Source organism: Colius striatus, chromosome 1 (genome assembly GCF_028858725.1).
Source record: "Colius striatus isolate bColStr4 chromosome 1, bColStr4.1.hap1, whole genome shotgun sequence".
Taxonomy (NCBI): Eukaryota; Metazoa; Chordata; class Aves; order Coliiformes; family Coliidae; genus Colius; species Colius striatus.
Window position 1 is genome coordinate 143,494,931 of NC_084759.1, and position 267,140 is coordinate 143,762,070.

The window sequence follows — 267,140 nt, forward strand, 5'->3', positions numbered from 1 at the left end:
TTTTCTGTTCTTCGTATGGTTTTGTTCAAAACTAGTATGATGAGCCAGATCCTTGCAAAGTATTTATAAAATGAATGATCAATTAACGCATAGGTTAATAATAAGTAATAATTAACATGCAGATACCTGGGACTATTCTATAAATCATAATTACGGCTTGCAAACTACTTTACAGTGCACTTCTACAATAAGGAAGTTGTAAAGAGGGAAGAATTGAAAGGAAGATTCTTACAAGCCATACCCATATTTAAAATCAAAGGATATTTGAACTTCATTTTAAAACAAATAAAGAATAACTATGTGAGACTGACATTTATAGTATATATGTGGTCTCCAGAGAGCACTTCTCAGAGCATTGTTATTGTGGACAGGTCAAGCATACCAAAGTTAGGAAATGTCAGGATCAAGTGCAGCCTAAATTACTTAGTTTACTGCCCTTTTGCAGATCCATTGTGGGATCATCTATAAGTAGATAATCATAGATTATCACAGTCTTTCTGGGCATCTGTGCCTTTTATTCCAGGGTGAGAAGGGGATCGCACTCTAATGGATAAAGAAAAACATGCAGTTGGGGTTTTTTCCATGTTTGACTGATCCTGCTTATCTCCTCCACCTGGGACTACCTTCTCAGCGATTTATCCCACTCTGATTTTTCTTGCATTCTCATTGCCACTACTGAAGCCCAGGCTCAGTCTTTCTGCCCAGGTCTGTATGTTGACCAAGTCACTGGCTCCTCTGAGCAGCAGTATCTCCTTTGCCCACAATTCCAACCTTTTGCCCAACCACTTCCAGTTTTCCACACCTTACTCTTCATCCAGCCTACCAAACCCCTTCCTAGTCCCAGTGGCATTCAGCATCGGCCTGCCTCCTTGCAGCTACAGTGGGCTAACCCCCAGCCAGCCCTGGTGAAGACTTGAGACCAGGTTCCCACTTCCATTCCCTGACAACTCTTTTATTATTGTATTGTGAAACTGCTGAAATGGATCTGCAGTGTATGATCAGCTTGTCATCAGCTTTAGGAGAGACATGCTTCAGTCATGGAACATTTCTCCAATTCTGGAACCAACAAGGGATGAACACATTAGATCTCACAAAGAGGTATATTAGCCAGAATTACACCCTTTTTTTTAAGAAGAAACCTGGAGGATCTAGGATCCAGCTAAGCTGCGAGGAGTTTTTTCATGTATATACCCTGCGGCTACATGTCTGCTGTTCAGAAACAAAGCCAAGGAGTCTGGTGAAAGGGTGCTTCACTCAGTGTCCAGCATTGCCTTACACAAGCTGCTGCATACCACAATGATTTCTAACTAATTTTTGCAAATGTTTCTTAAAGACATAGTTCTCCCTTTACACTCGTCTTCTGTTTTTTCTTCACGGGATCCTAGTTTCGGTTTCCTTGTAGAGAAACTTTTCCTTCCTTTTTACCTGTGTTCAGCCCTACCTAGCAAACTGTGTCACATTCTTGCTCTTCTCTGCAACCAGTGCCAGGCACCTTTTCCAATTACCATCTAGTTTTAATCACCTCAGTCCTCACCTTGCCAGAGTTCCTGACTTTATTGATTCCTTTCTTCAATTTCCCTCATTTTGCTTTTACCCTCCCACACTTTCTATATTTTCATTGGACATTTCATTGTTCTGTCGTGTTCAAGAGAAAGAGGAAAGGAAGCCATGAAATTATGCAGAAAGTTACTGTGCCTGGGAGCAGCTATCACAAGCTTAGCCAGATTTCACCCCTGTAGCTTTAGGCCAAACGAAGTATGGTTAATTAAAGGCCATGTTAACACCTGTAAGATCTGTGAAGGAATGGCATTATGCTCCCTTGCAGGAGCATCTTTGGAGAATTTTCAATTTCAGCTGAAAGAGCTTTCTGTGTAGTATGTGCCAGCTGCCTGCATTAAAACCATACTGCACAAAAGCCACTTCTTGACAGCAAAGTTGAAACTTCTGTTCCCAGGCTTCAGGTTTCTGGAATTTTAGCGAAAGCGCAGAAAGGACTGTGTGAAGTGCTTGGGTTTTTTCAGTCCCATTCTTGAAAATATCTAACCTAGTGGGTCTCAACTCAGTTTGAAGTGGACACCTAGAATGGGAGAGTTCATCTAGAAATGTGAAACAGTTAAAGCAAAAGCAGGTTTTTTTTTTAAAGTGCTGGTCAATCTTGCAATAAGAGGGACCAGCTGAGGAGAAGGATATTGTGATCTAAACATCAGCACCTGCTTCTCTTAGTGTCTCTGTCCTGTCCTCACATAGAATGTCATCATACTTTAGCTGCAAAAGGGAAAATATTGCAGAGCAGATATGCACTTGGGATGTCCTTTTTTCAAGTGTGCATGAGTGAAAATTTCAAAAGCAATTAACTAATTTCCAAGAATGAGATTAGAGTGAATGTTTGCCTGTAAATGTTTTCTAACAGGGACCAGCACGTAAAAGTGGATGTTACTTATGTCAGAAGCATTTCCCCATTCAAAACCAACACTGCTTTCAAAACAGACCTTTGTTATTTTCTTTTGTTAGTCTGTTCTCTTTTTCCTAAACGTAAAGAATTGTTCTGTGGTGGGAAGCTGGTACAAATAGGAGCCATAGAACTGCACATGCTCACTGTTCTGCTCTCGGATTAACTATATGACACTGTGAGCCAGGTGTGCTGCCTTGATCTGCTTTCCAGCAGAACTCAGTCCAGTGCTTCATTGCTTCACAAGAAGGAGCTGTAAATTGCACAGTCACCCTGTCCTTCTATTGCAGCTCTGAAGAGCCCTTTGATGCTGTGGGCCTCCATTAAAATATTATTGTTGTGTTGTATTTCTCTGTTAGAACACTTTATTTTTTCACTATGGTTTTCATCTCCATTAAATTAGCTTCCCAGTTGTTTTTTAAAACCTTTCTCAAATGTCTGAGGTCCTTTTTCAGATTTCGGGGTTCTTAGGTGAACACATTTTCTTCTCACGGAATTTGATTCGTCTGCTTGTCCACTGACTCAACTGCAGGATCCTTAATCGCTAATGGCTTCAGAGTCTGTATAGCAGGGGATCTTCTGGCATCTCACAAGCATGAGCCTCTGCCTGGCTGTACCCTTATGGCCATTGTCCATGGCTCAAAAATGTTTAAGTCAAATAAGTCTTTAAAATGTTAACAGCCTAACTTGGTTGTTTTCTTTATCCAGTTGGTCATCTTAGGTATGGTTCAGATAATGATTTGGACATTTTAGAAGCTTTCATGCCTTTCAACCTATGACCAATAGCCCTAACTCCTCCAGAGAAGCTAATGGATTTTTATTATTCCCAGGGAAATACTAATGAAGATTTATTTCCTTCTTATTGCCACCTAAACACCTTTGATCTCAGGATCCTCATACAGACCTATAGCACATATTTTCATTTATCTTTCCCCTTGAATCTGCTTTCTGGGACTCGGTTAAATTTAAAGTCTGATTTCAGCCTATCACAGATTGTCTCTGAAATCTGGTACTTTTCTCTGCACCACAATCCAAAATGTTGTGAAGAAAGAAAACAAAGGGCCCTACTCTCTGACTTTTCATCATTAGAAAGAAAAGATGAGCGGCAGATAAACTGACATTGCAGAAATTGGTCTGTGACTTGAACTCAAGACTCAATTTCTATGGCTTCATGTTTTTTTCTTCTGCAAGCTCTGAGCAGCTTTTTTCATATGCAAAATGTTAAGCACCTGTGTGTAATAGAGTAAAAGGAGGGGCTGAATCTGGCAGCTTCACAAAATGCTATTGTGAGATTCAGTCAGGAGAGAAAAAAAAACACACAAAATTACCAAGGATCAAAGCTTGAAGTCTATAGAGGTTTTTATAATCATTTCATTGTTCTCTGTTCCTCTAAAAACTTAACATTTACATAAAATAACACAGTATTTATGTGGGGAGGTTTAAAATTCACTGTAAATAGAAATTACAGGAAAAAGTCATAAAGCGGAGACTCAAAACGGCCCTCTGATAGCTTTAATAAAGTGGAGAGGTGTTTTCTAAAAATTTACATGCATATGCTTAATTTTATGTTGCCCATTTGCTTACTTAACAAAGCAATACTGATCACACAGAATTATAAAATCATATAATCATTTAGGTTGGAAAAAACCCTTAAGACCCTCGAGTCCAACCTAGCACTGCCACATCCACCACTAAACCACGTTCCTAAATGCCATATCTACAGTCTTTGAAATACCTCCAGAGAGTGTGACTCAACCACCTACCTGGGCAGTCCATTCTTATGCTTGACAGCCTTTGGAGTGAAGAGTTTTTTTATCTCCAATCTACACCTCCCCTGGTGCGATTTGAGGCCATTTACTCTTATCCTGTCACTCATTACTTGGGCCCCACCTTGCCACAACATCCTTTCAGGTAGTTGCAGAGAGTGGGATGGTCTTCCCTCAGCCTCCTCTCCAGCCTAAACAACCCCAGTTCCCTCAGATGCTCAGACCCTTCACCAGCTTGGTTGCCCTTCTCTGGACATGTTCTAGCGCTTAAATGTCTTTCTCATGGCAAGAGGCCCAAAATTGAGCACAGTACTTGAGGTGTGGCCTCACCCTGAATGCACATAAACCTCACATGAACACAAATAAACACAAGTTTAAGTGTTTATAGGATAAGCTTTCTGTTTCTTGAAGACCTACAATGATTCCTTGTAGAATTCAAATTATGGAAAACAATTTTGATCCTTGTCCATCATCTTCCTACCTTTTAAGAAAATCCAGGCTGGTTATTAATTTGTGTTTCTAAGCAGATCTTGTATTTCTATTGCAACCATGACTTTCTTAGACTCACAAGCAAATAATTATAAAATCAATTTATAAGCAAATTGCTTAAAATATTTTTCAAAAATATCAATTGATTTTCATCAGAAATTGGAATATTGTTGACAATTTATAACAGCAGTGAAACCACTCTAACAATTTTGTAAAACTCTTATATAGCTAGAAGGATACACTTACCCAGGGATCCTGACCACTTGAGTCTTAATGTTTTTTATGCTACTAAAATAAATTAAATATTGGACATTGTTAATCACCTGCCTCACCTAACTCCCATTTTCATTTACTCTCAATATTTATTACAAACAGGTAGTTCAAACACTCCCATCTTAAAACGTCTGCATAGAAACAAATCTGGTTTTCTCTTACGTTATTAAGTTTTGCCACAAAAAGCAAGCTTTCACTTGGAAAAATGTGGTTAAGCACTTTGCATTTTTCTCTCAGCTGTGTTGGTATGAGTGCAGCCATTCACACAAGTGTTGGAACATGGCAGCACAGAGCCACAGAGAGTATAAACTACAGTTGAGCCTGCAAATTTTTGTTGTTGTTGTTCAGGACCCTAATGAAACAAGTGCATAAACCCATGCTTAAATTTCAGCATTTGGCTAATCCTGCTGACTTACTTCATTAAGATAATATACTCTGCAAATTTCACTTTTATTAAAAATTTATATTGAAAAAGCTTTTTTTTTTTGCATTCACTTTTTTTCCCCTCACTCACAAGAGTTGTGATCTTAATGGGACAGTTCATCTTCTTAAAGAGGAGCAGTAAGTGCTTCCTTGAGATAAAAGTCTTGACAGCTTTCCAGCAGTTTTTGTATGCTAATGGAAAAGCAACATGAAAGAACTTTGCTTAAAGTGTTTATGAGTAATTGTTTAGTATCTGTTGTTTATTCATATAACTCAGATACATATGTATTATTATGTTTTAAAAGTTATGAATACTGCTCAATTCAGAGATCCTGTTTAAAAAGAAAGAAAAAACCCCCTAGTGTTTCTGCAGCACTTTGAACATGCAGAAATGTAGTTATGAAAAAGCAATGAATAATGTTGTCAAAAGCATACTGTTGTTACACCTCCCAGAGCCAATGGGCTATGAGGAACTTTTTTTTGGTAAAAAGAAACCCGAACCAGCTCTGAAGCTTGTCAGACTATATGAGAATAATTTAAGTTTTGGTTTTCAACCGGCTGTACGCTAGCACAATTGAAGAAAAAAACCTGGGAAATAATCAGGGCCTTCACCCTCCAGTGAAGTTAAATGGCAGCAAAGCGCTTTCAGACCCTCAGCAAAGCAGATCAGTATTATACTCCTGCACCACTACTGCTGCTGATAAGAAAATAAAGCCAGGGGTGAGCCTGGGATAGAGACAGAGATTTAGTGACTATCCTACAGCTTGGATGGAAAACTAAAATCCACAACACCACAAAGGCTGAAAGGCAGCATGAACAGGTGTGGTTGGCTTCATGTTTCAGTGATAACCATGCGTTTATTTCATAGACTAAAATGACCTGGATTGACTCAAGAGTCAACAGCATGATACACAGGATCAAAAAAAAAAAAACCCAACCGTCTTGAATGCTGCCTTGGTTATGGCCACATTGCCCTTGCCACCAGCACATCAACAACAGCACAAAGTCATAGGCTACACTGGATTCCTGGATCAAGGCCACTCTTCCCAGGCCTCAGAGTCTTTTAGAGGCAATTGAATTACTCAGTGTCACATGCAGGGGAGTGAGCTGATGCACACCATCCTGTTTGGCACTTGAGTTTCCTTCCCAGTTACACACACACCAGAGCAGAGGCAGAGGCTGGGTGCACCCCAGCACAAGCTGTGTGACTGCAGGGTGGATCAGATCTCAGATGCAGAACCAGGAGCCAGTCTGGCTTAACTTCCTTCAATTCCCCTGAGGTAGGTAGAACTCCTGGTAGTCCTAGACCAAGCAGGCAACTCTGTAGCTAAAACGCTCCACTTCCAGAAATGCTGAGAGACCTACTGCTCCTTCTGACATCCGTGGTAACCAGCAATGCTCACTCTAAAAATTAAAACAAAATCCTCTGTGTCTGTAAATATTGCTCATAAGTTTATCTTTAGGTACATAAGTAATCCTGCAAGACAGCATCCAGCCTTCACTGAAGCCATTAGAAATATTGCCATGGGCTTCTTGGAGGTCAGTATTTTGTCGCTCACTCCCACTAGGCTTCCTGTGTATTGAGAGCAGGCCTAAATTTTACCTTATGTGCTCACAAAAAAAAACCCAAAAAACACCACCAAAACCCAACCAAAACTGAATATTTGGATATATTTTATTGCAAGATTTTAACTTAAAAAAATCTACGTTCCCCTTTACCTTGCCATAATGCCTGTCTGTGATTCTACTGTTCATTTCACATTGCCCAAAATGTTACTAGTTTCAGCTTTGCATTTTAGTGTGCTCCTGTCAAGTTTGTTCTCCTGTGTAGTTCAAGTACATTATACCATTACAGAAAGGCACCCTAAAACGGTTAGGTGGATATATCCACTTAGGTGGATATTTCTGCTGTATGCAGAGAAACAGAATAGAGAAACATAAAGTAAAAACTGAGGGGAACTTTAAAAATCCATTAGTAGCTGCATTACTCACCCTGATTTTATGAAGAAGATAATCAGATGTCATGAGCATATGAAACGTCAATATAATTTATGACTGTTCTTTTAAAAAATATATTTAATTATTTGTCTTACTTCAGTGGCTCACAGGCTGAGTCTCAGTCATAGAATCATAGAATCACAGTATCACAGAGTGGCAGGGGTTGGAAAGGACCTTTAGAGATCATCCACTCCAACCCCCCTGCTGAAGCAGGTATATCTAGATCAGGTTGCACAGGAAAACATCCAGGCGGGTCCTGAAGATCTCCAAGGAAGGAGACTCCACACCCTCCCTGGGCAGCCTGTGCCAGTATCTCTTACTTAACAGGTGTGGGTTTGGGTTTTTTTTCAAATAACCCAGGGGATTCACAGACCTGTCACATCCTCAAGCATGAAAGGGCTCTGCACAGGGCAATACGGTACAGCTCAGCTCCTCTTCTGCTCTTCACTTTACATGGTGCAATGTAGCAGAGAAAACACAACATGCCAAACCCCGACAGTTATGAATGACCATCGGGGTAGAACCTGTTGCCGCTACCGGCAACACCACCAGGCCGCCCGTATGGATCTCTCAGCGCACCCCACTGAGGGGGCAAAGATCACCACACACTGAGCATGGATGATACTTTATTCCAACCCCTTGTTTACACCATGTGCTTTTATCTGCTAACACAAGCACCTCCTATCTCTTCACCCTGTTACAACCCAAGATCTTCTGGATGCCTACTACAGAACCTAAATTAGTTGCCTTAATTTCCAGTGCAACTTAAAGAAAATATTTTTATGAAGCTTCTCCCCTTTCCTCCGCAGCCTTGCACCAAATGACCTTTCTCACCAAGATATTATTTACTATGAAATTCTATATACAGCCTTCAAGTAGAAAAAATACAGCAGTTTAATAGACTACAAAACATTTCTAACCTGTTTTATTCATGTTTAGCTGTTATAACTGTTGTAGTTAGGAACATCTTCAGATGCAGTTGAGCAGAAATTTACATGAGAATTTCCCTTGAAAATAAGTGTCGATGATAACAAATGATGTAAGGCAGCAGACCGAATTTTAGCAAACAGACTAGATGCCTTCTCAGCCTTCCAGACAGTCTGACCCTCCAAATATACAGAAGAAGTTGCTGTTCTTTTACATTGCAATTATCAGAAGAAGAGGAACATGTGGTCTATGGGGGGCCGGCTATTAACATTGGGTAGATTGAGAAGAAACGGGTATTTCTGAGCAGATATATTTCTATGTGATTATAGTGTTACCAGTCCTGCAAAGCATGGAGTTAAGTGCACAGGAAATTAACTGCCTCCAATTTATTTTTAAACACCATTTTTTGGTGAATATTTAGTTTATTTCTACTTTTTTAAGTTACACTGGTTAGCTAATAAGCGGTCTGTTAGGCTCAAGTTAATTGCTGTTCCAACGAATCCTGTCAGTGCAGCGTTCCACACACAGAGGTCAGTTAATTTTATCTAACACCACTTATGGGAATCTCATGGTTGTCAGGAAGTTTCCCACCCTAGGAGAGAATGCTTGTGGTGATGGGTAGTATGTTGATGAGGGAGAGAAGTCAAACTACTGTTTTTTAATCATCTGTTGATTAGTTTCATCTTGTTTCCTTTCCTATTCCTCCTCCAAATAGTCTATTTTCCTTAGGGGGCAACACCTGTATCCAACATTTTTTCATTGACGCTGCTTCTTTTTAACAGCCTCGGGCTACCTGCTTCCCTTCTTCATCAGACAATTACACAATATGAAGTGTATAGCATGCAGATGAAGTGTTGTCAAGGAAAGGATGTCTTGAACTCATTATTTGGAGAGCTGTGTAACAATGAACTACTTGTGATGCTGTTGGAATAACATATGAAATAAATTAAGTGGAACTGACTTTGCCATTTTGCATATGATAATGGAGAGCTTAACAGCAATGACTTAAAAAATTATGAAGTTGATTGAAATTATTATACATTTATTTTCTACCTCATACATTGATAAGAGAGTTGTGACAGGGATTTCTAAATAGGTAATAGAGAAGAGAGAACTAACACACATGCTTTAAAACTGTGATTCGAAAATTTCCCACTTTGTTGCGTAGTCATGAGGCCTGTTACATGCACATTTAATTTCCTTTGAATACTTTTAGCCCAGTGAATGACTATAATTAATAAATGAATGTACTAAAGACTGAGTAATTATTTATTTTTATTGCTATCTCCATTCTAAGGCAGGTGGAAGCAATGATGAATGTGTGGGGTTTTTGAAGTCAAATCTTTTATTTATTCTGTTTGGCATTATTTTTCAGCTGCTTTGAAAATGTACATGAATTTACAGCTCACAACAGATGACAGCAAGACAGACCTAAAACCAAAAATTTAGTTTTCCTTTGTGTTGGGTTGCTCACAACAACCTATGTCACTAGAAGGGTTATGGCTTAAAATATGCAGTAGCAGTTAGCTAATACACACTATGAATTTGTATGTTTGTTCTGCTGTTTGCGTTTGTTGATCATATTGGGGTTTTTTAATTTAAAAAACACAAGCTTTTAGAAAATCTGATATAAAAAAACCAAATTTTGAAATTAGGTGGAAGTCCAAGGGTTCTGAAGGATCTCAAGTACAGGATAATCCTTTACTATTTAATCTCTCACTACTGTCGGCAGACCTTACTGACAATCCATTTTACTTATGTTGATTTAAGACATTTCCATAAATATTTTAAAGCTCTGTGCTAGGCAGCTCTAATTCTGCAGATATTTAGAACAGGGTATGTAGTCTGATCCATTCCCCAAGTGGTTACACATGGAGGCTGTGATGTGTTTCCAGATTCAAGTCCTAAATTTGGTAGCTTTGAAGTTACTTGCTGTAACAAGCAAAACACCAGAAAAGACAGAGCAGAAATGAGAGACCAGAGTCAGTGAGTCCTGTGATTACCAATGCAGAAATGGCATGGGATGTTCTTCCTGTGCTGCTGTGGCTGGGTTTCCCCTCCCACAGCTCCCTCTTTCAGTAGTCTCACCTCCAGCAGAAAAACTATGACCAATGTCTTGTAACACAAATGGCTCCTAACAAGCACATAGCCATAGTATCTCAAACAATTAATCTGTTTGCCGATGCATGTGCACCTAAGCCCTAATAAAGCTGTAAAAGTAAAAATACATAGTTACAGCGTACAACCCACCATGTGCCTTCTTTCTGTATTATGGTGGGCTTTGCAAGGAAGTTGTTAAGGCAAACTGAAAGAACTCATTCTTGTGAGAATGCCCTTTCAGAGGGAAATGTGCTATTGTTACAACTATGGTATTTTTAGATGTCTTATCCTATCACTTGAATACCTCACGCTCTCTGACATAGATGTAATCAAGGGCAAAGGAACTCATGAGGAAAGAGAAAGTTTGAAGTTGGGCGCAGCTCTAAACGTAGTAAGAGGCCTGGGTAAACTCCCCATCCGGTGCACATACGTGTATAACTTACGCTATTGCTGCTTTGCAACAGCGGGCCCTGCACTCATCAATACTCATTACATGCACATTTACAGCCACTTTAAAGGCCATTTATGCTGTCAGTACAGGATCTTATGACCTGAGCTTAAACAGAAACCAGATTCTTGGTTTTTATTAACTTTTGAAATAGCTACTCCTCTTCAAAGACTATAAAACAAGAAATAAATGTGAAACAGAAAGAACTGATATTCACTTTGTTCCAGTTTAGACAAGAGCTGAGGTGACAGCATAATTTCTGAACTCTCTTCCCATTAGGTTTGGTCAATAACTTGGCAGTAACTGGCCAAACCACTCTAAACAAGGAGGCAGGTGATAATTTACACAGTTTAAAAACATCATCTCCATTCTTATTATAGAATATAAAGCTGGAAAGAGACCCGTCCTGAGTCATGGAGTGAGTTCTCTTGCAACCACAGGCAGCCAGAAAGAATAATCTCTCATATAAACATTGCCCTTTTATTTTGGCCAACTTTTAGGTACTTAATCTCCAAGTTGGAAAATTAAGAGAAATCTACCTCAAGGTTCACAGCTTACAGACATTGCTGCTTTTATCCTAATACAAGCAAGGCAGGACACAATAAAGAACTAATTGAAAGGGAGAGACTTGACTTTTCCTGAGATTTTTTGTATTAGAAAGTAAAACCTAATCTAACTATAAATCAGACTGCCAGAATCTTCTTCCAAACTCTGTGGCAGAAATTTCACCTCCATGGCTACTTCCTTGCCTCTCAAAGCCTACAAAAGTCTGAATGGACACTTTCCTGCATGGATATTAAAGCACTCCTATTTAGTTTTCATTTCTTTCCTGTTTTCTCTGCAGGTAAAAAGGGGTGTGAGGAATCTACACAGGTCACTGCAGATGGAGATTTTGCTGAAAGGAGGAAAGCCAGCTGTCTCTGTGCTGTTATTCCAGAGGGTCACTGCTCAGCTGCGAGCTTTTTCCACAGCCCCACACTGTCACTGCACAGAGCTGCCAGTCACTCACAAGCTCCCCATCTAAGCCTCAGAGCCTACATTGTGTTGCACTGAGCACTGTTCACACAGGCGCAAACAATAGTGGAGGGTTAGCTTGTGTAAACGATGAGAGGTGATGCAGAGGGGATGGGCTCTGCTCACCCGCCTTCAGAGAGGAGAAAGTGCCTGCCTAGTAAACAGCCTGTCTCACATGGAAAGCTGGGAATACAGATGAGGCAAAGCTCCTGCTTCCTGTCTGCTGAGAGAGGCCTTCCAGAAGCAAAAGAGACAACAGATGGTTACTATATGCCAACACCACTGAAAATCTGTTCAGATCCTGATATTTCTCATCTTTCCTTTTATTCCACTCTCCCATATATCTCTCTATTGTCTCAGACCTTTCCTAAAAGGCATATTTTTCCTCACTTGAAATAGGAAACTGCATTATAGTAGTGCCACTGCTTACATTTAGAAAAAAAACCCATATTTTCCTTCACTTAGAAAACTTACTCTTTGTCTTAAATATTTAACTCATATGAGGACTCTTGTCTACTCCCAAAGGTGCAGAGTCAGCAACAACATCAGTATGATTAGTTATCACATAGACTTCAGAAATGTGTCCAACAGGCTAGACAGGAATGACAGAAATATTAAAAGAGATGAAGTTGAGAGACAAAGAGAAAAGGCAGATGGATCAGGCTAAGAAGGTGACGTTACTTAGGAGAAACAGGATATAACATGATTAGGTTTTACTCAGTTTTTCTATCTAAGGTACCTTGACCTCTGTTCATGACTATTAAAAAATTTCTAGAAGCTCTGTAACTTTTGAAGATCAAAAATAACAGGAAAAGGATACAAAAGGTTCCTATATTCCTGTTTTATTTCAACCCGGTGTAAAGGAAGACAATAAATATGGTGCCCCTTCGGGACAAAAAACATCATGTGGCTCCAGTAGCCTCTATGCTACAGCAGCTCCAAGAACAGTCTTCTGACCCACAGGGGTGTGAGGGATTGGACCACAGGAGTTTTAATACATCAGACATAAAAAGGAGGCTGCATTCACCATTAATTATTTACATAGATCTAATTAGCTCCTTGTGAACTCGCCCTGTGCCACCCTTACAGGTGACAGCCTTTCTGTAAAGGATGCTGGCTGAGGTTTATTCTCCACCTCCTCACATGGCTTTGCCATGAAAGCAGTCCTTGCAAGGAGACATTAATAACTAATCTGTGATGCTCCACCTGGACTTCAGAAACTGCATTTTTCCTGTTACTTAGTAAGGTTTCTCAAGCAGAGGGAAGATCTCTTCATCCCAGATTGAAACTTTGCTTTAGTACCAAACTGCTGTGGAATGCCATGGCCTCATTGAGGCAACGTTAACAAGCAGCAGCAGCATATGGCTGTGAAATCTCATTGAAGTGGAACAAAAGTCATTGATCCCAGTTATGTCATGTCTGAAAATCTGCTGTAAAATTCACAACCATTTGCTTTGCTTCTATTCTCACATGAAAGAACAGGGTCTTCTGACTCAACTGAAATGGCCTGCATCCTTGAGCAGGATTTGGCTCTCAATACTCAGTGGACTCTGCAAGTGACAGATGCCATGTATGTCTCCTGCATGTCCTGCATTCGAATTATTGAAGATAAAAATCACAAAAGGTATACCAGCAGCTTAGGGGCAATGAGAAATGCCAGAGCAAAACCACCTTCTGATTTATGACCCAACGTGTACTCTGCCTAAATCAGACTTGAAAAAAAGACTGTAGGTAGGTGTATGAACTTTTTTCTCTCACTGTTTATAGAAGGTGAGGAAGAGGTCACAGTCCCTGGTCAGCTCCCTTTCAGGCAAAAAGGTCACCTCTTGGAGACAAACATGTCAGATCAGGCAGAGTCATCGGGGAGCAATTACTTTCTAGGTGTCAGAAGGTGAAACACTCATGAGATGGAGCACTGGTGATCACACAGGCGTTGTGCCATTTCCTAGCATGAATACGTGGGAACAGCCCTGGCAGCAGGGAAGCCTGTCTCACTTATCTAGCCCAGCTTCTAGGAATGTTGCCCACTGTGTGTAGCAGCCTGCACGGTGCTGGGACTGCAGCCTATTTTGCTGTGGAGGATGGCCAAGTGGAGCACTGCTCTCACAACCTTGCAGGGCCATCACATGCTGGGAAGAGCAGCATCAGGGCTGGTATTATCGTGGGCAGAACTATGGAGCTGCACATCGCAACACAGCGAGCGCTCTGGCAGTGACAAGGAAAGACACACAATCACCACCTGTTGAGCTTCTTTCTTTGCTAAATGATCCTACTAGCAGTAATTCCTCTGCACCTCTGGTAGTCTCCAACTACTTATACTGGATCAAATCTTCAGCCGCTGCCACTTGGAGACAATGACACTCATTTACACTGGCTGACAACCGAGCCCATCACCTGTGTGTTATGAATCTCTATCATATCCCAGCGCTTGATGGTTTGCTGGTTGCCTGCTGGGGGAGCACATTTGCTACCATGTGGACCATTTCAAAGGAGTGGTGCTTCCACCCCCACACTCTGGAAGCATTGGAGGACAGTGTGTTAAACCGTGCTCTGCCTCAGGGCGAATTACTGTTTTGAATTTTTCTGTCAGTGATTATTTTTGAGCAATAAAGAATCTACCCCTGGGAATAGTAAGGGTTGCTTTGTATCACTTTGGCAAAGTTCCTCAAGATCATTGCACAGGTAACAAACACCCTAAATTCTGTAAACTAGCCTAGAACAGCTGAAAGTTCAGGTATCTCCATAGATTCTTTAACCAGACTCTTTTATTTTTTCTCTTTCTTCCTTTTTATCATATGCTAGTAAATCCTTAGGACTAAAACCTGGCTGGTTTTGTCCATCAGGCTGAAATAAACTCATCATTTTAAACACTGGCAATATAAACCTCTACACTTTAACAGTTAGCCACGCCATCTTTCAGTTCAGCACAAGCCCATTTGGGATTTGATTCCTCTGAGTCATTTTAGGTCACAGGATAATTCAGGTTGAAATCTCAGTCCGGGGGCAGATATGAGGTCAGACCAGGTTATTTAAACCTTTGTTTAGTCCAATCTTGAATCTCATCAAGTCCAGTCTTAAACCTTTGTCCAGTCTTGTCTTGAAAATCTCCAGACATGGAGGCATAATCTCTCTGGGCAGCCTGTTTGACTGCCTAGCTGTCCTTATGCTGAAAGAGTTTCTTCTTTCTCCCATCTTGCTTCAATTTATGCTTCTTGTTTCTTATCCTTGTATCACATAGCACTGGGAACAGTCTGGCTCTATCTTCTTGTTAACCTTAGGAAGATTTTTGCTAGGTCTCCCCTAACCCTTGAATTCTCCAGGCTGAACAAGTCCAGTTTCCTCAGTCTTTCCTCACAAGGAAAGTGACCATTTTGTTATCTGTCTGCTGAATTCACTCCAATTTATGTTTTTCTTGTATTGGGAAGGTTCAGAACCACACATGGTATTTGGGTACCCCTAGAGACCCTTGTGAGCATAGGCACAGGTCCCATGTGTTGCCTCTGGGCAGCACTGGCCAGGCACAGGGTGCCAGCTGCCCATCCCTGCCCCACCTGAAGCTGCCACTCTCAGGGTATGCACAGCTGGGCACCAGCCCAGCCCGAAAGGAAACCAAGGAACAGACCAGAACAGAAAAAGATGGCAAACAAGGGACTGTGACATGCGATCAGTGTTACTGGTAATTTTTTTTAAGGGATTCTTTTTTATTTAGACAACATCCCATAACCATCTTTTCCACTCCCCCTCAACATAGAATCTTTTAAGATATTCTCAAACCCTATTTCTCAAACCCTTGTGGTGCCTGAGGAATATACCCCGGAGGAGCAAAACCTGCAATTACGGCTTTTTATGCCCTCGTCCAATTTTTACATTTTCAAATTACTCTACATTCAACACTTTTATTTGTCTTGTCATAATAAAATGCAAAACATTATCCAGCTTAATAACAGTGGCGTTTCCATTCAAAAATGATTCTTTTCTGTTTGAAGAGGCTATTTCAGAAGCAAACATCGTGGAGAGGTTTTCAGTTCCTTTCATAGAGTCAGAGAATCATAGAGCGGTAGGGGTTGGAAAGGACCTTTAGAAATCATCCAGTCCAACCCCTCTGCAGAAGCAGGTCCATCTAGATCAGGTCATACAGGAACATGTCCAGGCGGGTCTTGAAGACCTCCAAGGAAGGAGACTCCACACCCTCCCTGGGCAGCCTGTGCCAGGGCTCCCTCACCTGAACAGTGAAATAGTTTTTTCTTATGTTTAAATGGAACTTTTTGTGTTCCAGCTTTATCCCATTACCCCTTGTCCTGTTACTAGCTACTATAGAAAAAAAGGATGTCCCAACCTCCTGACATCCACCATCTAGGTTATTTGTAAATATTAATAAGATCCTCCCTCAGTCTTCTCTTTTCTAGACTAAACAGCCCCAGTTCCCGCAGCCTTTCCTCGTATGAAAGATGCTCCAGTCCCCTGATTATCTTGGTGGCCCTGTGCTGTACTCTCTCCAGAAGTTCTCTGTCCTTCTTGAGCTGAGGAGCCCAGAACTGGACACAGGACTCCAGATGAGGCCTCACCAGGGCAGAGTAGAGAGGGAGAAGAACTTCCCTTGACCTGTTGGCCACACTCTTCTTGATGCATCCCGGGATACCATTGGCCTTCTTGGCCACAAGGGCACAAGTGACTGTGAGTCAGGAAGGAAGGTTGCGGGGTTTCACACCTCAGCATTCAAGCCAGTTTTGTGGTTCGATCCAAGGGTCATTTAGAAAGTAGAGTTATTTCTTGTCTGTTTGCAATACAGCTTCATTTTTGGACAAACATTCCAAAATATCACAGAAAGAATTTAAAAAAACCCCAGAAGTTTCTAAATGTCTGTCCATCAGAGCACTGAAATGGTTTTGAAAGAGATCTCACACTGGAGAGGGACAGGGGGGTGGCCTCTGTTTGGGGACCTTGTGCTCATCCAAAGGAATCCCAGTCTGTTGCTGCTCCATCATTTAAAATGATACCCAGGATTTTCACAGGGACTTGCTAGAGCTTCCCAAGACAACAATCCCTTTGTGAGTTTCAAACTGGACTGCCCATGGCCTGGGCATTCCCTTAATGGTCCTCAGATTGGGCATTTTCTATTCCTCCATGAGGTGAGAGCATACTGAAGTGAGCACAGAGTGGGTCCTCTAGCCAGCTCCATCAATTTAGGCATTTTCAAAGTATTTTTTTGCTGAGAGAGCAGGCATGGGGTATTTTCAGGAGGGCCCTCATTGATGCCAGAGGTTATAGAAAATATACATGAGGGATGGATTTCTGGACATCCTTAAAGTGTTCCCAAGATGGGATTGTTTGTGTATTTCTTAGAATTGCCTCCTTCACATGACAGTGCCTAAACTGGGATGTCCAGCATTACAAGGAAACATGACTGTAGACCTCTGCCTTTAAACAAATAAATTTTGCCCTCAGTTTCTTTACAATGCAACTAAACATGCTCATCACAATCCTTGTTCTCTTGGGGTACTGCAAACACTCAACAATATGAGCTTCTGAGGGAGGCAAATAGAAAAAAATGCCAGGAAAGGTTTACCTCTAGCTATGAACAAGTATGCAAACCCCAGCTATTTAGATATAAAGATGCTAGGGGAAAAGGCTTGGTACAGCATAGGAATTTTGGACTATGACTCTCAAAAATAATAGAGTTTTTATTTTGATAGTGCCTCTGGTCCCTTCAATATAAAGTAAAATAAATCTGTGTATTTCTGTCTTTTATGTGTCATCTCACACACATCAAAAGCTAGATTGTAGCCAGGGGCAAAGGGTGTTAATGGTGGCATCACCCTCGTCAGCAGCTGGGCAGGTGACAATCAGTGAACTGTGTCCAGGGGAAGAGGCTGCCCAACTTGCATCCTGTAACAAGTAACAGCCTGGCAAGCGTGCCAGCTCAAGAGCAGTCACGCAGCTGAATGGGGAACAAAAATGGAAGGAGAATTTAGATCCAAAGGAGAGGGAGCCTAGCAGGGCAGGGAGGGCACAGGGAATGGTGCTTGGAGAGTTTTGTCTGTTTTGATTTTCTTGGTTTTGATGTGGTTGTTTAAAGGACAAAACGTGATAACAACAAAAAACCAAAAGGTCTGTGAAGGTGTGAAATGTGGAATTTTACTCTCCCTCTTCATGTCGTTTAACACCTCTCCCTTCAAGAAGGCATTGAATGATAGGCATCCCCATTGCCAAACAAAATATTACCCCTCACACCTTAAAGCGTTTTCAAGCTTGTCTCCTTCTGCCTTAAGTTGCCCTTTAAAAGTGGCAGGCAGTTCCATGAAGGTGGCACAGAGAGACAGAGGGGGGCTGAGGGAAACTGCTGCATATCCATCACATGGTCCAGCTGAAGTTATCCAGAGAAAACATCCAGCCACTTTCTCCTCTGCCAGACAAGCATTTCACAGTCTTTTGGGGGCACTGTTCCTTTCCTTTCCTACTCTCCATGTTCTAGTTCTTAAGCTGTAGGAGAGGGATGGACAGAGACAAGACCAGGCCAGCAGGAGCATGCTTGAGAAGGCAAGATGCTCTGTGATCTGCCTGCCGCTACCCCAAACACCTGCACATCGATTAGTCAGAGGATACACCACTGAGCCTGACCGAACAGTCAGCATCTTGTGGTGTCCAAACTTATGCTGGCTAACTGGAATCAGCTATTGGTCTGTGCTGAGCACTACCTAGGCTCATACTGCTTTCTGCTCCCTTTTCACCTCTTCTCAAGAGCCCTGGAGCCATGACAATGCTCACAATAAAAAGCACATAACTATCATTAAGACAGAATACAAACAAATAATTAAACTTGAACCTGAACAGCTGCTTTGTTCTGCTAGTGCCAAGTAAAATGTCTGAGACAGCAAAGAAGCATCTCCCATAGCCCTGAAGCTGTCATCAGAGCTTCTTTGTAATCATCACAGGTTACATGTATGTCAATATTAACTACGGCCATAGTGGAGCCTGTCTAAGCCAGACTACAGTTCTTGCTTACCCAAGCGCTCTACAACTCCCTGTGGCCAAAGCAGCCCAAACACAGCCTCTCCTTGGCCTCCTGCTCTCACTCGTGTCCCTAGAGCTGTCTGCCCCTCCTCAGAAACAAGCCCCACATCCAGTACTTCCTCCAAAAGCCCCTCAGTTTAAGCACACCAAGCGTCTATCCCTCACAGGCAAGAGACTGCTGAGACAGATTAAATGCATTACTGAGGCACTCGCTAATCCAAGCAAAATGAAAGCTGCCTGTACCTACACAACGTTCTGCCTCCGTTTCCCCAGTTCTCTTCCTCAGGGTTTGACACACAGCCTTTCTGGGAGGCACTCTCTCAAACTTTTCTTAACCTGGTCAGCAATGAAGAGCTCCAATCAGCCCACCTCAGCTTTCTGCAGCTTCCATCTGCCAGCTGATTTCCCTGGCTGGCTTCAAACCACCGCCAGCTGCTCAGAGTCCAAGGGTACGATTTGTTAGCCGACTACAAGCCCTGCCGTTAGGCTTTCTCAGGTAAAACCTTTTTTTTTTCCTTATTTCTTTGTCCCCTGACTCATCTCTGAGATGGAAAGCGACTGAAGAACCAGCCTCGTGTGCTCCCGACGCGGTGGAGACGAGCACCGCGCACAACGGTAAGGAAAAAGTGGCTTGAGCTCAGAGCCCGCGGGCCACGCAGGTGCAGAGCGAGGCACGGAACCCCCGCAGCCCGCCGTGTCGTGCTGTGCCGGCCACCCGGGAACTTGGCTGCGCCGGTCCGGCCGCGCCTCACGCCGGACCCGCCTCTGCCCACCGCCACTTCCCGCCTCACCCTCAGCGCCCCCCGGGGACAGCGCCACCTCGCGGCCGCCGGGACGGGCCGCGCCGGGTCGGCCTCGCCCCCTGGCGGACGCAACCGGCGCCCCGCGCCCCCTCACCGCGGCGGCCTCCGCGCCCGGCCGATCGCATCCATCGGCTGCGAAGCGCCGCGTACCCTTCCTGCGGCGAGCACCGGGGGCTGCATTGCTACCCCAGCATCCAGGCCGGCTCATTTGCACACCCGTGACTTACCCAGTCTGATAGGAGCTCCCAGTGGCCCGCACCCGGTGTAGCGAGGCCAGGGTGAGGCGGCTGCCAGGCGCGGGGCTGTGTGGTCTCAACGCAGCCCGTGACAGCCTTGTAGTGTGAAAAGGATATAACCCCTCCCGCAACCTGCGAGCTCTGTGATCCTGAGGGACCGGCCGTCTGTTAACACCGGCGGCTCCCGTAGTGCCCTTGGGTACTGAGGCTTTTAAACCTCCTCAGAAACGTCCACGTTTTCCGCACGTCTACGCTGCGGCCTGCTATTAAGGCCACCTGCACCACACCTCTTTGCAGCCCCCAAACTGCCCGATTCCCACAATTCTTCTTAAGAAGTCTCATCCAATCATAGAATCACAGAATCTCAAGGGTTGGGAGGGACCTCAAAAGATCATCTGGTCCAACCCCCCTGCTACAGCAGGACCACCTAGAGTAGGTCACACAGGAACTCGTCCAGGCAGGTTTTGCATGTCTCCAGAGAAGAATCCACAACCCATCTGGGCAGCCTGTGCCAGTACTCTCTCACCCTCACAGAGAAGAAATTCTTCCTTGTATTTCTTTGGAACCTCATATATTCCAGCTTATACCCATTGCCCCTATGACAAGTGCATTTCCTACTCTATTTCTAGCTCTCCCAGCCTTGTGCTTGGCTTCACTGAGGCTGAGATTGCTTGAAATGATGTCTGTGATGAAGAGAAATCTTATAGCCAATGGTGAAGGCAAGGGCTGAGCAGGGTTATGGATGGTCCTTTTCCCATATGAAGAATTGAAGGCTAAGGACATCTGGGCAGCCTGTCCTTGTTCAGTCAGTCTTCTACCAGGCAGGAGGCTAAGGGCAAAGCAGATGCCATGGTTTTTCAGGATTTGCAAGTGTACATATGTCTTACGTACTGTTTTTTCTCCCAGACTGTGTCACTCCCTCCTCTTTGTAGGCTCATAACTGTGTAACTTACCTGTTTTTAACCAATAGAATTCAAAGCCATCCCAGGTCAATGCAAACATGGACTTTCCAACAGAAATACCAATGGCAACCTCTCCTCCAAAAAGCAGAATAGGTTTTGCTGAAAGGCCTAGATTTGCTACATGATGCCTATCACAACCAAATAGGTACCTCAGCAGCTTTATGAACCCTATATATAGTTATCCTGCAAGGGAGCACAAGTTTTACATTTGTTTACTGTGCATTGTTTATATGCAGGAAGCCAGCAGCATTTCCCTGGTGCCACTTCCAGTGTCTGAAAAAGCGGACATGGACAAATGCTCCCTTTTCCTCTTGTGGCTAGAGTCTCATGGGAAAGAAACAGAAAACAAGGGCCAAAAGGGAACTGCATCTCTCATGTTGGCAATCACAGAACCAGGTCTGCAGAATACACAGCAGACTGCTCTTACCCCTTATCTGGACAACCTAAAAATAACATTATGTGCTACAAGAGCCATTTAGAAATAACTTCGCTCTTTTTTTTAACATCATATTGAAACTAAATTTTTATATGACTTCAGAAGAGTTGTAACTGTTTAGTCCCTGGGGCTGGATGGCACCCGGTCATCTGCTCAGAAAGCAGGTCATGGGCTCAGTGTTACAGAAGTCACAGAGAGAGAAATTTTCACATTGTACAAATTAGAACAACTGCAAAAGCAAATAGAATCTGCTGCTGTGAGCTTCAGCAGGTGCACTGGGCACTCTGCTCAGGCTTTGGAAATCGTGGCTCTGCTCCCTGTGCCTTGGTGACCTCCAGAAAAATACCTTCTTGTCACATACCTTCTCATCTTTTGAGTTTCTTTAGAATGCTTGCACTGTAAGGTGTTTTAGCAGATGTAATGTTCATCATTGTGACAGCTTGTTCAGGTGAAGCAGAGGAAGGCTTTACCCAGGATTTTGCCTCCTGATTTAATTTCATTTCATTTCATATTGCTCTAGAGATGGCAAGTCCTGCCTCCTCAATGTTCCCATAGGAGCTTCCTTCTCTGCCTATGAAAAGTAATCCTCTGTCCATTAATATTGGTGTTCTTAAGCACCTGGAAAATACCCAGACAGCACCTACAGTCACCAGCATGCAGCAGCAGAGTAAAAGAGAGAAGGAATAGGAATTAAATTATTTGAAAGAGGGTGGAAGCTGCAGAGTGAGACATTTTTGGTGCACCTGCTTCAGTGACTTACAGAACTTTACATTTCAGGTGCACTGAATCATGCCCAAGGTATAGTTAGGCATCTACAGCAGGATAACATGAAGTACATCCAAAATAAATGCTGTTATTCTACAATCATGTAGTCTTGTAGTCCATGCAAAGCTTTCACTGAAAGGACTTCTACAAGAATCTCTGGGTGCCATTGTGCTCAAATGGTAATAAAATAGCCAACATACCAGCAGGAATATATCATTGTCTTCACTGAAGTCCAAGCTAGTCTCCTGCAACAAGCCATCATGCTTAAGGTTATTATGTTTTCCCATTATCAGGGAACAGCCTCATCTTCTAAGCTGTTACCGCTGTCTCCTGCCAGAGACCTTGCTCCCACCAGTCTGCTGGAGCTCATCCAGCTGACTTACGCCTGTCATGGGAAGGAACACTCCAGGCTCCGGCTTCACCAGAGCACCAGTCTCTTCCACTGACTGGATCTGGAAAGAGATGTTTCCAGACACTGTCAGCACCAACCCTTTAAAACTGTTGCTTCAGCTGGCCTTTGCTGCATGTAGGTGGGCTAGGCAGTGAGCAAGCCCCCCGGGAACACCAAATACCAACTCCACCCTTTCCCGGTAAAGGAATGCTCGACATACACAGTGCCAAGGGAAAGCTCTGTGATTCTGCCCCGAGACAGCTGTCTATCAAAATAAACACCATCTCTTTCCCTTGCTCTGCTCTTCTTTCCAACTGAAACACAAAAAGAATTCTCTCACCCCTCTCCCCTAAAAATAGTCTGGAAGTCTTGTGCAGATAGTGTTAGAACAAGCCCAGGCAACCCATGTTTTTAAGTCTAGTTAACAGAACAGAGCTGAAATAAAGAGAGGAGAATTTGTATATTTTCTAAATAAGTCTAAATTTATTCATTACCCTAGTAAAAAAAAAAAAGTTTGGATTACAAGTGTCTGAACAGTATAAAAGTACAAAACAGGTTCCATAGATTTCTAATACATTAATACAAAGTGCATGACTACATACAGTTTGTTTTGCATTACTACCAGGAATGGAAGAGGTGGGAGGGAGTCAGGGAAGCAGTTGGTGGTTGAAATCTAGCAATAAATAAATAAATACAGAAGAGATGATCCGTATCAGAGCATATCCTACCACCAATACTGCAGCCTTATGTGTACAGAATTACTGATGCTGAAAACAATTTCAAATGAAAGAGGGTGTCTGCAAAAACAGCTAGGATTCTTGCTCAAGCCCTTGTTAGACATGACCAACCTAGTTTAGCTGTTACACAAGCAAGTATCCATTACATCTATGCTTGGACTCTGTGATCTTAGAGGTCTTTTCCAACCTAAATGATGCTATTTTGTTGCAGATGAAAGAAAGGGTAGGCAGCTTTGTCCTCCCTTCAGAATCTCAGAATTTAAGCAAAATCAGACCAATGAAAGCTCTAAGCTGTAAGGCTGTGATAAGTCAAAGCCCTGATTCCCCTGATGTTCATTCTCTCCATAGGTTGGCTTGCCCAATAGGAGAGAAAAAAAACATAAAAGAAAAAAAACCAACCCCACAGATTTGAAGATAGAGGCTCCTCTTAAAACCTGCATGTATTTCCCTACCTATATTTTCATTTGCTAAGCATTCCCATTTCAGGAAATGAGATTAAATGGAAATCCAGTCCTAAGCCCTACCCACCACAGAATTATGCTCTCACAAAAAACAAAGAAAAAAAAAAAAAAAGGAAAGCTTGTAGCAATCCATTGTAGAATATCCCAACAGAGTAATAGTAAGAACCATTCCCCCCCTCCCTCTAAATAAACAGAAACAAATGAAGAAAAAGAAAGCAGAATTCCCAACTTAGACAAGTTAAACCTTCATAAAAGAAACATGAAGCATTTGGGAGCTAAAACTGCAGCACACTCTTGCAGGAAGCTTCTTCCACCTGACAGGCAAAGCGGAGTGTGAAGGAGTGTCACAACAGTTTGCACACAAGTTTGTCTGGGAACCCGTGTAAGGAAATATTATCTTTTGATCACATATGTGAAAAGAGCTGCCTCAGTTCAGTACAGCACCATTTTTAATAGAACTTTTCATATTAAGAATTCACAAGAGCATTTATCTGCTGATTGCTTAAACATACAAAACCCAAACATAGAGAAGTACTACAGGGGAAAGATTCCAAAACAGCAATTGTGAATCCAGACCCCAGACTGCAATCAGAGTACGTCCCTGGATCAGGACCTGTTTTGCTTAGCAAGGGGTTTGGTTCTGTGTCAGGTCCAAAACCAGCAGAAAGTTGGTCTGTGGTCACATTTCAGCTGCACTGGGCCAAAAGATAGCAGTTACTCAGTTTTGGCCACGATCTACATCTAACTTGGACATCAAGATGCTTTCTTGGTCCATCTCTAAGCACCAGTCAGTTACTACATGAAGTCCAGGGTATCTGCTGCTGGGTAAAAACAAAGTAGCCTCCCATTTAGCTATGTTCAATTATTAGGTAAGTCTTCCTCCTTAGCTAAGGAGGAAAGCTCTCTCATCCCTTCTGAAGGGCACTTTCTGTTGGGGGCCTTCTTGGATAACTACCACTTAGTCTGCAGTTTACCAGTCTGTGTCACATAGGAGGGATGAAATATTTGTCTTTGTTATGTCAGTAGTACAGGGTGAGATCTCCACACCTTTAAAAATATATATATTTATATAACTAGAGAGGTGACTTATAACATTTCTATGTATTAGTTTATCTTATTGACTCATACATGTCTAAGAACGAAATATTTTCTTGGGGATTAAAGGGAAGTTACCAACCAACTTAAAAAAAGGCCTTACAACCACTGCTCCTTTCAAAAGAGAAAGATGAACTACATATACTTTAGTATAACAAAACCCCATCCTGATATTCACTTGTAAAGCAGGAAGGGGAGTGTGTGGGTGTGGTGGGGGGGGGGTTGGGGGAGGAAGATTAGACAACCTTGCAGCAGCATTCAGCTTTGCTAAGTGTTCCATAACGTCTTAAATATTATGTACAGTCTTTCTGAAAGGAGACAAACTGGCTTCAGAGTTTGTGGAATTGTAGCAGTAAAACCCATAACAGTTCTAGGGAATAGTCTTTTGGCAGCATAGCAGGTGTCCAAAGTGAACAGTCACTTTTCTAGTATTTTTCCAGAGAATGGGAGGATCTGTATAACCTTCTGCAGCTATCCAAGGAAGTCACCACTCCTCTTGGGTGGAGATTGCTGGAGATTGTGGTCCTTCTTGTTCTGGCTTTTCAGTGGCAGACTTTTTATTGCTACAGCAAGGTTTGAAGAGATGAGTGTCTATGAGGACTTCACCAAAACGGCCTTTGTAAATAATTCCACAGCAGACCTTTTGCCTGGAAGAAATGGCAGTGAGAGAGACAGATAGTTTAGAATGTAGAGAATCTACAGAAATGGAAAAGTGAGTAAGATAAGACACTACTCTTCTGAGGCTCCAGCTCAGAGGAGAGGAGGGCAAAAGCTGCTCAAAGAGAAAACAAGTCTGTGTCTAAATCTACAATGCAGATTTTTTTTGGGAAAAAAACCCAACCCAATCCAAACCAAAACAACAACAAACCCACGTCTACACAAAACTAAGTCTCTCATTTTGCTTCCCAGAGAAGTTTCAGATACACAATTATCTGTGCTGAACTAACCTTGACTACAATGCACATGAGAACACTGTTTGAGAGGAGGCAGCAAAGTCACAACAACTACAACAGAGCAACCTGCTAAACAAGAGATTACTGTGTTGCCTGTTGTGACACAAGATAACAAGCTCACAAAAAAAATCTTGTGGTTTTCCTCCCACTCCAGCTTTTTTTTGAATGCCTACCATCACTAGTCAACCAAATCAAATGCTGTGTTTTGCTGTCAAGCTGAAAGCACTGTTGTACTTGGTAACACAACATCACGTATACAGAGCACAGTTAAGACAAGATAACAGTCAGGAACATTAACTCCCCAAAACCACAAGAAATATTTTCTGCAACTGTATTAGTATTTAGGGAATTGGAAGAAGATAAGGGAAAATGTCTTTAACATATGGCATTTCTTTCCAAACACAGATATTGTGTAATACCCTCAAATTATATCCTTAAATTAAGTTCAGCAGAAGCAGAACCAAGCACTGTGTACATGAAATGCTATCTGCAGAGTGTACATTGTTGCCTTTTACCTTTTCCAATATGTGAGATCTAAAAAGGAGAAAACCGGTGTTCTGCTGGACCCAGCACTCATCTCTGTGTCAGAGCCATCGTCGGACTGGTTACTGTAACAGGGTGACTGGGCTGGGGAGGCACTCGAAGTGGTGCTGTGGGCATCAGAATCTATGGGGGGGGAAAAAAAAATAAGTGCAAGAATCAGGACATGCATCAGGATACTTATCCTCTTCCTAACTTGTAAAAGGTTGTGTGGCGATTGGGAAAAGAGAGGCAGTCTTTTTAAAATTCACTTGCCCATGCCAGCATTTGGGAGACTGTCAGTATTTGGGAGACAGACCTCAGAACTGGAGGAGGTCCTTGTAATACAGGGGACTGGAAAGAGGTTCAGGACCAGGCTCAAGTTGCTGGCTCTCAAACATATGTAGCTGATGACACTTTGGACAAGATCCTAGTCTGACTCTGGAATCACTGGAAGATCTCTGAAGATGATGGAGAACTGTGCTTCAGGCCTGTTACTTCCTCTCTCACTGTAAATCTCATTTCTTACCCATCAGTTGAAGTCTAGTAAAGCTTTTCTGATTAGAGCAATGGATTAGGTAGGATTGAACTTCTGCTGCATCAAGACCATGAACTATAGATTCAGTGCAGATATACACCTTAACAGAAGGTCTACTAGCCTATCTTTTAATTATCATCTCTAGCACCTACAGTAACACCATCAGATTTATCTCTGAATCAAGAAATACATGCTCTTTGGCTCAGGGCTTTTATGGATTCTTTGGAGAGCTTTTCCTTCAGGACAAAGAGGATAAATGAAAGAGAGAAAAGCCCATTTCAGCAACAGTTAAGAAGCCAGAAGGTTTGCTTCAGGTGAAAAACCTAAGCTACTGACATACATTTAGAGGATAACACTGGCAGATAGTTTTGTTGCAAAGCTATGAATCCAAATTTATTTAAACAGTCTAAGTGCTAGAAGAAAGAAATCATCAACATCGGTGGAGAAAGGTGTAAGGAAAGTGTACAGAGGAAATATGGTAGGAATTTAAAGCCCGGGGGAAACAAAAATCTAGGCTAAAAGGAAAGCCTGGGTTGAAACATGTATGGAAGAAAGAGACTGAGAGTGGTATCAATAGAACAGTACTTCTCAGGAAGAGAGAACTGAAAATGGCCATACCACACTACTGAGAGCAGGGGAAAACCACTTGCAACTTCAGCTTCAATCAGGGTCTTGCCTAAGCTCTTTCTAGAGACATGTAATTTAAGCATGGGACATAAGCTACAATTGCGTACAAAGGCGGACTATCTGCTTCCACACCTGTGTCTCAGCCCACCTTCCTTAAGGTCTCCCTCCTCATTCCACCCCCCTCTCCCCCCAAGCCCTGGGAAGATGACAGGTTGTGAAAACAGGGAGCACCCAAATGTGTGAATGTATGAGTGAATCTAGATGGTGATTCAGCTTGGCCAGTTAACAGCAAGTACTGTTAGTTGATTGCCAAAATCTCTTTGGATTCACTTACTGTGCCGCTTGAATTCTTTTTGCAGTTTGTTGATTTGATTGCTCTTTATTCTGCTTCCAGACAGGGTTTTCATTTTCTTTGGTTTCAATGTTGTTTTAAGACTGGGTCCAGCCCTGGCATCTACCACCTAGAACACGGAAAATGCATGCAATAATACTTCTGCACCATGCTCAGTTACTGCCCTTGTCAAGGTACCTGTACTGACATAACTGAAGGTGTTCAAAACCAATTTAGTTAAATCAAGGCAGTTCTGTTTACCAACACTCATGTTTCAATTAAACCTTGTTTGTAAGAGGCTGAGCCTGTAGGAATATGCAGCAGAGTACTTTAAAAGGCTCAATCAGTTCAACTTTTGCCTTCTTCCTGGTTTTGGCAAATTCAGTTTAGTAGACAAGAGTTGTTTAAGCCAATACAGGTTCAATTAAGAGTATCTGCCATGCATTTGCCTGGAGTTGGGTTTTTTTAAAATCAGCATTTTAACTTCTGAATAAAGCTAGAGGTAGTAACAACCATAGTTCTGGCTACCATTATCATCAAGGCTTCCCAAACAAAGATTATAACATACACAAAGAATCCTGATCATCTTCCCAGCCCTAGGCCCAAACTGAATTATATGTATCAAAACAGAATACATGAGTGAGAATAGCTGCAAGATATTAGTCATTGTAATTATCTGACTAAATGACATTGATTTACGAGTTGCTTGAGCAAGTCACCTCGCTTGTTCAAACTATTAAGAAAATAAAATAAAAGCGACCAGTTCTGGAGAGAGGCCAAATCTGACATGTTCTGAGTGTCAGAAGAGACTTCTGGACAAAGTTACAAGCTTGTGAAAACAAAGGATTAGAAGGTAAGTTAGTCTGTGGCTCCATCCCAGGCTTACACAACCATCGTTTTTACAAAAGCTTGGTGAAGACAGATATGAGCCACGTAACAGGAAATACTCCAGGAAGGATTCAGAGATGCTGAGAGTGGGATGGGAGAGTGTGGGGTAAACAGCAAACCCCAAATCCTTGCCAGCACTTTCCTTTTCCAGCAGGATGGACTAAGGCACAGGTGAGTTAGTTTTGAGGGAGGAGGAAAAAAAAAAAAGAATACTAACATGATTCCAGTTTTTTTTTGATCCTGCTGGTAATTTTTTCCATCTTTTCACCAAAAGGACACAGGCATTGCAAATATCTCCTGAGCGGGCCTCATGGAGCCTGGTAAAAAGAAAAGCAAAGAAAATTAGTTGACAATAGATAATAAGAGTATTCTCCTCTTGATAACAGCAAAAAGCATAAAAAATTGATGGTAAAGAAGGGTTGCCAAGTTCTGGTTTTCAGGCATTACAAGTATCTGGGGTACTGAGCTGTTGCCATTTAAAGACCAGGTCTCACTTCCAGAAAGAACTCTTCCATCTAGAAATAAAAAGTGTTGTAATCTGCCTCTGGAAGGGACACTAAAACAGTCCCATCACCTTCAGTTGGTTTTGTTTCATTTTCCTAAAACACACAGTTCCAGTGGGTTGGCTGGTTTCATTGGAGAAGAAGGGAGGAGGAATAAACATATTCCTTGAGTGTACATTTGGGAGCAGACCTCAGAGGTCTGACAAAAGCTTATTCAGCTCTTAACTTTCTCACAGAGCTTCAAGGATGAGTAACAAATACCACCTAACACACTCCCGCGTAAGCGTAGGATAAGGTTTCAGAAACAGCAGGCACTGGAGTGACAGCAATACTTGCTCCCTTTAGAAATCATCTCTCCTGCTAATCCACGCTAAAAGAAATATAAAGGGGACACGCTGTATAATTTTTCAGCTATTTAAATGGGAAGACTTTGAAGCATTCATAGAGTAGGCTCAGGTAAGGCATTATTTGTTCAGTGTTAAGACTGCATTTTTACCTTGGCAAGCACACTTCAGATAGCACAAGACCAAAGGCCCCAGTATACTGCAAGCTTCTTAAGTGTAGTTACAAAAAAAAAGCAACAGGCCCTCTCACAGTCTTTCCACAGCCAAGGACAGTGGCCAAGAAATGTGACAAGGAAAATTGTCAGCACTAGATTTATGCACAAAAACCCATAGTAAGTACAAAGCACTATAAAGCTTTGGTTTTGTCCTTTCAACACTTGAAAGGACTGTTTCTAGAAAAAGGAGAGAAGAAATATTATTAAAGATTGCAAAAATTTACCCATACTAATTTAAGCACTTGAGACAACAGCAGCAGCACTGATACATGTATATAGTTTTGAATACAATTAATTTTTATTTCTACTTGGGCCAAAGGTTTGATGAGAGGTACTCCAACATGACTAAGAAAAAAAGCCAGAAGATATGTATTGACAAAAGATTTTTTTAGGGGAAGTAATTTCATGGAAAACTACAGCATAAAGCAGAGAAATTCTTATTGGCTCAGAAAAAAAATCCTAATTTTAATTTAAAGTAAAAAAACAACTGCAAACTATCACAGAAGAGTTAGTTTCCCTGACAATTCGGGGACACAAATTTATACAGAATTTCAAAGTTCTTCGAAGGCATTTAAAAAAAAAAAATAGATGATCCCAGCAGCTGATACAATAAACCACTGGTATTTTTAGTTTTGCTGGCCAGTGCTTCCAAGTAACATTGTGTGCAACACTACTTAACTGGAAAGCTAATTACTTGATGCTCACTTTCCATCAGAATGGGTTTCCAATGAGAAGTTTTAAAAACAAGTTGGCGCATCCTATTTGGACAAAAGTGTCAATACCTGAAACAAGGTACACCACAAAAACCCTGATGGAGCTACTAAATATTTACTCATGAATAATATTCTTCAATCTTCAGAGTCACAAAAACTCTCTACAGACTTATGCTCTTTACCATCTTGTGTGGGAATTTACACCTCTAAGGAACAAGTGCAAAATGCACGGTCTGAGAGGGGCTGTAACCCCTGCGTGTGTTCCAAGGCGGGAAAGGCACAATCCTGAACCTTCACTGTTATGAACCACAACAGCTTTCCACTGACAGCAACAGCAGATTGGCAACCAAGTGGTACTGTACCCAAGCAGCAGAGGATCCAGCTCCTTCTGACCTGGCCAGGAAAGTTGTAAGGAAGCTGAAGCTATCCTGACCCCACCACCCACCTCTGCTAACTTAATCTTTCAGTGTACGAGGAACAGCACGTCTGGTTTGTGGCTTGGGAGATCAACATCACGACTGACTATGATGACTAAAGAAAGAATCTTACCCAAAGCAGTTCTGGAAATCCTTTTCATAACGTTTGCTGTCAGTGAAACGAGAACTTGAAGACTTAGCTCTGCAAATACAGCAGCCATCTATACTCCGATACATCTTCGGTTTGTGAAAGCCAAACATCTTTTCCTCTCAGCTGTAGCCTCTGAAAACAAACAAACTGGTGTTACTTTTCACTGTTAGATACTAGAAGAAATACCTGGACAATGTAATGGGCAAAAGAAAAGTAAATTACAATTCAGGATGGGAAACTGCTAGATTAGGCCATAGCTTTATCCTGCATTACCTCAGAAGAGCAGATGCACCTAGAATATATTTTCTCATAAAAAAGATAATTAACAGTTGGAATGTTAAGCAATACCCAGCAGGACTCATGACAAACTCACTTACTGCACAATTCTACTCTAAGGGCACGTTTACAACAGCACAACCCAGAGGTGTGAATGCATCTGACTTGGATGATGAAAGCCCTCTGTATGTGGCAAAACAGGCTGCAGGACAGTAGTTGGCAGCTGAACCCTGGGTCACTGGAACTACCTCATCATCATCACCAGTGTTTATTGGAAACATCCCTGCCAAACTCAGCTGAAAGTGAGTAGGAGTCATTTCAAATGAGCTGCAGTCATACCCCTAGGCTGTAGGGCAGACATACCTGAAAAGCCGCTCCAAAAACAGCAGGGTGGAGTCTCACCCAGCTCTCAAAGGCCATGTCTGCACTGTGAGACCCAGGAGCACTTCTCCATTCTCAGGCTTGGGTGAGCATCCCAGCCACATCCCAGCTCCATGTCAGCACAGGCTCAGCTCTCACCCTCCCGCCTTCCCTGCCCTGCTTTCCATGGGAAGGAAACCTGACTAGAAAGACAGAAAAGGGACAAGGAGCAGGACTCTGGTGCATATTTCAGCACACTCCTACTACACAATGATGAGGGAACAAAAGGTTCTCCATTTACAGAGAAGTAATTTCTGTCTGACCACCAGCTCTACAAACTCAGCACTGGCTCAGAAAGCCAAAAGCCATGCTGCTCTTCAAGGCCTGCTTATCCTTCTTCTGTACATCTGGGCTGGGATTTGCTATCAGAGCAGGTAACATACTGTGGAGGTGTTTTCCAGGAGGAAACTTTTAGTTACAAGCAGATTTACTGCAGTCATCATGACAAATACTCCTTCAACACATGATGTCTCCACCACCAAATCCCCTGGCACCAGTTACTCCCCAGTGCAGACTCCTGTTAGGCACAGTCTGACCTAGCATGAGAAGCTGTCAGAGCAAAGAGCTCCCACAGTGCTTCAAAAAAAAAACCCCAAACCAACAACTGAGCAAAGCTGGTGCTTTCCTGGCGCTGGGCCTGGACACACAGCAAGTCCTCACAGGCCACACAGCATCTGTCTCATAACACAGGCAGGGACTGCCCCAAGACATTCTCTTCTAAACAAGACCACGGTGCAAGATTCGCCTCAATCACCCACTGCAGGGAGCAAGCAGCCAGCTCTGCCTCTTGTCACACACCAACTGCTCAGAGAGGGGACAGTCCATCAGCTGCAGAAAGCTTCATGAGAAAAGGTTACCGCTGCTGAGAACTACTTTTAATAAAATTAGATGGATTAATGCAAATAACACTAAGTTCCTCCTTCCTCCCTTAACAAAAGGCCAAGTCATGAAATTATTGTAGAAGCTAACCAAAAACTCTCTGTCTTTCCCACAAATACTACTGGAAAGACCCAGTAGCTCAGGGACAACTTTTTGGAGAGCAGCATCACTATCACTTGCAGGCAAGTCTGATTAGCAGGAAATCAGTTACTCCTCAGTCCCAGGGGCTGCCAAGTCCCAGAAACCCAACTTGGGTTACTGGTGAATGTCTATGACATAGGGATTTGTCCTCAAATCTTCCACCTGCAGAAAGTTATGGGGTACAATTCTAATATCATTCAGAGGGACAGAGAAAAGTAACCTAAAATCCTCAGTCTATAGCATCAAGACTTGTCACATTGTTATAGCAATAAAAATAATTTGAGAAGGTCAAAAACATGCTTTCACAAAGTGACTGTAGCTAGCATCCTGCTTGCCTTACTGATGGAGCCTGCACTTGAGGAAGAGACACCACACATTTTTGTAGGGCCACAGCAAAAGCTCCTAAAGCATCCAGACCTAGTCACTATCTCCCACAGAGAATTAAAAACACATCCCCACACCCTAGAGGGGAATATCACTGCATGATAGCACTGCAAAATAAAATCACATGGCTTTGCACAAGGTTCCCAGGCTCCGGAGCACAAGAGAAAAGCAAAAAATGTTATCTAATATGGTTGGTTAATACACTAAATCAATTAAGGAATCCATAACAAGTGTATATATCCAGTGAAAATGTGCATGTTTCCACTTCAGTCTAGCATATTTTAACACAAGACCATTCGGTGCCCACTGAGGTTGTGTCTCCTTGTAATTACTACTACATAAACAAGTAAAAAGACACAAGTCAACTCCAAAAAGTTTGTCTTGACCAAACCCTTTGCAGATCCTGTTGACACCAAGGGACTTGCACAAGCTGACTGCTAAGGAGATCCTCCAGGATTATGAGACACGAAGGGGATAGGTCCTTTCCTTCTCTCCTATCCCCATTTGTGTTGTTCACCATAGGTTAATGCACTGCATTCCCTTCTTTGCACACGTTTGCAGCACAAGGAGCTCATCCAGGGCCGGCTTCTCTCAAGGATCACTTGTGCAAATATATTGTCACCTCAAATGCTGCCAAGTCATCTTAGGAGATTCACTGTTCCTTCTATTATCACAGTATTGGCCTGGAGGCCAGGAGCCAGCTGTATTAAGTAGAAGGTGTCCAACTAGTGACCTGCTGAACGGGCTAGACTCAGAACTACTCTCTGCTTCTGCTCGAACATGTCTCCAGGGACATGTAGCAAGTGAATGCACAGCCAAATTAGGTTAGTATCCCTGAGCTGTCAAGAGAAATAAACAACAGAGTGTCTAGGCAAACACTTAAGACTATGTATTTTGTTTCTTAGCATGTGATATGCTTCTTCAAGAGACAGTCTCTTGAGGACACTGTGTTTAACAAGCCTCTGGAGATCAAACAGCATGTTCACCTGGGAATTTTCAGCTACTAAACAGCAATTTTAGATTTTGTTTGATTACCCTATCTTAAATCCATGGATGGTCTAGTGCTTTTCTTTGGAAAGTCAAAGACTAACTGCAGACACAAGGTTCATCAGTGCCAGAAAGTTAAGCAGCAAGAACATCTTGACTGTTACAGGGCAAGACACAGAACCAGTATCAACAATATTATTTACTTTTTAATCCAGAAAGAAAAACAGACACTGATGGGATGATCTCCATCACCAGCTGCTATTTACACCACAGTAGAACAAGATGCAGATTTTACAATTAATGTTCTGGCAAAGACTGGCATTGGGCACATGTATTCTGAAAATATTTTGTTTTGCATCGTTGCTGCCATTCTCATAGGAGCAGCCTTTCAACACCATCTTTCAATAGAAAGGAAACTAGTGCCATCTGTTTCCCACTTGATGAATGGTCAGCAATGGTATTACCATATATCTTGCGTGAATGGTGAAGAGCTAGTAGCAGAACCTCAAGTAAAACAGATTTCTCTGACAACTGCATCAAAGTGCAGTTATAAATGGAAGGCGTCAGTCCAGTTACGCACTTAATCCTAAACAGTTGCCATTTGACCACTACACACTAAATATTCTGTCTGATGGAGAACTCAATAGTTAATGTAGAAGCATTTGAGTCTAGAAGTACTTATCAGCACCACTAAACTCTCTCAGCTTGCATTCTAAACAGTAATTGTGTCTTAGCACTACAGCTGACACCACTTCTATGGACTTAAGTGTACCTGGAAGTGCATAGGACTGTGCCCTTTAAAAGGTTTAACTCAAAAGCTTTGCAATTTAGATTTCAAATTAGAAACAGAGAATTAAGTCTGCCAGCTACTGTAACACCTGAATCTTAGCTGTGGAAGCTTAACCACGTGAAATCTGGGACTGATAAAACGAAGGTAAATATGAATGAAGTAATTTCCAAGGAAATGAAAAAGCATCACACAAGGTAATTTTGCCAAACTTAAGCAACAACTGTTTTAGCAACTTGGATGGACTCAGAACATGCAAAAGCTCTCTCCATTTCTCTACCTGCTGACTTCTGGAAAAGCTGCATCAAAAACAGATACTTGCCTTGCCAAAACTATTATTAATAACAATTAAAAAATATTGGAGTCAAGCAGAGAACAGTAAAGTAGGTGATGAATAAAAAAAAAACCCATAATCTCAACATATCCTGGTTATTCCACTTGTAAAAGGCTGGCCGGTACAAAGCAGCACGTATCGTATGTGTGTGAAAATGGTTTTGTGAATTTGTTACCTGTCAGGACTAGAATTTGCTGCTTAGTTTTCTTTGCAAAATTTAATTTGATGATCTAAATTAAAAAGAGGTATTGCTTCAGATCCTCATTAAGTTTTCAAGTTAGGAAAGAACTTCTGAACTTGTTCAGATTTTAAAATAAGAAAAGCTGAGCCACCTTCATTTGCTTTTCCAGATTCCTTCTGCATTCTTTCTAATCACTCAAGAAGAAAGAGAAGCCCCTATAATAGGAAGGAATTCCTAGAAGACAGGCATGCTTTTTAACAATTATCAGGCCAGTTGGAAGGAACATGCTCACCTGCTTCTTGCAAAGCTGAAAGAAAAACATTCCCTGGGGTTATGGGAGAGCAGAGGGATGGCAGCCCAACTACTCAATACCTTCCCCTCTTCTCATCTCTCACTGATTCTGGATCATTCACCCTTTGTGCAACCCAAAACCGCCAGCACACTGTCAAGAGAGGAGAGCCCCTGCACATAATCTGATTTCCCTTTCTGTGTGCACAACAGCTTTGGCACAGCCTGCCCGAAATTAGGCTACAGAAAAATACGATCTAGCCTGCATATGTTGATGCAGCCGGTCCCTGTCAGTAAAAATCTCACAATGCTCATCTCTATAGCATTTCATTGGAACTAAGAAACATAGCCCAAATGTGACTTTCTTTTTTCTTTCGAAGGAAAAGAAACAGATGCCTTCATATAAAAAGAATATACATGGCTTTTACATTTGCAACTGCATACACCCAGGCACATGCACACATACACAAAAATGCTTCCAAAGCTGTATATGGCGCCAGAAGCAGAGCTGCTTGTCTTGATAATAAATTCTTGAGCCCGTCCCTCTGCTGAAATAAACTGCAATACCTTTACTGAAAATCAACTGTAGAACAGAGAAAGGTACATCAACAGAGGAACTGATATATATCAAAGACTCAGTGTAAACATACCTCCCCCCTGAGTTTACATGCTACAAAAATAAACTTTGGAGTAAAAGTTAAAATTGGACCCCAGAAAAACCATATTCAAGGATGCCCAAGACAGAATGCTCCACAGAAAAGACTAAGCTAATTGAAGTAATCTGAAAATGCAACTTCAGTATTTACAAAAACATTTTTTACTCTATCATCCATAACAGCTCAAACCAGATTGACTAATTTCCAATAACCACCACCTTAGAATAGTGCATAAACTGTTCTGGTCTCCCATATTCTCAGATTTTCCTTCCTCTTCCATTACCCTCTCCACCCAAAACAACTTTACTTGGAGGAAAGCTGTATTTGGCCACTACAGCCCAGGCACATCTGCATGAAACAGCATCCTGTGGAGCTTTCACTTGAGCTGAGCAAAACCTGTAAAAGGTCAAAACTACATCTTCAGGAATCTTTCCTCTGCCAAAGTAAGTAACTCACTCTTTTGCCAGTAGTTACCCACAGCTACCTTTGTGTGCTTAGTGTTGCCGTGAAATCTCAGCATACCACATGCAACTGGCAGCAACTACGAAGCACGTATCAAATGAAAACCAAATTAGACATTTCTTTCCACTGTTTAAGCCTCCACAGCATCCCAGCTGTGTCACAAGCTATCAAGTCACAAAGGAGCCTACTTATCTGCTGGTATTCAGTGGGAAATAAGTACCTAACCCATTTAGACAAAAGAAGTGAGACTGAGGCACTTGGGTGTTACTCTAACATGTGGTTGGTGCTCCAGAAGGGATAGGATAAAGCATGAAAACAGTAATCAGTAAGATTTGCACAAAGGTAAAAAAACTCAAACAAACCCCTACCAGTCCCAAACCTGTCTCACCTGTAGACATTCTGTCCTAAGAGAGAACTTTCCCCCTCCCACCCTCAAACTCCTATTGCATGAACTGACACCGGAGGTCTATCCTGATCAAAAGCCCTGAAAGGAAAACTTGGGATGTTCTCAAGCAAACGCTGGAGTTCAGTTTGTGGTGCTTATCCGAGTACAGTCACTACAGCTGTTTTGATGCTGTTTGCAACCACATGCTGCTGAAAAAGCAACAGAGACACCTGAGATCATCAGACATTCAACAGTTTTGGTTTATTAAGAGGCTAACATACCTGATGGGGACTTGAACAAAAATGGTAGTAATTACTTGGCAGTACAGATGAAGTGACTTCCTTGAAAAGGATACATTGCCATGTCCTTAAGTAATATTACTGGTCATTTCCTTTGGACTTTGGACTGAATGCATTCTACAGACATGCAAAGGCTTAAGTTATGTAATGGAGTCCCTAGTATGCATTCTGTTTAGCCACTCAGTTTTCACGCTCACTAGCTGTTTCTTTCTGTTAAAAAAGCAAGTGCTACAAGGGGGCCAAGTCTGAAGAAGGCTGTCAAACAGGACTGTGACAGTCATTCACCTCATTATGAAAGAGGTACAAAAACATCAGGTGTTAAGAACCAATGCAGAGTTTGTTGACACAGAAAAGGTTGTTCAGCATGAGTAAGACCACAATCCATCACACTTTCAATTTTTAATTTTAACCTGTGTGTTTATCAGCTTTTTAAACAGGACTGCTGAAAAGTGGGTTATGTTTCCTTTTTAAAAGAAAGGAGTTAATTAACTCCTCTTTGAGAATCTCCTGGCTGGGAGTGGAGGAGGAGGAATTTTTCCCAGAGGCTCTGGCACTCAATCCCACCTGTTTGCAGTGGGAGCTGGATGCTGCATGCCTGTGGGTGTGTTTGAAAAAAATCCCATGACTTGTTATTTGTCGATTCCCTGCCACAGATTGTAAATCCCAGGAAACCTGGGATCTACCCGGGTGCCAAAGAAGTTGAGAGTCCACTGCTATCGGCAGAAAGGCCTCCAGTTCATTGTCTGCCCCTATGCTGCAGAGTTTTTGCAATGTTTTATTCTTCATTTAGAAAAGTTAGGTAAACTACACAGTGGCTATATGCAGATTGGGGAGAAGGGGCTTTCCACAGAACACACCCCGAATATGGCTGACAGAACAAGTCTTGCCTTTGGAAGCAAGCACACAGGGATTCATTAAGGAAGCATCACCCTTCTGGTTTGTCTTGCAAAGGGGTTAAATCGATGTCTCCATAGCTGTCAACATCACATCTTCCACCACTGCCAAGTTAAAATTCAAAACTAAAGAGGGAGCATTACAGTTGGGTCGTGCTCAAGTACGTTACTCGGCCTTGACCAGAAGTGCGATGCTGTTGGAGTTCTGGGCTCAATTCAGGACACTGAGCCTTCTTCTCTCCCCACCCAAGAGGTGAAAGTGGCAGTTGCCCTGCCTTCGGCCCAGCCACACAACACGTGCTTTAGGCACACAGTGATAGGGTGAGGGGCAGCATCCTGCATCAGCAGCCTACACAAGTACAGTACCGGGGCATAGCTCAACTTTTTCCTTTTTTTTTTAATTTGCAATTGTACCGATTGCTGAATAATTTGGGTCCAAAGCACTGTCTGTCAGCAGACTGATGGGTATAAGGTTCTTTGTAGGATGGGCTAGGGCCGTTCCCGCCAGGAGAGCAGCCGGCAGGGCCAGGGAAGACTCAGAGCAGGCAGGATTCAGCCCTGCTCGCTGTGCTAACGCACAGCCGAGTAAACAGGTTTGGCAGGTCCCTTTAAGTCCCTTCAGTTACGCGCACCCGGAGATGAAGGTACGAGAGGAGATGGTAACTTTTCTCTCATGAAAGGGAGAGCGCAACTGGGAGCGTTTCCCTGGCGCAAAACTGCAACTTTTTATTTTAGGGAAAATAGTAGCAAAACAAACACAGCGATAAAAGATGCCCGAAAAGGTAGCGGCTAGTCGCTGCGCTGCCGCAGCCCCCAGGACCGGCGCAGGGCACCAGCCGTTTTCCGCCGAGCACCGCGTGGCGCGGGGGAAGCGGCGGCCCCGGCGGGGAGCCCCGCTCCGCCCGTTACCGCCGGCGGCCTCGCTCGGCGGCGGCTGGGGGGGGGGGGGGGGGCGGCAGGCGGAGACGCGGCAGCGCCGGGAACAAAGACCCCCCCCGGGGGCGGGCGACCTACTTTCGCGGGCGGCCCCGTCGGTCAGGTGGAGCGGCGGGAGCACACACGCGGGCGGCCCTCCCCCCCCCCCCCGGTCCTCCCCGCGGGGCTACAAAGCGTCCAACTTGCTAAAAGGCGAATAAAACCAAACCCAAATTAAAACGGCGCAGAAAGAAGGCGGCGCGCCGGTGAGGAAAGCCCCGAGCGCGGAGGTGGGCGCTGCGAGGCGGCCCCCGCGCTGCAAACGCCGCCCCACCACGCGGTCTCGGTGCAGCCGCCCCATCCGGCACCGGGCGGAGGGGGTGGTGTGGTGTGGAGCGGCGGGAAGCGGGGATCGAGCCGGGGCAGCCCCTCTGGGCACCCCAACCCTTGCCACAGCAGGGTGACGGCCGCTTCCCGTCGCCCCCCTCCCTCTTAACCGTGGTCTGGTTCCGTCCTGGCTCCCCCCCCGCGCCCTCCCAGCTCAACGCTGGTTCCTCATGGCTCGGCCCTGACGTAATTCAAACATGGCAACAGTTGCACTTCAAAGGGCCGTCGCAGACCTCCCAGCAACGCGTGCACGCCGCGGCGGGGACGACACGGACCCTCAGACCACCGACCCTGCGGCAGCGCCGGGGCGGCCGGCGGGACTCGCCTAACCGCGCGCCTGCTCGCGTACGCTGACGCCGCGCGCGTAGTGCGGTACCTCGCTGAGCGCGTGTGCATCCAAAGTTTCAGCCCCTCTCCAAAGTCCTCCAAAACCGGCAGCCAGCCGCTAAACAAAATACTGCCCGCTTGCGTGCCAAGCTTTACTCCACCGACACCTCCCAGCCTGCGACTGAGCCCCCACCCTTCCCCCAGCCCCCGTCGCGGACGAGCGCTTTCCCCCAGCGCGCCGGGGAGCCGCGGCGCCCGCAGCACACGCGAGCCCTTTGTTTTCCCGGCAGCCGGGCGCTGCCTACGTGCCGCGCCAGGGGAACGCCGGCCGCTCCGCGCACATACCCCCAGCTCCGCACGAACTGGGAGTTAAAACTTGTTGGCGGCGAGCGCGGGCACATGCTGACGGGCATGGGAGCGACTTTCACTCGCCCTGTGCTGCGAGAGCGGCAGGACGCCATCGCCGCCCGCTGCACCGGCCCCACACCGGCAACGCCACGCACCGGGCCGGTAGCGGGGTTGCCCGCCGAGGCGGGGAAGGCCCCACGCCCCGACCCGAAGGACGGCAGCACGTGTCAACGCCAGCCCACAGCCGTGCGTTTCCCCCGTGTCGAGGCGTGCATAGACCCCGGGCTCTTCGCAAATACTAGTGGCAACTAAAGAACAAGCGAGCCCCTCTGAAATGCTAAGGGGGAAGAGAAGGCTCGTGGGCACTGCCGTGCCGCCGCCGCCCTCCTCGTCCGTCAAGCCCGTCGGCATCAACTTGCGCGCACCAGCGCTACAGGTGTGCGGTGCGGGGCGCGCCGGGGGCCGCACCTGCGCCGCCCGCTCCGCTGCGGGAGGCACGGCAGCGGGGCCGCGTGGAGAGGCCGGCAAGGACGCCGGGTAGCCCCCGCGTCACCAGCCAGCTCGCTCTTCTCAGCTCGCCCCGCTGCTACGGGCCACACTTTTGGTGTTAAATCACCGGGAACCCGGCCGCCCTCTCACGCTGAGACTCGGGGCTTTAACCTCACTTGGAAGGGGAAGAAAGTCGGAGTTCTCGGGATGGGTCTGCAACAATGCGGGAGGCGTTTCTCTGCACCAGCGCCTCCTCTAAACTCCACTAATTGAAGAAAAGAGGGGAAACGCTGCTCACCGGAGCCATGTGTGTCAAACAGTTTCAGGCGGCAAAGTCTGTTCTCCACTACAGAAGTGAAGACAGGCACCAGGGTTAACTTGCGTTTTAATAGTAACCACTGCCTGTTGCAGAAAAAAAACCCCAAAACAAGCCAAAACCCCAAACCTAGAAACCAAACAACTCACAAGCTCAACAACATTAAAAAATACATAGAAAAAAAAAAGCCCTCACCGACACCGGTTTAAATCCCCCGTCCCTTCTCGGCTGTACTTTCCTCAGCAGAAAGGACTCACTCACCGCTCTCCTGCGCCCACCAACAACCGTGCAGTGCGCGGCGCTACCGGCCGCTGCGCGCTCTCCCCGGCTCTCCGCGTTCTGTCTGCCCGCCCGCACCGCCCCCCCTCCCAGCCGCCCGCCGCCTCTCTCCTCCTCCTCTCCCTCCCTCCCCTGCGCGCCCGCCGCTCTGCGCATGCCCCGTTCCCACGGCTCCATTCTCCTCAATCGAGCGCTCTCGCTTTGCGCGCCCCATTGTCCTTTTAAGGGAGAAAGGCCGCGCGGGAAGCCGGGGAGGTGGGAGGCGGCGCCTCATGTGACGCGCCGCTGACTTCACCCACGCGGCCCGGCCCAGCTCCCCCCCTTGCCCCAGCCTGGCAGTGGGCGGGCCCCGGCACCTGCCTCTCGGCCGCGCCGTGCCGGGCCCTCGCATCCGTCCCGCCGCCCGCGAAACGCCGCGGAGCGAACGGCAGCGCTGCGGAGCATTGCAACGCCTCCCTGTCGTTTCTTGCTACCTCACCGCGGCAGCTGGCGCCTCCCTGCAAAGCCCTCGCTGGATCCACACCGGAGCCACCGGCGGGCGGAGCGTCACGAGCTCTGGGAGCCAGAGGAAAATGTTTTGCCGGTCTCCTGTTGCTTTGTTTTGTTTTGGTTTTTTTTTCCGCCACGTCGGGTTCATTTAAATGTGCGCATCGGCGGCTCGTGTCATTTTTTCCTGCAGCGTCAGAGCGAATGATTTAAAAATCGACATCATCACAACCTTTGAGTCGCACCCTTTGTGCAATTTAGGAAGAGCTGCCTCACGGAGCAGCTGGTGGGTTGTTGAAATACTTTTCCTGTAAAATCTAGATGTCAAAAGGATGAGCACGTCATGTGCAAGGTAGCGCTTCAGCTTCTCTTGACAGCGGCACTACAGCCCCAAACTGCAATGAAACAACAAGCTGCTCTCTCCAGGCTCGCTCTTGGACCAGGCCCAGATATGGAATGTCTTCTTTCCAACTACTTCAAAGATACAAAGTTTCCTCTCGGGTTCGACGGCAGCTCAGCAGTACAGTGCCGTTGTTGTCGAACACTTTAAAATAAACTTACAAATAATGTTAGCCGTTCTGGTAAATCCTCATCGAGGCACGGATTTCACAGCTCACTGACCACTCTTGCTGAAAGGATCCTTTTGCCTCGCCTCCTCTGAGCACCTCACATCATCTCTGCTTGCTTGGAAATCCTTAGTAATTCTACACCGCTTCCTTCCTCAGCGCTGCAAATGCAGTCAATTTGGGCGTGAAGGGCCGGAGAACTTCTCATAAGGAAGTCTCCAGCTTTATCTGTGACATGGTTTGGATTTGGTGGTGGGTTTTTTTCTGAATGCAGATAGCATGCTGCCTTTGTTACCTCTGTTTCCTTCCAGACACAGCTAAACCAAATCACGTTTGCTTCATGAGACATGAGTGTAGCTAATGCAGGATAACATCGCAAAATACACACAACATTTCCCTGGTTTTAAGCAGCGCAGAAAACTCTACCAGCTCTTTTGGCTACTTTTGTTTGAGTGTAACGTGTCTAGTTTTATGCCTCTCTATTCTTGGTTTGAAGGTCTGATCGCCTCAGATTTTTTCTCCCGTTATTTTCCTATTTTTCTTCCTCCAACGCTTCTCAAGGCCCCTCAGTGACATTTTTTTTTAGTCCAGTGCCACTTAAGTCCCCAAATAAGAATGAAATGGCATTTTGAAGCAGAATCCTCCCAGATATCAAGCAACGTGCTGCCTCTTAGTGCTCAGTTGAGCCATGCCAAACATAAATTAACAGTTTGGCTCAGGATAGGCTTTGATTGCCTACAGACCACTGTCAGGGTGAGTGTCTGAGTAGTTATTTCACAGCTTCATGCCCTTACCCTCTAAATCTCTTGCAAGCCCCAAAGCTCAGCAGAGAGCACGTGCTTCCAACTTAGCTGTAACCTCAGGAGGATTTGAGCTTCCAAACACTGTACAGCTCTGACCTGTGAACAGCTCAGCCATTCCTGCCCTCTCAGAGGAAAACAACTTCTGTCCCCACACAAGTCCAAATGAAAAACTTGGTCAAAACTTTCGTTTTTTTTTGAAATATTTCCTGTCTCCTTGAAGCATTTGCTGATGGTATTTCAGGGCTACCCTTTAACTTGACAGGGTTCTAGTTTTTGTTTGTTACTGATAGTCATCTTACAAATAAATAAAAGGTGCTTAAATAGCTATTACATTTTCATCAAGGTTCCTCTAGCCCCTTCCCCTCCAGCAAGCAATTTATGCTCCCCAGGCCATCAGAGGGACAGACACCTTGCCTGACCTCACTGTTTGGAAAGAGGGTGATAAAAAACAGCCCCAAACCTGGAACAAGCTGAAGGAGTTTCATTTGTAAAACACATCCGAAGCAACACATGCGCCTTTACACTACAGGTAAAGCCTCGTTTGACAAGGCTGTGGTTTAAAAAATTAAGCATCCACTCAGAGCTTGGTATGAAGGAGGAATGTGGGATTTCATGGAGGTGACAGGTGACCTGGAATATGAGCTGTAGACTGGAGTATTTTTTCTCATCCAGGTCAGTTCTAAAAGACACCGACTCTGAGAACATGTGTGCTCTCTAGAAAACTAATGAGGCCGTTGCTGCTTTCTGGTTAAACCTGTACCTTTCTTTGGTGAGATCTTAATTATTTGACCTGGGAAGCTCAATTATTTCAGTAGTGTAATAATAAAGCTAACCACAAGGGGTTTTTAAATATAAAACACATACATATATCATGAATACCGAGGCAGAGGCGCTTAACATGGAGGGAAAGTAAGGCCTTTGCCAGCTAAGAAATCTGATCCCATTGTGTTATTTTTCAATATTAATGAATAAGTAAACACAAAGAGGCTACTAGTTGTTAGGTGAAGAGCAGCTGTCAAAACCAAACCCAGGCAGCTGTTCCTGATTTGAGATTTTACAGTGCAATGTTTTTTACAACTTGAGTAATTTCAGAGTTTGCTTTACTGGCTAAATACTTAACCAAAAGAGTCTGAAACAATTACCAGGAGTTCTTTCAAGAAGAAAAAAAAAACAAGGAAAAAAAAAGTGTGTTAATTGACTTACAGCTGTAAATAAGATTTTGCCAAGGAGTACAATTTCAGATCAATAGATCAGTTCTTTAGCTCCTGCTTGCATCAGTTGTCCATACAAGTAATAGCATGTTAGGTTTTTTTTAAGATGTAAATGCTCACTGAGCTAGTAGTTGAAAGCAAACAGGTTCATAAAGTAATGTGGTTTTCCCCTCTGTTTTATGTTTTAGGCCAAATGACAGATAGCTAGAAATAAACATTGATGTCAAATTTTGATGATAATAAAAACAGATATCATGATATTCATGCTGCCAGAATGAAGTACTCAAGTTATGTGGCTCGGAGAGACAAGGTCCCAAACTGGTTTACTCCTAGGAACATGGCAGATCCTTTATAGCTCAGCCTAAGTGAGAAATCCATCTGGGCTTAACATAGAATAGTAGTCTTTCTGAAGAGTTTTTAATTGATAATTCAAATTCCTTATGAGGAAGATAATTCTCCTAAACTCTTAAGGCTCGTTCAAATTCTCTAGCAAAATGATTATTTTCTGTTACTGCTTAAACAGCTTTAATGCAGCTTCTCAAGCGTTACTCATTTCCTTATGGAACTATTGCTTTCATCCCTCTTAAAGCCAATAAACCCAATATAAATCCTCTATGAGGATTTATATTAAGGTGATTTGGAGACACCTTCTCTGCCTGCCAGGCTGTTTTCTGTCAAGAAATGCATGCCCCCTTATCCTGTCATTTGAGGTGGTTCTGAAAACAGAGACTTAAGTATTTGGAAACTCAGAAGAAATTTCTCCTCTCAGATGAGAACCCCATCTTTCCCAACAGCGTGTGGAGAAGTTCCAGGTTTTACACTGATAATTTCAGAGTAATCTTTAGTGAAGAGAAAGAAAGAGGGTGCTTCAAAGAGTGGTATGTAGGCCTGGTCTCACATGGATTCATTTAGGGGACAGAAATTGCTCTTCGAAACTTCTTACTGAACCTAAGACTCGTGACCAAGCACATCCATCTCCTTAACCATGTTTGCCACTGCATGGCCCTGAATGCAGGCATAGCTGGCTGGGAAAGAGTGAAAAGCCAGGACAGGTAGTTGGGAGAGCATCCATGGTGGCTAAAAAGAATTGCTGCAGTGTGACAGGCTTTTTCTCTTGCCCTCTTTCTCAACAGGAATCAAGCAGGTAAATAGGGATGCATGGGAACAGAAAGACCTAGGGAAGTTAATTGATTTTTGTTGTGTTTCAGGAATGAGGTCTTACCCTGGTGCCTGAAATACTCTGCTAGGAAGCAGCCAGCATATTGGCATGAGGGCCAGCCGGACTCCTAGGGGAAGCTGCCAGGAAGGATTTTCTTACAGGTGTAGGTGCTTGAGGCTTATACCCAGGACTCTGCTAAATAAAAACAAGCAACCATGTTAAAGCTTCATCCATCACTGCTCTTTGGAGATTTTCTAGCTTACAGATCTGTTCTCAGTGACACTGCTTTTTAATCTAGAGTACCAGCAGGGAGAACAAAGGTCCATAGGTTCCCTTTTCAGGAGAAAAAAGAATGAGATCAACCCGACACTGAGGTAGCCCTAGGAAAGGAAAAAGGTGACCAAGTTTCAGATTTAAGACTTTGAATGTCAGAAGTCACAGAAACTATGGAGAAAGCATGTCTCTCTGTGGGCAGGGTTTTTCTCAGCCAAAGTAAGGCAGATGATAGTGATGCAGACCTCACCAAGTTCAAGTGACTCATCCCATGACGGGATAGCATCTTGCTGACCTTATTGCCAAGCTGCCAAAGACAGACACCGTACTTCTGGTGAGGAAGAAGAGCTGTGGGCAGACTTGGCTAACCAGGGGAAGGAGGCAGTGGGAGGAGATGGTCCCTGAAGGGAATCTGAGTAACCTGGAGTCCAGATCACAAGCTTTGAACAAGCAGCCAAGAACCAAATGGGCATCTACCGCTCACATCTAGGGGCAGGGGCTGGAGGCAAAATTTTTTGCCATGGTAAGAGGGAATGGAGTTTGCTCACAGAGCCACCACATTACACAGATAACTGCAGATAGCTTAATTGGATTGAATCAGCTAATTGGACTGCAACAAATCAACTACATTTGACACTTAACATCCTCTAAGAAACAAGTCAAAGGGCGGGCAGAGAGAAAGCAGCGTGAAGGGAGGACACTATATCCTTCTTCCTCAGGGCAGAAGCATCCCATTTTGCAAATGAAAAGAAGATAAGAAAAGGTTAAAGACTTTCCAGGAGGAAGTTGTCACTCATAAAACCACGTAGATTAAGAGAGGGCAAAAGCAGGATGGGCAAGCTTCGGGCAAAATTTGAGCAGATGCTGCTCACAGGGATCCCCATAAACAATTTGGGTCCCATAATGGGTGGTCATTAGCTTTACAGGGTCATGAAAGAGGCTTAAATAAATGCAGACCAGGACACACATTTGACCTTAGTGGCTTCCCTCAGGTCCAACTGCCTGTTCATATTGCAAATTACGGCATGCAGAGAAGTCATGGGACCCAGATGCTGCCTACAGGGCAGAAGTGACAGAGCCTGGGCCACAGAGCTAGTGTGCAGCATGAGCCCCGTGCTACACAGGCACAGAGTGATCTGATAGACATCTCAGGGCCAGAGGGAAAGTTCCTCTGTCTTCACTGACCCTGTGATGCAGAGACCACTGAGGAAGCTAGCACCAGTGCTGTATGGGTATGAGAGAGAAAGGATGCAAGAGGGTACTGGCCCTGCAGGGCCAGAAGGAGGTATTTTGCAACTTGTTGACATCTCTGTCAAAGATGTATGAAGCCTCTTAGCAAGGAGAATAGTTTTTGAAGCAGGAGGGTTTAGGACTTCCACACTGCATACCTTTCATCTTCTGAAGAGTCTTTAAAGAGTGGTTAGGACCACAGCTGGGCTGGGGTAACTGGGTTTATGTGGGAGGTGTTAAGGTTGATCAGGTGCTGAGGAAGGGGACATACCCCAGCTGGCACTGAGCTCACCTGAGCAGGTTAGGGCCCCAGCCAAGCAGCAATGCCCTGAGGCATGTAGGAAGCCCAGCCTCACAGGGCAAGGCAGCTGAGCACAAGTGGGTAACTCCTTGAGTGATGGCATCCCCACGTGGGTTCCTGCTCTTCCTATCAGCCTCAGGGGCTCCCAGGGAAGCTGAAAGAGAGCAACTTGCAGGGATGGCCAGGTCATGAAGAGGTGCCTTGGAATGGCATTGTCCTGCAGGCATGGTAACTTTTCAGAGAAAAGCTAAACAAAGTGATTACAGTTTACAGAGCAGTGAGCTGACCGGGCAAAGACACTTCAAAAACTGGCCTTTCTAAAACCAGCTTGCCGTGTGGTTTCTGAGATGCTATTTTGAGCCTGCTGTCAAAACAAATCTCTATCCATAGCTGTCAGAACAACTACCCTTAGCAGTGACTGAACCATTCCTAACACAAGGTTTCAAAACCAAGAGCAATATTTACTAGTTGATTTGCATTATCTGTAGGAGGGAAATGGGAAAATGGGATAGCTATGAAAGTGACCTCTTGTGCTGATTCCTCTTTGCCCTGCAAATGCTGGGGCTAAGTACTTGATCACAGAGTTGACTGGGGAATTGTGAACATCTAATGTATACCACTTGATAAAAAAAGAAAAAGTTTGAGCAAGGTGTAAATCTCTGCTGCATAGGCCAATTGCTAACTGCTTGCTGGTGAACAAAACAGTTCAAGGTTTCAGACACTTTTCTCTCTTACATCTAGTACCAGCTAGGATTCCAAACAGATCTGAGACTGCAGGTCTAACTGGCCCAGTGTTTTCTCTACTTTAAGATTCTCAAGCTGTTTCAGAATAGAGAGGCCCAACATAGACACACAAGGCAGGAGGAGTGGCTCAACTGCAGCCCTCAGGTGCAAGGAGGTTGGTGCCCACCAAGCAGAGATGTGTGTGCTCTAAAGGCCCAGGTCTTTCCCACTTGTGTGTGTGTCAGCACTCAAATGCATCTCACTTGAATAGGCGTGTCAAGTTTACCCTCTTATAAAACACATCCTTCTGCAAATTAGAATAAGTAGCCATTCATAGGAGGCCTGCAAAACAGGAGGGGTTTTGTATATGCCATTCTTTATGGCAGCAGCAGCCCTTTAAAGCCTCTTTTATAAGCTATGGCAAATGGGCTCCCAGCATGCTCCTTGCTCTGAGTCAGCATGTAGATTGTGACTGGCACACTGGAAACAACATTTTGAGGATGTGCTGGGAGACCCTTGGAACAGATACCAACTGATTCCATTTCAAACCACTGGCACTTTTCTATCTAGCCCTAGACAGAATCTTGTGCAGTCATGGCATTCTAGAGACTTAGCTTCTTGAGGACCGACTCTGACATTCGTAGAGTCCTTGCCGATATACTGAGACTAGCCAGCTACAGCATCTCAACAACATTCCTCATAGAAATTTAGACTGAGTGCAATCTGTTACCATCAATGTGGAAGGCCTACTGAGGGGTTAGTCTGATGTGGTGAGGTAACAGCTGCTCCATACTTGAAAACATCAGTAAACCTCTTAAAGAAGCATGACGTTCCCTTCACTGTTTATTCTCTGTTGGCACTGAGGGCTTTCTAAAAGTCACCTGCATTCTATGTGTGATCCTAAGAAAACAAGTGTTTCCCTTTCCATAGGGGAAATGAGAATACCCAACTAGAAAACTACCATTTCTCTTAAGTGGGAATGATAATGTTCGTAACATGTCACAGGAAATTAGAAATAATACTCAGATCTAACCAATTGTACAGTGTATGTTCCGTAAAATGATCTTATAACGAAACATCTTCCAAAGTATTTGTCAAGTGAGTGACAGCATCCATTCCACACAATAGTTAAAAGAGCGATAGGACCAAACATGATGTGTGAAGCAGAGTGCAGAACCTCCTGTCCTGGGAAAGTAAGCTGCATTGTGTCCAGCAAAAATCCCCCATGTCTCTTATCAGAAAGCTGAGGCTGGCACAGAGACCATCCTTAGTTCTAGATTTGTGAGGTGTCCCTGACTAGCATGACCGCAAGTAAGGTGTCTAAAGACAACCGGGATTTACCTGTCTGTGCAAATCTTGCAAGACTCTTCAAAACAGAGCAGAAATTGCCTCTTAAATAAGCACACAGGTATAATGTTTGATAATGCCATGGAGGCTGATGCTAGCTATCTGCTACTGGTTTGGAGACTTCAACGCTTTGAGTGAGTAAATGCTTCCTATTCAAAATAAATGATACGAAGTTGGATCAGCCTGAGAACAGTAACAGAGGCTCAAACCAAAAAGTCCACAACTGGAGGTCTGCCAGTCTTCTCTCACTCCCCAAGTATCAGAGTAACATTTCCCTCACTGATAACGTGACAGACATTTAAAAGAAACAACCTACTTGAGCTCTCTATACTGAGGGGTTTCAACCATGGCTTTTCAGCAGAGAACAGATCTGTACTATATTATTGAGCTGAAGTGCACAAGATTCCTGCTGAGTCATCTCTGGTCTTGGTGTACTTTTAAGTCTGTTTTGATCTGTGCATTTTGAGGGTTTCACTTACACGCTGTTACGCTGTTCAGCCATTAGGGAGGAGACATAAAGGTAGGTCCTCCTTCCAGCTCTTTCCTCCTTAGAGCCACCATCAACTCTGTTGACATGCTGTTGTGGTCTCTGCTGCACTGCTGCAGCTTTCAGCAGTACTACTGTTCAAAGAGCAGCACTGAAGGTGCCATGACAGACCCTTCTTCCCCATGGCCAGGCCTCTGGCTTCTCCTCCAGCCACATCGGCCTTTGTCAAGGTCTTTGACTCATGCTCCAGCACAGCAGCACAGAGTGAGCATCAGCAGTTTTACCCACTCTTTGGGAACCGCTTCGTTGTCCTGTGTCTTTTTCACCTAAGAAACATTGTGGGAGAGCACTGTTTGTCCACCTGCCAGCCTCGGCCCTCTGCAAGGCAAGGCCTAGCCTCCTCTGTGCCGCCACACCAGAGCTGGCAGCCACGCTGATCTCCAGGCCTTGCCATAAGGTTCGCAGCACAGCCTGACCTATCCCACTACAACATGAGATGGCAGAACCTTTATTCAACGGGAATGGTTTTGTCTCAGCTTGACAGGGCGTTTTGCTGGCAGCCTTAGGTGGTGGTTTCTTCAGTCCGGTGCAAAGCCTGGAAACCCCACACTCCTCTCCCCAGAGGCTCATGGTACAGCAAGGTCATGGCCCTTTTGTTACCCCCAGACATTAACATTGTCCCCATCATTGCCTTCCCCACCTCTGCAAGTGTCTGCTGCCTGCCTGCAGGTGCTGGCTGAGGGGGCCAGTGGAGCATGCAAAGCAGCAGCTGAGGAAGAGGACGCAAATTCTTTGTGATCCATTTGTAGTTTTGCTCACGGGCCCCAGAGCTGCTTCCCCCTGAGCCTGCATGGTCCCCTCTAACCTTGGCTGCCTCAGCTCTCTTCTCTCATTATCTATTTTGAACCTGTGCCGCCCTCCTGCCTTTAGGGCTGAGTGTCTGGCATTGCTCATGCTAAGTCAAAGGTAAAAACCGCAAACCTAAGAAACTGACATAAGAATAGGGCGACATATTAATGTGTACCTTTGCTGATGAGCCATACTTATCTATGTAGATTGGCTTAAAATCAGAATCACCCCTCTAAATATCTTCATGGTTGCCATTTAAAGAACAAGGGTTTAGGATTGCCACACACCAGCCCATGCTGTTCAGCTCAGCAAGGCTAGAATATGCACTTGACTTTACATGCTCATGTAATTTCAGAGTTCTTAATTTAGTTATCTTTAAAATCACTTTTAAAGGTTTGATATACTCAGATTTGAGTGCTCAGAAGTTGGATCAAATCTTTTCAAGCCAGTCTGGCATTGCCACAACCGAAGAAGAATTACATCAGGCCTGTTCCATAACGTCTTAGGCGCAGGGAACAAACAAAAAGTTTCACTTGCTTGTTTTTGCATCCAAAGGTTCATTTTGTGCTTTAACAAAACATGCTCAAGTTTTGATATAAATGTGAATACACAGGAGCTATGTCCCCTTATGTTGGATTCAAATTTTTATTGGCTTCAGATTCACATTTTGTCCCTTTATTTTACATTACAGAAAATCGGCTATTGAATATGCATTGTGCATTCAGACAGAGACTCAAGAACAAACACTCTCCTGTCTCGTGAAAACTTTTTTCTCCTGTTTTAATGTGTTTTGTCTTCCTGTTTCCTTGCTACTTGTGCTAAGAACACAATGCCCTTGGAAAAATCTTGTTTTGCTGCATATACCACATCCCTTGTATCTGTGCGAACTCTAGAGACAGGCAAAGCACAATGCAAAGGTATTCAGACAGCTTTGGCCTCTGCCAACTGTTTGTGCATTTCATGCATTTTTAACTGTATATACTTCTGTTTGTCCCCAGCTTAATGCTTTCATGAAGAAAGCCTGGCATTTGCCTGATTTGCAGCTGTTGACTTCTTTGCAAGCAAAAACCCGTTTCGTAACAGTCTTTTCGTAACTCGGGTGCTAGTTATATCATAGAACAATGTTTTAATAAATGTTATTTACATTTTTTCAGAGTAGCTAGAGGGGTTTTGGTTTTAATTAGCTGAGTAAGAGAGCCATGAGTGATTACACGGCCACAAACAGAGCTGTTACCATCATCTCCCAGCTCCTTACTCATGGTTCCCGTGCCAGGGTAGCTAAAACAAGGAAAAAGTAGTACAAGCCCTTGCAGGTAAGTATTTTTTGAAAGAGAAGGAGGGAGAAATCAATGAAGATGTTACAGTGCCTGGAGTCCTCAATAGTTTCCCTTACCTGATTCGTTGCCTAAGCCAGAAGCAGGAAAGTCTCTTAGATCTGGGAAGAGGGAATGGAGCGTGGGCCCTCGTGTCATCCTCCCCCAAGAGATACATTGCGGGGTGGTGGGAGTGGTCAGAGAGGTTCTTCTATGGAAACATTGCCTGCTGAGAACCCTTATTCTCAGCATGAAAGTGAAAGTCACTCAGGATCCCTCAGCTACTGAAATCTGAAAGGATCAATGTCCAAGGGACAGAGGGATATCCCGGGAAGCATTTTGAAGAGGGACCTCAGTCAGTAGCTCAGTCCAGGACGTCACCAGGAACACGGCAATAGGTTTGCAGTGCTTGGGAAAACTTGCTAGTAGCCTCACATAATTTTTGGGGGGGATGAAAACTTCCTTTGGATGCTTGTTTGGGCTGGTGCTATTGCAAACAGCCTTAACTTCCAATGGCAAGGAAAAGCTTCAGTCACCTACAGGCCAAGTGTGTGTACAAGACTGATGCATACAGGCATTTGGCAACTACAGCCTGGAGTAGGCTGTGGAGGGGAGAAAAGAGCATGCCTGCACTGCCTTGTATTGCTAGGTCCTGCTCTGCCATGGAGAATGAGGTCTCAGATTTGCCCACAAACCTAATCTGTGCCACTGGGCTGAGTGGGATCTCTCCAGGACATCCTGCACTTGGTGATAAGACAAGCCATGATGTTCACAGCTCTACCCAGAGTTAACACTGGAAGTCTTCATGGTCAGTCTTCTGCTTGTCAGACACTGTTTATTGCCACTAGTTTCTTCTAGATTATCTTAACCAGGGAGATGAACATAAGGCTTTTGAATATCTTCATTAGCAAAAGCCTGGCCCTTCACAGAGGTAAGCATTTGTACTTAAAATGCTGAGATCACTCTGATGTGTAAGAGTGGGATGTTGATAAATATTGTGTGTTGAAAGCAGCAGCAATAGTCACTTTGTTATTTTCCCAAAAGAGAGTTGATTGTCTTCTGTGCACAAATAGGTGAGCAGACTGTGGTGCTTGTGAATGTCTGTCTAAACTTATTTTAAGAACTTCCACTGACTTCAGCAATCCATGGTGCATCAACTTGTGGTTGTACTTCCTAGGATGCACATTTGAATTGAAGATCAACTAGTTCATTCCTCGGTAGTTAGACACAAATGACTGAGCCCAGAACAGCTCTCCTGTTTCTCACTGATCACAGCTACCCATGCTACCTCAGCACAAATTCCTGCTGACATCTGAAATTCTCTTCTAATAGAGTCCACACAGAAGCTGAATTAAATAGCTTCTCTGGTCTGCAAGTTTTCCCTGGTTCTCTTGTGTTCCTGTTATCATGAATGGAAACCTTTTCCACAGGTTTCAAGAACACGAAACCTGGGTAGAGCCACAGGGTGTTTGCTAAATGCAGTTTTTCTGAAAGTCATTTTTTTTGGGGGGGTGGTGTCCTGTGCACCACACCCACTTTCAGCCAACTTCATACTGTTTATACAGTCAGGAACCATACCATCTGCAAGAGGTTTAAATCTCAGGCAAGCTAATAGCCACATTAATTCCAAGCTGGTGGATTCATATTATGTGTTTCAATTTAGAGCACATCCTATTTACCTCATGGGGTAATGACAGTTCAAAAGCTGCATGTGTGCAAGCAGGTAAAGTTAATTCAGGTGAGAGCACCGAGCAGAAGAAACAGGCTAAAGAGACTGAATGGAAGAGTTTACAGGTATGTCAAAGAGTATAGTCTTTGGGCTGACTTCACAGTTCATTTGAAATTTAATTCCATGCCTGTCTTAAAAAAACCCACCAACAACCACCACCAACAACGACGATTCTCAGTCGTACTGATCATTTCTGACTACTACTGGAAATCCCTTGCTAGCACTTTGTATGTCTTCCAGCATGTATTCTCTGGTATGGCTGATAATCCATTTCAGCTTAGAATCATAGATTTGCTTCAGCTGGAAGAGACCTTGAAGATCATCGAGTCCAGCCTTTGTCCCATCAACTACTAGACCATTTCCCTAAGTGCAGCGTCCACCCATCTCTTAAACACCTCCAGGGATGGTGACTCCACCACTTCCCTGGGCAGCCTGTTCCAATGCCTGACAACCTTTTCAGGAAATAAATTCCTCCTCATATCCAGCCTGAACCTCCCCTGGTGCCACTTGAGGCCATTTCCTCTTGTTCTATTGCTTGTAACACACAGGGACAAGTTGAGGGGCAGAGAGAGGACAAGATTAACTTCATCTTGCAAAAGCATCTGTTTTCTCCTCTTCCCTCTTGGTAGGGAATCACTTGCCATCCTGACACAACCAAGCAAGTATTTATATGCCTTTCTGTAGTGCTTAAACACACTGCAGATAGTAAGCATAATTGCCGTGCTGTAGTGAAGTACGAAGAAAGCCTGTTTAAAAGCTCTTTAACTGTACATAGCTACACAGACTTGCTCTTGCACACAATCCCACAAATCAACAGGTTTTACTGATGCCTTTAAACTGGAATTAACCACAGGTGAGACCTCAGGGTAGTTCTGTCACGGTGGAGCTGAAAAGCCATGCTGAGTCACACACCAGTGGACGCTGGATCAGTGACTGCTAACCCCAAGGCTGAATAGCCTGGATTGGCAAGGCAGAGAGTGGCCAAAGTCCCACCAGTCTACCTCAACTCCCTTAGCTGCAAAATGGGATACACCAGAAGCAAATTGCTTAAAGGTGTCGGTGGAAGTCGGGGACACCTAGAAATTGAAGCCATATTTTCTTGTCTCTATCCTGTGCCTCTGTTAAGACAACGAATTTGTCTTCATATCTAAATTATGAATATATGGTAAAAAATACAACTACTGCAGCCTATCACCCTTAGTTTTCACTCTTGTATATTCTTTGTTTTTTGATGTGTAAAGAACATGCTAATATATCACTTGGAAGCCTTTGAAGAAATGAACTCATGATGGGAGGACAGTGATGAGGGGGATATTGCTAGCTTAGCCTCCACAAGCTACCGCTGTCGGACTTCTCTAGGTATAACTGAAAGGTGAGTTTTCTCCTCACAAGGCCTACTGAAGCCCATCTCTTCCCTCCAGCTGCAGAGGCAGGGTAAGGAAAATGCCTTCCCTAAGCTAACATCAGCCTTCTCTCTTGTTGGAAGCAGGGGAATGCAAGGATTGCAGACCACCAAATCCAACATCTGGCTGCTATTGAGGGAGGAGTTTACTTGTGGTTTAGTTTCAGCTTGTATCAGCTGGCTGTGGGAGTGGGAGAGAACTTGGCCCTGAATGTGCTGTGCTGAGATGGGGATGCCTCTTGCATTGTCCTTGCTGGGAGAATAGATGCCCTGTGATAAGTGCTTGGACTCCTAGGGAACTGCATCCCCTGCACAGTCCTGCCAAATGTACCTGGCGAATAAAACTCAATTGTTCATTCGCTACAGACACTTGTTGAGCACTTCACCATGCAGAAGGGCTTGAACACCCAAGGCTGAGTGAATACATCACGATTCACCCATTTTAACTTGCTGCTCTGGCCAGGTCTAAAAGCAAATGGATCAATCAATGAATGGGCTGTATAAAACTAAAGAGTCCACATTGAGCAAAGTACAGTTATTTTCCACAAAGAGAAAGAATTGTTGTCTGTCTTCTATGTTCATCCAAGACAAGACAAGTAGACTTACACAAGCCTTGGATAACCACCACAAGCAGGAGGAACACTGTTTTACAGATTATTACTCAGAGTAACTGGCACAAATACTCAAACCTCTATGAGATAACAATTATTTTACAATTATGGATCCCACTGAATTAGTTATTGAATGGTAACAAGGTTGTCACTACATCACATAGCAATGACGGCAACTTCTCTTGAAAAATATGCTGTGGGTAAGGATCAGGGGGGTTTTGGCTGTGGGGTTTTTTTTTTTGTTTGTTTTCTTTTCTACTCCCCTGGTGCCCTTTGAAATAAAGGTGGACTTGGTTAAAGTCACATCCTCTTCTGACAGAAGTTCATATAATCACAGAATGGTAGGGGTTGGAAGGGACCTTTAGAGATCATCCAGTCCAATCTCCCTGCTGATCAGGTCACACAGGAACATATCCAGGCAGGTTTTGAACACCTCCAGAGAAGAAGATTCCATACCCACCCTGGGCAGCCTGTGCCAGGGCTCCATCACTTGAACAGTGAAATAGTTTTTCCTTATGTTTAAATGGAACATTTTGTGGTCCAGCTTCTTTCCATTACCCCTTGTCCTGCCACTAGATACACAGAAAAAAAAGTGATGCCCCAACCTCCTGTCATCCACCATTTAGATATTTGTAAATATGAATGAGACACCCCCTCAGTCTCCTCTTCTCCAGGCTAAACAGTCCCAGTTCCTGCAGCCTTTCCTCATGAGGAAGATGCTCCAGTCCACTGATCATCTTCTCTCCAGCACTTCCCTGTCCCTCTTGAGCTGAGGAGCCCAGAACTGGACACAGTACTCCAGATGAGGCCTCACCAGGGCAGAGTAGAGGGGGAGCAGAACCTCCCTCAACCTGCTGGCCACACTCTTCTTGATGCATCCCAGGATGCCATTGGCCTTCTTGGCCACGAGGGCACATTGCTGGCTCATGGTTAGTTTATTGTCAACCAGGACTCCCAGGTCTCTCTCTGCAGAGCTGCTCTTCAGCAGTTCCACGCCCCCAGCCTGTACTGTTGCGTGGGGTTGTTCCTTCCCAGATGCAGGACTCTGCACTTGTCCTTGTTGAACCTCATGAGTTTCCTCTCTGCCCAACTCTTAAGCCACTTGAGATCCCACTGAATGGCAGCACAGCCTTCTAGTGATAGTCCTTATAGTTCTTTCAGAGGAGCTGAGATGCCCTGTGAGATGTGTGGGGAATACAGATGGGCGCATTACAGTGTCAAGTTTTCCTGCAGAACTCCAGCTTTCTACTGACAAATCAGCTCTGCAGTGGCTTGGCAGACAGGTCACCTTAACCTGCCACCAGATAGAAGACCTGAACAGAAATTTTCCCGTTCCCTTCACATTCTGTGCTTTGCTGAAACCAGCTTAGAATGATACTTATCTGATGGAATAGCAGGAGAGAAAATAGGAATATCAGCAATGAAATCTCATCCGCAATGACAGGAGCCTCAACCTCTGAGCTGAGGTGGTGCCAGACAGGGAAGCGGCTTCACTCTTACCTGGAGCACAATTCGTTCCAAAAAGCTAACCTGAAATGCTGGAAAAGAGCAAACTAGATGGGTGAGCTGTTTCAACTCCTACCTGTGCAAGTTTTCTTCTCCTTAGCCTTTGCAGTGTTCCCAGACTGCATCCACAACAGCGCAGTGGAGAGGAAGTTATTTGCACATCCTCATCTGGGCAAGTTTAGTCCTGCTTTATTTCAAGTGCTTACTGCCTTGAAGATGTAAGATCACATAGTCTCTAATTTACATACTTATGCCGAACACATTTAGCAAGGAGGTGTAGTAAGTATGGCCACTCCTCCTCCTGAAACTCGACCACAAACAGCCCTGTGGATTTTATTCACATTTATGAGATCCTATAACTTTGCTGCTACACTGTTGATGAACAACAATATCATCAAACAATGTATTTCAGGATTCCCACATAACAGTCCCAGGCTCTGGGACTTTCAGTCCCCTCCTGAGATTCTCTGCCTTTTCAAAACCAAGAGTGAAAGTGGATGGACAGACCTCACACACACCATGCACACACAGGTGCAGGGAACTGCATTGCAATTATGCAGTTTTCGATAATTCTCACATTTTTGCCAATTCTAGCTGGGAGGGACAGGGTGGGGAGAATTTCTGCAAGTCCAGTCCAACTCAGAAAAGCCTTTAATTACTAAATAGGGCATTTCCCCATCATTCTTTTCCACCTTTTATTTTTGTTGCAGGCTCTCTCCCCTCTCCCCTCCCCTCCCCTCCCCTCCCCTCGACTACAGACTGGAGGGCATGAGTTTCATTACAGCTTTTTAACCCCAAGTTCAAATATCAGAGCAACCTATGCCAAGAGAGGAAAGAGACCCTTGGCTGCAGTTAAATCCCACACTTTCCGCTTTGCTGCAAACAGGATCCCACCTCCCTTCTCCCCACTCCACTCCAGATCCTAAGGGAGAGCAATCCAGGCTGCCTCACAAAGGCTGAATAGGCCTTTGATTTCATAGAATCACAGAACGGTAGGGGTTGGAAGGGACCTTTAGAGATCATCCAGTCCAACCCCCTGCCAAAGCAGGTCCACCTAGATCAGGTCACACAGGAATGTGTCCAGGCGGGTCTTGAAGACCTCCAAGGAAGGAGACTCCACACCCTCCCTGGGCAGCCTGTGCCAGGGCTCCCTCACCTGGACAATAAACCAGGTTTTTTCTTATGATCCTGCTGCTTGCCTTTGGCCAGCCACATTTTCCACTTGAACCATGAAAAGGAAAGGCTGGTCAGGCTTGGCATAGCCAGACTTTTGTGCCAGGGGAGGCAGAAAGGCAGGTTTTGAGTGTGAACCCTCACATCCCCTCTTTGCTCCAGCAAGTTCCCGGTCCGAGGAGTCACTGTTGGCCAAATCCTTCTGTTCAACTTGGTTCTCTTTACAAAACACACCCTCCAGGCTTGTCTCAGTTCCTCTGCAAGGAGAAAAGTGACACCAAGGGTTATCCTCACAGTTTTATTTGTAAAGGACATAGCATGAAAAGCTGTATTTCAATGTAGTTCAAAACCTGAAAAACCCATGTCAGTTTGTGGTATGTATGTTAAAGTGCTTTGATATAACAATACTTTTACTAACTTCGCCTTGAAAATAATCCCGTTCTTATTCAGTTAGTCATAACGTAAAGACAAAGTATACTCAATGGAGACATTTAAGGATTGTTTTAAGCTATACAGGGCACATTTGTACATTTCAGGTGTGACACAAGGTATTTCCCCTTAAGATGCACACCTTTGTTTGACTGAAAGAAGGAATTTTCTCAAACATGCCGTTGCACAACTATTCTAAAAGGAAAATGAAAAGGACATTTTCGAACGATGCTACCTAATGACACAAACCGACTCAGGATAAACACGAGTAGATTTTCCACTAAACAGCAGAGTTTCATTCGTTTCAGAGAATTATAAATACATATTTTGTACATAATGAGGCATTTGATTCTCTGACTCCCTCGGGTTCCCACGCTGGATGTTGGTATAACAGGATGATACAAACTCAGACATGTGCAGATGGGTATTGGATAGGAGTTAGTATTATTATTATTTTAAAAGTAGGTATCAGAGAGCTTTGGTCTTTTCCAAGATTCCCTTTCTCAAACAATGAAGGTGCTTTAACACTGAAGTAAAAAAACCCAACTGCGTTAGCTTAGAAGAATCCTGATGGGTTTCTCACCATTTTAGTGGGTAGAATGATTCCTGTAAACCTTACAGAAAAAAAAACCCCTCACAGTTTCCAATAAACAACAGCAGTCTACTACAAATATATATTAAATCATACATGATTGGAGAAAAATTCACTACAAAGAACCATATTTGCAAGGTTGTCAAATAACTAGTCTTCTAGGAATCCGAGGCACTCACTCGGTTGTGCCCCTTCCAACATATCTCACGGTGTTTTATTGCCTACAAGGAAACATTAGACATACGTAACTTTTATTGTGTTATTATGATGATGAGGTGAAACCTGACAAACCCAAACGAGTCAATGCTTGCTGAAAAAGCTGATGTGAAGTGGTGTAACAGGTAAGTGCTAAAGGTTCTTTAATATAGTTTAAAGTGGGGGAAGGCCCTGTTTTGAATTGAAAAATTTCTCAGGTTTTGACTTATTTTAACCGAAGAAAGACTTGATGTAGCTATTGCCCTTTTCTCTCCGTGTGGTTTATTCCTCTATACTTGACCTTTAGATTTGCCCACGTTTGTACTTGATCCTGCTTGTGCTTAACCCGTGTCACGTCAGATGAATGTTACGACTGCTTTAGTCATGAAGAGTCTTTGGAGAAGTCTGTAGTGGTATACTTTGGAGAAGTATCCAGCGAGCAAATGCAGATGCTACCGCGAAGGAATCCAAGCACTAAAGAGGTTATTATTTCAGTCAAAGGAAAGTCACTTAGACTGGGTTGGGCGTGAAAAAATTATGTACAGCAGTCATTAGACATAAAAGGCTGGAGCTGTAATAGAAATCAAACCATCCTAAGCAGTCATTACCAAATAATGCTGCCACGTGGTGCCTGGTGCTGAATGTATAATTTGCTGATAGAGCTAAGTACTAAGGGTGCATTTTCAATGGCTGCCAATGGGTTGTTGTGCATTTTCTGCAGACTTTAAGCAGGCTTGTCTGGCCACACAGAAAAACCTAATCCCAATTTTCACATTTCTGGAAATGTAAGAGGGGTGTGACACAGCCGTAGGTTCTGGCTACTAACTTAGGACACCATTCACAGCCTTTACGTTAGTTGCTCACACCCACAGGGGTGACATGGCAGTGCTGCCTACAGTATTTGGCATGAGTTTAGACAGTTTAAGGAAGTACAAGCCCAGGAGGAAAGAACAGTTACTAAAAGCTGGAACCCTTATTAAACTTGATGACTCTCTAACAGTGTTATTTTACTTCTTCCTTAGAAACAAACAAAAAAACCACCCCTTCTGCAACAAAACCCCCTTTTCCAATGAAATGAAGCCACATGAAGAGTTTCCTCCTGACTGAGAATATGATGTGAACCTTTGACATTAAAGTGAAAGCTGTTCAGAAATGAACAGCAAGAGGACCACAAGAAAGTCGAGAAGTTTGAAAAAAGGCAGGTGAGAAAGCAAATGCTCATTTTCATCCTCTTTCCTCTTCCTTAGGTCTTGTCCCTCTCTCCACCACGTGCACACTATACCCAGACATGCTACTGCCCAGCATTCCCAAGTCCCTCCCAATGTCACTGGAGTGAACAGTGCAAGGCTATACACTTACAGTACCAGCTCGGGTCCTTCCCAAGCCCCAGCTGACAGTGAGACATCGACAGAAATCCACTGATGAAACAGCCAAGGTCATAGGGAATAAACAAGTGAAAACAAACAACTATATTTAAACTAACCTCCAAAACCTAAAACCAGAGGCAGCTGACTATGCCCTCAGATTGATGCGACTCCCATCCATGAGAATGGAAAATACACTCATGGTATTTGCTGCATGGTATCCACAAGATGCTTTTAACGTAAACTTGTGTTAAATTTTTGGCATACAGGATTTCAGTTGCTCCCATTTCCTCTTCAAGAGCTGCACCTATATACACATACTGTATTACTAACACATTAGCTGGAAAGAGTGTAGGAGAGGAGTCTCAAAATACCAAAATGAGATATCTTTTTTGTTTCCTTTTGCTTTTTTTTTAACAAAGCAATGAAAGATCCTGTACTCCCTAGGAACACTCATTCTGTGGGATAAAGGAAGACTCATAACTTGTCAGCGTTTCAAAACCAGCTGATACAGTTTAGTAGCACAGCAACATTGGTGTTTGTGGCTCTACAGCAATGATTCTTCTCAAGTACAGCAAGAATTTGGTATGAACCAAATTCCTCAACATGGTAAAAAGCAAAAAAGAAAGAGTCATGCACAACATAAACTGGCTGAGGGCATTAGGGAATCGTCAGAACATCCAGACAGGCAAGGGACACACCGAGTGAAGCAAGCAAACCATCAATCCGCATCTCAGGGTGCAGCAGCACTGCTTAAACAGCTCTCTGTGCTCTGCAGTTCTGAGGCTGATAGAAGTCCTCTTCTCCAGTGTTTAAACATTTCAACACTCGTCTCTCATTTTGGAGATCAACAGAAGTGACACAAAAAACCTTACAGAAAAAAAAAACCCAAACCAAACAACTCACAACTTCTGTGCGTGGAAAGGGTTGAGTCATCAAACAAACAAAAAACTGAGAGAGACCATGTACAGTAGGATAAAACAGCATATGCTGACAATATTTCCAAGGGTGAGATAATCACAATGGCTACATAAGGATATTTGCTGTATTCATTTGCAATACCTGAAAAAAAAGCCCTGCTGAGTTTGCGCTGTATTTACACATTGATTGGCTTCTTCCTTGCAAGCAAGTAGCTGCATCCCTTCCCACCTCGGTCCTTCCCTCCCCAAAGTCCTTCCCCTGGGTTTAAGCTACTCATAGTCAGAACAAGAACATTCAAGTCTAAGAAAAATTTCTTAGAGTAATATAATTTCTTAAAGAAGATAGCATATTTACACACATCTAACACATGAAAATACTCTATTTTATACTAAATTTCTGTTTCAAATAAACTACAATACTGCATCTTAGCCTTCTGCAGCTTTAGAGGACAGTCCCCGTCGGGCACAAACTGGGCTTCCCGCTCCCGCTTCAACCGGCAGCTTTGCATTACAGTGGTGCACTACCATGGCGTTCAAGTCCTGACAGGTCTCCAGTTGTGGTTTGCTTGCTTGGGAAAGGAGTAACAAAATCCTCAGCAAAGCCATGCTAAACATCCACTCCTTTAATGAGCGATCCTTCTAGGACTATGTTGAAATCTTGCAACGTCTGTAGGACTCGGATGAGGGAGTTGACAGTCATTCGGTCCCGTAGAAGAGCGTTCTCCTCGTACATCCTTGTAATGGGCGGGCACTCTGCCAGCAAGGGGATCCACTGGGAGAGCAAGTGGTCCCTGCAAAGGGGTTCAAAGGAATCATTTTAGCACCAAGTACAATAGATCTCGAACTGAAATCCTTCTCCAAGAGCATAACCCAAAACACACAGTTTCTTTTTGCAGGTGATGCATGTTGTTTGCATGTTTGTAATCATAACCCTTGGTTTTCTCAGTAAAAGGCAGGTAACTGAGCTGAACGTACTGTAGGAAAGAATATGGAATCAGACAGTTGACAAATGACAACTGACTTTGGAAGAACTCAGCAATGTTTTCTGATCAGGAATGGGGAAAGTAAAATTCAGGAAAAAAACAATAGGCTGGTTTCCTACAGGTTTTACATGTATCCAGACGGACAAGACAAGAATGGTTCTTATTTCTAGACAAATTACAACTAAGCCCTGTCCCTCCCCAAGCACCAGACAGAAAGCATCCGATTGGGAAAGAAAGATTCAGCTAGAATACTGGAGTTTCACAGGGATCGGTTCTGGGGCCAGACTTGTTCAATATCTTCATCAACGACCTGGATGAGGGGACAGAGTGTACCCTCAGCAAGTTCCCTGATGACACCAAACGGGGAGGACTGGCTGATTCACCAGAAGGCTGTGCTGCCATTCAGTGGGATCTTGACCGGCTTGAGAGTTGGGCAGAGAGGAACCTCATGAGGTTCAACAAGGACAAGTGCAGAGTCCTGCATCTGCGAAGGAACAACCCCATGCACCAGTACAGGCTGGCGGTGACCTGCTGCAGCTCTGCAGAGAGAGACCTGGGAGTTCTGGTTGACTAAACTAGCCATGAGCCAGCAATGTGCTCTCATGGCCAAGAAAGCCAATGGCATCCTGGGATGCAAGAAGAGTGTGACCAGCAGATCAAGGGAGGTTCTTCTCCCTCTCTACTCTGCCCTGGTGAGGCCTCATCTGGAGTCCTGTGTCCAGTTCTGGGTTCCTCAGCTCAAGAGGGACAGGGAACTGCTGGAGAGAGTCCAGTGCAGGGCCACCAAGATGATCAGGGGAATGGAACATCTTTCATATGAGGAAAGGCTGCGGGAACTGGGGCTGTTTAGCGTGGAGAAGAGGAGACTGAGAGGAGATCTTACTAGCACTTATAAATATCTAAAGGGTGGGTGTCAGGAGATTGGGACATCCCTTTTTTCTGTAGTGGCTAGTGACAGGACAAGGGGTAATGGGATGAAGCTGGAACACAAAAAGTTCCACTTAAACATAAGAAAAAACTATTTCACCATGAGGGTGACAGAGCAGTGGCACAGGCTGTCCAGAGGGGTTGTGGAGTCTCCTTCCTTGGAGGTCTTCAAGACCTGCCTGGACATGTTCCTATGCGACCTGATCTAGGTGACTCTGCTTCTGCAGGGTGGTTGGACTAGATGATCTCTAAAGGTCCCTTCCAACCCCTACCATTCTATGATTCTATGATTCTATGATTCTATGATCTTTCACGTAGTGCTAAAGCTGCATAAAATAGGTACTGGATAATAGACAGGTATGAGAAATGGAAAACTAAAGGTAGTTAACAGTGGTGTGAAAACACTCTTTTAGTCTAATTCAAGAAGACACACGTAACGAAGAGCAGTCAGGTACCTTGTCCCCAGGCAAACCAGAATCTGGAATTTGCCATCCTTTCCGATGTTCCTTGGGGCTGTATTGATGGCATTCACATAATGACAGAAGGTTTTGCATGAAGACCTCTGAAGCAAAAGGGCCTCCTCGTTGTCTCCAATCTGGTCACTGGTTTCAAAATACGCGACAGCTTTCTCTGTGGTAGGTTGAAAATCAGAATGCAGTCAGAATCAGAGCAGCAGTACTTCAATGGGACACAGAATCACACAAAGGAACCCTTCAAAAACCAACCTGCTGAGAGCTATTGCACAGTATATACATGGATTCCTCACCCTTATGACCACAAGCAGGTAATCATCTCCATCTTTCCTACCTAGCATTGGTCAGCACACTGGTTGATGCCTAATACAGTTAGGTAACACCAAGGAGCTGCGCCAGAGTACCTACTGATAGTTTTGAGTGATACCATCAGATTTGATTTTTCACCTTTTCTGAGTAAGCACTTACTCTCAGGCTCAGTATCTCAACTTGACAACATGTTTTAAGGGAATTAGTATGTCTTAAATTACCACAACATAGGCCTACAGATAATCATCACCAGAAGATCAGTGCAGCAATTAGAAGACTTCTCACAAGTGACTAGAAATCAAAACCTTTCACTCCCTGCCCTTGCCCAACTCTCCCTCTACCATTGTTTGCTGCTCTACCCCAACCTTCAGCCTATCCTCTTTCTGGGTATAAAAGCAGCTCTTTGAACATTCACCTATGAATAAATGGCTAGAATTTGAAGCGCTCTTAAATTTCTACACAGATTCACACTCATCCCTTATACAGAGTTTGGTATTTCTCATTTTCCATCTTATTTCTCATTGACTTTAAGCAACCTGGAGCAGGTGCTAGGTAGGAACGAATGCCACCCTAGCTGACAAGAATCTGAGGTCTATGTGTGAGTAGTCGTTTTGCCCTTCTGCCTCCTTATCCCATAACAGCTTACCTATGAAATCCCAGAGGAAGACATTCTTATGAAAAATGCGAGCTGACTTGAATCCATGGTGGAAGACCTGCTCCAGCGCTGCGACCAGACCGTTCTCTCCACACAAGAGAATGGTAAGGCTTCCTCTCTGTGGGAAAGGGAGCCTGTAAGTACAACTTGCCTTGCTTGTACGTCCAGAAGCTTAAAATCTAAAGCTTAATAGTTTCTATTGGTATTTTAGTTCCATTTCTGTTTATAAAAATGTTTATGTGCATTGTAGATATAGGGCAGGTAACGAAAAGCAGTGAGTACCTCTTTCTCTGGCTTGTGGAAGTGTTTCACAATGTTGTTCACAGCTTCTCCAATTCCCTCTTGGATCTGTCCTGCATTAGGCTCTGTGAAATGATGGAAAGCACGCTAATTGAAGATACCACCTTTAAAACATTCATCTTATTCTATGATGACATAGCTTGGACTGCAGGAATCATTCTGTATCTTTAACAGATTGTCACATGTCTTAGTTAAACATGAGCATTAATTACAAAGCAGCTGATGAGCAACACTGGAATAGTCAAATAAATTGCCCTACCTAAACATGCAGAACCCAAGGATTCAGTCTGATAAATATTTTATTTGAGTTAATCACATCTTGCTCGTCACATTGAGCACAGCAACCCTCACACAAAGAGACGTAGGCTGAAAGCTTGGAGCCCAGTCATTTGACTCCACATGACTGAGGCCAGAAAACCCTGCACACATTAATTCCTGACCTGAACCCACAACATTTTATTGAGACCAAACCAGTATTTATCTTAGGCACATGTCTAGTCATTGTGCCAATGTGAGGGGTCACAGGCAGAGAATATTCCTTATTCATGGTTCCAAGAGTAAGATATCTTCTGTGTTAAAATGTGTGCCGTGTTTCTGCTCAGACTCTGTTTAGCTGTTTGCCTCTGCTACTGAATCATGCTATGCCTCCATCTGCTACTATCTCAGCTTCCTGTGCAGGTACTTGCAGAAAACTAAGTCCCTCACTTACTCCCTGTTTGAACCAGGATGAACTTTCAAAACTTAATTTTAAGCTGATGTTTTCAAGACTTCAATCACTCTCATAGTTCTTCTATGAGTCCTTTTTAGTTTTTAAGGTATATGCAGGTTGTTATTAGCTTGTCCTACAATTATTGCTTTGGAAGCATGGGGTACTTCAGTATCATTTTAGTAGACAATGAGCTCCACAGCCTCTGGCAGGCCTAACACAGAGCCTCATGTAGCTCACAAGACAAATGAATTATTGGGCCTTAGTGTTCTCAGACCTAAGGAAATGCTCTCTAAATACCTCTGATGCCCACTCCTCCAGCTAGTATGGACTTGCACACATGAAGAGCTGCAGTGGTTTTTAAATGCTGCATTACTCTTGAAGGCTAATCTTGCCTTGCTTGATATTTCAGCACTCATGTCCTCTCATTTTACAGGAGCTGGACAGATTTATGAACGAGACCTATCCTGTGCTCACCTGTATGCTTTAGCAGAGAATGCCTCACTCATGTGGCCCTTACAGTCCCCTACACACATTGTAGACAAACAAAGTTACTCATAAAAGCTAACTTTAGGGAAGTGAAGCTGATGTCCCCTTGGGTCTCTCTGGAGATGTACTCCTCCAGAAAGCAATTCATGGCATCCACATTGGGCTCTGAACTGGCCTTCAGAGAGGAGCATCCTCCCACTGACTGCAAAGTGAGCTGGGAAGCTGAGCAGCATCAGCTACTGAATTCTGCTGCCTCCTCCTCCTTCATATCTCCATGCTCCAAGGAAAGAGACTGTTATCTCTCAACTGTCAAAGGGAGACACTGCAAGAGGCAATATGTACAGTGCAGTCACACAAACCAGGGCAGAAAAAACTCATCAGCTCTCAGTCGTTTCTCTGCACCAAGCCTTGCTTCAGCAGGAGCTCTCCTGATTACATGAGCTTTATTTTCTCAGCAGTTGCTGTCCCCTCCTAGGTCACTGGAGAGATAGGAAGGGACTTACTGGTGTTCTTCCCTGTGAGAGAAGTGATGCTCAGTCGTCGAGCCGTGGTAGGAGATTTCTGCTGGGGTGGGGTACGGCACTGCTTTCCCAGCTCTTCATCAGACATGGAGGACACCAACTCTCCAATGAGTATTCGCTCCAAACTGCCATCGTCAACACCCTTTCCCAGCCAGCGCCCGCAGGGAAACCTGTCATGCAGCCAGCACAAGCACAGGTCAGCTACACAGGTAATCTAGTTTCATCCCAAAGTTAGAGGGACAGCTAGCACCCATAAAGACTGCTAATGGGCAGGGAACACTCTGGAGACTCCTGCACCACAACTGATAGCACCAAACCAGAAAACTACATTCACCTCCATCCTTAGGAAAACAGAACTATTGCAAAGCTTGCGTGAAAGCATTGGACAACAGAAAACATTACACACATACTTCATGGGCCACATCTTGGTTTCTGATGGGTTATTTTTTCACTTGTAAACACAACAGATATTCAGCCTTTAAAAATACCGTGTGATGATTATTGATCAAATCCCCACTCAGCTGAGGCTATGACATCTCCTCATACTCAGACCTCACCTTGCATTTTATTGCTGTACTTTTTGACCCCATCCATAGTCCTAACTACATCCATACACATGGCCATACCCCCAGTCCTTGTATCCCATTTCCTCCTTCTTTCTTCCACACACTGTGGCCAGTCCTGAGCTCTGGAGCTCACCTCTCTGAATTATAGTTTTCCAAGTCCATATTTAGAAAAAAAAATGAAGTCTGCTTAGCCAGATATTTTGTAAAACTGATGAGTTAGGAGATCATTTTGATATAAGGTGTCTGTACCCAATAGAAATCATCAAAACCTTTTATTTAAGTCGAGCTTCTGCATGTTTGTTAAAGCATCTACACGTCTTAATATTTTGTTTTTTAATAAAAATAAGATTTGCCCTAAACTATTATTCCAGTTCTTGGAGGTTTAAAGAGTTCATTTGTGACCAATTTCACCACACTAAGTCAAGAGATTTAATTATTAGACACTAACAACTGAATCTCTTAAAAAATATCCATACTGCCTGTCCTATCTCAGAGAGAGGCAAAGAAAATCCTACATTCAAGCCTCATTTAACATTTATCAAATTATTTGACCTCAACTAAGGCTTCTGATATGAGAACCTATCAGGTACTCAAATTAGCCCACAGTGCTCCATCAGCTGAGGAGAAGATGAATGCCTTCTTGCTTTCTCTAGGATTTAACAGGTAGGAATTTCAGACAAAAAGAATAATTGAAACTTGTTGCTTACTTGTATGTGTGTCCTGTTATTTCATTTCTGACCATGACACAATCAACCAGCCACTTGGCTAGCAGCCCTGAGTTGTCATGACCAATCTGAACGGTCGTCAGCTTCCCTAAATTCTGGCACTGAAAAGAGTAACAGTTTTTACTTAATTTAAAAAACAACAGATCTCTCTCACACACACACTCCCACCACATACACACATATGGTCTCAAATATATGCTTTTATTCAGTTTCCTTTGATTTATACAGCAAGTATTTTTAACCAAATAGGCAGAACGTTTTGAAAAGCAGGGTAATTATTTTAACATAGGTGAAAAGAAATCCCTTGAAATAAAAGTATTAAAAGCCTGTGAAGAGATTACATTCTTTGTTGGGAGCACTCACTTTTAATATTTCTGAGGAGTGTTAATTACCAATTCTGGAGCTTAGGTGATAAAAAAAGGGGTGCTTTTGCAGAAGAAATAGTTCCTCAGTAAAAACAGCTTTTCAAAAATGCATTTTGAGCATCCTGACCTTCAGTTAGTTCACTTCATACTACGATGCAGTCCCTAGATCCTTTGTTTTTTTCAAAGATTGATTTGCTTGTTGTTAGGTAAGACAAAAATCACTAAGGGGAGACTCTTAACATCACAAACACAGAACAAGGAAAACAAGGGACTGTGAATTCCAGTGCAATATGTAACTGTAGGTGGGGCTGACAGCAACATCTGTTAACGTCACCTAAACACTTCCCTTGCAAGACCTTGGTTTTCATTGCTTCTAATACTGCCAAACAAGCAGCTTGGGCTGACATTTTCCATAGCGGGTGGCTACCCAAGATGATATTTTAGGAAAGCTTCAGCCAAAGGAATATTCCAGAATCCAGAACAGTGTAAGTATGGCCCTTAAATAGGTCTAAACATGTTATTTTGCTTGTTAGAAGTCTTTAGATCTTTTTCTACAAAATAGTAATATATGAATGAGAGGCAGCCATTCTGTCACAAAAAAATCTATCAAAAAATCTATCCATATTCAGCAAGAAGGGTTTTTTACTATTGTTTCAAAGATCTGTCTGCGTACACTCAATGGAAGCAACTGTAGTACCAGATTTTCCTACAAAACCACTCCTTATTGGCTATGGTACAGCCTGTAGCTACAGGAGCCTGATGGGGCTTCCCCTGCAATTCCCAATACCAGCTGCTTTGGGGTGGCACTGAGCCAACCTGTAATTGATGGGTGGGGAAGCAGAGGGGAATGCAAAGAGAAAACCACAGCAGCAGAAAGAAGAGAGCCCAAGAGGGACCACAGCTGTTTTGCTGTGTGTGGGGTGCACCTAAAGCTGTGAAACTGAAGGGCTGGGGTGGGTGGGTTAGACTGAAAGGAACAAAGACTGGGTTGGAAGGAAAGCAGCAACGCTGGGCAAGGAGTCGAAGTGGGAAGAGATGAAATTTGGGACTGGCCAGTGGTAGAATGGGATCTCAGTAGTGGTAAAGGTGAAGACAGACTGAGAGAAGAGAAAAGAAACTTGGAAGGGAAATGAGGAAAAAAAGGGGAATGAGTCCTGAAAAGGAAAATGAGGCAAGGCACGAAAGGGAATGAGATGTAGAAACAGACTAAGTGAGGAGCCCTTGGCCGGGACAGGGCCAGCAGTGAAGCCTGTGGTTAAAAGTGGTATGTGTTCACAAGAAACTTTTATCTAGCAGAGGAGGCGCATGCTGCACTGTTTTCCTGTACATACTTGAACCTTGAAAACCTTTGCAGAATCTGAAATGTTGTGATCTTGAGACAATAAACATAGAAGCATGCTTCAAATTGAGAAGTGGAAAGAGCATGTACTCACCTCAAATGTCATTTCTAGGTGGTTTTTAGGAATCTGCATTACTCCTGTGTCTCCTAGTTCTCCTGATACACAAATCCATGGGTTTGACGTAGTTATTGCATTGCTTAGTTTTTTGATGGGAATTATCACTGACCTATAAGGGATCACTAAGAACAGAAGAGGAGGGAATAAGTTAGTCTTTACTTTTTTTTTTCTTCACTTTACAGTAAATGCAGTTTCTGGAGTAAAGCACACCTCTGTCTTGAAGGCGAGTTCTTGTGCCATGTCTCAGCAACCTAATAAGAACTCCTACTCTGTTCTCCCTATAAAGGCTTAGATAAACCCGCAGAGTGCCTTGCTGTGACAGCAGACAGAGGGTTACAGCAGCAGTTTTTCTTCCAGACAGCTATAGAATCAGTTAGGTTGGAAAAGACCTTTAAGATCTTCACGTCCAACTGTTAACCCAGCACTTACATGTCCACCACTAAACTGTGTCCTTAAGAACCTTACCTAAACATCGTTTGCATACCTTCAGGGATGGTGACTCAACCACTTCCCTGGGCAGCCTGTCCCAATGCTTGACAACCCCTTCCGTGAAGAAATTTTTCCTAATCTCCAACCTAAACCTTCCCTGGCACAGCCTGAGGCCGTTTCATCTTGTTCTATCGCTTGTTACTTGGGAGATGAAATCGACTCCCATCTCGACATAACAACCTTCCAGGTAGCTGTAGAAAGAATCATGTCTCCCCTCAGCTTCCTCTTCTCCAGGCCAAACAAACCCAGTTCCCTCAGCCGCTTCTCGTAAGGCTTGCTCCCTAGACACTTCACCAGCTTCGCTGCCTGTCTCTGGATACGCTCCAGCGCCTCCATAAACCAGAAGCAGCGGCGCCGCGACCCAGCTGTCGGACATCTTCCTTCCAGCGCTATCAATTCCCGCCCACAGCTTCTCCCCGCCGCCCGCCCACAGGCGCAGGCAGCCGGGCCGGGCCTGGCCGGGCGCGGCGGTGCCGCACGGTGGCGCCGGAGCCCCGCACGGTGGTGCTGCAGCCCCGCGGCTGGAGCCGGCACAGGCCAACGGCGGCCCCGGGGGCTGCCCGCGGAGGGGATACATCTGGCATTATTTATTATCGCTATTTCGCTTTTACATCTGCACCCTTCATAGCGCTTACGACAAGGACTGCCACCCACACCTGTCAGATACTCCTCTCACCCGCTGTCACTCAGATACTCTTTCTCCTTGTTACGTGGGAGATGAGATCGACTCCCACCTCGGCGCAACCTCCTGTCAGATAGTCGTAGAGAGAATAATTTCTCCCCTCAGCCTCCTCTTCTCCAGGCCAAACAACCCCAGTCTTCCAGAGGAAGACTCTCTCTCCTTCTGTTTCACAAGCCACCTTTTTGACTGGCCTGCCTTTTTACTTTTTTGTGTGTGTGTGTCATACAGCGATATTATTGATCTCAAAAAAACCCACTTTCACATTCCAAGCGCTTGTCCTACTGAAAAGCTGTCAAGCTGTCCTACTGAAAGCTGTCAAGCTGGATGCCTCACAGAAATCAGGTAATCAAGGATGAATAAAGCTCTTTGCACTGTGCTAGGTCTGAGGGGATTTATTGCTTTAGGAGGAGAAAAAAATAGAACGAGTGCCTGTTTTGACAGCCACGTAAAACGTGCTTCACTTCTCTCTGAACTGGCAGGGAAATGAAGACTTCCAAGGTGAATCCAAACAATTAGATCAACTCATGTGCTTCTGCCCTCTCCACCTGGCCCAGTGCTGGAGAGACAAAGATTTTCTTTCAGATTTCAATACAATCTTTGCTGTTCTTACAAGACAGGATGGGAGAGGAAATCTTTTTAGCGAGTAAAGAGAGACAAAAAGATTTAAAATATACAGCAGAGTACAAAGTGCCGTGTATTTCACCCTCCAAGACTTCCAGCTCCTTCTCAGTCTGTAGAGAGTAGGCTGTTAGGGTGTACACTTAGTAACAGTCAGAAAGAAGCATTAGGATGTAGAGGACTTGTCTAGGGGGGAAGATAAAAGAAACTACGCAATTTGGTAAGGAAAAATCAAGTGCTCCAGTGGCTCTTTCTGCTGATGACTCTCCTTTGTGCAATGCTCTTATCCAGAGCACTCCCACACAACCTTGGCTCTCCAGCTGGTTTCCCAGAGCAACACTCAGCACCCATGAGCCCAGCAGCAAGAACCAAGGTTTCCAGATAATGGCTCAGCTACTCAGGCACCAGCACCAGCAACATCATCTCTTAGAAATCATGACAGCAACTAGTTTTTATTCAGGAGGAAACAAACTGATTCACTAATTTTTATTCAGGAGGAAAAAAACTGATTCTGCAACTCACTGATTGTGGTGAAGACGCTTGTGAAGCAGAAGTAATCCACAGCGTTGAGCGAGAGCAGGTGATACAGAAACTGTTCCCGTTCTTCTTCACAGCGCAGGAAAGCGTAACGCTTGTAAAGTTTCCTGGTAGAAGCAAATACATTGCTTTTTTGTTGTTGTCGAGAAAGCACCACGTATCTTAAAAGATGTTTGAATCTCAAAACACCGAAGGAAGAGTTGATCTTAATGGGAGGTATGAAAAGTGAGATTCCTCAGCTAACACAGGCTGCTAGAAACCCACGGGTGCATCTACCTCCTGTGCTATGGGTGTTTTACAGATCCCTCTCGGCTCCACACTGCTGTAGCAAAGCTACAAGAGTTCATCTCATGATAGGATCAGCTATAGTTTTGCTACAAAGCCACAGATATAAACTAACACTACTCACAACAGCAGACCTGAATCAACATGCAGCAACCTCGTTTCTTCTCCCTGTCTTCCCACTGTGGGATAGCCTTATCTAATAACCTAATCTTCCTTCTGCTCTGTACTGTGACAGAGAAAACTAAGCAAAAGGCACTAATCAGGAAAGGCAGGGCTCCTCCCACCACTCTTTCAGTTCAGTGAACTGGGTGTACACCATCATTTACCCATAACAGCTCAAAGGCACACCAGGAGTTAACCTGGCCTTGCTCTGAGAAAGCACAGAGCTTGTGAAACTGTCTGTAGTCTGAAGGCAACAGACTCTCAAAAAGCTGCCAAGGTAGATATAGGTAGATGAAACTATAGGAAAAGACGGATCTGCCACTATGCCTTTAGCTGATCACCCATGAGATGACTGTCTCCAGCTACTCCCCTTTCTTCCCGTTATCAGATTTGAGTATTTGGTAGCTTCTGCCATAAATTATGTGTGTAACTCATCACAGAGCCAGAACTGAACTGCATTAGCAAGAAGGTTTTATCTTTGTAAGGTTTGGGGTTTTTCTCCTAAATGCTTTGCTTTGAGAAAATGAAGTCAGGGAAGATCTACGCAGGCAGATCCTTAAATGCAGAAGGAGGCAAAGCTGGGAGAGCTGCTAAATGGTTGGGAGGGCTGGCCTGTAACCCAGCTCATCAGCAGTCAGGAGGGGGTGCTGTGTTTGGCTCAAGCCAACATAACATAGGGCTGCTGTGAGAAAAGGGGCATTTTTACCCCTGCTGCCTCATTTGCACAAGATACAGTGATTGCAGGGCTTGGGTCAATGCATTGATCTGACCAAAACCTAATGCCTCCTTCCTGAAATCTGTGATTCATTTTCCATGCAGATGGGCAGACTTCTCCTCTCCCAGCTATCTTCTGCCCTTCAATCACTTCTATCTGGAAAACACAAACATGGTGCCTGGCTGTGTCCCCAGCCTGCACAGTACTTTAAGCATTTCCACTGAGGAGGACGTGAAAGGAGTGCTTTGAGAAAAAGAGGCATCTTACTTGGCAAGTGCCTGGTTAGAGAGCAGCTGCTTCAGGTGCTGAGATAAAAGCTTCTTCTCCAGAGAGAGCCTTATCCAGGCTCGGGCTCGCCCCACATCAGTCTTTATCTCACTCATGTTCTGAACATGCCTGAAATGGGTGGGAGAAAAAAAAAATCATAAACATCTTACACAAATCAAACATCTTACACACTTAAATGCACAAACCCATTGTGATGGAGCAGCTGAATTGGAAAACATCTCCTGACATCATTTCTAAATAAAGAGACCTCCAGAAGGACCCCACATAGCTTTGCTCTGTGGCACTTAGACCTCTGGCAGCCCTGGACTGGCCTGGCATGGCAGGTTGCAACCCAGACACACTACAATTGTGTTAGCTGCCCATTGTCCCGGCCAAGGTGAGCAGGGGGTAGAACTTTTCATCCCTGCATTGCCTAAGGCAGATGTCCTCACGGACTTAGAAAAAGTAGCCACCTTGTGAAAGCCAGTTGTATCACAGTCACTCAAGCTGGTGACATGAATGGGTATCTCTGGGAAAGCAGGGGACAAATACACATCTTCAAAGCTTCTCTAAACCATGACCTACTCTGAAGGCTCTAACAAACTCTTTGATGCCAGCAGCAAGGAGAAATCTAAGAAAAAGAGGCTCATTGGGGCAAAACCAGAAATGTAATCACAAGCAGAATCACATTCTCGAGTCTTCTTTTTCTCATTGAATCACATAGAATCCCAGAATAGTAGGGGTTGGAAGGGACCTCTAGAGATCACCTAGTCCAAATCCCTTGCAGGTCCACCTTGATCGGGTCACACAGGAATGTATCTACCAGGTTTTGAAAAGCTCCAGAGATGGAGAATCCACAACCTCCTTGGGCAGCCTGGGAGTAAAGAACCTTCACAGTAAAGAAATTTCTCCTCACGTTCAAGTGGAACTTGCTATGTTCCAGCTTGTGTCTGTTACTCCTCGTACTGTCACTGAGCACTACAGAAAAATGACTCATTCCATCCTCTCAGCACCTGTCCTTTAAGTATTTTTAAGCATTGATAAGGTCCCTCCTTAGTCTTCTCCAGGCTAAACAGCCTGAGGTCTCTCAGCCTTTCCTCCTAAGAGAGATATGCACAGAATATATCACTGAATGGTAGGGGTTGGAAGGGATCTCTAAAGATCATCTAGTCCAACGTCTCTGCCAAGGCAGGTCCACCTAGGTCAGATTACAAAGGAGTAAGTCCAGATGAAAACCTCCAGAGAAGGAGATTCCACAACCTCCCTGGGCAGCCTGTGCCAGGGCTCCCTCACTCTCACAAGAAAGAAGTTTTTCCTTAAGTTCAAGTGGAACTTTTTGTGTACCAGTTTATGTCCATTATCCCTAGTCCTATCACTGGACCCTACAGACAGAAGTGTTGCCCCATCCTCTTGACATACACCTTTCAAATACTTGTAAATATTAAGTTCCTCCCTCAATCTCCTCTTCCCCAAACTGAACAGTCCCAGATTCTGCAGCTTCTCCTTATAAGAAAGATGCTCCAACCTATTCCAGTTCCCTCATGTTGTGGTTTGGGCCAATCCAGGAACAAGAGACCATGATCAGCCAGAAGTACCAAGGGCCTTTGGAATGCTCTAAGGACAGGGAGGGCTCAATTTCCACTTATGGTCCCAGGAAAAACAGACAAGACCACTCAACTTGGAGAAGAAAACAGATATTAATTTAATCCACCACCAACCAAAACCATAAAACCCCAAAATATAACAAACATAAAACAACAGAGTGATGCAGTGATGAGGAGCACAACCAGCTCTTAAGACCAATTTCATCCCATGCTTCCCCTCTGCCTGGACTCAAAGCCCTGATCCCAATGTCTTAATCTTCTCCCCTCCAACGGCTCAGGGGGGCAGGGGATAGGGGTTTCAGTCAGTCTTTTCCCAATGGCTCCTGCCGTTTGTCTTGCCTCAGCACAGACAGACTCTTGTTGGTCCTCCCTGCTCCAGCGCAGGGTCCCTCACAGGCTGGGCAGCCCTGCACAGGCCACTCCGATGAGTGTTCATCCTGAGGGCTGCAGCTCCTCTCTGCCTTCTGTGTGGGGCTGCTCTGCGGCCCACAGGCTCTCCAGCATGGCCTGCACCACGGCTGCCTCCTCACACAGTCTCTCACCCGTCTGGGCGCACTCAGCCAAAGCTGCTGGTGGCTCTCAGTCCTGCCATTGCCCTCCATGGGTTGCAGGGGCACAGTCTGCATTCTTGTCACAGGCTGGTGTCTGGTCCAGCGCTCCTCCTTCTTCCCTCCTTCTCTGACTGTGGCATCTGCATGGTTGCCTACATCTTGTACCAGTCCTCCACCTTCTCTTCCAGCTCAGATTTCCCTTCTTAAATAATGATGGCAGAGGTGCCAGATTGGCCTGGCTGGGCCGGAGGTGGGTCCACCTCAGAGCCAGGGGATGTTTTGAGAAATGCTTACTGGGACCATCACTGCAGCTCCCTCCTTCTGTTACAAAGGAAAAAGCACAGACCCATGACACCTCATCATCTTGGCAGCCTTCTGCTGGCTTCTCTCCAGAAGTTCTCTGTCACAGGAGCTGGACACTGTACTCCAGATGTGGCCTTACCAGGGAAGAGTAGAAGGGGAGGAGAATGTCTCTCAATGTGCTGACGACACTTCTTAATGCATCCCAGGATGCCATTAGCCTTCTTGTGTAACTGATAATCTGAACAGTCCTCCACATGCTTGGTCTATAGGAAAGCAGAACTGTTTCATAGGGACTTTCCCTCTATGGTTTTATTTTCTTTCTTTTTCTTTCTTTTTTTTTAATTAAATGTCACATGTTCCATTTTGAAGAATGCCAGAAACTCTAGTTTTAGAGCACAGGGAGTTTTAGAAGAGGAAGAGAACTGCCATAGCAGGGTGAAGCTGCTTCCAAAATCCCCCCACTTGGTTAAATATAAACAGCAAGAAAAAGAAGTAACAGTTTCCATCAGGGGAAAGAAAAGGCTGCAATTTTTTAATTTTCATGCAGTTTGTTTGTTGAGTGCACAGGCAATTCATCCCTCCAAACTTCCGTGGGTGACTCCAAGTACCATCAGCCAAGTCTGAACTGATTTCGGAAGTGATTTACTTTCCAATTCCTGCATCTTCTTTGAAGGCCTTCCGTGTGTTGCTGAGTGTTAGGGAATGTGGCAATATTTACTCCAAAGAAAACCCAACAAAGTCATGCTGTGACTGGTGCTTTTTTACATTGACTAGTACAGTCTCACTGTCTCATGCTTTCCCCCATCTGTTATACCCAAGCGTGTGCTTTGCGTTATATTTAGACCCTGCATTGAGAAAAATATTCACTTGTTTACAGAGCTTCTAACATAACAAGACTAGGACCTTAGGGGCAAATTTGCCTGTCCAGAATATGTCTCCACTCTGCACAAATAAAATGGACACCAGACATAGCTCAGCAGCACCACTGTCTGCCAGGTCGACCTATCCACATCCTCAAAATACAGGTCTACCTTGGCAATCCCAGATGAGATGTCTGTATCACAAGTCTCTGTGCTGTATATACCTTTCTGAAGCACTATCAGCAAGAAATAATCAATAGGAGTAATGGTAGCTTGCCACTGGCAAAACCTAGGCTACCTAAAATGCCTTTCCTGCTTCCTAATGTGACACATGGATAAGTTCTCTCATGGACCACATGAGAAGTACTAACTCTCAGTGAGCTGTAAGACAGATGCAGGAGGGCGTGCTGCACTCATGTTCAAAGTCTTTACCCTTTATAAGCAGGCTCAGCAACTTCCCTCTGTCAGCAGCAGTGGCCACCAGCTGATAACTGTCCAGGGCCTTGCTCCTAGTGCTGAAAAGGCCTTCCTGGCTCAGAGCATGGCAGCCAGATTTAGATCTTCCAGCTGAGACAGCTGGGCACATGATCCCGAGTCCTTGAGAAACAGGATGCGCATGACACTCAACTACTTCTTGTTGAGACACTCTTCTCAGACATTTCAAGTCTTTTGAGATGGGAAGATCAAAGCACAGACTATCACCTCCCTCCCCTTCTCCCCAGTACTTGGCTTGAATTACATCTACCCTGAAACACTGAGTAGAATATACTATTTTACTGTGAGAAGATTTGAGCTACAGATGGACCCAACCTTATCCCATGCATGCTCTATATCTCTTCATTACCTGTTTCTGGTTCAGACCAGACTGGCATTAATTGTGCATTTGGGAAGAATAAGGATCTGCAACCACTCAGTTTGCCAGACACATTAAAAAGATTCAGTAATCAGTCATGGTGTCAGCAAAAGTGGAATGTAACAGAACAGAGCATTTGGGAACTCAAATTTATTTTGCTCTCAGTCGTGAGAGTGAGAACAGCTCTATTTTTACCGGTGACCTAAGTGTAAGCACTGTATGCTCACCACTGCACAGCAAACTCTTCTCATCAGAGCACTAAACAGCACTTTCAATGCAACTCCCGAGGTTGAGAACTTGCTTTTAATCCCATTAAGTAATAAATAAAGAAGAAGCTGTTTACCCTGTCAAATGTCAGCCTTGGGTATGGAGAGACATACCCTCTGCAAATAGCTGTGCTGACTGAAGAGGTCACAGCTGCTCAGTATTGCCATGCCCCTGGGATGGTGTGCATGCTCCCCATCCCAGCACGCTCAGAAACGAGCCATACCAGCTTGCCCCATGTAGGCAGCAGGTCTTTGCTAACCTGGCTTCTTTTGATTACAGCAAGTTAAGCATCCACACGATGGGCTCAGTGCCCTGGGACTTGTGTCCTCTATGACATGCTCCCCATGAGAGTGGAGGCGCCACATAGGCATGGAAACAAGCACTGGTAGCAAAGAAGAGCTTGCCCAAGGGGAAGGACCCGAAACTTGAACCCAGCTAGACTAAAGGTTTCGGGGAGTTGCCTTGGTGCTGACTGGTCCAGCTGGACGTGCAGTGATGTGCCCAGGGGTTGAGGCCATGCTGGAGGCAGGCCGCAGCAGGAGTTTGCCAGGGACCTGGAAGAGATACTGCAGATCCTCTCCCAAGGCAAAGGCTGAAGGGAATGTACTCTGACACACTTGTGCAGAGACTCTCTGTGCAGAGAACCAAAATAAACATCTTGAGCATCTTCCTTACCACATCTAAGACGCCTGTCTTTGTGAGGGAGGCAGAGGACACATCATGTTACCTGTGGCACAGTCTCATCATTTGGAGTGTGACTATGATTCAGCCCTGTTTTTTAAGTTGTTTACATAACCTTGCATGAGCCATCAAAAACAAGCTGTGCTTAAGGCAATGTTTAATCCTCTAGCCATTAGTTCAGTCAGCACCGCAACCCTGGCAATTTAACAATTACCCACCCTTCTAACTTCAGCATAAATCTGTGTGTGCAAACAAATATTAAGCAGCATTCCTTCCAAGCAGGAGAAAGTATGCCATGAGATTATGGATGACAAATTCAACTCACCATCTGCCCAGCGTTTTCTATGACCAGACATGTTTGTGGACAGCCATGAATACTCAAGACACCATAAAAGCTAATATTCTGCTTCTGTACTTTTCCTCTGAAAAGCAGCAGAAATGCTCTTGTGATTCAAGCAAGAGAGCTCAGATCCATGCTGGCCTTTCATTACTCAAGTAGAAGCATGCAGAAGACAAACCCCCTGCACGCAGCAGCGAGCACACACAGCCTCCTCTGTCAGCAATCCCTTCCCAGCACATGAGTTTCCGCTCCAGATCCTCCCTCATCCTTTCCTCAGAGTGACCCTCTATGTGTCTGTCAGCCTCACAGGACTGAATTAAATAAATAGCTGCCATGTCCCATGAGAGGAACACTAAAATGACAGACACATGTTCAAAATGACCTCTTGGCATTATATTCCTAATTACACTGTAAATTCTCCCTCCCTCTTTTGCATGTTGTTTTAGCCTTATGGAGCATGTCATATTCTTCAAAATCAGAGTATAAGGATCAAACCACAGAGCATCAAACAAAAAAGTGGGAAGTACAGTCATTGTATTTCAGAAAAGTCTGACTAATCTGTGTGATCTCACATCAGAAAAAAAGGTATCTGTAATAACACACGTAGCAAAAATCACATCACTGTAATCATGGTTTCATGAACCAAATACAATTAATAAAGGAATTAATAAATGTAATGAACAACTCTACAACTACCTGAAAGGAGTGGGGGTCAGTCCCTTCTCCCCAGTAATGAATGACAGGACAAGAGAAAGTGGCCTCAAGTTGTACCAAGGAGGTTTAGATTGGAGATTAGGAAGAACTTTTTCAGTGAGAGGGTTGTTGAGCACTGGGAGAGGCTGCCCAGGAAGGTGGTGGAGTCACCATCCCTGGAGATATTTAAAAGATGCACAGATGAGGTGCTGAGGGACATGGTTTAGTGGTGAGCTTGGCAATGTGAGGTTAGAGGTTGAACTTGATGATCTTAAAAGTCTTTTCTAACTGAAAGATTCTATGATTCTATGGACTCTTATTTTTGCTGTAATATTTTTTGCCATATTTTTACATGGAGGAATGACATAGTATTACAAGAAACAATACTTATGTTGCCTCACATGAAACTGTAAGCAATTGCTAGCAGCTCTTTACAGATCACCATTATCACATTATTTCTCCCCTCTTTTCATGGTACTTTCGCCCCACTGCAACTCTTTGCCATGGCACAAGAAGTGTCAAAATGGCGGTCTGATCCAACAGTGGCTTGATCAAAGAGAAGAATCTCTTCCAGGTGCTGTCTGATCAGCCTCCACCTCTTCCTACTCTTTAATCCTTCTGGCTCCCAACCAGCATTGTTTAAAAAGCTCTCCAGAGCCAGCCTGTAGTCTCTGACAGAGCACCTGCCCTTCACATCCCAGCTTTAAACTCACCCAAGTGCTACATTAGATTATATTTCTATATGTGTACATTTATTACTATTTGCCATAAAATACTAGTTGAAAAGAAAGAATATTGCTCAGGCACTGCAAGCAACTTCTTATGCCCCTTTGCTTTGTCTGTCAACTATAATTTTTTGGTCAGTAATCTAAACCAAAGAAATGAAGTACCAAGGAATTCAACATATCTGATGTTATTTGTAGAAGCTGGCTTTATTGCTAGCAGAAACCCCCACAGAAAACAAAAACCTCAGTAAAACTTGTGTGGTTTTCATTGTCTTTTAGCTAAAATACATCGAGTGAGCATGCAGAAAAGTTTTGCAAAATAAAAAGGCAACATTTCACAGATTTAAATGCAGGCTGAGGCGAAGGTTTAATTCTCCATAGCTTTTGTAGACCCAAAGCCAGTGAGGATTTTTATGCTACACAGTTGAACCCACAATTATTGCTTTAGGAAACAAGTTGTGTACCTCATGTCTTGTATCAGGGAAACTCTCAAAGTAGGCAGAGTAATTCCTGTGTCAGACTTTCGTCTTTCTGTTCCAACAGCAACTACAGTGGAGAAAAATATCTGAAGTTAATACTAAATTACAATAACGGTCTGCAATACATTTGCTTTACATACAGCTGACAGCAGTCTTAAGTGGCTAGTAACTGCAACGTTTCTGTGCATTATCATTAACTCCCTCCCAGAAATGTAGAAGTAGGCAACATGAAAACTACTTAATATGTTACTTATTCCCTCCTTAATCCAGCATTGAACTTGGAAGTTTCACTTCTATTTTTTGTAAGTGAAATACATTAACATGTATGGCAGTGAGTCTTGGAATGAACTATGGAAAGCTCACAACCGAGAAGGACACGATAACATTAAGCAATGTGGTGACACATTTTGCTCTCAGGAATTTGTGCCTGCCAGCCACATTGCTTAGTGCGTTACTCATTGACGCTTATTTTAAAGTCTTTTCATGAGCAAGATTAGTTTGTCCAGAGGTGTGTCTTTGAGGACTGATTGTAGAAGTTGCCATCTGCAGGCTTTGGAGGATTCAAGAGATCTTGGAAGATGAGCCACTAGAGTTCAGAGACTTTTACTACAGTACTCAGCAGCAGACACTGGGCAAGGAGATCTCAAGGTCTTCACAAAACCAAGCTCTCCCACAACACAGAAGTAATTTAATGATAAACTGAGCACCTAGACTGACAGATAGAGATTAATTACATGAACTTCTGAACTGTACCATCCATACATATAAAAAATTACTGAACACAGAGTTATTCACATTGGGATCTGAGAGACAGATGATGCTCACTGAAAGAAAAATGTCATCTGTCTTAGCCACAGCTCCTTCAGAAATCCTCTCTTGTGGAAACACTGCTTCTCACACCTCACTCAGCGCTGATTAAAAGGGAACAAAGGCAGTGAACAGACATCAAATGATTTTCCAGATAGGGATAATAAGTATGTTACTTTGCCTCCAATGACGCCAATCTTTTTTGTCCAGACATCAAGGCACCTTCACGATGTTTATGAAAGGTCTCAAAATGTAAATGTGATATTAGCAAGGAAATACACCAAAAATCCTGCATAGGTTTCATGTGGTTCTTCCCAGGCCCACATTCATTTGCTGTGATGAACCTCCATGGGATCATTTTCTCTGCATCAAGTACTCACCAGGGGACTCTGCACTATGCTCTTGCTTCTCTTCCCTCTCCTGGTATTGAAGTAAATGGGACCACAAAGCAGACTTCCCCTGAAAATGGAATACATAGTACACAGCTTTAAATAAATCAGGCAAAAGAAAAGAGGCCAATGAACATGACAAAATAGTGGGATGACATTTCAGTGAGTAAAATGTTCAGTAGTGACAATCAATCCTCCTTTGGGCCATGAGGCCTTAGGAAAAGGAGAGCACCATCTCACTGATCTAGCAGTCATACCACCCACTTTGTTTCTTGTGCTCTGGCGCCACTTTTCTCTTCTGAAGGTTGAAAGAGAAATCAAACACCTATTTGACAACATCATTGTCGTTTCCAGAGGTACTTCTCAAATTAAAAAAGAGAAAAAAGAAACTAAACCCTCCTAAAACAATCCCCAAAACTCCTCAAACCCTCAAAAGAATATGACTCAGAGACCTGAGCCCAAAGATACCTTCTGCTTATGTTGGAATGACACCACTCAGTGGCAGCTTTAACGACAGCATTCAATATTTGCTTGAGCACTGGATGCACAAAGTCCTGAGTTTCCAGTTACCAACCTGCTTGACCTGCAGACCATGGCTCCAGATTCTTTCTAGTAGATCACAGAGGCTAGCAATCAATGTATTCTCCTCCAGACCTGTTATGTTGGCTTCTCCATGTCCCAGCTCCACTGCTTCATGGCCCATCTTCTCTACCAACATGCGTTTAGTCTATTAAATAATAACAATAATAATAATAATACCAACTAAGAATAGTATCCAATAAGGGACAGAATATATGGATAAGTTTACTTAAATGTGCTTGATCCCGAGACCATCACTATGACCTGACCAGAGAAACTTCAAATCTCTTTCCAGAGATTGAAAATAAAAAAAAATAATTTAAAAAATAGATACTTGTATAATTAATCCACACTGTCCTATTTCTATACCCTTTATCTCTTTTCCTACTCCTACATAGTTGATCTATTACTGGCCAGTATCAAAAACAGGACAGAGCTAGACACGTTTTCAGTAGTAACTTACTATCTTTTTTTTTCTTCTTGTTACTGCAGTTAAAGTTTCAAACTCAGGCCATACTGTATATTATCAACTCCAACTGACCCAAAGAAGTTCTATTTCCATGGCTATAAAAGCTTCTTTAACATCAGAAACTGCTATACATAATTTTCTCTGCATCAGCAACACGAACAACAGTTGTCCAGTGCTGATATTTTGACCAAGGGTCTCTAGCCTATCATGTTTAAGGCTATATATGTAAATAAGAACAATTAAAGGAAATCCTCTCTAAAATGTCTGATCACATTGATTCTCCTTCCTGTCCTTTTTTACTCTTTCCATCAACTTTGTCTGCATAAACGCAAGAGAGACAATATGTTCTTTTCTAGCAGTATAAAAATGTAACAACTAAGGGGATATTCACCCTACATAGCCTGGTACACCAACAGACCAACGCCGTTCCAGCTGTGAAGGACTCTCAGGACAGCATCTGCAGGTGCTATTTAGGCTCAGTGTAAGCAAGGAGAGAGCACACAGAGGAGAACTTACCTTCATGCGACATTCCTTCAGTAACCCTTCCACAAATTTCCAGTTGGTCTGCGCAATCACAGCTGGGGAGAGGTCTGAGAGCTTGGGCTGCCTTAAATTTTTTCCTAAACTCCTCGCCTCCTGCATGTACTTCTAAAAATAAACAGAATCATTTTACACATTACAAGTCAGAGAGACTCTCCTCATCCTAATCCTAGGCAAGCAAATGCTGGTGAAAAGGAGCTAGTGTTAATGTAGGAAAAAAAATCATTTGATGTTTAGGTGTCAGGCTGGAGAAGTGGAATGCTCCCTTTTACTAACAGAAAAAGCAAGATATTTTCCTGTGTAGTACTGAAACAGCCAACATTAGCTAGTGTACGGTGCTGTTAGCCACTAGCACGGTTAGCCACAGCAAGTGCATAAAAGTGCAATACCTTCATTGAGCAATAAAGTCAAAATATCAGCTACAGTTTCCTTTCATTGTTATTTGATTATCACTTCAAAAAAATAAATTAAAAGCCATTTGTCTAATTTGTGACCAGACCATTCACACATCGAAAAAAGATCCTTTGAAGAGAAAGTACAAGAAGCAGAAATACACTTAGCAGGGGAGAAAGATTTCATCCATTACTGTTCATCTGGATAGTTTATGTGAGAAAAATGAGACCTGATTTTATTGTAAATTAACTTCTTGATTATAAATTAAGCTTCTTTTAAACAAAAGCTGACATTTAGGATAATTCCTTTTTTTTTTTACTGTGGGATGATGGTAATTGAGAATTACAGACAAAAACTAGCATACTCTTTAAAAAACATCCAAGCTATAATAAAAGACTTTTAAACCTTCACACTTCACTGCATTGTTGTTTGAGGGTGAGGTATTTTTTGGTTTGTGGTTTTTATTTTGTTAAGCCAAAAGCCCCAAACCAAAGAACAATTGTCCTCTGCTCCCAATATCAGTGAGAGTGATACACGTTGAGCAAAGTTACAAAGCTGGTCACATTTAGGTGTGTAAATGTGAAGCCCATCAAAACCTTGAAAAGCATTGCTCATAAAATTTTTCTTAAAGAGAGTAAGATCATCCTATGTTGCCAAGTAAAAGTCTTGAAACAGAGTGCTCATAGCTTGGTGTGGAAATGCTCCATTTCCTAGTGTGTTATTATCCATTTAACGCTGCCTCTTTGGAGGATGATATGTCATGACTGCTCTTCCCTTGAGAGGAGTGGATCAAATCCCTCCAGTGACTTAGCCTTACAGCTGGATGGGTTTTCTGGGGACCTGAGAGGTCACTGCAGCTGCTGCATCCTTAAAACTTTCTGTTTGGACAGAAAACAATTAATTTCACAGAATCCCAGAATGGTTTGGATTGGAAGGAACCTTAAGGATCATCTAGTTCCAAGCTCTCTGCCATGGGCAAGTATACCTTCCACTACACAATGAAAAGCAAAAGCAAAATCCAAACAGATTAAAGTTAATTAAATATCTCATTTAAAAAAAAAAAAAGTGGGGAGCAAAGTTTTTCTGACATAAATGGCTATTTTTTCAATACAAAATTTGTATTTTTGTATTTGGATTTTTTCCAGTACAAAATTTGTACAAGAATCACTTAACATCAGTCCAATAGGTCAGATAAAAAGGTGGGGCTCTGCCACGGAAAGCTGTGTTCAACGAAAGTGTGCAGCTAGGTAATTAGTTTCACTGATACTGTGAGGACTTAAAAATAGTTGAAAAACTGTGGGAATAAAAAACACCTCATGACAGATGATGACAGTGTGCTGTTCAGCAAGCAATCTCACAAGTGACTTCCATCTAACTCAGTGCAAAAATTAGCTATGAAAGCAGTGAAAGAGTAATACAGGGAATACGTAATTAGGAAAACTAACACTTCTTTTTAAATGTAAAAGGATAAATAAAGTACAAAGTGCGGTTATATTCTGAAGAGTACAAAACATGGATAACCTTACTTTATTCATTGTCTTTGTTATCATACTAAAAGAAAAAAACCAACCCAAACTCTCATAAGTTCAAGAGAAGAAAAAGGATGGGATGAGAGAACCAATAGATGAGCCCTCTGCTTGCTCATCAGCATTCACACAAAAAAGCAATGCTTCTTTGAATTTGACAGCCTACGCTGAACTGCTAGGTGAGCAAGCAACACATGAAAAAAAACCACATCTTTCAGCCTTGGAGCCATCATGTTTGGCAGGTAGATGGCGTGGAAGCCTAGAGCTGATTTGCAGCTACTTTTCTGATTATAACCACACTTTCAAGTGCTACAGGGACGTGCTCCTACTCTATGAGAAAGGGAGAGGTTTGAGATGCAGCGAAGACAGCAGTTCCTCACACTACCAACATCTCAAAAGCAGCTTTCAACAAGAAAAACTAAAACATACCAGGCAGCATTCAGAGAAGGATTTTTTAGGAGGCCGTGCAGGAGGGGGTGGTCCCTGATCCCACTCCCAGAAGGCCATTGAGTTCTGACGAAGCAAAAGCTCCTCCGATGGCTAAGAGGAGGCAGATACCCCAATGGCAGAACAGCCAGAAAGAAAGAGGAGACAAAGCAAAAGAAGCATGCATATGATCCACAGCCAAAAAGAGAAGAACGTAAATACACGACAAAGTATCCAAAAGGCTCTGCTGAGATATACATACCAGGCAACGTTTAAAATATACTTGCAAAGCCATGTTAGCAAAAATAGCAACAAACATGTACAAATGCTGTTTTGCTGTGTTCCCACGAAACCTCACTTGAAGCTGCCGTTCAGGACCCATTCATCCATTCAGGTTCTTTTGGAGTGCAAATGCCAACACCAGACATTATTGAGCAAGATTTACCACAAAACAGCATGAATGTTTTATTTTTGCTAGTAACATACCAAAGAAGCACATGGACATCAATGGAAAAGTATGGCAGAAAATACTGAATGAAGGATGAGAAACTGAAAAAATGGGAAAGAAATCCATGTATGTGACTGACATTTACAAGATGCACGGGAGTTTCCAAGCTTATCCTTTCAAATTGGCTTACTCATGTCAGGAATCTACGTGACAGATAAAAAGTCCTTTACAAAAAGAAGAACTCCTGCCTCATTCACTTCTACAGCACTGACATTTATTCAAGGACCTGACTTTCCAAAGACCTCCACTCTGGCCAGAGTCCAGCAGCTGCAGCCAGGTGGGTGGCAAGGCTCTGCTCTCTCCATGACCAAGGTCTAAATCAGCAAATAAGCCACTTTCTTACAACAAAGGGGCTCTCTTACTCCAAAATATTAGAAGCATTTTATTTATGTTGTGTGGTTTGAAGTTGTACAACATATACAAGCATCTGTGACAAGCAGCATCTAAATGGCTACAGTGACCCACACAAACCTTGCGATAGCTACAAAACTGATCAAAGTAATAACACATTGTTTGTTTAAACCTCACCTCCTGGCCCATAGGCTTGTGCTGATGCCACCTACCTCCCTCAAGTCGTTGTCCAGCCCGATGTGCTCTGAGTGCTGCCGCAGGCGGTCTTTCCTCCGCTGCGTGGTGGTGCTGCGACTGGCCCAGCGGCTGGGAAGTCAGAGAGAGAGGAGACACATGTGAGTGAAGAAAAATCAAGAGGGGAAGCCTGGGTCAGGGGACAGAGCAGAAAAGCATAAATTTGGACCTTGCAGTAGACATGGGTGCAAGCTGGAGCCTCATCTCCCCATGGGAAACTGCCTGGTGGGTAATAGGCCGGCATGCACCCAAGGGACAAAAGCCCCGATGGAAACATGCCCGCTGTCCATCAGGATCTCCAGTGAAAGCTCCTGTGTTACTTGAAATGCAGGTCATGCCACAACATTGATGCCACCATTAGGTATATTGTACTTCGTTACCAAACACCATTGTTTGCCACATTTGCTGAAGTTTGTAGGAACAAGCAAAATACAATGATGTATTTTCAGCAGCAGCTTCTAAGATTTTGTGCTTTTGAGAGAGGTGGTACTTCTCCTTTCTCCACTTTCTATGGTACTTCCAGGAATTATTTCAGAGAAACTTGTGATAGTAACTACTGTGATAATGGGTGCAACTATGTCCAAGGGCTATAAAGAATATTGATGTTTCTGGGATTAATCCTGTTGCTATCTTTACCATAGCTTGCTTGCTTTTTTTTTTTGCATCTTGTTTCTAAATACCACAGAAAGTCTGTATTTTTTCTACATATTCATCTATGTCCAGTTGATTTTCTTCCTCATCTGAAGCTGTTGTCTGGAAGTAGTCACTTGGTAACCAGGTTTGAAACTGAGCAACGTTAAAGCTCCAAAACATCCAAAGTCCTTTATGCCAGATACTGTAACAGAATCCAAACCAAGATGACTTTGTCCTAAAGAGTTTCTAGAGTGATTGTAGGGTTTCTAATAATACCACAGCCTTCTGAAAAATCCTTGAAAACAAAAACATGCAACTGCTTCAGATAATAAAGAAGTTAATACATTATTTATAAAAGAAAGCTGAGATAATACTGTATAAAGCAAGCTATTGAGCATTAAAAATAACTATCTTAATGCATGTGGAGGTTGTATCTTCAGAAGCACATGACTTAATTACTGTGGTTGTGTTTACTAAAATTAAAAATATCTTTCAAATAAAGTTACATTAAAAGCCTTTAAGTGCACAGCATTTCAGCCACTTCACAAAGTCATCTATTCTGCCTCTCTCCTACACTCAGAATTTAAAGAACAAAACTGAGGTGAAGCAGAACACAAAGCCTTCCCAGAGCAGCATTCCAGCCCTGGTGCCCTGTGGGAGGTATGAATGAAGTTCTATCTGGATGAGGAAACTGCCTGGAAGAATTTGAAAGGATAACCTAGATATGGAAGAATATTGAAAAAAAAAGAAAATTCCACCAAGAAAACAACATCTCAGACTCCCAGTCTCAGTACTTGAGCCAAAGTAACCCTTCAAAACCTGTCTCCATCCTGGCCCCTCTGCTCCAGACTGAAGTGTCCATGCTGGGCACCACACCAGAACAGCTGCTCTAAGATTGCTTTTTCTATAGAAGCTGTGATCAACAGGCAGAGTCTCAGGGGATTTGAGTGCTCTGCCTTTAATAGAGCTATACAGAGGGAAACCTAGATGGCCACATCAAAGACAGAAGTGCATGCTTGGTGAGCCTCTCCACACAGGTGGTAATTGTGAGGACAGTCTTCAGATCCCTGTTTCTGTGTGCACCCCAAACAGGTGCATATACAAATCATATCTGGGATCTGAACTATTTGGGCAAGGAGTTTCAGCTGGCAACAGACAGGCAGATTCATGCCTGGAGAAAAACGTTGCACAGAGTTGGATTTGGGTCCTGACATGTCCAGCAAGCCACGGGGGATGCATAGGGACCCAAGAGATGTGCAAGGATGTGATCCTTGGTAACCAAACCTTCATTTTTCCAGAAAGAAGGATTTTGCATACATGTACCTAAATAATTATCTCCATCATTTCCTCCACTGGGTCAATTGAAGACCAAATTTTGGCTAACCACAGAGATAAGAAGGAAAAAAAGTTATATGAGCCATAGTTTTTATAGTAAAATCAAAGTCTCTTCCTATAAGTACAAAGGGAGAAATAAACATTTGGGTCTGCATGGTTCAGCACCTCACCATCTCATGTGATGAGAAATTTCTTTTTAAAGCAACGTAGCCCCAAGCCTCTGGTAACTAAACAAAACAGCCCAATAGGTGTCTGTACAGCAAACACTGACACCTTCTCAGAGGAATACTTTACTGATGTGTCTTTGCACCTCTTCAGAAGTCACAGAAATATACAGCCTGTAAGTTTACTAAGTCTCCACTGCTTTTTGTTTGTTTATTTCAGAAGAAACACCAGACACCTCATCAGACAACTGAGAGAGGGGGAATAAACCCTACATTTTAATAATCTCAACAAGCCGAAGTGCAGCAGCAAAAAACATCCCCTCAAACAGAGGTTTGCAGACGTTAAAGTGTCTTTAGCTACCTGGCTCTGGAGAGCTTCCATTTATTGCATTTTAGTACCCTGCGTAGGTACATGAAAGAATGCCAATAATACAAATTGCTATAGGTCAAATGTTACCCAGATGGTATTTTTCTTCTCCAATTTATATGATATTTTGTGAATTCTAGACAAAGTTTGGATTCCTCTCCACCGGCATTTCTGCAGTCACTGAAAGACACAAGAACTGATAGAAGTGTCCTTTGAGGGAACACATCTCACTGAAGGTGAAAGCAGAATGAAAGCCACAAAATAATTACAACTAATATACCACTATTAAAGCATTTTCAGATAATTCCAACTCTGTTCTCCATCTGGGAGCAGGCACATCCCATTTTCCTGACTATTAATGAGAACACTTTTAAGCATATAAACGTAAAGATTCTTGTGTGCTTACAAAAAAAAAAAAATCAGACTGCTGCTCATGAGCTGGAGCAATCACACTTGCAACGAGGTGTGCACTCCCTCTTCCCCAACCTCTAAGCTGAAGAAGAGGAGCTGTTGGGGCACTGGGTGAGGTCTGTGCATTTGGATATGGCTTTGAATGTCTCCAGGAGATTTTGTGAAGATCTAACAGCAGATAAGCAGGATTAAGCAGCTAAATCTTTTAGAGCCTTTACTGGGCCACGTAGAATTTTCCCAAAATAATGCCTCAGTTTTACCACAACCATTCCCTCCTCTCTCACCAACAGAGACTGCATTTTAAATTACTCCTCCTCTCCTTTCAGTTATTGGAAGAGATTTTAAGGGGGGGTAAAAGCCCTCCATAGCGGCCACACCACATCCCTTGTGATGCCCAAATCCCACGTGGGTGCCCCTCTGGGCCCTGCTGTCAGCTGCTGCCTTACACCTCAGCCCTGCGCTGCCAAAGCAGTGAGGAAAGCTGTACTTACACAGGCAAATGCCTCCCTGTTTTCAGCCCTTATTCTTGGGCTTTCCAGATAAATCACTACCACCTGTGGCCCTGTGGAGTGGGCACCAGAGATGAAGCCCTCTTGGCTGGTCCCTGCCTTTGGGGAAGAGCCCAAAGCTGCCTCGCACCTGGGAGTACACACAGTGCTGCCAGCCTGTCTAAATGCTGCCCAAGTACTCCTTGACCCCCCAAATGCCCTCTCCTCTTTATTTTTTGCCTGTAGAGCCATGGGCATAGACTATGGGCATGTTTTATTCCTCAGAGCGCACTGCTATGAGCATCAAGTCTCTCAGGACAAAGCAGCTGCAGCTTGGGCACTGTGATGTGGGGAGCCCCGAGACAAGCTGCCTACACAGAGAAGGGAGAAAAGAGTTGTTTTGGTAGTCTGCCCATATCTAACTCCCATGTCCAAAGACAAATGCTCTTCACCTCTAGGGTATGCAAAAAAGCAGTGATATTTCAGAGGAGGGAGTAGCAAAGACTGTGTTCTGTTCTTACAGATAAATAAAATGAAGGCATCTCCAACTAAGACCTTTTAAACATGGAGGCAGTGAAGTCAGTATTGTTTAATATCAAATTAGAGCCTATAAGCATAGGAACAGGTTTGCAGAGGTTGGAGGGAATGTAAAAGTGAAATCTGCAAAAGATGATAATTAAGCTGTGATGCTTAATTTCTGTAATAAAATGGTAAAGTAGTCAGCATCAAAGCTGAACCATCAAAAACCGATCGAGCAAAACAGCAGCCTCATACCAGGGATTGGCCATGCTGTATGGCAACCATGTGTACATCTATCTCTCTCCTCCTACCTTTCTCTGATCCTCTTTTAAAGCTCCATGGAGAAACAGAAAAATGATATCTGTGCAAACTAGACATGACTGTAACAGGCTGGATATACACTGAAATATATGCAACATGCTGCTAAAGGACTTTGTTCACAGATAGAATTAACCAATATTGCCATCACTGTGAAAATCACTACCACGAATTTAAACTGAAGGAAGGAGACAAATGTCTGTAGGACAGAACTTAAATCTCCTCATATAGATCACCTCCTGAGGCAGACTGTTTTTCCGTTCTACAAATCATAACAATATCCCTTTCATCTGCATGGTTACATCAAAGGAGTCTTCTCACTGTGTTTCTATATTCACAAATTAGCACATAGCTGTACTACACCCTTCACCAAATCCCCCTAAAGCACGCTGGCAGCCTGCACACTGAATGCACACAATTGTCTGGGCTCAGAGATTCCAAGTCAAAGGAGCCAAAGAAATTAAAAGGAAGGTGGAAACCAAGCCTCACTTGATCACAGATGGGCTGACAGGGTAAGGGTTCTTCACTGGGAGTCCGCCTTGCACACATTGCTCCATGGTAGGGAGGATGAAGGCTCAAGCAGAGAGGAATGCACCGTTCCCATCTCTACTGTAGGGCTGAACAGGAAAGCTTTTAATCTACTGATTGGGCAGACAAAAATGAGCAAAATGCCTTGCAGAGAGTGGTCTTGCACTGACAGGCAGTCTTGTCAGATTATATGAAAATAAGTGATTTAAAAGGGTGGTACCCACAACCACCATCCTCTGCAAGGAACAGCAGTAGCGACTTGCCAACATCCCCCCTTAAGCCTCAGTGGACCACTATCCTAAGTGGTGTTTCATTTGCAAGCTCCCTTGAGATAGTAACACTGCTCAGGAGAGAGTAAATAGAATAGAGGATGCAAGGATTTGACATGCTTTTTTTTTTCCCTGTGAACTTTATTTCTGCACAGCTATTTCAAAACGATACACTAACTGAAAGGAGCTAATTGCCCTTTTACCACATTGCACCAGTTGAGCGGAGGATCAGTACTCAGGAGACTTGCCCATCAGGTTCCAAGTCCCCATAGCACACAGTTCCTATTTCAGGTTTTCAGTTTCCATTTCCTATTTTAAGCACAGATGGTTAGTCTCACTTTTACCTTGAAAATAAATGTATTTGAACACAAATACATTAATATTCATGTATTTGTGGTTGATATTTTCATTGCACCTGTCAGAGGTTTGCTATATTAGGTCACCTAATGTATAGTAACTGCCTGTTTCAGATTTTCTTACATAAAAGGTGAGCTTTCACTACTTGCAAAGTTTAAAGAACATCAGTGTTGTGTGTGGATGGCTCATTGCTGACTCATTTCTCACTCATTTAGATGCACTGCAGAGATGCTGCTCTATCTACTTAAAAACACAACTGTTTGGCTTGATTAAAAAAAAAACCCAAAAAAGCTTCATTAAAGAGAGTCAGCCTTAAAACAGTACCCAAAAGACAGGAAGGTAGAAAAAGTCCATACAATAACGAAGTACCCAGTACATGAGACAGTTCATACAAAAAAATAACGTAATTAAAACCAGAATGGATTCTATCATCATATATAGATTCAGCATCCACTTTATATAATATATATAATATATATAATATTTTCTTTAAAAATTTAACCAATGTTCATGTTAATGAATAAGCAAACAGCAGACCTATCTAAAAATGCTGAGAACCAGAGCACCAGGCAGATAAACCTCAGGCAGTTTGCAACCTGAAGGAGGGAGTGATGCTGAAAGCCACAGGACACTGGCTACACAAGTCATGACATAAACTGGAGCACAAAAATGAACCAATTTTATATACTCCTACTGCATGATTTATACAAATAAATACTGACACAGTGGTGAGGTCAGCAAAACACAGCACAAGAACAAATGCCTGGGGAAAGCAAACAAGTAACTTTTGAAATCTGCTTCATGGGTAAGAGCGACTCATCGCTTCGCTAAAGCCTGAGGTTAGGCCGAGATTCAAGCAGGATCTGTGCTTGAAGACTATTTTGGGCATCTCTGTAGGACAGGTAGGACAGAGAGGACAGAGAAAAACACAAAGCTCACAGAAAGCTGGGATACCAGTGAGAGGTCTCAGGAGACAGCAGTGGCCAGGCCAGGAAAGAGGAAACAGGCACATCAGGAAAGGAAGTGAAGAGGAAAGCAGGGCTCAGATAAAGAAGGGGGAGAAAATATGGCTAAAAAAGAAAGAAAAGCAAAAAAGGATAATTTAAGCCATTTTGAAAATGTGTAACAAAGCAAAACCTTGCTTTGAAAACCAAATTAAAAAAAAAAGCTATAAAAAAAATCAGTTCAGTTGTCCTTCACAGGCATTCACTACAGATTTGCCAGGATGCAAATATATTCACATGCTTCGTGTACAATCTGTTTTCCTCTGCAATATTTAATCTCATTTATCAGGCTTCTTAGTATAAATTAAGTTATAAGGTAATCAATTAGATTGAAAACACAGCTTGTTTCATTGTTTTAATTTTGCACTGTAAGCATATTCACCCTAATTTAACAATTAGCTGAACAAAAAGCATGAAGTGTTCACGTAGCTTTGCATTTTGTCTTTCAAATTCCTCTCCTGGATCTTTGCAAATGCATCAGCCGGTGGAGTCCCAGCTAGAATTTCAAAAGCCTGTCAGAAAACCCACACAGGGAAGGAAGAGGGGAACATGTAGAAACCACCATGTGGTGCTAGGGTTTGAAAAAGGAAAGGACTCCGGAAACTGCTGCTCATTTCCAGGTAAGCTGACAAACTGCCTAAGGCACTGCAGCCTGTTTTTCCTCTCTCTAGGAGGACTTCTGCAGAAGCCACTGTTCAACAAGGTTATATCAGCATGGATGGGCCACACTTGAACCCAGAGGAACTTGCAGCTGTTGTCTGTAGTTTCTGAAGGTTTTTCCATCAAGTGGTAGAGGTATCAAAGGCAATGAGTTCAGAGGGAGTCCCTCAAGTGGGACATTGCTGCTTGATGGGAAAGAGGACAGAAACTGAGTGGGTTGGGGTTTTTTTGGTTTAGGTTTATTTTTAATTGCTGTTAGCTGAAATTAATTGCTCTTTTCTTGATAGAAAAACATTACTTCTGTTACTTCCTAAAAGTATTTGGATAAAAAAGTGACTATATTTTGCTTAAGTTTAGATCTACATATTCTGCAGTGAATGTCTTCCCATGGTATGGTAGTTTTGGTCAAAAAGATGATTAGGGAAACTGTATACCTGGAAGACTATTCAGTTTTCTGGAGGTGAATGGGGGTGTTTTGAGTTTTTTTGGTTGGTTGGTTATTTTTTGTTTGTTTCTTTAAAAGATCTTTTTCATTTATTTTCAGTAAAGTGCAGTTTGGAGTTATTTCCAGTCAAGTTCTTGCTTAACTGAGCAAGTCACCATTTCACCACAGGGGAAGAGGTGAAGACCAGACCCAACGACATCAAGCATGCACCTGCAGTCTGAGTTGCACTAGCCTGAATAAGAGCAAATGGAAAAGGCATTGCTCTCCTAACCTACAAACGACGAAGCAGATGAGAAGAAGCTGCAAGCAGAGCGATGCTAGCTGGGACCAGAAGAGCACCGGTTCATCCCCCTGACCAGACTTTTAGAGGGCATCTTGGGGGAAAGCAGGGGGAGGCAGTGACAGAAGTGGGGCAAAGCATGCTGCTGGGCATGGCCACGGGCTGACAGATGAAACATCATTAGACTTCACTTCTGTGACAGACTTTGATGTTGTAACACTTACATGTGGTAACACGATCAGCATTTGTTTCCCAATGCATTTAGGTGGAAGTGATCCAAAATGACTCTCAACTCTCCCTTTGTCCCCAAGTCCTGCTCTCCATCCCTAGCAAGCAAGAGCCAGACACTTCCTCTCCCAAACACAATTTATGCCTGCCTAGGCAACCTTGTGTTCTGCGATCACATCTAGGACTAAACAAACTAAAAGTACTTGGTGTTTGCATTGTATTTTTGATTTAGATATATTGTGCATGTAACAGACCAGTAACCAACAGAGGTACCTTCAGTGCTCTGCCAGGATACAGGAACAGAATAGCTAGATAAAATTACGATCTCTTGTTGTATGTTTATTACCCTATCTGTCCAGAAAGGGAAGCAATAAAAATCTGATTGCTGGCCAGTGAGGACAGGCTTTCATTAAAACAGCTTTGAATTGGTTTATTTACTGCTGTCCAATAACAATCAACTGGAGTACAGGAATGTGGGTTTTTTCTCTACCCTACAAATACAACATTCACAACAAAATTCCCTATGTAGAACTGAAGTTTGCAAAAATAATTCAGTTCTACATATCAATATCCTTTGTGTTAACTATATGAACACACATAGTAACTATATATCTGAAATTCCTGAGAATGCAGCTGAAATTTTCTCTTCCCTCATTCCCATACACAAAGGCCCTGTCTCTTAAGTAAGTATAGCATACTCCCACAGCAATCACCAAGAAATTCAAATTAATGGAAGGCTACACTTAATTGATTTTGTGTTCAAAAGAATTACGTTGTAATTTGCAGAGAGCAGGAAAAGGCTATCAGGTTTATACATGGGTGTAAATTCAGCAGAATTACTCTTAAAAGAGAGAGAAAGAGAGGCCTCTCAGCTGTTCACATGAAAAGCCAGGAATCAGAGATATAAACAGATGGTCTTGAGATTTTCCGATTACAAACCTTTTTGGCAATACACAACTGGAGGAATTCCAAACATTTGTCACTTTGACACCACTTTTGTGGTAAGTAATAGGATTTTGGTACTCAAATTCTGAAATGTGCTGCAATTTGAAGACCAAAACCAGCTATCTAAATTTAAATTATATCTCAAGGAGTTAAAGTCACATTTTAGAGCAGGTACCTATCTAACAGATGGGTCTCAAAAAGCATAAGGAAAACTATTTTTAAGTTGATGCTAATTCACAGACTTACAAAGATTCTGCAAATAGAGACAGAAGACATAAGCAACTTTGAGCAGGCTAAGCATGCTCACACTGCTGCTGACACTGAGACTGAAACCTGCCGTAAAGGATAAAAGGCAGACTGCTGAACACAGCATCCCACAAGAGGAAGAAATCCTCTGTTCTTCAAGAGAATACTACTCATAATCTTTTGTCTTGGTTTGTAAGACTGCAAAGAAAGGAACTTTGAAATGTACACTCCTTTTGGTTGGTTGGGGTTTCAGACATTTTCTCTTAAAGAACTGAAGTTCTTTAAACATTCAATGTTTAAGGACATCTTATTTTATCATTTGCCACTATTATTCTTAGGAGGTTATTAGAGAGGGATTAGGTAGCACTGGGGTGCACAGAATGTATATAAATAGTTTTGAGTGAGCACCTCATACAAGAGCTCAGAACAGTGCATGTGCATGCATTTGTCTAAAAGAAGAGCTAGCTTTAACACTTGGACAGTCACAACTTTTAATGTTCTAAGATTTATCTCCTCTCCCACTCTGAAACTGGAAGCAAGGGCCTGAGTTAATAATTTAATGAAGTGGTAGTCATCGATACAGAAATCTTCCATTTTTGAGGGAGAGAAAAAAAATCCCCACTTCCCTGAGTTTTCAGAGAACAATAACAACAACAAAGTAACTGACAGCACTTAGTTTACATTATAACTAAATAAATGTAAAGTGTCCTAGCTGCTCCAGGTTCTCATTTTATATTAGACAAATTAACTGTGTGATGACATGCTTGATTCCATAGCTGTGGATACAACTACTTCCATATCAAAATGCACTACAGATTCTTATCAGACTCAGGAGAGAAAACTAGGTACAGAACCAGATAGTTTCCACTCTCACTAAGTTATTCGTCAGGTTACTCCAATGTGGAAACTGAAATAGGGCTATAAAAATCTTTGTGGCGCGTAATAACAAAGAAAAGAGAGGAGCAGGGTGGGCATTAATTTCATTTTGCATAATGTAGCATCTTCAACACCAAAATTTCTTTCAGAATCTGAATTTTGGCTTGGATTCTCAAATTATCCTATTCGGTGCAAACTAGTGAGGAAATGAATCTTAAAATTGTTATGGCAATGATAAAACTAAAAATACATATGAGAAGACACAGTTACTTGCCACTCAACAGAAAACATTACTGAGCAATCTTCCCAAAACCAGAGCTAGCACTTTCTAGCATATTCCAAACCATATCTATAATTTCAAAATCACAGCCTATACAAACTAGAAATGGAAAGAGTTGATAGAGTTCATTAGACTGGTCGGAATCCATTAAAAAAATAAGACTGCTGTCCAGTGGTGTAGATCTTTCACAAGGCAAACCCGCTTTCAAGCCCAGAAAGTAAAAACTGTGCTTACTTGTTATTGGTGGGGCCTGTTGCCAAGACATCTGATTGCAACTTTGGGAAAAACCCTTGTTCGTATTTCCCTTGTCCAATCTTCATATCGAGTAAGTGTGGATGGATGGCCGTGTGATCTATCTTCATCAGCCGCTGCTCGATGGATTGGGCTGCAAGGTACAGGCACAGGTGAACAACTGTGTTAGCAAACTACCTGAAGACACATGTCACAACAACAGAAGTGGTCATGCTCTGATATCTGAAAACACTCTAAAAAGTTAAATTGTGACTTCAGACCCAGGAATTTGTCACTTAAAAGAAGTGAGGAAACATCTGAGCTGCTATTTTGTTATTTTGCTTTTAGTGTCTTCACTCAACAAAATAAGTATGGGTACAAACAAGTTAGCTGTTAAGCAAGCAGGCCAGAGCAGTGCAATCCTTCCCTGAAATTGGGGGTTTGCCTTTAACACATCCTGCCTTCAGCAGGATGGAGATCTCTGAGGTCAGCTGCAACTCTCTGTGGGGTCAGGCACCTCATTTTGCTCCAGACACATCTCCCTGGGCAGCTGCATGGGGAGTGACACCTGAGTTTTGCCAACATCTGTCACTAATAATGATCCTCTTCCTGAAATTAGATGCAGACCTTCAAAAAGCATTGCTAACTGTAACAAGGCCTGAACAGCATCAAGAAGATGAACAGATGCTTGGAAACAGAGGAGGCTACAGCAAGAACGGAGAGGGCTCCCTGGGAATCTTATCTCCGCTGAGACTAATGCAGTTCAGTCATTTGCTTCAAGGATGTGAGGATTTCATCTCAAACCTCAAGCAGGATGAAAATAAAACCTGTCATCCTCTCAACTCTGAGTCAGATGCATTGTGAAGGAGAGGGGAAAGGAGGTGTATGGAGGAAATCAGCATTTAATTAGCAACTTTAATATTCATCTCTCTGTAGCCCATTCATTAACAGGCAGGCCGATTCCTTTCAGCATATCACGACTAGTGAATAAATATGCAAAACGTGGAAGCTAAATCCATTTTCCATTTGTCAAGAACAACACAGAACTTGTTTCCTATTTTATAAAACTGTGATGGGAAAGAAACTGTTACAAGATTTACATACATTATCATTAGAAATTCAGCAGCCTTTTTTCCCCCCCTCTTAGAAAAACCCCAAACCCCTGCTTTGTATGGTTTTATTTTGGAGAAAAGGACTGGGAGGGTGTGTGGGGTCAGAGGGTTTGAAGGGTTCCAAAAAACAGTAGGTTAAACAAACAGGTGCTGGATTGGTGCTAGGATCACATATATTGTGAATGGTAAATATGAAGAAAAGTTGGTATTACTATCAGTTTGTTGCTTTTCAAAAGACAGAAAATGAGGTTCTGGTGCCACAATATCTACCAAAACTAGATGCCGAATGGACAGTCGACCTGCAAATCAGAATTGGTTTTAGATAGAAGTTAAGCACATATGGGATTTCTATTTTTGCCACATTTGTAACAAGGAAAACACTGAAGAAATTAAATGACAAAAAATCCCAAACATGAAAAATGTGTTTGCCCCAGTTCATTAATATGTGTCTCAACAAATTTAAGAGTATAATTTCCCTGTATTACTTGGAAATGAAATAAATACTTGCACAGTAAGAAACTCAAGCGCAATTTGAAAACACATCCTGTGACTGCAGTGGAAAAAAAAAATCCAAGTCTTCAGTGCACAGCGTTTTGTTCATTAACACTGAGTATCTATTGCTGGAGCCGCTAAATATGCTCCACAGATTACATCCCTGGCATCCCCCACTGCTCTAGCCAAATGGTATAAGGCAAAAAAAGGTCTTTTTAGAGGAAGAGGGAGAAAGGGCCAGTGGAGCAGACACCAGGGCTTGACTCCTTGGTGTGGCTGACGCTCGTCCCACCACCATGGTGAAGGAAAGCTCTCCCGGCAATAGAACAAGAGCTGCCTGGAATGAGAAACAGCTTGCCCAGCTCCATGGTTTGGTTTGTGTTTATTAAAGGCACCAGCTTAGGAAAGACTGAAGGGGAGGTAAAGGCTCCTGATGTTTCTGGTGTTTAAAAGCGTGCTGAAGTTTCTGCCTAGGGAAAATAAGGACATTGCTGAGTCCTCCTCAAGTAGCTTGAAGGCTTCCTTATCGGCTGCAACACTCAGATGACTGAGATCCTATATTTCCCTATGGCTGACACTGTACTTTTGAATATTTTACCAGCCTGTCTGAACGTACCTGCTTCTTTCAAAGTGCTGCATTTCTGATAGTTGGATGTCCGCAGTGCAGGGGCTCTTACATTATACAGCCTTATTTTCTCAATTCGTGAGTCAAAAACTCGCAGAAAAGGGTCCTTCTCTTCCCACTGGGAGATTATCTTATTGTCTATGAATGTTGCAAACATCTGTGTTTCGATGAAGTGTGAAAGGAATGGGAGGTAAGGCTCGGGTTGGTCCGAAAGGAAGGATGCCTGAAATATAGAACAGCTTATTAGTTCTGCCTTCCTGCCCAGTGTTGACATGACAAGCTGTCCTGCAGTAGAGAGTTTATCCAGCAGCCATTGAGAAGGCTAGGATATAAGGCTTCCCCACCACAAAAACAGCTCTCAGAGAGGTATGAATCCACCTGAAAAGGAGTTTAGTTCATGGATCACCTTGTCGGTCACAACCATGAAAAAGAAGTGGGCCTTGTGACAGCTACAGTAAAGGGAATATGAAGTTACTGAAGCAGTGGTTGTGCTAACAGCTTTTTCAAAGCAGAGTAGCAATCATCACCTGCAGGAATGAGCCCTGTGCAATCCACGGCATACTACCACCATATGTGCCTATGTGAGATCTCTGGTCTGTGCTTCCCTTCTTGGGACCAAATCACTTATACAGGTGTTATACATATCAAGGGGTGTACAGTGCTCTTCAGAGAATGCTCTTTTGTGAAGTTACACAGGGCAATTAATAATGAACTTCCAATTAAAACTGGATGTGTGTCTACATCTCTAACTAAGCTTTGGAAACCTTAACAGTCCATTTTATTATCGAGGTACTAGTAGAGAGTACCTGAACAACCCCCTCCTTTTGAATGCTGCAGTGTTCAACGCCTCAATACAACCAAGACCAACAAAAAGCATGGCAGAATTGTTTTTCATCAAAAACTGACTCAGATCAATATTCAGTTTGTTCCTCACTGTTTATCCTTCTACCATTTTCCTTAGATAATGACTTGTATCTAAAAAGCTGATGGCTAACAGCACTATCTACTTTGCAGAGTCACTTAGAAATAATAACTGTGCAAGCTTCCCAACATTTCCCGTTCTTTATTCTCATTTATTTCCTCATTTCTAATCTCAGCCTCTTTTTCACTCTTTTGTACACACTACAATGGAGTCATCTCAGTGCTCTTCTGCCATTACTGTGTGATAATCTTCCTTGAACACTATTCATTATCCAAAAAAGCCCCACTGTGATATTAGGAAACACGAAAGACTGGATTTGGTTTTCTCACACATGCACACCTCTCAGCAAAGAAAAAAGAAAGAGAGAAATCACTTTCCACTGCTAGCCTCCCACCAAACCCACGGGAGGATTCCCATTAGCTGGGCAGTCACCTGCCAGCTTGGTTTGTACATGTCAGAACAGCTTTTGACCAGCCCAGTGGATCTGCACGGATTTACTTTGGCAGGCGATCTGGCCCTGGGAAATTCAAAAGGACAAAGCTCCCTGGCAGATGAAGAGGAGCAGATTAAAGAGCACCTAGGCTATATACACATAAAATATAGCTATAGACTTCTCCCCCCCCCTCTAAAAAAGTACTTTCAGATGGCAAAACAAATAGACAGCTATCTTTACTTTGTCAAAGTTTTGCATTTGTTCCCTGTTTGTCAGCCACGACTCCATATCGGGAGCAGCCTGAATGACGAATGCCTCGTAGTCTGCGAACATCTGCGTGAAGCGGTTGGCGAACACCTCGCGAAGCTGTACGTTCAACTTGTAGTCCCTCAGCTCCACCTCCTCACACGGCAACTTCCCATCCTTCTCCTTCTCGGTGAGGGGAGCCGTGATGGTCATTTTGTCCATCGTCACACCTGTCCTCTTGGCGAGGGCTTGAAGGCGGGCAATCGTCTCATTGCCTTTCAGCAGCTCGTACATGTTGAGGGCATTGACGGGGATGTTCCCGTTCTTTTTGTCATTCACCAAGTCGCTAAGAACCAAGTTCTTGAGTTTGGTGGCACTGTCGCTGCAGTGCAGGTTACCCTCCGGCGGGATCCCAAACTGCAGGAGAACCTCGGAGATTTCCTGGATAAACTCCAGCTTGTTGGGGAACTGGGGGAATTCCTCTGGCAGTTCGATGAAATGGTTATCGATGTCTACAAAGCACAGGTTTGCCTGAAAGACAAAGAAAAGTTTCAAAACGGATGCTTGGGATTGAATGGGCCGCTCCGCTACGTAATCTTATTTTCCCAGGGTGCTTCCAGACAGCAAGGTAAGAGCACACACATGTCATTTTAGCTGTGTTGTCTAGCATGTGACATCTCAGAGCTCAGTGAAGCTTAGGCTCAACTGGATGGCAAGGATTTAATGAATAAATAAACTCTCCTGCTCTCCTGTTCCCACAGGACTTGCAGATCCCAGACTTCCCACTGCAAAGATTTGATATCCCTTCCTAGGCCAGCCAAGGATACAACAGCAAGCAGGATGTGCAGCACCACTTCTCAGCCCACATAAATACTATCTCTGTGAATTACTACATCTCAACGGCACATTTATTTTACCAGGAGCCAACTGCAGGAAGCCTCCTAGGGAATGAGATCATCACTGAGAAAGATGACACTTTGGCAAACAAAGCTACAAAAGAGAGTCCCATGCAAATCCTCTGGGATTAGGTCTGAGTACTGCTTGTCCACTCGAGGTCAAACTTATTTCCCCACTTTCCTCTACCTCCTGTTTCCATGGAGGCTTTTAATCTTGGCAATCCCTCTGCCCGAGACTTACACAGAGTGCTCTTAGACAGCTTTGCTATGAATGGAGATGGATCTCAGCCCATAAGATTAAAACTAAATGGAGACATGAATCTAGCGGAGCAGATCCTTTTACTAGGAAAGTGTCAATGGGGGGGATGGAAGAACCCTATATAAAAATTAATTACATTGCAAATGCACCCTCAGGAATAATAGCAGAATGAAAAACAGTAATTGATCTTCTGAACTGTGGCTTACATCAGAAATTCTCTGTCTGAGTGCATCGTGCTGAATAAAACCTTAAACCAGGTCAGATTCCCAAGGTGCTGAGCTCTGTCAGGTTTTACTCTGGCACAAAGCTGCCAAATGGGAGATGCTGGAATGTACAGGGCAGCAGCAGCAGGTTTTTGTTGGCCTGATTGTTAGCACAGCTCCTCTGCTTTCTCCAAGACAGTTTTACTGTTCTAACCAAGCACTGTAGGCTAATCTTCAGATTATGTGAACAGAAACGGCTTATTTGCCTCTTTTTCTGAGAAGGTTCATTTTCAGGAGTACAATACATTCCACAGCAAACGTGGTTCTAATATATTGGATATTTTAGGGACATGTTTGACATTAATCACCTTTCACACAGATACTTGAAAGGGTATTAGGATTCATTTCACAAAGCAGAAGGGTGCCTTCATCTCACTTTTCCATAATAAATTTGGATCGCACAAAGAAAAGCATTTCTTCATACAAAACAATTTGCTTTACTTAACTCTACTGCTATTAAAGAGTCGTGGTATACCTTGGTACGGTTCTTTAGCTCAGGGACTGTCTTCTTATCTATCAATATTTCATTTCAAAGGCTTTTTAATTTCAGCTCTGCATATCATTTACGAAATTTGAAAAATGAGATTTGGATTCAGAAAAGCCTTGGGGAATTGGTCTCACTTCTCTCTTCAAAAACATCTGATGATTAACGTTAATGCAGAGAGATTAGTAACCTTAAGACAGCATGATGGCCAGTTGTTAGAATTTTTATCTCTAACAAACAAATGGTTTATATTTAGAGCAAGAGCCTGAAAAGCTAGCCTCTGGCCTGAACAATAAAGGAATGCAAGTGAATTGTGCTTCATCACTGCTTGCGTGTTGAAGGATTTTCTATTTGTCATTGTCTAGAGGAATTTGAGAATCGAGATCTTCCCTGTTCAATACTCCTTATTTCTTTCCCTCTCCCACTGTTAGTGGACCTGTGGTGATCATAAATGTTGATATTTTGGACTCCTTTTTTAAAACATCACAATGGGACATGGGGGGTGGTTCCCACCCCTCTACTACCCTTCCCTCACTGTTGCTATTTATTTTGTTATCCCAGTGATACTGCAAGTCCATCACATTCAAATTTTAATTTAAGGGAAATGACAGCTTAATCTGCTAACTAAAAGCACATGACTAATAATTTTTGAAACTGCAGTAATTATGTAATATTAGCACAGTTTTAACAAAGTGTAGCTAGATACCAGCTTAACTTTGACGCCAATGCAAATTTCATGCAACTGGGTCATTGCATCCATGAGGTAAGACTTGATTTGCAGTGTTATATGCCTCTGAGGCTAAGAATCAGTCACCTCCACCCAATCCTTGAAATAAAACTTTATTAAAAATCGTATTCTCCTCGCCTTGATGTTTATTCCTCTAGTTTCACATACCAACTCCCCCTCCTGCATGTTCTCCTCTGCTGCTGCTCCCACCTGCCTTCTCAGTAAGAGCATCTCTTTGCAAGCCTTAGGAGTTCTGTCCCCAGGAGTGGTCCCGGCGTGGAGCTGGCCACAGTGGTGCCACCATCATGAGATGTTACAGCCATATGAACAGCTATTCCTTAGGGTTCTCATAATTTTAAGACAAAAAACCAAGTTAAAATGCAAGGCATGCTCAAGACATGGGCCTGGTCACCAATCTTGAAAGCAGATGGGCTAGCTGTATCTTTGCAGTATCAGTGACTAGGTAAAAATGTGAAGCAGTTTTAATCATCTTGGTCAAATTCTGAGTAGAAAAAGATCTTCATTCACTCTCTCACCAGAGATTTTAACACGTAGACTAGGAAGATGACCTTTTATTTCCTGGGGAAAATGTGAGACTAGGCAATGTTTTCACTTCCCATTGCACAGGATGACAGAACATATGCAGACCATCATTAGAGTAAGACAATATTCTAAAAGTATGTATGTATGCCTCTAAGTGGTTCACGGGTATGGTATTAATACAAACCTGGCTCGTTTGAGGCCATGACACTGGTCTTGTAATTAGACCCCAGTGCAGCCAGAAACATGTGGAATGAGGCTGGCAGGATGGGGCACGCTTCTCACCAGCAGTGGTGATAGGTTTGTATCACCTGAGATCCAGTTTCACAAGGACTGCCCCCAAATGAAATGCTCTTTAGCCTTCTGTCACTAGGACAGTGATGCTGACAAAGAGTAACAAGACCTGGTGAAGCGTGGGTGTAGGGAAAGCAGAGAAACTTTTCAGCATCACAGCAAGAAGCAGAAAGAGAAGTGTTTAGAAGTCCATGCAATTAGTGGCACTCCTTAAATTCAGAAATGGACCAAGAAGGGCTGTGGAGATTTCCCCCACCACCTCATTCCTGCTGGAAGGCTGTCTTCACGGTGCCACAGAAGCCTCCTGACACTGGGTATGGCATTTTCCAGCAGGGATCCACACATCTATTAGTAACACGTTTCAGAGTAGCAACCCCAAAGATGGCAACTGACCTCCTGAGGCAGCTCCAGCTTCGAGCGGTCGGTTCCCTCCTTGGACTGCAGTCCCATCAGGTAGGGAACAGGAGCATCCAGAAAATGCAGAAGAGAGGCAGGAAGGATGGGGACATACACGTGCTGCCACTGAAATGGGAACAGCAATGTTGTGATCCCCTCTGCCACTGTCATCAGACGCTGGTAATCTAGATGGAAAGAGAAAGACATTGAATTACCTTTCTGTGTTTCACTTTTGAAAGCTGGTTGGCAAGGATGTCAATGACAAAAGATAGAAATCATGTTTATATGGTAAGATGTTCTTTTGAAAATAAGATGGTACTTAAAAACATTAAACATTGCTTAATTGGTCAAAACTCATTATCCCCAGGAAGTAACTCCCGAGCATAGATATTCATCTCTTATCTGCATCTATTCTCCCATTAAATTAATTTATTAAAAGGACACCAAAAAGTTCTCTCTGTAGTACAGGATATTAATAACCTAATTCTATTAAAGGTATGTATTTTTAAAAGGGAATAGGAGGAGAAAGAAGTGAAGTTCAAGGAAACATTGTGGTTTCTCGCTTGCTCCTGCCTGTCTGCTTCTGCTCCACTGGCTACTACTTCCAAGGCTGAATGTGCTTTCCAAAATACTTGCCTTAGCCTCGCACCAGCAGAAGTTTACAGTCCGTAAGTATTCAAAGCACTGCTTTTAAGAAAATCCAAAAAGAATCCTAACATAAATTTAGTTCTCAAAAATATTCTGTATAGCTATCCTATTTATGTTGCATTATTTTCCCAGATTTGTATTTAACCCACTAGCTCATTGCTTCGTAATGTTTGAGTTCAAGTAAACACATTGTGCATTATTTTTTAAATTACAACTTAATTCGATCCAGCTGAGCTGTAAGAGTACTTCAGAATTTGGAGAAGGGCAAATTATTTCTCAAATACTCATCTGGTATGATGTAATACTACAATCTATTTACTAATATAAATGATGGAATCTAAATTTGAGAACACAGCTGTGGTGTTTTTTTTTAAATCAGTCAATCAATGACACATTGGTATTAAAGACATGGTCATCCTTACAGGGAATCTCAAAGTACATACAATCCATCAGGAAACAGTAAAGACCCCTGTATTTTGTAAGCTGCAAGTCAGACATTGCTTCTACTCCATATTACAGCAGCTTTGGCATTAATAACAGCTCCTCCTCAATTTCTAAGAACATAAAAGAATTTAAATCCCAGTTCCTTAGGAATCTTAACATATGGAGAGGCAGCACATCTCAACGTGCAAGTTGTCAGTACATTGTCAGTAAACAGTAAGCGTGGCAGAAGGGATGTCTCCTCTGTGGCTGTGTCCAAATCCAATTCTCATCAGCGTCAGGCAAGTTTCATGAGCTTTGAGCAATCAAAAGATTTTTACTCTCACCAAGGCCAGACCCAGATTCTTGGTAACATTTGGGTTGTTGCCCATCTCTCCTAGCCCCTCTGCCCCACTCCAAAAAATTAAAGAGATACATATGAACACTTGGGTTTTGAGTTGAGTAAAAAGGCTTTTTTCCTATAGCCTCACTGACTGCTTTTGCCTGACTCTTCCTGTTTGCTGAATAAGCCAGCCTGATACCCTGACAGACATCAGCAACAGTAAAAAGCTCTGTCATCTGGCACTGCTCAGCTATTAGGAGGTCACTGGGAAGATGCACTTGAATAAATATGCAAATTAAAACAACAAATTGCATAACTCATTCTCCTTGCTAGCACCTCTCTGTGTAAAACCAGCCTCGATCTGCAGAAGGTCGGCCGTCAGGGCAAAAACATTTATCACCTTGTCTTACTAACAGCTAGTTGCTCAATCTTCAAAAATTATTTTCATGCATACAAGTCCATCTCAAGGTTATACCTCAAAACCATTCCCAGCTACATATCAGCCATTTATGAATCCTCTTCCTGTGCAACGGTCTATAATTACACGTGTCCATTGGCTGTCTTGTTGAGGTGTGCTTTTACAAACTCAACTTACAAAACCTACTGGTGAAGCTTAGGTGTCTCATAACATTTCATAACTCTGAAAGCTTTAAAGGTTAAAAAAAATTCAACCCCAGAAAACAGTATGTCTTAGTATGCATGAAACAATTTCAAAGTCTATTCTGATCTACATAGCCTTGTGAAACAACAGGTCCTTATGGTAAAGTTGAAAGTATCTTTTAGGGTAAGGGCATTCAACTCTGGAAATACATGCTTTTGATTCTTTGATGTTACTGATAATGCTTAACATGACCATCAGCACAAGTTTTGTAACCAATTTACTGTGATGAAAGCTGTTGTCAAAAAAAGTAATGACCAAATTATTAAGTTAATTGTTACCATCTACCAATGCTTGTTAGAGATAAAAACATTGATGTACCCAGCAGTTTTTACATAAGAGAAGGTGGTTCCCAGGTTCCTCCAGAAAAATAGTATTTTAAAAAATAAAATTGGTTCTGTTGATATTTGTTTGATGAAGTAAACTTTAGTTACTTTGTATTTACTTTCAAGCTTGTACAAAACATCTATCCTGTGCAAGGCACAAAGGGGTTTTTCTGATGGAGAGATTCTTGTACCTATCAGCAGTTGGGGGAAGTTTATGTAGTTACTGAGGTCAACCTGGAAACAAGAAATCCCTCCATTTCCTCAAACTAGACAGAGAAAAGGGGGAAACAGAATAGAGGAAAAATGAACGAGGGAAAGAATGGAAGCAGATAGAAAAAAAACGAGGTTTGTATAGACTATGTGTGCTTGCATCAAGGTAAAAAGCGTTTCCAGATCCCGTCCCACCACCACACCGACGGGGATGAGTTCCTGTGTGACCTACTCTAGGACATTCTGTTCTGGCAGGGGGGTTGGGCTAGATATCTTTCAAGATCCCTTCCAACCCTTAAGATTCTGTATTCTGTGGGATACTAGACCTTGACAACAATTTCCAACTGTAAGCCAGGTTTTGCTTTATTTTATGAAAGACAGGCCCAGGTAGGAAAATTACTCTCTGATCCTACTTCAACTTGTAGAGCTAGAATAGGGGATTACATAGTATTTGCCAGTTTAAGGAATGCCTTTTGAGAAAGGCCTATTGAGCAGAACAAGGACACAACAGTCCTTGTCCTTCCATTTGACATCAAGAAACATCCAGAAAAGACACAAAAAGTAAAACCGCTGTCTGGGTGATATCCACAGAAGGTCACAACTCAGAGTGATAAATGGCTCAAATCAAGGCAATTTCCTAAAATCTGTGAAATAAATCCTTTCCTCTTCCTGGCGCTCACCTACGTCATGTGGTTCATGTCATCCTGGATGCAGTGAAAGGCCCTGCAATGTCAACTACTGCGATGTCAGGCTACTACTGACTGTCTTAAATGCATAAGCAGAAGGTCAGAGCCCACAAAGATGGTCAACAGCAGCAGCTTCTGCCACTGTAGGAAAGATGTGATGCATGCAAAATCATCTCTGGGTCCAGAAATAAGTAGTGGACAATGGAGACACAAGCCTAGGGCAGTGCCTCCCCTTCTCTTTGCTGTGCAGCCTGGGACAGTAGAGAAAGGACTCCTAAGTTCCAGAGACTTCCTGAATGTCTAGCAATGCGAGCTGTGCTTCTCTGCAGTGTGCAGATGAGCTTTTAGCTTTAAAGTTATCTTACCCTGAATCTCCTTTCCATCTGATTGCTCTGCTTCTCTTACATGCAGTTTATTATAAACCAGGACTCTCAGGTCTCTCTCCACAGAGCTGCTCTCCAAGTCTTCTCCAAATCTTTGGTTGCAACCAAACAGAAGAGAATTTCACCTGAGACCTTGTCAGCAAATGCCCAACCACATGAGTTTTGAGTATAAGGTATGTGCAAGGGTACACAAATACTCATGCAAACCAGAAAAGATGTCCTTGCTGTGTCCAGCACTCTGTTATTCTGGTTTCAACACATCCAGACTTCCTGAAAAAAGAACAATTTGGCAGTTTTCCAACTCTCTGTTTCAGTAACCTACCAAAGGTAATGTAGAAAGCCTACTGCATAGCTGGAGTCTCAGCCTGGATCTTCTAAATTCAGTACAATGTTCTAAAAAGAAACTGTGCTTCCTCTTCCTTTTTAAGTCCTACTTTACATACAAAAGCACTTAGAAGCATTTCAAAAGACAGGTTAACTGGCCACCACTTCCTTTACCTCTATTTGTTTTTTAACATGCATAAAGTATAACTGCAGCTTTGCAAAGCTATGCATTTAAATTCATATCCTGAAAGATAATAATGAGATTATCTTCTCAAAGAGCATCTTATCAAAAGGAACAAAATTATTCAAACAGTAGTTTTAAACAAAACAAAGCCAATGACAGAGAAAACAAACAAACAGACAAATAATCAATGAACCTTAATGAATAAGACCTAATTCCACAGGGGAAAACACCTGAATGGGCTTTAATTTCTTGTGACTAATAGTTTTTCCACATGCTACCTCTTCAGTTGAAGTATTATAATGAATTGCTGTTCAGCTACTACTTTTTGTAACAAGATATGCACTAGCTGACCCAGGTATATTGGAAAAAAAATTAGTATTTTGCCTTGAGCTCTGAGCATGAGTCAAGAACGATGCACAACACTTATGAGACCTGTCTAGGGGTTTGGTACCTTCAGATCTGCAATGTTTATATATAGTACACATCAGATGAAAAGAAAATCTGAAATTCACATCTGAGACAGAATTTTTTTATGAAAGCAATGGTTTTCAAATCAGATCTTGATAGCTCCACAGAAACCATGCATACCTGTCTCAGACTTCAAAGCATCCTGGAAGCTTCCATCTCTCATCTTGTTTGTATACTGGCAGCTGTGATGTCTGACAAGCCAGACCAGGTGATTTTCAAGAGATGTTCAGAGAACATGCACAAAAACGCTTCAGGAAATGTTTATTTGGCATAGAAATCACCTTGCACCAGTGCTGACTTCAGAGAACATTGACAGGTCGGTGACATGGGCTTGTAACCAGCAGAGCATCCTGTGGAAACGACCCTTGGGCATCTCAATGCCCTTTATCCCTGATGGAAGAGTGGATTTACCATTGAATGACACAGCACATGACTTACAAGATAAAAGCAGAGTGGACAGTTTATGCAACTCTGAAAATACATATTTTCTTAAACAGGATGATCAAGATGAGCCTCCCTCTAATTGCCAGAACTAAGAATTGTCCCCTCAGACTAGGAGTCAGCTCTGGCCCACAGGAAACATCCTGAGCATACTCATTGAGGTCAATTCTTATCATTTTTCCTCATTGGCAAACAACAGAAAAAAAATCACTTCCACTTCAATAGGTTTCCATTTATACAATTTATCCATGCCACAGCCTGCCACGAGTGGTTCAGCACAAATCAGTTTTATGATTAAGAGGCACCTTAAGAATTAATTCACAGGAAAATCTGAATTAGCTCCCCTTACCAGCGTGGTTAAGCCTCTGAGAGCAGGGCAAAAGCACACAAGGCAGCAACAGGACATGTGAAAATACCCCTGATGGCACAAGGAGCCCTGTGCTTGTCCCTGGGGCTGCTGGGGCAGAGCAGCCTCCTCAATGGGCAGCAGCTCTGCACCAGAGCAGCACGGTGGTCGAGGGGAGCACAGACTCTGGCAGGCAACACCTCTTCTGAAGATCAGTTTTTTTAAGGCTTAATTTAACTTTCTTCTCTCCATTCTTAAAAGATAAAGCTATTTGAAAATGGAAAATAATCAGACACAATTAGAAAAACTGGAGAGGTGGTGGAGTGCGTGCCCGTGTGTGCAGTGTTAAAAGGAGTTGCCCAGTCTTCCATTGTGAATACAAACACGAGTGGAGAGGTGGTACAGACTTGTACTAATTCCTTCTCCTTGTTTCCAGATGCTTTAAAAACTCGACTTTTCAGGCCGCATCAACTTCAGCTTACAAAACTGACCCACCTTTAACCAAAAAATGGTTTTGTCTTTTCACCTACGTTAAAAATAAAGAGTATATTTGACTCAATATTTGATTCTCTGATTATTCTATCCAATTACTTATGTCCTTTCCAGAGGAACAGGCACTGCAGTCTCCTCTGACTGTAGTGCTGTTGAAGCCCTAAACCCAAGTCTCTTTGACAGCAGAGACACATGTTGTCATCGTGTAAATTGCTCCCTGCAATAGTTTCTCATTGGTTTTGATGGACGCTACCATGGAGAGCAACTATTTAAATAACAAGCAGAAGAGCAAAGGTTTTCTACATAACTATTTGGTGTAAAAATGCTTTAAAAGACAAACTCATCACTTGTGTATTCATTTTAAAAAATCTGCCCCAAACCAGACTTTTATAAGAAAGATCTCTCAGTCAACACCTTTTTCTAGGCAATGGCTATACATGCACAGTCATTTGTATTATAATTTCTAAAAAAAGAACACAAAGAATATTTCCATCTTTGAGGAGCAGTTATTCAAGCTCTTTGAAAAACAACTTGGGAAACGCTCAACGTTATAATGAGTAGAAACAGCCTAAGCTCTAAGAAGTTTATCTTTGTCTCATCCTCACGTTCTCTCTCATATTTAAATCCCTTGAAAGGCAGACATACAAAATGGATTGCTGAGGTTTCCACAGACTGCACAGTTTAACTCATCTCTCTCCAGCAAATATCTCACACCAGGGGTGTTTTGTTACTGATTCTTGGGAAACTGTGGCAGCCACCGCAGAGCGTTATTAATTTGGGTAATGCTGGAAGGCTGGACATTCACAACACCCTGACATCTCCATGGTCACATGGGAGACCTGTGCTTTGAATAAAATAAAAGGCACGTGCAAGGGCATTAATTTCTACGATTGAATAAACTATAACAAAACTACACCAGCAAGGCTGTTTCATAAATGAAAGTGTGTAAGCCCTGAGCTTACACGATGTTAGATGTGTGCTATGTCGTGGGCCTTGTTCAGTGATAACAAGCACGCCTCTACATCAGGGTTTCTTGCTTTATCGGGCATCTGGTAGTTTTTATGTCCCTCCTTTGAAAGTCACAGGAACACACCATAATCCAAAGCTTTGATTTTTAGAGGATGAAGTTTATAAGGCTGCAATCCAAAGAGCGCATCCTGAAGAACTGCGAGGAAAAAATATCTGATCCCTTCCCTTGGTTTTCAAAGTCTCATTGCTAAAATTTGTCTATTTAAAAGAAGACATAACCTGATGCCACAAGAGTTCTGGTGCTTTCTGGTACAGCCTCCTGTATCACCTTTGCAGACTAAATTCAGTGCTTAGAGCAGTCTTTAAACACCTACCCACTAACAGTGTTTTTAATGAAGTCCCTAGAAGCCCACGCTGCCCCCATTAACACTAAGGACTTGTCTTTTCAGTCTTGCCACTTAGACTGCAAGCACAAGTCTCTGCCCATTCCCAAGATATCCTTGCCTTGTTCCATGTTTTGCCCTAACACTGCAACAGCACTGTTTGCTGCTCCCAAGCTGCACAGATGTTTCACATCTTCAGACTGAAATGCTTTGCTCATAGGGGCTTTTGCCCCAGAAGGACATAATTATCCACATCAGCAGTTCACAAACTCTGGTTTGTAAAGCTATAGTGATGGCTCCTTAGCACCAGGCTGCTTTAAAGTTTAAACTTGAGAGAAATGAAGGATTAAGGTAACTGCCTGCAGTTAAAAATATTTGGGAACTTAAAAGCTTAAGAAGTGAGCTCAAAAAGTGACTTATCATTCTTTCATGTTACTCTCTCCATCACTGTTTGACTGAAACAGCTGCAAAGTAAAGTTACACTCCACTGCAACCCCTTCATTTCTCCAAGTGATGGGATACTGCTCGGTCATAACAGAGCTACTAGATACTCAAAGTTGACAGCAGCAGCCATGGTACAAACAGCTACCAATTTGTCCTGTCCCCACTGTAGAGCTGTGCCAGACACTCGTATCATGCTGGAATGTGTCCAGGGCAACCTGGGTAAAGTCACCCAACACCCTCACCTCTTCATTCAGTTGGATGCCTTTGTTCAGGCTGCTGGAAACATTATGCCTCATCTACAGGGTTAAAAATAAACTTTTTCATCAGTAACTCTTAGTTTTCTAGAGAAAAGCCACTCTAGAAAGGCCAGTACAGTCTCTGTGCAACCTTCCTGACAGCCCTTCACTGTTGCTATCACCAACAAGATGCAACTCCACTTGACCTCCATCTTTCAACAGACAGCCCATTGCCCGTACTAGTTTGGAACTAAAGCTGTTTGGCCAGTTCTTCCCAGTTGTTTGCAGCTGTCACATCCCAATCTGCCTTTAGTGGACAGATGTTTTGTGAGAAGTTTCAGATTATCAGCAGATGGAGACCAGGCTTATTGTACAGTCGGGATTCTCCAATGATTTACAGTTTCACTCAAATTTTCACAATAAGTCTCTATTCTTTAAAAAGAGGAATATTTTTTTTTTCATTAAAAACTTCTCTCCAATAAGGCTGAGAGAACCACAAAATATGTCAGCTTACATTTCTCACATGCTAATAGTATCACTCTGAATGAAATAGTTTGATGAAGCAAAGTAAATTTTGGTCCAGTGCTCTGATTGCTGAGCGTGGTAGCATTTCAGTGAATTCTGACTTTAGGTTCACAATGCTGTCTTGCTTGAAATTGCAGTTTGTAGATGCAAGGCCATCTTTTACCAGGTCCTTGTTGAATTTGGGGAGGTTGCAGCAAGGTCAGGCCCCTGGAAACACAGTCCAGTGAGTCCATTGTCCTTAAAGCAGAAAGTGAAAGAAGGACAAACTGGCAAAATAATTTTCTCACTCATTACTTTGGAATAAGAGATACGGAAGCCAAAAGCTTCTTTCCATCTTTTGCCTTGAAAGAACTTAGGAGTTCTCTCCCAAAGAAAATGTTTCTCCCTGATGGATTTCAAAGTTCAGTGAAGAGATTTCAGTGGTATCTTGCCTAGTTATATCTGAAATAGGAAAAGAGCTGCTTTGTTTTCTTCTTTCAGGAATATCAAGACTGACATTTAAAAGAAGCTGCAGTGCACAATTAGTCAAGCACCCTGCCATTAGGATATGCCAAAACTGAGGCTTTGCACTTGACCTCCACTCCAAATTCCTCACCTCTGGGAACCAGCTTTATAATGCTATTTACATAATCACAGTATTTCCCTAACACAACTGTATGCTTTTCCCCATGTGCCAGCACGTTACATCTACATTAGATACGGAAGTAAAGGTCATGTCAAAGACATCCCCAGATTCACCAATAAAAGAAGGAGAGTGAAGAAAAACCTGAATTTTGGATGGTGAAGAGTATTAATTCTCAGCATCTTATTTTTAAAAAATCCAAACCAACAACACGGTGAAAACACAAAAAACCCTCCCAATCCAAGTAAACCATTAAATTATAGCCAGTAACTGGAAGAAAAACACTTATTTATCTAACTTCTGGTAGCACTGAAAATTGAGGCAAAACTGTTTAGTGGATGTTTTGTATCCATCTCAAGGACTATTACAAAAGCAATGCATATGCTGCTCTCCATCTGCACAAAATATTTCCGAGATGTAATCTGACAAGCAGATTTTTCCTAATGCTGCCAGCTTATACTGAAAACTCTGTTCTCAGTGAGTCCACAGACATCAGGGTGGGAATGATGAACCGGGATGGGGAGGCATTTCAGTGGTGTTCTTGTTTCATGTTGAACCCTGGTGTCAAGCAGCAAAGGCTGCAAAATTCAGTACGAGGAAGAAAGGGGTAAGCACACACACACACACAGAAGCAGAAGGGAGGGGAAAAGCAGCCTAATCAAAACTAACAGCAGGATTTCTGCTCACACTTCAAACTGAGTGCAGATAAAGCCCTTCATTTTCAGTTCTTGAAAGCAAACCCCTGGAGTCTGTGTGGAGCAGTGCTCCACAAGGAACTAACAATCCTTTGAATTCAGTCATTTTCAGAAGTACCACCCTCCTGCCACCTTCCTGAACATTCTTCCCAGCCATTTAGTCATTAGTAGTATTATTACACACTTACTGACCTTTTCCTTAATATGACAAACCCAAGCGTTCACTCTTGGAGCCTGAAGGTTCATTACCTGCATTCATTTTAGATGATTTCCCATCCCTTCTCTCCATTTCAAGGTGTCTGTTGCTTGAGCCATCTAGGTATTCAGCATCTTTTCCTCTTTTTGTTAAAAGGTATGTGTACCTCCTGGCTTCATCTTGTTTATTCTAGTCCAACAAAACCACACTTCCCTAACATTTTCCCTAAGACACACTTTCATTCTTTAGGGTCAGGATCACGGAAACCAGATAGTATAGACAGGCAACCAGTGTGACTCAGAGGAACCTCCAGAAAGCCTGGACAACTCCTTGAAAGTCAGCAGGAAACCTGAACTTGACCTGTTTGAACGCTCTGGTGCATTCCACTAGTTGCAGCACATAACTTTTGGCACCAGAATACCACCAGGGCCAGACTCATAGCCAACATCGTCACATTGGAAATAGTAATAGGGGTGTAAAATCTCACAGAATACCCAGCACTAGGTCAAGATTCCCAACATTTGTAGCACAGTATTGCACTGTGCAGAAAGATATAACCAGAAGAGAAAGGTACAGGCCAGATTTTCAAATGCTTGCTGGCATACCTCAACACGGATGGGCTCTATGCAAGTAACTTCTGCCAACATACGCAGCCTTTGCCAATTGTCATCTTAAGTATCTCAAAAAGAAGTAAAAGCATCCCTGTCAGAAAAGTAGGACTGCAACGCCACTCAGTTCCAACCCAGCATTAAAACTTCAGCCTCTGAGTGCTAAAAATCTCTTAGTGCTTTAACTGGGACATATCCATCACACAGGAATCTTCCATCAAACTTCAATGTGCTGATGAAATTTGAAAAAGAAAGTTGCAAGAGCACCTTCTGCAAAATGTATTACTTTCCACTGGTATTTTTGCAGAAGATAGGATTAGTTTCATGCTGTCTTGCAGCATGATCAAGTGCAATGTAAGAATAGTAATGATGTGAATTCTATTGCTAGCTGTCACAAGTGATAAATAAAATGCATAATTAAACAAGCAGCACCTAGAATGCCTGGAGGAAACAATTATTTAGTGCTTTCATTAGGACAGATCCATTTCTCTCCCATTTTTTCATTACATTCTCAAATTACATTCGCAAATCTGCTGACAATCAACAGCTTTATATTAGCTCCTGTGGCTGCAGCCGCCCAGGAACTACCCGCTGGCAATAGACCCAATGTGCACCACTGGATGAGTGCCCACCTTGTGAGTACAGAAGGATCTGCATCTCCAGAAGAACACAGGTGAACACTTGGACCAGGTTTTCCAGGCCCAGCAGCTCAAAGACCTCTCTCAGCGGGTAGTCGGAGAGTGGTAGCTCGTTGGGCCCAGGTCTCTGGCAAATGATGGGCTCATATACTCCATAAAACTTCAGTGACCTCCCCGGGGGGGGCAGAGGCACTTCATAGAGGATGTTGTGGATGTAGCTCTCCAGGGGCAGAGGTGGGGGCTGCTGCGAGGTCACTGCCTTATAGAGCTGGATCAGGAACTTCTTGCAGGCTTGCATGAAGGGCAGAGGGGTGATGAGGCATATACATTTGGAGACGTACAGCGTGTCTCTGCTGATGTCGTAGGAATTGTACCGCTGAAGTTTGGCGAGGGATGTGGCATCACCCTCGTCAATGCTGCTGGCCAAGGAGTCCATGCTGCACGAGGAGGAGGCACAGACACTGCTGTATTGCTCTGCGTTGTGCATCTGGTAGAGCGTTTGCATGGCTGTGCAGATCTGCTTGCTTGTGACCTCCTCATAGAATGTGAGCACAAACCCATATGTACGGGAGCCATCTTCTCTGGTGATGATGAACGAATGGAGCTGTGGATCTCTGTTATCTGCCTGTGTCCTGAAAGACAGCCCTTTGGGCATACACAGCTAAAAAAAGAGAAAAGAAATGGATGTAGTTATCTGAGCCACATTTTTATTTTGTTACTTTGCTTTACAGGCACATTCTTTTTATCCACCGCATTGCAACAAGCCATTTATCATTAAACATAATCCCCTTGAAAAGTAGTACACGAACAAACAGCCTAAAACTGATGCTACTTAAGAGATAGGCACAACTGACAAAAAGAAAATACCCTCCAAAATGACCCATCTATGAAGTCATTATGACTCACTTTCATTATTTTGTGAAATTATTTTCAGTGCTGAATAGCTTTTGTCTCACTTACTTAAACATCACATAAAAACACCCAGTTTTGTTCTCATCGGCATATATCATGCCCACAGTACTCCAAAATAAGAGAGCCAAGGAAGTATCTTATACCACTGAATTAAAATTACACAGACTTCTTGAAATTCTTTGATCTTCCTTACTTTTTTAAAAAGAAAAATCCCCAACCAGACATCAATTGACTGACAGCTGTTATATTTACTTTCTTCTTTTCTACTTTCTTTAAGTGTACAAAATAGCTTAGATTGGAAGGCTGGAGGGGGGAGCAGGGAGGAAAACACACCAAATCTATAACGTCATTTTTTTTTTATCACCCAGCAAAATCTGTTGCAGTGATTCTTCTACACGTGGTTTTGGTCTGAAGCATATCCCTAGTGATAACTCAAGGCACTTTTTGCAGGGATTCCTCAGGAATGCTATCACCATCTAATACAAAATAACAAACATCCAGCAAAACTTGTTTGAATGTTCATCAGCATGAAACTCTTTATTTTCTAGCTTAATCAATATCTTTATAAATGAAGAAAGAAAGCTTCCTTTGTACCTTCCATCTAAGGAAATAAAAGGAAAGAAGAGAGGGATAGCCTTCAAAGTGTTCCTTCTGTTCCAAAAGGCAGTTTTCCCAAGGGTTTTGAATCTACACACAACTGAGTGTGTCCTCTAATGTCTCAGCTTGGCCAAGAGTAAATTGTTCTGGTGGTGGAAGAGGTCAAGAGGAATAATTGTATATATTCAGGGATATCCTATCCTCAACCTCATCGGTGCACCTTGCAGAGACTGTTTGACAGCCTGATAAAGCTGCTACCAGCCCAAATGGGATTTAGGCAAGAGGTCCAGACTCACTTCACAAAATGCTAGCAAGCCTCTAAGTTATCTAGATATTGCTCTGAAAGGTAACATATAGGGAAATGAGTAGCCTGGAGTTGGTAGATAAATTTAATTCAATTGATGGAATTTGCTGACAAACCATGAAATTGGAGCTTGAACTATTTTTGAACAGCAGCCACGTTTTCATTCAAAAGGTTTATAGTTTTTATTGAAGCTGTAACAGCAGTGCCATGCTTAAGGGTTCTTCAGTAAAGAAGTAGCAAAAAATCCTTGTTTCACACTTTAATTAAATTTATTCTGCACAATAAATATCTTTTAACCTTATTTTTTTGGCAGGATTCCTTAATAAAAAATGACTTCTAAGATCTGGGCATTCAATAGTGGCTGTAGCCTTAGCAAATCCAATCAGGCTGAAATCATGGGTTTTAATCTCAACACTACCAAAGATTGTATTTTCTTCACTTTACAGAAAAAGACCTAGATATGCAAAATTGTATGTACTGGTACAATCAAGAACAGAGAAGTATCAGGACAGAGGAAAAGGCAGAGGAAGGGAGAGAAGGAAGGAAGGGAGAGAAGGAAGGAAGGAAGGAAGGAAGGAAGGAAGGAAGGAAGGAAGGAAGGAAGGAAGGAAGGAAGGAAGGAAGATGGGAAAGTACAGAGACAGGCAATAATGACCAAGAGTCAAGAAGCTAAGATCAAAAGGATGTGCTCATATTTCAGCAGTACAGAAAGCTTCAGATTTGCACTTAACGCATGCAAACTTTCATCTTAGTGCATGGACATCAATCACTTTCCATCTAGTCCACATGCACCAGAGGAGAATATTGGGCAAGTGCAGATATGTTAGGGGAGTTGAAAGCTTTGCCTGGTGAAGCTGTCTGACTGATGGTGAGAAGGCAGTCAGACACCTGTTTTGCCCCTTTTTATAAACACAGGAAAAATATCCAAAATTACAGATGAAAGGAAAAGATTTTGGGTTTTGGAGCACTTCACTATTTACTTTTAAACATATCCATCAGCAGAAAAATGTGTAATTATGTCATACTTGCAGTAAGCCTTACAATCAACATGGTTTGTAAAAACAAAAGGAAGCTTCACAAAGACAGCCAAAAATACACACCAACTAATCCCTACCCCATCCCTAGAAGCAATGAGTAAGAGATACCTTTTTCCTAAACTTGGAGATAACCATTATCACTGGTTCACCTCCTCTTTCTCTGTTAAATCCTCTAGTTCACTTTTTAAGCCTCAGTATGTTTTTCACGTTCACAACATGCCACAGCAGTAAGCTCCATACCAAAACTGCACCGTGGATGAGGGGGTGAAGAGAAAGATGCTTTTGTTTGTACTAAAGCCTGCCCCTTCAAATGACATTCAGGAACCTATAATTCTCTTATTTCAGTACAGGAGACTTTAAATGGGCAAGGCTTCCTTGGATGTCAGAAATACAGGCAAAGATTGATACACCTTGGTGAGCCAGTGGGCTAAAATAGGAGGCTTACTCCCTAAAAATTTCACTTTCTTCTCTACTGAGAACTTGAGCTTGATTACTAGCAGAATGGCCACAGAAGATAGTATGTGATGTTAGGCAAGGATAATCACAAAAAGCAGTGGGAGGAAAGAAATGCTTCCCTATTAAAGAGAACTCTATACTTTGATATATTTTGAAAGGGAGAGAAAACATGACTCGTAGGCAGAGTGATTGCTTGGGACTTCGGGGGGTTATTTTTAAAGCGACATGACGGTTCCAGGAAGCAATTGAAATTCTTTAGGCATTCCGTAAAGCCAGAATTCTCACAAGTTAACCTTCAAGGATTTATGCATTTTCTTCTCTGAGGAAAATTGCTTCTGGAAGTTCATATAAAGCAAACACATAGGCAGAAATAATACAGCAAGGCAAGATCAGAAAGGCCAGTAATTGCCTCAAGGGATTCTGTGGAGGTGGATATTACTTTAGATGATGTTTCAGATCAAAACAATAAATAAGTTTTCCAAAAGATGATTTAAAAGACCATTAAATACTGCTGCTGTTAGTAAATGTTTTTTTTTTTCCTCCAAGACACATTGCAAATGAAAGATGTGTTCTTCAGCTATTTGTTTTCAGCTGAATGCAGCTCAGCTCAATTATTTTATTTTAATAGGTCTCTTGCTGGCCTTAGTATTCTATTTTTGTACACTAATATGATCACACTTCATGAATACTAGACATTTTCAACTGTAACGTGAGAGACAAATAATGGAGTAATTCCAGCTGCCATATTTCTGTGCATATTCCCCCATCACTTCTCCTCTGAACACCTCCCAATTCAAAGGCATAAATAGCCTTAGTAGTTGAGTTATTACCATCTTAACTGTGCTCATGAATCAGAGTAACAGAATCTTAAGGGTCGTAGAGGACTTTGAAAGATCATCTAGTCCAACTAGAGCAGGACCACCTTGAGCAGGTCACATGGGAACTCACCCAGGTGGATTTTGAATGTCTCCAACATAGTTCAGAGTCCTTCATGCCTTCTATATAAACAATATGATGTGGAAACCTGCACAAATACTGCACCATCTCCATCAGTGCACATTTGGAAGCAGAAGACAAAAATCCCCAGCTGTCAGAGGGAATGATCAGGCTTATCTCTGCCTTTCTATGCATGTGTGGTGGTACAGTATCAGCTCTCTGTGTCACTGCTAATTCCAGAGCGTGTGTTTTCATATTAAATATTTGGCACAATGCAAAAAACAAAAGTCATTCAAAATTGAGAACTTCAGTCTTCTACATCTTTATGAATGCAGAGAAGTTCCAATAGCATTTTTGCACTTGCAAAAGCCATTTTACCATAGGTTTTATGTGTTCCCCATCTCTCCGTCTCCTGGATGAGGGCCACGAGATTCCCTTGACTTCATATCCACATCATACAATGAGGTTGGTTCTGTTTTGAAGTACTCAGTATGTAGTCCTACCCTCCTCAAATGTGAAGCACATCTAAACTACACTGGGGGGAAGGGGTTCCCTCACTTTCCAATTTTGAGTTAAACCCAAGATACATTTTTGAGAACAGCTGGGAGCAGTATTATTGTTTAATGTTATTATTACAACAACTGGTTACTTTTAAGTTACAAAATGAACAGCATTTTCTGTACTGGGAAACTCAAATACCAGCAATCTGTTGTCCTTGTCAGGACATGTTCTTTAACAAGTGCTTTGGTGATTTTGGGAACCTCCTTCGACTATGAACTCTTTGGGAAAATTTCCAGTGGATCATCGGTCTTTGAGTTGTCACTATCTCCATTCCAAAAACTGTTTTCTCCTTTCTCCCCTGTTGATGGGACTTAGCCACACAGATGTTCACATCAACTTTAGCTGACAGAAAAGAGATGTACAGAAGATGCATTGATGCCTTTAAAAGTGACTACCAAACAAAAGCTGTGGTTTTGTTAAGTTCCAGCTTCTGCATAGAGATTCCTCTTTCCCTTGCCATATACACTATCAAGGTTTTTTGTACTCAAAAATTTCAAATGGATATTAGTATCTTAAAAATTCCTTGGTTTGCCTCCTTCCCACCTAGGGATATGTATGTATCCTGGATGACTACATTCCTTCTCACCCAGTCACTTGAGATGGTGGTTAGACTTGTTTCACCATGCAGTAGATTTAACAAGAGAAATGCAGCTTTTCACTTTTGTTGTGCCTGAAAGTATTCTGTATTTTCAAAATATCTTTTCCTCTACAGCTTTTCAACCAGCATATCTGGCTAGCAGAAGCATTTTGTTCATCACATCACAAGGGCTGGCTGTAAACAACCCAGGAATCACTTGAGAGGTTGAAGTTGTCAGGAAACACATTGAGAAGAGATTTTCACTACCTACCATGTTGACGGCATCCTGGTCAAAGGGATTCCACTCAATGTTCTGAGGATAATGGGCCAAAACTTTGGACTTGAAGGTTCTTCTTAAGGGACTCTGGTCGAAATTTTCTCCTGTAATAAATGAAGAAATAATGACTTGACACAGCAGTGAGGCTTCAGAGAGAGCTGGCCTGGGCAGTTTTCTTTCACTTTGTTTGTTTATCTTATGAAATCTAAAGGGTATTTTCCACTTCCAACAGATGTACTACTTTTAAAAGAGAAACAGAAAAGATGCAGGTTCACTCTGTAAACAAAATCTTACTACAGCTGCCACACAGCTTCCAGCATAGTATTTATGGGCTGGAAATTTATTGCTAAGAGAAAAATTACTGCTGGAGTTCTATAGAAGAAAACCCTGCATTCAACTGAATTCTCCACCTTCCCTTATATCTTGAATATCAACAGATGGCTTTACTTAGATGGTGAAAGAGCATTCTCCCTCAAGTTTGTTAAAAACTGTCTTATGGTCAATAAAATGTATGAGCACCTCTCAGCTATTATAAATTATTCAAGGATTCATTATAGGTCTCTTTTATATCACAAGTCCTGTGTGGAGATTAAACATTTCTTTTTTCTACATCAAATTTCAGTGACAGACTTTTTCCACACAAAGAATCCAGCAAATGCAAAGAGAAAGACTGAAATCAGACTTCAAGCAGAAATGCATCCAGTTATCAGCATACAAATAGTATATTTCTCAGTGATACTGTTCATGGAGTTTTCAGCATCAGATAATTTACAGTATGTACCACAGTAGTCAAAATAAGCAGTTCTTAAAATCTATTAATTATATTACACCTATCACACTTTTCTCAGATATCAGGTTACTAATTTCAGGGTTTTTTCTTTAAAGCCTACAGGTGGGTCTTTCCTGTTCAGTCCTTTTCTTGCCTGAGACAGATGAATGGGATGAAAGCCTTAAGTTCATGCTGTGAAACGTTTTTCACCAAATCTTACATTGCACTCAAAGGCTGCCTTTGGGACTTCTTAGCATTACACAGGTATTTTAAAGAACACGTTACTGAAATAGATTTGAATTTCTTTTCTTTTTTCTTTTTAAAAATCTCTTTATAGCTAAAGAAATAAACTAATTTTCATTCATTTTTTAATGAGACGTAATTTTGGATGAACAAAATAATTAATTGCTTGGCAAGCTCTAAAGGCAATCCAGTCTTTTTATAGAAAAGTTAAACCACAAGTCACTAACCTCTCTAACACCTCTCTGAAGGCAACACGGACTGCAGGAGTATAATTTGTGCTTACTAGCTACACATGACAACTCAACCTTTATGGAGCTAGTAGCCTCTGAGTGATGTTGCAAAATTCACAGTTCAGCAGTTACCCGAAGGTTTCTGAGACCACATCCATTCAGTACATGCCCTTTGCTCCTTGCAAAGCACAGTCTACACAATCGTTTGTCTCAGCGTGAATTAATCCAAGGAAATTTATGTACAAACTGATACTTGAAAGCAGTGTTTCTCAGTCTTTGTCTGGCAGAGCTTAGGATCCACAGATAATTGTGGGGAACACAAGATAATGGAGAAAACTGCAGTGGCAGTTCACAAGGTAAAAACTATCCAGGTAAAATTTTAGAAGGGTTCAAAACCATTTGTTATACAAAACCCTCAACACATCTTCAACGTAGAGGGCAGAACCTTCAGCGTCTCTCAGGGGCTGCAGTGTCAGAGTCATTACAGCAGCACCCATACAATAGAGGCACGTGGAGGAAAAGCAGGTGAAGGTCGGGCATTTCTTACACCAACACCAGCCTCCTGCTTGGTCGGGAAGGGGAAGTGGAGGCTTACACCAGAGTTCCCCTTCATGAGGACGTGTGTAGGCAGGTGGAAATTCCTTGAGATGTGTGAGTCAGCTGTGCTGGGACTGCACCTTGCCCCACTGCAAGAGCTGCTGTACTGAGTGAGCTTGGGAGGAGAGCTAAGTAACTCTTTCAACAGCACTCACTTTCAAATGCATTCAGAGAAAGAGCTTAAAATCTTTTCTTTCCCAGGACATCGCTGAGATTTTAAAGATATGGATATTTTTATACAACAGCTTATTTTTAACATGGGATTTAGACACATCACATCACACATAGGACAAAGAGTAATGGGATGAAGCTGGAACACAAAAAGTTCCACTTAAACATAAAAAAACCTATTTCACTGTGAGGGTGATGGAGCAGTGGCACAGGCTGCCCAGAGGGGTTGTGGAGTCTCCTTCCTTGGAGGTCTTCAAGATCTGCCTGGACATGTTCCTATGCGACCTGATCTAGGTGAACCTGCTTCTGCAGGGGGGTTGAACTAGATGATCTCTAAAGGTCCTTTCCAACCCCTACCATTCTATGATTTTCTCTTTTCCTAGCACTACAACTGTCTCCCTTATCTCCATTGATTTTGATGCTTAGCCATGGGGGAGAAAACCAAATAAGCTTCTACATGAATATTTTGTGCTTGGGAGGAGAAAAAAATCTGAGATGATGCAATGCTGCAGCCATATTTCCTGAGGCAGGAATAAAGGGAAATGGCAAGAGGTGAGGAGCTCTGGCAGGGGAATCCAGCCTGTTTCTGAAACTGCTGAAGGTAAACCAGAAATCCAGCAAAAGCCTGTGCATTATAGAAATAAAGAAAACTGAAGGTATCAGCTAAACTGGATCAAATTAAAAGGCATGTTGGGATTTAGCGTATTAGCTCATCACATCTGCCATTGCCACTAGCTGCTATGGCCATCCAGAGCACAGGTTTTTGAAGATCCTCTCTATGCTTGTTTACAAAGCTCAGACTGAAGTACGCAAAAACAGAGACTGCTACTCTACTGTAGAATATGGCAGTAGAATAACCTCTTATTTTGGTCCAAAAGTTCTTTGCAGGAGCATTACAGATAAAGATATAATGTCATCCACTGATTCCTTAAGTTTCACAAAATAAAAATCCCAATAAGCAAAGCCAGCAAAGATTCCCTCTCCAGCTAAGCACTTAAATGTACTTGGCAACATTTAAAATTCTTAATATCAGGCAGTAATTAATGTGCTTGCATGATCAGACTGAAATGCATAAAGTTATTTCCTAAACTGATCTTCAGTCTTTCTCACAGCTGACACACTTTACCTTTATAACTGTGAATTAGCCAAAAAGCTGAAATTGATGCTAAATTTGTTTGGTTGCTTCTACTAAAAGTTCAAAGAGCATCTGGATGACTTTGTTAAGTTCTCTACTGCTAATGGCAAGTGATTAGTGGAGTACAAACTTCTTTATGGATTTCCAGTTTTCCACCCTACATCAAATAGGTATTGTAAAAACACCCTTTTCTTGAAAAACAGCCCCCAGTGATGACAGTCAATAACTAAATTGACTAATCATCTGGTATTAGCACATAATTGTAAACAGGACTCCAGTAGCAATACATATTAATCATATCATTCACTGTTTTTAATGCCTGTGCTCACTTATAAGCACCACAGAAATTGGGCCAAGCTTTGCCCTGTGTGCTGGTCACGCTCAGGAGAGCCCTGCTTCTAGCACATCTAAGGCGCGTCATCTCAGGGAACTGAACTTTCTATTCTGGTAGCAGAGTCTCAGCTTGAGCTGGAGCAGGGAGGGCAGCTGCTGCATGGTGCTAGGTGCTCTCTTGCTTTTACCTTGTCCTCTGGCATTCGAGCAGCACTTTGGAAGACTTTGGAAGCACAACAGACTGCTCAGAGAGATTTGGGAAGCCATTCAGGAAGTTTTGTCCATGTGAAAATACCGTCCTTTCCTAGTTTGGTGGCTCAATTACTAACGAACCTCATCAGATAAAGTTGTCTTTATTTCTGAGTTAGATCAAAAACTATGTCATTGGGGGTGTAAGAGTGAGGAAGGCCTTGGTTCTTTGCTGTTCTTATTATTGAATACCCTTCATCTCATTTCCCCTATAAACTTTCCCTTCCATTTTGCCAAGAAATACTCTGGCAGCATCTGGAACCAGTGGAGAAGAAAAAGGTGTATTTGTCAGTAAAGCACTATATTAATGAAAAACTGAGCGTTTCAATCAGCTTTTGGAAAGGACCAGTAATTTATGTGCTGCAGCAAACACTCCTGCAGTTGTTTCGATGGTAGACACATCTAAAAAGTTTTGCTTATGAAGCACAACTGTTGCTTTAAGAAATCCAGCTTCACAAAAGCAGCAGTAACAATGTCCTAGTAGGCTGACAACATGGATTCATTTTATCCAGAAAAGTAAATGGCAAAAATAACTTACCTTTACAGAGTCCCTGCAGGGCTTGCATTTTACTACTATGGTGGTTTAAAAAATATATACATAAATTAAAGGTAAAACACACACAGAGAAAAAATAATTTCCTCAATCAGTGATCACAAGACAAAAACAAACAAAAAAGAATAAAAGAGCCAAATAACCACACTGGAATGAATCAGTCATCAGGAGAGGACAGGACATTGCACCCTCCACACAAAGCTGCCTCTTGGAAGGTCAGGCAAGGTAAGTTTTTAGAGGAGATACATAATTTAGGAAAGAAACAATTCGGAGATACGACAGAAAGCAGCCTGCATGTCAGGGTGAAATGTCATCATTTGGCCAAACCAGCAGCAAACACCCTGACTCACCAAAACAAGATGAGAAATGTGGACCATGAGAGCCAACTCCACATTGACAAGCAGCTGGAAGAAAACCATAGGGAGCAAAACCTTCTTGGCAAACATGAGGGAAGGGATCTGGACTGAAGGGTACCTAATATTATCAACTCTCAGCCTTGGTAGTTCTGAACTGCTGAGTCACATGTGGCAAATAAAATTTATTTAGCTGTTATTCTAGTCAAACAGCGAATTTTCATTAAATCTACTATGTGCTTTTAAGTGCTTGCTTGCTTGCTAACTTCCCAAACAGGATTAGCAAGGCACATTAAAAATGAAGCAAGTATCAAATGTGAATTGAATACATACTCTAAAATATTAATGGCCAGATAACAGTACTATGAACACACAGAGAAACATCGTATCTGATGTGTGGTACCCATTCATGCAAATAGCACATCTCACAGTGTGAGCTGCCTCTCAAAAGGCTAATTACAAAATTGGGTTTTAGCAGAATCTTTTCACCATCAGGATACTTTCAAAACTATCATTCAAAAACTTCCTAAACTGTGTAAAATGTGTCAGACTCAAGTTGCATGTCAATTGGATACTACATCCTATGCAAGGGTACCCTTAAATAACTTGTGCCTTCCCTTTAAGGCATTTACTGCTTCTGCAGGGGGGTTGGACTAGATGATCTCTAAAGGTCCCTTCCAATCCCTACCATTCTATGATTCTATGATTTAGTCTCAAATTAAAAACAATGGTGATGGATGCTAGATCCAGAGGGGAAAAAAAGCATTAATTTCATTTTAAAATTAAAGGATTTCTCAAAATGAGAAAATCAACCAGATCTGTGCTTTGAATGAAAGATACAAGTACTAGGGAAATGTGGCTATAGTTGGGGGTTGTCAGTCATTATGCTTTTCAGATGAATGGTCACATTTAGAAATGTATCGCTCTTAAGGTTTAAGCACATCTGCTTTTAATTAATTATTAGAACTATAGATGCATACAAAAATATGTACCAAATAGGCAGAGGCATCCTCTGCCCACACCCTCTGGTCCAGGGAATGTGAGCTATCTGCTTCTCCTTCCAAGCTTTGGAACGTAGACAGGAATGCTTGTGACCACAGAAATAAAAGTATCTTTTATTCCTTCAGAAGAACTCATTGAGAGCATGACTATACACAGGACTGCACTTGATGGTGACAATCTCTTTGATAGCTATTTCTAATTAAAAGTGTTCAGCACATCTAGCTACGTTCTTTCCCTGCAAACTGAACTTTAAGTTTATTGGACAACTGGGTGACCCTGCACAAGAAGCAAGTAACGTACAGCATGTGAGTGAGAAAACAACGTGTGAACAGGAATAATAGTGCTTGGCTGGGGAGAAACTAAGCTGTTAATTGTCATGTTCAGGAACCAGGTAGTTTAAGTAGTGCAGAAACTGTGCTCTGCTATGTTTCTTCTCAGCCTCACCAAGATGCTAAGGTGGTAGTGGTGGGCTAGGCAGAGTTTAAGGACATTAACTCAACGGCATTATTTCTGACCACCATACTCTCACAATCTTACAGTGCAAGAGGAAAATTACAAGGAAGGAATGAGACAAAGTAGCCAAAACAATTTTCACGTCAAAGTTTTAAAACCTGAGTTCTCTGTAGGGTGGTGGTGATGGCTTTTGGGAGGGGATGAGGGCAGGGTTGAACCTACCTCTTGCACATCAATATATAAAGGAATTGACGGATCATATTTAAGCAGGACACCATAGTGAGCTGTGTACCTTGTCAACATATCTAAATTATTTAGGGTTTTTTTTGACGTGTCTGTGTGAACATCACTAATATTGTTTTTTAAATCTAGACTGCAAAACATGCTTCCTTGAGTTGTCAGGAGCCTTTAGGTCTCTGTAGCAGAAGTTGGTGGAGCTGGACCTACCAGCACCCTTTGTTCACAAATCCAGCTAACTAAGCCTACTTGGATTTCTGGGCAAGTATCCTCTAATAAAGCCTCACACAAGATATTTTTCTGTCTTGATCAAGCACACAAAGATCATTCAGCATATAGTATATCCATGAATATACCTGACACCATTAGTGGCATTTCATTGGAGGGGGGAAGCACATCTGCCAAGAGAGCTTCAAGAAACAGAACAAAATTTACCAGATGTTGACTTAAATCAGGTAAAAGAATGAAAAAGTTCAGAGGTTTTGGTTTTGATCTGTGACCTTTAATTTGATTCAAGGGGAGCTACAAGACTGAAAATAAAGAGACAGAGAATGCCTAGTGATTGTTTTGTCCTTGATCCCTCTTTACCTGAGGCTTTGTTTGCAGTATCTGAGCTCTTGCCATGAAGTTCTGCTTCTAGCCATTTGTACAAGACTACACAACATAACAAACAGAGATAAAAAAAAGCAAGTATGAACAAAATGAAAAGACATACAAATGTACTGGGGAAGGGAAAAAACATGTGAAGCAGACATTAAACATTCCCCCTTGCAACCTCTCTTCCCCCCACTATTGTCAAAGGGTAAATCCACACGATAAATAAATCCCTTCATGACTGTGTTACTATAAAGCTGTTGAATGCAATGGCATACATCGTAGAAATACTTGTCAAAATTAGTAACAAGATTAAATTCTCAGTACTTCAAACGGCACGCTGCCGTACAGCTCTCCAAATATGAAAGACTTCTTTGTTCGTATAATGAGCCATTCCAGTGCCTGTGAAACTCAGGGGGAAAAGCCATCAGTTCTTTAACTGATGGCTTTAACTTCTTTAACTGTTGAACTAAACCCAAGAAGTTTTCTTTACTATGATACTGTTAGCTCTGTTGTTACACCTTCAATGCTGTACTGCGTGGCATTTTCAGGACTTACTGAAGTTGCCTACTAGCTCTGTTTATCATTTCTGTTTCATAACAGGGTGCTTTTAGACTAAAACCTGATTAAGCAAGCTATTTTTAGAACTTGAATGAACAATTTTAATGTCTTCCAGTAACAGGTACCCCAGTAGGCACTTCTACTGGAAGAGCTTCTTGGTAACATGTCTAACTGAGGTTTCTTCCATCTGGTTTGCTCATTTCCTGCAGAAAACCAAAAATATTTTTACAGACACCATGGCATTCCTTCATCAAAAAAGTCCCATTCCTATGCTACACAAAGGCATTATGCAATCATCCTCTACTTCAATCTATTTTTTGTATAAACCTGGAGTGTGTACTGTAAGCTGCAATACCATGGAATACTCTGGTCATTCAGTTTCTAGGTGTAAATTCAGAGTATTTCCACCACGACCTTCTAACTTGAGCTGTTAATCCAGGCATCAGTTCAGAGGACACAGATAATGCTGCCAAGGGTGTATTTTCTGGGAAGGCAGTCCTCAGCAGAGGGCACAGAAGTTCTTTCAATAACATTTTTTAATGTGAATTTGTATTTTAGGATATTTTTCTCCTTTCTTTAGGAAGATAACCCACATTCAGATCTGCAGGATGTTTTTCCATGCCAGCTGTCTTAAGCTACAGCATCCTACTTTTGAGCTGTTTGAACTAAAAACTTTCATCAATATTTAAGTTAAAGAAAACAAAACAAACAATTGCCAAAGCTGGAGACTGCCCTTGCCAATAGCCTGTACCCACACTGCCTTTACAAACCTCTCTGCCAGGCCGCCCTCACAGCTCTACCCAAAAGTCCTTTACAACATTATAATTCAAAGGGAGTTTGGCACTGAGCTTCCACGGATTTAGCCACCACCTCTACAATAGGAAGAGCAAAAAAGAAAGACGTAACGACTTGTGAAGGGATGCATGGCCAGATACACTTGGGGCAGGTTCTGGTTTTGCTATCTATTTCAGCATTTTCATAATCAAGTTATCATAATCAATCTTATGGCTAAACAGTCACAGAAGTTATATAAAAACTCCTGCACAAGAAGTCAAATGACAGATCATTGACACCAGTGATATAAATACAGAGCTATGAGCACTGTTGCACAGCCTAATTCTTTATATAAACACAATGCAATCAAATATGACTACTGCCAAAAAGTAATTACACTTAGAAAAGGATTATTTAAAAAAAAAAAACAGTAAAAAGGAAATTTGTTCACCTAAAAGAGTTACTGCTGAAGTCTAAATAAAGAGGAAAAGGCTCTTATATGAGTACAGTTTGCCATCATCCCTTTCTTCTGATCTTGATTAAAATACTTAACTATCTGCCTTCAGAGTAACATTATACAGCACCAACACTGTCAGCTTCTTAAAATAGCCCCAACTCCCAGCTGTTAACAGACCACAGACATCTCACTACAATAGCAAACAAGTATGAATTACACCATCCCTTTCACATAAAATTGCATCACAGTCTTTTCAAATCCAAAAACTGGTGGCTTAAATTATGTCCATTTGGGTGATTTATTTTTTTTGCAGTGGGGTGCACAGAGTTTAATAAACAGGTACCTGAGACACAGTGCTCCTATATGATTACATTGGAAGTCTATCTCCAAAGGCTGGAATGTATTAGCAGGAAAAAGTGAAGCAGGTGTAAACCCAGACTTATAGGAAATTATTTACATCTCGGTCTTTTGTTTTCCCTAGAAATCAAGGTGTCTGGAATTCACTCATTCTGTTTATGCTGCCATGTTGCTTTCCCAAGCACGGGCTCCCAATGCACTGCCAGGTGGCATACGGAAAGCATGCCCCAGAGATCCTTGGTCTTTCCTGTTTAAATTCAGCAAGAGGTACATTTTCTTTTTTATTGTACCTTGATGTTCAAATCTGCTGTTCATTTGGAATATTGGACACGGAATGAGTGGCCATTTTTGCCAATACAGAAAACAACTTGAGCAATAATTAAAAGTTCACTTAAGTTTCATATATCATTACTCTGAAATTGCCTGCTAATCTTTTGGTTAGTTGCCTAGCAAATGAGCAATGTACATAACTATATGAAACTGAAGGGTTTGGAATCCATCCTTCACCTCCTAGAAGAACAGTAACAATGGCAGAGAGAAAAATACTCATACAAAAGTAAGACTCAGGTCCTTAATTAAACACAGCAGGATGCCAAAGCCAATTCCATGAGGGAGTCCCTGGCTTTGTCGCAACAGGCACCTGACTGCAGGCTTTGGCTGAACCACCAAGAAAGGGAAGGCATTTTACATACAGTCATGTCCTCTGCAAAGTTTGGACAGCTTCCTGATCACTGCAATGCCCATTTCTCACTCCTTGTTTCACGTGTTCACCTGCCTCCGAGAACTGAACACAGAATGAGGAATCCAGTTCTGCCTTTTGCACAGGACCCCTTTCACATTTGTACTTTCTACTCATTTACAAGGGCAGGGGATCAAGTTCAAACGTACACGATTTCTGTGTTAAAACACAATGCCACATTCTCAGACTGGTTTTGGAAACAGGCACTCACAAACACCATATTCAATTCAATTGAATCTTAAAGCAGGTTTTATCTTCTATTCCACTGTGACAGAGGTAGTACAAGAATCTTGTCTCAAGATATGCTTTATTACAGTCTGTATTTCTAACGATGAGGAAAGGGAAAAACCCACCAAAACAACCAGAACTCCTCCTAAGAATCACTGTACTATTACTGTTTAGATCTGCATGCAAGAATGCAGGAAAGAAAGGGAGATTTTTCAGTAAATTTTGCTTTGGGGCTTTTTTAGTACAAGAACAAGAAGCTTTAGTTTTATAATTACAGTGTGTTCAGTTAGCTTTTAAACCAGGCTGTATGAAGACAAGATTTTTCTAAACCGCTCTGCAATGCACATAATACCATATACCAATATTAGTCTCCCTTGAGTCATCAGGATGGCAAGTTTCAGGTGTTTTGTTACTTGATGTTAGAAGCAGTTTCACCAAAGCTGTGTTTAAACAACAACTGGGTGTGAACAAACTCACCTATAACACCTTGAGCCACACTCATTAATCCTGGCTTGCAAATCAGTACAAGAAAAGAAAGAAGCTTAATTGGTCCTGGACCATTTTCAGCACTAATCAACTTTGACATAAACAGAGCACAAAGATGCCCATACTGCAGCTTGAATAGTCAGCTATGCTTGATTTGGGGTTTTGCTTTGGAACAGCTTTTTTCTTACCCATGTCACACAAGCTTGAGGCCTTAGCTCCCTGGACTTAGCACTGTTATGCTAGGAAATAGACTTCTTTAAAGCAAGCCCTTGCTTTCTAAAGTCCCCAGGAGCCATCCTTTGGTGATGCTGAGCCACAAAAAAGATCCAAAGGGCTTGTGGCTGTTTTTTAATCAGCACTCTCCCAAAGCACAGGCTGTGGTGACCAGAGGCAAGCTATTCCCAGTTTCTGAAGAAGTTTTTTCTTCTTTAGATAGCACAATCCACAACAACCCAACAGCAGCACTCAAGCTGGCTACTTAAAACACCCTGAGCAGGGACACATTGCTTGAAGAGATCGCCCACACCTGCAAGGTTGAGACATTTGATTTCATCAGTGGGGCAGGAGGTGGATTTAGAGGGGGTGGATTCAGAATTAGCTCCTCATTGTACTGAGTTACTTGTTTTATATACCCTTTACAAGCAAAGGGTTACAACAAGGCAATGTTCATCTGTCAAAGGCTATAGCTGCTAAGCTTTATGAAAATGTAGTTATATGTGGTTTTGATGGGAAAAGGATTGAACACAGAAAGAACTTTACTCCTTGTAGTCAGGAAAACTCTTTCATCGTCATGAAGTAGAAACACTCCCTTGTGTAGCACAAACTGATTTTGACTGTGGGTTTTTGAGAAACTGCTGTTTATGCTGTTGCCAATAAAGAATTGTCCTTATGACAGACTCCAAGAACTGGTCTTCTGCCAGTTTTCAACAACTGCATCCTTTTAGAAGAAGAAAAGACGAAAACTTTCTGCAAGCTGAAAAGTCACAAGAACCCGCAGGCAAGGCTTGAAGTTACCAGAGCTCCCGGATGGAGAAGGGTAGTAAGCAGGAATGCAGATGTGGGCAGACAAGGATCTGCTACCCACACAGCTGGATTGGTCCTTAGAGCTGATACTTCCACTTAAAAGCTACCCAAGAAATCATTTCAATTTGGAGATTTCTCTCAGCTGCTTCAACTCAGCTGTACTACAATAATTGGAGGTCAGTATATTGCTGCAAATGCGTCTACTGTGGGCAAACCGGCCACCAAAGGAACAAAGCATTTGCACAGCCTGCTGGATGATGCAATTCTTATTAGCTTTGAAAAAAACACAAGGGAGTTTTGTCAACTAAAAGTGTTCGAACATTGTTAAAAAGCAAAAATATCATCACATTGAAAGATCAGTTCTTGTAACTATCCAGTTAAAATGCCTCTTCTGCCACAAACATCTTTGCAAGAACTTACATGTCAACACCACCTGCATTTAGAAACTGTTTGAAGAACTGGCTGCTGCCAGTGAGTTTACACAAGGGATCATTAAGAAGCTATCAGTGCACAGTAATTGCACATCTAAGCCACATGAAAAATAGTCTTTATACTTAAGTAAACCTTAAATAAACCATGACTAGTTAGATACAGCTTTAGGTTTTTTTAATTGCAGCACAGCTCTGGATATTTCAGACAAAGCATAAACAAAGAGATTTACACTTCATCATTCATAACTGTTTTTGTGGCCTGTTCCCTGAAATTCTACTGAAAATACAAAAGGCTGAAGCCAGGACTTAAACACTCTGTCACAGTAAAGTGACTCAATGGCATGTAAAGTCCCACAAAGCAATCAAAAGGGGTCAATGCAAAGGGCTCTACAGGTTAGAAGTCTCTCCTGTGCCAAAGCGCAGTAATGAAGTGTCTTGCCCTCTCTCTCCACTGAAATTTCCACTGCCATTCCAGAAAAAATCCCTCTGTAAAGCGGTAGACACCCATGTAAAAACAGTACATGGTTCAGGCATGTTTTCAGACTCTAAAGGTAAAAAGACTGTGGACAGCCACAAAAAGGAATAGGGAACACTTTCTGGCCTGAAACAGGGTTGAAAAGAGACAGTGAGACTCTGAAATTCAGAGAAGCTGGAAAGATGTACAAAGAAGAGAGTAAGAAATTTAATCCTATTTTCACCCAAAGTGCTTATTTTGCCTATTATTTAGTGCCCTGCTAGCAGCAATGGAAGGAACAGAGACTAGAGATCTAAATAGCCCTAAAATTACTTGGCATTTAAGCAAATGTTTCCTCTTTACCGCTAATCCACTAATCCTTTAGTGCCTGGGTCCCACGTTGATTGGCACGCTAAAAATACATAGGTAGAAGGCATGTAATCTCTGCTCTAATTTTTAAATAAGGGTGAGTTGTCCCCGACTACAGAGAGGCTATTTCAAAATCAAGGCACTTGGAGCCACCCCAAACAGACACAAGAGCCCTCCTGGCCATTACACACAACTCCTGTTATTTCTGCACGACATACATTACAGTGTTTTACACTTTCCTTTGGCATAAAGGGAAATTTTATAGAGCTGAACAGAATGCTTCATGTAATGGCACGAGCCGTGCCATGCTGTTTTCTGAGACCTCAGTAATTGTTTGAGCACACATTAGAAACGGAGTGTTTCATACTGAGCAGATCAAGGCTGGATTAGGCACGGACAACACCACAGCTGAATGCACTTTACTACCTCTAGTCTGCCAACATATCAAGGTCTAGGAGGTCTAATAAATGCAGGAAAGTGCATGCAAAGAGAAACAGAATTAACCAAAAGTCTGGCTATAGCAACATGACTCTAAAAATTATAGTGTCTTGGTGTGACAATGTGGGATGGCTAAATTTGAGCATCCCATTACAAGATCATAATAATTTTGCACGGAGAAGATTGTTTCCTTCAAACCAAGGCAGGATAGATTCATTTATGGTGTGTAAGGATGGGTTTCAATGGTCTCTGTTCACATTCTCTATAAAACATCAGCCAGCCTGCCAACTAAAAAGCATTACTCTATGTAACACAGAGCACATGTATAATGTATTCACAATCACATACATGTGCACACTCTCTCTCTCCTGGAACTGGCAGGAACTCTCTGTTATAGGTTCAAAAGCTGACTCCTACACCTGGGGCTCTTCCCAGCCCCACAAAATGGCCCAAGCAACAATAGAGATGGTGCTGAAACGCTGACACCAGCTGGCTCGTAATGGCTCACAGCAGTGCGGTAGCATCAGGAGTTCCTACATCACTCCCATGGGATTAAAATTCCCATCTCAAACCAGACAGGATACACACGAGTCAGATTAAAGAGACGCAGGCATTTGCATATCTCTTCGGGGTTTGACAGGTTTCCAGTGATTTATTCTGCGACATGCAAATACACCAACGGCATCCCTGATGGTTACCTCCTCAAATGGAAAGGTTAACAGGTCTGTGTGCCTTGGATGCAGTATTTACATTAAGGAAGCTTTTCATTTTTTTTCTCCTTACAAAGGAAATGGAAAGACACAAGAGGAAAGACCCAACTATAAATATTTGTGGCACCAAATGATACAGATCTCAGCAGTTACATAGCTGTTATCAACAAGCTAAGCAGAGGACAGCGGAGCACAAGCATTACTGGATATTTGCTTAAATAAACAGGCAGTTTTATTATCAGGCTGAAAAAAAACCCCATTCTAGTAAAGGACTGTAAGATGTCTCACTAATATTAGACTACCACAGCCTATAATGAATATTTCAGAGGCTTCACGACAAATCAGCCCAATGGAGCTGGTCTTCATCACAAGAACAGGTGGTGCATGTGTGGAACAGAATTCCCCTTTGAAATCAAAAAGACTATGTATGTACATGTGATTAAAGGAATCTGAGCACTCACGTACATCCTACAGCTGCAAATTCAAGGGTCATGAAAGAATTACAAAACAGCCAACGTCTAGCTAAGCTTATTTCTAAGCTAAAACAACAAAGCTTCCAGAATACACTCCTTTTGCCTCTGAAAAAGGCTGCCTGTTAAAGCAGAACTCCACCCTAGGCTTTGAATTCAGCAAGGTTTATTCTCTGTACCAACATGACAGTCTGAATGTGACTTATTTGAATACAGAAATATGAAACTTCAACCTGAATCTGTGTTTTGTGGCACCAGAATATCAATTTATAAACAGCCTGAGAATCAATTCATTCCGCTGGTGCTTCTGGTTAAACTCTTCCAAAATGAATCCTTTCCCAAAGAAACATCCTTTTGCCACCTGTCCCAGAGGTCTGAACTCTTTGGTGTGTTTAGCCAGATACCTCCCTCACTTTTGCTGCTCCCTTTCTTATAAAGATGCTTTAGACTGCAGGTTAGCACTGAGCCTCATTTCATTCAGGTCAGTAATGCCTTCCACTTTGTAGTGGGGGTGGAAGATGCAGTCGTATCAATCCTGCATCAGTATTACCCCACATCTCTTTCCCATCTCTCCATCGCTTCCTCCATGTCTAAAGAGATGACGGATTATGATGCAGCCTGCGGGGGTGGATCTGGAGCAGCTGATTAACTGGCAGCAAACCCTGAGCCCTGTATGGGTACAGCTCTTTCTACAGTTTATGATCAAAGTGCAGTTGCCCTACCCAAATGATAACACACAGACTCACATGACTCCGCAGTAGTCATCCAGGTGGACTCTCTGACAGAGGTTTGCACTTTGAGTCAAATGACAACATTGCTTCATGTCCTTGAACTGTCAGGGCATGTCAAAGAAGCCATGCAATCAATAATGTTTAAAATAGCTCATGCTTCCTAACTCTTTTTAGTTTCTGCTTTGAAAATGCGTTTAATCACAACCTTGTGTCAACCTGTAGAAGCAAAAGCACTTATTTCAAGACATGTTCTGTCCTGATAGAAGGTCAATTTTTCCCTTTCTCTAACCTTTCTTTCACTTAGCATTTAGGAAATTGTGCTCTTTTGAGGACGATCATATCCTGTGGGATCATAGTTCAGTAAGCAAGCTGCAGCAGATGTGTACTCCGATCACAAAATAACACAGAGCTTTACAAAAGTCCCACACAGAAAACTTCTGCAGTGGGTTCTAGGAACAACCTATACCTGTAATTAGCAGAAACAGGGTGCAGGTAATTGTCTGATGTCTTCTGCAGCTTTAACTTCGGTGGCTAAATAAGATGCAATAGATTATTTTTTAACATCAAATCTGTGTCACCTCAGTCCCACAAAACTCCCTGTTTGTAACTTGGTTGTTGCTACCCATCTGGTGCAGGGCCTATGACAAGCCACGGGCTGGTAGCCCATGAGGCAGATGTTCCATGAAGCTGCAGGCACCCGACAGAAGCAGTGATGCTCTGAGAACCTCAAGCAGCTCCTGGCTCCTCCTCTCACCTCTCCTTATTCTCAAGCCCGCATCTTTTTGGCATTTCCAGCGGGGAACTGCATGGGTGAGTGGAGACAGCTGAAGGATAGCTAGAGGAAGGACAGTGGGATGGAGAACAGAGGGGAAAGCTGGCTTCATCCTTCCGTTCATGTCATCACACCTGTACAAAAAGCTGTAGGAGGATGGGAAGTAATAGGTGGGGAGCTGAAAGAAGGAGGACTGCACATGCTGGCTTTACTACTCAGAACAAAGAAATACATTCAAAGTCCAACAAAAACCACAGTGCCTCAAAACACGAAAAAAACCCAAACGAGCTGAACATCTACAAAATTAACTTACAGGCACTAGCCCATCTAGTTCGTGGAGAGTACAGAGAAAGCTAGGCAGTAAAGTACTAGTGCACTATGGCAAGAAGCATAAAATGCCTATGTGTGGACATTTAAAAATTATTATTATTAGATAATTTTAAGCAGAAGAAAAGCTTTTGACCACAGATTCTTTTCCCAGCATTACTGAGAAAGCAAAACTCCCAAGTCAGATGATAAACTTGGAAACTGCTGTGCCTCCAGACATTTTGGGTCCAAGCTGTCCCGTTCTTCAAATCCCTGTTCTACCTGAGCTGGACACGCAGAACTTGAAACCCACGCATGGTCCTTAAGATGGAAAAAAGAGCTGCATCAGGAGGAATTTTCCTGAAGAGCCTTTATCCCTTAGAAGATGAATAATTAATTCCCTGATAACTAGAACAGCTCTGCACCTTTCACAGGATGCCCTGAGGCAGAAGAGGAATCAATGAACTGCAGGCTGTTTCAGTTTCTCCAGAAGCAGCTTGGGAGTTGCTGCAGGGTAAACCTTCACTGTAAAAAAGGGGGGTTCCAGTTGTGACATCATGTAGAGAGGCTTAACAGGATTTCAGCCTTGTTTTGGCCAACAGTTTCTGTACAGCTTCAGCTCTAGAACATCAAGGTGCCTTTCTGGTCTATAATAATCACAGAATCTTAAGGGTTGGGAGGGACCTTGAAAGATCATCTAGTCCAACCTCCTGCGCCAGAGCGGGATCACCCAGAGTAGGTCACATAGGAACTCGTCCAGGTAGGTTTTGAATGTCCCCAGAGAAGGCAGACTTTTCCTCATCATAGAAATGCTACCTGTTCTTTCCTGTCTCATCTCAGAAATTCTAAAAGGTCACCAAATGCAAAAATCACCTTTTAGTAGATGATGACATTTGGAGTTCTGTATGGAGGGGGTTGGGGGGGAGGTAAGCTAAAAGGGATTGGTTTAACATTACATGTGCAAACTCTGTAAGAGCATTAGAAATCAAGAAACAGATCTAGACAGGAGGGGAGCAGGATGATCAAGCAGGAGAGAAAGGGTATGTGGCTAGGTACCTCAGACCACAGAACCAGCCATCATGGACAGCATCAAATCCTTTCCACTTTTGTCAGGCACATGTTCAAACAGATTCATGGAGTCTTGCTGCTCTCTCCTGAAACTCAGTTTGTCATCACCAAGGTAGGACTGAAATCACTCCAGCATCCCTTTAGCTGCCATCTGTGCTCCCACAGGGAGGGGGCTCAAACTTGTCAAATGCCTTGAATTAAAAAACCAATCTCTTGAGTGAGAAATGGCAAGAGGTAGCAATTTCACAGTAACAGGCTAAAGTCACTGACCATCAGCAGAGCACACTGCATAAGATAAAGGATGAAAAATAGGCCTTTGGAATCTAAGTGCAACAACTACATTGGAGAAAGTAAATTTTGAAGATCCAGACACTAACAGACTCTGAAAATGTGGTAACTTGTTTAGGAAAAAATATGAGTCTTGAAGGATAGGCAATAGAAGGGGGTTTGGATTACAGCAAATCTAGCTTCTGCTTTTGCCCTTCCCTCTTTTAAACAGCTAATTTCTACTGCTTTTGTCAGAGAAAGACTGAGATGTACCATTAGCATGAATCTGGCAGGTAAGATATTGCTACAAGATGACTAGGAAAAAGGAGGAACCTAAGAGAAAGTGTGCATAGCACAGTGCAGTTTGCCCTGCAGTGTGAGAGTCAGAATCATAGAATCATATTTCATAAAATCATTTTGGTCGGAAAAGACCTTTAAGGTAAAGGCCAACCACTAACTCAACAGTGCCAGGCCCACCACTAAACTAAACCATATCTGCCCAGGGAGGGTGTGGAGTCTCCTTCCTTGGAGGTCTTCAGGACCTGCCTGGAAGCATTCCTATGTGACCTGATCTAGGTGAACCTGCTTCTGCAGGGAGCTTGGACTAGATAATCTCTGAAGGTCCTTTCCAACCCCTACCATTCTATGATTCTATATCCCTCAGCACTTCATCTACACATCTTTTGAATATCTTTAGGGATGGTGACTCCACAATAAGGGTCCAGATCCCGACCAGCCCTGTTTATCTGCCCTGCCCACCTGCAGTGTGGGCAGGGCTCCCACATCAGCCAGGTTTCTCTCACCAAGGACTGGCACAAAAACCCCAAAACATCTTCATGAAAAAAAAAATCCAAATCAAAACACAACAACAAAAAAATCAGAGCTATTAGAATGAGAAAGATTAATAAATATTTTCCACATATGTATGTGAGGACCAACCATTTCAGTGACTGTTCAAGGCTGTGCATTGGAGGTCCATTGAAAGCTGATCATCCACTGCTGTTAGTGACTAGCTGGACACCAAGTCTTCAAAAAAAATTAGGGTTTTTTTTTTTGGTTGGTTGAATTATTTTAACCTTTTAACTCCCTTCTTAAGAGTATCCCACAAACCATTTCACTTGTCTTCAGGAAAGCAGTATTTCAGAAAGCACTGCTAGTGGCTGATACTCTTCTGCCTAAAGAATAACCTTTCACCCACTAAATGCTCCATGCTGTCAGATGCCATCCAAGGAGGCCTCGGTGGAGAGTTGGTCAGGGTTTCCATGAGCTTTAGTAACACAGTGCTGTATCTTGTCACACCCTTGCACCCAAAGCAGTGGGAGTCTTGCCAAGATCCCCACTGGTGATATCTCACGTATGAGTAAGCACAAGGCAAGGCTGGAGACTTTGGTCCCTTCTTCACTGAGGCCTGAAGGCCTTTTCTAGTGATGAGGGCGCTCAGAAAGCTGCTGTGTTCCTGGGTCTCTGGTTTCCTCATCTCAGACAGGTTTGCTGCTAATGATTTTTTCCCTAAGAAGGAGGATTTGTTACATTGCATAGCTTATAATTAATTGGGGCATCTTAGTCCAGAAGGTCTGCTTGCTCCACCTAAATGAGCTTCCTAAAGAACAAAAACATGCTTAACATGTGGGAAGGATATGGTTCAAAAGTTCATTTGGGCTTAGCTTTGTACTAAAAAACAGTTTTGATGGGTAAATTTAGGCAGACATAGATTTACCTAGAGTTTAGGAGGCCCAAAAGGCATTTAGAGAAGAGGTGTGCTCGCTGTGGATAACACAAGAGCATAACGATTTTATGTTGTTATACAATGAACTGTTACAGCTCCAGTCACAGAAAGGATGACTAATGCAGAGCAGATATACAAACAGAGAAACCCCTAACAAAGTCAAAGAGGAAGCTGGAGAATTTTAGATGTAGGATCATCCGAAACATGTACCTGCAAAAGCAGGGGGATCAAGACTGGGGCAACCAGAATGATCAGGTTGGAAAGGACCTCTGGAAGTCATCTAGTCCATGCCTCCCTTCAAAGCAAGGTTGACTTCAAAGCCAATCATGGTGCTCAGAAGTGAGACAAAAATAATTTCAGATGGAAAAACTACAAAGACAATTCAATAGCTGTAAGGGGGGAGACAGCAAAGCAAGACATCAACATTTCAGCATCTTTGGAGCAAAAAGCGTAAGTTTGGGATCTCTCTCAATTAATGCCTTAAGCACAAAACAGGAGGCACTCTTGAACCTGCAGTGTAAATAGAGGCAGGAAAACAGAGACATAAGAGTTATGAATCATCTCTTGACAGGTCTCAGCTTTTACCTCAGAAATACTTCCACCTCCCAGCCTTCATGTTGTTCAGTACTGTTACCAAAAATTGTAATCAAGAAAACTCTCCAAACCAAATGATAGTTTAGAAAGCTGATATTGGTTTATGGCAGTGCTGGGTGCATGGGGGATCTCTCCTCCTAACATGCACACAAAGTGACAAAAGCACATTCATTATACCCATAAAGAAAATAAATCTTCATAGAAATCTAATGCCTATGCTAATACATCATGAACCCTCCTTGAGGAAGGGTATTAAATTTGGGCAAGGGTCTCTGTTGGTCGTTTGAGGTAGACTTTAACTCAGTTTGTCCATATTGGTCACAACTCACAACTTTTCAGTTTCTGCAACCTCTGCAATTTGTGCTTTTGTAACTTAAGTCAGCAGAACCAGAATGATTGGTATTGATTAGTATCCAAACTGCCTTTTAGCACATAGATGTGCTTATCTTGTTCATGCAAAGTTGACACCAAGGGGTCTTCCCTCCCTTTCTTTTTATACTAACTATGCAAAGAGTGTCTGTTCTCAGGAAGATTTGCTTATCTGGCAAAAGGGGGTCTGCTCTTTAATTCTTACTGTCTTTGGTATCATTAACACATCTATTACGGTGTAACACAGGACTAGCAGAGACTAACATCTGGTTGGAGACCACACACTGAACTTTTTCATTCCCCACCACCTTGCCTCTCCAGGAGAAAAAACCTAGTGTACTGAATGGCACTGCTTGTATCTCCTGGATATTAGAGCTCCACAGGCACTGCACCTTCTCATGGCTTTTGTACTTGTGGTCACATGTAGTAAATCATGCTGATTTTCCACTGTGAAGCCCCTTTTTTTTGGGAAGCTGGCTAGGCACATTCAGAACAAGGCCCTCAAAAAATACTCTGTACAGTTTTAATCCCTCCTGAACAGCCTTGTTGCTCTTGCCTTGCTACAGGGCAGCCTGCCGCAGCCCTCCTGACATCAGTTTAACACTGATTAGTCCCGACACAATTCTGGTGCAGGCTTCCTGCCAGGCAAGGGAATGAACAAAATTGGTTTGCACACAGACCAGACGACAGCTGCAGTCACTCCAGCTCAAATCTGTTGAATAAGGACCCTTTTCTTGTTTACCAAGATGAGGCTAAATTAGCCCAGCATGAGACAGAAGGACAGAGTAAATCCTAAAAGCCTGTGATGCCAACCTGGCTCTGAAGGTGTGAGATGTGACTTGGTCAGGCTCCATCACTTGGGCTCGAATAAGACACAGGGGAAACATAAGCTTGGTGTAATGCGAAGCCCCCAGCCCACAGAAGAGCTAGAGTTCTAAAAAGAAAGGATTCTTGTGAAGGAAGATTGTAAGCAGAATGCCCCCAGGTTTTTTTTCAGAGCCAGAGAGACAGTCTGTGCATACTTGGAGCGTATTTTCCCCCCATCTCTTTTTCCTCCAGCCCTAGAAGAAAGAAGCCTCAAGTCTCCATAAGACCCCATCCCTCCAGTGACCTTAAGGCAGCAGCAGGACCTGATCTTACTACCACTTTTTCCTTCTGTTCTGATTTTCTCCTGTGCTGAAAGACTGGAATCAGTCTCCACTTATCCAGATGACTTGTGTTACGGTACTGGGCAGCACCATAAAGCTTATCAGGCACACAGGTATACAGACTATTGGCAAAGCAAGACTCAACATGGTTTCTAAAGCCATTCTGGTACATATTTAAGGACAGATGGTCTTTAGTATGTTGTTAAGACTGACACTTTACTGTTCAGGCCACAGAACATAATTAAAACTAGGAGGCATCAAGATTGAGAGAAGCAGTCTAAGTAAAGACTCATTGAATGACTCTGCTGCTCTTGGTTTAGAGATGGGGAAAGGGTGAGAGAAGAGTTGAAAAAGATACAATCTGCAGAGGAACTAAAAAAACCAACTTATTTTTTGGCAAGGTGTTTTTATATTCTTCATTCACCTATTCTCTGGCTTGGCTAAAACTGCATTATGTGTAGCTGTGGAAGCTGCTTGAATAGCAAGAGGTTAATGGTATGCTTTTTGTTTGTTGGTGTAGTGTGAAGGGAAATTTCCACCATCACTTAAGCATACTCTTCCTTGTTCCCCTCCTTGGGGAAGGCCTTAGGCTACTATGGCCTGGCTCTCCACATGTAAAAGATACCAACCTCAGAGGTGCTTTAAAGAACATCTACAAAGCTATAGCAGTTTCTAAAATATGATGCCCTTAGCAGCAACGCTGTCACAGTAAAGTACCTGTATACCAGTATCAGCTATGATGGTTGTTCTTAAAATGCAGAGGGTATCCTGTTTGGAAGGTTTCCTGCTCAAGAGTAACTACTGATTTGATCTGAAGCATTACCTCTGCAGAATGACACACAGATGTGTGCAGAGGCAACACTTGCATGTGAACTACTTCCACAGACTGTCAGTAAGGCTGGTATTATTCAGGCTCTTGCAAAATGAATTTAGTGAAAAAGTAACACCACTGAGCTGTCTGGTCTTTGAAAAGCTTTAAACCCATATCCAAAAGTGGATATGGCACATAGGATTTTCCTTATATACATATATATGAGAAGCCTGACTTTTGGTACTTGCAGGGTTGGCTACTCACTGACTGAAGGTTTATAGATTATTTAAGTAACTCTTCCTTTGGTCTGAAAATTCTTTAGGCACCTCCAGCTCTGCAGAATGTTGCTTCCTATCATGTTTCTTCCCTCAGCTGCCAGAGACAAAGCCTCTGTCTACATCAGCTACAGTTCAGGCAACACTGTGCCTGGTTTCCAGTCCCTGCATACCCTGGTCCAGCAAGCAAGTTTCAAGTGTTTTACAAGTGTGGTATCCTCACAAAATGCAGCTATAGCTTTTTTCTAAGGGAACAGTAAGGGTCTGCTTTATGATGGCAAAGGGGTAGAATGGCTGCCTGTAGGTGCAAAAAAAATTGTCCAATTTGGGTGTATTTTCCTTGCTGCAGCAGGGAGAGAGGGGGTCTAAATTTCCCTCTCCCACCTCCTAGAAGAGGTGATTATCAACCAAGTATGGCTTATGGTTAAAAAAAAAAAAAGTGCACCATAAATACATTGGAAGGAGACACGCAAGAAGGATCTCAACCATAACCCAGTGATCTGCATTTTCAGTCAGTGCATGAACAGTCCTGGGGTCTGCTCGCTGCCCAGCCTCCTGTGCAAGGGGATCCTTCTAACCAGCCCTTAAGAAAAAACGTGAGAGCAGAGACTAGTGCCTTCTGTGGAGAAGGTCTGGGTGGTATCTCTCAAGTGATGTGTCTAGCCCACAATGAGATCTCAGCAACAAAAGGCATTTAAAGAAAGATATTCCTTACTTTAGGTTTACATCATATGTCACCTACAACTCTCCAAAAGCACATTTTATGTTTTTTTAAAGCCCATTTTGAAAAAAAACCCCTTTTTTTCCTGTTAACAGGATTTGAGTCCCATTTGTTCTTAACAATACCACCAGAAGGAAGGCTAAGGTAGGGGAAAGGAAATTGTGTCTTTGAAAGAGTGAAAAGGAAAGACATAAATTAACCTCTCTTTATTGATTTATTATATTTATTTGTTATATTTATTTATTTATATACTAACTTGAAATGAGTAAAACCACAAAGCTTAATCAATCTATTTTCTTACATCCTACTCATTTCAGAAAAGATGTCCCTTGTTTCCACTCAGGTGTGGCACCCAAGTTCTAGGACAACTGCTGTAGCATCTTGACTAAAAGGGTAGGACTTTTCTCCATTTTATTAAGACAAAGTAAAGCAGAGGCCTGAAGGGCTTTGGCAGCTATTTTTGGCAATAAACAGTATCTCCCAATTACCTGCAGAAGAAGGCATGTCCCCCTTTACAGGGCAGAGTAGGGGTCTCAATATCACAAGGTTCCCAGCACTAGTAGTTGCTACTTCATCATCCCCAGAGGCAACTCACATCAAAATTCTGCCCAAAGAAGGAGTGTCACTAAACTTTTTGCTGGCCTATCTTAGACTTAAGTCTTGCCTGGTAGGAAAGCCAAAGGAATTGATATTTCTCAGTAGTTCTCAAGTGTCTAGGTATAGATCACAGAAGCTTTGCATTTAAAGCCGTTTGCGGAACTAGATGCAGAAGGACCTGGTTACGCAGAAACCCATTTCAGGTCACAATCTAAACACCTTTCCCTCGTCATGTTCTTCAATAGACAACTTTTACAGACAGGGAAAGGAAAAAAAGGCAATATTACTGATAATGCTGAGAAGAAGAAAAAAGAAACTTTGCTAAATGGACACAGAAGGGGAGGGAGAAGTACAAACTGAATGTTTATATGTCTATGTCTTGACAAGATAGAAGTGTTACTAATTTTAAATTCAGAATTTATTCATGCAGTTAATGGCTTTTCTGAAGTTCCCCGTTTTATCTTCAAGAGTTACTGTGTTTACATAAGTATTACTGTATCAAAAACTGAAGGAAATCTTAAGGATCTCAAGATGAACACCAAAAAATCAACTAGCTTCTGGAGTAATTATTTCACTTCCCTGAATGTAGCAGACTGGGAAGAAAGGCCAGTCTTTTGGCAGTCAACAACCCTCACTAAATGATTCAGTAAATTTACCACAGCAGACTTATTTACTGCACCAGTGCTAGAAATTCACCTCAGCTAAAACATTATTACAGATGAAGCTTGGTAGAAGTTTCAGATCCAGCACAGGACAAGCGGTGTGCTGCTTGTTCCATCACCCCTCAGAGGATAGGAACTCAAATGAGTTTCTGCTAATCATTTTGCTACACTCTTCCCTAAGACTAAGTAGCACAAGTTACTTTCCAACTGATTGTCACTCCGAGTGACTGACTACCGTCATTGCTGGTCTCAGGTGAAACTTCATAGCATGCAAGGTGTGCTCACAGTTACACCCCATATCCATTTATAACATTCAGAAGGAAAACTCTAGTGATTTGCCATCAGCCCTCTAGCACGTAAGGCTTAGCCAGGTAGCAGAGTGGCATGCAGCTGGCTGGTTCTTTGGGAGATTGGTGGTGTTAGGGGGATATGAAGATCTCCAAAGCAGGGAGGGGCAGCCAGCTCTTTGGCTGGCAGAAAGTAGTTCAGTAAACAATAGCTTTGGTTTTCCTTTCATCCCCATTCACCTGTTTTTCTCATCCTTGCAACTGTGTTGTCTGTATTTAAGTCTTGTGATTTAATGAAAAAATAAATTAAACTTTATGTTTACCTCAGGCTGCTTCACAACAGAGAAGATTTCAGGCCTTTCTTCAGGGTGGCTATCCCAGAAATGAGGGCACTGGAGCATGGTTACTACATCAACCCCCATACTCTCTGAGTATTTTGCAGAACACAGCACAGTGCTGAGGAGGTGGCTGCTCCCAGGCTGTGCATGGCACCACATAGCCAGGGTGGCTCCATGGCAGCAGCAGCACAGCAGGTCAGAGTACCTCACACACCAGGGAAACCCAGTCCTGGTGCCAGGTAACATCCACAACCAGAGCCAAGCTGCTAACTCAAAGGGCAGAGTCCATCACCACAAGCAATTAATTTCTCAGGGAGCATGATTGAAAACTAGGTATAGACGGCTACAGTTTGTTGCTTTTCTGCTTTCCCTCCAGTGACTCAACAGCCTGATGCTATTTCTAACCCAACTGGCCCCAGGTATTCTTGACACTGAGATATAGGTACACATTGCAGTAGGTGCCATACCATGTAACACAGCTTTAAATTATTCACAGCAAGCAGCAGACCCTTAATTCATAACTTGTAGTCCTGCCACTTCCCCTTCAGTCCTTCCCAAACCATCTTGGTTACAACTCCCTTATTTCTTTAATTTTTTTTCTCTCATTGGACAACTCTTACAAATTGTACAGGACTTTAGTAGTTGTATTAGAAAAGAGAAATAAGTTTTGCACTATATGATTGTGGTCACATTTTCTTTGCTCTTTTAAGATAATCTTCTATCCACCCTTTATAATAATCTAAATAGCAAGGCAAACTCATATATCCACAGAGCAGCTAGAATAAATGTTCTTCTGTTTTAATGTGTTTTCAAGTGTTATTTGTATAGATGTCTAATTATCCTGAGGTTTTTTGCAGTACAAAAGTTGACTTCAGTCTGCCCTCATGCCACGAGGCTCGAAGATGTTTTCACAAGGGCAATGCTTTAAAACAGGAACCAGAACAAGTCCCAAGAGGTCAGTTGCAGATAGATAACATGCCTTTCCACAGCTGCTGTTCTCTCTATTCTCTGGTGGAAACTGCGTTCACCAGCATTAGTGAGACAATAGATGCAACATCTCAATCTGCTGCCCAAGGGAAGCTAGGAATGGGCTCTGGGAGAGGCAGCTCAAGGCAAACCCACAGTGGGCCGGTGCTGCGGTGCTTGCCAACAGCCTGCAGAGATGCAGAACGGCTGATTCCAGCTTCTCACTAATGTGGAGAGGGTCAAGAGGGAGATTGGGCAGTCCTACTTTTACTGCTGAGCACCTTCTCCCTTACACCTCTCCAATGGCTACCCAGGTCCTGCTGTATCCCTTCCAATCTCCAGGCAAATGCAGCCAGATGCCTCAACTACTCCACATGCCTCTCCAGGGAGCTCAAGGGATGAGCACCTAACGCTGCAGTGGTGACCCAGTAGGCTCTTATGCTGGCAAAAGTAGATGGTGAAACTGGGTAAAAGTGGAGACCCCTTGCTTCGACTCAAAGGTGCAGATAGGGTGGGGATGAGAGGAAGCCAGTGCTGCCGTGGGCACTTTTTCCCCTGAAATGTGACGTGAAGGAAACACTGCAAAATGCCCCAGCTGCAAGGAAAGGCTCATGCTCATTCTCAGATGGTAAAAGTCAATCACGCACAAGGCAAATCGACAGGAGGCCTGGGGTCTGTTTGTTCCAGCACTCAAGGGAATGGCTGATCGTTTGCCTTAAATATGCATTATTTCCCCACAATAGCAGTTAAGGTACCACTTATTACTCCCAGCATCTGATAGGAAGGTATGTATTGACACTGGCTTGTAGCACAGCTAACACAGGAACTATCTCTTAGAATCACAGATAGAAAGCACTTTGCAATTTAACTCTGACAGAAGGGGGAATAAATCCACTTGCAAGCAGAACAAAAACCTGTTTCCAGGGAAGTCTGCCTCCATCTTCTTCTAGCTATTGTTTTCCAACAGCAGCAGCCACTAATCCTCAGAAAGATATGCTTCCACTTAAGGAGAAAATATTACAAAGGAAATAAAGAATAAATTGGAAATCGTGAAGTTGCAATAACGATAGCAACTCTTACTAGAAGATTTTCTGTGTCCTTCTGGCTCCTATTTAGCAGGTCTCTGTTCCAGTGTAACCATAGGAACAGCAGTGAAGAGTCTCATTTAAAAGCCTTCACTTCAGCTGGTAGGTTAAGTTATGAGACTGTAGTGGGCTTGAATATTAAAAACATTCAAATGGCTCTAAAAAAAAAATCTCAATATGAATGGGAACTGTATGACTGTATTGTTGGAGACAGACATCCATGTTGTAAACAGACGCAGTGCCCCGCCAAATAATTGGCAAGTGGAAGCCCGACACAAGTCACCCTGGAACAAACAAACCAACACTACTGATGGAGGTTACTAAAAATCAGGCTCAATAAACAGGTTAAGAACACAAATCATGAATTGCACCACATGCTGTGCCACTAAAGCTGAAACCATATGTTTCCTGTGGCTGTCGGTTTGTTTAACGAACCGCAGCAAGATGACTGGATGAGCAGTGACAGTCCTCAGCAATACAACAACTTCACTGCAACATTTACTCAAACCACGGCATTTAATATCCCAAATTTCACTTGATCCTCCAAAATATAAAATGACTCGGTTCTGGCTTATCGTCTTTCTTTCAAGAAATATGAACAAACACCAGTCAGCTAGCTTAAAAGTCAACAGGAACAAAGACAACTAAATACATAGCCCGAGTAGACTGGGGATGTTAAAGGCAGCACTCAGTGAAACAAAAAAATATGGAACTAAAAGGTGCCCCTAGATGCCTTGTGCCTATGGACTTACACCTTTCTCCAGTGACTTTTCACACATTAGCAGTAAGACTCATCTGAAAGCATATTTGGAGACATGTTCAATTATTCATTAACAGCTATTTAAAATGCTGTACTACAAGAAACAACTGGGGAAAAAAAAAAGATAGGAACATGTTCATGTTGCATTCATTACAAAAAGGGACACCCCTTTTTGTAATAAATTAGCAAACACGATAACTTTTAAGCAATTATTATGCCCACAGCCTAAAGAAAAAATAAATATTATTTTGGTACTTATCTGTATAAATTGCTGCCTTTATTCAGAAGGAATGTTGAAATATTTCAAGCAGTTAGAAAAAGTATAGAATCTCTGTGAGGCAACGTCAGATTAAGCAGAATATAAAATTAAGCTTCAGTAACCATCTGTGTACATTTTGAGGAACAGGATTTGCTGTCCTTCAAGTGGCTGAAATTCTTCTGCTTAATTTCTCATCCATATCCCTGCTCTGCAGCTCTGATTGAGGAGGAGGCAGGAAGAGATGAAGCTCCATTAGCATCACTTGTCAAGGATCAGACACATCCATATTCTTTTTCTTCTAACTTTAATCACTACCAGTTTGCTGGGCTGTTTATGATTTTCTATCTGTTGCTACTGCTCAGTCACACTCTCCAGTCTGTCTTACACATGTTCACTTTTAACTGATGCTGAGGTTTTGTCCCCACAGGCCACTACCTGCTTGGCCTGCAGTAATCAGATTTTCAGGAGTGCCTGGGACCCCATGGGTTCCTGCAAGAGTACAGCCCGTGGTCAGTACTGTGGAGAAACTTCAGTACTTTTACACTCTGTATAATGTTGGTTACTTCTAATTGCTTCAGAACTGACATCAGAGCTTCAGAATTATGATCTGTGTAGCACTGGAGAAACCAAATAAAACATAGGTTCATGTCACTTAAAGCCTTTACTGCTGGAGTGTTGTCAGAAGGAGAGTACTGGTGGTCAACCAAGAAGTTTTACACTGGTTAGAAATAGAGATTCTGTGTCATGCTTATAGCTAATGATGGCATTATTTTAAGAGATAAATCAGTTTTATGTTTCCTGTGTCCTTGTAGTTCTAAGTACCCATGCAGCTATGAGTGCTACAAGAGGATCTCAGACATCTCTGCCTCAGATTTTCATATGTCTTTTGACTAGCGAGTCTCGTTAATATTGCAAAACCCTGTCCTTGTTTTATTTACAGATGGTAAATGATGTTACATTAAGATCAACATGTAAAATTTTCATGTTCAACATCTGCAAGTTAATTATGATATAAAAGTCTCCAGAAGCTCCAGTGCGTTGCCTGGTAGGCTTCTGAACAGAAGAAACTGAAACTACCCAGGTATCTTTTTCACAGAAGAGACCAAAACCATTACTGATGCCTCAGAGATGGTTTCAGTCTCATCTATTCAAAAGACACCTGGAAGACGGAGAGGATATGGGGAGAAAGAAGCAAGCAGCACCAGTTTTAAACACTTCAGGGAAACCATCTCTTGTTTCACAGGCAAAAGTTGTTTTAAATTTCTGAGTAGTGCAAATTTTTATTTAAAGAGAAAAGAAAAAGTTTTTAATGTGCACTGATTAAAAAATGACAATAAAAGCCAGACGTTCTTTCTAACATTTGAGATCCCAAACTCGCAAAAGAACTGCTAGGACACAGAAGAAAGGATGGGTAGAATGAAATACAAGGAAACCAACCTGAAAGGTAGGATGATGAAAATTATTTATTTACCTCTTTTTGAGATAAGGTTCCCATAGCTACCTTACCAAAAAGCGGCTTATGAAGGGCTAATCCCAGGGTTTTCCAGATGTGTAGCCAGCAACTTCCTCTTAGGAGGATGATGCTCATTTCTGCCCACCTTTCCTCTCACCTTCTCTCACACATATGTTCCTGCAAGGCAGTCCAATAACACACTGCTAATCAGCAGGGGTGCATTTTTAATTAACACCAAGGCGACTACTCTAATGAGAGAAGACTGCACCTGAAGATCCTGAGGCTTTTCACTGCTTTGGAATAGTCACTGCTGCAATGAGCTAGGGATTTTTATTTTTAAATGTATTTGTTATTTTTAAATAAAGGATCAAATGAAGAGAACTACTAGTTTCACAGAATCACTGAAGGCTAATTGCTACAACCAAGAACAAAAGGCTCTCTTAGAGACATATTCAATGGTGCTGGAATTCTCCATATCAGACACACGGATCACCTAGCTGCAAATGGAGTGCTCCAAAGCACTGCCAAATCAATCACTGCATCCAGCCCTTCAGGGCTACATTAAGGATTATGCATTCAAATAGTGCCATGCTGTTGTCAACATTTCAGGAAAAGAAAAATGTCATGCCTGGCTAAGCCAAGAAGCTTGTGAGTGACCACAGGCAAGACTCGTAGGGTGGCTGCACCTCCACAGCTGCCCGGTGACACCACTCATCTAACTGGGATGAGCGCAATGTTGGCAGGTGAAATACCCGACTGATCCTCAGCTGGATACAATACAGGGACAAATCCTGAGAGTGTGGACAAGGACTTCCTCAATCTCATGCTGAACATTTTAACTGCTCCACAGAATACAAAGCTACTCTTGGGCTCTGCAGCTTTCATTGGGTCAGAGAAGTTTAGGGATCCCATAAGAAGGCAGTGATAAGCGTTTGCTTTTTACTTCCTGGGACAAGCTGTTTTATGGATACGAACCTAGGGACTTAAATCCATGCAGATTCGTATAACTGGCACTGCTAATGGCATACTTTACTTTGAGAGGCTTCCTCCCTACTGCTCTGAAGGAGAAGGGCTGGGGAAATCCCATTTGCATGCATATTTCAGGATAATCTTCTCCAGCTTGAACTCACACACTGAACATCAGATTTTAACATTTAAATGAGGTGTCTAAACCACGCTTGTTGTAATTAAAGTTTAACAAGTTTTTAAAGCAAGATTTTAAGTTTTACATGAATATTTCACCATGTGCTGCTGTACTATGCTGTACCAAATACATTACGCAACCTGCAGATGCTTTTTGTTCAGCCAGATATTGCAGTTATCCAAGACACAGCAAAGCAGTGACCCGTATTGTGCCCTAGCAGAATGACAGCCCCTTAGAGCTGCTATTGGCCTTGCAATACAACCAAGAGGTTTGAACTTGTAAACCAAAACTGTGGTAGGTCCTTGGAATATGAACAGCAGTGGAACAGGCTGCCCAGAGGGGTTGTGGAGTCTCCTTCCTTGGAGGCCTTCAAGACCCACCTGGACATGTTCCTATGTGACCTGATGTAGGTGAACCTGCTTCTGCAGGGGGGTTGGACTAGATGATCTCTAAAGGTCCCTTCCAACCCCTACCATTCTATGATTCTATGATGTTGAAAACATACATCAATTTATGTTATGTACCGTGAGGATATTTAATATTCTCACCAATGACAATTACTCCAGGAGCAACTACTCAGAAGTCACACAGCAGCCAATCCTACCCACACCAGGTAATCAACACAGCTTTCAGAGAGATTTCTCTTTCCTTCCAGGAGAGATTTGTTGTACGCAACCACCATAAATAGTGAGATTTAAGCTTTCCTTAAATAAAGTACCTAATATCCCCTTTGTGGGAGGTATTTCTGCAAGAGGACTTTCTCCTTCCCAAGCCTCATAGATGCTGTTCATCAGTTCTCATCAGAAGACAAGGTTTTAGTATCATTACCTCTCTTGAGGGACAGCTCATGGATGGAAGGGAGAGAGAAGCAGGGCACAAGAGAGAAGAGTATGGAGCCTGAGTACAGGACTCTGGAGGGGAGAACTCCCAAACCTCTTCTGCCACCCTGTGCCACTGCTTCCCAGGTGCTTGGAGATGCAGAACTGCTGAACACCCAACCAACCGTAACATAAAAATAACAATTAAAATAGGACCTAGAAGTTCTCTGTTGCTCTTCCTAGAAGGATTCTGGGGCCCTCTCAGGATTTTTCTACAGGCAATCCCTAACTTTCTTGGTAAAGTGAGTCTTGACATAGGAAGTTGCATCCTATGGAGGACTGAGGCTGTTCCATGAGAAATAATAGCTACATAGCAAATGAACTGGATAAAATGAATACATCAAAGGGCAAAGTATTGATGGAATCACTTGCAAATGAATGGAACCCATATTGATGAGTCCATTACTCTGTTTCAACTGGTTTTGTGCTAAATAATAGGGCAGTTTTGATTAATACAGTGATTACATTGAATGTCAATCTACTTAATATTTTATTTCTTCATATTCTTGCCTCTGTTCCAAGGACCACAGCTTGTTGAGCATGAGTAACATGCACTGAGAGGCTGCTGTACCAGGTTTCCAAAACAGCAGGGTGCACCACTTGCCTTTCATGGGCAATGCATGCACTGCTGCTGCAGTTTTAGACTACTGGGGGGGAGGGAAGGATCTTCCTGAGCTGGAATACTTTCCTAATGTCGTATAAAAGAGCGGTAAGCATATCCTTCAAAAATGACAAATCTGCCTGCACTGATACAGTCTTCAGAAAGTCAATCTGACAGCCTCAAGGAAGCAATCCAAATAGCTACATCCTCCTCTTCCAAAAATATAATGTCTCAAGAAGTTATGATTCCCCCCCACCCCCGCTCACCAACTGACTAAACTACTTTCCAAAATCAGGTTAAAAGTGCAATATAAATGTAACACAGTGATGGGGATAAATCTCATTCATTAAACAAATTGAACAAAGTTATACAGGCATCACTTCAATTATTTCACAGGCTGGAGATGCTCATAGAGAGGAGCTCTCCACACACAGGAGACAGCAAGACAAAAATTCCCTTTGATATCAGTAGAGGATGAAAATCTGACTGGCCATTGCCTGTGTCTGCTCATCACAGCACGCTGGGCTCAGCAGAAAGATGCACATGCATTCAGACACGCTCCCTACTATTTCAGTATGTAAATCAGCCTTTCCAAAGGGTAACCATGAAGATGCTCCCTTAGGGAGCCTTATTTTATAGCACTGTCCATGAATCGTACTGCATAGCAACAGTATATACCAGCTATTAGACAAGAGGGGCAGTACCTATTACCGGGACAGGAATTGCCATATGAGTTATCACCATCACTGCATAACAGGAAGCACTCTGAATCCTCTTTGGCATTAGGTTGACCCTTCGGTGATCTAGGCAGACACTGATATACAGCACAGAACCGCATTTGCAGCTCAAGCTACTTAATCAACACGTGGGATCGCCTGAATGAGATAACCTGATTGTTAACTCAGCCTTCCAACTAAATTTAACCCAGTAATACAACTGTCATGGTTTAACCTCAACCAGCAACTAAGTACCATGCAGCTGCTCTGTCACTCCACAACCCTCATCCCGAGTAGGGCATGAAGGAGAGTGCAGGATAGTAGGTTGAAATAACAACAGTTTACTAACTAAAATTACATAAAAGATAATAAAAAATCAGAACCATTTTAATGAAAAATGATATTAAAAAACCAACAGGGAGGAAAAAAGAAAAAAATCCAACCAAGTGCTGCACAATGGCATTGCTCACCCTCTGCTGACTGATGTCTGAGCAGTGATCCACCCCTTCTCACCAACTCCCCCAATTTAGATATTAGGCATGACATTCTATGGTGTGGAATAGCCCTTTGGCTACTTCAAGTCAGCTGTCCTGGCCATGCTCCCTCCCAGCTTCTTGCTCGCCCCCACCTTCCTTGCTGGCAGGGCAGGGTAAGCAGCAGAAAAGGCCTTGACACTGTGCAAGCGCTGCTCAGCGATAGCTAAAACATTCCTGTGTTATCAACACTTTTCTCAACAAAAATCCAAAATACGGCCCTGTACCAACACTTACTAGGAAGAAAATGAACTCCATCCCAGATGAGACCAAAGCAACAACGTATGGCAACAACAGCTATTAGCTGTCTTACATTAAATCGGTATTTTTCAAAAAGGAAACTACTTTTCTTTACAGATGCAGCAAGGTAAGACAGAAGGCAAAGAGAGATGCAAGACTTTCCTCCTGCTAGACAGGGCAAGTACTGTGGAGAAAGATGAAGTTTGCACTCTTCTGAAGACTATCTGCTTCTGTCAGAACGAGACCTCTGAGACCTCTTCCACGATACTTCCTCTTGCAAACAAAAAAAATCACCAAAAAAAGGTGACAGGCCCTTAGAAAACCCTCTCTCTTTTGTTAACACTGCAATACAAGAGGGAAAGATTAAACAATAAGAAAGCTTATTTTGAAAATTATTTTTGAACAAAAGCATTTCACGTATCAGTGAATTAAGTCTTTGAAAACTGTCAAAATCTGTTCCCTGCTCCCATCAACAAGGTTTTTGGCATGATAGTTCAGCTGAGTCTTTTTGTACACTTAAGTCTCACCAGACAGGCCAGTCCTGATCAAGCCACACATCTCCCTCAAATTTGTCATGAACAGTTACTGCAGCACTGGAGAGGAAGAGAAGAGCTGCAAGTGTCACCACTGCACCAAAATGGCTAACTCAGTCCTCACGCACTGCTACAACAGCAGGACAATGCTTGCAGCCCATTTCAGAAGCCACCCATTACCTTGCAGGACTATGTGGTACCTGCACTGTAGTGTTAGAATCAGTTGTCAGTTACAATTTTTTTAAAAAAAACCTATTTGCTTTAAGGATTTGTGACAGTGTTGTAAAACTCTTTTACTTTCAATGTCACCAAATATCATCCTTGTGTTTGACAATCCCCTTTTCCCTTATAACATGAAAAAACTATAAGGTCTCTTAATGGTTTTATCCCTTTCTCTACAAGCAACTTTGCTTTTCCAAGCAGTAATCTGTATTTCAGTTTTATCATGCTTTTTTAACCTCAAGCTTTGTATCTGGGCTATTTCAGTAGCCCACCAAACAAACAAATAAAATCCACTAAAAGATAACCCTAAATTAGAAAGAAACTTATATTCATTGCCTCCTATTCTTTACTCTCATCAAGTCATTTCCTCTGGGTCCAACCCTCTCCCTTAACAAGGGGCAGGAAAGTCACACACCCACAGAAGCCCACAGATAAACTATTATCACTCTTCCCTGATTGCATTAAATTCCTCCTTTTTGTCAGCATATTTTACTAATCAGTATTCTGGGTAGCACAAACATAAAGCTGTCATTCTAGGACTAAGAACAAAAAGCCAGCACGGAGCCTCTGAGTTCTCACAAGAAGTGACACAGTCTTCTGTCTTGCTCCATTGGTTGAAATTTGGCTTGCTTCTCAGAGGCACCTCAAATAGTCAAATCTTATGTTCAGACATACATATCTGAACAACTTGAGCTCTCTACCTTTAAAACTTTGAAGAGTTGGCATTCATCCCAAACCAAAGCAATACATGTTTTACAAGGTTATTAAAACAACCTTCCTGCTCAGGCTTGAGCCTGTGCCCTCCAATTTCCTTCTCCACCTCGACTTATCTTCCTCCAATTGAAATCACTGTTACAGCAGATGAGGTTTATCAAACAAAACCAGAAGCTCCTACGTCCACAGCTCCAAATGAACTCAAAGGGAAGGCATTCATTTGCACTCAGCTCCTCCCTTTCCCATTAAAGTAACAACTAATTTGGTAGAATGTTAGTCCCCAGTCATCCCACTATGCAGGCTGAAACCACTCAGCACTGAACTGTCCAACTGTACATGTAAACAACTGCAGTTTTCATAGCCAATGCTATCACTGCCCTGTACAAATAACATTTTTTTTCAAGAAGACTGCAGGAAAGACACAACATGAAGCTTCTCAGGACGTACAACCAAAGCCATGCCAGGATTAAGATTCAGGATTTAAACTCCCCTACTATGCCCTATTCTTCCAAACCCAAATAATGCTCCTACATAATGCGATGTAAAAACTCTTTCCTTCCTCTCACAACTCCCAAGAAATCTGAGTTTTCCTTTTCCATAAAGCTTTGATGTGATCAGATGCATTCTCCTGAGGGCAGTTTGTGAAGGCACCTGCCTGGAAGGCACAGACCTCTGCAAGGAAGAAAATCCCTGCGGTAACAACCTGTGCTGCCTGCAGGAAGCAATTCATTTTTGTGCATTGGATGTATGCCCAAATGTCCCAAACTGACCCAGAAGGAGGAAATGACCCACCATCACCACCAGGTCAAGAAGGCATCTCAGTACTGATTCTCCAGTTCACACAGCATTTGCTCAGCTCTTCTCATCACCTCGCTGCAGCTTTGAATGCTGCTGACTAGCAAAGGCAGGGGTTGAAACTGCTATGCCAGGGCTTGTTCCAGCTTGGCAAATTCAATTAACTACAGCAGAAAAGTTCTTCTCTGACAGAGTCAAATCTTCTTTGACTAAACAAACGAAATCAACTGCTCTTTCTACGAACTGCGTTTCTACCAAATTATGTTTTGTTCTCAGTCTTAAATACTTTATCTCCTGTCTCCCCACCTTTTTTTTTTAAGGTGTAGAAGATACAAAGCCAACACAAAATGAGAAGATATAGAGGATCATACAGCCAGCATTGCAGCAAGTCTGTTAGCTCCCAAGAAGCAGTGTAGATGCCACATGTTGCAAAAAGTCTGGAGACCACAAATGGGCCATAAAGAGCATGGCTTCTTAAACTCACCACTCATTTTAAATGTAGTTAATAACACAGCTACCTAGAAGAATTTGATGCATCATCATTGACTATTCATTTGATTATGAAAATTTTCTTAAGTAAAACCTTTTCAATTTTAATCTGTTCCTCTTAAGGTAATAAATACACTTCTGTGAACCTTCTTGTGTCACCTCAGTGACAGAGTTTTAGTGGAAGAGAGCCAGGAGATTCTCAGTTTTGGCAATTTAAAATTAAACTGCATGAAAATGTGAGGCTCCTCAAGCGGATTTTGAGGGTCCCATGTAGCTGTTAGGACCTAACACTGTTGCACTGTTGCATTTAAAAGGAAATACAAAGTTTTTCTGCTGCTTGAAAGGAGCTAGGTGAAGCTGGATGAGCTCGTTGCCAAGGCACATATTTGATGGCTGAACTATCACATGTCTCCAAAGAAAATCACCAGCATCAGCTATCCCAAGATGGCTAGATTACATGTCAGGCCTTGACAAGCCCTTCCTTGGCAAAGTATTTAAACTTCCCAAAATGGCCAGGTAGGGCACCTAGGAGCCTGTATTAGAAGCAGGAGCCTGTGATCAAACTGCCCACTAGGTATCAGCTCTAGTCTTTATCTAAGAGTTGGGTACACCCTCATTTAAATTAATAGTATTGACCAGGAATGTCACTTTTCCAGGCCTCCCAGACTTCTTTTGCCACCCTTTGGACAGAGACCTCTGCTGCAAGCAGCCTTCCCTTAGCAAAGGTGCTTCACACCAGCTGCAGAACTGCCTCTGAGAAAAGCATTCTTGATCTCTAAGGAATATGGATACTGTTTTTACCTCTCAAGATGAAGCCTGAAGTATCCTACCCTTGAGCAATAAATATAAAGGCTGAGAAGAGGTAGAAGAATTGACCTAAGCAAAGCCACACCACTGGTGTGGTTTCCCCAGGCAGCCAGGGGCTGCTCTGCAGGAGCCACGAAAAGACTTTGGAGGAAAATCTGGCAGAGGGACAGGCTACCACCACCTGCAGCAGAGCGCTTTTACAGAACCAGGCCGCCACATCAAAGGCAATTTTTTAATCCATTTAATTCCCTCCAAAATATAAATCCTCTCTTCACAGCTGCCTGCACGGAAGGAAAGCCCTCCTTTCTCAGGCAGTGCTGGCTCAGGCGCAGAGCAGTGAGTGAATCCAGGGCAGCAGGGAATCAGAGGTTGTCGAGCTGCTCGCCAGCGAATGGCTGTGTTTCCACGTGCCCGGCAGTGGGCATGGCCAGGCAGGGCCAGGTAGGGCAGACAAGCTTGGCAGCCCCCGCTCTTATGCCAGCCCCCAGCACCATGCAGCGCGCCAGGGCTGGGAGTGAGTTGAAAGAAAAGGTTAATCCCAGGAACAGCCAGAAATACGGCATGCCAGTAATGAGAGCACGAGGCCCCAGGCAGCTTGCCAGCTTTCTGCTACTGGCTGGCAACCGGCAGAAACAAAGAAAAAGTGTTGGAGGCAAATGCTGATTTGCAGGAAGGGTGCCGAGATGCCTGGGATGGCGACAGAGGCAGGCCTTACTGGTATACTACATGGGCTGTCATGTTTGGGGGTGAGTGGAAGGTGCCAGATTCTTTTGGCAGCCACCACAGCCTTAATGTGACAGTCACTGTCAGTATATTAACTCGCCACAACTTGCATTACCAGCCCCGTATTCAGTGATGCGCATGAGTACCTGCATGGCTACAGCAGCCACACCAAACACTTCCCTTAATAATAAAGAAAAATGCACCCTAAGAGTCTTAGGAAGAACTGGATCAACCAACACCTACCCTACCACCACACTCCTGTATTGCAACAGGAGAGGAGCTGGCTAAACAACTGGGCAAGACAGGACCGAGAGAAAGGACTTCTTAGTTCAGGTAGTCCTGTTTTTTTTCCAGCTGGAAAGAAGAAAAACTGCAGAGGCTTTACTCATTATTTTTTCTAAGTCCTGCAGTAGGATGTTTTCCTGCCCTCCAGACCTGGACTACTCAGCTCTGTGCTACCTGCAGTAGTTATACATAGAAATAATCCATTAGCAACAGTCAGGTTAACACGCAGCACATAAATAGATGATACTTGTCAGCATGTCTAAGCCCTACAGGTTGGTTAGCCATTTTATTGAAGAGATTCTGCAGTGGAAACACTGCAGGCAAGTAATACTTTCTAGTCTGGATTACAGGGGCAGAGTATAATTGACTGTTTTTTCTGTTCCTCAAGACAAAACTTCAGCATAGGTACAAAATAATAACAACAACAACAACAATATATCAAATGAAGGCTCAACATTATTTCCTCTCCTATCTGTGCCTGATATGCATATGTATCAGAATAAAAGCAAACAGCCTAAACACAGTCAGACACTGCATTTCAGAGAGTTTGGGAGGGGGCTGGAGAGAAGAATAGAACATGCTTGGGGGATGACTACGTGTGTTCTAAATTACAAGCATTTTAGAAGACAGTAGCCCATCACTAACGATATTTGGATGTCCAGCTTGCCTGGGGGAGGGCAAAAGGGGAGTCCTCCTATTAATAAACCCTGTTTGGTTTTGAAATTAAGAGCTCAAATACAAAGGCTCAGCAGTTCTCAAGAAGAAAACTCCAACTTTTTCAGCATGCAAGCTGCATCCCTTCTCCTCAAAAACATGCTGTTAGAAACAGATGGCAGCCTGCAAGACCTGCACATCCTTTGTCTGGAGTGGCAAACTAGGCCCTATTGCCCATCAAAGTCAACCATCACATTGTGAAGCACTGACCCTAACAAATCCATTATGTTTCTTTCTACCACAATGCTAAACCAGACAAAATGAGTCAGACTTAATAGGAAAGGGCAAGGGATTTTAAATCCCTTTCCCTCTATCCCCAAAAAATAATGACAAGAGGGGGAATCTATGTTGACCCTTTTCTTACAAGTCCCAACAAACCCTGCCTTTATGGCTGCCCATTTGGGTCAGGCTGCCTGAAGAAGGATGGATTTGGGTTTGAAGCATTTATGTGGCACTGTGCAACAGCTTTGAAGTCAGCACTCTATGTCAGTCAAACCACTTGCATAGTCGAGAGTGAATATCCCGAGCAGAAAAGAAAGGTCCTTATGCTAGCTGAATAATTAGGTCTGATGTGTTTTATAGTTTCTCAGCCCTCCCTTCCTAGCTCTGATGAAGTGTTATGCAGACACACAGCACAGAAATGGAGAAAGCTCTCCATGAGTAACTGCAGGTTTTCCTCCTGTGTCAGATGAACCTAGGCAATGGAAAAAGAAATGTGAAGAAATAGCAGCTCATATCAAAGAGCTGCTGCCTTCAGTCAAGAGAGGAAACACCAGAAAAGCCTGCTGAGGAGGTGATGGACAGGCTGCTTGTGTGGAAAGGATCGAAAAGCCTTTTCCCTGCTATGGCTATTTGGTGTATCTTAACAGACAAAAGGAAACACCCATCACTGGTACTGTCACCAGACACTTCCCAGCAAGGAATACTTTTGTCCAAGAGAAAATATCTCAATAACAGTGTGTCCAGTTTATAAGCAGCACAAATACTTTCATCTTGCATATTTACAAAACAAGATACAACAAAAAAGTCGGTGTCCTCAGAGCAACAGATCGGTTGGGTTCTTCACACTTTCATAGAAATTGCCTCCCATCTCCCTTTACTGGGGGGAGGTTTCTTCAGTTAACTGGTTTTCTTCAGCATAAAACAATCTCTCAAGGACGTGGCAACTACGACGCTGAAATTCAAAGCACTGAGATCAAACACGTGAAGCTGACGCTCATTACGGCTAAATTATGTCACCTATCCGAAGGCTCAAGCTTATTATTTAAGACAATACAATAGTCATTAATCACAGCCATTGTGAATCGCTTGAAAGGCATTCAGAAAGCTAAAGAATACAACAGAGATTTATTATACTACAGTGCCAGATTTAATTACATGGTTTTCTCCTCAGTATCTCGCCGCTTGTAGTTCACCACCTGTTTGCACCAGAGGACCCGAAATAAAGATACGATGAGAGGGCTTGTGCTGAGCTTTTGCTACAGCTTTTGCAGCAAAAGACCAGTGGGCGAAAAGAATGGACTGTTTCGAGGGCAGCTGGCAGACAAATCACTTGTGTAAGCTATTGTTTTTCTTCTGAAGTTTTACATTTCTAGTTCCTTTTCTTATCTATTTATCTGCAGGAAAAGTTCACCGTTGAGCCCATTGCGCCAGGAGAAACAACACTCTATCTTCTTCCTAAAGCTACAGCACAAAGCTCCGTGTCCTCACCAACACAACAATGAATTTCAACGGTACGTCTGTCTGCTGGCAGCCTTCTGAGTTTGCATTTTCTTCTATAAATATTTAATGTAGAAGAACTGTTCATGTTACCCACTCTGCCCAAAGTGTTTTGACAGCCATGCTCACCACATGACAATGATGCTCTATTTAACACTGCAGCTGCAGACAAGAGGATTTGGTTTCAGTTTTATACAGTATTGTGAAACTGATGACCTCCCACAAAATAGACCAGATAATATGTTTTTAAGGAGCAGACTTTAAATGCACCAGCAAGACAATTATCGGTAAGCCACTGAAAGAAAGGAAAACAGAGATTAAAGTCCTTGAATGCAAGAGTTTGCTTAAATTTAGCTGCAAGCCCTTTTTTTTATTATTAAACATACCCAGAAAGTGAAATTGAAAGACAATCAACCCTGAAAGAGCTAAGTAGCTCCTGAAATGGTTTCTCTTAAGGCTAGAATCATTTCCAAACTTTCTGGACCGTGAATTATCGTGAGCCCTCAGAGACCTCTACACGCTTTTACCAAGGAGTTAATTGATTCTGCTCAAAAGAAGAAGATGGCTCAGCAAATCGCTTGGCTGGCCTCAAGGGAGGCCGCTTGGCCCTAGCTTGGCCCTGACTAAGACTCAGCATAGTGTAGCAGCGACTAACCAAGAGTCAGTCTTCAACATCTGAAGAGCACAACATTTTTTTCAGGTAGAGAAAGTTCAGGGTAACAAAAAGGCTTAAATAACCCAAATGGTTAAACCCATGCAAAACAGCTCTGTTACTATTAGCGACATGGAGAGGCATTTTAAAATACTCACTTTAACATGAAATCACTTTGCTTGGAAAAAATATGGAGAGATAACATAAGAAAGAGAAACTGAGTCAGCAGCATTTATCCTTTCTGATCTGCCCCCCTGCTCCAGCTCCCCAGGGCCCTAAGTGTAATCTCAGTTACCATGGGGCTCATTAATGCACTCATCTATTACAAGCTTGCTGGAAGCATGGTTTGATGCCACTTTGGTATGAGCAGTTTAATCAAGCGTGGATTGCCAGCCTCCCACTGCCTTGCAATGCAATGTCATTTCCTTCTAGGTTGTTTCAGCGGACAGATTCAGCTGAATATTGCCAGTTACTTCTAAGACTACTAAAAAATGCAGAGTAACTATCCATCACTTGCAATGCCCTTTACCAAAGTTACTCAGAACTTAATGCACTTAATACCTTTTTGACTCCTTATATATCATTAGCACTTTAATACATCAGAATATTGTTTGTGGTTCTTAACTATGTTATCAGAAACATCAGAATTGCTTTTTAAAACAATAAAGCATGAGGATGAGCTGGTTTGTTTATAAATGTGGGAAGGGGGAAGAATAAGAAGGAAAAAGACAGTAGAGAACCGGTTGTATCTGCCAGTTACTGCATTTTGGAAAGGAAAAAAAAAAGTGTTTGTCCATAGACAATGGAAAACACAACATGCAACAGCACCAACATAGCCAAGCTCCTATATCCTTTAATTGAGCTTGAGGAAGGACTGGGACCTAGCAAACAACCATCTTTGCTTTGCTATTTATTGCCAAACGTGGCTTTGCTCCTACTGCGTGTTATCACATTGTAGATGCTGTAGCAGAATTGCTCCCCTAACAAATACACCTCATTGGAGGCTGAGAAGGAAAGACTAAGGAAGATGGCCTTAACACAGCTGTATGGTTTCACAGGTATGGGTGAAGTGCACTAGGAGCTATGTGACAGGATGCCAGGACAGAAACCATGGTCCTCTCATCTGTAGCAACTTTTGCTCACACGAGCCTGTCAGTTCTGATCTTCTGTCCTTCCCCCTCAGTACCAGGAGCTACCCTTCATTCTCTGCCCCACCAGATGAGCAGGAGGCACTGCACCCTCTGCCTGGATCCCAGCCACGTGCCTGCCAATTAGTCTGCCAGGATAGCCATCGTGGAAGGGCCTCCCTTGCTTTATAAAGTGCTGCTGCTTTGCTTGTTGCCTTTGTAGTATTGGAAGGTTAATTAGGATCTCTGCTCTAGCTGCAGGGACTTCAACAGAGAGCGTTCCCATATCTTTTCAATTCATCTCTGACAAAATTAAATTGACCTATGGTCTCAGAAGTTGGTAGATAAAGATACAGATTGTTTTGAGGGCCTGTTTTTTTAAAAAATAAACAGGTCTAGCGTGATCACATTATCAATTGCAAAAGCTGAGCTTTGAGTGTGATAACACTACACTATTAACAACACAGATGGTCTCCTGCTTAGCATAGATTCCCTTTTAAACTATGCAGTGTATCACAAGCAATGCTGGGACACAGTCAGAAGCCATTGCCACAAAATGCTGACAAAATATTAACCAGTAACTGAAACTCAAGGCAGATTTTGAATTGCAAGTAGTTTTGAGATCTTCAACACTATCAAACGTGATATGTCTTGGACACTCCACTGCGATAATTGCTGCAAGCAATTAATTCTCAGCTCTGGGACAGACCTAAATCTGTGCCTTTTCTCCCTGGCTCCTGGACAAATGCCTCTTGCAGCATTAGCACAGACCAGCAGGCAAGAAGCGTGAATACATCCAGGCCCCAAGACAAGATGTTTTCTCATTCTTATTCCCACTGAAAGCACAAGAGCTGAACTAATCAGGGCCCCAAGCCCCTGGGTCATAGCCAGGGCACCCACACTGGGGACCTCAGCTCCTTCTCACCTGCTGACAGGGACAAAGCAGGGCTGAGGGGTCCGAGCTCATTAAGTCAGGAGTTTTCATGGGAAGTTCAGCCTACATTGAGCTAGAGGTTTGAGGGGTTTTTTTTTTTTTGCTGCTCTTGTTTTTAACAGTGTGTTAGACGGAGAAATTTTAAACAGGGCTCTCTCTTTCCCTTCCCAACTCACCACCCTGTGGGTAACACCAAGAGTAAAGAAAACAAAGATACTGGTGTAGAAATGACACTAAGTTATTAACCAGAACTGCTATTGTAAAAGTTAACATCTCCCATCATCATTCCTCTTTTTGCCAAGTACGACAGCAGACCACAGCTACAGCTGCCTCACCCTATGCAGATGTTCGTATTTACAGAGGAAAAAAATGATTACTTAATAGCATTCCTTACACTGGGATTCTTTAGCTCTTAAGTCTTTCCTTGATTTGAGATAGAAACACTAGACTACACATCCCTGCTTGAATTCAGAGAGTCAAACAACATCTGTTATCACACTTGCTGGAGCCACAAAGAATCAACATATTTGTAAATGCTAGTAAGACAAACCTATCTTGAACAGCATCATCTTGGGAAAAGGCTAAACACCTAATTCCTCTGCGAATAGCTGCTATTCTGATTTCCAGAGATAAATACTCTCCCTTAATAGATTCATAACAATAGTCATTAGAGACAGAGGTTGACAACCCGAAAAGGGATACATTAGAGACACTGTACTACCATTCTTGCTGGCCTTGACATTCTTGAAGTGCTTTCAAAGAAAAACATACAGCAGAACACACCTTTCAAAGCTCTGTGACAGAACATACATCCACCATCAGTCGTTTTACAAAGTATCTGGTAGTTTTTAAGCACTGTGAGTTACGACCAGCCATTTCATTGTCATATGACTACACAGAATCTTAAAGGTTTCGGTGGTTTTAGTGTTTCGTTGGTTCTGTTTGGATTTTTTTTCTTTTAAAGAAAATGCAATAATTCTGCCCCAAATACTTAGTGCTGCTTATATTTACATTTTTATACTGGGAGAATAAACAGGGTGAGAAAGCACAACATCTACATTACAAAAAGTCCCTTCATCTCTGCCACACTAGCCATCATCACAGCTGAAAGTCTATGTTAACAGAGCTGTTGTTTTGGTTTTAAGCATAAAATTGTTCTTATTTTAAATTCGCATCAGAGTATTGCTCAGCATAAAACAAACAAGAATGTCAAGTGGGAATACTGATGGAAAAATAGTATTGTGCGAATAAATAACTAACCAGCAAATCCGCCCCTCCCTCAACAATGAAAAGCCAAATATTTACTCAGTTGTATATTGCATTCTTTGCTCAAATACCTCACAGTTTGAATTTCAAAAATAAATGTCAATTCTCTTTCTTGAGCGTCTCACGGGAGACTGGAGGGCCCAGCAGAAGTTATTAACTGTCTAACTACATTCATCTCAGCAGCAACCTGGAGAAAAAGCAAGAGGTGGGCTCCTAAATCAGAGATTTGGGCTCGTAAATCGGAGATTTGGAGCCTCCAGACTGTTTCCATACCAGTGAGAACCTGGCCTCCAGAACTTGTCGGACCTACGTGGATCATGACACTTTCTCCCAACAGGCTCCAGCTGCATCCCAAACTTCAGCCAGTACAAAGTAGACTGCTTGGCCCATTTCATCAGTATTTCATTGAGAAGTTACAAGTTAAATGAGAGCTTGGTTTCATTGTTTCATTACAAAGAACTCTGTCTTTTAGTCACTAGAGGCTCAAAGCACCTCTTACATCTGGGCAGTCCTGTGTAAGGAGCATCCCTGGTGATACTTGCTTTTTTTCCTTGTAACTATAGTTACCACTAACACAGGTAACATTGCTTTAAGTTGCATGCCAATGAGTTTGTAAGTGAAAATAGCTATGCATGGAAATGAGCAGAGGTTTATATAGATGCTAAAGGGAAAATGCAAATTTATACAAATAATCTCAGTCATCCATAAAAAGCAGCAGTCACTACACACCCATGACAGTTGAGCTTTGCCTTTTCTTTAATCCTATCATTGTTTACACAGAATGGTGTTTCAGATTAAGCCCCCTTACCCTTCCACATGTTAGTCTTTGACATGACAAGAGAATACCAAGAAAGGGGCGGACAGAAGATTCTTCTAGCTTTCATGCTGTGCAGCCTACCACTCCCACAGCTTCAAAGCATGATTTGACTCCGTTTGATATAAAGATGGCTTTTAAGAAAAATTGCTACAAGGTCTAATGCAGTTTGATGAATAAGATGGCTGCCAAGCAAAGCTGAGTTTGTGCTCCAAAGAGGATGGGCAGGAGCTCACTCTACAAGACTGACATATTTAAACATTGCCTCTGAAGCAAAACCTCACATCTTGAAGGAACATGGCTTCAAGTTTCCAGCCAGGCACGTTCATCAAAACTAGGACACCCTAATGAGAAAGTTCTCAGCTAAAATACAATGATCAGGCAGCTGCGTGTAACTATCTTTGAGAAGGTAAATTGAGTTGTTTATATTCTCATACAGGTAATGTAACAGAAGCTTCTTCCTGTCACACCAGTATCTGACATCTCAGCAGTCTGTCACACATTGGTCATCTCCTCAGTGTGTGTCTTTTATTGTGATGACCAATCACCATTTCTTCCCTAATTACTTTTGAGATTTTTGACAGTGCTAACATGACCAAGATACCACACTGAAGGCTTACTGTTTCCTGAACAAATTTGGTTTTCCTCGGTGTAACTTTTCCTACCATACAGGGTTTCTTTTTCTATTTTCTAGTCAAGAGGTGGATAATAGGGAAAAAAAAAAGTAGGTGATTTACTCTCACAAACTTCATGTAGCTTCACATATTTTCACTGCTACAGTTTCTCTCCCTACACATTGATGGCTGAACAAGCTGCTTGTAATCTTTTTCCCACACACGTAAGTGGTGCTACGTGATCTCAAATAGCACCAGACAAACACCACAGCATTCACTGGATCAAAGCACACATGCTGGTTTGAGTTTTTTTCCCCTTCATTCACATTTCTCGTTGACTCCAACCCTCATTGCAACAGATCAGCCACTGCAGTGGGGAGCGGTGTGCCAGCCACGTATCCCACGTCAACCCACGCAGAGGCTTTGCAGACTGTACGTTTGCCAGCATGTTTCAGGGACGAGCTGGCATTAAGGACAATTTGATTAGTCCATGACAAGCAGGAGAGAGAAGGTAGGCAAGAGAGCCCTGATACCCTTGTCCTGCTGGCTTGCATGCATCTCAGCCTCTCCTGAAGCAGCTCATTTTGGATGTATTCCTATGGTGAGCTCTGTGCTGGCACAGGAGACGTGAGCAGGGTGTCAGAGTGCTGGCACAGCTGCTATGGCACTGGGAAATCACTCTGGCAAGGACAAAGGCTTTGCAGGCAAACAGCTGAGCAGAGAAATCAATACTACAGTCACGCACTGCATTCTGACATATTTAAGAGTGCCTGCTCTCCTGTTTTCAAAGGGGGAGGTATTGCCTTCTCGCAGATGCCACCATCCTCCAGTGTTGGGAGGATCACCATGGATGTCAAAACAGGTGCCCCTCCTCTGGCAACAGAGACCTTCATCTTCATCACTATCTCTCCTCACACTCCCTACCAACACCCAGCCATGGTGAGGCCTGATCCAGCACTGCCATGCTCTTCAGGACATGTACACATTTGCCTTTCACTGCTCTTTGCCCAAGGAAGGTGACTGTGGCCTCGGGGACACCATCTCCCCCCAGTCACCGCATCACTAAGCTGCCAGGATGAGGCCAGCAGTGACTTCAAGATGATGCTCAGGAATAAGATTGGATTGGGTTGGATTTAGGTTGTTCTTATAAAGGACAGCAGCTCAGTCATTCTGCCTGCTAGCATTTCCAACTGCAGTTTACACTACATGAAGGAAAAAAAAAAATCTAGCTACAGCAATATTAACAGACCAATTACTAGGATTTTCACTCAAAAAAAAACCCCCAACCTTTCACATACAGTTGTTGGCAGGGAAACAGGCTCTGAGAGTGCAAGAGGGTTTAGTCTTCCTAAGTGGAAATTAAAACAGCAGCTTATCTGGCAAAAAAGTACAAGAAATTTTCTTTGGTTTAGCATTACTGAGTCAGTGCTATTGATAGTAATAATGATGTTTTTCCAACACAATCAATAGCTTATTTTCAAAGGAATACAGTACAAAATATTTCAAAGGAATATAGTACAAAAACCTTATAATCTCTCTAGCATATATAACATACTATTACTAAAGCATAATAATATATCATAGCCATTAGCAATTCCACAAACAGTCTGTTATCCAAGAAAGCAAGAGCTACTCCTTATTAGAGGTTACTGTAACTGGAGACAATATTTGTCAATAATATTGACAATTCTTTATAAAAAGCACTGTTTCCTTTGGCTGCAGAAACCCTCCTTCAGGAGCTAAGTCTTTAATGTATAATTCAGAAATCTACTTTAAAAAAATCTGTATAGTTTTACAATGGAATTCTGCTTCTACCCAGTGGCCAAAAAAAACCCCATGTTTAAGAACAAACCATTACAGCAACTGTCCATGCCACCACTTTTGAAGATGTAGAAGAGAGCTGTAACACTATTTCTATTTCAGCATTGAGATGAGGTTGCATGGAAGCAGGGATGATCTTTCTAGTCCCTTTAACCAGAAATATGACACTTTACTTATGTAGACTAAGATCAAAGGAATTATTTTCACATGAACAAAATATTAACTCAGCTTAGATTTTTATCAATCAGGTTTCCTAAATGCATAACCAGTGTTTCCGTAGTTATTTTGACAATGTACAAAAAACAACAGTAACTTCAGTAAGCCAGCTACTCCATCTGGTCCTTCATTTATGAGACTGGCCTATTCCAGCCATAAAGCCAGAAGATTTAGTGCTATATTTGAGCATTGCCTCTTAAGGAGGGCAGGAGAAATGCTTGAGTCCTATCCTTCCCACAAGTCCTATAATGATCATAAATCCTAAATAATCTACCACAAGTGCTTCTGAGGAAGAAGTTGAGTTTTGTTAAATTGCGCAGTACAAGTAATCTCCTCGACCCGTACCACTCTTGTCCGTATCCCAGTTATGTAACCTAGACTGTCCCTCTAAAACTGCTTTGTGCAACTCTGGACTGTACTTAAAAATGAAAAGCAAAACTCCTGCAGCCCACTTGTCATTTGTGGCAACTAAGTCATGAACAGGAACTGCAACTTGGTCAAGGGAAATTTCTCAGTCTATCTCCAGTAAATTAGGAAAAACCGCAATTACTGTTTTTCAGAGAAGCCATATACACAAGAAGTACCACTGCAGCAATGCCACTAAGTTTTCTGGCACTTCAGGTGACTTGGCACAAAGGAAGCACAATGGAGAACCATGAGGGCTGCAGGAAGACTCTGCAAGGCGTGAGCAAGGTGCTAAGCGCACACAAGGGCAAAAATGTCTTTCAGCTTTCTAAAAATAAGAGCCTACTAGATAAGCAGCAGGCTGCAACGCACCCTGTTTGGTTTTCAATCTGATGAACTGAGTAACATTTCACTGGGAGGAAATTAATTACCAATATCTGTAGGGAAACAGCATGAGGCAGAAGTAGTGTTTGTTTTCCTCCAGCAATTCCAATGATCATGACCAATAAGCACTCTCAGCTTTGCTCATGGTAAAGAAATAAAAAATTATCTTTAAAGTAACGAAGCTCTCTACAACTTTAAAGTATACATTGAACCAGCACAGTATGATAGAACATCTTTATGCAATGGCAAAAACTAGATAGTACAAAATATGTTGCTAGACAAGATACAATAACTAGAACGTCTCCTTGGTATAAATATTGCCTCAAGACTATACTTATGTGTGAGGAAAAAAAGATCTAAAACTTCTCATGTCACACAGCAAGAGAGCTATCACAACTTGGCCACTACTCATGTTCTGAGATGCAGAGAACATCATCCAATGTGGTCCTTCAGGCCTCGGCTGCCATGCTGGCTTACAGCATCCTCTCTCCCTCCAAACTGCTCCAGCAACAGCATCCTCAATGGAGCACAGACCAGTCCTTCCACATGGAAACAATACACTCATCCCTACTCTCTCTGCTTTCCTTGGAAGCACTAAATTATTTCCCCAATGAAAGATATTTCATTTTCTTTTTGAGTCATATGCATCCTGGACTTTAGGAAACTGTAGTTTATGACACACTGTAACAAGATACTACAGAATTTAATATGCTCTCAAAATGTAAAAGCCACTACAGCCAGAAAAATGTCATGCCTTGTACATACACTTAAAGTTCATATGACAAAATATGTAATTAAAAACAACTTAATGAAAGAGTAAATCTTTTTGTTTAAAGTTAAATATATATATATACTGTAGCGAGTTCATTTAAGCACACGCAATTCCAAAGCTGATAACCTCAAAATAGTTTTACCGGAAAGAAATAGGCATGAAGATGAAAGTGAACTGAAACATATTTTCCATCAGCCCTGAACTTCAGAGAAAAGCTCCTTTCATCCTGTTTTAGTGCAGCTCAACAGGGCACAGAAACCAATACTGAAATTTTCATGCTTTTCAAGATATTTCGCATCAAATAACCTGCTTTGCTTTTCTGACCTCTCCAATTATTAAGTACCAGGAAATCCTTAGGAAGTTTCCTTTCCTCCTTCAAATCCCTAGAGAGACCTTTTTTTCTTCCATCCTTGACTGAGAGCTTTCTAGTAGTGTTTTGACAGCATCATAATCCATTTGCTACTTTACTGCTTGCCTGGATATGCTCCCAAGTTGTGCAATAGATAAACAGCTTTTTACTTTCAAAATTCTTTCACTTAAAACCCAAAAATGAAGCTGGGGCTCTTTAGCTTGGAGAAGAGGAGACTGAGGGGTGACCTCATTAATGTTTACAATTCCATAAAGGGCAGGTGTCAGGAGGACAGAACCAGGCTGTTCTCAATGATGGCCAACGATAGGACAAGGCGCAATGGGTACAAGCTGGAACATAAGAGGTTACAAAGAAACACAAGGAAGACTTGCTTCACTGTGAGGGTGACAGGGCACTGGAACAGGCTGCCCAGATGGGTTGTGGAATCTCCTTGCCTGGGGACATTCAAAACTCACCTGGACAAGCTCCTGTGTGACCTACTCTAGGTGGCCCTGCTCTGGCAGGGGGGTTGGATTGGATGATCTTTCAGGTCCCTTCCAACCCTTAAGATTCTGTGATTCTGTGACAGCTGTGGAATAAGTATTTAAAAAAAATGGATAGATTGGCACCAGAAAATCACATACATTAAAAAAAAAAAAATTCTAAGCAAAATTAACCATTTGTAGGGCAGAAAATTCTCACCTACAAAAGTTATTTTACACACTGAGCATCCACAGGAAAAAGAACTATAAAGCAAGTCACTCTGCTCTAAAAGCATGTCAAGATCTTATACAACTTGAAAACCTTGACTTTGTTTCATTTTGTGAACAGACCTAACATCACCACAATAAGAATTAAAAATATTGTTATTCACTTTGCCTCCCAGAGTGTTTTTGAAACAGTTCACTTCATCGTGCATGATGAAGTAGACAGGGGCTTATTTATTTATTATTATTTTCATTTTAACTGCAGAGGTGTTACAGGGAAAGAGATTTTGTGCTTAAGCCATCTGGCAATGAAACCCTCCACACAGGGGCAGGTCCCAGGCTGTCCCCAGCAAAGGGAAGGTGCAGGCTGGGGAGCTCCAGATGATGCCAGATTGAGGTGTTGGGGAGCTCCAGATGATGACAGACTCATCAGCAGCTACTTAGCACACCACAGTACCCCAGTGAGGTGTCTGTGACTCAACCGATCACCAGTTGGAAGATTAAAATCCCGTGAGAATTTTGCAACTTCTGCTTCTCTGTTCACAGGAGAGGCCCCGGGGCCATCAGGGTCAAAGAGGAGCTCCTCTCCTCTTGTCTCCTCTCCTGCCCCTCAGCCCTAGCACAGCTCCATTCAGTCAGACCTGGCTTGAACAAGGCACTTTGTGTACTCTAGCTGCTAAGGGATTCATGGCTTTAGAAATAAACAGGTTCTTGACTATTTTTTTTGCTAAATTGGAGATGACCTGTGCAGTGTCTGAAGTCACAGCAACTTCTTACTGATACCATGACCTCAACCATGTCTTTATGCACAAGGACAGCAAGATGGAAAACTATCACACCTATATAATCCAATGCTGAAAGATCAAGATCCTTTCATCCTACATTTTTAGAAAGAAATAGCCTTCATTTGTGGGTTTCCTGTGATACAACAGACTTTCTGTTCCCTCAAGCATCTTTCTCCCCACCTATTTTGGTAATGAACTCAATCTTAGTAGCTTGGGTATTCTGAAACTTGCAACACAGACGTATAGATGGGATCTCGCTGCTGCCTGCCTACAGTGGCATTAATACTCCCCAAGCTTTAACAGAAATGTTTTCTCAGCTACATCTAAAAACAGAGTTATTTTTTTTCCACGGCAGCACTATATTTGTGGCTCGCAGCACTCCCTGTTCCTCCCCAACATTTCCAACTGCTGAGCTCCCAGCTGATAGCAAAAAGCTCTTGTCACGAGTCCCTAAAAATATAACATTGCTCAGCAGCAATATTCAGTCCCATCATACTTCTGTGACTCCACTTCTTCCTCTATCATATCCCAACCCTCTTAGTGGTGATGCCTCCCAAACTGGCATTACAAAAATTTTTGTATGCACCAACCATACTGCTGGACTTCACCTAGCTTCAACTAGTTACAAAGACATTTCTACGTGTTATCTCCTATTGGAGTGGGGGATAGAAAATAATTTTCAAAAGAAATCCCACTTGCTTTAAGAATAACTACTTGTGGTAATTTATCTTTGAAGTTGTTCACACAGTATTGTTGTATCATATAAACAGACATATCCAAGGTGTGCCAAAATGTCTTTGACTGGAAAAGAAGGAGATATGCTTTAGCTTTGAAATCTGTGTAGCGTTGCTGGAGCAGTCCAGCCAAACCTACTGAATGTCTGTCCATAAAAGATGAGCCCTGTAGCCCAGCTCCTATGCTGCACTAACCTGTCGCGCTCAAGCTGTCCTTGAGCAGTTCTCCCCAAGAACACGCCTGCACACCTCGCCGGGCAACAGAGCAGAAAGCAGCAAAAGACAAATTTGGAAGCCTGGGTACTTGCTGAGGAGGGCAGAGCCCACCCACTGCTTTAAAAATAGTTTCTTTTCAGATAGAAGAGTTCCAGATGACTCAAAGTTTAAGTAGCTGAAACCCCAATAGGTCATATTATGCAAATCGAACGCTGTACGCCATCAGCTGGAGATGGCTCACGAGCCAAAAGCTCTCTACTGAAAGCAGCAAAACTGAAAACACACAATTAAAAGCACACGTGGCTAATGCTTCAGCTTTGAGATCCCAGGGCTACCTCCAGCGTGTGCTGACTGCAAAGGAAAAAGATTCTCTATATTATGATAAAGCTTCTTGGAATGCCAGGTACATGTATCCACCCCTTTTACAGGTGACAAAAACATGAACTTCAACCACGGTACATTGATCAGCAATATAGATCATCAAGTCTTCCTCTTACACAACCAGAAAGTAAGGTATTCCCTGATGCAATAGCAGCAGAGACCTTGCCAGGATCCCACCACAGAGATCTCCCACAGCAGAGGTCCTCATCGTGACAGCTACCGCTGCCTTCAACTTCAGTCTGCAGTGCAAATGCATAGGAATGGTGAAACATATTGCACTTAAGTACTTTCAAACTCACAACTTAATGAGGAAACGTTCAGCTTCTGTACAATTAAGCCCTGTTATTGAGCTTACAGTTGCTCTAATTTTATCTGTAAAAACCTGACTTGAACGCTTTCTTTTACATAAACAAGAAGAATGCTGTTTATGAAGAAACACTGCCTTTTCCCAACGGAATCCTCTCACATCCAGTCATGAACCCTTCAAAAATAAGCATTTTAGAAAATGTGCTAGATGCGGTAGTGATGATTTTGTTCTTTGATTCTGTAACATTTTAGCGGATGGAGGGGGAAGGAAAAAAGGATGCAGGACGACTCTTTCTGAATATATGATGTGAATAATTAAACATATGATTCCATTAATTTATTCCGTTCTTCCCAGATCCCTTCCCCCCATCCTTTCCAGTGCAAACAGGGAAGAAAATGCAATTGCCCTGGCAGAGGCACCTTCGACGCCCTAACCCTCCGTACCCTTCTCTTTACGGTCGCGCCCCGCTGGCCGCGGCCGAGCCCGTGCGTCCCTCGGCCGCGAGCTGGCGACGGCTGCCTTTCCCCTTCCACCACAAGCGACCAGAGCCAACGGCGGGTCGGCGGAGCGCGGCCTGCGGCGGCCAAACGCCCCCCTCCCCGCCCTCACCCCCCACCTCCCGCCGCCGCTAAAGCCGACCTCCGAGGGATGCTCTACCAGCCCTCCGGAGGATGCTTTATCCTTCAGAGTTGCTCCCTCCCTGCGGCTTCTGATGGCTCGGCGACCCCCCTCCCCCTTCGCCCCCTCCTCAGGGTCGGGAGGAGGGAAGCAGACATTTTGAAGCAGCGGATCCCCAAAACCCGGCGGGCCGCGGCAAGCGAGCCGCAGCGGTGCGGTGCGGGGTGCGGGCGAGGCCTGGGCGCCGCTCACCTGCCAGCTCGTCGGGCTCCAGCCCGCTCTCCGCGTCGATGCCGCAGAGCACGAAGTAGTGGGCGAAGCGGCAGGGGGCCGCGCCGGGCCCGGGCGCGCCGCTCCCGCTCATCCCGCCGGCAGCTCCCTGCGGCACGGGGCAGCGCGGGGCAGCGCGGCTCTGCGCGGCGGCGGCGGGGGGGCGCAGGCCGCGGGCCGGTCACTGCGCGCCGCCCCCCATCCCCGGCGGTGGGCGGGCGAACGGGCACCGAGCGGCAGCCTCGGCGGCGGGCGGGCGGACGGGACCGAGCTGCAGCCCCGGCGGTAGACGGGCGGGCACCGAGCTGCTGCTCGAGCGGCTGCCCCAGCAGCTCGGGCAAGCGGGCGGGCAGCGGGCGGCCCCGCTGTCAGCTGAGCGGGGCGGAGCGGGGCGGGCAGTGGCGGACCGCCCCCGCGGGGCATTTAAACCCGGGGCGCCCGCGGCACCGCCTCTCCACGCCCCGCTCCGCTCCGCGGCCTCGGCGGGGTGTTTCTCGCCCTTATCGACGTTTTGGGTGCGAGAGGTGTGGGAAATCTTCTTGGACCATAGCTTCCTCCTCCCTTTGTCATTCCCACGGTGTGAGTAGGGAAGGTTGACTTTTAGTTAAATAAGAAAAGAGGATGGTGCTGCTTCCCACCGCGGATGCTACGCCCCCGCAGGAGGGATGGCCCAGGCCACTCTGAGAGCTTTCTGCGGGAATCCTACCACGTACAGGGCTTTTTCTTCTCCCGACCTGAGTGTGGGAACAACAATCTCCACCGCCCACCCCGGAGAGGCGCGGGGAGCTCCTTCAGTGCTTCGTGACTTATGTTAATCGCACCGCCTTAATTTCTAGGAGGGAGCAGTATTGCTTTGCTACATTGCACCGTGATTCAAAGCAAGAATTTAAAATGATGCTTCATTCCCAGCTTATTCAAGATTTATTAACCATTCTACCTCGTCCAGGGAGAAATCAGAATAATTGTATCCCCATTGTTAAAACCCCTCCCACCATTCTTACCCGATGCTATAGTACTGGCAGATCTGTTCGGGAGTGGCACCTACTTTTAAAGGGACAGAGATGGTTCTTTTGAAGTTTGGAGATTTTTCTTCTCCAAACTGGTGAGATCCCTCCTTATGTCAGATAATTCTGTCATCCGTGCATTTTAAGGAGGTCATCTGCAGAATTCAATATGCTCTTTCATCCTTCTGTGTTTATCTGTTTACTAGTTTTGGTCCACACAGCCTGTAATAACTACAATATATCCTTTGCTTACTGTGGACTCTTGAGACCTCTTTTCACTTACCTTTTCAGCAGTGTAAGTCACATTTTTTCTATGATTTATGTTTGTCCTTATTTAATAAGTGCCTTTGATAAGAAAATGCCTGCAAGGAACCTGATATTTCATGCAGCAAGGATCATTTTATGGAGGTATGTGGGATAATGCTTCCTTCCTGGAGGCAACCTAGATCAGCATCTCTCTTCTCTTTGAAGAAGTTTTATGCCCTGACTTCCTGTAGTGGTCTACCAAGAGCAGACAAGATCTAAACAAATTTCCTCAACTTATCATTATCCCCGGTATCTAAGAAAAAAAGGAGTTCTCTATCATGATCACTGAGTCTGGTAGTTGCAGCACTCGGTGTAACCAGCTGAACCTTGCTAGATCCATGTAGGAATTTGCCAAACCAATTATTTTCTCGACTTTGCACTGAGAGCTAGGTTCTTTTATTTAGTTTGGTTTGTTTATTAACTTGTATGGATTTGCTTATTCAGCTCTAGGTCAGGTGATGAATGTTAAGTCAGTCTCTGTCACTCAAAACTAACTGCTCATACTGTGGAGAAGTACCGTCCTGTTCTTTCATTGTAGGGTTCTCTTTTGGAAGGCTGGTGGCATGGGTGTCTCCAGGCAGTCCAAGAGAAAGGCTTCACCAGCCTCCCTAAAGGATGGATGAGTTAGGGTCAACCCCAAATTTTAACACAACAGTTCTGAGGGGTTTTTTTTGTTCCTTGGGCAGCAGGTGGTTCTGGACTGCTTTGGTTTAGCTGCCTTATGTACAGGACTGTGCCCTTTGCTTGAGTAAAGTTCTGAGCACAGACATGTCAGTCTCAATGAAATCAGTCATATATAGGACTTTAAATAAGAGATGAAGCACAGCACATAAGATTGCAGGTATAAAATCTAATAAACTCAATTCCCATTCCTGTAACGGGCATGAGGTTGAGCTCACATGCTCCTGTACATACAGCTCCCACAGATACTCTTGCTGGAGTTTCATGAGGGCAGCGATTTCTTCTTCTCAGATGACTGATCTAGGCACAAATGTCATCCTGATGTGGCTACTCAGTTCCTTTGCAGTACAGGCAGACGTGGCTGTTCCGAGCAAGTCACGTGATGTCCCTGGGCTGGGATTTTTCTCACCTAACCTCTCCATGTAAGTTGTTCCAGCCTTTCTCTCCAAGCTGGTCTAGCTTTAGGTGCTGCATGGTCTCTTTGGCTAGCTCTTCACTCTTTTTTTTTTTTTTTTTCTTTCCCCTCCTCCATCCTGTCTCTCATCCCCAGGACTCCATAACTTTTAGGAGATTTTAACAGTGAAAGTAGGTTTGAAAGTCAGCTCACTGGACAACACCACCAATTATGATTACAAAAATTTAGAGCTGAACTGTGGCATTGTAGTTACATCAAGACTATTTTCTTCCTGCCCAGTGGCAATACTCTTCTCCACTCCAGGAGGTGGACTGGATACCCCTTTACAGCTAATTTTCATTTGTCTCCTTTCACTCTTCTGCTACATTTATATCAGCACAAAATGGACTGGAACACAACCAGATTTGTTGTAAGCTGCTCCTTTCTATGTGGGTATAAACAACTGCTTCCAGGAAAAGGTGGCAGAGTCCTTTTCCTTTGGCTGGAGCAAACCTGCAGAGCAGAGCTGGCTGAGTTGCCTTGGCTTCCAGCACCCAGGAGCAGAACTTTGTGCTGACTCCATGCTCTGTTGTGCCATGAAGTCTTCCAGCATCAAGTGTGTAAACAAAGTGCAATGGGTCCTCTTTGGATTGCATGCCATCACCTGATGCATGCTGTCTTAAGATGTACAGCACAAGAAAGCCTTGAGCTGTTCCCTTATAGTCCATAATTGCCTTTTTTTTTTTCATTTTCCCAGAATCTAGGCATTTTGTCTTTTAACCATTTGTTATGGTTTAACCTCAGCTGGTAGTCACATATCATGTAGCTGCTTGCTCATTCTCCCTGGCTGGGAGAGAGAATTGGAAGAGTAAAACTGAGAAAACTCATCAGTTGAGATAAAGATAGTGTAATAGATAAAGCAAAAGCCATACATGAAAGCAAAGCAAAACAAGGAATTCATTCACTGCTTCCCATAAGCAGGCAGGTGTTCAGCCACGTCCAGGAAAGCAGGGCTCCATCATATGTAATGGCTGGATTTAGCTGGGATAAAGTTAATTTTCTTCACGGTAGCCAGTATGGGGCTACATTTTGGACTTGTGCTGGAAAAAGTGATGATGAGACAGGGATGTTTCCATTATGGCTAAGCAGTGCTCACACAGTCAAGGCCTTTTCTGCTTCTTGCAAAGATGGGGCCCCCAAAGCATCGTGAACTGGTGCACATATTCACTAATCAGCCAAATGTTATGGAAAAGCATTTGTACAGCCTGGGAAGAGGCAGTGACTGATAGGATTGTGCCATGAGGCACAACTGGGATGATCAGAGGTAACTGGGTGGGATTATGAGTATTTTCTGCTTTCACCAACAAAGAGTGTTAAATCTCCACAAGGAGCATGGATGGGCTAGATGTCTCCTATTCAAAGCATATTAACAATAATCCTAGGGAGAGATAAGGCTTGTCCCTGGCACAACAGAGCACAAAGCAGCGTGCTTTGTGAGGATTGAGAGTTTCAGGCTGGGACAACCACAAAAAATTACTAGCATAGACCAGATCTGCTTGGGAATTTTGATCCGTTCTCCTGTGGCAATGGCTTTGTCCTATCATCAGTCGGATTGCCAGTGGTGCAAACCACTGGGAAGGAAAGGTTTTTGGCTTGGCAGATATGTTCCTTTTCCTTAGGTACTTGTGTCTTTGCAATGAATATTTGTCTCCCTATCAAGCTGTTTCAGCTTTCTCTCTGCTTAACTTCTCAGCAAGTCTTTGTTTCTCAGAACCTGTTAAACTGGGTCAAATGCTAACAAGCATGTCAGCCCTCCTGCCCTTAGGATCTGCCATAAAAGATCACACTTTGGGCTTGTCAAGCTCTTTGTCCTATTTCTGCACGGAGCTAATACCCAGTCCTTCAGAGAGGTGGAAGAAGCCTGCTATTTAAAGGTTACATCCTTTCTCATTGCTGTGATGCTATTGCTTCGCTTTAGATTTTCTTCAGCCTTCTTCAATGAATTGAAAATCATGCTGCTGGTGATGGATTGCTCAACTCCCTCACATAGCTCTACAGTTCCCTCCTGAAGATCTTTCACCAGTTCCAAGCCACATTAATTTTCTATTGAAAGCCTCTCCTGTTTTGCCCTAATATCTACAGTGTCATGAGGTCCTGTAGCATGGAAGAGAGGGAAAACAGTTGAGATGCAATAGAATGTTTGTAATGCTCAAAAGAAGAGTTTTCTACTTTTGGCTGATTTTCAGTTGAGCGGTTCACAGTACTGTGAGCTACTTCATGAGAAGTTAACTGCCAACAGTCAGCTGAAAGAAATAGTTTAAGAATGGACTGTGAGACTGAAATTGAAGTAATTCAGGCACATAGCAGAGAAGAGTACATAGGTGAAGAAAAACAACATTAATGGCACCCTGGCCTGTATCAGGAACAGTGTTGTCAGCTGGAGGAGGGAAGTGATCATTCCCCTGTACTCAACTTTGGTGAGGCTGCACCTCAAATACTGTGTACAGTTTGGGGCTTCTTTCTACAGGAAGGACATTGAGGTGCTGGAGAGGATCCAGAGGCAGGCTACCAAGCTAGTAAAGGATTTTGAGCACATCTCACGTGAGGAACAGCTGAGGGATGTGGGGCTGTTTAGTCTCGAGAAAGGAAGGCTCAGGGGAGACCTTATCTCTGTCTAAAACTACCTGAAAGTAAGTTGTAGCAAGGTGGGGGTTGGTCTGTTCTCCCTAGTGACAAGCAATAGAACAAGAGGAAATGACCTCAAGTTGCTCTAGGGGAGGTTCAGTCTGGATATGAAGATGAATTTCTTTCCTGAAAGAGTTGTCAGGCATTTGAATGGGCTGCCCAGGGAGGTGGTGGAGTCACCGTCCCTGGAAGTGTTTAAGAGACGGGACTTTTGCACTTACAGGAATGGTCTAGTGGTTGATAGGGCTGGGACAAAGGCTGGACCCGGTCTTAAAGGTCTCTTCCAGCTGAAACAATTCTATGATTCTAACAACAGAAGATTTTATAGCAAGGTTGATGAAGAAATCAATTTGTATTCTCTGGTCTTATGTAAGATGACCGCTTAAGGCATTGGAAAGGTACTGGATGCCTTAGGTTTGAAACTAGATAAACCAGATCACTAGTAATAAGGAACAAGGCAAAGAACATTTCCTCCGGTGCATTTCATCGTTGCTTAGAAAGCCACAGGCACACAGGTACCACAGGCACATGTTCTAATATTAAATCAAATTATAAAACCATTAAAGCAAGTAGCTCATCTTCTATACTGGCATCATATCTATAAAGATTAAGCTTGAATGAAAGCACATGGCTTTCCTCTGTCACATTGTGTAATTATTATTCATACAGCAGAATTACAGATAAAGTGAAAGATAACCACTTTCCTGCATCTCTGCCATAGGATCTCTGAAGCTTCACTGATTTAAAATGGAAGGGTTTAAAATCTCTAATTCCCTATTGTAGCTCATAGCATTTTATTAATTTTATGTGTATCCATCATACACTTGCCCTGACATTGCAAACCCATATGGACACGTTCCACTCTTATCTGTTTCAGAGAGGGTCCTTGAGGGAGAGGTTTCACAAGGCAATTAAAATGATTTAATAGTTAATTGCACTTTCTCCCCCCCCCCCCCCCCCCCCCCCCCACCTCCCAGGGCTCGCCCTATGTCCCTGCTGCTTACTTCACAAGAAATCTGGAGCTTTGTCTGCTTCCTTGGTGAGAGCATTCAGTTCACCATCAGAAAACAGTCCCTAAAACACAGGCAAGGATGAGACTTCTTTGCCCATCCTCATTCACATGATGGTTGTGCTACAAGCCAGGCTTCATAGCACAGAGCTCAGCATTCTGCTGAGGAGGAACCTCCTCTTCAGGGCTGGCCTCATCTCCTGCATTTCAAACCTCCTCCCAGCCTGAATCAGCTTTCTTGGGTGTTCAGATCTTAGTGAGGTAAGTGGCAATGACACTCCAGGTAGACAGGGCACACAGACTTTGAACACTGCCTCAGAAATAACTCCCAGGTAGGTCCTGCAGTTGCTGTGCCTGGTTTCTGAAAGTCTGTGCCCTTCAACATCTTGCTCTTTCCTCTTCACGTTTAGTGGTATAGAACGGCAAAAATCTGTGATGACTTGCCATTTCACTCTACTTCTGCCTGAGATTTTATACCCAGCTTGCGAGGTGCTCCTTCTCCTGTCAAGTAAATGATCAGCTAGGGTTTTCCTTCCTCCATAGCCCTGAAGTCGGAAGAAAGATCATATGCAGCCATGACCTTTTGTATAATTTAATGGCAAGATGCTGAGGTCAAAGACCATATTTTGCTCAGTGAGGTACGCCTTCTGCTCTTTGGATGTAGGAGACACATGATGTTCGAGCCACGACTGAAATAAAACCTAATCAGCAAAGTACGTTGCTTGGATAAATCACTAGCATGTCACACGCTAATGGAGGTGTTGTGCCAGGACCATCCAGCTAAATCACCTACACACAGATTTTCATCAGTCTCTGACAGCATCACTCACTCCCTGCGTGACCTTGGCCAAATTGCTCTATCCTGACTTGCAGAAGCACCAGCCTCCTGGAAATCAGGTCAGCATACTCTCTGTGCTTCAACTGCTCTCTAGAAAAGAAAGCAAATACCGCTTCTCCTCTGACCGAACATCTGCCGGGCATAACACTCTATTGTTCCCAAAGCCGGCCCTGATGGCGTTGAACCCAGAGGCAGATGCACCTCCACGCGGGCAGCAGCCCCGACGCCGAGTCCTTCCAGCCCACGCGTCCCAACGCCATCTGCTGACAGCTATCTTTCACATCAGGGCCGACGTGAGGCGAATATTTGGTGTGGACAGCGAACCTTTATTCGTCCGTTTCGAAATTATTTTTACTCTGCTCAGGCTGTTTGTTTCCCTGCCTCTAAACTCCAGTTCTTCTGTTTTCAGTGCTCCAGGACTCCTGTACCTTACATTTTGCCTACTCACTAAAGACCTGAGAGGGTAAAAGAGTCTTGCAGCATAATACACCTGCCCACATAAAGCATGAAGGCTGTGACCTTTTTGCTTTAAAAATAAACTACGAGAGCTTCATAGGTACATATTGTGGCAAGGAGAAAGGCAGGAGGAGATTCTTGCAAGCTGCGCCAACCACATGCCCGCAGCAATATTGTCTGCATCGGCAGGGGTTTGAGCACAGCTGTGCCAGCCTGTGCTCCCCGTTAGCTGATCTCTGGTGCTGGGAAAGCTGCCAGAGAAGATGAACTGCAGCTGTCGCATCTACCTGAGTAACGGTGGTGTGTTCAAAGCCTAGTCACAAATGTTGTTTTCCTTTTTCTTGGTTTCTGAAAGTGAGGCAGTATCATGTCTGCCCATACCAGAGGAAACGGGAATCACCTCCATATTTTCATGTTCTCTGGACAAAATCTATCCACGAATAGCAGGTAAGCTCTTTGTTAAAATGCTGTTGGCCTCAGTACAAATGTAATTAGAGTCTGATTTCAACTTCCCTGATTTCAATTTCCCAAGTTCCCTTTGAAGCCTTGTTCAGAACTAAGTGCCAGACACCCCGCATCTACATTACAATGCATCCTAGCACACTTGAAAGCCCAAGGGCGTGCTAAAGAAACCCAAATCCTCAAATCCACAGCCAATATACAACATGAGATCAGGGACAGATGAAAAGTATTTCCTGCAATGAATATGCATTGTGAATGGTTTTGTCAGCTAGGAAGGACTGCTGCTTTGCTACATGCTCTGTTAGAATACCCGTTAAAGACTTGGAGTGGTAGTGCCTTTTGAATTTGAAAGCAGATCTTGCTAACTGAAGCACTAAAGGGTCTCTTTCATTTTCCCTACCAGTGTTTTTTGGAAAAAGTCTAAACATCTGTGATTTATGTCCATAGGTTCAGCCCTATCTCCCTGTCACTTATTCTTTATGCCTGATAACAGGGTACTGCCTTGCAGTACTTGCTGCTTAGGAGACTACCTACTGAGGATAGCTGGACTGTAGCTTTTCTGCCTTGCCTTACTGGAAATTAGCTCTGAGCTCACATCCAGCAGAAGGACAGAGATCAAAGCAGTTTGCTTCTCCTTGAGGATCATGTTTCTTAGTGACTTCCTTGCAAACCAACAGCCACAACTTATTGAAGCTGGGATCCATGCTGAGCAATTCCAGTCATTGCCACGAAGCACATCCTCTGGGGGTGGGAGCATTTGACACTGTCTGATGTGGCAACGTGCTAAATCAGCACCTCCCTTCAGGCTGAAACTGTTACTGAGAAATTCGGGTAAGAAGTGTTTCCCAGGCTCCATCAGAACCATCGGCTTCCTGTTGATCAGCACGACTAGGCAGGGGTGAAAGCAAGAGAACAGCAGTGTTCTTTGGTGCCAGGCACTTGTCAGTGTGTCCAGCTGCTCTGACTGATGTCAGCCCAGCAAGGGAAACCAACCTGGGAATACAGCCCCAGGATGGCCATGGAGATGGTGATGGCTTGGTGGGGTCCATAGAGAGCAGCCCTGCTGTGACATGAGTCAGGCAGGAGCTAACAGCCCCAGAGGTGCTGAAATACAGTCTTGGGCTGTAGGCAGAGAGCCTCAAGGCAGGTAGGTAGGGCCAGTAATACCCATTAGTGTCTTTGAGGCCCTGACAGCCAGCACATATAGATGAGATGTGCCAATTTAGATCATAGAAGTGCTTACTTTCCAGTTTGGAAGATGGCAGAACTTGTCTGCTCCAATATCCTTGGGCCATTTATTCCAACTGAAGACTAGCCTGACTGCAGATGCTCCAGTTTTGGCTCCCCCAGCACCAGTTCACACTACCACAGCCAATGCAGCTGTGCTGTAGGCATACTGAGACGTGCTGGCTGCCACTTGAGTTGGATGCAGCTGCTTGCACGAAGCTTGACACTTCAGCTGATAAAATCAGAGATGTGATATCACAAAGGGTGAGGTGGGGGGGGGGGTCTCAGGCTGCCTTTACTATTAGCAACTCTGGGGCTGTGACAAGGAGGCATACAAGCAGCAGTACGTGCAACTTGCCCAGCCCTGAAGTTAACAGGTGCAGCTGGAAGTGAGCCTGCTCCCAATGAGCCATTTGGGCATCCTTGCACCCTGTTCTCTGCTGCCGTGAAGGAAAATGCAGTGCCTTGCCAATGCACCAAGCCTGGAGAAGCTCAAAATGCATGGAGACATGATTTGTGGGCTAATGTCACCTCAAGTTGCTCTGTGAGCAAACCCCATAGAATTGTTTGGGTTGGAAAAGACTTTTAAGATCATAGAGACTTTTAAGGTCATGTGTGTATTTGAAACCTGCTGATGCAAGAGTGACAGAGTTACCTGTATACTAAAGAAGAGGTGTGCCAAACACCCATTTGGAGGGTATGCTGCCTAAATATGGATGGGAAAGCCAATGTAACTATCACTTTGTAGGATACCATTGAAAATTGGTAAGAGATCCAAAGACTGAATTATTTTTCAGCTCCTTACAACCTCCCCCATGCATCCATGTGCATAAATAGCAGCTATTCTGCCTTTGGTCCCACTGAGCTTGAGCTCCAGCCTGTTAATCCCATCACGGAGCTAGCTGGTGTTGTAGGGGAGGTGTGCTTTCATTCCTCTGGACATCCTTGCATTGGTATCATCTGTTTTTCATGTCCTCTGCATACTAATGCAAAATGGTGAAGAGTAGAGGTTCTGACACAGCATGACCCTGACTCACAATTAAGTTGCTCGAAGACCCTGAAACCTTCCCAAGATGCAATAGCAAACATCAGTCAAAAGATGAGGCATATTTTGTTAGGTTCTCAGCAAACAGCTTCCTCCATGAGCTCTGGATAGTAAGCACCACTTGTCTGCCTTGTCTGTCTCAGACCTCCACTTTATCCTCTGTTTCCAGGTCCCTGGAAGAGTCTATAAAGTTTGGCAGACTACCATGGGGAAGGTGAAGAGGTCTGCTGGGAACCAAGGCATTTGAATTTCAAAATTAACAGGCTATTGTGAACTGATGGAGCTCCCTCAAAAATTTACTTGTCTACCTCATCTCTGTCACCAATGGCTGTTAGGATGATTCCTAAAAATTGGATGACCAAACGTACTATGGTTTCAGGCTTTGTTTCTGGAGCAGTTTTCTGCTTAGAGAGAAGGAATTAGTCACAGTTTTAAAACAGTAGTGAATCCAGTCTACCTAGGAAGAAAGAAAGCTAAGCTTGGGAAGCATCACTTGCATAAAGGCCCTAACTAGTGGTCACATTCTTACAACTCCAGACTAAATGCTGGCTTAGCTGTGTTGTGTTTGACATTGTTTCTGGCTGCCTGGGAAAAACTAAGGACTTCATAAATGCACTGAAGTCATGAGACTTGTGTACCACCTTTGGTACATCACACATGGAGGGGATGTGAGACAAAACTGTGTAGGGAAGGCAGATAGGAAATGGTCTGGAGACCAGGCTGTCAAGGCTCCATAGTGCCTAAGCAGGCCCCTTCCTTGGCTGCCTGTTTTCATTTGGCTTCAGTCATCTTTCTCAGGGCTTTACAGGAAAGCACAGAAAAAAAACCTCGAACACAAAAAAACCCAGAAAACCCCCAAATAATTGCTGTGACACCAGACACAGTCCTTGCTCAGCTCTATTTATAGTCCTTCCTTCTCACCCCTGCAGCTGTGTTCCACCTTGGGCTGGCTCCCAAGCTAGACCAGACTTTGGGGAAACCAAAAACCTTTTTCCTGCAGCCTGCTGAGACCCCAGACCCCTAGCCACCCAAGGTAAGACATTGGCATCCAGAAAGCTATTACAGACAATCACAGCAGCATCACAACAGTACAAAAGTGTACAATAAGGATAGTTCAGTTTGGGGAAGACTGAAGTGAGACAGGAATAAAGCCGACGTCAAACTCCCCACCCCTGCCATCTCTTTCAATGTACTAGCACCAGCAGTTGTACCACCAGAAGTGGCTGTGCTAAGGCAGTAGCTGCTTCCTTTCAGTTGCTGCCTGTGCTACAGTCTTCTTATTATGCAACTAAACCCACCAGAATATGTCCTGTTTTCACGGGACATATCTCTGGACATGTTTATCAGCTACAAATACATTAATCAGTCAGGCTTGCTTTCTGACTAGTTTCCTCTCCTTGGAGGTTTCACTCATGCTAGCTAATTGTCACAAAACACTGCTTAGACCTGAAATTTAGGAACTTAAATGCCATTACCATACGAGATACCCAGGCATCAAACTCCTAGCAGCTCCAGGAGACCTCAGCCGTTCAAAATCAAAGGGCTTGAAATTATGTACCCTCTAGTTTTAACATCAAATCAAGTATCTGAACAATACAGCAAAGAGAAGCACAAACCACCTGACTTTGTATCTTTTCCATCTTCATCTACGCTACAAAAGTGCTCCCGTATCTCACTATGCATAAACACAAGCAGCCAGCTAAGACCAAGAATAACTTAACCACACATGGACAAAAGACAAAATCAAGAATGAGCTCAGAGATAACAGTTTTCAACCTCTCAGTCTTACCATGAAGGCTCTTGCAGGGATTCCTCACATGTCAAAAAGACTAAAGCTTCAGTGGCAAAAAGGTCAGCTTAATACAGCTTCTCTTTATTTCATTATCTCACCTCCACCCCAAAAGAAGACTGCACTTTACAAGTTCCCTTTCTTGCATCCCCTATCAGAAGGTATTCAATACCTTCATCTCTGCCAGATGCTACTGCTCCTTTCTGCTCATAATCGAATGCAGCTGTCCAGGCAGCAGGAAAGGTAACTCTACGAAAAACATATCTGATCCTTTTGGGACATATGATAGGTAATGTGTGATATTTTTTTTGTTATGTTAAGATATCTATTTTTCAACTGCAAAAGATGTACCATGATTCTGAAATGAGCAGGTGTGTATTGTAGCTGAAAGCACAACAGGATAATTGAATTGCCTCTCCCTTACCTAGCTAGAGCTCTCAGCTTCCATTTTACCACAGCCGCTAGCTAATGCACAAGATACATTTTGACAATGACTTGCTTCCACAGTCTCTGGGCAACCACAAATTGATCCTGATGCACAAAACCCCTGACTGTTGATAGTAAGTTGTCTGGATGCTTTTTACAAATCAATGGTGCTCTGAATCCATTCCTCTGCCCTTTTGTGAATTTCCACCCCTGCAGTTGGCCTTGTGAAAAAAAAAAGGTCTGGAAAGCTGGGAAGGAGCTTCAGCTGTACCAGTTAGAAGGAGTGAACTGGGGTGATCAGCTGGCTGCTGAACCCTGGGCCTGCCTTCTTTTGAGTTTAGCTTTTATATCTATGAAGGTTCACAAGTTGTGGGCTCACTAATGTGAAGGTAGCTCCTGTCTGCCTTCCCTTTCTCTCTGTCCTTGTGCAGTTCCATTTCTTTGCTGCTAATTGGCTCAAACAAGATTTCCCCAGAGACTTGGGCTGTTGTACCATCAGCCAGTAATCTGTTAATTCCCTTGGACATGCAGGAGTCCCTGGTGTGCTACTCTACAACTGTATTTTGCAAGTGTTGCACTCCTCCATGATAAGCCAATGTTATGTTGTGATCAAAGACGTCCTTGTCCTTGTAGCAAATTCCACCACAGTTATAGTAGTTGTCTGCACAGCATACCATACATCTGAGCAGCAGAAATTCTCAAGACATCACCATATAAAACAAAAAGCCTTTGGAAATTAAAAGATTTCTTCCCACAGCAGACAGGCTTTGATGTTTTGCTGAAGTAATCAGCAGAAAGCATGTTCTCCCTTTTCACCTAAGCAATCCCTAAGCTAGGGGCAGCCAGAGAACATTTTTTTTAAACTGCCTCAGAGTAACGTTGGCCTGTATTAGACAGCAGTGACTTCAGTGATGTTCACATAGCTGCCAAGTAAGATGATAAAGTTCAGAAAAACCGGACCTGAGAAGTTACTTGTTAAAATAGCCAATGAAAGAAGCTGAAGATCCAAAAAGTTTTCCTATCACATTTCTCTGAGAACCTTCTCAGGCAAAAAATAAAATGAAATGGGGAAGATAGTGGTGTATCATCACCTGTCAGTATGCTTAAAGCTGTTGCCACATCTTACATGCCATCCTGAGCTGATGCTGATCATGATTATCCTGTTACATCAATGAATTCTTTGTTTCTAGCACAGTGGTATTTAGCGGGCACAAAGACCTGTGTTGTCAGTTCCACATTTTATGTGCAGTTCTGGGTATTATGACTGTTTTCAATGTCTCCCTCCTTGGAGAGGACCAGCAAGAGCTGCTGAAAGACCCAAGATGTTTGAAAATTCATGGTTGTGCCAAGGGCTCCAAGAAATAACGTCCTTCCTAAGCCTAAACCATAAAGGTCCACACCTTTATATAAATTTGTGAGATCACTTGTAAAAAGACTGAGCTTTGAGTCTAGCTTTATAAGGGTAAAAGGCTTGTAAGTATGGACTTCAGGCAGGTGAACATCAGCTTCTGTCTGAGTCCTGGCCTCCTCCCAGTGCATTGCCTCCCTCCTGGCCCCTCTGCAGCCCAGCATGGAGAGGTCACTGTTTCACTGGGGATCACTCACTTGTAATAATTTTTTTCTGCTTTGTAAGTAGCTTTCATGCCCTGAAGAGCACATTTAATTGTACTAAGCCAGCAGATCACTAGATGGCCTCATAGCCTCAGAGATTTGGGAAGATCAGGCTTAGGCTGTGCAATTGCCAGATAAAAAACTTGGCACCCTGAATGCTGCAGGACTTCAGACCTCAGGCTAGGCACAAGAGCCATTTTAAATGGCAGTGTGTGAAATTTGGGATACTTTGTCCCATAGGGAAGCTAGAGAAAACCATATTTGTCACTCTTGTTGTCAGAGACAACTCATATTTCCTAAATCCTGGCAGATGAGACTGGAGATAGGGCAGAGTCCCCATGGGGGCTGTTGGAAAGCTGCAGGCCTCTCTCCAGCCTCCCTCGGCTGGAGTCTGTGAATCAATGCAATGAATAACCCAACGCACAGGCTGGGAGCTGACTTGCTGGAGAGCAACTCCTCAGAGAGGGACCTGGGAGTCCTGGTTGATAATAAACTAAACGTGAGCCAGCAATGTGCCCCTGTGGCCAAGAAGGCCAATGGCATCCTGGGATGCATCAGAAGAGTGTGGCCAGCAGGTCGAGGGAGGTTCTGCTCCCCCCTACTCTGTCCTAGTGAGGCCTCATCTGAAGTCATGTATCCAGTTGGGCTCCCCAGCTCAAGAGGGACAGAGAACTTCTGGAGAGAGTCCAGCACAGGGCCACCAAGGTGATCAGGGGACTGGAACATCTTCCTTATGAGGAAAGGTGGGACCTGGGGCTGTTTAGCCTGGGGAAAATTGAGAAGGGACCTCATTAAAGTATCTATAGGATGTATGTCAAGAGGATAGAGTCATACTTTTTTTCTGTAGTGTCCAGCGACAGGACTAGAAGTAACACACGTAAACTTTCAATTAAACACAAGGAAAAACTATTTTACTGCAAGGTTGACAGAACTCTACCACAGGCTGCCCAGAGAGAGTAGAGTCTCGTTCTCTGGCGGTTTTCAAAACCTGCCTGGACTTATTCCTGTGTTGGACTAGATGATCGCCAGAGGTCCTTTTCAACTCCTACCTATGAAACCAGTTCTTGTGGAAAGGATGGCTAGGGCATCACAGCAGAGGACCAGCGAGCAGGGAATTCAGGAACCACCTCCAGCCTCAGCATGGCCTTCTTGCACCCTCAAAAGGGCTTGGCCCTGGCTCTGGGCCCACCTGGGAGGGAGGGGAGCCCCTCACAGTCGCTGCCTGGTGGAAGTGCAATCTGTGGGCTCAGAGGAAATACCACTGTTGAGAGGCTGTTAGGTGCTTCCCTGCAGGATTCCTGAGCCTTCCTGAAAAACAAATACCAAATTGTGCTTTAAGGGAAGGGCCCTCCCTCTCGTCCACACCAAGAGGCTTTGAGAAAGAGAGATGTGATGGACCTTTAGCAGAAATATTAAGGAGAGCAGATGGACCATCAGGAGAGAAACTCCCTGAGGGGAAAACAGGTTCAGCTAGCCTGAGGAACAGGCCCAGCACAAAAGCACTGGTTGGCTGGTCTTTTGGTGGCTGAAGGGCTTTCAATAGCTGTTGCTGTTTTAAAGAGGTCTGGAAACCCCAGTTAGGTCATGACAGATTCAACAGTGACCTTGATGTGATGTGCAAAGGAAGGTTATGCACAAGATGGAACACAGGAAGGTCCACTTGAACATGAGAAACCTTTTTTGCTGTGAAGGTGAGGGAGCCCTGGCACAGGCTGCCCAGGGAGTGTGTGGTCTCCTTTTCTGGAGGTTTTCAAACCCACCTGGACATGTTCCTATGTGACCTGATCTAGGTGAACCTGCTTCTGCAGGGGGGTTGGACTGGATGGTCCCTTCCAACCCATCATTCTGTGAAAAAGCTACCTCTTATTTTCACTGCAATCGGATTCAGATTGATGTTATTACTCCTTTTCCCATGTGGATTTTTATTACTGCTTTATAATATGTAGCTCGTTTATGTTGATGCGAGTAACTTCAAAGCAATTTTAACTGAAGCACCTGACACTGATCAGCGGTCTGGATTCCGAGGGGCAGGTCCAGGCTGCTGCCCAGCAGCAAGGAAAAAAATGTGGGGGAAAAAATAACCCCAAGCACCACTGAGGACTTCGAGGACGAAGCCGCGCAGCGCGGCCGCTTTAAGGGCGGGCGGGGAGCTAGGCTCTCCTGAGCCCGGCCTGGCGCGGCGCGGCCCGGCCCCCGCGCAGCGAGGCGGAGCGAAGCGGAGGCAGCGGCCAGCGGCAGGTAGGTAGGTGTGGGCCGGGAGCTTCCCGGTCTCGGTCCCGCCCCGGCGGGGGGCGGTGCGGCCCTTGCGGAGCTGCGGCTGAGCCTTGCGCGTTGGTGGTTCTGCGGTCGGCCTTGCGCTTAGCCGGCGCTGCTGGGGCTGTCCGTGGCTCCCGGAGGCCAGCGGTCGCCTTGCACAGCGGTGACGAACTAGGGGTGTCTGGGTAGAAGCGGTGACTCGCTTCGGAGCGTAGCCGGTCGCCGTCGGCCTTTGGCCCTGGTTAGGTCAGGTTTTCTCTCGTGGGAAGCGTGGGGTCAGTGTGGTTATGCTTTGAAAGGCACCTGCTGCTTTCAGAAAAAAAACCCAACCAAACTTAAATTTACCAGAAATTGTTTTTTGGGGGGTTATTTATTTTGGTTGATTGTGGGTTTTTTTTTGGTTGAGTTTGCTGTGTGTTTTTTGGTGTGGGGTTTTTTTTGGATGGTGTGGGTTTTTTTAGTGTGTTTTTTTTACTTGCTTGGATTTGTCTCATTTTCCAAGCCCTATTCCCCCACTGGTTTTATTCCCAGCGAGATGGGAAGGCCAGGAGTGTCCAGCATCAAAGGATGTCTGTGCTGATGCTGTGCTGCCCTGAATGCTTATGCTCAGTTTGGCATTGTGAGCAGAGAGCTCTTGGCAGATACTTCTCTACTGACCATTTAAAAAGAGTAACCGTCATGTCGGATAATGCTAAATACACCTGATCTCAGCCCTGCTAATTTTGCAGCAATTTGTGGGGAATTGTCAGTGTTAGCTGACAAGATTTATATCAGATTTTGGTTAACTTCATGCTTGCTTAGGTAGATGATTATAGAGTTACTTTCTAGAAAGGCATTTGTTAATTACATTCATTAATTACATGGACTCTGCTGAATGGCGTTCCCTGATGTGGAAAAATGCAGAAAGTTGTCATGTGTGTTTATTTGTAATAAAAATATGAAGCCTTGAGCCAGTGACTTAAACTAAGGCTTAACTGGACTAGCAGCCCAAATAGCACAGTGTTATGAGAGGGAAGTTCACAATTCAACACTTCAGTAAGCGACCAAACTAAACCCTGTACTTAAAGCAGAGACCAGCACACCATGGAAATGCCACTAAATGCACGAACTTTTACTACTGATAAATAAAGAGAAATGGAAGTAATGAAATACAAAATGTTACCACTTTATTTTTATTAGCATAGTTTTTTCTGTGGTCCCATTCGTCTAATTTTTTTTTAAGGACAACCTCCACAGCTCTAGAGGGTGAAGCTGGCCACAATTCTACTGTGAAAAATGGGCAGGGATGTTTTAGTTAATGACGTCTCTCAGACAACTTACTGATAGGCCCTGGAAGGTCATGGCCGTACTGCAAAATCATAAGATTCAGGGGAAGAACCTTAAAGAGGGGTAGGTTGCTACCTTCAAGGCAGAGGGAGGGAGATGTTAAAGGGCTGCACAATTAATTTTTATCTCTATCAGCTGTCCCATTAACTGGTTGTTTCTCTCTGGACATATTCATAGCGCTATCCTGAGTGGGTCTGTTGATAGTTTCTTAAATGTCCTTCTTTCAGATTTCCGAGGTTGTTTGGGCAGGGGCAAGGCATGCATTCATGGTCACACCACAGCATGCCAACCTCTTCCTTAAAGCTCTGGTGTGGTGCATAGCCTTGAAGTCACTGAAGAAACATCACTCACATAGCATTGTTCTCCCTTCAGGAACTGTCATCCATTGCAATGAAAAACAACATCCTGTGAGTTTGCTTTGAGCTTTCTACCTCACCTGCTTCAGATAAGCTGTGCTCTGGGATCTCCTGGGGAGGGTTTGTCCTCAGGGAGACATGGCCTTCCATGGCTGGAAGCTGCTGCTCCTCTTGGGCAGGCAGGACACCTTTACCAAGGCTGTGAGGAGCAGGAGAGGAGGCCCCTCTCTGCGCTGGAAGCGCTGCTGCCATTGGAGTGCTGGCAAGTCTCTGGACCCTGAGGTGAGAGCGTTTTTGGAGGAGAACACGGAGGTCACCAGCAGTGGGCATCTCACGCCAGAGATACGACTGCGCCTCCTCACCCCTCGCTGCAGGTTCTGGAAGGAAAAACCTGACCTGTGGCCTTATGGGGACCCGTTCTGGGCAATTTACTGGCCGGGAGGCCAAGCCCTCTCCAGGTATGCAGCATGCATCACTAAAGGTGACAAGTCCAGTGTGCAGTGGGCCAGTGTCAGAGCTGGCTTGGTGTGTGTAGTCATTGCTAGCCTGTGTATTTGTCCTGTATGAGGGCCCATCATCCATACCACGCTCTGCATAGATGGGAGAGACACAGTTTCTGCTGAGTGACAGAGAAGTTTTCAGCACCTGATGTGTACAGAATAACTTACGGATCTGAAGTTGACATCTACTGTCTTTGGTGGTGATGCATGTGTTGACAGGGGAGCTGAATTTGGGTTTGTGGAAGGCCTCTGCAGTTCCCATCAAAATCTAGTGAGGTTTTTAATTTTATCATTATTTGTTGCTTTGTACAGGACTGTTATTTTGAAACATATGGGGTTCTTTTTTTCGTAGGAGGCAGACAGGAATGTGGATGTGTGTCTGCTCAGAAAAGTAGGTTTATGCTGATGCACTTGGAGTGCTGATTAACCCGAATCATTCTCCTCATCTAGGATTTCAGCAGCCTTATCGTCAAGCCTTACTGTGGCTGTCTTTTAGTCATATCAGAAGCCTTGTTTTGATTTTGGCCACTTACTGTCAAAATGTCTTTAATGTTTCTGATTCCTGGGAACTAGTTAGAGCTCTCTTATTCTGTAAAATCAAATCTTCCAGAGATTCATTTTTCAGCAGAAAAAGTTAATAATTGTTACAGCAAAGAACAAGCTGTCAGACATTCCTTGCACAGATGAAAGGGAACAATCTGAATTGGGGCTTTGCTGTTTGTCTGCAAGAAAGCATTAAAAGGAAGGAGTTTTTGACCAGGAAAAAGATGAGTCTTACACCTAAATTGTGAGTCGATTTGCCTGCTATGTAGATGAACTGGAGTGCTTCTAAACATTGCATAATTAAATTTGGTAGTTCCTACATTTTGTTATCAAATTATTTATATGCCTAGATATTTGGGTAGCACTAATAATTATCTGGCACTTCACTACTTTATTGACTTGTTGTTTATGCGCTTGTTTTGATGCATTGGGAATGTCAGAAATGAGCTGCGTAATGTGGAAAAGGAAAATGTGAGCATGAAACCGTACTGCTTCCATAACTGTGCTTGTTTCACAGTCGGCAATTCCACAAGATCATGAGTCTCCTGTTCCAAGCCATTCCTCTGGCTGTAATCTAAGATACCTTGTTAACCCAGCATGGCAGGCCAGGCAGCAGCCTCCAGCAGTGCCCTGTGTGTGCACCAGGGGATACAGCTGGCCTCAGGTGTCCTGAGTCACCACAATCATTAGCCACGACTTCAGAACCACTCAGCTGGAAATGGGGTCACTCACAGCATTAGTCCAGTTCATGCTCCACATAAGTTACAGCTGGAAACTCATTGCCAATCTAAGCATAGCCCCTAGAAAGGGGAAATGCAGCTCTTTCTGTGGAGGTCACACCCCTGTCCTTGACCCTGTTGGTAAACTAGGAGCTGTCCTGAGGGGAGGGATGGCCTCAGGGGGAGTGTTGCCAAACAACCAGTTGCTGAGTCTCTGCATGAATGCTCTACCTGGGTGCTCTCAGAAAAGGCAGCATCTGTAGATCTTCAAATGCTGCAACATGCTAGTAATGGTGTAACAAAAGAGTGGAAAGTGATTTTCATTAAAACCAAGACAGTTTACTAATTGGATTCAAAATTACATACTCAAAAGCACCAAGCTCTGCACGTCCAGGCTGTTTTGTGACAACATGTAGGATGGTTTAACAGTTGAGACTCAATGATCTTTTTAAAAGCCTTATAGAACCTAAACAATTCTAAGACAAGAGGCACGAGGTGTCAGGCCCTCATGTCTTTGGGGTGTCTGCTCTGGGTATGCTGTATTTTCAGTCCTGGTCTCAACCTTTCTGTTGTTGCCTCTGAATGGCTTAAACTGTTTAGTTTGAGGGTAGGTTGTCCTTTGTTCTCTCCCAGTCTGGGCTCTTGGGAACCTGTACATAGATGTGCGAGATTTAGGTGCCTCTGACACTTCACATTCAATGAGACCTCCTTCTGCCTTTCCTGCTGCTGCTTCTAGGCCCAGACATTCCCATCTATCCATCTACTTGCCATCTGCATTAGAACTCCTCTGCAGAAGCTGTGCTTTTCTGTGGCCCTGCGTTAAGTCAGCCATCACTCTTCATGCCAGGAGACAACACGAACGTACAATGGTTTCCTGTTTCTACTTTAACAGATGCTATGGCAAGTGGCAGCAAACTTCTGGCAATTTGCAGTAATTTATGTCACCTCTGCTCACTTAGTGCCTTCTCCTTTGCAGAAGATTGAATTTCAAGACAATTGTTGAAGTTCTGAACCCTCAGTAATGGCTGTATGATTTGTAATGTTTGACACTAACCACTGGTTGCCTTCTGTCAGTTCTCCATTTCCAGCCTAGAGGCTTTTGCTTGCTGACTCCTTATGGCAAGTGTCAACAACTAGATGAAGAGGCTTTCTGCTCACTACCTCTTCTTTTCTTGTCGCTGCTCAGGAACAACGTTAAGCACACTAGGAAGTATTTGCATCTGCTCAGGAAAAGAAAGGAGAAATTTATCTTCTTCCAGCAGCTGGATAAGCAGTATTTTAGGGTAGTGGGTAGGCTTTGTCTTTTGAGGGGTGCAGTATTCACTGTAAATACATCTTCATGTTTCTTCAGTCAAATTGCTTTTAATTCTACAAATCCTTACTTTCCAGTTTCTGATGCCAAGCATTTGAGCCACCTTGCAGTTAGTGTCTATTTAGTAGATAAGCTCACCCATCTGTCAGAGGCAAGGTGCTGACTGAAATGTTTCTTATTTGTTTGGATTTCTTTTTGTTTGGGGAGTGGGGGAAAAGGGAGAAAGGTGGTGCTTGATTCTTCTATCAGCAGAGATAAATAAGGAGCTATGTACCAGCTGGACATGTGCAACAGTGTTTTTAAGATAACATGCTTCATTGCATGTATGACAGGAACTCTTACAGAGCATAATAAAAAAACTAGTGTATTATGCAAACTTATGCAAGGTTTGCATAAAGTTATTCATTGCTTTAACAGTTTTTCTCTTCAGGTATATTTTAGATAATCCACATGTTGTTAAAGGACGATCGGTTTTGGATCTGGGAAGTGGATGTGGAGCAACAGCAATAGCTGCCACGATGAGCGGTGCATCCCAAGTCCTTGCTAATGACATTGATCCTAGTAAGACGCTTTTTTTTTGTTATCTCTGTGTAAAGATATTTATCAATTTTAAAAACAGATTTAACAGAGACTTTTCTTTGCTCCATTTGGGAGAAATTCACGTTCTGAACATGCTAAAAAGAGAAATGTTCTTTGCTAATATTAGAAGCTGCTCTGTACCAGCCTTTCCTGCATGAAGTATCATCTCTCCATAGCTCTTTACAACAACCAAGCAGCAAAGTTACTGTCAAGGGTTAGTTCTACATCATCACAGTTGTTTTGGAAGAGATCTTCAAGTGTTGGTGGCAAGTTGGCTTCTCTGTAGGACCATTGCATTTTCGTATGTTGGGGCTGAGGTTTTGCCTTTTTCCCTAGAGTCTGTTTCCCTGTAATTGACTAATTCAATTTCTTTGTAACTTAATTACTCTGTGGTTAGGGGGGAAAGTATATATAAAGATTAAGGCAGTTGGATATTCTGGTTTGATTCTGTGACTGGTTTCCATTGGTATCCAGCCCAAGAATAGTTCTTTCCTGTGTCATGATGCAATCAGGACAAAATTCCATCACTTTATGCCAGATTTTGACCCATAATAAAAACTGGAGGTCCCCTAGATGAGCAAAAATATTAATGGATAAAATTGAAAGACCTATCATGGACATTTGTAAAGGGGCTGAAAAGCAGAATCCTGAAATGTAACTTTGATATTACTTTGACTTTCCTTCAGTTGCAGGAATGGCAATGATCTTGAACTGTGAACTGAACCATCTGAATCCCTTTCCCATCACCATTAAGAACATCATTAACTCAGAGGCTGGCAACTGGGACCTCATTGTTCTAGGAGATATGTTTTATGATGAACAACTTGCTGATGGCCTGCATCATTGGCTGAGGAAATGCATCAGGATACACCAAACTGAAGTGCTGATTGGTGACCCTGGCAGGCACCAGTTTTTAAGTCACAGCATCCGCCGGCAGTTGCACAAAGTTATAGAATATTCACTTCCTGAGTATACGAGGCAAGAGAACAATGGATTAACATCAAGTATTGTCTGGAGTTACCAGCCTTCAAAGAGCTTAGAAAACTGCTGAAGCTGGCTTTCTAATGAATTTTGTCTCACTTGGTTGGCTTTTTTTGGAAGTGTGTAAATCACGGAACATGTTTGGTGATGCAAAGCAGATTCCTGTACCTTCGCTGCACTGATTTCAGTCATACCAAGGCTTTTGCTCCATTCAAGGTAAAAACCACATGCAAACTGTATTCACGCGGGCCTGTGCTGAGGTGCAAATACAAAGACAAGGTGACATGTAAGAAGAGTTTGCATGCTCAGTGTTTTTTGTGTATGTTCACGTCTTGCCCTTTGATGCTATTGTGAAATGTTTTGGGCATCCAGCATACTGCCTGGGGGAGAAGGTGGGAGCTCAAAGATTACTGCACTGCTTTCACAGACTTAGGCAGCTTATTAACAGAGAAAATTACTGCTGTCCTTCATAAAACTGTCTGCTGGATTATTAGCTCATTCTATGCTCAACTGAAAGTGCCTTGCTCTTTTTCTGGATATCTCTTCTGAATGTTAAAGTAACTAATTTGAGTCTCCCCCTTCCCCTCTATAATAAAAATTTACTCTTCCTTGAAGCTGCCAGAGCGGTTATTTTAGGAGTTGCACACAAATCTAAATTATGCTTCTTGAGAACTCTTGCTAAAATTAAAAGTTGTTTTTGAACTGTAAAGTGACTAAATAGCCAAGAGCTATAGGGTAACTTTACCCCCTGCAGAACAGGTCCAGTGATCTAAATTCCCTAACTTTGCTAGGTAAAAAAGGCAATTTATCACCAGGGAAAGATGGTGAAGGGAAGAAGAAATCTCTGCTTCTCCCGTGTTTCTGAACAGAAGGTAACTAAATACAACTAGGGACTAGAAGTCAGACATAGTTCTATTTCTCTTGAGAAGATGCTGGACAAGCTCCAGCATCACTCAGCTACAGCTGTCAAGGAAGAACGCTCTGAAGGGTTAAAAGAAAATTTAATCCACACCTAAGAGGGTGTAAATACAGTCAGGTGAGGAAGAAACCAACATCTTAAAACAGTGTTCCAGGAACACTGGAACCTTTAGCAGTTAACTATTGAACAAGCAGTGATGGGGAAGTAATAAACACAGAATGGACCATCAACCCTCCAAATACCAGGTGATGCGGTGGAAGCGCATAAATGTGAAAAAGGATGTGGTACTCATTCTGAAACCCATGGTGTCCACCGAGTAAGAGGGTTAGGAGCAGGTGGTCATAAAATAAAATTTAACAAGATTTCAGAACCATGCAAACAGAAAACTGACAAACTTTAATCTTCAGAACAATATGCTAATATTCTGCAGTGTTCACCCAACAGTTTTAAACAATATTGAAACAATACAGAATAGGAAGTGGTAAGTATATACACAATTTTCTCCAACTTCACCCAGTACCTGTAAACATTTGTTTCAAAGAATGGTTTTACCTGAAACAAACACTCCAGTAGAGTTATGCTACTAATAAACGAGGCACACTCAAGCTCTGATAGTGAAAGATTTAACGTGACTTAGATTAAACTTTCAGACCTAAAACCACAGTATTAATTCACTGCAATGTTGTACAATTTTTTAAGCACAAAGCAAGGCTATGCCATTAAGTTACACATTTAAAAGAGGCTACAGGAGAAGACGGTAAATCTACACGTGCATTTAAGGACACAAAGAAAGCTGCATTTACCTTTAACATGACAAATCCAAGGTTACATTAGCAAGGCTAAAAAGTACATCTTTGCCAGAGAGGTTAGCAGTACTACAGTCCCACAGACAGCAACTTTTTAAAGTGTCCTTTGCTGTTACAGATTTTGGTGGTCTTCCATCTTTAGTTGCTTTATAATAGTTGGGTTATTTTAATAGCTTCATTTCTAATTTTCTTTCTGGATATACAGCACTTGAGAGCCTGTCAATCATCACTGCATTATATTACATGGGTGACAATAACAGACTGAGGCAACTGGGTTTGTTGAGCATAGGAAAGAAAAGGCTTCAAGGCACCTATGAGCAGCTCACCCATACTTATGAGTAGGTTGTCAGGACATCAACCAGGCTCTTCTAGTGAGAAAACTGAAACAAAATAAGCTCAAAGAGGATAGAAGAAAAACATTTTCCACCATTAATACTGTCCAGCAGTGGGGCACGTTGCCTGAAAAAGTTGTGAAAACTCAGCTACCCTCAGTTTTTCAAGACCTGACTGCATAAAGCCCTGACCGAGCTGGCATGGCTTTGGGGAGGAAGTTAAACTAGAAACCTCCATAGGCCCCTTCCCACTTAGAATTCTACTTACTTTTTCTGTGGCACCCTTCCTGAAACCAGGGCTGGCAGCCTGATCCTTATACTTTACTGAGTGTGTCATTGGTGCCACCTCATCGGCTAGATGGATTGATACCAAAAATAGTGAAAACCAAACTTATCGTTGGCTCATATCCAAGAGTTCAAAGGAACGATGGGCCCCAACTGATACCAGGGATTTCACAGGGCAAAACAATAAACTACTTTTTAGCAAGAAAAAGGTATAAAATGTAGATTAGGTTCTTAGGCCTCAATCTATTCCAAGGATTTGCTGCAGTTACAGTCTTCAGATGCTGGTTGCTAATGTAGGAAGACCAAATCCTCCTTGTTTACAGGAATGGCTTGTGCTGGTGCGCCCCTACCTATAGGTATCATGGGAATACAGGCATCACTGGGCTGAGCCACAGGACTGCATGCAACAGGAGTTAGAGATTTAGGCACTGGCATTGGAAAATTATGCTTTCAGTTACACTTCAGCAGTTTCTAAAATGGACTTGCTCTTCCCTGAACCATACAATCAACAGAACCAGACGTTGTCAGACATCATGATGTCCTTAAATACTACTGGATGCAACATATATTATTATCTTCCATGCAATTTGACCTGAATTTTAAACAGATTAGTAGAAGACTGGTTTATTTCTGCAACATTTAAAATAAGTGTTAAATTATAAAGTAAACATATTCCTTAGAGTTGCCTAAACTCATGGGTTTCTAAATGTCATCAGATCCATGTAAGACCATCCTAGCTAAACCCTGCTACTTCTGGATGCACAGTATGAACACGGTATGCTACCTGCCCTGTATGCTAAAATTGCTAGCATTTTAAAAAATGGAATGCAGAAATCACAGAAGTCTCACAAGAGGTTATGCTGTGTCAAGAAAGCCAATGCACATGACTTACAACTGCGATGAGACCACTGTTCCATCACATGCTAAACTCATTAACATACTTTTTACTTTAATATGACTACTTTTGAATATATAAAAGGTTATATTTTCAGCTTCTGGGGGGCCACTGGAGATACAAAAATGGCATACAGCAGAACACACACTCTGCTGAACTCTACCATCCTGAGATTCATGTACTCAGACACTAAATTTGGTCCTATTTCACCCACAGCTACACTTTTGAGGATCGATGCTTTGTTCCCTAGAAGGATTTTCATGCAAGAACATGGAAAAAGTCAGAGCAAATAAGTATTTGCCCGTAGAAAAAGCTCTTTTCTGGTCATAGCCACTACTCTTAAATTTTTTAAGTCATCACAGCAATTTCAAAGCAAGTTTACATTTACATGTTTACAGACTGTATTTTTGGATGTGTAAAAATCCAGCAAGTATCTGATGGTAAATAAAACCAAAACCCGGCAGCACCAGTAACATCAAAAGAAGAGTACCTACATTTTTCTTCCAGACCTAGCATAAGTACATAGTGAAAGGAGACAATTACTACTTAAAATACATTTGCATCGTTGTTAATGCCACCTCTATTCACTAGTTCCTTCTGTTGAGTTTTGTCAGAATCAAGTCCCAACTTTATAGCCACTTCTGTGTAAGTGTCTGGGCTTGGTACTTTAAGTTGCAACTACGCTCTTAGACTGCAAACTCAGAACACAGACTTACTTAAATTGGGTTTATATACATAGCTAAGACAATAAACAATGCTTAGTAGCTAAGTCTGATACTTCAAGAAGGCTGAGCAATGGTTGTGTAATATTAATTATAGTTTAACTTTCCTCTTAATGAAGCTTGATCACTTACGCAAAGTGAGCCAAGGCCCTAAGCAGAGATAATGGGAAGCCCAAACTCACAGGCAAGGAAGGACTGTGATGGCAGCAGAGACCTCTGGTGGAAACAAGGAGGGTAGCAACTCAGTGGTACGAAAGTCACCAGCTATTTTTCCAAGGTGCCTGTTTTCTGAAAGAGCTCTTCCATCTGTAAACTTTACACTCATACGTACAGGATAAATCATCAGTAAACAGTCCATGTTACTTGCTTGATTTTGTTTGATAAGATCAGCTGCTCTAAAACATCTCGGGAATGATCTGCAAAAGAACCAAGAAATTGCCTGTTATTCATTCAGAAAATATATGTGGTGTTTAGAAATCAGGTAAATAGCAAAAGAATTCAATCACATATTTTCATTTATGCTTATCTTACTATTACATTATCACACTTCAGATATACCTGTAGTAGTTCAAAACCACTCATTTTTTTCTCCAACCACACAACTGTAAAAGTATCGCCAACCAACCAAACTTAAAAGCCCAAGAGAGATTATAACCTCTCTTAGGTTTGGGTTTTGTTCAGGCCGATCAATCCTACTCCATTCCATTGCTTCTTGAACGGATGCTGTTCCATACTTTTGGGATAGAGTAGGGGTTTAAGATGATAACATATTTTTCTGATGTCTTATCATCCACTTTGGGTTTTCATCAGCTTGTTGGTGGGGGGAGGGAAATTGAAATTAAAAAAAATCCAAGCTGCAAGACAATCACCAGAAAAGCTCTCTCTGAAGGCTGCCATGTTTCAAACCAAAACTCTCACCTGGCTTATCTAATAAGTTAATTTGCTTGATTTTATTCGCAAAGTATAGTGTGCTTTTTCAGAGAGCAAAAAGATACCATCAAGAAGCAATTACTCTTCTTACTCTCTGCATGATTTGACCTACCTGTTATCAGTGGGCATCCATGGAACAGAAAAATGTGGATCTTTGGACAACAAGTAAGGACTGCCTCCACAGCAACATCAGTGAGATTCACACAGCGTTCCATGTGGATCTCCTGTTATGGAAACAGTAGTAACAAAAGTGTCAGAGCACCCAGAGTTCTAGAAGAAGAGCTGTCCTTTCCCAATCATATTCAGAGATCATCACTCAGAAGAAATGATGACCTACAGTTCTCTGTGCATTGACCCCATATGTAGTCCTGTACAGACCAGGAAAATACCCTCAGAAAAAGCAAGGCAGGCTTTTTATGAAGAGGCAAAAATAAAAACACAAACCTGAGTCTTCTCAACACATTCATGACAACCGAAAAAACTTTTCAATGAGATTCTATGGTGTTTGCATCCTATCAGTTTTCCTGCAACATGTATTCTCCTAGTAATTTGTTGTCCACGAGAATCCAAACTGAATTCTGGAGTTTCCCAAAACAGGTAGGTTTCATGGGTATCTGCTGAAGTTCCCAATATCTATCTACCTACAAACTTCAAGACTAGAAAGCAACCTACTCTCTTCTTCATTTCCATTCAGTTGTAAAACTAGTACTGGTTGTATGTGCCAGAAAGAATAAATTCAGAATAATTTCAGAATAAATTCACAGATTATTACCAACATATTTATTCTTAATTAATTTTACTAAATATACAAGAAAAAAATACAGAACAGACTATCAAATGTAATGAAAATAGGATTGAAGGAAATAATAATTTAATAATCTGGGAGGAAAGATTAAGAAAAACCAACATTGCTTTATTGTGAAAGTGTGTCTTTCCAAATGATACACTCTAAGGATCTGGAAAAAAGCACACAAATTAAAGAGGCCTTTTGTAATAAACGCAACTTTGTACAGAATGATGACACAGAAAACAAGAACTATATTGACAAAAGAAAGATGTACAAAAGCTGAGGTATGTATAGTTTTTAGTTAATTTTAATTATGAAGTGAGATGTGGAATCTGAATGCAAAATAAAGAGATTTATAAATGTTTGCTACTTCCAGTTTGAGAATTTTAAGACTATCTTTTTATGCACTGTGTACATGACATTAGATCACTGTCTGTAATTTTTACTGTAATGACATGAGAGGTATGAAGATTGTCACAGACAAGGAAAGACCACTTTTGTTTAAAACTGTCACTTCACACAAAAACACTAAATGTTACTTTATTAAAACTACACAGATAGTCCCCCTCAAAAAAACCCTAAACCCAAAAACCAACTCAAAAAAGTGAGATGCAAAAGCACTTAAATACATGGCTTAAGACAGTGGAATCAAGTATTAAGCACAGGGAAATGACCATGCAAAAATCCATACCACTATTCAATCTGGCATGACTGAAATTTGCCATGAGTTCTTCTGAAGTCAAAGCTCAGTACCTCAATATTACTCTCTTGAACACTTATAGATGAAGGAGCATTTATGTCAGCTACCTAATTTGTCCTTTCTGCCCTAATACAGTTTCCACAGGCATCCATGTCTAGTACACACAAAAGAAAGCCTGTGCACTTTCCATGAAATTTTAACTACGGCAGTATGACCAGGAAACACCCAAGGCTACATTTTGTCAGCTGGAAATTTTTATTAAAAATAAATGGAACTTCATTTCTATGGTTTGAAGGAAAAGGGTAGACATACAAGAATGCATTTCACTATGAACTGTGAACAGTAATAATATAGACGAGGGAAGATAATACTAAGTATACCAACACTGCTGGAAAATAGTTCAAAACCCTCTAGGAACTTCAAAGAACCCCACTCTACTCAACAGCAAGTGCAAAACTTATTACAATAAACTTACAGAACTTTTTACATTTGTTTCCTAAGATGTGTACAGAAGATTTTTGAGAGTGACCTAATCTGGACGACCTAATTCAAATTACAATGCTACATGCTGCATTACATTTATGGGCTGGATACGAGAAGTGCTTTATGAAGACTATCTGCATAGTCTCAGGGTTGTTCAGGAAATCTGGAATCAATGTGTTGCTACAGCTAAAGGTTTAACCACCTAAAAGACAAAGATCTTTTAAAGTCACTTCTAGTATAAAAGAATATTTATCATTGCTATGGTCTGAAACATAACAACTTTATCTTATATCACAAGACATACCAGGACTAAAAAGACTGTCCAAAATAGACAAAGTCATCTGGAAAAACACAGAACCAAATCTAACCGTTTGCCCTGCAAATAAAATAGTAACAAGTTCTATTTTTTTCCACATTATTGTCTGTTGGCCCAGATTTTGTATTTTGTTTAAAATTTTGAGGTTTTTTTAATCGAACACTGTAACTAGCAAAAGTTTCCCATCTTTGTTTCTGGATTAATAGCTTGGATTCAGAACCAGCCTTTATGAAAGCAAAACCACACACATAGATAAGAAATGTACTACATAGAAAAGCAGATTATCATTTATGGAAACTACTTTATCACTATCTCAGTGCTTAGAGAATCTTTGTGCAAAGACAAAACTTCGTTTTCACAGATTTTTCATGAGATTTATCTATGCAGAGGTGCTAGCCAATTTCTTTAATTCATGAAATTATCCACGTTACAAATTCTGCTTTGGTGTTCAACAGAATCAATAAATAACTTCAAAGAAATCAAAAGAGAAAGTTAAGCATTCATTTGCACTTATTATACAGCTCTCTAAAACAACATGAGTTAAAATAAACACACTACTGTCAACAGAAGAAAGCTCATTTTGAAAAGATTGAGGTTCTCAAGCTGGTCTCCTGGCACTAATACAGAGAGACTGAAAAGATTAAGTTAATAACCACAAGCAGGGCAAGTATGTACACAAATAAAGGCAAAAGTCAGTCAATAAAAACCACTCCTGAGAAGTAATACTGACAAGAATAATTTTTAAATGCAGGTATGTGCTTTTCTTCATGTCTTTATTATTAAGTAAGTTACCTTCAAATTCTTTGAACAGGTTCCACTCACTAGTGCTGTAACGCCATCATCTGTTACCTGGGGAAACAACACCTTATTATTAATAGATTAAAGCTCATTTTTTTCACAAACAGCGATTTCAGGAGGGAAAAAAATAAATTTATTCACTCTCTGCAGTCACTGAATATACTTAACATTACAGTATCTTCTTCCCAATTGGGCTTGTAAAAAAAATTACCTGTTTTTTACAGTCCATCAAACACTGTTGTATTTTACTGCCACGTGATCCATCCTGGCCTTCTACCCAGATGTTTCCAGCCATGCAACTACTATTTCTGCAGCTTCCTTGTCCCATTTAACAGTTTAACACTATTATTATCAGAGTAAGGCACTTCTTATTTATTAATGTTTAAAGCACTTCTGCTGCACCTAGATCAATTTTTCTCCTGTTCTCAGAACTACTGGAGATGTTCCCGAAGGAAGAACTTTCTTGGGCTTCTAAAAAAACAGAACTAATCACAGCAGTCTTTTATCTGCTGTCTTACTTTTACTTATCTTGAAGCAAATGAGTCACATAAACTAAAAATCCCTCAAATAATCAGTCTTACAGCAGTCGTCATACACTCTCACTGAAAGGTTTATCGAAGTGACTGGCTATAGACAGCCGCGAAGCAAGAGAGACGGGGAAAAAAAAAAAAGACACCTCTCCTTGCCTTAGAAAGGCCAATTTATTTATTTGCTTCTGGGAACCAAATTCATTAAACTTCTTCCCCAGCTGGATTGGATATGAGATCCATCACACAGGTTTTTTCATAGAGCTTATACTGGATGGCTGCAATAGTAGTCATCTAATATACTCAGTAAGGCTCATCCAAATTTGACAGCTAGAATCCAGAGACCACAAGCTCAATTTCTGTTTCAATATTTGATTATGCCTGTTGCACAAAGTATCTTACTGCCTCTGTCCCACTATTGCAAGTCCACTAAGCAGAACTGTAATAGACAGGGTCAGCTTGGAGCTAATGGAGAATGTACAGGAACACCCCAGCACAGAGGAGGAACACCAAGGCCTACAAGAATGGCAGGTGTTGTCAGTACATAGCAGGTCATCAAGATGAGAATACATTTAGCTCCTCAAGACATCCAGGCCAGGAGACAAAATGCAGTAAATGAATAAATCCTAATAACTCCCATAGGTAAGACAGAATGGAGAGTAATTCCTGTCAGTTCCTAAAGGGTATAAAATGGCAAATCCAAAATCAGTGCATTGTCACCAACCTGAGGCCACCTGCTACCAGCAAAGTGATGAAGAACTGATAGCCTGGGCCCCTTATCCTCCATGTTATTGAAACAAGCCTGGAGCAGACTGCCTGTTTGGTGCCTGAACACTGGGAAGAACATTTGAATGCTGCTATCTTGATGCTTATGAACATACAATTATGACAGTGTGAGAGCAGGAAGTCAGATTTGTATTAAACACAGTCCCCTCACTTTCCTGTATGAGCTCACAGTAACCACTGCTGTACTATTACTATAGCATTGTAGTATTGTTTCCCACTCTACTGAATATCTATCTGGGTGCGTTGTCTCTGATGCCACATCTGCCCGTCCTCATTAAAGGATATACTCTTAATATTGGGGATAAATCACCTGCAGTTAGTATCAAGTCACAAACACATCAGATTCTTGCTACAGGTCAGTTGTTACCAAACTCTGTTTAAGGTCAGCAAAAGGCTGACGTAGCCCAGTACCAGCAGTTAAGTACATTAGCAACTGTCTGGAGAAGTGGTGGACAGATAAAACTGCTAACCTGCAATGCTCCTGCTTTTGCCAACATATTTTGCAGAGAGCTAAACTGTCCAACAACCTACACAGAAAATTGTTGCAGTCTGCACAACCCTTTCGGGCAAGATTCTTACCACAATCATTTGCCATATACCAAGTCAATGAACATTAAAAAGGAAATGTACTGTTTAACTAGTGCAGAGTTTTAGACCTTTTCTGAGCCTGCATTTCCACCTGTTAACACTGATGGAATTTAGAGCACACTAGAAGCAGAGCAGTAAAGACAGGGTTTATGAATAAAAGCTACCTCCTCAGAATGTTAACATAAGCATACTGGTAATTAAACACAAATAGACTTCTTATGCAGTCCTGGGCCAATGTAGATCTTCAGGTCAAGCTTCCACTCACTTTTTGTGTGCACACAGGGGATACAAAGCTACAGCTCCTTCCTTTGCCTCACCAGTCTCATTTCTTGTTATTTTGCACCACTTCTATGCCTTCTACTTCTTGTACTTCATATCTGCTGTCACCAGATGAGCCTATTTCTGAAATGACTGCTTCACCTCGAGGTGTCTGGCCCCTTTGTAAACTAGCTCACATCTGCCTCCTTGTGAACTGCGTGTGCTTCTTTGCCTGTTCATTATTTCCATTGGTCTTGTTGTTTTGCACACAGCTTTGCCAGTTCAACTTTGTATTTTCAGTATTTTTTACTATTTTTACTGGCACTATAAAGACAAGAATATGGTTAGGCCTTGCAATCTCTACATGCATAGTTTCTCTGCTTCCTCTTAAACTTATTTTGTCATAATTCTAGTGTATTATCACCATATGATGATCAGAATGGAATTTTTAAAATGTGGAAATGTTTAGTTACTCGAGAAGCTTTCATCTCATTTTAAATATATACAGGGAAATATAGCTATTTGCTATTAAAAGAAGGAAGCAAAGGAACAAAAATGTAATGAAATAAGTTGGAAGTAACAGAGTTAATTTTTAGTGGTATCACTTATCACAGAAAATATTACTTTTGATGCCCTACTTCTGGAAAAACTGAAATAAGAATATAATCTAAAATAAGAACCTGCTATGTGTTCTCTAGATCTGACACTCCATTACAAATGCTCTGTGCTTTACTCACATTCTATTTAAAGTAATCACTCAGCGCTATAGTCAACTGAACATTACACTTACTACAAAAAATTCTTTGCCTCATTTCATTGTCTTACTGTAATTTTGAAGTCTGTTATAGTACTGTTGTTGCCACTGACTTCCCCCTTCTCATCCTAAATTCTAGCTGTTGTTAAATCCTCTTACCTGTCTTTTCTAACATTTTAAATGTCACTCTTCATAACACAACTCTGATGAGCCATTCAGAAAGCACGTTCACTCTTTAACTAGAACTAATTATGGACCATTACTTCTATTAGGGGCTTATATTGTTTGACATTCTAAAGTATTACTCAGGTCATTTTTTCTTACCGAAAGGCAGACAATATTCTGTCCAAGACTCTATTTTCTTTAAAGGAAATATTTTGGATTACTTCACAACCTGAAGGAAGTTATTGCACTAAATAAAGATACTGAAAAGAAAATCTCCAAAATTAGGTAGATTCTAATAAGAGGCTACCTTTGGCTCACAATACATGCTGTAGTAGCAAAAAGCATATTTTTTTGGTTACTAAGACGCAAAATATATCTTTTTCCTTGTAAGGAGAAAGTTGTAAGTGAACTGTGATCCTAAATCTTGCAATTTTAAATATTGTGAAAAATAAACAAAAGTCAATTAGCCAATTGCCACCATAGTTACCTGAGTAGATGAAAAATCCACACTGTGAAGAAATTTGCAGTTTTTTCCTAGTGCCTGTAGAGATGCATCCATGATGCCTGAACAGCTGCCCAGATTCACTATTTGTAGGAATTGGCAGTTGAGTGCAAGAGCAAGAATTCCACTGTCGGTTATATTGCAGCACCTTTTAAAAGATGCTTCACGCAAGTAAGGACAAGATAAGGCCAGTGCTATGACACCTGTCAAAGAAACAGAGAAATTTAAACAATTATCTATTTTTTAACGTAACTACCATGCTGAATCCAATATGCTGTCCCTTGGTCATTGTTTAACTGTCATCTCATGCTGTAGCAGCAAGACTCTGTATGAGGAAGTAATTTTGTGGTTACATTTTCTTTTAATTCAAGGATGGAAAAAAAAAAAGACACTGAACAATACTGGAGTTGATAAATTCTAAATGTTGAATTCCTCTGTCCACAGTGCAGAGGGGTATTTGAGGGACATTATATACATGAGGTATCACCTCAGTGAGTGCATGAAATAAAACAATGGCTTGAAAGCAGACTGATGATAGGGTTAGGTCCCTCTGATGGTGCAGTGAATACTTGGCAAAATGTAAAGTAAAAGGTCATGTCTGAGATCAAGTCAAGAAGTCAAAACAATAGTTCAGAAGCAAGACACGAAGCAGGTATACCTATGACAGCCTGGGCTAGGACTGAAGAAGGTCCATGGGTAGCTGGTGTAGGTGGGCTTTGCACATGAGACCAGTCATGGCCATTAGGGCAGTTGGTACCCTCAGAGCCCTGACCTGACAGTAGTAAGTGAAATATTTGCACAGAAGTGCCAGGAGGTAGCCAATAAAGGTACATGAACTACAGATGCAATTCACAAAAAAATCATAATTTCAATTCAGAAATTCACAATTTCAAGGATGATAGAGACATGATGATCCCAGCTGTAGAGAAAATTACATCACTTCTGGATATAGAGAAATAAAATGTTGCATGTCGCTAAGATATGTTACTATGTAAGAACTTCAAAGAAATATGGATGAAGTGATACTTGCTTGAGTGAGAACCACTTTGCAAAGAATGATAGAAAAGACTGTAGTGGTAGCTGAGTTTGACAGAGAGGTAAGTACTACTGGATATTGTGTCAAAGGACACTAAATGTTCCATGTACTAGAATCAAAGAATCTTAAGGGTTGGAAAGGATCTCAAAAGACCATCTAGTGCAACCTCCCCTGTCAGAGTAGGACCACCTAGAATAGCTCACACAGGAAACTTGTCCAGGTGGGTTTTGAGCAGACCAAATGTTTCCTAATAACGACAGGGCTCAGATATATCTGGATGTGGCAGACAGCAGGTTTCTTAAAAACCAAACAAATCAACAACAAAAACTAACACCAAACAAAAACTCCCGAAACAAATGCACCCACTCCCTCATCCCTACCCACCCCAACCTGTAGTGAAAGGTGATGCTGCTTTAACTGGGGTGGGTCATTTTTTATGTAATTGAGATGAGTGACAAAAGAACTGTTCCAGCTTAAACTAAACACTTCATAATTGATTCTCAGTTTACAAAGGGTTCAGTTAATAAGTAGGAAAGTTACTAAAGCTGGATGAACTAGGAACTTGCCAATAAAGAACCAGACTTCCTGTTGTCCCACAAGCAGAATTTGGTACCTGGAGTACAATGAGCCAATCCTACACACAGAGCCGAGACATTTATTTCATGTTTGTGCAAAGATGGGTGCTGGGTGGTAATTCCACAAAGCCAGCACACCCCAACTCTACCTCCCTTGCTGTACTTACATACAAAACATTAGCATTCTTTTATATTGTAATACATATGCATTGTTATCCTATTTAGCGATTGGTTTGCCTAGCATGAAAATGAGTACATATGCTTAGTTCACTTTCTCCACCCTCTTCTTTTGTGTCTGGGGTACAAATTGGGTAGGTGGGCTGTGAGTCAGAGATCATCATTGATCTCCCTCTGCTACCTTTCCTTTTCACCCAGTTACCACTTCTTGTTTGATCAGAGGTTCCATCTTTATCAGTCTCTTAATTTTTATTTCAGAATACAGTCATTAGCAAGGCATGCATTATTTATACAAAGTAATTGGCCTCACACCTTGAAGCTTTTTATCAATGGCTATCCTAACTTAAACGATATCACTGCAACCTAGCCATATCTGCCAAAGCCTGTTCCCCAAGACACCTGGCTCCTTGTCCTTGCATAATGGAAAATTCCATTTTGTAAAGTATATCATTCCCAGTTTTAATTACAAAGTAATCAGAAATCTCTAGCCAAATAGATGAAAAGTATACATAAAGAGTTCTAGGCTTAGCTGGTACTCTAAGAACCGTACTAGAAATCAGTGAACAAATGAATGCATGGTGACAAAACCATCACAAATTCTATCTTAGGGGTCAAAAAGTATAACTGAGGTGACATTGAAGATAAATAACATCTATTTTTGAAAGTTTAATCATTCATTTGGGTAAAAAGGTAAGTGTATCACCATGCAGTGGGAAGAAAAGACAAACCAAGACTGATCAAAAGTACAGTACATATTGGCTGAAACTAAATTAATATTTTGCTTCAATTTTCAATAAAGATGAGTTAATGATGCAGCAAAGGGGTAAGTGTAATCAAAAAGTAATGCAAAAGTCAGGGGAAGAAAACTTCAGCAAGCTTAATTCTTTTAAGCTAATAGCTCCTGATACAACTTGAATCAGAATGTTAGAAGTAACACCTGAAATCCTGAAGTCCTAAAGCAAGTCTTTTAAGCCAGAAAAGACACTATAAGCTTCTTTAATAACAACTACATTGAACTTAAAATGGGAGAAAAAGTAATTAGGAAATCACTAGCCTGAAACCTCAACCCCACTGGTAGTGGTAAGGTTCTGGGAAAAGTTTTGAGGAAGGAATAATTAAGATGAAGTGAAAAATATGATCACACGTAGCACAGTTTTATCAGAAACCTAGCATGAGCATTAGCTTGATATCTCTGTTTTGTAACATAATCAGTTCTCTAAGTCTATAATTTACACCAGTGAAGAGACTTTTAATTAGTATTGGTGTGACACTGTACCTAAAAAAAATATTTCCTCTAGATATGTTTTTGCAATTTATTGCAATCTCACAAAAATAAACGTGAAATAAGATGCCAGTTATCTGTGCACAGACATACCTTCTGAAGTGATTCCCAATCTGTTTTCTTTGCAAGAATTTATGTTGATTTTTTTCAGTTGCTTGCAGTTATAAAGCTGCAATAATGCAGTATCTGAAATATCACACTCTCGTAGATCTAGAGACTCTACAGCAGGGTGCAATATCTGTAATAAAAAACTACCATTTCAGTCAAACTCTGCTATGTTATAGAATGTGCATATTTTTAGCTAAAATACTTGTAACATTAGACATTACATAGATCTTATTAAAAAAATATTTACTAGCAGATGGGGTTATCAGTCCTAGGAACTATAAACTCTAAATAAAATATGGTCTGTTTGCCACAACAATTCATCTCCTACAGCACGAACGTTCAGTTTCTGTGACCACATCTAGAGTAGGGGCATATTAACACTATTATTTAAGCAGTGGAAGTATTATTTGAGTTGTGCATCAGCTAACACTGAATAATACCCTCAAACTTACTAACATAACTTTGATGGCAGAAATCTGAAGTGTAAAAAAATACCGTGATCAAAATTTAGACTTGCTGAACAGACAAGGGTAACATTTGAAACATATTTTGCTCCAGAGTATTTTTCTCATCCACACACACACACATTCTTTTTCTCAGAAGTAAGCAATCTCATTATCATATCACGAGGAGATACTGATTCCTCATTAAAATAGGCGCTTTCACTCCCACAAGACCATAGGCTGGAGTTTTTGAGGAATCTTCTCCCACATGACATTTATACAGACCCAAAGCAATGGAAGGCCTCAGGTTTTAGTAATAATAGCCACATATCTAACCTCTAATTTAATTTTCAAGGATTTTCCCTTTTTTTTCTTAAATACTGTTTATAGCCCTCTCTGTGCAAACAATGTATACCTTTGATGAAATGTTCTTCAGAGCAATAAGCAAGTGTTAGATCAGGTTTCCATATTACCTTATATTACCCCTTCAGTTTGTCATTCTCTTCGTTAACTCACAAGGAAAAAAGCATATGTCAAATTTCCATACACAAGCAAAGATAATAGCGTAGCAGACAGGCTTGTTAAAGGCCTATCCTTTTCTCAAGTTCATAATTCTAACAGGTAAAATATATTCCAAGGAATACTGTTTTTCTGTTTTGCAAACATATGAGAAGTAAAAGTTTTTACTGGCAAAGCCAAATAAGTCTTTTGTAAACAAAGCAAAAACTTCTAGTAGACTATAACTGCGACCCTTCTGCAAAATAAGTGGCACACCTCACATAGCTTCGACAGCTTTTCCTCCTCAAATATGTCTCTTTTGCTTCAAAATCACCAATGTATCCCATAATGTACTTGTGAGTGGCTTTCACAAAATAACATTAATCTCTTATTTGTTTCATATTTCCAAATTCATACCTAAGGAACTAAAGTAGTTCAAATGTACTTAAAGACAGAGCTGACGTACTTAAAACCAAAGTGACCACCAACATTTATTCAAGGTGTTTTCCCTGACTGTTAGCTTTCTTTTACAATTCCAAATTGCCTAGGATACAATCAAAGTGAGCAATCTGCTGGTTTTGAAGCCACGAGAGAAATCTTATGAGAGAAAGAACCATTAGATGCAAGGAAGTCAAATGAAAAGCAAGAATATTATCAGGATACTGCCTATATAAAGTAATCAGAATATTAAGCTTCCTTAGCCCACGATTCTTCACATGTTCAGGTATTACTAACAGGTTTGCTCTCTACTGTTATTCACGGATTCATATTCACTGCAAGCATATATGAAAATCTAACCTGTCTCAAAGAAGATGGAATTTTAGATAGGGTAAGGATTACTCGGATGCAGAATACGGGAGATTATGAAGTACAGACATATCCTGGGGACACATCTCAATGGCTTTATATATCTTTATGGTAAAAGCGAGATGGAATAAAGAGTTTAGCACCCATGTCATGGAAGGCTGTTCCAAGCAAAAACCAGAGCACGGAGGAAAAAAATAAAGCATAAGAACATAAGAACAGGAAGGTAAGAGATGGTATAGGAAGTTATACTTAAAGGCAGGTTAATATGATTTCAATTGGAAGAATTTTAACTTCAAGCAAAATGCTCCAACAGCACCCAAGAAAGGACATGCATAGGAGCAAATGAGACAGCAGAGCCTAGAAACAGCCAAGAGAGTAGATCAAACCGCAATACCGTGGAGACTATGAAAAAGGGCAGGAGGGAAGAAACAGCAAAGAAAAACATTTTTATCCATATGGGAGATTAATGAGAATGTTGCAAATGTGTCACATATAGAACACTTTGGTTGTACATGTTTGCACAGAATAGTGAGAGGAGTTGAAGATAAGCCATTCTTGCTACACTGTGCAACAAGAATATCTGTAAGATAAAAGGAGATGAAAACTGAAGAGCAAAATAATCTAGAAAAATAGTATGAATTCAGAATCCAAGAGGTGGCTAGCTTTTTTTTTTCCCAAAAATGCAAGTGAGATAACCTTGGAAACTTGGAAATTTTACAAAAACAAGATAAATAATTGGACTCAGATTTTTACTCAGACTTATTTTGTACAATCGAAAATGGTGCATACCAAAGAGAAAATGTTTTATTTCTAAGTTTTCCACAGTACTTCTGATTCTGCCTCTAGTCTTGGCTTCACTATTCTGACTCTGGGAAAAAGATAGTGTATGTCTCTTCTCAGTTACAGATCAAAGCAGGAATGAACAGGGAGTCACTCCTTTTCTATTTCACCAAGGACAACCTTTAGCTTTCCTCATTTCTCACACCTCCCTTAGTGGCTAAACAAGATAACACTAGATACATACCAAAACAGATGTGCCCCTAAATTATAGCTAAAGAAAAGTTATTAACTGGTTTCACTTTGAAATGCAATGAGCGAGAGGGATAAGAAAATTTGAACTATCGATTTCTAGCCCTAGCACCATCATATTTCAAAGAATCAAGATGTAAATAAATTACATGGAAATCATGTGCGTAATCTCAATAGAACAAGGTCTTGAAATATTTTCTTTACTAAATTACACACTAGCTTATTTAAACACCCTACATTCAGGAACAGAGACTGGTTTGCAATAATCACATTTCTCACAGTAAAAAGGCATAACAAACATTTGTGCACACTATACATCCACTTAGCAGCTCTATTTCATATGTCAGCTGATTACACAGAAGTCAATTATCACCAAGGGAGAACATTTTAAATTTACTTGTCACAAACATCATTTTCTTGCTACTAATACAGTACTATTAACATTACAGAGTTCAAGGAGAAAAAAAAAGCTGTAAAGACTTGGACAAGATTAAACAGGCCTGAATTTATCTGTTGTCTCAGGTAAAAAGTATTAGCATATTAGCTAATTAGCTAATTGCATATTAGCTATCACAGATAGAACAGTTTAAATGGGTACTTACCTCACCGATATTTGAATCAGTTATTTGTCCTTGCCTACTCATTAATTTAATCAGCTTATCCTTTATGTTGGGTGGCAATGACTTAACATCTGCAGCATATCTGGAAAGGTTCTTTGTCAAACACTGAAGGCATCTGAAATAAAGCAAAATTACACTACAGTCAAAACCAGGCATCACATTTCAGAACTAGAACAATCAAGACACAAGTAAGATGTCATCTTCTGCATCCAGCTGTGCTGCCTTCGAACCTTATCAGTTTCAGCTGTTCCATGCTACCACCAAATTCAGCTGTTGCCCTTTGGGGTCAATAAGCTTCTGTGCTAGTGTTTCTCCATTGACTGTAAGCAAAAATTACCCTCAATCACTGCAATAACAACTCAGCTCACATAATGAGTTTGCTGGTCATACATTTGAGCTCTAATAAAAACCTTTTCAACAGCTAAGCCTAAACTTAGTAGCTGGGACAGCTAGTTCCACAGAGGGGACAGCTCTCTTTCACTTCAGTTAAAAACATTAAAGAGACATTTTCATACACAGCATTTTGTTCACTGTCTAGTTTTTAGTACTTTCTAAATACAAATTCTGCTATGTAACCCTATGCTCAACTCTTTTAATTTTTTGATTAAAATTAGATCTGATCAGGGCATTGTCACTTGAGGAAGAATTTTTTCTGTCTTAGTGGGGTCTAGAAAATCTCAGATGTGGTTCTACAAAGTAGACTAGCCAGATAAAATGGTAAGTGGACACATGGAAAATATAATATAATGTATAACAGAAAGTGAACCTACTTGGATTCTTACAAGGTATTCAAAAAGCCTCATCAGCAATGGTTCTTCAAGAAATTATAAGCTGCCCTGGGATGAGAAGGAAGATTCTCACACAGCTGGCTGAAATCCTATCAGTCAGAAATGTTTATGGATTTGATTCAGTGTAGCCATTCCTTTTTTAATAGTGGTATTTCAGGCCTCCTTTCCCCCACGTTTATTCATGAGAATGATTTATCAACCTGAAGGAAACAGTCCGATTATCACACACATTGTGCTAGAAATGTTGAATAATACCAACATACACTACATCCTGTATTCATCATGAACACTGCTCTCTGGGCACCTTCTGTGTTATGAGTCAAAACTGTTTTCTCATCAGAGCAATCTGTTCCCTTTGACAGATAATGAAACTTGACTATACAAAGTTTCCATCATGAGATACTGCTGCACGAGAAAGTGCAAACAAATCTTAAGGACACACAGGGTTTAATTATTCATCCAGAAAGGATTTAGCACAAATAAATACTAACAGGCCTTCTAGAATCACAGAATAGTGATGCTTTAAGACAAGGTTTGAAATCTTAGAATTTTATCTGTGTGAATGCAAGAAAAAAAGATCATTTCAGTTGGAATATGTTAAGAGACTCCAGATGGAAGAGCTTTAGAAGAAAACATTAAGAACTTTACTTAGAGCAAAATAAAACAGGGAGATCAATATTATCCAGATATCTGTGGAATAATACCCAGATAAGACACTTGAGAAAAGTGTCTTTCACTTTTCAAAGCCAAATACGCAGAAGAGTATTCACTTATGCAATATCCTCTGTGCTACAGAGGAACAGTGGTAACATAATCCTATATTTTTAAGATTCTTAAGGCACTCTAAGGTATCATAGGATGCATAAAATGTCAATATCTCCAACTGTCAAACTTTAAATTACAATCACAGGCTTACTGAAACACCAGAGGTAACTCCAGGAAGAGTTTATGAGTAGCTTCTAAGCATCCTCAGCATACTGACCTTCAGAGCACTCACCACTCACTAATAAGCTAAAAGACAACTCCTAGTCCTACTGTCCTACAAAACATTTTGCTTTTGTAGAATCAGCATTTTACTATTAACTCATCCTACTAGTAAACTAAGAGTGGCTACTGTAACTGCACAGGAACTCTACTGTAGTTGGCATCTATATGTTCATGTTACCTGGAGACATACAGCAAAATCTAAGATTAGTAAGTAAAGATTATGATGCATTGTCCAGGCAGACAGATTTTGTCTCAATCTCTGACTAATGAAAGAAACTATGAATCCTGATTTTCACCAAGAGGGAAAACCTTTATTGCCATAATGGCCTCATAAAGGACCATTAATTCTTGCAAAACCCCTGACTGCTTTTCTGTGCTCTGCATTACCAGACTTGTCACATCAGTGGTTTATAGTTCAGAGTTCTCTACAAAGTGACAAAACAGAAAACGCCTATGATCTTCAAACTGAAGCTTTGACCGAGTTAAGGCCTTAGGGCAAGACAAATGTATTTCCAATACATAAAGCAGAAATTAGGTCTTTAAGACTAATTATTCTACAAATAGTCTAACTTACGTCAAGGCACAGCTTACACTAAGTTATACTACATGGAACAGAATAGCAGAACAGATGTCAGAAGTGGGTCACATCAGAAGAAGAAATGAAACAGAGAACAGCTAGTAAAACAGGTTTAATGGCAAATAACAAACAGATACATATTCCTGCATCCTTTAGGATTGGATTTTCAAAGTTGATGTTCTACTTCTGTCCTCAGGTTTTGTTCATGTAGATGTACCCATCTGCAGACATTCTGAAGCCTTTATAAGACCTTAGTTTTCCAAGACATTGACAGGTTAGGTAAGGCATTAGTCTGCACAAGGTTGGCCCCCTGTTAATGATATCTGTTATACAGGAGCTATCTATCAATGACACATGCAACAAACCTAAGCAATACATAACCTCATACTGTAGTGATGACTTCCGTGTGCAGCACACTTCTTTACCATTTAGTGACATTATTTAAAACACTTTTAAATGTGATGTTTTGTTTGTGTTGCTTTAAGAGTCTAATTTTTTGTGGTAGAGTCTCTCTTGGTTCTGAGCTCATGTTTGTGTATGATCAAGTCAGATTTAAACACTGCCAGGGCTCCAAGATATTTCTAACAGCAGCTTCCGATAGCATGACAGTTAAAGCTATTACCTGTCCCAGCTACCTTCTCCACCTCTCCAGCAAGTGTTATTGCTGCCAGCCATCCACAATATTTGACAGGCCCTGCAACTCCTTACACTGTCACTTAAAAATATCTAAATGATGGATGTCAGGAGGCTGGGGCATCACTTTTTTCTGTTGTATCTGGTGACAGGACAGGGGGTAAAAGAAAGAAGCTGGAACACAAAAAATTCCATTTAAACATAAGAAAAAACTATTTCACTGTGAGGGTGAGGGAGCCCTGGCACAGGCTGCCCAGGAAGGGTGTGGGGTCTCCTTCTCTGGAGGTCTTCAAAACCCACGTGGATGCGTTCCTGTGTGACCTGACCTAGGTGGACCTGCTTTGACAAGGGGGTTGGACTGGATGATCTCTAAAGGCCCCTTCCAACTGCTACCATTCTATGGTTCTGTGATTCTATGATAGTTATATATATCAACTAGAAGACTGGCAATACATCAGTACGCTGGCCTTAAAACTGCATCAGCTAGGAGTGCTTGTCATACTTGGTAATTTCTCATCTTGGGAGTAATAACTTCAGGAAACAGATGCTAATGCAAGATACAACTTGAACAAAAGAAAAAAAAAGTTTCTAAATACTTCCAATATGATGCTCTTGAGCATATGGTCTTTGGAGTACTGACTTCTCTGCTGAGGCACATGGCAAAGGTCAACAACGCAGCAGACACCATCAAGCAGCAGAAACACCCTAATAAAGGCACTCTTGCATTTGGTGATCTTAAAAATAATGACCTTCTTAAAAGGTCTACTCCACAAACTGATAGACTTATTTCAGTTTTAGTTTCTGCTGTGAATTCTGCTTCTAAAGAATTTATTAGTTAAGTCTAATTTTATTTATTTTTATATTTTTAAAATAAATACTTTTTTTATTAGTTAAGTCTAATAAGCCCATGGGTGAGCAGAAGAAGCTTAAAGTGCAGTCTGGCATAAGTAGATGGCCATCACCTGCTTAGCGTTAAGACAAGAAGCAACACACTGTTATTACAAACAGTTGCTAAAAAGTTGTGTAACTATTAGTTTCAAGTATTAGTCTTATTGAGATAATAATTGTTATATTAACATAGGAAATTGCTGCAGCAGTACTTAGTAGCATAAAAAATATTAGTAACCAATCAAAAGTAGAAATTGATTATAGTATCAACTGTTACAGTAGATATACAGAGAAATTATGATGTCTAAGATCTAAAGTTAATCATGGGAACACAAGCATGTAGCACCTTAAATGTATCATTTTAACAGATTAATCAAGCACAACAACAAAAAAAGTATGGATACTGGTTTAGCTTTGCGAAAAGTTATGAGCACAATAGAACCCATGTAATTAATTTCTACTAGCAGTCCAACTGTCACTGCACATCACTCTCACCAAATGAAAAGTCCAAATGAAGGTTAAAAAGGATAGTTCCACTCCGTCTTGCCTCCCCAGTCACTTTTAACTATGCTTTCCTCACGCTGGCTCTGAAATCTGCAGTTGCAGTGTGAGCTGTTCAGCATCTGATCTGAATGAAAATATCCTTGACCAAAACTGAGGTCACAGAAATAATCCTGCCAGAATACGTAGCTGAGACCAGGGAGCAGCAGCAGCCTCGAGTGAAGCCAAATCAGATTTAGCCTATAGCCATAGCACAGATTTAAGCAAGAAAAGAAACAAGATTTCAAGTGCGGAAGCACATTCAAAAACCACTGAAGTTAGCAGTGTAATAAGGACATCCGCAACAGGTCATTGCAAGAAGACACTATAATGAGGAGTAGCGATTTCAAGTAGAATCCAGGCAGAGTTTAATGACAGGGCTTCCTTTCAGAGACCTGTAAGTTTAGATGAGTGACCATTACATAATCTTTACATTACATACATTACACCATGACCATCTTCAGCTTCTTCCTCTGGACATGTGCAAGAATGCAATATTTTCACTGTGCCTCTGTGACTGTTGGATGAACTTTGCTGACTGATTTTGACAGAGAAGCCTATACATAGCTCTGACTCAGTATGTATACAAGTAGATTCCACCATTCACAATCTTTTCCTAATCTCTAGATTAAACAGTGTTATCTACATGTAATGTTCCTTTAACTGCAGAAATGAAGAGTAGTTATTTGTTTCTAAATAAAAAGTCTTATCAAAGTTCTAAAGACTACAATGAGTGTGAACCTTACCACAGACTGTGTAACATGCTGATCAACGTGAATGGGCTTCTCTCATTCTGTGGTCGCCAGGGTCCTCAGCATCACCAGTGACATTGCTACCATGCTTTCTACTACTACTAGTAGTACTAGTGGTAGAGTTGGGCAAAGAAGACCCTCATGAGGTACAACAAGGACAAGTGCAGAGGCCTGCATCTGGGAAGGAACAACTCCATGCACCAGTACAGGCTGGGGATTGACCTGCTGGAGAGCAGCTCTCAGAGAGACACCTGGGAGTCCTGGTTGATAATAAACTAACCATGAGCCAGCAATGTGCCCTTGTGGCCAAGAAGGCCAATGGCATCCTGGGATGCATCAGAAGAGTGTGGCCAGCAGGTGGAGGGAGGTTCTGCTCCCCCTCTACTCTGCCCTGGTGAGGCCTCATCTTGGAGTCCTGTGTCCAGTTCTGAGCTCCTCAGCTCAAGAGGGACAGAGAACTTCTAGAGAGAGTCCAGCACAGGGCCACCAAGGTGATTAGGGGACTGGAACATCTTCCTTATGAGGAAAGGTTGCAGGAACTGGGGCTGTTTAGTCTGGAGATGAAGAGACTATGGGGGAATCTCATTAATATTTAAAAATATCTAAATGGTGAACATCAGCAGGTTGGGACATCCCTTTTTTCTGCTGTATCTAGTGACAGGACAAGGGCACACATAAGGACAGACATAAGCTCAAACACAAAAAGTTCCATTTAAACATAAGAAAAAGTAATTTTCCTGTGAGGGCAAGGGAGCCCTGGCACAGGCTGCCCACAGAGGGTGTGGAGTCTCCTTCCTTGGAGGTCTTCAAGACCTGCCTCAATGCGTTCCTGTGTGACCTGATCTAAGTGGACCTGCTTTGGTAGGGCAGTTGGACTAGATGACTTCTAAAGGCCCCTTCCAACCCCTGCCATTCTATGATACTACTCTTTACGCAACAACCAGTTAAGTAGCCGTAAGAGCCCATGCCTTTCCTATTGCAATTCCAAATAACCCAGCACCTCCTTGGTGTGAAACAGCACCCTGCCTTTGGTTAGAGTGAGTTAAGTAGACCTTCCGAGCCTTTTGGATAGCTACATGTGTACCTACCATCTGTATTCTATGGTGGATGCCTACTGAGTCATGTGAATGGGCAAGCAGTCCTTTGACACAGGAGGGCACACTTAGTTACATGCTAAATACACATTTAACATGTAATACGTACATTTTGGCCATTGGGTAAATGAACTTTTCAAGCAATTCATTCTTAAGGAGACATATTGTAATCTTATACTGTAGTAGATAAAACCAGTTGCACCTAAAAACGTAATACAAACTTAAGTGAAGATACTAAGTGGCTAATGCAGCCATGCTGGAACAGGGACCTGAGAATCTAGATTGACTACTTAGTTCAAATTTGCAGAAAATACTCCAAAAGCAAAGCTGATACATGGAAATCAATGTAAGCTATGCCAAATATTCGAGTCACATGTAACTGCTTCTTGCTGCAAAATTTTATATTTAGCTTGAGAGAAAAGCTTATTAAGATCAATCATATTCTTTTCAAAAAGATGGTGGATACTCTGAATACATTACTGATCCGCAGCTTAAACAATCATTTAAATTATAAATGTTTTCACTGTTATTATGCTTTACAAGAAACAATCAATCAGTTTTGGCTACACCAGAGTAACTATTAGATTTTTATCTTCTGAAGATAAGATTAGACTAATTGTATTATTTGCCAGCTGTTTTTATTTGTGAAATAACATATTTTATTCCTACAGTGTCTCTAACTCCCTCCTAAACACAAAAGATTTTGTCATCATGAAAAACTCAAACCAGAACAACATTCGGTGGATTCACTGGGGCCCAGCAAATGGATACTCAACCATTCCTCCACACCCAGACCTGTCAGGGATCATCCCGTTACCTGCTTGCCAAATCCTGTCACTCCTGACAAACCTAGCCACATGCCCTGTAACTCCTCCCAGATCGTCACCTCTGCCAAACCCCTTCACCTAGCCTGTCATCTCATCAAACTCGGCCAGTCAGCTCCCCTATAGCTCCCGCAGAACTCTGCCAAACCTTGTAACCTCCTCTGTCACGGCTACCTAACGCTGTCACCCACGTTGCCACCTCCCCTAAAGGCTTGCCAAGCCCCATGAGGCTAGCTCGGCGGGCTGTCCCGGTGCACTGGCGTTCACTGGAGGCCGCGTCCCCGCTGTGAGCAACGATCTGTCCCGCCCCGCCCAGCCGGCCTTGGAGCCCCCGGGCGGGACAGGGGGCAGTGGGGGAAGGTGTCAGGGCGACACTCACAGGTCTAGGAGGAGCTGGGCTTCATCGCCGGCGCCGTCCCAACCGCCGCTGTGGCGGCTCATGGCAGGAGCGGGGAAAGGGGACGCCGCACCACCCCGGCCCAACGGCTCCAGGGGACAGTGCTGAAATGGCGGCAGCTCCCTGACAGAGAGGGGCATGACGGGAGATGTAGTTCTGCGCTCTGCCTGCCGTGGGATCGCTTCGGCGTTGTGGCGTGAAGCGGCAGCTGTGCCTCATCAAGCGGCTGTCGCTCCCCATTTCTAGCTCTTAATATTTAGGACAACGTTTTTCCAAGCCTGCAAGAAATATTAGGGGAGCTCAGGGAGGCTCGGAGCCTTCAGGCAAGGGGCATAGTTGTACTAACCACTGTTTTCCTGATTGCTGCCATCAGTGTGTTGCCCGTTCCCGAAGGAAAACACAAAACAACCGAGGTCGTTTTATGCGGTGCTTTATTGAGGGCCCTAGGGACCTGAGAACTAGTGTCCAAAGTCAGAGCCCCCCGTCTCAGAAAAATTTCACAAAGCTTAAATACTTTCTTCTTATGATTACTTCATCATAAAGTCTTGCTTCACTAGGCCTACATACTGCTTGCCAGCTTTCTCAAAGATTTATAATTACATTGTGTTTCCACATACAATCTTCAGAACAATTTTCCCACTTATCTAATATACAGTCATAAATTTTCAGATAACAATTGATAATCAGTAACGATTTAACAATTGGTAATCAGTAACAATTTCCTAAGACATTCTTTGCTTGATTACACAGAATGTTCAACATGCCTCACTAATTCCTTTGATTCTCTAAACATGAATGTACATGGTCAGCATGTCCTACTAAGATTATTCACTTTAATATTTCCAACTAGGCCTTTATTCAGGCCTCAACCTAACTACTTCTAACTACAACTTATAATGCTGCCAACAAGTGGAATCAGACTACAGCACCAGTTTTCCTAATGTAGGAAACAAGTCAATTTTCTAGTAAAAGGTGGTTACACCTTGGAGGTGGGTAGCCTGCAGGATGGAGGTGCATTTTGGTATTATTACTATATAACAGTATAATGAGCAAAGCTCACACAAAAGACAGCATTTTGTCAAGATTTGACAGCCCGTTGGCTCAGGGTACCAAATATGCCGCTTATCAATTCTAGAGGACCCTTTTGTTTCCATATATCATCACAGAACCTGGCCACAGAGTCTCCACTCTGCTCCACCCTCCATGGTATTTTGCAGAGAATTGCTGTGTTGTGGATTCCTCACATACCAGATGTAGCTGCATCCCACCCTGAAAGCTTTTTCGGTTTTATACTTTTCCTTAATTGGTGAACAATGCTATATTTTTAATGTAAGTTTTAATTTCCAGGCCACTTCGGTAATTGTGTCAGATATTTCCATACAGATTTAGCGCTTGACAAACTCAATCTTCATCTATTCCAGACTTTGGATGAAAGACATTTCCAGGGCTTAATTTTTTCTTTAGGCCAAATGAAACAGCAATATTACATATTTTTTCTTACCCTTGTTTCTAGTACAAGATGTGTCTTCTTAAAAATCTCAACATCCTCTCCAAAAGACTGTCTAGAGGAAGGTTCCTGGGACTTTTTACCTTGTCCATGTTGTTTTCCTTAGGCCTAACGTTTTTATTCCCCAATCTGATTTCCTTAGACTTTTCTATTGCTTTGTTCTTTTGCTTTGTCATTCTCCAGCTCTTTTCCTTGTGGAACAACCGAACCATGGATTTTGAGCCTGCACTTGCTTCGTACCAATTGTATGTCTCGGTCACTCACACACAAAAAGTCCCTCACCGTGCCCCGACCAACAAGGCAATACCATAACAGTTTGTTTTCTTACCTTAGTGGTGCAAAGAGTTGACTGGTGAATATGATTGTGCCTACTATTCCTATCCTTCCCCTGGGGTTCACTGGGTCTGCCTTGAAACTTGGTGTCAAAATCCAGTCGGTCTCCTCTGGAACTCCTGCTGATGATCCAAGAGACTGTTGAAATCAACGGAACACATCTTCCTGTCCTTTGGTGACAGAGGTCCACAGGAAGATGATCTAGGAACCTGGCTGAGCCCTTATCTGTAGGAAACAAGTAAATTTTCTTTTATTTAGTGTTCTTGCAAGAGTAGATGTCCTAGTTAGTAGGCACACCTGATGGGTACGAAGTTCAGCTTTTTATTCCCTATTCCCATCTGCAAGGTCAGTCCCTTGTTTCCCAATTGGTTGGGTACTCCAAGGTTTAGAGCTTATCCGAGATGCTTAAAGTTTCCATGAGAATGTTGCTCCTGTTTACATCTCCCACTACTTTATTTGTATTTATTCTTTATTTTTTCTCCTCCCTTGTTTATTAGTTTCCTTTTATGATAAAATTTTCAGAATGATTGGGTAATTAATCAACAGTACATCCTGATCATTTACCACAAAATCAGTTCCCACTAGTGTTAATGCTGAGGCTCTTTGTTCTAGTTCTTGTCAGTCTGCTCTATACTGCAAAAACAACATTGATGTCCTCTACAATAAGGAAACCTCTGTTCTTGCAAAATTAACTGAAGAATTGTATCTAAGAGAAACATAGGTTGCTGATGATGCCTGATAACTTTGCTGAAGTCAACGACTGAAACATCTGGATTAACATAAACTGCAAGAATGCTGATTGGCTATGATGCTACAAGACCTACAAATTACACTTTTTTGTGATTGGACAATTAGAAATCTGCATTAGTAGGTAATTGGATGCTTCATACCATACCCTTATAATGTAAGCACACTTTAAAAAAAACAACCACCAAAAAACCCCTAAAGAAAAATCCCTTGGATATGCTCAGTTTGGCTGGGACACCTCATGCACATGAATAAATATTTACCTTTGTAAGTCTATTCAGTCAGCACGGACCAGCTGTGACTTTTGTAACAGAAGCAGAAGGCACATGAAGCCAACAGAGTGAGCTTTGTTTTAGCTTTCCCCTCAACAGCACAAATGAGATGTCCCCAAGGAGCCTGAGCACTGGGAAGGCTGCAGGAGCAGGCTGGCTTCGGCTGCCACAGAGAGGTATTTGGCCCTAAGGAAACACAGGAGGGTGCTGAGTTTTCTCAAATGGTTGGTGGCTTTGAGGGCTAGTTCTCTGGAAGGACATGACATGGCTGTGAACAAGAGAAAAAGTAATTATTGTGAAGAAGGTTACAGGAAATAAAAGTTTCATAGAAATGTAAGCAGACTATGTCTGTTTATTTGATACAAGAATTAAACAGTGGTCTTGAGATATGAGAAACTGAGGCAAGATGCTTATCTAACGCACACAGGTGTGGATGGTGGAGACCTTGTAGTCATCAGGAAGACATAAATAAGTACTAACAAGCTAACCTGGAAGACAGAAGGAAGGGAAGAGTTAATAAATAACTTGGAAAAAGATACATCGGCAACTAACAAGGTCGTCGTGAAAAACAACTCCTTTTAAGGTGAACCATATGAATTAACTACCTTAGAATCGTAGAATGGTAGGGGTTGGAAGGGACTTTTAGAGATCATCTAGTCCAACTCCATTGGCAGAAGCAGATTCGCCTAGATCAGGTCGCATACAAACATGTCCAGGCGGGTCTTGAAGACTTCCAAGGAAGGAGACTCCACAACCTCCCTGGACAGCCTGTTCCACTGCTCCCTCACCCTCACAGTGAAATAGTTTTTTCTTATATTTAAGTGGAACTTTTTGTGTTCCAGCTTCATCCCATTACCCCTTGTCCTGTTGCTAGCTACTATAGAAAAAAAGTGATGTCCCGACCTCCTGACTCCCACCCTTTAGATATTTGTAAATGTTAATAAGATCTCTCAGTCTCCTCTTCTCTAGACTAAACAGCCCCAGTTCCTGTAGCCTTTCCTCCCCCTGCTCCATATCAGCACCCTGCTTCTGAAGCTCAGCCTGGGTTGAGACTGCCAACAGGAACTTTCTTTTTTTTCCAAGAGGAACCAAAAATAGTATCTTTTAGTACAACCTCACCACTACTGAGGAAGTATCTGCTGTTACAAGACACTCTCCCTTCCCCCACCAACTACATACAAAGACCTATACCTTAGGCCAAGCTCTTATATAAGACTCTCCTGAGTATAGGCCAAAAGAGTGCCAGATCCTTCCTAATCGGTGTCAGCTAGAACAAAAACTCCAAGGACTTACTAATCAAGGACAGCTGACAGGACTCCTTAGCCTTTCTAGAAATCAAGGTCTCTTCTCTTGTAGCTAAATATTCACAATACCAACAGGCATCCCAAAGGCATATCAAAAGGATTTCTAGAGGTTCTTCGACAATGATGCTAGAAGAACCTGGAAGATCTAGAAGCAAGAGCCCAGAAACTTGCATGCCAACTCTTTACTGCCTCTTTTAACTGTTGTTGTGTTACAGGTTAAAGAAATTTGGCAGAAAACAAACCCTCTTATGTTCCAGCTTATCCTCAGATATCAGAGGGACTGGCGGCATTTAAGCTTAGGTTCAGATTGATACCCAATTCAATAGTCTGATAGTAGTCTGTAAGTCTGATATTTGATTAAATCCTCATTTCCAAAGTCATTGCTACATTTTCTTTTTTAAGACAGAGGTCATGATTCTAGAAGACATTCTTAAGTAAAACTTAAGAGATCAGAACTGCAGCTGTACGGGAATATTTTCATCCATTGTGAAATTGTACCGTAGTCCCAATGTATTGTAACGCAATGTTACACCCCCATTGCAACAAGGCCTCAAGACGGGGATATTGGATCCTACACAAGCATTGTAGCTTGTTTTCTTTAATGATAACAAGATAATACTTGCAAATGAAGCATTAAAAAATTCCAGAGTGATTCATTCTGCATACTTGATTCTGAAACAATGACACTCACATAACTGCTCCATTTTGTGGCAGCCTTGTACATAATCTAAAGGTTGTGCTGTTTCCATCATTTCTTACACAGTTCTTTTTGCTCAAAAGTTACGTGACTCTTGTACAGTGGTTGGCTGATTTTCCAACTGGCAGTTCCTTTTTTTTCTTAGACATCGTTCAGGACACACTTGTCTGATAACATAAACACTGTTTTCCATATGTGGCATCTTGACAACTTTTGCAAGTGCTACTTAGGCATAGCATACATTCTTGTTCTAGGGTCAGTAAATAGGTTGTGCACACATTCCTGTCCAAGTTTTTTTTTTTTTCCTGAAAAAAAAGAGATTCTTTTAGAGAATACATATATACATACAATGCTTTTGCATTGTACTTGTAATTACTATTTTTCACAGTGATCTATCATGTTTACTTCAAAGTGTTTGACTCTTTTCAGGTTGTGACAACAGATGGACCTATGTTGAAGGGAGTAATCGTAAATCTTACTTCATTTGCACTTCAGAGCTTTTTTCAGTACTCAAGCCAGGAAATCACTGAACTGTAAAAAAGGAAATTGATAGATGAGTTTAAATATCAGTTAAACATTTTTATAGTTTCTGTCTTGTGTGACAGTATATTATATTTTTTTCACTTAGTCACACAAGATTATGGTTTGGTTCTTAGGGTATGAATGGGATGATGAGATTCTCTCAGTGAGGACTTTATTTTCAGTGATTTTAAATGTACACCCTGTGTTGAAGAAGTGTGCTGGTTTTGACTGAGATAGAGTTAATTTTCTTCATAGCAGCTAGTATGGGACTATGTTTTAGATGTGTGCTTAAAACAGTGTTGATAATGCAGAGATGTTTTTGTTATTGAAGAGCAGTGTTTGAAGTGACCACTTTCAGAGTGATGCCATTGGTCTTCCCAAGTAATTGTTATGTGTGTTGGAGCCCTGCTCTCCTGGAGATGGATGAACTCCTGCTTGCCAATGGAAAGTGGTGAACAAATTTCTTGTTTTGCTTTGCTTGTGTATCTTTTGCTTTACCTATTAAACTGTCTTTATCTCAACTTATGAGTTTTCTCACTTTTACACTTCTGATTTTCTCCCCATCCCATCTCAGGATGCAGGGAGTGAGCAAGCAGTTGCATGGTACTTAGTTTCCAGCTGTGATTAATCACGACAATACATTTTTAACACTATGGAGGTACCAGCTGAGTCTCTGTTTCCCAATAATGATTAAGAACACGTAACATTTCCTTTAGGGTTTTCATCTCACCTTCAAGTGCCCACTTTCTGACAGTCATTCCATGGAGTGGAGCAGCAGTCAGGAAACAGATACTCTGTATGGCATGCTGCAGCTAATTAACTAGATGATGGAGTAGGACTGTGTGGGTGAGAAAGGTAACAAGATTGCAGTCATCACCCTGATTCTTAAAAACAGTTACAGCTTTCACTTCTAAGTCTGATAAGGAAGTGAGGGATCTTGAGAGGTGAGTACTGAAAAGAGCTCTGAAGTGCAAATGAAGTAAGATTTACTCCCTTCAACACAGATCCATCTGGAAAGCTTCAGACTGACAGACATGAGGTACCCATACAGACATCTCTGTGTGGGAGACAGCAGTTTTCAGACATAGTTAAATCATCTCATATACTAGATAACTTGAACAATTCATTGGAAATGATTAAATCTTTTCCTGTCTAAGGTACACAGATAGGCACATCTGGCTCTGTAGCCTTGTAGCAAAGATGATGCATTTAAATACCCCAAAGCAATTTACAGTTTATTATTTAGTTACATCTGGCAATTACATCTGGATGTTACATCTTATTTATCATAGTTTGAAAACTTCAGAATGGCTTCCATTTTTTTTATACTAAAAGTCTTCTGACTGTTCACTATCTACATGTACAGGATTTTTCTTACATAGTGCCTCCTAGCCCATACCATTGTTACATTTAGTGATGGATGGTAAGAGATTCACTGGAGATTGGAAGGGCTAGAGGTGGCTGCACTTATCTTTTAATAGGTAGGCTAATTATTGCCATGACTAAAGGTCTGACACCACGTACAAGAAGAGCCTGTCAACTGTAGGTCTGGCTGCATTCAAAAGCAGCAGTCAGGTGCATGAATGGTGTCATAAATTGCGACCCCAATGGATCATAATTCAATTATGATTTTATTAATTATAGCAAGTAGAATACGAGCAGAGACAGCTCTGGGCGGCAGGGGAGTCTGCGCTCCGCCAACTGCCGCGCTGATCAGTTCAAACAGTCCCTTTTTATACATTTTACATCTGTGGCCGTGAAGTAGTGGAGGTATTCTGCGTATGCTTCAGTTGCTGTGAGGGGGTCGTTTTCTGCCTTCCAGTGGTTGTTGAGTAAGGAGTCTTCCTCCTTTGTTCCATAGTTGATCCCTCACTCACATGTCCTTCTATGGAGTCGTTCGTCCTACCTCTGCCAGTTCCTCAGGACATCCTGTGATTGTCTTTGAACAGTATATCTTCTGCTTGCACAAGTGGTATCTGGTTTGTGTAAGCAATTGCGGTCATCTTATCTCACACAAGGATGTCTGGCAGCTGTTTGCATAAGCGATTTCCTGTCTTTTGTTGTCTAACCTTTACATTGAGCTTAACATAAATTTCAATAAACAATACCCATATTCATAGTTTCTTACAAATAGTACAGTTTATTCATACACAACATATAGAGATTCTTTAAGATTGCTGGTGATAAATGCACTAAACTACATAACAGCTACATAGGTCTGAAGTAAGATCACAATGACAAACATAACCTGTCAGGAATGCACTCGGTGTTGCCAAGGTTGCAAATCTTACCAAAAGGTGTCCATTCTGAGGAGGGTGAGGAGGACAAACTTGTTGAGCCATCCCTGCGACTTGTTCTTGAATTCTTGTCCCTCAGTCATGAAACTGGAATAAAATTTATACTTCATGATCTACTACCATGTAAAATTTGTGGGTGGGACTCTGGTCAAACCACTATTCTTTACCAACATTGCTGTTCCTTGCAAAAGTCTGTCAAAACAGCCTCACTTTGCAAAATTGTTGCAACCATTGCTCTGTTAGCAGCTGCTCAAAATATTCCTTAGTATCTTGCACAAAACATTTCCTTGGCAGTGTGCAAAAAGCAGAACAACAGGACCATGAAGCCTCTACTGCATATTCTTCCCCATTGCCATGACCACAAAACCCATCCCATCTTCATTTGATTTCTACACCTGCAATAGGCAGGTTACTTATCAGCAATATTGAGCTTTGTAATGTGCCACTGTTTTTGGCTTCCAACAAGCCCATATTAAGGAATTCCCATGGAAGTTAGGATTTTTCTTGGAGTATCCTATATAAAACCACCCTGATTTTTTTAGAGTGTTGCAGCCAGTTTAAAGATGTCAAATCCTAAAGACTGTTTTCATTCAACAATTAGCAGTTTGAAAACTATGTAAATATTAGGCCAGTGCCAGCTCAGTCTGCTCCTCAAGATGACAAGGACAATTAAGTAAGGAACTCCTAATCAAGAACTGCTGTCCTTGAAGAGCAAAACATCCTGGAACATAGGCATTCTGTTAAGTTGGAACAGTCTGATTTGAGTGTCCTTAGTATTGTAATAAAAATAGTTTCTATAAAAGTCACACCTATAGGTCAGAAGACTCCTGCTTGGGTGAGGACTCTAACTCACGGTATGGAGAAAATCATTGTGTAACCACATATAAATTACTAACTAATCCTAGGAGAGGAACAAAGTTTCAGTGAGGTACTAACCAAAGAATAATAGTATAAAGTGTGTGTGTGTTAAGCAAAAGGTGTACTAGTTTTGTAAATTTACCACCTAAGCAGCCATCTCTGCACAGACATGAAGTATAAGCAGTATCTTGACTCTGTGTATAGATTGGCTTATCGCACCCTTGGTAGGAGACAGCAAGTTTAATGTACTCAGTTTTGTGCCTTGAGGTCAAGCAGAGGGGTCTCACTGCGTAACTTCAATTTTAAAATAACATTTCTGATGCTTCCATGGACAGTTCATCACAGTGTTTGTTAATACAAATTACATGGCTGCAGCTGTGTTGGCCTAACAAATCACCATCATTTGAAATGTCATTTGAACATGGTTAGGCAATGCTCACCATCCTTTGAAACATTATTGTTAGACAACGCTTGAAGAACTAGTTGGAGTAGACATATTAGTTTTATTTTTGCAATATAAAATAAAACCAGGTCACTCAATACCTAACTACTTGAGCCTCCTATGTGCTTAAATTTACTTTCTTAGTATCAGTGTCTTAATTTAATTTGTTATCACTTCTAATATCTTCTTAGTTCTGTATTTCCTGGTCCAGACAAACCTGCATTACACTACATCCACTGAATCTACTCTAATGACTTGGACTTTGAGAAAGCTGTCACTCAGCTAGGAGGCTGTTCAAAAAAACCAAGAATAATAACAAGGCCTTCTTCCTTTAGAAAAAGTAAAATGTTTCTGACAGTTACCCATAGTTTCCAGGAAAGGCCACATAATATGAAAAGTAAAAGAAGCCAATCTATAAAATGTCAAGTTCTTTCCAAAAGTACTGGCTTCTTTATTAATGCGATATACAGGGGTACAGACACAGCCTTAGTCTGCAAGAATAAGAGAGATTTACTTCTGGGACAGTTACAGTTCATAGGCATTTTGGAAGAAACTCCATTTTGCATTTCCTTAGTGAAGCTAAACACACATGTAGGTTTATTGTTTTGACTTCCTAAAATAGAGGTTTGTAGTAGGAGTATTAAGATTACTGTTATTGTGGTTCAAGTGCTGCCAGGCACTAAAAAAAAAAAATCAAGTGCAAGGATTGAAACAGCTACTCACTCCTCCATCAGTGGGATGGGAAAGAGAAAAACCAAAAGAAGTCACTTACCAGTTACAGGCATGTCCTGGTTAAGGCCCATCAGGGAACAAAAGACCACGATTAGCCTCAAGTACTGAAGACCTGAGGATTGCCAAAGGGCAGGGAGAGCTTAATTGCTGCTTAAGGTCCAGGACAAAACAGACCAGGCTAGTTGGTTTGGGGAAGAAAATAGAAAATAATTTAATGCAACACCAACTAAAGCATAACCATAAAACCCTAAAACATAACAAACAGAAAACAACACAGAGTGGTAAAACAATGAAGAGTCCGACCAGCCCTTTATGACCACCTTATCCCCACTCCTCCCCTCTTCCCAGGCTCAGAGTCCTGATCCTGATGTTTTAACCTCCTCCCCTCCCTGAATGGCCCAGGGGGGCAGGGAGTGGGGGTTTCAGTCAGTCTATTCCTTCTGCTGTTTGTCCCTCCTCAGGGCAGGTGGGCTCCACACCAGTCCTCCCTGCAAGTCCTTGGGGTACCTCACACACAAGGCAGACCTGCACGGGCTGCTCCGACGCGCATTTATTCCAAAAGCTGTAGCTCCTCTCTCGTGTGGGGCTGCTCTGCGGCGCGCAGGCTCTCCAGCACGGCCTGTGCCATGGCTGTCTCCACACACAGTCCCTCGCCCGTCTGAGCTCACTCACACAGAGCTGCTGGTGGCTCTCAGTCCTGCCATTGCCCTCCATGGGTTGCAGGGGTACAGCCTGCAGAGGGGTCTCTGGTTTAGTGCTCTTCATTCCTTCCTTCTTCTCTGACTGTGGAGTCCATGTGGTCACCTCCATCTTGTATCACTCTTACACCTCCTACCAGCACTTCAAATTCCCGTCCCTAAAGTGATGGCAGAGGCACCAGATAGGCCCAGCTGGGCCGGAGCTGGGTCTGAACCCAGGAGCCAGGGGAGAGTCCAAACACTCTTTACTGGGTCTTCACTGCAACCCCCTCCCCCGTTACCAAAGCAAAAGCTGCTCCTTGCTAAACCATGACAAGGCAAAAGACATCGGACTCAGGGAGAAAACCCAAAATTAATCTAATCTGTCACCAATCAAAAACCAGAATAGGCTGATTAAAAATATAGTGAGATGTTAAAATACCTTCCTCCCAACCTTCTTCCCAGGCTCAGCTTTGGTCCTGATATCTCAACCTCCTCCCACTCTGAGTGGCCCAAGTGAACAGGGAATGGGGGTTACAGTCGGTTCATCATGGATGGTCTCTGCCCCTTCCTCCTCAGGGGAGAACTCCTCTTCACATTCCCTCCCTGCTCCAACATGGGGTCCTTCCTACAGGAAACAGTACTCCATGACCCTTTCTGGCATGAGTCCTTCCTGCAGGCTGTAGCTCCTCACAAATTGCTCTAATATGGGTCTCCTCCATGGCCTGCATTCCTGCTCTGGCATGAGAAGCACCATGGGCTGCAAGGCACCTCTGCTCCAGCACATCTTCTCCCCTCCCTCCTCACTGGCTTTGGTACATTCCCTCTCATCTCTCTCCCTTTTCTCCCGCTGCAGCTTCTTAATTTTTTTTCCCCCCTTGTTAAACAGTGATCCCAGAGGTGCCTTGGTTGTCTTAACCTTAGCCAGAGATGGGTATGAGTGGGTGGAGCTTCAAGCCTTTTCATAGGAGGGCCACCACTGCAGCCTCTCCTCTCCCCCTTACCAAAAATCCCAGCCATGCAAACTCAATACAACTGTGAATGAAAAAAACTTCCATGTAAAAGCAGCAGGTAAAACAATATAAGAAAGGTTAAAAGAATGCTTTGTGTTGGCCCTTAAACTAGGGAGCTAACAGCAGTAAAAACAGTCAGCAGCAAGGAGCATAGGAGTTGTGTTACACACACACATGTAAAGAAAAGACCTGCAGTGATAGGGTTCTGAGGACACTAATAAGCCTAAATAGAGCTGACTAGCCTCACCTAAGACATCCTCCCCACAGTATTGGGTCAGGAACTCTAAGCTTAGCCTTGGGATCTGTTGCTTGAGTGGTATTAGAGTTGATTTAGCTACAACTAGATCTAGCTAGAGAGCAACTTAATCTAGCTTCCAATCTATGGTTTAACCCTAAACTTTTTTCGTTGTTATGATGTTGTTTTGTGTTCTGGGCATTTGGTTGGATTTGGCTGCTGTCTCCAAGTCTGGCCTGCTTCCCTTGTTCAGGTGCTGTGGTCCTGGGCTCTGGCTGGTGAGGACTATCCGCTGCTAGCTCTTGGGTGCCTGTGTCCCCTAGGGAACAATCTTGCTCTTACTGCTTCCTGATAAGCAGTTTAGCAGCAGGAGGGTGGCAACAAGTTTACAACATGCTGCTTTGTACTGAATAAAAAGTATAGCCCTGATGACTTTTTTATGGTCTTTGTCAGAATAGGTCTGACAAAGTAGGAAAACAAAGATATTAGGCAACAGTTTTGCTGAAGGGCTAAGGATGCTGAAGGAGGCAACATTCCAAGGCAATTAATTGCTTTTCTTAGAATTATTGCTGACTTCTCCAGTATCTGTCAAAAAAAGTAACTAATACTCCTGTCATAATCAGTTGAGATAAGCCAAAGAGATGTAGAGAAGACTCAGAAACTATTTTGAATCTTCCAGGTAAAAGGCAGGTGATCCTGGTGAGTCAACACTGATACACGCATCTCTGGCACTTGACGTTTGAGAGAAGGAGTAAAACACCTTTTAAAGTAAAAGCACCTTCCCCTTCCATTATGCCTCACAGTGAGTTTAATTACATGTATTATATTAATAGCTTACAACAGTCAGATAATGTGTTTGATAAATACACCTAACTACCTGGACACTTCCATAAGTTAAGAGTAAGGCAGTAATGTGTACTATAATTAAGCAATTAATTCTTGAACATCTGCTTCTCAGTAAGCTCTGTTACATTGGCTTGCATTGACTCCTAAAGGCTGATAGTTTAGTATGGCACGTGCCTTATCTCTGATGCCAGGAGGTTTCTTTGCCCAACTGTCACTGTTTCTGCTTCCTGGTTCATTAGCCTGTATGAACGATAAGATCCTCTTTCTGTGCTAACAAGTATGGTATTTCTCTTCAGACACAATATTTTTTGTGTCTGAAGTGAATTCCATTGCCACTTGAAACTGGATTTGATGTATGTTAGTGGGAAGGCAGACATTGTATCTTGCTTTTGTCCCTTGGAAGGATGACTGTGAGGTATTAATACACTAATTGTCTGATTTGGGTGGTGGTGGGCTGAAATGACAGATAACAGGCAGGTAAGGGGAAGACAGCTTGCACAGCCCACCTGTCATAGCTGGCTCTGAGGTGGTATTTTTGTAGGAGACCACAAACAGTGCTGAGGTACAGTGAATCCTGTAGTGGCTGAAGTAAAAATAACGTTTGCTGTGGATTCATTAGCTCACAGAGGGAGGAAATGTGGAGAAGTGTAATGACATGGAACAAGGTGGAAGATAAAGTCTTGGGAGCAGGCTGTGTTGTGTGTATTTCTCTTTGAGTAGCATGGAAGTTGGTGTGAATGACTAGTCAGTGTATCCCTGAGGAGTCTCTCTGTTACAGTAAAAGTCAGTACTTTAAAGAACCCTCTAACACTTATTTGGTAAGTTTTAGAAGGCAGGCATTCTTTATTGCATTCCTAAGTGCATGCTGTACGGTGCATCAGTTACAGCTTATATTGCCTTGCTGCACATATATTATATTTCCCAGAATAACTACACATATTCATTCTTTTTCCTGGAACTAATTACATAGTTGTTTTGCATGCAGCCTAAGTGTTCAGCCCATGTCTTCAGCAGTTTTCCTTGATGGTCTTTGTCTTAATTAATCCCTCTGTAGAGTTCTCAGGTTTCTTGTCTTGGTTTTCCTGTGATATTTGCATCCCTTCAAGACATCTCAGACACAATTACAATCTTATCTGAAACCCTCTGCGACAGCTGGAACTCCATCTACATGGCTTGTTTCTTATATGGAAAAAAAAGTTTCATGAAGTCTTATAACTGTTCAAGCAAGCACAACAAAACCACCACAAAAGACCTTTGTTTAAGGCATGGTTTCTGCTTTCTAGAAGCACAGTTATTGGCTATTTGCTTCACAAAAAATGCTCAGCTGCAAATTGTAAATGGAATAAGCCTGTAAGAAGTTGATAGGTGTTGATAAATGGCAGAAGGGTGCTAGAAGATGAAAGAGAAGCAAGGTATGTTAGCTAAAATGGTGGTTCTGCACAAGACTGTCAGGATCTAGATTGGAGGCAGCTTTGGATGGCTAGAGACAGAAACTCGGAATTGAGAAGGATGAGTATGAGGAGTTTGCTAACTAGGAAGAATCAGAGATGTTTTAACAGAGGTCTAAGGCTTTAAGGGAAGGCATTGCAATTCTACAAGCTGCTGCATAGGGCTGGCTATAAGGTTTCACCAGAGACCATCACTCAATATACTGGCAAGAATCAGGTTGAGTAAATAACATTTGGTTTGCAATTCTAATATAAAGCCCCTGGGACCCATGTTTCTACAGGTTTTTAAACCTTATGTAGAAACCTGCAGTTTGAAAGTTTTGATCATTTAGTATTGTAAATTTTAAGCAATGTATGCCTGCAGGCTTCCTTTAGACTAAGTCCATGCCACCTTCTCAGATTTACTGAAGTAAAGCAGTTTTATGTAGAAGGATTTATGATAACATCATTGACTGGTGCATAGTGTAATAAACAAGTAAAATTTCTTGTAAAAGACTCAGGTCAGATTCTGCAGTAAAGCACTTTTATTTAGTGTTCTTGCAAGAGCAGGTATCCTAGCTAGTAGGCACACCTGATGAGTACAAAGAGTGGCTTTTTATTCCCTATTCCTGTCCACAAGATCCCTCCCTTGTTTTCCCATTGGTTAGGTATTCCAAGATGTACAACTTACCTGGGACACCTAAAGTTCCCATGAGAATGTTGCCCTCATTTATATCTCCCGCTACTCTATTTTAAATCTCCTGTACTCCTCCTGGATTTTTAGTTCCTTCCTATGATAACATTTTTGGTAGTATGACCTGATCATTGACACATGGTCGATTTCCACTATTGTTAATGCTGAGGCTCTTTTGTCTTAGTCCCTGTCACAACTGCTCTATACTGCAAAACAACCATGTCTTCCAAAAATAAGCTATATCCTCCAAAAAGAGCTATATATTTTAAAAACAAGCTATATCCTACAAAGCTACATCTGGTAAACAAGCTACGTCCCACAAACACAGCGACATCCTACAAGCACAGCCACATCCTGCAAAAACAATGTTAGTGTGCTCTGCATTTCTCCTATTTCTTTTATTACACAATTGTTGCTTTTTGTGTTTTAAGGGATTGTTCCATATGAGGCTTCCTGTTAAGACAATGTTATTTCACGCTTCTGATGATAAATCTTCTTGATTTTCTTCCTGTTCTTCAAGAAGGAGCATTTTATAATAATATATTATTGTCTCCAAAGGCATTTGTTGAGACAGCACAGTTTCTATAAATTTTTATACATCCCCTAACATGTGGGATTATAAAGCAATCAAACAGCCATTAATATTCCCGCAACTATCAGAGATGTAAAAATATATACTACCATTCCTTTCCATTTCCCAAACCACAATTCTAACCATCCTGTAAGAGACCTATCTATCCCTGAATTCTCAGCCAATTCTTCAGCTAATGTCATAAGACCTTGTAATACCTTGGTTATGGTTCCATCTGGTGCTGTGTTGTTCAGGATAAAGATACAACATTTGTCTCCTAACATTACACAAACTCCTCCTTTTTCTGCTAATATGATGTCTAGAGCTATTCTGTTTTATCGTGACATCTTACGACTGGCATCTAGTTGTTCTGCAATTCCTTTGGCTGCATCCCTTGTACATTTATTATAATCAACAGCATTTTATAAATTATAACTTATCCAATCCCCATTTTTGTTTACTGTCACCATCAAATCAAAGAAGATACAAAATCTGCCACTACTTGATTTCTTCTTTTGTGTTCATTAGGGATCCCTTTAGGAACTCCAACTGAATCAATATAGAGCCTATTTTCAAACAACACTCCCAGATTCCTCTTTGTTCTTTTTCCTAGGATACATGGTTGTTTCTCAAACATCAGGGTGAATGGGATGGCTAATTGAACAAAGGTACACATGCCTTTCCAATTCTGTGGGAGTAGAGATCTTAGGATTTTCGCTCCACAATATCACCACAGCTCTGCCCTGGGTATCTTTATAGATGATTAATTTCCTGCTTCATCTTCAGTCACATTTATAACTCAGTGCATAGCTCTAATTCTCCAAGATACATAGTAGCATTCACACCCTGTTGTGAGAGGCAAACTGTATGATTACTGGCTACTGCAGAGAAAGCAGGAGGTACTTTGATGTCCTTGTTCTGGACATCAAAGCAACAACAGACTTACAGGTCTCATTTCCCCATGCAGTTCTTTTTTTGGTGTAGGGCAATCATACATCTCATCCTTTGTGGACCTTTACTCCATCCTAATGGAAAGGTAATTACTTGTGCAACAGATTTGAGTTTTTTTGAGGGATATAGATAACACTCTTATTCAGGCTCTGTACCATATCTTTAATTCATTCAACCTAGGCATTTATACCTCCATATCTTGCTTTAATTCCAAGTCTTTCCTTCAAATCTTTTATTGAAATTATTTTTATTACCCTAAGGTCATTTGGTAGGCCTCATTGCTTTATTTTGAGAAAGACAGTAGTCTCACGTGTATCCCTTTTTGGTTTATTTTCCGATTTGTATATTTTTATCCTGCATTTGCCTACTGGATCTGTTCAGTGATGTTTGTTTTTAACTCATAAGTTTGGTTGACTACTAAACCAGCTTTTGTTATGGTAATTAACAAAAGATTATATTTTAAATTTTAACACCCAGGCCTTGTCAGGCCTTTATTCAAATGGATTTGTCCTTATAACACAGACCATCCCATATTGATTTGCACATTAGACTGGGTAGTCCACCAAATGTGCTCCCAGGAAGGACAAGGCTATCCTTTGTTGCTATTGCCTTTGGGATACATGTATTTATTTTTATTATTCAGCTTCTTTTGATTTCCCAAATTTCCACATTAAAATATTTGACAAGCATCATTTTAAGTTGGTTCTACAATTTTCCTTTCAGTCACATTTATCCATAGCTTTACTGGATATCCGCCTTTCGATGTTAAATTTATTTCCTGAATTCATAATGTACTACAATTCACTATTATGATAATATTTTTCCTTTTTGCCACACGGTTTTCTTTTTCCCCTCATGCTCTCAAACCGTATGGCTTTTTATACAGCAAATAAACATTAATTCAATCACAAATTTTTTGCTACCACCACTTCATTAGTTAGTAACAATTAAGTTTGTTTGTTTGTCCTTCCCCTGTGGTTCACTGGGTCTGCCTTGAAACTTGGTGTCAGAATCCAGTCGGTCTCCTCTGGAACTCCTGCTGATGATCCACGAGACCATTGAAATCAATGGAACACATCTTCCTGTCCTGTACGACCACTCAAATCTTGTGAACTATAACAAGGGTGAAGGAAATGAGGTTTTACCACTGAGAATAACAATGTAAAAGGAAAATAGATTTGGTGTAAATGGAAGAGAAGCAAGAAGGGGTGACATGTCTATGAATGTCTATGAACATAAGAAGATATAAGAAAATGTCCAGGGAGGGCTTGCTCGTTGGCATGTATCTGGTTGACATATATCTCCTTCCTTCTATGTGGTGATGGAAGTGCTGGGGCTGTAATGCCTGTCAGCAAGAGAGTGCAAAAGGGACGGCTTTGTCTTTGATGTAAATGGAACAGAGTTAAAGATTCACAAGTTAGGCAACCATGACAATCTAATTTGAAACCATAGCAATGAAAATGAAAACCCCCCAAGAGAACTACAAGTCTCCAAATTAGATACTGTTAAAGATCTATGTTGTGGTCAACTATTACCTTAAGCAAGATCTATATCAGGATACAAGGTTCAACAAGAATTTAGCAGTAGCAAATAGGATGAGGGGTGACTGATAGTTACCTTAGTTAATTGTAATACTGAAAGCCATACCTCTAAAAGGAAGACCTCACATACAAAAATGGGACCAGCTTAGTATAATGAGTTGAATAGATGTTTAGACATGTGCAGAGTGACAGCCAATATATAACTGCAAGTAACCTGTCATGTACCTTGTTTCTCAGTTGTTGTCATTCTGTGTATTTTGTGCTGGCTGTGATTAGATACCTATCACCTTTTTCTGCAGGATAGCAATAAAGACACATAACTCAAGTGTGTTGATAGATGTCATGGGTTTGTGTGGAGCCATTTCTGGTAATATGGGAGAGGCTACAGTGGTGGCCTCTGTAAGAAGTAGCTTGAAACTTCCCAGTATGAGGCAGACTCACCTCTGGGGCAGAACCAATTGAGTGCCTCAGTGATCTTTCAAGACAAAGCTAGAATAGAAGGGAGTTGGAGGAGCGAGAAGCAACTGTACAGAGCCCTAGGTCAGTGAGGGAAGAGAGGAGGAGATGTACTGGAGCAGGGACACCCCTGCATCCTGTGGTGAGATGGCAGCTGTCTTCCTGCAACCCAAGGAGGGTAACGGTGGAGCTGAGATCTGCCAGCAGCTCATGAAGGATCACACACTTATGGTGGTGGCTATGCCCAGAGTGGCTGTGACTCTGTGGGAAGGCAACATGGGAGCAGAGTGTACCTAGAGTTCTGCTGCTGCTGAGGAGGCCCATGCTGGAGGAATTTATGAGGATCTGCAGCCCTTGGGAAGGATTGATGGCTGAGAGGTTCATTAAGGACTGTATCCCATGGAAGGGATCCCTCATTGGACCAGGGGAAGAATGTGAGGAGTCCTCCTCTGAGAAGAAAGAAGTGGTAGAGACAATTTGTGAGAGACTGACTACAACCCTCATTCCCTGCCCTTGTGCCGCTGAGAAGAGAGGAGGTAGCTGAGCCTAGGAGGAAGGGAGGCATTGGGAAAGGAGATCTTGAAGTGCTGGTTGTATTTTTCTCATCATCCCACTCTGTTTTTACTTTCTGTCTGGTTTCTACTTGATAGTGGATTAAACTGCGACAAATGGCTTTTTGTACACTGGATGAAGACCCCTTACTAGAGACAACAGCTTCACAAGACGCTCCTCTCCCTGGCCATGGGAGAAGTGGCTTGGGTCATGAGCCCAGCTGCTGGACATAAGCTCCCAGTGCTGAGCAATAAACAGTTTTTTGAGGTAAACTGTGGTCTTAGATGTGCCTAATTGCTTCCTAATTTTTCCACTGGACTCACAATATGTAAGTTCATGTGGTTGTTTTAAGAAGTGCATTAAGCTGAACAAGATGCCTCTACTGCTCAGGTCTTTGACAAGAGGTAGCTGTTAAGAAAGTATTTATGAGAAAAATGTAGATCTTCTGGGTGGTTTGCAAGTCTCAAACACAAGCAAGGGAATGCTGCTCACATGGTATGCAAAATAAAGAAGGCCTGGGAAAGGACAGATACTGTTGCTAGGAATTATGCAAGTAAAAATTAAAAAGGATTTGATAGTTTTCACACAACAAAGGCTCTCAAATTAATTGAAACTTGAAGGACATACTTTAAAGATATGTGAAAGAAGTGGAGCGTAATTGGAGCCAAGCAGGACTTTTAAGAGATGTAATTTGTAGGAAAAGCACATCCAAGAACCTGAGAACTCAATATTGATCAAAATAACTCACCTGCAACCGAAGTTGTTGTACCAATTTCTTTGTTCTTCTCATTGAAGCACATTGAGAAGAAATTTGGAAATCTGAAGAAATTTGAGCACAATTTGGAAACTGTCAAAGATGACAAAACTTGAGAAGTCCTACAAACAAAAGTCTGTTCTTTAATTATACTTTAAATTAGCATAAACAAAACTTTAACCAAACACCCTGGAATTTACAAGTGATTGCAGGGTAATCACTGGCAAATTCTATTATCTGACCAAGCCAGGGATACTGAATGCACATGTGAAGGAAAGAAACATGGTCTTCACTCTTATCTGATGTGGCAACCATCAGGAGTTGCTGTACTTGTCTCCACGCCCCTGTTCTCTGCATTGTCACAAGACCATTTCTTTCGCTTAAGCTTGACCCATTGAGACTGCCAGCCTATCATATCCTTGTCCTTTTGAAATCTGATTAGCCCACATGTGTTGTGTAATGAGAGAAATTGCATAAATGTCAATCATGCTTCCAGATTCCCGTCAACTTAATAGAAACAAATCAAACTTGTAACACTTGCTGCTGAGGAAATAACATACAAGAGAGACAAGGAGAAATGGATGATCCTACCTATTTATGCCACACAGAAGTACATATTCTGTGCCAGATGTGAATACAAACATCTTTAAGCATTGACTACGTTCTTGGATATTCAGTTTAAAGCAAAAGAACCTTGTAGAAACAGCTTCCATGGGATGTTTCATTAATGGTTGCTATAGGGAAAGCAGTTGGGGCATTCTTGTCAATAATCATGCACGTCCTACATCAGGTGGGAGACAACAGTAGTTTGTGCCATGGGAAAAATAAATCACAAATGCTCTAGATTTGAGAAGTAAGGCCAGAGAAGATATGCTTTTTGGCTGCTTATACATCTATGAGATGTGTAAGAACTAGTCTAATTTATTTTAGCTTAAATCAGGACAAACTTGATGTTAACTACACGGTTACACAATAGTGAAACCATTGAGAAGAATTGGTTTCAAGTGTCTTCCTCTTTGGTGTGGAGACAAAAAAACCCCAAACAAGAACTAAATGTAGCTTGCCAAAAACTAACCACAAGAGGCAGAATGTAAAAATCAGAGTAGATTCAGCCAACCTCATTTTAGAAAAGTGTAGTCTTATGACTCAGAACTGCTCACAGACTTCCTCATACTTTGCTGTATCTGCTGCCTAGTTTTGTCTCATGTAAACCTGTCACAATACTTTGCATCTAAAAATTAGCAGAAATATTGATTTTTACTTGTATTCTTAAGTTACAAGAGCATAGATGCAGTGTACTAGGATATTCTCAGGTTTACTCTGTAGCAATGGGCAAATGTGGTGAACACACTTGATTCTTAGCTATGTTTTGGTTCAGGCTGACCAAGAAGCAACAGGCCCCATGTCCTTGGGGTGCACTTTCAAGCTAGAAAGCCCCTGACTCACATACCAGGGAGTCAAGGTGTTCTAAAAAATATTTTGAGAGGTAGCTTCAAAACCCAAAGGTATAACATAACCAAAAGTACAGAACAGGATATCAGATCTGAAACATCTGCCTTGACTGTACTATTGATGAGCAGCCAACTACTTCAGTCTACAAACATAGTCAGCCTGTGGAAAGCTTTGAGCATTCCTTGCTGAAGCAGCAGGCTGCATGGTGGTGATCTCTCCTTGAGTAGGTATGCCTCTCAAATTTAGTCCTTGAGCCTGAGAATGCTGAACCAATACTATGAAGCATTACTAATCTGTGTAGCTACCAAAGTGTTACAAACTATGGGTAACTCTGCTAGATATGAACCATTGACCAAGTCACAGACTATGGTTGGATCCAGGTGCACCTAGGTTCCAAAATGAAGTTTAGAATGCAAGGGAGTCCACTCCAAACCTCAAGACTCAATGGGAGGGCCCTCTTTACTCTTCATACCTCTGGTCCCTGTTTGAGTCATTCTCACTCAATTTTTCTTTGTATGCTATTCATAAGGTGAACCTTACCAGGTTGTCAAATTCCATCAGATTCTGTCAAGTCTTTGTTATACCTCAATAAAACATGTTACTGCTCTCTTTTGAGTGAAGTGCCTCCCTCTTCCACGACAGAATCTTGAAGTGTTTAACTTAACCTTGCAAAGTGGACCTGACTTGCTAGTCAGTCTGTTTCTAAATGGATGTACATGACACATTGTATGCACAACAAAAGTAGTAGGTGAAGTTAGACATTTTATGCACCCATTAGACATTTTATGCACCCATTTATTCACCAAAAATAAAATTATTCTCCTTTCATGCACAAAATTTTGCAAGATTAATCGATGGAACTGTAATCACTGAGTTGCAGAGCAGGATTTATTAGGTGTTTTAATTAGTCTTTTTCTTCTAAGTATCATAATTGCTTTTAAACTGTTATTAACTATAGTAACAATAGCTAAAAATGGGGAGTTGCTTTTCAATCATGTTCTGTAGGGCCTAGATCACCTTGAATCAAACAACTGACACAGGGCAATGTGGGGAAAAACTATCAGTTTTACTGATTGTGTCTGAACTCTGTGGTGTGAGCACAGTGAAGTGATTTCATCCTAGGAATCAATCTTCTGATATATTGAGTTCATTGTAAGATTGCAGATGAATTTTTCTGGGCTCAATCTCTTTCCCTGACTGAAAAGGACTTTATTTGATCACACTGTTATGTGTTAGAAAGAAAGGAATACAATGAGTACTCCTATTAATTGTTTTGCACTGTAGCTTGAAGCAGATATTAACAAAACTACATAGATAGCTTAAAAATGGCCTTCCTTCACTGAACCGTGAGACATATTTCTAGATACAGTCCCCAGAAATGTGTCTGCTTCTTTTGGTTTCTCATTCAGTATTGCAGAATGTGCCCCAATAACTTTGCACTTTTGCTTCACCATTGCAGAATACACATATAGGCAAGATTTATATATTCCTCAGTATCTTTTCTCCCTGTATGGATGCTTGTTTGCTACCATCTGGGTTTTAGGAAGGGAGCTACGGTGTGTAGCAGTGCGCTGGAATCCACAAATTTTCAGGTTGATGTGAACACAGGGTAAATATATGTATGAACAGAACAGAGGTCACCAGTTGGAACAGAATGAAATTGTAATTAGTGCAAACTCATTTACTAGCTGTTTAATGGGTCTTTCTCTTTATGCTGAATATTAGGAAGTAGTTGGCTCTGCATTTCTGATGTCTTCTGCTGATACAGATTAAACTATTGTAACTGACAAGTCATAGAACCAGAAATCATTGCTACTAAAAGGTAGTATTTCCTATTAAAAAAATAGAAGTAAAAAGTAAATGAAAATATCTTTTGCATACCAGTACAGTTCTCTGATTGAATATGATGTACAAGCTTCCATCATTCAAAAGCAAGAACTCAAATGGAGGACTGGGTATAAAATTGCAGAATACCTTTTATTTGTCCTGTTTCCTTATGGCCTTGTCTTGTGGATGTGTTGTTATATGTTCATAAGACAGAAATACCACCTGAACCTTAGCTAAGGATACTAAAAAGTTCTCCAAAACTTGCTCTAGTCAGGTGTCTTTCATGCTCAGAGATCTGATGGTATCATTGCAGAGCAACGAGGTTGCCTGTCCCCCATGGAGCAGCCCCCAGATGCCAAGGATGATGACTTGGTGTTGTCTCACAAGCAGGGTTCAATACCTAGTGATGCCATGGAAGTTCAATCCAAAACTCAATAGCCAGTGTGACTATCAAGCAGATATTCTTTATTGCAGCAGTGGGCACACAGGGGATTGCTCCCCCTAGCATGTGATTTCCCTGTTTGAAGTAACGCTTTTTATATTTATACAGACTAGATATTCACTACATTGCTTAGAAAAGGCAGGATTACACGAGTTAGTTCTAGTAAGTCATTTACATTAGCTCCTCCCAGAGTGATCATGTGCCATGACGTGGGGTCATCTTTTGGTGGTATTCAGAGATGAAGGCCCCACATCTTCCTCACACTGAACTTTTTACCTTCCCTGTTGGCGCTTGTTCTTTAGGCTGTTTTTCAGAGTTTCACAAATATCATCTAGTTTCAACCAGTCCTCTTTCCATTATCTTGGTTAACAAGGATGTAGTACTTTCTCTTGCAGGCTTACCTGCCATGCAGACATCTGGTCTCCATGGTATTCAAGGACCCTTAAAACTTCAGATAAGTTCACACAAATAGTTTCACTCCACAGGCAGACACAATTTGCAAGCTAGCAGATACAGTTCAGTTAATACTCAAATGGTTTCACCTACAAGCAGAGACAGTTTAGAAGTTAGCATCAGCAAGTTAGAAAACACAGTTTGGTTAATACTTGGATTCACTAGTATGCAATAATTCAATCTTACACACAGAGCTGAGATATTTATTAATTTCACGTTTGTGCAAAGATGGGTGCTAGGTGGTAATTCCACAAAGCCAGCATGTCTGGTTACAGTCGGGCAGAATATTTGGGATATATGAACATTCCCATTTACCCTGTGAGTACACTCCTACTTGATAACTATTGGACAATTCCTTGCACACCTTGACTTAAACGTACAATGTATTTTAAATATATTGCCCATGCACACTGAGTATAAGTCTTCATTTGGAGGTAGGTATTTGGAGGTGTGGTTTTCCCATTATAGTGAGCTAAGGGCAACTAAAATTCACTTGTTAAAGAAAGTTGACTAACATCTACTTCCAGATTAAACAATTTTTCACAAACAAGACAGGTACATCTCTTTTATCTTCCACCTTTAGGTTGTCTTCTGTCAGAAAGTCTGTCCTTGGAGTACATAAACTGGTAAGTCAGTGTTTTCATTACCTAAAAAGAGGCATTTTTCCTTGAGAATGTCTAACCAATAAAAAACAGTGGACTGCTATGTAGGATGTTTTTTAAAAGACTAAGCAAGAAAACAATAAGGAAATGATGTTCTTTATGTAATTTATTCAGAGTATTCAATAAGTATCATCGAGTATTTAGGAGTGGAAGTATTAAGGAAGCTACAAGTGTGAAATTAAGGCAAAATTATGGTAGAAATAAAGTACTGTAATAGAACATGAACTGATAGAATTTTAGTAGTAATATAACATTAAAATTTTCTTTATTCTTAATGAGAAATTAAGAACAATATCTGATTCTTTCCAGACGTCTTCGCCTCACAATTTCTCAAAAACAGAGAAATATATTTGTGGAGAGAGTGATAAACAAATCCAAAATTAATGTGTATGTCTTATGTTAAAATATTATACCAGTGCTTTTCACAGCCCTTCTGTATTCTGAATATCTGTACCGAGTAGCTGAGATTTACTATTATACTGTAAATGTAGTGTTTTTTTTCCTGTTACTCCATTAAATTACTTTAATTTTTGAGCCTTCTGCTTTATATGGATGTAAGATATCTTCATAGTCACTACAGTGAAGTGAATAGGGTGGATCTTAGAGGTTTAGTCCTGTATTGCTTGTCAGCAGGCCTGGTTTTTACAGTCTAGTATGGACCGGATAATCTAATGTACTGGCTGTCTATGCTTATATTGTTTATTTGCTTCTGTAATACATGTTTTTAATTCCTGTCCTTAACAGACTTCTTTGAAGTTTTCGAACACACTTTTGACAGGGCATCTTTCTTTTACTGCCATATAATATGATTCCAAGAATGGTAGGCAAATCTAGCCTTTTAATGGCATAAACAGGGTCAAATGAACATCTCTGCAGGAACCCTAGTCTCTCTGTCTTTCTTGTGTACAGAGGTTGAAATCTTTTCAAGTTTCAGTTCCCCACAAGTTTCCTCCCCCAAACGTCTTTCAATAATAGCAAAGTTTAACAACTGATGTTTATGTAAAACCCTGTTCCAGGTGATGAAACTAATTAATTGCCTAATCTGTTCTCATATGTTGTAAATGGTGAGAGACTCTTCGAAATCACTTTGGTAAGCCTGCTGTATCCAGGAAAAAACCCAAACCACCAAACAAAAGAATTACTCATTTAGTAAGCATGCTCATCGTTTCTTTCTGGAACTGATAAGAAGGATTTTAAAAGTCTTCCTTCAGCAGCCACATTGGAAGTACCGATTCCTTTATTTAAATTGCAGCCTGACATTTTCTGTCTATGTGTTGCTCTTCTGAGTACACCTGCTCTCTCTTCCTACAGCCCAGGCTAGTCATGTTTTATTCTAGAGAACATGTTGTTAGCTCTAGTTCTCTACCACCCTTTGGAGTGAGCTCACAACCAAGGGAGATCAAGGTAGTAGAGAAATAGCTATTTAAAAACATATACAAATGTTAATATTTTATCTTTCTCACATAAATTAAGAAAAATACAGAATGTACTAGACCTAATGAAGCCACGAAAAGCCAGGTAAGGACAGGTGTCACCAGATGGGATGAGGTCTCCCAGTGTTACACTGCTACTGGGCTGGGATGGATGAGTGGAGCACGTGAACAACAGGATCAGGTCAGCGGGAGCCACATGGCAGGATGTGGCCGGTGCGGGGACAGGGATGCTCTCAACCTCATCGGGACCACCATGTCTCCCAGATACACTTTGATGCGACTCTCACTGACAAAATATAGGCATTTTCACTATATTGCTTCAGCCTGAAAACACTTTACTGATATTTTGCACTCCAGGAATATTTATATACTGTCTTATTTAATCATTGCAGACCTGACTAGAAAAATATATGGATTTGGTTTGTTGCCTGCAGTTGTCCTCCCTTGGCAGCCACTGCAAATCGGTATTCAGGTCACAGGCCTGAATGATAGGAATTAAGATGCAGCACAAGCCTTACAGCAGGTCAATTCCATTAGCAGAATATTTAATTTATACAGATGAGCCCAAACAGAAAGCATTGAGGATACAGCCTGTGAAGTTTAGCCTGACTATGGCAAAGGATAAGACATCCAAAGATATTTAAGGTAATACAAATCTCAATAAAGACGGTGATCTAAAGGGGAGATCAGAAGCATGGATGTGAGCATTTAGAACTGCTAGGAACATTTTAGAGGTCTAATACACTCCCTTTCTATCCACAATAGAAATAAAAATAGAAATAGAAATAGAAATAGAAATAGAAATAGAAATAGAAATAGAAATAGAAATAGAAATAGAAATGTGACTCTAGCACACAGATATGGTACAGCATAGTAGTATGGTTTCCTAGCCTACTTCAGTTTCTTGAGTACCACGGGGACTAATGGAATCTCTGATAAGAGATCAGCTTGCAATAGGATTTTGGTGAGAAAGCTCAGAGAAAGACAATCAAGTGATTAATTTCTGACAAGGCTGATTGTCAAATTAATACAAAGACTTAAGAAACATGGTAAGTCATAGCAAAGTGGTATCACTGCTCTAATATTAATGTTTTGTGTAATGTGTTAAAGATGGCCTATATTCCAGAGAAGGAAATAAAATGACTCTTTGTGCTCTTTTGTTGTTTCTTTTTCTGATATGAAAGATTTCAGTGTCTTCTCTAACTTGTTTTAGTTTTTTTACCTCAATATCCCACCTTACAGTTGTGAGATAATGATGTATAAAGCACAATAATGACACAAGAAACATGCCAAAACTAACATTGAGAGAGGAAATGTGAAACTTCACTTGTAGGAATAATGACTCTTTAATCAGGATGGAAATGGACTTCTCTGAAGTTAATTAAATTCAAGAAAATTGAAAGACTGGACTGACTTCAAGAGGCTTTGGTGATAGGAAATACTGTTGCAATATTGTATTAACTATGTAGGAAGTACCCCTGTGAGACCTTATAGGTGGTGACTTTATTTTAAACAAACTGAAACAAAACTGCTTCCATTCTCCCCCTACGCACAGCAGATTGTGTGTGGTGTCCAAACACTCTGCCCAGAAACCAGGTACCAGGGCATGGGAGTTTAAGCTATCCAACCAGCAGTCAGGCACCATGGTGCTTGTGTCCAGTGTTGTATTTGAGATCTGTTTCCAAAGAAACATAAGGAAAAACTTCTTTTGAGGTCCCTTCCAATCCTTAAGATTCTGTGATCTGTTGTGATGACAGAGAGGACAAGTGATGCTAGGTGTCAAGTCCTCTTCATCTCCTGGGTGCTTCTTAGGTTGGTGATTTTGGGCAGATTTGTGGTTTAGGCTGAGGAGCACAACCATTCCTTTAAGATCACCTTCTCCCCATCCCTCCCCTCTTCCTCAGCTCATCGCACCCATCCAGGGAAATCTGTCTGAGTAAGCCCCCGTGTTGCCTGTACACTAATGCAGGCAGCCTGAGGAATAAGCAGGAGGAACTGGAGATGTGGGTGAGGATGTAGGGCCATGACCTCATTGCAGTTACAGAGACCTGGTGGGACAGTTTTCATGACTGGAGCAGTCGTGAATGGCTTTGTTGTTATTTAGGAAAAACAGGCAAAGGAGGCAAGGCCACCACGGGTTGCTTTCTATGTGAGAGAGCAATTAGAGTGCATTGAGCTCTGCCTGGGTGGGGATGAGGGGTAGGTTGAATGTTTATGGGTGAGAATTAAAGGGAGGGGTAGTGTAGGTGATACTACTCTTGGAGATTGCTACAGACCACCTGATCAGGAGGAGGAAGTAGATGAGACACCTACAAACACCTGAGAGCTGCCTCACAATCCTTAGTCCTCATGGGGGACTTCAACCACCCTGATATTTGCTGACAAAGCCACTCAGCCCAGCACAACAGTCCAGGAGATTCCTACAGAATGCTGATGATGACTTTCTGTCACAGGTGATTGAGAAACCAATGAGGAGGGGTGTGCTACTGGATCTTGTGATAACAAATAAAGAAGGTCTGGTTGGAGATGTGAAGGTTGAAGGCAACCTTGGCTGCAATGATCATGAGATGTTGAAGTTCAAGATCCTCTGTGAAAGAAGCAGGACACCAAGCCAGGTTGCGACCCTGAATTTTGGGTGAGGTGACTTTTGCTTCTTCAAAGACTTGCTTGGAAGAATCTCAGGGGACAGGATTCTAGATGGTAGGAGTGACCAAGAAAGCTAGTTGATCTTCAAACACTAATTCCTTCAGCCCAAGAAAAGTGTCTCCCCACAAACAGAAAATGGGAAAAGGAGGCAAGAGGCCTACATGGACGAACAAATGTCATGGTTTAGCAAGGAGCAGCTTTTGCTTGGTAACAGGGGGAGCAGGTTGCAGTGAAGACCCAGTAAAGAGTCTTTGGACTCTTCCTTGCCTCCTGGGTTCAGACCCACCTCCGTCCCGGCTGGGCCAATCTGGCATCTCTGCAATCACTTTAGGGACTGGAATTTGAAAGTGCTGGTAGGAGGTGTAAGAGCGATACATGATGCCACCAGCAGCTCCGTGTGAGTGAGCCCAGACGGGTGAGGGACTGTATGGGGAGACGGCCATGGCACAGGCTGTGCTGGAGTGCCTGTGGGCCACAGAGCAGCCCCACACGAGAGGCAGAAAGGAGCTGCAGCTTTTGGGATAAATGCACTTCAGAGTAGCCCGTGCAGGGCTGCCGTGTGTGTGAGGTACCCAGCAGAGGAGCAGGGAGGACTGGTGCGGAGCCCACCTGCCCTGAGGAGAGTCAAACAGCAGAAGCTATCGGGAACAGACTGACTGAAACCCCCACTCCCTGCCCCCCTGGGCCGTTCAGGGAGGGGAGGAGGTTAAAACACCAGGATCAGGACTCTGAGCCTGGGAAGAGGGGAGGTGTGGGGAGAAGGTGGTCTTAAAGGGCTAGTCGGACTCTTCATCGTTGTACCACTCTGTGTTGTTTTATGTTTGTTATGTTTTGGGGTTTTATGGTTATGCTTTAGTTGGTGTTGCATTAAATTATTTTCTATTTTCTTCCTCAAGCCCAGTAGCCTGGTCTGTTTTGTCCTGGACCTTAAGCAGCAATTAAGCTCTCCCTGCCCTTTAGCAATCCTCAGTCTCTTGGGTACTTGAGGCTAATCGTGGTCTTTTGTTCCCTGATGGGCCTAAACCAAGACAACAAAGAACTACTGGAACTACTCAAAGACAAGAAAGAAGTCTATGTAAGGTGGGTAAGGACCTGGTTGCTTGGGAAGCATTTAGGAACATTGCCAGAGTAAGCAGGGACAAAACCAGGAAAGCCAAAGCACTCTTGGAATTAAACCTGGCAAAGGAAGTAAAGGAAAACGAGAAGGACTTTTTTCAAGTACATCAGTAGCAAAAGGAAGATTAGTGAGAATGTGAACCTGCTGATGAATAAGGAGAGCATCCTGGTGACAGAGGATGCAGAGAAGGCAGAGCTACTGAATGCTGCCTTTGCCTCAGTCTTCACTGCCAAGGCAGGTCCACAAGAAGCCCAGTTCCTGGAGAATGAAGACTTTCCCTTGGTGGAAAAGGATGAGGTTAGAGACCCATTGGGCAAGCTTAACACCCATAAATATATGGGACCTGATGGGATGCACCCATGAGTGCTAAGGGAGCTGGCTGATGTTGATGAGCAAAAGCAGACATACATCAGTGGGAAAAGAAACATAAGAAATTAGGACTCAGTTCATTGTAAACCAACACCATAATAAGAAAGACTTAGCTCACTGAAATTCGAACCATTCGTCGTAAAGGCCTTGAAGACCCTGAATGTTGATAATGAAGGAGCTGGTGTGCAGACGTTTGCAGATAAGAAGAAGTTGGAATGTGGATTTCAACAGAAAGCTGGCTGCGTCCTGCTCTGTGGCTTGGAAGTCAACCCGGATGGAACTGCCCCTGTGCACAAATGGAGTTCAGGAGGAGTTCATGAGGAAGATGAAGGTTTCTTCATCCTTGAGACCCCTGCCCACAACCACCAGGAGACACTGCGCAGGTGCAAGCTCAAAGACAACTCATCATAATATGAAGCGAGAATAGGTTATGAATATGTAGTAGGCACTTACATATATCCCTACCTGTACGCTATAAGTAGCTGCTTGTTAGACAATAGGGTGTGCAAGTTGGGCAGAGTTATCTCCCTCGCACCTGCCAGCATAACACATACCTGTTTTATAACCCTTAACCGAGTTATAGAGTTTGCTCCACACATCAATGTTATTGCTAAGCCACTCTCCATCATTTTTAACTATTGTGGAGGACAGGAGAGGTGTCTGAGGACTGGAGGTAGGCCAATGTCACTCCAGTCTTCAAAAAAGGCAGACGGGTTAGTCTCACCTCCATCCCTGGAAAGGTGATGGAACAACTCAACCTGGATGCCATCTCAAGACGTATGAAGGAAAAGATGGTTATCGGGTGGACTCAACACAGACTCAACAAGGGGAAATCCTGAAACGGAAGGAATGAGAAGGTGAAGAGCCTCAAGACCATCGTATTTTACTGTTCCTGTTGCATTGATGTTTTTGACAATGTAGACAAAACCTGTATTAGCATCACTTCATTTCTTTTAGATCCTTCCAAGCTATTTTTAAAGCTTTCCAAAAGCAAACAAGCATATATTGATCCCATTTGAAGAGAAGCATCAGACAGCTATCAATAGAAGTTGCTTTGAGTGCAGAGATTTTTACTCTCTGTTCATATGATTTGAATGAAAACAGTTATGAAAATATGTAAAATTTATTTAAAAAATCATCACTGTCGCTAGACCATCAATCTGTAGCACCTCTACTATGCACAGAAAAGCACTGCAAGGAAATAGGCCTTATGGGAGCTGTATGCATACATTTATACAGTGCGTGGTCCTCACATTAAGTAAGAATGAAGGCAGATGTAATAGAGGGATCACTCTCTGCCTGCGTAATAAGGTTGCTGTCCCTTATATATTCTTCACTCAGCGTGCAATCAACACACTGAGTTGAGATATTTGTCTTTATTTCTGTCCTGCAAAATAGGGTGATAGGCATCTAACAACAGCCAGAACACCTTCCCAAAACCAAGATCTTATATACAGGATGACATCAAAGGAGAAACTTCAACAATATACATGATGGGTTTACTTGTGCTTATATAATGGCTGTCACTCTGCACATGTCTAAACACCTATCCAAATCATTAGACTAAAGTGGTCCCATTTTTACATGTGAGGTCTTCTTCCTAGAGGTGTGGCTTTTAGTATTACAATTAACTAAGGTAACTATCGGTCATCCCTTCATCTTATTAGCTACTGCTAAATTCTTGTTTAACCTTATATCCTAATATAGAATTTGCATAAGACAGCGGTTCACCACAGCAGAGACCTTTAACAGTATCTAATTTGGGGACTTGTAATTCTCTTGGGGACTTTCTATTCTCATTGCTATGGTTTCAAATTAGGTTGTCATGGTTGCCAAACTTGTGAATTTTTAACTCTATTCCATTTACATCAAAGGCCTTGAGTGTGTGCACAAGATGGTGCTTAAACTACTCACCAGTGGCCCTAAAGATGGGGGTACAATGACCAATTCACACACAGAGCTGAGATATTTGCTTATATCACATTTGTGCAGAGATGGGTACGAGGAGGTAATTTCACAAAGATAGCATAGTCAGTTACAGGTAAACAGCATATTTATACCATTTGGGATATATGAAGATTCCCAAGTACACTCCTACTTGGTAGCTATTGGATGGTTCCTTGCTTGTCTTGATTTAAAGCTATAGCTTATTTTAAATGTACCACTCATGCTCAGTGGGTAGGGAGCCTTTACTTGGAGGCAGGTGGTTTCAGTGCTGGAGGTGTGGCTTTCACATTGTTATGAGGGAGTTCAATTTGAGGACACTAGTCTGGGAGGTGGGGGAGTTTGCTGACTCTTAATCTGGTATGCAAACGTGTTATCTCTCAAAGATGCATATCTGTTGGTTTTGAGAACTTTTGACCTTTCATCTTTCTTCATCACTCCTTTGGGATTGGTCATCTGAGTACACTCTATCTTAAGGTAAATAATGTCAACATAACCATAAACAATCCATGAGCAATTCCCTGCTTTGAAACTGTAAAATGGAGAGCTTCATTATATTAGTCTAACCTTCTCACAAGCTTGGTTTTCCAAGGTGTAGCAGCATTTCAATATGCATTGCATCATCACATACATACATACAAAAAAATATCAATAGTCATTGTTCTTGTTATTTTCTTTAGCCATAGGCTTAAGTCAGGTGTTCATGAGGTCAGCAAATGTCAAACTTCCAGAAACTCATAGGTAGTATCATCCTTTTGAACTTCATGTAAGGTTTTGCTCTATTTCCAAATGTCACTAAGACAGATATTCTACCACTTTAGTCCACACAAACACAACAATTTAAGGATCTTTTCCAGCCTAAATGATTCTGTGTTTCTGTGAATTAGTATTTGCGACTATGCACACTCCTTTCACTGCTAGAATCAGAACAGTTTTGGACTCCTCAGCTCAAGAGGGACGTGGAACTTCCAGATAGAGTCCAGAGCAGAGCCACCAAGATGATCAGGGGATTGGAGCGTCTTCCTTATGAGGAAAGGCTGCAGGAACTGGGGCTGTTTACTCTGGCGATGAAGAGACTGCAGGGGGATCTCAATAATATTTACAAATATCTAAATGATGGATGTCAGATTGTTGGAGCATTACTTTTTTCTGTTGTGTCTAGTGACAGGACAAGGGGTAATGGAAAGAAGCTGGAACACAAAAAATTCCATTTTCTACATAACCAAAAACTATGTCGCTGTTCAGGTGAGGGAGCCCTGGCACAGGCTGCTCAGGGAGCGGTTTCCTCTGCAGGTCTTGAAAACCCACCTGGATACATTCTTGGGTGACCTGATCTAGGTGGACCTGCTTTAGCAAGGGAGTTGTACTAGATGATCTCTAAAGGTCCCTTCCAACCCCTACCGTTCTATTATTCTATAATTCCGTGATTCTATCTTGCAGTGTGATTTTAGAGAATTGTGCCATTTCCTCTTGCAGGTCTGACTTGTCATGATCTGCTGTTAGGTCACAATTAATTTGGTGGAAGTCAAACCTCCTTGCTTTCTAACTGACTTCAGACAATTCTGGGTGGCTGAGGGCGACTGGGCTTAACTCCTGAGTGATGTCCAATCAAATGGGTTATCATGATCAGGTTTCGTGTATTCTTGGGAACAGAATTAAGACTCAAATGGAGTCAGGTATTGAACAAACTCATTTTATCTACAGCAATCAACAATCACAGAGTGAGAAAGAGAGAGAGAAGTTACAATAGTCACCACCACTGCAACAGCCCACTTATCTTCTAGAACAATGCTTCATCTGATGTTCCCTTAAGTCCGGTGGGGGGAATGATGTTCTTCCATCCCATTTCTGCTGGTCTTGCATTTTTATAACATTGTTTTATTACATAGTCAATGAACTCCTGGAACTGTTTGGCATATCTATGCCTCTTGCTTCTGTGGTGTGGTGCATGCCCAGTACTGTCTCTGGAGTGTTCTGGAAAGTTCTGGAAGGCCTGAGCACCCCCTCCACATCTCTTGTTTACAATCTTCAGCCAACCCTGGGCCTGGGCACATGTTCAGAGTCTATGTGTTCCAAGACAGCGGTCTCATTCTGAGACAACGGGATGTATAAGTGTCTCTAACGAGTAGAACTTCCTTGATTGCTGGAGTGTTGTGGTTTTGGTGGTCAACTATGCTGCCAGCAATGTTGAGGCATATCACTAGTACCTTACACTATTCCACAATTTTGTCTATGACAGCTGATGTATTTATTATCACCTTTTCAAGTTTTCTTACTCCCAGCCAAGCTAAGAACCAGCCAGTGAGCAAGTGAATGAAAAGCTGTAGGTCTTTCAATTAAGGGATTACTCTGTTTATGCCTCCTCAAGTAGGACTGTACCTATGATTTAGACTCTAATTTGCCAATCACCATTATGCATTGGATTACTATCTTTAGGGTACATACCCCTGACAAATTGGGTGGTAGCGCTTTTCTAGCATTTGAGCCACCTATCCAGTACCATCCTGTTCCTTCTGGCACAGGCCATCGTGCACATCATCAGTTAACTATAAGCATTCCTACCAAATCAGTCTGAGCACATCTGGGGTAGTTCTGAACAAAGCCAGTATTTTTTTAAACAATCTAGTTTCTGTGTTCTTTTAGGTGGGTTGCAGTTTTGAACACCTCTGTGTAAGAAACAAATAAGGTTTCTTGTGAAAGACTCAGGTCAGACTCTGCAGTGAAGAACTTTTATTTAGCATTCTTGCAAGAGTGGGCGTCCTGACTAGCAGGCACACCTGATGAGTACAAAGTTTGGCTTTTTATTCCCTATGTCTATCCACCAGATCCCTCCCTTGTTTCTGCATTGGATGGGTACTCCAAGGTGTACATCTTATCCAAGATGCCTAAAGTTCCTACGAACTATTTTAGACCTTCCCACCCCTCTTGGATTTATTAGTTCCTTCCTGTGATAAGATTTTCAATAGCATATCCTGATCATTGACACATGATTGATTTCCAGTATTATTAATGTTAAGGCCCTTTTCATAGAATAGAATCATAGAATTATCATCAAGTCCAACCACTAACCCCACACTGCCAAGCCTGACACTAATTGAAATCAAGTCCCTCAGAACATCATCTATGTGTCTTTTGAATATCTCTAGGGATGGTGAGATGAGTCTGACTTAAAGTCAGGGAAAGTTCCAAGCAACTTTTAACAGAGGCCACCACTGCAGACCTTTCTCCATTACCAGAAATGACTTCACACAAACCCAATACAGCTTACTTTGTCTGATTGTTTGAAGAAGTAGGCAACAGGCCTTTTTCAGCTTCCCAAAACTTTAGAACTCCTAGAGCCACATGCTGTCTTTCACGTACATATAACTGAAATGGTTTGGTTAAGTTGAATATTCCTCATGCTGGGGCTTTCACTCATTCTTTTTTTTATGTAATTAAATCCTTTCCAATATTCAGAAGTTCATTTGAGCAGGTTGCCTGGGCCTTTAGTTGCTACTTATGCAGGTTTAGCTGTTAGGCTAAAATTAAGAATCCACAGTCTAAACCAAATGGCCATTCCCAAGAATCCCCTGAGTTCTCTTTTAATTTGTGGGACAGCTATCCTACATATAGCCTTTTTTCATCCGGCTCACAGTTATCTTTTTTTCCTGTGATATTTCAAACCTGAGGTATATTTCCTTTTCTTTAAGTGTTTGGGCTTTCTTTCGGGAGACTCTGTATCTAACTAGTCTCAGTAAGTTCAATAAGTCAGTTGCTGCTTTTTAGCATTCCTCTTTTTGTTTGGTTCCAATTACTAAATTGTCAACATACCATAATAAGATAATAGAAGGATTGTTACCCTGACAGACTTCTAATTCTTTCACTAGTACGTTACCAAACAGGTTAGGACTGTTCTTGAATCCTTGAGGTAGTACTGTCCACATTTACTGGAACCAGAGGATTGGATGGGGAGGTTTTCAAATTGCATGTCGTCTTCTCCCATTTCCCTTCAATTTTCTTCCTCACCTTTCAACATAATAAGATCTACCTCATTCTTATTTCTCAGTTCACTTACTTCTCTCCTCAGCTTAGGACATTCACTTTTTAAATGTCTTTCCTTCCATCAAATTTCACACTAGTTCAGCCCCAAAGGTGTTCATCCCATAGGGATTTATCCTTTCATTATTCCATTTCAGCCCCCTCTTTCTTGCGTATTGTTCCCATTTACTGCTGCAGCTAGCAAAGATGCCTGTAGTTTCACCCTACATCACAGAAATGGGTGCCAGGTGGTAATTCCACAAACTAAGTTGCAGTTCAGCAGCCATTATTTATACCATTTGGGAGGTATGATCATTCCCACTTACATTGTAAGTACACTGCTACTTGATAGCCATTGGAGGATTTCTTGCTCACCTTGATTTAAAGGTACAATGTATTTTAAATGTACTGTCCAAGCTCAGTGGGTCTTCACATGACAAAAAGTGAGTTCAACTTCAGGGTATCAGATTTGAGGTGGTTTTGCTAACTCTCTTATACTGAAATGTGTTATCTCAAGGATGCAAATCCTTTGTTTTGGGGAACTTTTGACCTTTCATCCTTCCTTATGACTCCTTTGGGGTTAATAACCTCCATACATTCTATATTAAGATCAACGATGTCAACATAACCTTAAACAATCCATCTTCAACCAGTTAGTGATAATTAAAAGAGGGAAAACTTGGAAACTGGGCAAAACTGGTCTTAGGAATGACAGAGAGGAAAAGGAAATAGTATCCATCAAGATAAAATGGGAAATTCAGTTCTAACATAGAGATACACACTCAGGAAAGGCGGAAAAATTGTGTGTTAGAAAATGTTCAAATTAGTGCCAAGCAGACTGTAGGACAAGGAGGAAGAAACCATGAACATATTCACTATCAGACCTCTTGTCCATTACCAACACCATATCCTTCCCGTGAGAGGAGAACCTTGTAAGGTTGACAACTCGCCATTCCCAGACTGAAGCAAAAAAAAACCTTAGAAGCAAGAGGGGCAGTGAAAGGGACAGCATATCACCAAAGAGAATGGCTAAATGCTAAAAAGATTTTGTGTTACAATTTTAATTTAAATTACATCCTTAGTGAGACTTCTTTTGTACTAAATAGAAAGTCTGGATTATGTATATATGAATACAATTGTAATTTGGCTACATTAATAGTAACTTAATAGTTACTATTAATAGTTATACTTTGATTAGATTATGGATTAATCACACTAACAATAAATTCTTGACTTTGCATTCAAGATACATTTTCTTTTGCCCATTCGATGTTATCTGACCTGCAATAGCTTTTCCTCCTTGTCCTCTGAACATACTCATCTGGCCTTTACTATTTAAGTCCACCAGATCCTCAAAAACACTGTTTGCCTGGTTCAGTGACTTTCTTTCAGACATCCTCCAGCTTGGTCATCCAACATTTTCCTTCAGAAATTATAAACAAGAATTGATGTGCGGGAGCTTCTGGAGTCATAGATGTATCCTCATGGAGGTAGAGTCAATTGCTCGTTTATCAGTAATACACACCGATATTTATACAATAGTACAGAATTCAGGTGATAGCAACATAATGTTCATTGGTTACATCTACAAAGCCGTGAGCTACTCAGCACAAGCTCATTGGTTAATTGCTAGTGCTCACGCTCTTAGTTTAAGCAAGATCTCAGCATAGCTGTGGTTAGAACATCCTGTTTTTACTTCTTCTTAGTTGCTTACTGTTTCAGGCAGCTTCCTCTTGGTATGCGTTCAAGGTCAAGTTGACCTTGCTATCTGCGTCAAAGCTGGGATTGTGCAAATATGCTTCTAACAGAACTCCATGTCCTGTATCAGCAAGAAATTCCTCTACAAAGAATGAACTTTGCTGATGAAAATTCAGCAAAATTGTGTTTTAAAGGTTTTTTGGGTTTTTTTTCCTAGCAAAAAAATTGTGCATTACTGCATTCTGCTGCATTTCTGTGGTGCACTGAAGCAATATAGATTGTTTATGGAAAACAAGGGAAAATATATGGGTGGCTGGAGAGTGGAAATTCAAGTGAAAGACTAATCAATGACAGCTCCAGTGAGCTCATAAATATATTTTCCGGCAGAAACTTGAAAATAATTGAATGGGATCAACTCATGACATGACGCAGTCTCATATCACCTGAAAGAAACAGGCTAACCTCATGTCATGGGAAAAACCAAGCATGAGCCTAGGCAGAGATAATTACCAAAGTTTTTGAAGTGATCTTTGGGTAGGTAATCACAGCTTTCCAGAGATGTGTTTTCTTCTAGTAGTCACTTTCTAGCTTAACTGGAATCCATTAATTATAGTAGTCACTTCCTAGCTTAAACAGAATGTTGTTGTAGATCTAATTTCCTGACTTAAATAGAATGCATTGTAGAACATCAGTAGAAACACTTGCTAAAGCCTTAGGTCACAAGCTGTGAATTTTTCACCTAACTACTGCTGCACTTAAGGTGAACTTTTTAGCTACATGAGGGAAGACCACAAACTAGAAAAACAAGGTAATCACATCTGTCAGCAGAAGCTGCATTCTCAAGATAAGAAACATGCCTAGAAACAGAGAAGGCATATAATGAGGAACAAGAAGACCTAAGACTCAAATATTTCTGAGGGCCAAGCCATTGTGTGAGGCAAGGGGAAACTTAGATTGTAAGGGTATGATTATCCAGAGATTTCTTTGTTTGGGGTCCTTCTCCAGAGGCACTCAGTTTGGACTCTTCTATACCATTGTACCACTCAATAAATTCGTCATGTCAAAGATTGCTTTAGGAAATCTAGGGTTGAGTCTGGGTGAAGAGGAAGCACCTAATAGTGAGTGTGTGTGTGTGTAAGGAGTCAGAAGGGGCAATGGAGTTGTGTCACTGGAGTCTCCAGCTGAGAAGACACTCTGGTCGCAGCAATTAAAGTCTTGAGTGGTGTGTGTGCAACTCCTTGAATGGTGTCTGAATATTCAGGAGCAACTTCTTAACACTGCCACATGGGAAAGCCCCTCAGAGTTTAGGTAGCAAAGAGAAACTTAGCCCTTTATGTGACAGTCCTTTGACACCTGTAGGGATCTAAGAGACAAAATCTGATGCTATTATGTCCCTCTGTCCCATTCCTGTATAGTAAATGCATCTGTCCTTGGAGGAGAAGTACCTTGAGGTGCTTCTAAAGTAGTACCTTGAAGTACCTTGAGCTGCTTGTTTGTGAGGATCTTGTGCTACAGAATCACAGAATACTAGGCATTGGAAGGAACCTCTGAAGATCATCTATGCCAACCCCTCTGCTAAAGCAAGTCCATCTAGATCAGGTCAGAATCCACAACCTCTCTGGGTAGCCTGTGCCAGGGCTTCATCATCCTTACAGTAAAGTAGTTCTTCCTTATGTTTAAGTGGAACTTTTTGTGTCCCAGCTTTTGCCCATTCCCCCCAGTCCTGTCATTGGACATTACAGAAAACAGTGCCACCCCATCAATACACACCTTTTAGATACTTGTAATTATTGATGAGGTCCCCCTTCAGTCTTCTCTTCTCCAGGCTGAACAGTCCCAGGTCCCACAGCCTTTTCTCATAAGAAAGATGCCACAGTTGTATCTATGGCTGCCTCACTTTTCAGGGTAGGAGCACTTTTCCCACTTGGCCTCTAAAGAACTTCCGATGTCTTCTGCTTTCTTGTGCACATAGATTGAAACATTTACTGTAGACTGAGCTACTACAGCTCTCAAATATTCTCTATATTCTCACTGTAAGATGCAATAAGAGGCTGCATTTGTAGGGAATTTTGGTTTTGAAGTGAGTCTTCTTACCAGAGAGGGGAGAGAACCAGGAAATCCTTTTGGGACAGCTTGATTACAGTGGATATAAATAGGCTGGATGAGGCTGGAATGTACCTTCTTGTGGATTATGGTCTCTTTTAGAAAGCACTTAAAGTGCTTAGGGAATGGAGGCACTCAAGCCTATAATCTGGGTAATCTGTGTAGAAAGGAAGAGTTTGGGAATGATCAAGAAGCTTTTGAAGTCTAATGTCCACAGCTTTTATGGTGGCAGCAGGAAAAGATGTTACTACTACTTCGTTTCTTCAAAGACGGAAACTATTCTACTGGCTTCCAGTAAAGACTTCCTTGGACTTCCTGTGAGCAATAGTAAGCAGAGCCTGAATATGTTTCTCCCTAGGAAAGGAGACAATACATATTCACTCTGGAGTGTTTAACACAAGGCAAATGCATGATCTATGTGAAACAGGTAACTGAGGCCAGTATAACTCTAGCAAACTAACTAGACTACACAGCAGAGTTGAAAGGACAGACAGTTAAATATTTGACAGAAACTGATGGCACTTTTTTGTTCAAAATCAGATATAAATTGCTGATCTTGCTGTTACTACTTATCTAAAGGCATGAACCTGTATAAATCCATGGATTTTACTTGTGAAACTTAACACAGATTTTCCATGTCTTCAAAGTTCAGCCTTGAGAAAGGAAGTTTTATTAATCTGCCTTTTATTCAGTGCTTACACTGCTATAAGAATATGTAATGCATCTTTAGGATAGATTCTTCATTTGATGTAGAGAATAAGACTGCACATCTTCCAGTAACTTTGCTTATTAGTTGTGAGATAGTTAAGGACTATTGGAATCCTGTCTATGTATTTACATTTTTGCATACGTGCCAAGCATTCTGGCAAGGTATGACATTTTGTTAACAGGGTGCAAAAAGCTTTAGGTGGATGGATACATGATTAAACACAGTTTAGCATGGAATGATTGGCTAGTTATTCTATTTTTAAATCATTGAGGTGCTTCTTCTTTCCAGCTGATCTGATTAAATGCTCTTTGAGTGAGAAAAATGTCCTGCTACTGATTTGTACTGTTCTGACGGCAGTACTTCCCTAATTATCTTTTCAATGTTAATATGTATCTAGGAAAACACTGGGATTTTCTTTGTTCCCATGAGATACAAGTAAATCATAGCTTTGCTTTCTGACCTTGCCTCCTGACCTTGTTTTTCTTTTACCAAGGCAGGATGGTTTACACTGTGCTTTGAGATAACTCATTTAAAGATTAATTCTCTTGGCCTTCAGTGATCTGCTTACATTCCTGCAAAAGAAGAGCTATTCACTCAGTAGAAATCATAGCCAAGAGCATAGCTGTTTCCGGCATTACAGGAGGCATGATCTCAGTAAAAGAGTCCATCTCTGGCATGGTGTGGTCCCATACAGTCCTCAGAGCCCTATCTTTCCCCAGCAGGTCATCAGCACCTGTAGTGCTTTTATATGTGTCTAAGAGCCACACTTACACTCACAGAGTGCAAAAATGAAACTGGTTTCGGGAAATTAGTTCAAATAGTGCCTGGACTTTGGGGGTCTCCGAGGTGCTGGGTATGGTGCTGCGGACCCTCCTCCCTAGGCTGTGTCACTACATTGGAGTCAGCCAACACCAAGTTCCTGTCTTAATCATCCAGTGTAGTGATCTGAGACATCCTGACACTCTCTCTTCTCAGCTATTTGTACTTGTACAAGTCTTGTACTCTATTGTCCTGTAGCAACTGCAGTGAGTCAGAATGATTAGGCACTCCCTAAGATTCCAATCATGAAGAAAGCAGCATATCTTTCCTCAGTTCTTGGTCAATTTTGCATTTCTCAGTTCCATCAAATAGGGGCTACGTCCTCTGGAATTCCTCTGACAAAGAGGTGACGCAGAACCTGAGAGGTTATACAATTCCAATGTAAACAAACTTACAACAAATAGGACTGAAGTATCTGAGTTCCAGGAAGAGAGAGAGAAAGTGAGTGAGCCAGTTTCCCTTTTTCATATGAGTAAAATTAGGAGGATTTATAGTTGTCCTTAAGTTTGTGGTGAGTGGAATCAAGGTTGCTGGTGTGGGATTTGGGTATATCTGCTCTGCTTCCACCCTTCTTTTCTTCTATAACTCTTTATCTCTCCGTCTGCCACTCTTTTGCTCTGCAGAGACATGATATTTACGTGAAAAACCCACATTGACTTTCCAGATTAACAGAAAGGGGCTCTTCTCTTGGAAACAGTGTTTGGGGCAGTACCAGTAGAGAATCAGCATTGCTGTGAGTCCTGG

At 42.2% G+C, this 267,140-nt stretch overlaps 4 protein-coding genes across 9 annotated transcripts; 1 reads left to right on the forward strand and 3 right to left on the reverse strand.

The window, feature by feature from the left end:
• Nucleotides 1-22,991: 22,991 nt before the first annotated feature.
• SINHCAF (SIN3-HDAC complex associated factor) lies at nucleotides 22,992-41,484 on the reverse strand. Of its 2 annotated transcripts, none has more exons than XM_061988889.1 (6): nucleotides 41,398-41,484; nucleotides 30,965-31,114; nucleotides 28,858-28,957; nucleotides 27,756-27,882; nucleotides 26,253-26,403; nucleotides 22,992-25,431 (listed from the first exon to the last, which is right to left on the reverse strand). In XM_061988889.1, the coding sequence occupies exons 2-6, from the start codon at nucleotides 31,090-31,092 to the stop codon at nucleotides 25,269-25,271; spliced, it is 669 nt and encodes a 222-aa protein (XP_061844873.1). In that variant the 5' UTR covers nucleotides 31,093-31,114; nucleotides 41,398-41,484; the 3' UTR covers nucleotides 22,992-25,268. The 2 variants fall into 2 exon arrangements, with proteins under 2 accessions (XP_061844873.1, XP_061844874.1); XM_061988890.1 differs by having other exon boundaries at nucleotides 41,332-41,457.
• A 17,422-nt stretch (nucleotides 41,485-58,906) lies between these two features.
• On the reverse strand, nucleotides 58,907-177,266 carry DENND5B (DENN domain containing 5B). Its single transcript, XM_062010335.1, has 21 exons — nucleotides 177,147-177,266; nucleotides 123,063-123,172; nucleotides 117,406-118,072; nucleotides 106,164-106,351; nucleotides 102,302-102,838; nucleotides 100,698-100,929; nucleotides 98,481-98,631; nucleotides 87,872-87,965; nucleotides 84,432-84,563; nucleotides 83,442-83,594; nucleotides 82,859-82,937; nucleotides 81,657-81,738; nucleotides 74,316-74,444; nucleotides 72,872-72,993; nucleotides 70,537-70,682; nucleotides 68,721-68,839; nucleotides 67,430-67,617; nucleotides 65,714-65,796; nucleotides 65,423-65,549; nucleotides 64,450-64,624; nucleotides 58,907-62,875 (listed from the first exon to the last, which is right to left on the reverse strand). The coding sequence occupies exons 1-21, from the start codon at nucleotides 177,256-177,258 to the stop codon at nucleotides 62,692-62,694; spliced, it is 3,810 nt and encodes a 1,269-aa protein (XP_061866319.1). The 5' UTR covers nucleotides 177,259-177,266; the 3' UTR covers nucleotides 58,907-62,691.
• Nucleotides 177,267-193,272: 16,006 nt separating this feature from the next.
• ETFBKMT (electron transfer flavoprotein subunit beta lysine methyltransferase) lies at nucleotides 193,273-200,253 on the forward strand. 3 transcript variants are annotated; one of them, XM_062010347.1, is made up of 4 exons: nucleotides 193,273-193,335; nucleotides 195,052-195,493; nucleotides 198,540-198,670; nucleotides 199,375-200,253. In XM_062010347.1, exons 2-4 carry the CDS (start codon nucleotides 195,174-195,176, stop codon nucleotides 199,737-199,739), a joined length of 816 nt encoding a protein of 271 aa, XP_061866331.1. In that variant the 5' UTR covers nucleotides 193,273-193,335; nucleotides 195,052-195,173; the 3' UTR covers nucleotides 199,740-200,253. The 3 variants fall into 3 exon arrangements, with proteins under 3 accessions (XP_061866331.1, XP_061866341.1, XP_061866350.1); XM_062010357.1 differs by having other exon boundaries at nucleotides 193,317-193,339; XM_062010366.1 differs by lacking the exon at nucleotides 193,273-193,335 and adding an exon at nucleotides 193,492-193,599.
• A 697-nt stretch (nucleotides 200,254-200,950) lies between these two features.
• AMN1 (antagonist of mitotic exit network 1 homolog) lies at nucleotides 200,951-227,263 on the reverse strand. 3 transcript variants are annotated; one of them, XM_062010391.1, is made up of 8 exons: nucleotides 225,260-225,274; nucleotides 218,568-218,633; nucleotides 217,780-217,912; nucleotides 214,386-214,530; nucleotides 211,208-211,425; nucleotides 207,637-207,693; nucleotides 204,671-204,782; nucleotides 200,951-204,044 (listed from the first exon to the last, which is right to left on the reverse strand). In XM_062010391.1, the coding sequence occupies exons 3-8, from the start codon at nucleotides 217,819-217,821 to the stop codon at nucleotides 203,971-203,973; spliced, it is 648 nt and encodes a 215-aa protein (XP_061866375.1). In that variant the 5' UTR covers nucleotides 217,822-217,912; nucleotides 218,568-218,633; nucleotides 225,260-225,274; the 3' UTR covers nucleotides 200,951-203,970. The 3 variants fall into 3 exon arrangements, with proteins under 3 accessions (XP_061866375.1, XP_061866385.1, XP_061866365.1); XM_062010401.1 differs by lacking the exons at nucleotides 218,568-218,633; nucleotides 225,260-225,274 and adding an exon at nucleotides 227,113-227,263; XM_062010381.1 differs by lacking the exon at nucleotides 218,568-218,633 and having other exon boundaries at nucleotides 225,260-225,415.
• Nucleotides 227,264-267,140: the final 39,877 nt, after the last annotated feature.

Coding starts and splice junctions, on each gene's coding strand:
- SINHCAF (XM_061988889.1), bottom strand. CDS start 31,092: ATGTTTGGCTTTCACAAACCGAAGATGTATCGGAGTATAGATGGCTGC. Junction 27,883..28,857: donor CAAAAAAAAACTGGAATCAT/GTTAGTATTCTT, acceptor TCCGTGTTCTAG/GTGGTAGATGCCAGGGCTGG. Junction 26,404..27,755: donor AAAAGAATTCAAGCGGCACA/GTAAGTGAATCC, acceptor CCCCCCCCATAG/ATTCTGATGCCCACAGCACC.
- DENND5B (XM_062010335.1), bottom strand. CDS start 177,258: ATGAGCGGGAGCGGCGCGCCCGGGCCCGGCGCGGCCCCCTGCCGCTTC. Junction 123,173..177,146: donor GGAGCCCGACGAGCTGGCAG/GTGAGCGGCGCC, acceptor CATTTATTACAG/GAGAAAATTTCGACCAGAGT. Junction 74,445..81,656: donor TCCCTGATACAAGACATGAG/GTACACAACTTG, acceptor CACCCATTTCAG/GCATGTTCAGAACATGAGTG.
- ETFBKMT (XM_062010347.1), top strand. CDS start 195,174: ATGGCCTTCCATGGCTGGAAGCTGCTGCTCCTCTTGGGCAGGCAGGAC. Junction 195,494..198,539: donor GGAGGCCAAGCCCTCTCCAG/GTATGCAGCATG, acceptor TTTTCTCTTCAG/GTATATTTTAGATAATCCAC. Junction 198,671..199,374: donor TGCTAATGACATTGATCCTA/GTAAGACGCTTT, acceptor ACTTTCCTTCAG/TTGCAGGAATGGCAATGATC.
- AMN1 (XM_062010381.1), bottom strand. CDS start 225,321: ATGAGCCGCCACAGCGGCGGTTGGGACGGCGCCGGCGATGAAGCCCAG. Junction 217,913..225,259: donor GCCCAGCTCCTCCTAGACCT/GTGAGTGTCGCC, acceptor GCTTTATTTCAG/ATGCCTTCAGTGTTTGACAA. Junction 211,426..214,385: donor ATTGGGAATCACTTCAGAAG/GTATGTCTGTGC, acceptor TTTCTTTGACAG/GTGTCATAGCACTGGCCTTA.